Source organism: Artemia sp. Qi Xiang Cuo, chromosome 6 (genome assembly GCF_049724085.1).
Source record: "Artemia sp. Qi Xiang Cuo chromosome 6, ASM4972408v1, whole genome shotgun sequence".
NCBI classification, from domain to species: Eukaryota; Metazoa; Arthropoda; class Branchiopoda; order Anostraca; family Artemiidae; genus Artemia; species Artemia sp. Qi Xiang Cuo.
In genome coordinates, this window is record NC_142799.1 from 78,233,296 (window position 1) to 78,521,653 (window position 288,358).

Genomic DNA, 288,358 nt, shown 5'->3' on the forward strand with positions numbered 1-288,358 from the left:
TGGACTTTGACCACTGAAATAATAGAAAAACATATAAATTTAACATGTTTAAACATTTTATTTATGATTGTTTAAGCTAACTCAGTTGTTGCTATGTTGTTGCAGTTGTTGCTCAAAGAGTTTTTGTTGCTATTTTGATTTTAGGAAAATTTAAACTTCGTTTAAAGAACTGCTTTTACTTTATTTATTCGGTTCACATTTCTACTATTTAAATTACCTTGCTCTTTTTCATGTTCTTTTTTATTTTCAACAATCCCCGCCTATTTAAAGCTAAAAAAAAAGTGTTAATTTCTGTTCTATCCAGTTTATTCTATTTTACTTTTAAATTAGTATATTCTTTTTCATGCTATGTTTTGATCTTACAGTCCCTACCGGCAGTGCTGATCTCTGTTTAGCAGCCCTTTAGCTAGGAACTGCAATGGGGTGTTGGGGACCTGCCATCCTGTGCTTTCACACACCCTTCCTATTTATATTCCCCGGATTTGTTCAGACACCAATTCATGGCCGAGTCGGCTCGGGCTGTGCTTACAGAGTCATGCCACTGACCTCTACTTCCAATCAAAATAACCAGCAACCCCAAAACTGAAACACCTGTCTTCACAGACAAAGGATTTTAAGCCTACTGTGCTACCCACTTGGCAGGACAAGTGGTTTTATGCCTTTATATTAGCTTAAATTAGCAAACAAGCTAACCAAAACTAGTGAAGTATGCCATCCCTTTCAGCATAAGAATCTAGATAGTCTCATATTACAATGGATACAAACATTAGTAAAGAGTTTATATAAAATAGAAGACACTAGTCAATTGAGACACTAGTCAATATCGAACAGGAGCAGTCTAACCTATTGTAAATTCATGAATAAATAACTACAGCTTTAGCTGCTCAATCTATTATAATTTAATTTACTCAGTCAATTTTTAGTGAATTTGGGTTGGTCAGGCAAATACTTACCGGTGTATTTTGTGTAGTTGAATAACGTTAAAAGCCATTTCTTGGGCTTGGGCTAGTACGAACTTGAAATCGGCGACATAATGAATTCCATGATTGCTCCCTTTGGATTAAACTCCAGGGTCTAGATTTGATTCATATATCTCCGTGCTCCATTTCTGAAGCAAAAGACTCTTGATTAGTACATCAACATATGCAACTACTGTAAGTAGTTGTACTGTCTGTCCAAAGTACTTTCCAAAAGCTTTGACATTAGTAAAGTCTTCCTTGGTTAAAAACTTATAAAACTCGAAAGTCCATCTTTGACGTTGTTTGCCTGTAACTCAATGACCTCCAGCTTAAATTTATCGACGCAACTGGCCAAACTTGCTTCAAGGGGATTATGAAATAACCTCACTTTTTCTGCCTTTGAATCCAAGTCAGAAAACTGCTCCTGATACTGCACATGGAGAATTTTGATAATCTCGCATGCAGATGGTGTTGGGAGACAATCTTTGGAAAAGATGTTTTCAGCTTTTTTTCTTCAAAACATATATGCATTCGTTTGTATATAATAAGCATTTTCCTGGTAGCCTTGTTCTTGATATTACAAGGATTAGCTTGTCTCCAGCAACACCATTTATTTATTTTTTTATTTCATGCCCAAGTGCATGACTAATAAAACTCGGCAGCATTTTCGTCGAATTATTAAGTGGTTATTAGATATTAGTTTGAAGAAAGACATCAGAACAACTTTAAGTTCTAAATACATGGGAATCTACAAGTTAAATAAAAATCTGGGACTTGCAGATTGGGCAGTACCAAGAGAGTAGTGAAGAATTATGGTATGCAAAGTAATATTTGGCAGGGAAAGTCACTGGTGATAAATCGCTACGGATGGCACCGTGATTGCGTGATTTTCGGGGAACCAAATTTTTTTCGCGGTGACGCATAGATTTTCGGGGAATACTTGAGAATTCGGGGATAGTGCAAGCCCTGCTTGATTTCTAATCAGGAAAATCGAAACACTAAACCACACGAGAAGGAAAAGCTCTGACTTTGCAGCTGGCGCAATAAAGAATTGCCGCAAAATTAATTTAAAGTCGACCGAACGCCGCCGCCTCTACCGGCAATGGCAACCGCCTCTACCGCCTCTACCGGCAAGTAAACTCCAGCATTGAAAATACAGCCACTGAGTGAGCGCTTTTAATAAACAGCTGCATCATTCAATCTGGGAAATCCTAAATGAATCATCATATTTTGCAACAGCCTAGCCTTTTATCATAGAGGGAAGAATGAGCTGCCGAGTTCGAATTTTTTGCCAGAAATTCTTTGTAGATTTCTAACAAAAAAGAATTATTAATAGTATTTTCATAATAAACTTATAAGTTAGATAATCATCCGTTCTTCAAAAAAAAAAAAAAAACGTTCAAAGTTAACTAAGGACGAAAACTTAATATTGCTATTACCTATTTTAATTGAAAAAAAATTTGAGGGCAACTAGGCCCCACCCTTGCGCAGTATATAGTCAAATCCTATAAGCCATGGGGCATAGCTTACCACACTTGCCCCTGTGCTCTGGGGGGATGTGTCGACACCAGAGTTTTTGTTTTTTGATCTTTGAACTATTTTGAACAAAATCACCATATCATAATTTTATTGGATGCATTTGGGAAAAAGGGCCTGGGATGGGGGGGGGAATTGCCCTTCGATCACTTTTGACTCTTAAGAGTACGAGAACTACCTATTTAAAATCGAATGGCTCTTAAGTATATACGATCATCCCTTCTATAAAAATATAAATGCCCCCAGGGCATAACTTACAACACTTACCCCGGGGCCTGGTGGTTGCGTTGACCCCGTAGTTTTCGCTACTTGATCTGTAAACTTTTTTTTTTACAAACTGGCAATATCCAAATTTTGATCGGATACAGTTTGGGGAAAACTGATAGGATGGGGGGGGGGGCTTGTTGAGGCCAAAAACAATCGCTTCAGCAATTTTATTCGAATTTTCGTTGAATTTAAATTTGAGAAGTTAATAATTACGGAATAATTAATAAAACTGGTCGCATAGGTCGTATAGACAATTAGAATTTTAATGAAAATCACGCCGTCAGATTCATCGTATCAGAAAACGCTGATACGCTGAAAACATAGGTTGGGGCTAATTGTCTATACGATCTATGCGACCAGTTTATGCGACCACCCCTTACATAAAAACCTATATGCCCTGGGGAATAACCTACCACACTTGCCCCCGTACTCTGGGGGGATTTAAAAAAAAAATTATTTGAAAGAATTTTAATGAAAATCACGCCGTCAGATTCAGCGTATCAGAAAACGCTGATACGCTGAAAACATAGGTTGGGGCTAATTCTCTATACGATCTATGCGACCAGTTTATGCGACCACCCCTTTCATAAAAAAATATATGCCCCCAGGGCATAACTTACAACACTTACCCCGGAGCCTGGTGGTTGTGTCGACCCCGGAGTTTTTGCGTCTTGATCTGTAAACTATTTTTTTTTTACAAAATGGCTATATCCAAATTTTGATCGGATACATTTTGGGGAAAATTGATCGGATGGGGGGGGCTAGTTGATGCCAAAAGCAATCGCTTCAACCAATTTTACTCAAATTTTCGTTGACTTTAAGTTTGAGAAGTTAATAATTACGGACTATTTTCAAAAAAGATGCATCGGAACTTCAATCAAGCTTTGGCATTTAAATTTAATTAAGGCGAATGGTCATTGGCTATCATCTGCTTTAACGGAGGACTAACAAAAAGAAAATGATTTCTGCACACAAAGTATCACTTTAAACAAATCATTCACCGGGCTCTATTGGTACTAGTGGTTAGTACGTCGGTGCAGTTACCATTCGTTTAAAAGCGGAAAAGTCTCTTCGAGTCCCACCAAAACTTTTTTTTTTAGACAAATAATTTTTTTTTTAAATCCCCCCAGAGTACGGGGGCAAGTGTGGTAAGTTATGCCCCAGGGCATATAGGTTTTTACGTAAGGGGTGGTTGCATAGGTCGTATAGACAATTAGCCCCAACCTATGTTTCCAGCGTATCAGCGTTTTCTGATACGCTGAATCTGACGGCGTGATTTTCATTAAAATTCTTTCACTTGTAGGGGATGTTTCCCCCCTCTTTAAAAATTCACGTAAATTTTCTCAGGCTCGTAGCCTTTGATGAGTAATAGTAAACTAAATAAAATTTATATATTTAGAATCAGCATTATAAGCCCATTCTTTTGATACATTTATTGACATCAAAATTCCTTTTTTAAAAGTTTGGATTACTATTGAGCCGTATTGCTTGTTTTTTTTTATTAGTAGTAGTTTCGCGGCCACTTATAAACTGTCAGGTGTCTCCCAAGGATGACGGCTAAGAGTTCGGTATCACCTCTCCTTCATCACTTTTGGCTCGTCATTTACTGTTCAGTACTTCCGCTTTCCCAAAATTTTAAGAGATTACCCTAATAAATTTCACAAAAACGCTTGGTCCCAGGAACGCAAAAGCTGTAGATCTGACCCTGGATATCGAAAAACAAAATAACCAACACCACCTCGAGTCTGGCGTAAATACATTCTAAGGTCACACTGGTTAACATGACGCTTGATAAACAAAAACAAATAATTAAGAAAACAAAAACGAGGTGATTTTTAGCCAGTTAGAAAAAAAAGCAAAAAGACAAAGCAGATATTTCGGCAAGGAACTCCGCCAAGCCATTATCCCAGCTCAACACGCTCACAAAAACAAACCTTTTGAAGTTAATTTCTTTGTTTTTTTTGTTTTCGCTTTTTTTCAACTGGATGAAAATCACCCTCGTTTCTAAGTTTCTTAATTGTTACTGCTTTTTTTTTTTTTTTTTTTTTACCAAACTAGGGTTTTGCGTTTCCAGGCATTTTTTAGAATTTATAATTTGATTTTTTTTCCTGAAACTCATATTAGACACTTACCACTACATTAAGTCTGTCAATACACTAATTATGCATTATTATTACACTAAAAGAACGCTGCGAAACACCAAATGCAGGATGGCGTTGATGATTTCTTCTCCGATTTCGGTTAAACTTTCCACTCTTATAAACTACTCATACATTTTGCTGAAGATAAAGACTTGAGGATATAGAATCACATATTAAAAAAAAGATCGATTTTTCTTACTAAGTGCTGTTTAATCCTTGCAAAATTTTGTGACACATATCGTAGTAACAATGAAGAAAATCACAAAGAATAATTTCACATACTAGAATGACGACAAAACAAAACCTACACAAAAAAAGGTAACGAAAGTAAAAGTATTAAAAATACATTAAATCAACAAGGAAAATTCAGTAAAAAAGAATGAAAATGTAATAAAACTACTGTTCAACCCCAAAGTGGTTCCTCGGCTTGTTTTTATACTTCTTTTCTTCCATAAGGTTTTTTCGGGGTTCGCAAACAAAGTTTCTACTTTTCCCATTTAAAACATGCATATTTTGACTTTAAATTATTTGGTTAAACGGTAAATCTTTCCTTTATCTCTTAGGAGCTCAACAATATTTTATATTTAAAAACTTTTTATGCTTTTAATAGGTCGGTGATACATTTAAAGCCTGTTTCCACCGTTCTTACAAAAAGTTATTGATAACAATTTTACAAATAATCATGCTTCCGCAAGTAAACAGAAGAATTGCTTCTACCGACTCAGTAAAATTGTTTAAAAATTCAAAACATTGTTGAAGAAGATGGTTGATAGATTTTGAGCACAAAATTTGAAAAACTTGAAGAATAAAAACAAATATTGTTGACGATAATCACTTAATATCAAATGCCAACGGTTTCATAGAACAGAAGTAAAACGTCAGATGTTATTTAACAAATAAATTTGGAGGACTTTCATGGTTTACAGCTTTGCATTCCTTTTTGTGTTCTTCTTAAAGTCTGATAGACCGAATTTACCATATTTACCTTTACCAAAATTACCTTTTTTAATTTGAAAACTACCGATCTCTCTGATGGCCCGATTATATTAATGGTTGTGGCAGATCCTTTGACCCTTCCCATGTTTTTTTCCAGATTTCTCCATGCAACTGTTTAGAGCGGAGTCGACTCTGGCCGAGATTACAGAGTCACGCCGCTAACCCCTGCTGCAAACCAGATAATCAGTGATATCAGGACTCATACCCCTACCCTTACGGACACAGCATTGCACGTCGAGTGCGCCAACCATTCGACCAGTACGGCGAGTTTTCAGGATCTAACAAAAAATTGTTAGTAACGATCAGGATAGCGGAAACAGTTTTTTATTCATACCTTGGCTAAATGAATGTCCATAACATAAGTCTCAAGTCACTTAGCTTGATCTAGGAAGTTAAACTCAGCTGTTGCTGGACTTTGACCACTGAAATAATAGAAAAACATATAAATTTAACATGTTTAAACATTTTATTTATGATTGTTTAAGCTAACTCAGTTGTTGCTATGTTTTTGCAGTTGTTGCTCAAAGAGTTTTTGTTGCTATTTTGATTTTAGAAAAATTTAAACTTCGTTTAAAGAACTGCTTTTACTTTATTTATTCGGTTCACATTTCTACTATTTAAATTACCTTGCTCTTTTTCATGTTCTGTTTTATTTTCAACAATCCCCGCCTATTTAAAGCTTAAAAAAAGTTTTAATTTCTGTTCTATCCAGTTTATTCTATTTTACTTTTAAATTAATACATTCTTTTCCATGCCATGTTTTGCTTTCTACATTACCCCCTTAGGGGAAATGAAGACCAGAGGAATTTTTTGTGAGAAAATGGCTGTGACTTGTGCTCTATTTGTTCAATCATTTCATGTATTTTGGACAAAGCCTCAAAGGGGGTTGAAGAGAAGCGACAAGAAACGGTTTAAAGAAGGGAGAAACTTCCTGGGAGTGGTATAATGATCAAATTGGAGTTAAGGAGGTTTGTGTGGTGGCCCCAAATGGGTTCTTGCTGTCAGGAAACACTCTGATGGGTTGTCACTAGCAGTAATCTTTACGCTAGTCTTATTACCTTTTAATAAAACCCTTACCATTACACGTTACTCTTACTACTGCAAGTTAAAAAATCCCTATTAATCATTTTTCACTTAAGAACAACAAATAGTGCATTTTGGTTATTTGAAAATATGACTACAGACTATTGCATTAAGTAGGTAATAACAGATTGAACACTTTGGGAATTAAATTGAAACATGAAGAATTCCTAACATAAGAAAATAATGTAGATTTCAAATAATTAAAATGAAATCTAAAAATCTGAAACAGTAAAGATCTTTAAATTTTTATGCAATAAAAAAAAGTAAGGATTTTAGCACTTGGATCTTACAGTCCCTACCGGCAGTGCTGATCTCTGTTTAGCAGCCCTTGAGCTAGGAACTGTAATGGGGTGTTGGGGACCTGCCATCCTGTGCTTTCACACACCCTTCCTATTTATATTCCCCAGAATTGTTCAGACACCAATTCATGGCCGAGTCGGCTCTGGCTGTGCTTACAGAGTCATGCCACTGACCTCAGTTCCAATCAAAATAACCAGCGACCCCAGAACTGAAACCCCTGTCTTCACAGACAAAGGATTTTAAGCCTTCTGTGCTACCCACTTGGCTAGGACAAGTGGTTTTATGCCTTTATATTAGCTTAAATTAGCAAACAAGCTAACCAAGACTAGTGAAGTATGCCATCCCTTTCAGCATAAGAATCTAGATAGTCTCATAATACAATGGATAAAAACATTAGTAAAGAGTTTATATAAAACAGAAGACACTAGTCAATTGAGACACTAGTCAATATCGAACAGGAGCAGTCTAACCTATTGTAAATTCATGAATAAATAACTACAGCTTTAGCTGCTCAATATATTATAATTTAATTTACTCAGTCAATTTTTAGTGAATTTGGGTTGGTCAGGCAAATACTTACCGGAGTATTTTGTGTAGTTGAATATTGTTAAAAGCCATTTCTTGTGGTTTGGACTGGTACGAACTTGAAATCGTCGACATAATGAATTCCATGATTGCTCCCTTTGGATTAAACTCCAGGGTCTAGATTTGATTCATATATCTCCTTGCTCTATTTCTGAAGCAAAAGACTCTTGATTAGTACATCAACATATGCAACTACTGTAAGTAGTTGTACTGTCTGTCCAAAGTACTGTCCAAAAGCTTTGACATTAGTAAAGTCTTCCTTGGTTAAAAACTTATAAAACTCGAAAGTCCATCTTTGAGGTCGTTTGCTTGTAACTCAATGACCTCCAGCTTAATTTTATCGACGCAACTGGCCAAACTTGCTTCAAGTGGATTATGAAATAACCTCACTTTTTATGCCTTTGAATCCAAGTCAGAAAACTGCTCCTGAAACTGCACATGGAGAATTTTGATAATCTCGCATGCAAATGGTGTTGGGAGACAATCTTTGGAAAAGATGTTTTCAGCTTTTTTTTCTTCAAAACATATATGCATTCGTTTGTATATAATAAGCATTTTCCTGGTAGCCTTGTTCTTGATATTACAAGGATTAGCTTGTCTCCAGCAACACCATTTATTTATTTTTTTATTTCATGCCCAAGTGCATGACTAATAAAACTCGGCAGCATTTTCGTCGAATTATTAAGTGGTTATTAGATATTAGTTTGAAGAAAGTCATCAGAACAACTTCAAGTTCTAAATACATGGGAATCTACAAGTTAAATAAAAATCTGGGACTTGCAGATTGGGCAGAACCAAGAGAGCAGTGAAGAATTATGGTATGCAAAGTAATATTTGGCAGGGAAAGTCGCTGGTGATAAATCGCTACGAATGACACCGTGATTGCGGGATTTTCGGGGATTCGGGAACCAAATTTTTTTTGCGATGACGCATATATTTTCGGGAAATACTTGAGAATTCGGGGATAGTGCAAGCCCTGCTTGATTTCTAATCAGTAGAATCAAAATACTAAACCACACGAGAAGGAAAAGCTCCGACTTTGCGGTTGGCGCAATAAAGAATTGCCGCAAAATTAATTTAAAGTCGACCGAACGCCGCCGCCTCTACCGGCAATGGTAGTTTCCTCTACCGGAAAATTTTATACTTCTCATTTCCCAATGTGAAAATTTTATACTTTTTATGGGAACTTCATGGGCGGGTGTAAAAAGGGAGGCTTTGAATAGATTAGGATGGAGGAGGAGCGTGTGTAGCTGTGTTGGGCTCAGGCGCCTTGGTGCTGCGATGAGTTATTATTATTAGCAGTAGTAGTAGTAGTCTTATTTCCTTGTAAAGAAGAAAAGTAAACTCCAGCATTAAAAATACATCAACTGAGTGAGCGATTTTAATAAACGGCTGCATCATTCAAGCTGAGTAATTCTAAATAAATCATCAGATTTTGCAAGAGCCTAGCCTTTTACCATAGAAGCAAGAATGAGCTGCTGAGATTGAATTCTTTGCCATAAATTATTTGTATATATCTAAAATCAAGTATTTATTAATCTTAGTTTCATACTAAACTTTTAAATTAGATAATCATCCGTTAGTCAAAAAAAAAAAAAAACGTTCAAAATTAAACAAGGACGAAAACCTAATATTGCTATTACCTTTTTTAATTTAAAAAAAATTTTAGGGCAACTAGGCCCCACCCTTGCGCAGTATATAGTCAAATCCTATAATCCATGGGGCAAAGCTTACCACACTTGACCCTGTCCTCTGGGGGGATGTGTCGACACTAGAGTTTTTATTTTTTGATCTTTGAACTATTTTGAACAAAATAACCATATCATAATTTTATTTGATGCATTAGGGAAAAAGGGCCTGGGGGGGAATTGCCCTTCGATCACTTTTGACTCTTAAGAGTACGAGAACTACCTGTTTAAAATCGAGTGACTCTTAGGTATGCACGATCATACCTTCTATAAAAATATAAATGCCCCCAGGGCACAACTTACAACACTTACCCCGGGCCCTGGTGGTTGCGTTGACCCCGTAGTTTTCGCTACTTGATCTGTAAACTTTTTTTTTACAGAATGGCTATATCCAAATTTTGATCGGATACATTTTGAGGAAAACTGATCGGATGGGGGGGAGGGGCTAGTTGAGGCCAAAAACAATCGCTTCAGCAATTTTATTTAAATTTTCGTTGAATTTAAATTTGAGAAGTTAATAATTACGGAGTGTTTTCAAAAAAGATGCATCGGAACTTCAATCAAGCTTTGGCATTTAAATTTAATTAAGGCGAGTGGTCATTGGCTATCATCTGCTTGAACGGAGGACTAACAAAAAGAAAATGATTTCTGCACACAAATTATAATTTTAAACAAATCCGACACCGGGCTTTATTGGTACTAGTGGTTAGTACGTCGGTGCAATTATCATTCGTTTAACAGCGGAGAAGTCTCTTAGAGTCCCACCAAAACTTTTTTTTTTAGACAAATAATTTTTTTTTAAATCCCCCCAGAGTACGGGGGCAAGTGTGGTAAGTTATGCCCCAGGGCATATAGGTTTTTATGTAAGGGGTGGTCGCATAAACTGGTCGCATAGGTCGTATAGACAATTAGAATTTTAATGAAAATCACGCCGTCAGATTCAGCGTATCAGAAAACGCTGATACGCTGAAAACATAGGTTGGGGCTAATTGTCTATACGACCTATGCGACCAGTTTATGTGACCACCCCTTACATAAGAACCTATATGCCCTGGGGCATAACTTACCACACTTGCCCCCGTACTCTGGGGGGATTTAAAAAAAATATATTTGAAAGAATTTTAATAAAAATCACGCTGTCAGATTCAGCGTATCAGAAAACGCTGATACGCTGAAAACATAGGTTGGGGCTAATTGTCTATACGACCTATGCGACCAGTTTATGTGACCACCCCTTCCATAAAAACATATATGCCCCCAGGGCATAACTTACAACACTTACCCCCGGGCCTGGTGGTTGTGTCGACCCCGGAGTTTTTGCTACTTGATCTGTAAACTATTTTTTTTTTTTTAAATGGCTATATCCAAATTTTGATCGGATACATTTTGGGGAAAATTGATCGGATGGGGGGGGGGGGCTAGTTGAGGCCAAAAACTATCGCTTCAGCAATTTTACTCGAATTTTCGTTCAATTTAAATTTGAGAAGTTAATAATTACGGAGTATTTTCAAAAAAGATTCATCGGAACTTCAATCAAGCTTTGGCACTTTAATTCAATTATGGCGAGTGGTTATTGGCTATCATCTGCTTTAACGGAGGACTAACAAAAAGAAAATGATTTCTGCACACAAATTATAACTTTAAACAAATCCTACACCGGGCTTTATTGGTACTAGTGGTTAGTACGTCAGTGCAGTTATCATTCGTTTAACAGCGGAAAAGTCTCTTAGAGTCCCACCAAAACTTCTTTGTTTAGACAAATAATTTTTTTTAAATCACCCCAGAGTAAGGGGGCAAGTTTGGTAGGTTATTCCCCAGGGCATATAGGTTTTTATGTAAGGGGTGGTCGCATAAACTGGTCGCATAGGTCGTATAGACAATTAGCCCCAACCTATGTTTCCAGCGTATCAGCGTTTTCTGATACGCTGAATCTGACGGCGTGATTTTCATTAAAATTCTTTCACTTGTAGGGGATGTTTCCCCCCCTCTTTAAAAACTCATGTAAATTTTCTCAGGCTCGTAGCCTTTCATGAGTAATAGTAAACTAAATAAAATTTATATATTTAGAATCAACATTATAAGCCCATTCTTTTGATACATTTATTGACATCAAAATTCCTTTTTTAAAAGTTTGGATTACTATTGAGCCGTATTGCTTGTTTTTTTATTATTAGTATTCGCGGCCACTTATAAACTGTCAGGTGTATCCCAAGGATGACAGCTAAGAGTTCGGTATCACCTCTCCTTCATCACTTTTTGCTCGTCATTTACTGTTCACTACTTCCACTTTCCCAAAATTTTAAGAGATTACCCTAATAAATTTCACAAAAACGCTTGGTCCCAGGAACGCATAAGCTGTAAATCTGACCCTGGATATCGAAAAATAAAATAACCAACACCACCTCGAGTCTGGCGTAAATACATTCTAAGGCCACACTGGTTAACATGACGCTTGATAAACAAAAACAAATAATTAAGAAAACGAAAACGAGTGTGATTTTCATCCAGTTAGAAAAAAAAGCAAAAAGACAAAGCGGATGTTTCGGCAATGAACTCCGCCAAGCCATTATCCCAGCTCAACAAAATCACAAAAACAAACCTTTTGAATTTAATTTCTTTGTTTTTTCTTTTTTGCTTTTTTTCAACTGGATGAAAATCACCCTCTTTTCTAAGTTTCTGAATTGTTACTGTTTTTTTTTTTTACCAAACTAGGGTTTTGCGTTTCCAGGCATTTTTTAGACTTTATAATTTCATTTTTTTTCCCGAAACTCATATTAGACACTTACCACTACATTAAGTCTGTCAATACACTAATTATGCATTATTATTACACTAAAAGAACGCTGCGAAACACCAAATGCAGGATGGCGTTGATGATTTCTTCTCCGATTTCGGTTACACTTTCCACTCTTATAAACTACTCATACATTTTGCTGAAGATAAAGACTTGAGGATATAGAATCACATATTAAAAAAAAGATCGATTTTTCTTACTAAGTGCTGTTTAATCCTTGCAAAATTTTGTGACACATATCGTAGTAACAATGAAGAAAATCACAAAGAATAATTTCACATACTAGAATGACGACAAAACAAAACCTACACAAAAAAAGGTAACGAAAGTAAAAGTATTAAAAATACATTAAATCAACAAGGAAAATTCAGTAAAAAGGAATGAAGATGTAATAAAACTAATGTTCAACCCCAAAGTGGTTCCTCGGCTTGTTTTTATACTTCTTTTCTTCCATAAGGTTTTTTCGGGGTTCGCAAACAAAGTTTCTACTTTTCCCATTTAAAACATGCATATTTTGACTTTAAATTATTTGGTTAAACGGTAAATCTTTCCTTTATCTCTTAGAATCTCAACAACATTTTATATTTAAAAACTTTTTATGCTTTTAATAGGTTGGTGATACATTTAAAGCCTGTTTCCACCGTTCTTACAAAAAGTTATTGATAACAATTTTACAAATAATCATGCTTCCGCAAGCAAATAGAAGAATTGTTGCTACCGACTCAGTAAAATTGTTTAAGAATTCAAAACATTGTTGAAGAAGATTGTTGATAGATTTTGAGCACAAAATTTGAAAAACTTGAAGAAAAAAATAAATATTCTTAACGAGAATCACTTAATATCAAATGGCAACAGTTTCGTAGAACAGAAGTAGAACGTCAAATGTTATTTAACAAATGAATTTGGAGAACTTTCATGGTTTACAGCTTTGCATTCCTTTTTGTGTTTTTCTTTAAGTCTGATACACCAAATTTACCTTTACCAAAATTACCTTTTTTAATTTGAAAACTACCGATCTCTCTGATGGCCCGATTATATGCATGGTTGTGGCAGATCCTTCGACCCTTCCCATGTTTTCTCCGGATTTTTCCATGCAACTATTTAGAGCGGAGTCAACTCTGGCCGAGATTACAGAGTCACGCCGCTAACCCCTGTTGCAAACCAGATAATCAGTAATATCAGGACTCATACCCCTACCCTTGCGGACACAGGATTGCACGTCGAGCGCACCAACCATTTGACCAGTACGGCGAGTTCTCAGGATCTAACAAAAAATTGTTAGTAGCGATCAGGTTAGCGGAAACAGTTTTTTATTCATACCTTGGGTTCATGAATGTCCATAACATAAGTTTCAAGTCACTTAGCTTGATCTAGCAAGTTAAACTCAGCTGTTGCTGGACTTTGACCACTGAAATAATAGAAAAACATATAAATTTAACATGTTTAAACATTTTATTTAATATTGTTTAAGCTAACTCAGTTGTTGCTATGTTGTTGCAGTTGTTGCTCAAAGATTTTTTGTTACTATTTTGATTTTAGGAAAATTTAAACTTCGTTTAAAGAACTGCTTTTACTATATTTATTCAGTTCATATTTCTACTATTTAAATTACCTTGCTCTTTTTCATGTTCTTTTCTATTTTTAACAATCCCCGCCTATTTAAAGCTTAAAAAAAGTGTTGATTTCTGTTCTATCCAGTTTATTCTATTTTACTTTTAAATTAGTACATTCTTTTTCATGCTATGTTTTGCTTCCTACATTACCCCCTTAGGGGAAATGAAGACCAGAGGAATTTTTTGTGAGAAAATGGGTGTGACTTGTGCTCTATTTGTTCAATCATTTCATGTATTTTGGACCAAGCCTCAAAGGGGGTTGAAGAGAAGCGACAAGAAACTGTTTAAAGAAGGGAGAAACTTCCTGGGAGTGGTATAATGATCAAATTGGAGTTAAGGAGGTTTGTGTGATGGCCCCAAATGGGTTCTTGCTGTCAGGAAACACTCTGATGGGTTGTCACTAGCAGTAATCTTTACGTTAGTCTTATTACCTTTTAATAAAACCCTTACCATTACACGTTACTCTTACTACTGCAAGTTATAAAATCCCTATTAATCATTTTTCACTTAAGAACAACAAATAGTGCATTTTGGTTATTTGAAAATATGACTACAGACTATAGCATTAAGTAGGTAATAACAGATTGAACACTTTGGGAATTAAATTGAAACATGACAAATTCCTAACATAAGAAAATAATGTAGATTTCAAATAATTAAAATGAAGTCTAAAAATCTGAAACAGTAAAGATCTTTAAATTTTTATGCAATGAAAAAAAGTAAGGATTTTAGCACTTGGATCTTACAGTCCCTACCGGCAGTGCTCATCTCTGTTTAGCAGCCCTTGACCTAGGAACTGCAATGGGGTGTTGGGAATCTGCCATCCTGTGCTTTCACACACCCTTCCTATTTATATTCCCCAGAATTGTTCAGACACCCATTCATGGCCGAGTTGGCTCTGGCTGTGCTTACAGAGTCATGCCACTGACCCCAGTTCCAATCAAAATAACCAGCGACCCCAAAACTGAAACCCCTGTCTTCACAGACAAAGGATTTTAAGCCTTCTGTGCTACCCACTTGGCTAGGACAAGTGGTTTTATGCCTTTATATTAGCTTAAATTAGCAAACAAGCTAACCAAGACTAGTGAAGTATACCATCCCTTTCAGCATAAGAATCTAGATAGTCTCATAATACAATGGATAAAAACATTAGTAAAGAGTTTATATAAAACAGAAGACACTAGTCAATTGAGACACTAGTCAATATCGAACAGGAGCAGTCTAACCTATTGTAAATTCATGAATAAATAACTACAGCTTTAGCTGCTCAATATATTATAATTTAATTTACTCAGTCAATTTTTAGTGAATTTGGGTTGGTCAGGCAAATACTTACCGGTGTATTTTGTGTAGTTGAATAACGTTAAAAGCCATTTCTTGGGCTTGGGCTGGTACGAACTTGAAATCGTCGACATAATGAATTCCATGATTGCTCCCTTTGGATTAAACTCCAGGGTCTAGATTTGATACATATATCTCCGTGCTCTATTTCTGAAGCAAAAGACTCTTGATTAGTACATCAACATATGCAACTACTATAAGTAGTTGTACTGTCTGTCCAAAGTACTTTCCAAAAGCTTTGACATTTGTAAAGTCTTCCTTGGTTAAAAACTTATAGAACTCGAAAGTCCATCTTTGACGTCGTTTGCTTGTAACTCAATGACCTCCAGCTTAATTTTATCGACGCAACTGGCCACATTTGCTTCAAAGGGATTTTGAAATAGCGTCACTTCTCCTGCCTTTGAATCCAAGTCAGAAAACTGCTCCTGAAACTGCACATGGAGAATTTTGATAATCTCGCATGCAAATGGTGTTGGGAGACAATCTTTGGAAAAGATGTTTTCAGCTTTTTTTCTTCAAAACATATATGCATTCGTTTGTATATAATAAGCATTTTCCTTGTAGCCTTGTTCTTGATATTACAAGGATTAGCTTGTCTCCAGCAACACCATTTATTTATTTTTTTATTTCATGCCCAAGTGCATGACTAATAAAACTCGGCAGCATTTTCGTCGAATTATAAAGTGGCTATTAGATACTTTCTCTATGTTATAGAAAATTTCTCTAGGCTATTTCTCTATGTTATAGAAAATTTTGGGAGAGCGGCATTTGTCAAGGAGTAAAAGATCTGTTTGAGTGGGCCCTTTGGAATGAAAATATTTGATATTTAGATTCTTCTGTAGCCGCCTTATTGTCAGTTGTAAGCAACCAAGTTGTTTCACACTTCTTTTCCTATACTTTGTTTGAACTTCCCCTCTAGCCGGAAGATATTTAGGGGTATTTGCGAGTGCTAAGAAATATTTATAAGTGTGGGGTACATACCCTTTGAGATTTTAAGTTAGATCCCAATTTTTCGCATATATCATCTCCTTCTTCGTCGACCACCAATATAGCTGCTGAGTATATAATGTTTTCTTTTGCGTTCGCTATTGTAATAAATTCCGTATCGATCGCCTTTCGAACAGGCCTCGATTATATATATGTATATATATATATATATAAATATATATATATATATATATATATATATATATATATATATATATATATATATATATATATATATATATATATATATATATATATATATATATATATATATATATATATATATATATATATATATATATATATATATATATATATATATATATATATATATATATATATATATATATATATATATATATATATATATCATAACCAAATTAAAGCTAAAACTTATCCATGAATATTCAAAACCCTAAAGACTTAGCTCATAAACGTAATAATAATTTAGAAGTTTCGTTTGGCGAATGCCATAAACAAATTCTTATATTAAATTAATACTGATAAATTAATACAACAAAATAGCCCAAGTTAAAAGTTAACACCCAAACTGTTTAAAAAAAAAATAGTAATATAAATAAATCCTGTGGAAACAGACAAATGAATAAGAAAGTAATTCTAGAAACAAACAAAAAGATGAGGCTAAGGAATGTCATCATAATTCTCGTTGTTCACGCAGCAGCCCAAGATATTGTAAAGCATGGAGTAATATTTAAGCATGAGAATTTAATGCTAGTCAGCCATAACACATGGAAAATTTATATGAAATTGGACCCCAAACCCTTTGAAACCTTTTTCAAACAAGTAACAAGATTAGAGAAAAATACGAATGAACACAAAGAATCGATATTCCAATTCTTAAGATCGGATAAGGGATTACAAACCAGTAAAATAATGCAAAGTAAAGATAACAAGGAATTCGCCATTCCCACTATTCCCAAACTAAAGTCAAAATTCGTAATAAATGACTTTGACAAGAAAATGGCAGAAATTGACATGCCACTAGGAACCAGCACCAAAGAAAAAAGAAAGAAAAGGTCAGCGAACAATATTGAAAACTCGTCAAGGGACTTCACTGCAATGGAATCCATGGAAAACCCTCAATTATCGACTAGAAGGAAAGGAAAACTCTATCATGGAAATTACGCCATACTGAATGAATTACCAAGCCTATGGACTTTTCTCAAAGAACTATGGCAAGATCATGCCGTAAAAAACGTTACCGAGCAGACATCACCTAAAGTGATAAAGGAAAATAGCAACAGACCTCGAAGAATACAAGAAAACAACCTAGAAAAGTTAGACAAGTCAACAAACAAGTACTCAGCCCCCAATTAGACTATGAATATACAAATTCACCAGAAGAGAATAAAAAGATACCACGACAACCACACCTACATATGAGACCCTAGCCAAAGAAATACAGTCTTCGATATCTAAAACAACTGCAAATACATTACCAGGATTAATCGAACTTAGTGGAGATTCACCTAAAAACATAACTATATTGACTTATCTAAAACCTACGACATTTACAAAATGGGTATGGTCGACAGGACCCACATTTACACATACCAATTCTATTGGCAAAGTCTTTATAAAACATAGAGCGAGAATCCCAATAGCGCATACCGAAATAAAAACGATAAAAGTTCAAGGGCACAATCCTGAAGACAAGAAAACAGTTATGAAAAAGAGGAAGAAGATAAATACATACCCAAGAAATGTTGGACAATAGACGGCAAACGTATGTGAGCTAGACTAGCCATGGCCGACGAGCCAATAAAAGAAAATATCGAACCTTTACCTGATATAAATGAGAAAAACACTCAGAGAGCATCAACTCATTAAGCCTGCTTAATATTATACAGACAGAGATTACAAGCCTTATTTGAATTATTCAACACGGAGATACAAAAATTAAACAAAGTACTACAAGAATTTTTCAAGTATTCTTTCGAAGAAGTAAATACCGAAGAACTACAAGCCTAATTCCCATCATTAGAGAACTCTCCTCCCGCCTATGTGGGTTAACAACGGAGGAAGACATGAACATCCCAAGGGAAAACGTAAAAAAGCTGAACAATGCCATGAACATAACATTACATGTCCAACAAGTACAAGCTGGCATAGCAAACTATCAGAGGGATAAAGTCGAAATGACATCTAAGAAAATCTCAAAAACTGTAAATGTAATAAATTATCTAAAAACGAAGTGGATCTTGTGTTTAAGGATTCGAGTCTCATTATGGTATCACTCGATATAATTACCATGTCACTACTAAACCTAGCGACAGATGTTAGTAAGTTCGAGTTCACATTATTAGCCCTCATTGGAGGAACTTTATCATACGACCTAGTAGATCCTACTAATCTAAAAAGTATTCTAGATGAAATAAAAACGCACCTTACGTTTGGTTTGCATCTACCTACAGAGCCAGAAGTAGCAAATTTATTTCTTTATTACACAAAATTAAAGGTCCACATCACGGAAATAAATGAACAATTATTCGCGGTAATAACGATTCCATTGATAAATCAGCAATCCATATACGATTTGTACAAAATTTCTACCTTTACAACTAACATAAAAAAGACAAATTCACTTATGACTATCACACCCGAAGCAGAGTATTTGCTTGTTGATCAGGATAGAAGAAAATATGCTTTGGCTAATCCACAAGACCTAAAAGAATGCGTATCATTCAAAAACCTAGTATGTCAACTAACGTTACCGATTTATAATATTAAATCTGGATCATGAATTTTAAGTATATTTTTAAAAGAAACGCAACAAGAAGAAATTCATAGTTCCTGGGAAGCTTTAATCGGAAGTACTAAACGAGAAATATTCATACACCTTAGAAATAATCTCTGGCTATTTTCTTTTCCAAAAGAAACTGTTGGTACTTTATCTTGTTATAATAACACTGAAAGAATATACCCAAATCATAGGACCGAATTACTTTTACAATACGTAGGAACAATAACCATAAAACAGGGATGTCGACTAGTAACTAAAGAAACAACAGTACAAATACCTTTAGTAACTCCAAGCACAAATATATTAAGTCCTAAAATGACCAATTTTAAGGCAATAAACTTATGGTACACTATTCCCAATATAGATAATGAGGAACTGAAAACCTCAATATGGTCTCAAATAGAAAAGAGTAATGGAACAATACCGCTTACAAAATTAAGAGAAGGATTGGATTCCCAGATCCCCCTATTTACCAATGAGGACCAAAGATTAACGTACGTGAAGAGTAGATATGGATTATGCTCAACAAACTTCTGGTGGAATATACTACTGACCGTATATTTCGTGTTTACGATTTCCTTGACTATGAGAACCCTGCTAACCTTGAACTATGGAAGGATTTTGAGACCGCGAAGGTAAAACCCCAAAGGAAGACCACATAGAGACGACTGAAATGTCGAAGTTAAGCCTGGAACGCCTTGAAAACGTCTAAGCCAAGAAAAAGGGAGGTCATTAGGAAACGAGTGGGTATAGAGGTCCTCACTCGCTAATGATATGCCCAGTTCCCTACGCTAACTATCTTTTACGTAAAACCGTAGGGCTACGACGCTGCAATATGCGTTTCTTAAACAGCACGGAAGTGCGTGAACAATGAAGGCATGAAAATACATAGTCAAATAAGACCTCATATTTAATGATGTAGTCTAACTCTTGTTTAAACGTTTGTTTTAAATCTCATGTAGAATTAAATGAGCGTTGAAGAACATTAAAAATAAAATGTGTGCAATAAAGTATGCTAAAGTGTATAATATGAGACCTTACTTAAAGTTAAAGGTATATTAATCTGTTAATATCGTCATTTTCTTAATCACTGTTAATTTTCCCGTGGAAATTATACGCATTTGAAACAAGCGTAGTAATAACGTTCGAATTTCGAAATCAACATTATATTAACCCCTCAACATATGCGTAATAATATCAGTGTAATTGTTTGATGTTGTCTGTAGCATAATAACCACCGTTAAGTGTGACAATTCGTATTGTTTATTATCACCTTTATGCATTATAACTTACTCGTTATGAAGAAAATGTGATTCTGCCTAGTTATTTGTATTCCAAGAATTGGAATGACCTAATGGAAATCAATAATTACAAATGCATAATATAGTACAGATACAATCTAGTAGCATCTATCTTCATCATTGGTCAACCAACGAAGAGTACTCGCAATAAATCCCAGGCAACGGTGCTAGGACGATAATTACTATTACCACAACCTATCACATACCATATTATGAATCAGGTAGCACTACCTAATGAATATCAGTAACCAGCATATTACAGAATTGTATAAAATAAAAATCCTGAGAACCCCCATCAACCAACATAAGATGTAAATGCATCAATATCATGCTTGATAAACCCTTTGGATCGATATATCATATAACTGCATGGTTATGATATTTGGTGAACCCCATCAATCTATATGTCATAGAATTGTGAGTTGAATCCCAAAGAAACATTGATCGAAAAGCCCCTACCTCTACTATCCCGTAAATATTACAAGATAGTTTCTGAAGAATGAGCCTGAAAACCAACTTTTAAATCATGGAAACCAAAAGTAACCCCAGTGACTAACCCAAGAATGGCAATATACGTCAACCATAAGTTAAAGACAATATGTTGAAGGAAAAACAAAGATTTAGTTTCAACCCATAGATGTTGATTTCCCTATGATTAGTTAAGAAATCAACCCATTTTCCATAATGAGGCAAGCCACGCACGAACATTTTTATACGAGAAACACAATCTCTAAGTGCTTTAAAATCTCCCAAAAATGAAGTGCTGAAAGGAAACCCGACCCATCCATTAACAATGCAATCCCAGTTATTAACACCTAAACGATAACATACCTTATGAACTATCCAAAGATAGCATGGAGAAATGAACTCTGAGATCAAATTTTAATGAAACTATAAATGGAAGTATCAATTCCCTTTTCATAAATTAAAAACCTGCCCATCCTCCCGGATGAACACAGCCACGTTCGAACAATTTTGTGCAGAACTTATACTGTAAGTGTTTTAACATTTACCCATCAAACACAAAACGAGTGAAGGACAATAATCAAACGTCAGAATAAGTGGGCACGAAAAGAGACACGTAAAAATGGTGAAATAGATGTGAATTTGCATGTATCCATTAGTAATTTTGATAACTTATCAATAGTGTTCAATGAGGAACATAACCAGTGAAATTATTTTAGTACTATTACCAGTGAAAATGGTAAACACAGTATTGTATGTGTTAAATCGTTCATATATTTGTGTGTTGCTATTTTCTTAGGCGGAGCTATGTATAGAATCGTTGCATTATTCCATTAATTTAGCATAGGTAGAAGGCATAATTATCCCCAAAGTTAGCGTAAGATAGAAATGTAATTCAAATGCTTGTAAATAGTGAATTTTCGATAAAATATGGTTATTATCATATTATAAGAAGTCTTAAAGTAGTAGTAGTATAGTCCCAACCACATAAAACATTATTATGGGAAATGTAGGAGTTATCAGTGTTATAAGTAGAAATGAAAAAAAAATTAAAAATTAGTGTAGTAGCTAGACTGTAACCAAAGAAAAATCTTAGTCCGGTGGACGAAACCTAGAATAAAAAGTATTATAAGAAATGTGATACCAGGATAAAATCAAAAGAATAGTCAGTAGTGCTTAAAAAAATTATTATTACAGTGTCGATAAAGGTTGTACAAGACAAAGTGTAAATTAAATTCGAAATATTTTAAAACCCAAGGGCGATCAGATCTAATTATGGGGTCGTCATTAAATAACGGGAAGGGCAATACGTACCGTGAGAAGAAAACAAAATAACTTAAACCTTCCTCCTCTTAAATAAAAGAAACTTTCCTTTCATAAAGATAACTTCCCTTCAGTTTTAACAGAAAAGGAACAGCTATGCTGATAAAAATATCCCCCAAATATTTCATGGAATATTCTATCGTTTATCTTATGTCCCATTTTAAACTTCTTTCTAATTTCTAACGAAAAGAGAAACTTAAAATTTAGCCTTGTGATATACCCCTTTTAAAACACCAAATAAAAGAAATAATTAATATTTGCATACCAGCCTGATGAGTTTTAAGCAAAAAGAAAAGTCCTACTGTGTATAGCTTTACATTTCTTTGTCCCTTTGAACAAAAGAGATTTTAACATTTCCAAATTTTCTTGACAGATTTCAAGAGCGGAAAATACTACTTGATTTGGCAATACAAAATATGTGCGTTCCTTTAATATCTGAAATCAGAGGGATTTGAATATTCGCAAAAAGTACTTGACAAAATTGCAGAGCATTGTTTTAAACAAAGTATTGAGTCCTTTTAAGAATGTGAGATTTGAATGATTAAAAATTGCGATAAAACTATTGGACTGTCAGACAACACAATAATAGTATTTGACAACATAATAAGGGTATGGGGGATGCCCCAAAAGGAGTTGGTCCAATCTTGAATTAGTTTTTTAGTGATCAGAAGCTAAATCAGTGATATATCTTTCAGGATCCGTTTCTGTCTGTACGATTGAATCAGAGCATTTCAGAAGAGATTTGAAGTTATATATAATTCTTTTCTTGTATTCGTATACTGTTGTCTATACCAATGTAAGTCACAATATACCTATTACTTTCTTAATTGTGTTTTTCTTCTATGTATGTCAGTATCTCGATTTGTTGTAGGTAACTAGTTCCCTGTGTCTCGAGCATCGCTCCCATAAGGAATCTAATCTCCATGTAACGTTAAAGGAACTTGGTAAGGAGTTGACTATCGATATTAGGGCTACACTTCTATGTTAGGAGTTCTTCAACAGTTAGATCAAGAGTCAAGCATTTCCCCCCCATTAGTAGACATATAGCGTGTATATTAGTGTAAATTATATTTATGTTTATACATATATATATATATATATATATATATATATATATATATATATATATATATATATATATATATATATATATATATATATATATATATATATATATATATATATATATATATATATATATATATATATATGTTAAAAAAAGTATATTCAAGTTCTTCGAGTAGGCATATTTGTTCAACAGATTGAGGTTACGTTTCGTTAGTTGTATTTTGAGATCTGAGGAGTATGTTTCAATTTAAAACACCATTCAGATCATTTCTTTGTGGACCATTAATGTCTGGAAAAATAACACTATTAACAAAAATAATTGAAAATCGTGATAAAATATTCTTAGAGAATCTGTAAAATATCTAGTTTCACTATAGTATATGGCAAGGGTCTTATGAAAAAATAAAAAGTATTGCATCAGACATAAAATTCATACAAGGACTTGATTTGTTTAATTTTATTGCGCCAAACTCGGGGTTGATTATTGATGATTTAGCTGAATCTATTGAAGAATGGTCTCAGGAGATGTTACAATTATTCAGGGTCCGGAAACATCATGAAAAATTTTCCGTAACTGTTTTTCTCCATAATCTTTTTCATCAGATTAAAGGTATGAGAGCGCTTACTTTAAATTGTACTTACTATATCATCTATAGGGTTGTTGACGAATCAAGTTCTCTTATAAATCTAAACAAACAAATACATCGTGGCCAATCGAAATTTTTTCTCTAAGCGTACAATCAAGCTACTAATAAACCCTATGGTTATATTTACTGGATCTTAATAAAAAAAAAGCGCCCGAAGAGTTACGTGTAGTCATGGATATTTTTGATAATGAAATTACTGTACTATCTACCCAATAATAGTAAAAAAAGGTCACAAGTCACCATCATGACGCTGAAGAAGCTATATGAAAACAGAAATTTACTTTTTGTCCTATGTAATTCAAAACAACGGCTTAGGAAAGCTATATTCAAACATGGTGTTGACAATGAATTCATTAATCTTCTGCTTGAACTTTGTTTAAATTTAACCGAAGGTAATGTTCAACTGTCAGAAGGGGTAAGACATCGGACAAAGCAACATCGTTCCCTTGTACGTGCCCTAGCTTGCAGAAGGAAAGGAAAGGATTTTAAAAGAAAACGACTTGTTCCAAAAGGTGGGAGTTTCTTTTCATTGTTACTGCCGATAATCGCAGGAATTGTAAACACTATTCTCTAGAAATGGCTAAACCCTATAGATTGACACCAATTGAACTCGCTCTTTCCCAAAAAGAGTACTTTGAAGATAATCTTGATACATTTATTAACAATGAAACAATTGCTGATGATCAAAAATTAATGTTGCTTCAAAATGCCCTTCCACGTGTCGACAAACCTAACCCTTACCATGAAAGACCACTCAAAGTAAATGTCATTGATCAACCTCTAACCTCTGAAAGTTCTGAAACTTTGAAAACACCGAACAAGAAGAAGATTTATCTTAAGGTTTAACAAGTGTTGCATACTTATTATCTTAATCATATCGTCAGCAAATTAAAATACTCTTGACTTATTTCGCTGAAAATAAACAAATTGACGAGAAAAGAATGAATTTATAATCCAGGGCAAGCCCTATAATTTAATTGATTTGTTATCAGATTTGATTTCAAATTATAAAGGACTTGAATGCTTAAATAGTCATTTATAAAAAATTTTACAGTCGTCAAATTTTTCAAATAATTTTATCGGGCATAAATATGTTTGAAAATGGTTAAGAGAATTTGGAGAAATATCACAATAAATATCAAAAGATAGCACGCCAAGTGGGAACGATGATTTAAAGAGTATTATACTAAAATGTCTTTCCACCTCAATTAGTATGCAAAAGGGTAGCGGGTTGCTTCACACCACGCTTACGATCAAAATGGATCAAGTTTTGAAACGGTTTTATGCAAGTATTGGAGAAGTGGGAAGTTGTAGGTTATCCCACCACACTTTCTAAAGTTACTGGAGTTGAAAAGAAGCTAGCAAAAGAGTTTTTACAGAAGGAACCTATCTAAACTCTTCATTGAAATTATTCAGTTCGTGGTAATCTTTGTCAAATAACTAAAGCTTATTTCCCCTTGCATGTATTACGAGCAGATATTCTTACTCTAGACGAGATTCAAAGACGTCATAATAGACCGTACAAGTATATTTTCTTGCAATAAGTGTTTTTAGTCGCTATTTATATACAGTTCCATTACGTTCAAAGAGAGGCGATGAAGTTGCTAGAGCTCTTGAATCTATCTTTGAACAAGATTACTATAGAAAAACTGAAACAAATCAGGGGAGTGAATTTATTAATCCAGATATAAAAAAGTTTTTATTGAAATATACTACAGTGCTCTATCATAGTCATTGTACAATAAAGGCGGCACGTTTGATAGGAACCATTCGACCTTTAATTTCAAGCTATTGTAAATTACAAAATATTACTATTTTTATTCTTGATTTAGATAAAAATCATGTTGATTTATAAGCAACGTCCTCATCGATCCTTTTCCAACGTTAGTCCTCTTAAAGCTCAACAAATTAACAGCACACATTTTTCTTAAATAATATCCCAATTAAAAGGTTGGGATGAAAAAATTTAATGTTAATGATACTGCTCGAATCAATCGAATAAGAAATAGTTTTTGAAAAGGAAAATTACTTGTGGTCCACTGAACTTTTTAAAGTGTCAAAAGTCTTAGACACTAAACCTGTAACGTATCGTCTTCGTGATATAAAAGATGACGAAATTCTTGGCGGTTTTTATGATTATGAATTGCAAAGAGTTGGAAATAATGGAATGTATCAAGTTGAAAAGGTATTAAAGAGTCAAATTTGCAAGGGTGAGGGACAGTTGCTTATTTGCTGGCTAGGATGCAACTCTGATTTTGATTCTTTGATTGCCGCTGAAGACTTTCATTGTGTAAAATTATTTTTATGTGACATTCATGTCCAATGTCTCTGACCTCTTCTATGACGATTTGAATAAAGCGAGCAATTTTGGAAAAAACTCTCCCCATCCATTTAAATTGAGGGTAAGTATGAAGTTGGTCTTGGTGATTGTATTCTTAGAAATATATATTATATCCTAAGAAAGGATCTTAGATATGTTATTAAAGTAAGACCCTTTAAATTTTCTGACGAGGGTATTTTGGAAAATTTTGACTCTGGTGATAACTCCTTTGCAATTATACCCTATGGGGAATACAGCAATATGAGCGATTTGTGTCTAGTTATCAACAAAAGCATCGTATGTCGAAAAAAGTGCGGCTTCATGTTCAACTACTCAGCAGAACAGAGGGGAACTTACATTACCAATTCGTTTGAGAATAAACAAATTTCCCGAATGAGGAGTTACGTAACAAACAACAAAAGCATGAAGAACAATAGGGAAATCTTTTTGCAAGACAGTGGAGATAATTTGAATAAATATTTCGGCCCTATGTCCAAGGGCCGTCCTCAGCAAGACAAAAATATGTAAAAGAAAAAAGACTCACAACAATATGCAACCAATAAAACCAAAAAACTAAAAAATTTTCAAAGCAGTCCTAGCATACTTACTTCAGTGAAGTTCAACCAGGACTGATAAAAAGTAAGGTAAAATAAGGTGATTCAATGAGATGAACGAAAAATAATTTAAAAACACGTTCTTATTGCTAATCCAGCTTTTTTGGCTGCTAACCTCAAAGGTCTTTTTGTGACCGGTTCTGTGCTAATATCTATCGGTTTTTTAAAATAATTTGTAAGATAATTTTTAATTAAATTTGTGTATAGAGCATTTAGTGTATATTCTCCCAAGTTCCTATTTAAGGAAATATTATAATTAATCCTAAGTCTGATTTCAATTCAGTCTCGGACTACTTGTTTTATGCTTAGCTTATTGATAATAATAGTGGATTCATTAAAAATTATATTGTGCCTAGGATTTTCAAAAATATGGCTGCCTAATGCAGAATCAGATGAAACAACAGAAATACTAGAATTTAGAGCTTGGACTATATCATCTTTATGCTGTTGTATGCGCTTTTCTAAATTCTGGTGTGTTCTACCTACATAATATTTGCCACAATCACATGGTATTTGATAGACCCCTCTTTGGCGAGTAACTGAGGTTTTATCTTTACCAGAATTTAGAAAATTTATGATTCTAAAATTATTTGTGAATACTACATACAGATTATTTTTTGTGCAAACTTTTTTAAGATTTGTAGTGATTTTTGGGATGTAGGGGAGGTAAATTATGTTTAAGGGCATGTCAGAAATATCACATGGTAAACTATCATTAATTTTACGGGAATGTCTCTTCAGTCTACAATTAATTACACTATTAATAAATAAAATAGGATACCCATTTCCAAAAAGTATGTCCTTGATAAAGTTTAATTCTGCTGTTATGTGGGAATCAGAACAAATGTTTAGGGCCCGATCGACGAGGGATATTACGACTGCTCTCTTAACTTGTGGGGGGTGGTTTGATTTAAAATGCAAATATCTATTATTTTGTGTTGTTTTTCTATAAATAGTAAAATTGAGTTTATCGAAGCTACGAATAACTAACACATCTAGGAATGGGATTTTATTTGTTATTACGATTTCAAGTAAAACTGCGAATTTATTTTATATGTATTAAGGGGATCTAAAAAACCCTTAAGCTCATTTCCCCCATAGTTCCAGAGCGGAATTACATCATTCATATAACCTTCCCAAAAGATGTATTTTAAAAAATACGAATCGAAGGTCCAATTGTCAATATACTCCACATAAATATTTGTCTGTAACCTGGAGAGTGTTGTTCCTATCGCTAAGCCATTCATTTGCTAATCAAAATAACTTCGGACCTGTAAATAAAATGAGTACTTGCTACAGAGTTTAACCAAGGTCGTTAAGACATCACAATCTATTCCTGCTGCTGAAGCTTCTATTAAGTGATAATTTTCTTTGATTTTATTTTCTAATAACTGTTCAGACACTGTGACATTAATATTTGTATACATTGAAACATTGTCAAAGCTACTTATAATTGTATTTTCTGCGATATTTACGTTTTTAAGTTTTTCAACCAAATCTACCGAATCACATATATATGATTTTTGAGAGTAAAGCAAAGGTTTAAAGGCTGTACATAACCATTTCCCAATATTGGATGTGGGGGCTTTCGTACAAGCTACTATGGGCCTTAAAGGAATACCTTGCTTGTGTAATTTTGGTAGACCATAAAACTTTGGGCAACAGCTACCGCGGGGGAAAAATTTATTGTATAGTTGTGGAGTAATTTTACCATTTTGTTTTAAACTTTTTAGTTCATTTATAATTTTGTTTGCAAATTGATCAGTATGATCGTGGGTTGTAGTCCTATATGTTGTCTCGTCATTTAGATGAGAATAAATTTTTGTATCATAATCTTTCCTATCCATGACAACCAGAGAATTGCTTTTATCTGCTTTATTTATAATAATGGATGAATCTTTGCGGAGATTAGATAGTATTTTTAGGTCATACAAATTATCTGGTTTTTTATTGGCGGGAGAATTAATCTATTTTTGATTATTGTAAATGGTATCTATAAGACTAGCCCTAACTTCATCCGGGTTGGATATAGATGTATAAAATTTGTGCACAGAGTATTCTAGAGAGGAAATTAAATCTGCTACAGGGACATGTCTTGGAAGAAAAGAGAATTTTGGACCTTTTTCGAGAATTTGAATTTCCTTTGGTTCAAGCGTTCTAGAGGATAGATTAACAACAGCCAGTCCAGGAGTGAATGTTGGAGTATAAGTAGGGCTATTCATTGAAAATTCATATCGCAGGTTTTCCAATTTTTTAATAAGGCATTCCCTTAATAAGCGGAAATCATGATTAAGCAAATTTCTTTCCAATCTAGCTACTTGGCTAAAATCAACAGAGGACAAATTTCAAACAAAAAATTTTCTAAGAATTTTCTTTCAGAGGAAATAGCATATCTTTTTTGTTTTTTGTCTTTAATGATGTGTGTTGATGTTTTTAATTGTAGTGTGCGAGCAAATTGCTCTTCTTTCCGGGTATTTAAGTGTAAGCTGAATCTTAGAGACTTGGGAATAAGATTTTCAATTTTGCAAGATTCCAAGAATTTTTGGTGGTTAATGATATTAGCGTGTTTTTTTCCTAAATTAATAAAATAAAAGATATCATTGGTCAATTGCTCCCAATAAGCGAGACGAAAATAGCTACGAAGACCACACTGCCTTTCCATAACAAACAACAAAAGTACAAAGAACAATAGGGAATTCTTTTTGCAAGACAGTGGAGATAATTTGAATGAATATTTCGGCCCTATGTCCAAGGGCTGTCCTCAGCAAGACAAAAATATATGAAAGAAAAAACACTCACAGCAACATGCAACCAATAAAACCAAAAATAAAAAAATTTTCAAAGCAGTCCTAGCATCCTTACTTCAGCGAAGTTCAACCAGGACTGATTAAAAGTAAGGTAAAACAAGGCGATTCAATGAGATGAACGAAAAATAATTTAAAAACACGTTCTTATTGCTAATCCAGCTTTTTTGGCTGCTAACCTCAAAGGTCTTTTTGTGACCGGTTCTGTGTTAATATCTATCGGTTTTTTAAAATAATTTGTAAGATCATTTTTAATTAAATTTGTGTATAGAGCATTTGGTGTATATTCCCCCAAGTCCCTATTTAAGGAAATATTATTATTAATCTTAATTCTGATTTCAATTGATTCTCGGACTACCTGCTTTATGCCTAGGTCATTGCTAATAAGGGCAGATTCATCATAAAGTATATTGTGGCTAGGATTTTCAAAAATATGGCCGCCTAATGCAGAATCAGATGAAACAGCGGAAATACTAGAATTTAGAGCTCTGACTATATCATCTTTATGCTGTTTTATTCGCTTTTCTAAATTCTGGTGTGTTCTACCTACATAATATTTGCCACAATCGCATGGTATTTGATAGACCCCTCTTTGGCGAGGAACTGGGGTTTTATCTTTACCAGAATTTAGAAAATTTGTGATTCTAAAATTATTTGTGAATACTACTTACAGATTATTTTTTGTGCAAACTTTTTTAAGATTTGTAGTGATTTTTGGGATGTAGGGGAGGTAAATTATGTTTAAGGGCATGTCAGAAATATCACATGGTAAACTATCATTAATTTTACGGGAATGTCTCTTCAGTCTACAATTAATTACAGTATTAATAAATAAAATAGTATACCCATTTCCAAAAAGTATGTCCTTGATAAAGTTTAGTTCTGCTGTGATGTGGAAATCAGAACAAAAGTTTAGGGCACGATCGACGAGGGATATTACGACAGCTCTTTTAACTCGTGGGGGGTAGTTTGATTTAAAATGCAAATATCTATTATTTTGTGCTGGTTTTCTATGAATAGTAAAATTGATTTTATCGAAGCTACGAGTAATTAAAACATATAGCAATGGGATTTTTATTTGCGATCTCAATTTCTAAAGTAAACTATAGATTTCTTTCATATGTAATAAGGGGATATAAAAAATCCTTCAGTTTATTTCCTCCATAGTTCCAGAGCGGAATTGCATCTTCCGTGTAGCCTTTATACACGATGTATTTTAAAAAATACGAGTCTAATGCCCAATATTCAATGTATTCCACATAAATATTTGTCTGTAACCTGGAGAGAGTTGTTCCTAGCGCTAAGCTAGTAATTTGATAGTAAAAATAATTACAGACTGGGAAATACATTGAGTACTTGTTACAGAGTTTAACCAAGGTCATTAAGACATCACCATCTATTCCTGCTGCTGAAGCTTCTATTAAGTGATAATTTGCTTTGATTTTATTTTCTAATAACTGTTCAGATACTGTGACATTAATATTTGTATACATTGAAACAATGTCAAAGCTACTTATAATTGTATTTTCTGAGATTAAATACCCGGAAAGAAGAGCAATTTACTCGCACACTACAATTAAAAACATTAACACACATCATTAAAGACAAAAAACAAAAAAGATATACTATTTCCTCTGAAAGAAAATCCTTAGAAAATTTTTTATTTGAAAATTTGTCCTCTGTTGATTTTAGCCAGGTTGCTAGATTGGAAAGAAATTTGTTTAGTCGTGATTTCCGCTTATCAAGGGAACGTCTTATTAAGAAATTGGAATACCTGAGATATGAATTTTCGAGGAATAGCCCTAATTACACTCCATGATTCACCCCTGGACCAGCTGTTGTTAATCTATCCTCTAGAACGCTTGAACCAAAGGAAATTCAAAATCTCGAAAAAGGTCCAAAATTCTCTTTTCTTCCAAGACATGTCCCTGTAGCAGATTTAATTTCCTCTCTAGAATACTCTTTGCACAAATTTTATACATGTATATTCAACCCGGATGAAGTTGGGGCTAGTCTTATAGATACCCTTTACAACAATCAAAAAAAGATTAATTCTCCCGCCAATAAAAAACCAGATAATTTGTATGACCTAAAAATACTATCTAATCAAACAGTTCGTGGTAACGAACTGTAAGTAAGGAGCGACCCGGCTCAATGGTAACCGAAACTCTAAAAAACGGGATTTTGATACCAATAGATACATCAAAAGAATCAGATTTTAATTCTGATTTCAAATATATAAGTTTCATTAAGTTTAATCTTACCCATCAAAAGTTACGTGCCTGAGAAAATTTGGCTGATTTTCGAAAAAAGGGGAAAGACCCCCTAACAGTTATAGAACCTTAATGAAAATCACACCATCATATTCAGCGTATCAGAGAACCCTACTGTAGAGGTTTCAAGCTCCTATCTACAAAAATGTGGAATTTTCCATTTTTTGCCAGAAGAAAGATCACGGATGCGTGATTTTTTGTTTGTTTGTTTGTTTGTTTTTTTTTTTTTTTTTCCCAGGGGTGATCTTATCGAACCAGTGGTCCTAGAATATCGTGGGAGGACTCATTGGAACGGAAATTAAAAGTTCTAGTTCCCTTTTTCAGTGAACAAAAAAAATGGAGGGCAACTAGGCCCCCTCCCACGCTCATTTTTTTCCCAAAGTCACCCGATCAAAATTTTGAGATGGCCATTTTGTTCAGCATGGTCGAAAATATGATAAAAATGTCTTTTAGGATGACTTGATCCCCCAAAGTCCCCAGGGGGAGGGCTGAAACTTATGAACTTTACTCAATGTTAACATATAGTATTGGTTATTGGGAAGTATACAGACTTTTTCAGAGGAGAATTTTTCTGGTAGGTGGGGGACGGAGAGGGTCGGGGGAGAGATGGAATGATAGTTCCATGAAGGAAGGTTTCATGGGGGCAGGGACCTTTCTATGAAGGGGGCGCCGGATTTCCCAGCAGTATTAAAGAGAAAGATCAGGACTTAAATAAAAAAAAAACAAGTTTTTCAACTGATCAACTGAGTGTGATTAAGAGGTCATTTTTAAAGAACTGGAAAAAAAAATTCGAACTATAGTTTAAAGAGCAGGGTATTGACTAGGGGGCGAACCCCTAATATACGTGTTAAAAATTTATGAATATAGAAGTTCGTTACGTAAGTTAATTCTAAGTTACGTATATTTATTACTAATAAAAACGTTCGTAAATAAAATTAAACAAGTTTCGAGAAAGCCATTTAACCAAATATAATATGCAAATTTTGTTTTAATTATTCATGTACGGTGAGCCAAAATCAAAACCTGCATTAATTCGAAAACGTTCAAAAATTAAATAAAAAAAACAAGTTTTTTTAACTGAAAGTAAGGAACGACGTTAAAACTTAAAACGAACAGAAATTAGTCCGTATATGACGGGGGCTGTCCCCGCCTCAACGCCTCGCTCTTTACGATAAAGTTTGACTTACTAACAAATCTATTTTTTTAAAAAATAAAAAAAATTTAGCGAAAAGAGGGAGGAGTTGTGGAGGGGACAGCCTCCTTCATAACCGAAACTCTATAAAACGGGATTGGCTGGGGGAGGGGCAGGGCCTATTGTTTACATATAGTATAGGTTATTGCGAAGGATACAGACATTTTCCGGGTGGATTTTTTCTGGTAGGGGGGGGGGGCTGGGGGGGGGATTTACATGGGAGGATATTTAAATAGTGGACTTTTGCATGGGGAAGGGAATTTTTCAGGAAGGGGGTACCGGATTTCCCAGCATTGTTTAAAAAACGATCAGAAATTAAATTAAAAAAAAAAAAAACGTTTCTGCAACTAAAAGTAAGGAAGAAAATGAAAAAATTATGCTAACAGAAATTATTACATATATTAGGGGGCTCACCCTATCGTCAAAACCTCGCTCTTTACGCTAAAGTTTTTCTTAGTACTTTCAAAAGATCTTTTTATTCTAATTAGACGGCCTTTGTGATTTTAGCGTAAAGAGATCAGGGGGGAACCCCTTCATATACGTATATCAAGCCGAACGGAAATTATTCCGTATACGAAGGGTTGCCTCCTCTTCAATACCTTGCTATTTATGTTATATTTCTACTGTTTGTCCCATTTTTCAAGAACGGCTACTGAAACACAAGGGCCATATAATTAATTAAATAAAAAAAACAAGTTTTTTTAACTGAAAGTAAGGAACGACGTTAAAACTTAAAACGAACAGAAATTATTCCGTATATGAAGGGGGCTGTCCCCCTCCTCAACGCCTTGCTCTTTACGCTAAAGTTTTTTTATTGTTTAAAAAAATTGAGTTGTGAGAAAGTCAAACTTTAGCGTAAAGAGCGAGGCGTTGAGGAGGGGGACAGCCCCTTCATATACGGAATAATTTCTGTTCGTTTTAAGTTTTAACGTCGTTCCTTACTTTCAGTTAAAAAAACTTGTTTTTTTTATTTATCTCCGTAAAGATTCATTCATTATTATAACTAAAGCAGATAAAAGCAATTCTCTAGTTGTCATGGATAGGACAGATTACGATAAAAAAATTTATTCTCATCTAAATGACGAGACAACATATAGAACTACAACCCACGATCATACTGATCAATTTGCAAACAAAATTATAAATGAACTAAAAAGTTTAAAACAAAATGGTAAAATTACTCCACAGCTATACAATAAATTTTTCCCCCGCGGTAGCTTTTGCCCAAAGTTTTATGGTCTACCAAAATTACACAAGCAAGGCATTCCTTTAAGGCCCATAGTAGCTTGTACGAAAGCCCCCACATCCAATATTGGGAAATGGTTATGTACAGCCTTTAAACCTTTACTTTACTCTCAAAATCATATATATGTGATTCGGTAGATTTGGTTGAAAAACTCAAAAACGTAAATATCTCAGAAAATACAATTATAAGTAGCTTTGACATTGTTTCAATATATACAAATATTAATGTCACAGTATCTGAACAGTTATTAGAAAATAAAATTAAAGAAAATTATCACTTAATAGAAGCTTCAGCAGCAGGAATAGATTGTGATGTCTTAATGACCTTGGTTAAACTCTGTAACAAGTACTCAATGCATTTCCAATTCCGTAATTCTTTTTACCAGCCAATTAATGGCTTAGCGATGGGCGCGCCCCTCTCCGGGTTACAGGCGAATATTTATGTGGAACATATTGAAAATTGGGCATTAGATTCGTATTTTTTAAAACATGTCTTTTGGAAACGTTACATGGATGATGTAATTTCACTCTGGAACTATGGGTAAAATGAGCTGAAGGGTTTTTTAGATCCCCTTAATACATACGGTAGAAACTTACAGTTTACTTTAGAAATCGAAATCGCAAATAAAATCCGATTCCTAGATGTGTTAATTATTTGTAGCTTCGATATACTCAATTTTACTATTTATAGAAAACCAACACAAAATAATAGATATTTGCATTTTAAATCAAACCACTCCCCACAAGTTAAAAGAGCTGTCGTAATATCCCTCATCGATGAGGTCCTAAACATTTGTTCTAATTTCCACATAACAGCAGAATTAAACTTTATCAAGGACATACTTTCTGGAAATAGGTAACCTATTTTATTTATTAATAGTGTAATTAATTGTATACTGAAGAGACATTCCCGTAAAATTGATGATAGTTTACCATGTGAGATTTCTGACAAGCCCTTAAGCATAATTAACCTCTACTACATCCCAAAAATCCCTACAAATCTTAAAAAGTTTGCACAAAAAATAATCTGTATGTAGTATTCACAAATAATTTTGAAATGATAAATTTTGTAAATTCTGGTAAAGATAAAAACCCCAGTTACTCGCCAAAGAGGGGTCTATCAAATACTATGCGATTGTGGCAAATATTATGTAGGTAGAACACACCAGAATTTAGAAAAGCGCATACAACAGCATAAAGATTATATAGTCAAAGCTCTAAATTCTAGTATTTCCGTTGTTTCATCTGATTCTGCATTAGGCACCCATATTTTTGAAAATCCTAGCCACAATATACTTTTTGATGAATCTGCCCTTATTAGCAATGACCTAGGCATAAAGCAGGTAGTCCGAGAATCAATTGAAATCAGAATTAAGATTAATAATAATATTTCCTTAAATAGAGACTTGGGGGAATATACAATAAATGCTCTATACACAAATTTAATTAAAAATGATCTTACAAATTATTTAAAAAAACCGATAGATATTAACACAGAACCGGTCACAAAAAGACCTTTGAGGTTAGCTGCCAAAAAAGCTGGATTAGCACTAAGAATGTGTTTTTAAATTATTTTTCTTTCATCTCATTGAATCGCCTTGTTTTACATTACTTTTTATCAGTCCTGGTTGAACTTCGCTGAAGTAAGGATGCTAGGACTGCTTTGAAAAATTTTTAATTTTTGGTTTTATTGGTTGCATGTTATTGTGAGTCTTTTTTCTTTCATATATTTTTGTCTTGCTGAGGACAGCCCTTGGACATAGGGCCGAAATATTCATTCAAATTATCTCCACTGTCTTGCAAAAAGATTTCCCTATTGTTCTTCGTACATTTGTTGTTTGTTATGGAAAGGCAGTGTGGTCTTCGTCGCTTTTTTCGTCTCGCTTATGGGGAGTAATTGACCAATGATATCTTTTATTTTATTAATTTAGGAAAAAAACACGCTAATATCATTAACCAACAAAAATTCTTGGAATCTGGCAAATTTGAAAGTCTTATTCCGAAGCCTTTAAGATTCAGATTACACTTAAATTCCCGGAAAAGAGAAATTTGCTCGCACACTACAATTAAAAACATTAACACACATCATTAAAGACAAAAAACAATCAAGATATACTATTTCCTCTGAAAGAAATTCCTTAGAAAATTTTTTATTCGAAAATTTGTCCTCTGTTGATTTTAGCCAGGTTGCTAGATTGGAAAGAAATTTGTTTAGTCATGATTTCCACTTATCAAGGGAACGTCTTATTAAGAAATTGGAATACCTGAGATATGAATTTTTGAGGAATAGCCCTACTTACACTCCAAGATTCACCCTTGGACAGGCTGTTGTTAATCTATCCTCTAGAACGCTTGAACCAAAGGAAATTCAAATTCTCGAAAAAGGTCCAAAATTCTCTTTTCTTCCAAGACATGTCCCTGTAGCAGATTTAATTTCCTCTCTAGAATCCTCTGTGCACAAATTTTATACATCTATATCCAACCCGGATGAAGTTAGGGCTAGTCTTATAGATACCCTTTACAACAATCAAAAAAAGATTAATTCTCCCGCCAATAAAAAACCAGATAATTTGTATGACCTAAAAATACTATCTAATCTCCGTAAAGATTCATCCATTATTATAACTAAAGCAGATAAAAGCAATTCTCTAGTTGTCATGGATCGGACAGATTATGATACAAACATTTATTCTCATCTAAATGACGAGACAACATATAGAACTACAACCCACAATCATACTGATCAATTTGCAAACAAAATTATAAATGAACTAAAAAGTTTAAAACAAAATGGTAAAATTACTCCACAGCTATACAATAAATTTTTCCCCTGCGGTAGCTTTTGCCCAAAGTTTTATGGTCTACCAAAATTACACAAGCAAGGCATTCCTTTAAGGCCCATAGTAGCTTGTACGAGAGCCCCCGCATCCAATATTGGGAAATGGTTATGTACAGCCTTTAAACCTTTGCTTTACTCTCAAAAATCATATATATGTAAGTCTGTAGATTTGGTTGAAAAACTCAAAAATGTAAATATCTCAGAAAATACAATTATAAGTAGCTTTGAAATTGTTTCAATGTATACAAATATTAATGTCACAGTATCTGAACAGTTATTAGAAAATAAAATCAAAGAAAATTATCACTTAATAGAAGCTTCAGCAGCAGGACTAGATTGTGAAGTCTTAACGACCTTGGTTAAACTCTGTAACAAGTACTCAATGCATTTCCTATTCCGTAATTCTTTTTACCAGCAAATTAATGGCTTAGCGATGGGCGCGCCCCTCTCCGGGTTACTGGCGAATATTTATGTGGAACATATTGAAAAATGGGCATTAGATTCGTATTTTTTAAAACATTTCTTTTGGGGATGTTACATGAATGATGTAATTTCACTCTGGAACTATGGGGAAAATGAGCTTAAGGGTTTTTTAGATCACCTTAATACATACGATAGAAATTTACAGTTTACTTTAGAAATCGAAATAGCAAATAAAATCCCATTCCTAGATGTGTTAGTTATTCGTAGCTTCGATAAACTCAATTTTACTATTTATAGAAAACCAACACAAAATAATTGATATTTACATTTTAAATAAAACCACCCCCCACAAGTTAAAAGAGCAGTTGTAGTATCCCTCATCGATCAGGCCCTAAACATTTGTTCTAATTTCCACATAACAGCAGAATTAAACTTTATCAAGGACATACCTTCTGGAAATAGTTATCCTATTTTATTTATTAATAGTGTAATTAATTGTAGACTGAAGAGACATTCCCGTAAAATTAATGATAGTTTACCATGTGATATTTCTGACATGCCCTTAAACATGATTTACCTCCCCTGCCTCCCAAAAATCACTAAAAATCTTAAAAATATTTTTGCAAAAAACAATTTGTACGTAGCATACAAAAATAATTTTAAAATCACAGATTTTTAAAATTCTGGTAAAGATAAAACCCCATTGCTTCGCCAAAGAGAGTTCTATCAAATACCATGCGATTGTGACAAATATTATGTAGGTAGAACACACCAGAATTTAGAAAAGCGCATACAACAGCATAAAGATGATATTGTCAGAGCTCTAAATTCTAGTATTTCCGTTGTTTCATCTGATTCTGCATTAGGCAGCCATATTTTTGAAAATCTTAGCCACAATATACTTTTTGATGAATATGCCCTTATTAGCAATGACCTAGGCATAAAGCAGGTAGTCCGAGAATCAATTGAAATCAGAATTAAGATTAATAATAATATTTCCTTAAATAGGGACTTGGGGGAATATACACTAAATGCTCTATACACAAATTTAATTAAAAATGATCTTACAAATTATTTTAAAAAACCGATAGATATTAACACAGAACCGGTCACAAAAAGACCTTTGAGGTTAGCTGCCAAAAAATCTGGATTAGCAATAAGAACGTGTTTTTAAATTATTTTTCTTTCATCTCACTGAATCGCCTTGTTTTACCTTACTTTTAATCAGTCCTGGTTGAACTTCGCTGAAGTAAGGATGCTAGGACTGCTTTGAAAAATTTTTAATTTTTGGTTTTATTGGTTGCATGTTATTGTGAGTTTTTTTTCTTTCATATATTTTTGTCTTGCTGAGGACGGCCCTTGGACATAGGGCCAAAATATTCATTCAAATTATCTCCACTGTCTTGCAAAAAGATTTCCCTATTGTTCTTCGTACTTTTGTTGTTTGTTATGGAAAGGCAGTGTGGTCTTCGTTGCTAGTTACGTAAGGTTCTCGGTTTTAAAGATCGTATTATTAAAGTAAAAATTTCAGTGGTAAGGAGCTTGTTATCCATGCAGACTTTGCACCCACCTTCTCATCTGACAATTGTATATTTCTTTATGCATCCTTTGTCGAGGGATGGAGAGTCGATAATAGCAATGTCCCCCTGCTATGTATTCCTGAACGAAAAACCAGTCATGAACACATTCACTACTAGAATATAAAACACCTTCAATACATTCCAGTCAACAGTTCATATTTTGAGTTCTGTCAGTTAACATTAAGGAGTGAATTGGGTGATCCTCTAGCAATAACAAAAGATTTGGCTATGATTACATGTGATTTTCGACCTATTCAGTGAGATGGCTAATAGAAAAAATACTTTTGTTTGTGCTGATATTGATTGTTATTTTGCTACTCTTGAACCAACACAATTGGGTAATGGGATGGACTATTACAGGGGTCGTTCGTTAATGTCCGTTTACTGTCTCGGCAATTGGTTTGCTATGTTGTTTCCCTCTGCACTACCCCTGGCTAAAAATATATTGCACCGGTTGCCGGGGATTTTGCATGCTCTACACTACATGATTGGGGCTCTGGGAAGGATTTTAAAGAAAGTGTTCCAAAAAATCTCAGGTCCAGCGCACGATTCCTTGGGGAGTGATTGAAACCACGACAAAACGGAAATTGTTTAAAAAGGGCAAGAAAGACCTCTTCACTCATCAGTCTTAACTCAACCCGGAAGCGTAAAGCATCGAACCAGAAAAGGAAAGTAAAAATTGTTAGATCGAAAAAGATTTTCTTTTCCTAGAAATGACATATCTACCACATAAAGAATCTCATCTTTGAGTAACACGTGGTTACTATGAACAATTTTATGCGCAACAGCCGCTCTCTCAGAACGTCCATTTTCAAATTTATTTCAGTGAAGATTATTTCATAGATTTGACTTCAATTATTTTATAGATTTGCGTGTCATTGTAAAAAAAAACAAAAATGAAAAACCAAGTGCAGCCGAGGGGGTATCCTATGAAAATTTTGTACTGCACAATTTATTTAGTCAAATAAGTTTCTACATAAATGGATCATTGATGAGCACGAGCAACAATCTTTCAAATTATGCCAGTTATATACAATTGATGTTGATGACTCCAAAGTCCAATAAGAATTTGAGAGGTATGGGCTTTGGATATGGATATAAAACGGACACTGACACTAGCAATATAATTAGAGATACAACAACTAAAGGTTTACACTTGAAAGATTTTGGGAAAATAAATAATGAGATATTTAACATACCTCAATGGTTGCCACCCCCCCCAATATTAATATTGATATAAAGTTACAACTTGCACAGTCCAAATTTATTTTGTGAAAAGTAGTTGCCACAGCATCCAATGTAACAGTGTCTTTTAGCTCAATAATACTTCATGTACGAAAAAAAACAAGTTATGAGTTCTGTCGTCTTGGCAGTTAAAAAATTAAGAGCCTCTGGAAATAATATCAAATTGCTTGTTCCTCATAAAGTCTCGAATCAACGATATATTACAACGGGTACGTGTACCTACACTGATTCATAATTTATCAATAGTGAAATTCCATCAAAATTTGCTTTGGCTTTTGTAAAAAGTGCTAGCGCTGTTGGATCTTGGACAAATTCTGCCCATAAATTTAAAATGTTTGGACTTTTAGCTCTGGTATGTCAAGTAAATGAAATTCCACTCTAAAATTTATCCTTCGATAAATCCTACAGGACCATATGTGAATTGACAATTCAATCCCTAGATCGAGATTCACAATTATTTGAAAATAATGTAACCGAAGAAATGTTTGTGAAAACTCATGGTATCATTGTATTGGATTTGTCCGGTACTCAAGATATGACTAATGTCCGAAAGGGTACTGCATATTTAGAGTGTACCTTTGCCTGAAGCGTTGACGGAGAGTATTGCATTAATCTCACTAAATAAATTTGAAAACTATTGGGAAATTACCTCTGATGGCAGTGTTCTATTAGACTTGGCACCATGAACACGAATCAAATAATCAAATTATTCAATTTGAATCCGTGCATGTCCGAGTACAAATCCTATTGCACACTATCCGACTTTCTCGAGCATATTCAACGTGTCAACAGTACCCCTATCATTGTTAACAGTAGCCCATCAACTGTAAAGACGGGGTATTGGCTATGCATCTTTCAAACAAAGAAGAATATTGTATTTTTTGACCCTCTTGGCATACCGTATACGTTCTACACGCCTAACATTAAAAACTTTCTTGATCAAAGCGGAAAATCTGTTATTCAAAATCGGAAGTGGGTATAAGATTTATCAACCAAAAGTTGTGATTTTCATGCACTATCATATTTTGTTTTTCGATGTCGTGGGCATACTTACAGTGAATTCCTCAACATTTATGGTGACAATCCATGATTGAACGAAATTCTAGTTGAAAATACTCTTTTCTACCTCTACAATACAAATTTTGGTGCCCTGAGAGTGAAATTCTTAAAAAATGTATGTAAATTTGCTTATTAATAAAATTTGTATGCACACAAACACTGTATCTTTTTAGATTTATTTTCTACGTATAGGTAATCATCAGAAGCGATAAGTGGCAGCAGCTTTTCAGGATTTAACTTGTATTCATCTTGGTATGAAAAGTGGGGGTCACATTTTTAACAATATATTGTAACTTCATTTTTATTAAATCTCTTTGTAAAGTCAATAATACTATTCTGATTCATATTATAAAATTCACGTGTTTCAATTTGCTTATTTGAACCAATATCACATACAAAATTCTCATATGAAGAATTACTTTCTGTGATTCTTCATATGAGCTTTCTGTGAACCAAATAAAAGTCTGTGAGCCAAAAAAAAGTCGTGTGGGCTCACTTTCTGTGAGCCAAATAAAAGTCTGTGAGCCAAATAAAAGTCTGTGGGCTCACTTTCTGTGAGCCAAATAAAAGTCTGTGAGCCAAATAAAAGTCTGTGGGCTCACTTTCTGTGAGCCAAATAAAAGTCTGTAGGTTTATAATAATAGTAGCCTCTATCTTCACAGCGTAAAAGCCCGACTCCTTTATGATTCCAGTAATTGAAGCGTAGACCAGGTTTTTCTTCCCAAAACAATTAAAAACCACGACAATACCAGTCTCTTAAAAATAAAACTGAAATCACGTTTAGGGTTTTTCCAATCATACCAGGGTAAGTATTTTCCCATCGATCACATCTGTCATAGTGATAACTGGAACATAAAAATCCTTTAGGACGACAGTTATAAATTTTTTCGGGACAAGAATTACAGTCTTTAATTTGCACAGCATACCCCCGAAAATTTTGCTCGACTTGTAAAAAAGTAGCGCAAATAAATATCATTTATTTTTATGCATTTTCATACCTTTATTGAACTGAACAAAGAATTTTAGCGGCGTCGGAAAAATCCTGGCGCTTCGCGCCATAATTATTATTATTATTTTTTTTACCAAGTGACCAAAAACATTGGGAGGGGGCCCCCCTCCCAATTATGTCTTTTTGGATAACAAAACCCCCGGCCTTCAGGGTAAAGGTTGTAAGTTATGCCCTGGGGACATAATAAGGTTTTTATAGAAAGCATGATCATATAAACTTTGGATGGGGCTCATTGAATTGCTAATCAGACGCTCTAGTGTTCTTTTTAAGAGTCAAAGTGATCGGAGGGCTGCTTTTTTTTTTAGTATAACGTAATTCAAACAAGTATCTAGAACTGTTCTTAGACAGTTCCTCTGCGAAGTATCTGGGATATGTTCCTCAAATTATGGAAGCTTCCACGTTCATTGGTATAATAAGTGAGCTTACCTTGGTTTTTAGTGTTCTAGTCTAGGTTTCAAGGCTTATCTTCATATTTTTCCAAAATTATTTCAACTGTGCAAAAACACTGCTTCTGGGCTGTTCTGACGTAGGATTGAAATGAAAAGAGTACCAATATAGCCACACAATTTGTCATGGTCTAAAAATCTGAACAAAATTTTTTGATCCCCCCCCCCCCTTCATCTCGAAAAACATGACAAAATGGAATTTTGTGTCGAAAAACATGAATTTTTGGAGTAATACATGTTTAACGAATAAAAATGAGCAAAATTTTTGAAAATTCTGGGTTTTCATGTGGAAATAGGCTACAGAACGAAATTGAAACTTAAAACATAAAAAATTATTGCTTCGCAGATTGCATAGTATAGATCTATGAAACGAGCTAGAACAAACTGACTGGTGATATTTTCCCATATCTGTATAATTCTAAAAACTTGGGCTTTCTTTTCTGTTTTTTCTTTTCTTTTTTCATTTTTTTTTGCTATACAATCGTTAAGGAATATAGTACTCTTGGTTGACATACAACAAACACCCGTAACAAAAGCATCATGTAACCAAAAAAGTAATCTCCTTTGGGAAAAACGAGTATCTCGTAGAGGCAGACAAGAGGTCCCTTGATGAAACTAACGACGAAGACCACACTGCCTTTCCATCATACTTGTAAAGAAGACGATGCAATGAAGAAATTCTAAAGACAATGAATTGCAGAGGAAATAGCTGGACTTGCACAAAGTATTGAAGCAAGGAATATCTTGTTTTATTTTTGGCCCCCAAGTTGAATTTTATCTTTTATCTACTTTTTGTTTCGCCGAGGAAGGCTGTTAGACATATAGCTGAAATATTCAATTAGCTTTTTTTTGCATTTCAGTGTCTTTAAAATTTCTCGTTGCAAAAAAAGTTCAGTACATCGTCTGTTACCAAAGTTTTAGCTCGTTTTTTTGTAGCTTACAACTCCCTGTTGTGGCAAACGCTATTTGAATCAGTGTCACAAGTACAGGCTTTTTTTTTTCTTTTTTTTTCATCTGTCTTTGAGGAGAAGCAAGCCGGATCTATTCCTCTTAGATCACTCCTATATTTTAGAAGAGGATAATGGCTGATATTTTCAGAAGCCTCGAGAACTTATGGGTTCGTATTGCATATTTTCCTAGCGATATATAATTTTTGACTTTGGTTTTTATTGTTGTCCCAGCTTTATCTTAGTCAGGTGACTCTACAACGACAAACTACGTTTTTGCAAGATAACGGGGGTGTTTTGAATTGATGATGAGAGGGGTTGCGAATGGAAAAGACAAAAAACAAAAATTAATAATATGCTAGAACCAACTGCCTACGGATTGTTTTAGTTACCCGTCTGACTGACTGTATTTCAATTAGTAGGCTGTACGAAATACGTGGTTCAGTCCCGTTTTCAAGGACTAGAATGAGAGGAAGGTTGACATGGCTAGACCACGTTCAGCGAATGAAGAATAACAGATTGCCCCTTTCGGCCAACCTTCTTGGGCTACACGGAGAGTAGGTCATCCGTGGTTGGGGTGGGAGGATGTCGTACATAAGGATTTGAGGGAAATGGGAACTTCCTTGGAGGGTGCGAAGAGGGAAGCTTTGAATGGAGAGATGGAGGAGGAGCGTGCGCAGCTGTGTTGGCCTCAGGCAGCTTTGCGCTGCGTTGTTAGTAGTAGAAGTAGTATTAATAATTTGAGCATCTCGGCATGCAACACTTCTCACCCTCCTACGTATTACATACCTTCTCCAAGGTTGACAACATATTCCGTGGAAGGGCTTAATTCGTGAAATTGGTGAGATGGAAGAATGTTTTTAAGTTTTAATAGGCAGGCGGTCTTCTTAGGCATCTATCATCTCCAGATTCCTTTGCTATTGTCAGGCTATAAAGCCTCTTTTCACCGTCTTAAAAAAAATTGCTAGCACCGGTTTTACTAGCAATTGTTTTTCCGCAGGATGAAACAAAAATTATTGCTCACAGTTGTTGACAAATTTTCTAACAGTTCGAAGTGTTCTTAGAGACAATTCTTGATTTGGATTGCAAAATTAAACAAAATCCCACTACCAAATTTCCTGTCCAATTAATGAGTTTCCGTGAATTTTTAGTAACACATTTTTGCTTGTTAACAATTCTATTTCCGTGAGCTGACAGGGAATTGTTAGCAACAGTCAGAACAGCGGAAAGAGTCATATTAGTACTAAGGTATTTTTATTTTGAGAACTGAGGGTTTTCGTGACGTCCAAAAAAGGGCCAATTATCGATGCTTTGCTTCAGTTCAGAAATGTCTCAGTAATGAATAGAGAACATTCTAGAAAAAATGAAACATTTGATCCGATAATGGAATAAGAGATGAAATTCAAAACGTTAATACTTAATAATAGCGTTGATAGTCAATACTTAATTTCTATTACGTTTCAAACTGCCAATTAACATGCAGCCAAGATTGTTACTGCTTGTAACGATCCTTACAAGTAGGGCCGACTACTTGTAAGTGAATAAATAAATAAAAAAAAACTGTTTTTTTTTCAGCTGAAAGTAAGTAGCAACATCATCACTTAAAAACGAACAGAAATCCTTACGTATATGAAGGGATTGCCCCCCCTCAATACCTTATTCTTTACGCTAAAGTTTGAAATTTTGTTCCAATTATTTAAGAATGTCTCCTGAAACATAAACGGCCGTTTAATTAGAAAAATAAACGTTTTTAAAAGTTCTTAAAAACTTAAGCGTAAATAGCGAGGTATTGAGGAAGGGGCATCCCCATCATATACACATTAATTTCTGTTCGTTCTAAGGTTTTATGTTGTTGCTCCTTACTTACAATTGAAAAAAATTGTTCTTTTATTTAATTTCTGATCGTTTTTAAGTAATGCCGGGAAATCCGGCTCCTCCTCCATGGAAAATTCTTCCCACGTAACCCCCCTCCCTAATTTTTGTCTTTTTTAACATTTACTGAAATTTATTACAATTCTCATTTAATTCGTCTGATTATAGTGTTCCCAAGTTTTCCCTTCCCCTCCAAAATTTCAAGCCTCCGATACAGGTTCCTGCAGATGCGGTTCTGAAAAACTGTCCTAGGGCATAAAGTTTCTGGTTGACCTCTTAGCTGAGTCTAATTAACCTGATTAAAGATGCATCCATGATCTTTCTTATAGCAAAAACTTCAAAATTCCACATTTTTGCAGATAGGAGCTTGAAACCTCTACACTCTCTACAGTAGGGGTTCTCTTTTCTTTTTACCGTTTTCTGCTCTGCTTTTTGGAGAAAACACAAAAAACAGGTAGCTGTTTTTTCATTACCATTTTTGTTTCTGTTCTGTTTTTTTCTTACCGTTTTTTGCCGTTTCCGTTTTTTAGACACTTTTTTCTTCATTTTCCGTGTTTTGCTTGTCAATAGCATCATATCGCATTTTTGTGACTTTTATTGGATTGGGATACTTACCATTTACGGAGTAGTCTTGTCTTCAAGTGTTCTGAAACTGAGATGTGTCACTGTGAAAATTACAATTACATATTTACCATTGACGGAGTAGTCTTGTCTTCAAGTGTTCTGAAAATTAGATATGTCAGTGTGAAAACTAATTTAACAGCAAAGCCAGTGTTTCCAGTTCTATTTATTTAGCAACGAGAATACTTTTCGACTATTCTACTTTCAAATTTTTAGAGCAATTTGTCTACTTACTTTTTACATTTTATGCTGTATTTTTTTAAATTGCTTCCTCTTCCCTGAAGCAAACTTGCGGTAAATACCTAGGAAATTCTTTGCATGCTTGAATTCTTTCGTCTATAAAGAATTTTATTCATTTTTATCTTATTCACCACAGTAATAATGATTGATAAACAGGAACCTTTTCTGTAAGCAATCAATTCCGGCTTCAGAAAGTCAGGCAAAACAACTATGCAACAGGTATTACAGACTGAAAATGAAAAGTTAACAATGTAAATTCTAGATGAATTAATTTTAAAAAAACACGTTTTTTACACTGAAAGTAAGGAGCGACATTAAAACTTAAAACGAACAGAAATTATTCCGTATATGAAAGGGGCTGTCCCCTGCTCAACGCCTCGCTCTTTACGCTAAAGTTTTTTATTTTTTTTAAAATAAAGTTGTGAGACAGAGTCAAACTTTAGCGTAAAGAGAGAGGCGTTGAGGAGGGGGCAGCCCCTTTCATATACGGAATAATTTATTTTCTTTTAAGTTTTAATGTCGCTCCTTACTTTCAGTTTAAAAAACATGTTTTTTTATTTAATTTCTGATCGTTTTTTAGTTAATGTAGCTTTTATTTTGGCTCACCGTCATTGAATAAGTAAACAAAATTTGCATAAAAATTTTACTTGTCTTTTGCTAAATGGCTGTCTCTAAATTTGGTTCTGACGTAATTTACAAATTAACTCACGTAACGAGCTTCTATATTCGTATATTTTTCTTCTGGCAAAAAATACAAAGTTGCAGATTTTTGCCGATATGAGCTTAAAACTTATGTAACCGGGTTTTCTGATACGCTTAATCTGACGGTGTGATTTTCATTAAAATTCTTTCACTTGTAGGGGATTTTTCCCCCCTTTTTAAAAAAATCGGGTAAATTTTCTCAGGCTCGTAGCCTTTGATGAGTAATAATAAACTTAATAAAATTTATATATTTAGAACCAGCAATATAAACCCTTTCTTTTGACATATTTATTGACCTCAAATTTCTGTTTATTAAAGTTTTGATTATTATTGCGCCGTATCGCTTGTTTTTTTTTATTGTTTTTTTATTACGTATATGTTATTACGTATATAAGGGGGTTCTCCCCTTAGTCAATACCACGCTCTTTACGTTAAAAGTTAATTTTTTTTTTATTCACAAACCCCTGAATCACAAAGGCCCTTTAATTAGAATAGATAGCTCTTTTGAAAGCACTAAAAAAAAAAACTGTAGCGTAAAGAGCGAAGTCAGGACTTGGGGGCGACCTCCCTAATATACGTAATAATTTCTGTTCATTATAAGTTCTAATGTTGCTCCTTACTTTTAGTTGAAAAACTTGTTTTTTTTAAATTTAATTTCCGATCGTTTTTTAAATAATGCTGGGAAAGCTGGCAACCGCTTCATAGCAATGTCCATTCCCCCAAGGAAACATACTACATGGAGATTCTACCGCGTAACCCCCTCCTCCAGCCCCCTCCCCCCCACAGGAAAAAATTCTTCCTGAAAATGTCTGTGTACTTCCCAATAACCAATACAATATGTAAGCAATGGGCAAAAATCATAACTTGCAGCCCTTCCCCTGGGAACTCTGGGGGATTAAGTCATCCTAAAAGACATATTTATTAGATCTTCGACTATGCTGAACAAAATGGCTATCTCAAAATTTTAATTGGGTAATTTTGAGAAAAAAATGAGCGTGGGAGGGGGCCTAGTTGCCCTCCATTTCTTTGTCACTTAAAAAGGGCACTAGAACTTTTAATTTTCGTTCCAATGAGCCCTCCTACGATATTCTAGGACCATTGGGTCAATGCGATTACCCCTACGAAAAAGAAAAAAAAATGATAAACACGCATCCGTGATCTTTCTTCTGGCAAAAAATGGAAAATTCCACATTTTTGTAGATAGGTGCTTGAAACCTCTACAGTAGGGTTCTCTGATACGCTGAATATGATGGTGTGATTTTTATTAAGGTTCTATAACTTTTAGGGGGTCTTTCCCCTTTTTTCGAAAATCAGACAAATTTTCTCAGGCGCGTAACTTTTGATGGGTAAGATTAAACTTGATGAAACTTATATATTTGAAATCAAAATTAAAATATGATTCTTTCGATGTATCTATTGGTATCAAAATTCCGTTTTTTAGAGTTTCGGTTACCATTAAGCCGGGTCACTCCTTACTTACAGTTCGTTACCACGAACTGTTTGAAAACAATAAAAACTCAATAACAATGAAACAATAATGAAAACTCTGGATTCTCGATGGTCTCGAATCATAGGCAGCGCGCTAGCGCTGCCTAAGTGAAGAACGATGTGGGCACAATGTGTTTTTTCTCCACCCGGGCACTTCGTATCGAAGGAGTTGTCGTAGAAACTTCGAAAAGGGCTCATTCGATTGGAAATTGGAGTGGCTAGTGCCCTTTATAATAGTCGAAAGTGACTGGAGGGCAACTAGCCCCCCCCCCTCACCCATCATTCCCCCAAACACATCCAATCAAAAATTTGTGATAGCCATTTTGTTCAGCGTAGTTGATTTCCAGACAGAAAATATGTTTTTGAGGAGGACACTCCCCCACAACCCTCAGGGCAAGGGTTTTAAGTCATGGCCCTAGGGGCATATAAGGTTTTTATAGAAGGCATTGTCGTAGAAACTTCAAAACAGGCTCGTTCGATTGGAAATTCAAATGACTAGTACCCTTTTAATAGTCGAAAGTGATTGGAGGGCAACTAGCCCCCCCCACGCCCATCATCCCCCCAAACACCTCCAATCAAAACATTGAGATAGCCGTTTTGTTCAGCGTAGTGGTTTTCCAGATAGAAAATATGTTTTTGAGGAGGAAACTCCCTCACAACCCTCAGGGCAAGGGTTTTAAGTTATGGGCTGGGGGCATATAAGGTTTTTATAGACGGTGTTGTCGTAGAAACTTCAAAACAGGCTCATTCGACTGGAAAACAAAGGGCTAGTACCCGTTTTAATAGTTGAAAGTGATTGGATGGCAACTTCCCCCCCCCCAACGCCCATTATTCTCCCGAACACATTTAATCAAAATTTTGAGATAGCCACTTTGTTCAACGTAGTTTTAAGTTCTGGAAATTAGGTCTTTTAGGATGACAACCTCCCCACAGCCCTCAGGAGACGGTTGGTAAGGTATACCCTGGGGGCATATGAAGTTTTTATAGAACGCGTTGTCGTAGAAACTTCAAAAAGGGCTCATTTGATTAGAAATTGAAATGGCTAGTGCCCTTTTTTAATAGTCGAAAGTAATTGGACGGCAACTAACACCTCTTTCACGCCCACCATTTCCCCAAACACATCCATTCAAAATTTGAGATAGCCATTTTGTTCCACGCAGTCAGGAAATTATACCTTTGAGCAGGACACTCCCCCTACAGTCTTCAGGGAAAGGGTTATAAGTTATGCCCTGGGGGCATATAAGTTTTTATTGAAATTTTTGTCGTAGAAACTTGAAAAAGGGCTCATTCGATTGGACATTCAAAGGTCTAGTGTCCTTTTTTGTTAAAAGTGATTTGAGGGCAACTAGCCCCCCTCTCTCACCCACCTTTTCCCCAAACACATCCACTAAAAATTTTTGGATAGGCATTTTATTCAGTGTTTTGGATTTCCAAATAGAAATCTTTTTGAGGAGGACACTGCCCCACAGCCCTCAGGGCAAGGGTTTTAAGTTATATCCAGGGTATAAATGAGACTTGTGCTGAACGTGTTATTTCAGAAAACTTACGAAAGGGATCATTTGAAATGTTACCGAAATTGTTGGTGCCTTTTACAGCAGTCGAAAGTTATCGCAAAGCAATAAACACCCCTTCAACACACTCCATGCCACAACACATAGCGGATGAACACATTTTGATAGCCATTTAGTTCCACGAAGTTTAAAGTTCAGGAAATTATACATTTGAGCAGGACACTCTCCCCTTAGTCTTCAGGGCAAGGGTTATAAGTTATGCCCTGGGGCATATAAGGCTTTTATTGATATGGGTAACTAACCCCCCTCTCACACCCACCATTTCCCCAAATACACCCAATCAAAATTTTGAGGTATCCATTTTGTTCAACGTAGTCGAAAGTTCTGGAAATTAGGCCTTTTAGGATAAAAACTCCATCAGAGATTTCAGTACAAGGGTTGTAATTTATGCCCTGGGGGCATATAAGGTTTATATAGAAAGTTATTGTAGGAATTTCAAAAAGGGCTCATTTAATTGGAAATTGGAAGAGCTAGTGCCCTTTTTAATAGTCGAAAGTGAGTGGAAAGTAATTAACCTCCTTCTCACGCCTTCCATTTCCCCAAACACATTCAATCAAAGCTTAGAGATGGCGATTTTGTTCAACGTAGTTGAAAGTTCTGGAAATTAGGTAATTAAGGATGACAAACCCCCGAGAGTCCCCAAGGCCAAGGTTGTAAGTTATGCCCAGGGGGCATATAAGGTTTTTAATGATAGAGTTGTCGTAAAAACTTCAAAAGGGGCTCATTCAGTTGGATATTGAGAGGAATAGTGCCCATTTTAATAGTTGAAAGTGATTGGACGGTAACTAACCCCTCTCTCACGCCCACCATTCCCCCAAACACATTCAATCAAAATTTTCAGATAGTCATTTTGTTCCACGTAGTAGAAAGTTCTAGAAATTATGTATGCGAGGATGGCAACCCCCCCACCCAGACCTCGGGGCGATGGTTGTAAGTTATAACCTGGGGGCATTTAAGGTTTTTATTGATAGTGCTGTTATAGAAACTTCAAAAGTGCTTATTTGATTGGAAATTGAAAGGGCTAGTGCCTTTTTTAATAGTTGAAAGTGATTGGAGAAAGACTACCGCCCCTCTTACGCCCATCATTTACCCAGAAACATCCCATCAAAATTTTGAGCAAGCCATTTTGTGTAACGTAGTTGAAATTTCTGGAAATTAGATTTTAGAGGATAACAACCACCTTCACAGCCATTAGGGTAAAAGTTGTAATTTATGCCCTGGGGTTATATAAGGTGTTTATAGGAAGTGCTGTCGTAGAAACTCGAAAAAGGCTCATTCGATTGGAATTCGAAAGGCCTATTGCCCTTTTTAATATTCGAAAGTAATTGGAAAGCTTGACATTTTTATAGTAAAGACCGATGTGGATATAATGTATTATTTTGTTGTTGTTGTTTAGACCAGGGCACTTTGTATCGAAGGAGTTGTCGTAGGAACTTCGAAAAGGGCTCATTCGATTGAAAATAGAAAGGGCTGATGCCCTTTTTAATAGTCGAAAGTGATTGGAGGGAAACTAACCCACGCCCACCCTCCCATTTGACTTTATGTTTAAAAACTAAGCGTTGCCATAAGATTAAATCAAAATGAACTGTGTTAATGCTAATTCCCAATAAGGCATCTCAGCAGTATCCCAAGAACGACTGAGGGTATTATGTTCAAACTTTTGCGGCTGCTTCTGCTCTTAAAATTTAACCAAATCAAAATAGCGCAAGTGTATCCAATCTATCAAAGAAAGTAAACAGAATTTTTTGTGAATGAAACCAAGTTTTCCATTTCAGGTCAACGAGAGTAGTTATGAAGCATAATTAAACCATTCACTTGTTCTCTAGATTTTTCAATCAGCGTGTGCTGTTTAAAACTGCAGAAAACTTTTCCCCAGAGTGCTAATATCGGGTAGAAACTAAGATTCTTAAAAAAAACGAAAAGATTTTATGCGTTTTTTTCCTTTGCCTAAAAAATTCAACGTCACATTTGAGCAACCAGAGATTGGATAAAAAATACTTCTTCAGTTAAATTAGTTTTTCAAAAAAAAGTAAATAGCTCCATTAAACAAAAACTTATCAAAAATAAAATCAAATAATCTACCAAGCGTGAAACTACCATAAATCAGCATCGATAAATAAATTAAACCCAAAACGAGCAGAAATTACAATAAATAACCGAGTCAAACTCAAAACGAGCAGAAATTAACATAAGTTGGGCTCAAAACCCCTATGCCTTAAAGGAGGGTGTTTCCTCCTTTTTTCGAAAATAAGGCAAATTTTCTCATGCTCGTAACTTTTATGTGCAAGACTAAACTTGATGCAAATTATATATTCGAAATCGGCTAAAAAATACAATTCTTTTGATGTATCCATTGGTATCAAAATTCCGATTTTTTAAAGTTTCGGTTACTATTGAGCCGGGTCGCTCTTTACTTACAGTTCGTTACCTCAAACAGTTGGATGTATAAAAATGATGTCATTTTCACTTGTTGAGAAACAATCTATCATCCATCCATCCATCCTAGGGCAGCAAATATATCTAAACTACGTATTGGCATATTTATCGTTGCAGTCTTTGGTTTCAAATCAAAGGGTGGGTAAATCAGTCATTTCAGACTGTGACGTGAATTCAATTCCCTCTTCTTGTTTATCCATTGCAGACGCCACAATAACACATTCCTTATTCAATTATAATTTCTGAAATATCCAAATTACGCATTGGCATAATTATCATGTTATTCTTTAGTTTTAAGTCACGTTTTTATTTGCAATTTAACATGATTTTTGCTTTTACTTTTTCCATGCCACTTTCTTTAGCCGTTCAGAATCATTTGACATCTTGTGTAATTTTTACACGTGTAATAGATACTAAAAAAAAATTCCTTTATCCTATTCGTCCTTCACATACACGTCCACTCATGCATGTTAAATTAACATGTTTCATTAGTCCATCGTAATTTTGCTTTGTCTTCTAACCGCAAACTTCGTTGTGCTGCATTTGCGTTTGCAAATCAATGTGATTTTTGCTGTTTCTTGTTCCATGCCTTTTTCTTTAGCTGATCGGAGTCATTTGTCAGCTTTTGTAATTTTGCATGCGTTATAGATATTAAAAATGATTATCAATATTCACCCTCAGGGAAAAAATTATGTCATTTTTGTTCTTTAATTGTATATAAATGTTACATAGCTTGCATGATTTTTTTCTGCTATAAATTCGATTCCACTTTCCTGTATATCCTTCACAGACCCAAAAATAAATAAATTCATTTCAAAAAGTCAAAATAAATTCATTCCATTCCAGGATGGTTAAGAAATTCAGGCGTGAATTCATTTTCTCTTTTCTGTGTAATTTTGCAAACGCTAAAATAATACTTCTTAATTTTATGGTGAAAAATCAGCGATTCTGATTAAATTAAGTAATTCTGGCATGAACCAGGGGCGGATTCAGAGAAAAATCTTGGGGGAGGCCCAATGTGACAAGGGCGTCAATGAGCAAAATCTTGGGGGGGGGGGGCAATGTGACAAAGGTCCCAATAATTGACAACTTTATTCAAAAAAAGAGTGAAAAGTGAAAAAAACAGGGAAAAGGGGCGCAAGAAAAAATCTTGGTGCGGGATCCCCCGCCCCCTCCTGGATCCTCCAGTGGCATGAACTCAATTCCTTCTTCCAGTTCATTCTTCACAGACTGACGCACGCTAAACTAACACGTTCCTTCATTCGATTGTAATTTTGCTTTGTGTTCTAACAATAATTTTTGCTGTGCGACGTTTTCCTTTGCAATTCAATGTTATTTCAGCTGTTTCTTCTTCCTTACCATTTTCTTAAGCTTTTCAGGGTCATTTTTCAGATTGTGTAATTTTTCATGCCTCATAGATACTCATACAACTCCTGGGGAGGGGTATGTAATTTATGTTCTTGAAATATATATAAATATGGTTTCACTCGCATAATTTTTTTGCCAAAATTAATACTTTAAACGAACTTTCTCAAACTCGTGACGCATCTAGATCGTTTTTTCAGACCAGAAAATCCCAAGGCTTAAACCTTCAAACAGAATTATGGAGCCACTTTCAAGAAAAAACAATATGCATACATGAATACATACACTTTGCTCCTTTAAAGACAGTAAATAGATATACTGCTGAACAAGATGACTTTTCCGACCTGATTGTAGGAGACAATGACATTAAAGAAACAGGACACACAGACTGCATTTATGATGTTGATAGTAGCTCAGAATTACCCGTGCCCCAGCCATTTAAACATTTGCCTCTCAATTACATGGACTATCTGTCTTGGCTTTTCTCTGTCTACAATTAGCCATGTCTTGATGTAGCCTATGCAACCTACTGCAAAATACTTGATAACTTCAATTCAAAATCAACAGCCGAAGGCCTCGACTGAGTCCGTTAACATAAAAATTAAAAATCGTCCCTTAAAGTGGACTTGATCACTCTTCCTATGTTCACTTTCACTATGTTCACTTTCACTTCCTATGATTCACTCAAGTATTTAGGGCCTCCTTTTGGGTCATCGATAAGAGCGAAACGCACTCTGGTGCGTGGCATGGAAAAAAAGCATGGATGAAATATACCCTTTTACTAAATACGTTTTTATTTTATTATAAATATCTATTTATAATCGAATACGAAATACTTTCATTTGAAATACCAGCGACAATGCAAAATGAATCTGACTGTTGTACAACCGTTAATAATTCTGCATACATGTTCTACACAACAGCCCTTCATTTTTTCCAGATGTGGATATGTTTAAGGACAAAGGCGGCACTTTACGGCAGTATGGCGCCTCCCTTGAAAACCGGAATGTGGTTTTAGACAGCTCTAAGCCGATTGGCTACCTCAAAATTCGCTCGATAGCATTTTGGCTAACTCAGGCCAGAACGATTTCTACAAAATAAATTTTATCGAAAAATTACATGCAAGTGCTGACTTCGTACTATCAAAATACCCAAATGCAGGAATTTTCCTGATGGGTGATGCAAATGATATAAGACTTGATTCTACATGTAACGCTTTTAATTTAAAACAGTTCGTTAATGTCCCAACTACAAAAGGCAATACTACTCTTGATTTAATTTGCATTAATCTTTTGAAGTTTTACAAACCGGTCTCCACTCTGCCCCCTCTAGGGGGTAGTTACCGCTTTAGCATTTTAGTATCTCCGCTGGCTAAAGTTAAACAGTTATTTTCTATAACTGAAACCGTTTATAGACCTCTCACAGACTCAGGACTTTTCAATTTTGGCTCCTGGATTACTACTGAAAATCGTTCCACTGTGTATCAAACAAATGACGTAGACTACATGGCTTTGTCCCTCCAAAATCTATTGAGGAGTAATTATGAATTCCACTTCCCTGAGAAAAAATTAAAACGTGTTCTACAGATAAGCCTTATGTTACTGAGTCTTTTAAAAAACTTATAAGAAAAAAAATCAATTTTTCCAAAGCAGGTCGTACTACTGAGGCTAGTAGTCTAACGAAGTTCCTAAAGAAAAAAAATTAAGAAAAGTAGCTTCTAATTATTATAATAGTAAAGTCAAAGATTTATATTCTAACAAGACCAAGCAATGGTACAGAAAAATTAAAGAAATATGCGGAAAAAGTCCTTCCGAAGTTGATTTTCATCTCCCTAAACCCTCTTATAGGACTGCCAACGATTTGAACTTGTACCTTGCTTCCATCGTGCAAAGTCTCCCCCTTTCACTGGCTCAAGTCCAACAATTCCACCCAATACTTCCTTCCCCTTTATTTCTCCCTCTGATTTTATAAATAAAATTCTTAAGCTGAGAAAATCAAGTATTTGACCCTTAGAAATCTCAGTTGACTTCATTAAAACCTTTTTAAACAAAATTTTCGACCCTTTGTGAAATATTTTCAACCACATCACAAAATTTGGCAAACTTCCAATTTGCTGGACATATGGTCTTATAACACCTGTCCCACAAAAATGTACCAATTTGACTTTCGCCAACATTCGCCCCATTACACTCACTTCTGTTTTTTCCAAACTTTATGAAGGTTTCCTCTGTGACTGGCTTAGGGATAAAATTTGTCCACATATTGACACCTGGCAGTTTGGTAACTTAAAGAAAACTTCCACCACCCATTACATTGTGCACTTCATGCATACCATCGTAAGTAACCTTGATAAACCAAATGTCTGGCTGAACCTTGCCTTAGTTGATTTCCAAAAGGCTTTCGACCTGGTTGATCACACCACTCTAATTCCTTCACTACTGGTTAACTTTGAACTTGATCCTCTGCTAGTAAATATTGTTATATTGTTTCTTTCAAATAGATCTCAAGTTGTTAAATACAAAAATATTTTCTCTAACTCCCTCCCTATATATTGCGGAATTCCTCAAGGACCCTTATTTGGGGCCACTTTTATTTCTAGTCATGACTAACGATATTGGTAAGGACTTCCCCCAAAGGTGGAAATACGTGGATGACTAGTCGATCCTCGAAGTATGTAACAGGAATATTAAAAGTGACCCCCTTGAAATTCTAACCCACATTTCGGATGAAGCTAAGAGCCTAAATATGAAAGTAAATTCCACTAAATCAAATATAATGACGATAAATTTCTTGAAATCTACTCCCGCCTTCCTTGACCCTATCCCCCCAGATATTTCTGTGTCTTCCTTTAAATTACTTGGGGTTACAATTTCCGCTAATTTAAAGTGGGATATCCAGGTGAAAGATATTGTCCGTAGAGCTAATGCATCCATGTCTCTCCCTAAGCTCTTGAATAAATTTAACATCCCCCCATCCCATTCTTTAAGGATTTATACTTCCTTTGTCCGCCCACATCTTGAATATGCTTGTCCAGTTTGGCATCCTGGCATCTCCCGTGATGAATCAGATAAAATTGAATCTATTCAAAAAAGAGCCCTAAGAAAATTTTTTAAAGAAACTTTGGTACCATATTCACTCCTTCTAAAAAAGGCCAAGCTGGAAATTCTTGAGCACAGGAGAGGAACGCTGTGCCTCCGTTTTGAAAAAAATGCAATAATAAACCCTCGTGCGAAAAACATTTTCCCCAAAAGACACTCCCCATCCAGACACCACCTGCCACGTACTGTTTCTGAACCCGTCCCTCTCTTGTCCCCCATCCGTTGTTTAACCTCCAGATATGAAAAAACCTTTTTCCCCTTCATTAATGATCAAATAAACCACTAGTTTTTTTTTGTACTGGTGATACCCATGCTTGTGTCCGTTTGGTTCTTCCGTTCCCTTCCCTTTTTATATACTCTCTTTTAAACCTTTTTAACACTATTTTTATCTCATTTTTTTTTTTGTTTTGTTTTATTTTGTGCCTTTTTAACTTTCTTACATTTGACACTTTTTGTTTTTTAGACTAATGAACGGCTTTGCCTTTCTGATATTGTTGTTTTTGGCATTGTTTAGCCAGGTTTTTAGTTGTTGTGCTATTTCTATGTTTTTTTTTATTATATGACCCCGAAATGCGAATTCGGCCCTTCGGGGCTTATGATAGTCATTTTTTGAAATAAATATCTTATCCTTATCCTATGCTACACAAAATAGAATAAATCGGCATTCTTCTGCGGAAAGATCTGAAACTGGCAAGCTATGCATAAAACTTCCTAATTATTCTAAACCAATTTGTAAAAAATCGGCTAAACCCGCCGATTTGCGGCGGGAATTTGGCAAAAGTAGATGTGTCCAAACATATGAAAATTTATAGTTGAAAAATGCAAAACCTTGTGTTTTTCTACGTAGGAACTCTAAACCTCCACAATAGAGTTCTTATATAAGCTTGATGACGGAATTTTCACTGAAAATCTTATCTCGTTTAGGGTGTGTTTTCCCCCTTTTTGCAAGTTCATACAAATTTCTAAGGCTCTCAACTTTTCATGTACGATTTTAAATTGACTGAATTTCATATATTTGGAATCATCGTAGAAAGTAAATACTTTCTAAGACCACACTGGCTATACATGACGTATAAAGCTAAGAGAAGAAAGGAAATAATAAATGATAAAACCAAAAAAGGGTAAGAAAACGAGGATTTTGTCAGACAGAAGCTGTTTTTTTATACATTTATTGTTGTTAAAATTTTGTTTTTTAGACTCTCAGTTACTTTGCCACCAGTCAATCTTCATTTACAACTCGTTAACACGAAATATTTGATCATCCATCATCATTATTAATTTTATAAGCCACCCCAAAATCCCTAAGGCAAAAAGAATCACTTGATTTTGAGATAAATCGTCAGTGATGGCAACACTGGGTACAACTATGCTTAAATGCTTAAACACATCATAATAAATATTTGGTAATTTCATACTTTGGTGACCACACTCTTTGCTGCAAAGCCATTGAGAAGAACGCAGTAGGAGTACTGTCAAAGAAAAAAACCCAACCCTATATAAATAATAGAAAGAGCAACTTCAAGAACTAAAAAAGTATTTTATATAGCTAAATTTTCGACACTAAAATTAGAATAAAAAATGAGCAAATTTCTAAGAGCTACAAATAAATACATCTCCAAGGTGGGAGGGTCCTGGACTCGGCTTTACACAGTAGAACAGTCAAGCCAAGATGGAAACTATCACATATATTACAGGCCATGTGCAAGACGTTACGAAATCATCAAAGGTCGTGCCTCTTCGTGTTCACATAATCTGGAAAAAAAACGTATTTTTTAAAAACTAGCCGAAACCTAACCGGCGTTGCTCAATAATCTTTATAATAATTTTTCACATGATCTAAATTTTTAGTGCTTCTCGATATCGCTCTATCACCAGCTAAACCCTGTCTAAACACTCATCCTCAGCGCCATCCCTCCTGAAATTACCCGACCAATTCTGACAATTTCCTGTCGCAATCAGAAAATGTTGGCTCTGAAAGGTCAAGAATAACATAGGGCAGAAGCTATGAAATGGCAAACTTTGAGTTTAGTATTCTTGCGTACAAAAGTCCCCGAGATATATAAGGGTAATAATATTACGTGCCACGTCATAAGTTAACAATTGAAAACGTATGTCTCAGCACTCCTTCCACCTCCAGCAAACTCCCCTCCTTTACCACCCTTCTAGTGTTTTCTTTCCATAAAGGTTCACACGCCCCAGGAACACTTTAAACCAAACGATCTTGGCAGAGAGGTTAACGTTTGCCTAGTTTCCGCATAATTGGTCAACTCGCTTAGGAAATGCCTATTAAACAGAAAAACGAACGAATTAATATATTATAGAAGAATGACAGTCTCATTTTTAGCAAAAAAAAAAAAGAAACAGCGTAAAAGAAAAGCTGGCTTTTTTTTTACGAGCTGGTGCCACTTCATAAGTGGAAAAGCATTGAAGCACAAAACAGGTACTATTGTAATAGTTATGTTCCAGACCCCTTAACTGTACGTTTACCAGAACCCCTCCCCTACACTCCCCCACCCAACCCCCTTAGTAAGTTTCATTAATCATCTGCTCATCAGTAAACTACTGAAACATGAGCAGGCAACCACACCATCGTAGATAAATGTTTAATGGCTCAATTAAAAGCTATTGCTTATGTTTATTAAAAAAAAACAAGTTTTTTTAACTGAAAGTAAGGAGCGACAATAATTTTAAAACGAACAGAAATTATTCCGTGCACGAAAGGGGGCTATCCCCTCCTCAACGCCTTATTCTCTAAGCTAAAGTTTTTTATTCTTTTAAGAAATGGAATTGTGAAAAAGAGTCGAACTTTAGCATAAAAAGCAAGGCGTTGAAGAAGGAACATCCCCTTTCATATACGGAATAATTTCTGTTCGTTTTAAGTTTTAGTGTCGCTCCTTACTTTCTGTTAAAAAAAACTTTTTTTTTTTTAATTTAATTTCTGAACGTTTTTGAATTAATGCAAGTTTTGATTTTGGCTCACCGTACATGAGTAATTAAAAAAAAAATTTGCATATTAATTTTACCTTTTTTTGGCTAAATGGTTTTCTAGAAAGTTGTTTAATTTTATTAACGAACGTTTTTATTAGTATTAAATATACGTAACTTACGAATTAACTTACGTAACGAACTTCTATATTCGTACATTTTTATTACGCAAATTAGGGGGTTCGCCTCCCTAGTCAATACCTAGCTCTTTATGCTAAATCTCGAATTTTGTTCCGATTCTTTAAAAATGACCCCTTAATCACAAAGGCCGTTAATTAGAATATGTAGCTCTTATGAAAGTACTAAAAAATCTTTAGCGTAAAGAGCGGGGTATTGACTAGGGGGCGAACCCAATCATATACATAATAATTTCTGTTCATTTTAAGTTTTGATGTTGCTCCTTACTTTCAGTTGAAATTTTTTTTTTAATTTAATTTCTGATCGTTTTTTTTTTTAAATAATGCTGGGAAATCCGACACCCCCTTCATGGCAATATCCCTTCCCCATAAAAAGATCCTCCCATGTAAGCCCCGAACCACCCATCCCCCACTACCAGAAAAACTCCCCCTGAAAAACGTCTGTATACTTCCCAATAGCCAATACTATATGTAATTAAATAAAAAAAACAAGTTTTTTTAACTGAAAGTAAGGAACGACATTAAAACTTAAAACGAACAGAAATTATTCCGTATATGAAAGGGGCTGTCCCCTCCTCAACGCCTTTCTCTTTACGCTAAAGTTTTTCAAACTTTAAAAAAAATAGAGTAGTGAGAAAGTCAAACTTTAGAACAGAAATTATTACGTATATGAAAGGGGCTGTCCCCTCCTCAACACCTCGCTCTTTAACTCTATTACTCTAGTACTTTCTCACAACTCTATTTTTTTAACAATAAAAACTTTAGCGTAAAGAGCAAGGCGTTGAGGAGGGGACAGCCCCTTTCATATACTGAATAATTTCTGTTCGTTTTAAGTTTTAACGTCGTTCCTACTTTCAGTTAAAAAAAACCTGTTTTTTTTATTTAATTTTTGAACATTTTTGAATTAATGCAGGTTTTGATCTTGGCCCACCGTACATGAATAATTAAAACAAAATTTGCATATTAATTTAATTTTATTTGGTTAAATGGCTTTCTCGAAACTGGTTTAATTTGATTTACGAACGTTCTTATTAGTAATAAATATACGTAACTTACGAATTAACTTACGTAACGAACTTCTATATTCATATATTTTTAATACGTATATTAGGGGGTTCGCCCCCTAGTCAATACCTTGCTCTTTAAGCTAAAAATCAAATTTTGTTCCAATTCTTTAAAAATGACCGCTTAACCACAAAGGCCGTTAATTAGAATAAATAGCTCTTATGAAAGTACTAAAAAATATTTGGATTAATGAGCGAGGTATTGACTAGGGGGTGAACCCAATCATATATGTAATATTTTCTGTTCGTTTTAAGTTTTGATGTTGCTGCTGTTGCAGTTTAAAAACTTGTTTATTTTATATTTAATTTCTGATCTTTTTTTTAAATAATGCTGGGAAATCCGGCGTCCTCTTCATAGCAATGTCCCTTCCCCCATGAAAACTTCCTTCATGGAAAGATCCTCCCACATAACCCCCGGCCCAACCCCTCCCACTACCAGAAAAAATCCCCCCTGAAAACGTCTGTGTACTTCCCAATAACCAATACTATATGTTAACATTGGGTAAAGTTCGTAACTTTCAGCCCTCCCCCGGGAACTTCGGAAGATTAAGTCATCCTAAAAGACATACTTATAATATTTTCAAACATGGTGAACAAAATGGATATCTCAAAATTTTGATCGGGTGACTTTGGGAAAGAAATGAGCGTGGGAGGATGCCTAGTTGCCCTCCATTTTTTGGTCACTTCAAAAGGGCACTAGAACTTTTAATTTCCATTCCAATGAGCCCTCCCACGATATTCTAGGCCCACTGGGTCAATACGATCACCCCTGAAAAAAAAAAAAAACAAATAAACACTCACCCGCGATCTTTCTTTTGGCAACATATACAAAATCCCACATTTTTGCAGATATGAGCTTGAAACATCTACAGTAAGGTTCTTTGATATGTTGAAACTGATGCTGTGAATTTCATTACAGTTACATGACTTTTAGGGGGTTTTCCCCCTTTTTTCGAAAATCAGCCAAATCTTCTCAGGCACGTAACTTTTGATGGGTAGGACTAAACTGGATGAAATTCATATATTTGAAATTAGTATGAAATCTGATTCTTTTGATGTATCTATTGGTTTCAAAATTCCATTTTTTATAGTTTCGGTTACTATTGAGCCGGGTCGCTCCTTACTTACAGTTCGTTACCACGAACTGTTTGAACATTGGGGAAAGTTCATAACTTGTAGCCCTTTACCCGGGGACTGTGGGGGATTAAGTCATCCTCAAAGACATAGTTATTGTATTGTTTGACCATGCTGAACAAAATGGCTATTTCAAAATTTTTATCGGGTGACATTGCGAAAAAATGAGCGTGGGAGGGCAGATTTTCTCAGGCACTTAACTTTTGATTAGTAAAACTAAACTTGATGAAACTTATATATTTGAGATCAGCATGAAAATCTGATTCTTTTGATGTATCTTTTGGTATCAAAATTTCATTCTTTAGAGTTTCGGTTACTATTGAGCCGGATCGCTGCTTACTTACAGTTCCTTAGCATGAACTGTTTGACTAGGTTTTTGAAAATTCTACTATCTATCAGATTTCAGAGATTTCAATTTTAATTAGTTTCTTGGCTGAATCTGCAATGATCTCTTTGTCATGGTTGGAGCAAAAGATGCAGCCTAGTTAAGAGCGAGCCACTGCCTAATGTAACTCAAAGTTAAAAAATGTTAAAACGATCTTTTTTTCTTTTTATCCAGGCCTAGTGGGTTACTAGAACATCATAGAGAGATGCTTAAAAGTTCATTCAAAAGCCATTTCTCATATGTACGTGGTTTATATAAGCTTGGTGGCGTGTGATGAAAATAGAATACTTTATTAGCAGAATTGTGATGGTCATTTGTGAATTACTAAATTGGGAGCTTTGGCACCGGCTGACCGTCTCGAAGACAAAGAAAAGTTCATTATTAACGCGATTCTTGAGCTAGTTCATTCTAGTTCATTATTAACGCGATTCTTGTGGACACCGGTTAGTTTTCTTTGACTAGTGATAGAATATAGCGTCTCACCATGGATGTTCAAGAATTAGTTCCGATTGTTGAAAGGGCTACAACACAACTGAACTGAAACAAGCAAGTCTTACTCAATTGAAAGTGAACCACAAAAGTATTTTTGTCGACCCAGAAACCGGCACCTCTACTCAAAAAGTAAAGAGAATGTGGGGTTTCGCAAAGTGGAGGAACAAACGGCACCGAGGTACATCCCACCATCATTTATGTTCATACTTAGTAGAGTACATTTGGCGGGTGGCATTAAAGGCAGAAGGCCGAGTTCACTTTAACGCGATTCTTGAGGACATTCCAGCGTTATGGGAGCATATTTCCAAGTTTGATTTTCCCAATTTTGTAAATAAAGTATTCTTTTTTCATCACATTTATTTCATTAGGTTAAAAGAGGTTTGTTTAGGTTACGCATTTAATATATGCTATGCTTTATCCCCCCTCCCAGTGTGCAACTATATAGCCCAAATTTGTTTTTAAACTATTATATTTTCATCAAAATTTTGTTTTATTTCATTAGCATTCACCAAACTTTACTTCTCGAGTGTGCTTTATATAATAGACGAGTACCACTTTTGCTCATATCTACGTTCTTTTTATCAATTTTGCTCATATCACCATTCGCTCATATCACCATTTTTGCTCCATCACACTTTTGCTCATATCAACCATTCGTTAATGAGATATAGCACTGAAAACAACCCTTTTGGTGCCACTTCTTAAGTGGAAAATCTAGAAAGCATAAAACGGTATCATTGCAATAATTATGGTCCATAAACCCTTAACTGGAGGTTTGCAAGAACACCTCCTGCAAATTCCTCCTATTGCGTAGCTATATAGCTACGCAATTAAAGTCCTACAAACACTAATATATTAAATTACATTATTAGAGGCGCGGCTCTGTTAGTACAGCGCTGGACTTCAAACTAGATTATCATGTGTTCGATTCCTGCTTGTTTGTTTTTTTCAATCATGGTTCTATCCCTTCTTATGATTACTTTTCAGATAATTCACTATTTTTGCAAAGGTGATGCACTCATTTTTTAACAGCATATCCCGGGAAGGCTCATTGTAAACCTATTACTCATATCTACGTGCTTTTTATCAATTTTACTATCCACAAGTGCCATATAGAACTAAAAACGGCACTTTTGGCGCCACTGGAAGCATAAAACGTTTAGAAGCATAAAACGGTACCATTGTAATTATTATGGTCCATAGTCCTTAACTGGAGGTTTATAAGAACCTGTCACATATACTCCTCCTCCAGACCCTCTTAGTAAGTTTCATAAATCATTTACTCATCTTAAAAGTAAAAGATTAACGGTGCCATTGCAATAATTATGGTCTAAACCCCTCAAACATACTCCCCCTCCAGACCCTCTTAGTAAGTTTCATAAATCGGCAGGTTCCTTGGACATCCACGGAAATATTAGTCGCTTCTTTAAATTATAATCTAAAAAATTCGATTAAATTATAATCGACTTGACAAAAATAATAACGCTCATCGAATGGTACTTGTTACGCAAATAATGTCAGCGTTTCCTCGATTCGCTGATCGGGGCGAAGGAGGTCACTTTGCTCAGCCAGACACGAATGAGCTGTTTCTTGAATTGAGAACAGTTCTTAAGCAAAAACTGCCACCAATCAAGGCTGAAGGTCAAACCAGCTACAAGAACATAATAGTACAATAGTAGTACAACCAGCTCTGTCTCCTATTTGGCAACTATTTTCTGCTTCAAAAAAAAAAAAAAACTTGTTCGCCGGAGTTATTTTAAATTTGCTAAATTCCTTTTGCATATACCTCTCATCTTTCCTTTTCCAATTATTGATAAAAGAATGAAAGATTTTAAATCTTCCGCCAGTAAACTTAATCATGATTGGTCTTCTTTATTTTTATAATTTTAAGATTGGGTTATGATTTTTATGTCTTATGTGTTTTCTGTTGTGATTGTGTTACATTATGGGTCTTATGATTATGTTATTATGATTGTGAAAACTACATATTTTTGTTCAGTGTATTAATTTTCTTCTCTTTTCTCTTTTTTCCCCTTATGGTGTAGGCTACTCTGTCATTTAGGGCATCTGCGCCCTTTTTTGTTTTGACAGGTTATAAAGAAATTGAATTGAATTAATAAATGTAGTGCATCTTAAACACAATAACAAAAGGCCCCACAAATCAAATAAGCTATTCCAAAGCGCTCACCATCACCTAGGATTCATCAGAGCAATATCACTAACCCTTAAAGGTTCCGGTGCTTTAAATATCTTAGCCAGGCATAGTGGCGCGCCTAACATAATTAGGGTATCCCTATTATAGGTGAAAATTGAAAGTAGTTTCAAAAAGCAGAGATACAAAAAGCAGACCAGAGGTATCTTCCACAGTTTGAGGGCCTGTGCCCCCCCCCCCCGATCAGATATACTTCAAATTTTTCTAGTCAGGATATTTTACCTTTTCAGACAGTTTTAACTTGGAGTTGGCCTATAGAACTTACAACTAAAAATCTTACCCGTGAAGATGGTTGACTAGAGATATCAAATGTTGCGGCAGTGAGAACAATGTAAAAGGGCTAACAAGGGCTAAAACCGGCTCCGATGGTGTGCCATCTGAAAACCTAAAAAATAAATTAATATAATTATTTACGTTATATTTTCACATTGTCATTTATATTTTAGTTTTTATTTGGTTACAAAAACATGCCCCAACTCCTGCGTTCAACCCCAGTTACCTTTTTATTTTTATCTGACGACTAAAGAAACATATTAATTTGGATTGTAATTAGATTAATAATTGGAAAAGTATCTGAAAGTCCCATTTAGACCTCAGTTTCATAGATTTGATCGAGTTAATTAAAAAACAAGAAAGGCAGTTTTTCCACTCTTCTTTTCAAACAACTTGTAAAGCCTAGGTCTTTTTCGTAAAAAATTGATATAGTGTTCAGAGTTCGGTATAATTTAGTGGTCAAATATATACCCAGAATTATAAAACCCCAATGAATTTTCTATACGTGACTCTTTTCGGCAAATAAGTAATACAACAGCATAATCAGCTTATGAAAATTTCATGTTTTTGCAGGTGACTAAACCAGTGAGATTCATTCTTGTTTGAACAACCCTTACAAGTCATTACCAAAATTCATTTTTTTTTCTTCCATTTATTCGCCTATCTTTTATACACATACATTTTGAGGGAAATATATAAATAAAAGTAACCGTAGGGCACAACGTTTTCGTTCTCAGGCGGGGATTGTTACTCGACTATAGTTAGTCTGTAAAATTTCGGTTATTTTTGGTAAAAAAATTTGGTAGGTGGCTCTCAATATTCGGTAGGTATTTTCCAAAACGACAGTGCCTTTCCTGATGACGGTTGCTGCGTATGTGATCAAAATATCCAGAATTTTTATCATTGTTTTTCACTGTTTAATAAAAGAGTTTTTCCCTATTTGAACCGTTATTTGTGTGTGATATTCGGTAGAATTGTCAGTAGGGCTGTTTTTAATTGTATTTTTTAAGTTATTTGAGCATATGCGAATAACGTATCATATTGTAAAGGCTCAAATAGCAGATCTACATAGACCAGATGTAATTCCAGAAAGAAAGGTGGGATTTCATCGACCAATTCTTGTCGAAGTTGACTCAAACTGTCAAAAATGACCTCAAAATACCATTTTTCGGGCATTCAGAGATTCTCGGTAAATTCGATATTTTCTTTTTTTGTGGGGTGACGGATTTAGAACTCAATAGATCTTCCGAAAAGTCGAAACGTTGTATACTAGTTTTGATTTTAACTTCTGTTGCATACCGAATATGTACATGAAAGTGATTAGTGTTATGTAGGCGAACAATTTTGCTTCGATTAAGATAGGAAATGAGGTCAGCTAGTTTGGTATTGAATCAGGAGCTAGCATGCAAACGCCCAATCCCATTTATATGGATAATTTTGATAGACCTAATTCTGAAGAACACGGCAAAAGCTATTGGAGAACATAGTATCCAACGGGAAGGTAAAACTCTCCTAGACTTAGATATGTAGATGATCTGAGTGTCCTAGACAAAAATTTTAACAAAATGAGCGAATATTTGGAGATTATCAGAGTTCGTAATGTAAGATCAGGCTTTAAAATTAATGTTAGCGGACAGTACGGCTTGGATTAGGAATAAATCAGGAAGGAGAGGGGAAGTTAGGTAACGAAGTAGATGGCTTCACTTACCTAGGTAGCATTATTAGTCAGCTGGTGGATGCAGTGAAAATAAAAAAGGTAGAACTACCTAGGCACAAGGTGTTTTTTCGCGGTTTAAAAAGCATAGGTAGAAAAGGAAAATAAATCTCCGAACTAAGATAAGAACTTTGGAAGCCACGTTAATTAAAGCAAGCATGGCGCTGAAAAGCGGGCACTTCGAGATCCCAAGGAAGGGGTGTTAACTTTTTCCCAAAGAGATTGTTTAAGGATAGCTTTAGATGCTCGTTTGAGTGACCATAAATCAAACAATAGAATGTTTGAAAAATGCGGCTCAATCTCACTTTTATGGCAATAATGTTACGTACTATGTTTCGTACTGTACCAAGGACAGTGAAAATAAAATATTCGGTTAAATAGAAACTAACACAACCATTAATATCCTTATGAATTAGAAAAATTCAGGAATTCAGTTTTTGATGATTTTTATTTTCCAGTTTTTGAGGAATTCAGATTGCCAACTACTACTGCTGCTACTAATAATTAATTGCATCACCAACTCACCTGAATTATACAGAATTAAAAGGGTCAAGTGTTTCAGAAAGAAAGGAAGATAAAGGATTTAGCTTTCTAACTTGCTAAGACTAATGCTTTGTTTGGACTGCTATCAAATTTCAATATCAAAAGTAGATATTTAAGTTCATTTTTTATGTTTTTCATTTTTTTAGAGTTTTATTTTTCTATGCAGTTTTGGTTTAGCAGGAGCCAAATTAAAACAAAAGAACTGTGGGTCAAAATCTGCCCCGCTCCGCAAAACAATAATAATATAAAAACATATGGAAACAAACAGTTTAAAAAGGCCAATGATCAGTTGAAGACGTAGTTTTAATTGTGAATCAGCAGATTGTTAATAATTGAATGATTACGGTAGAAAAGCGTTGTCAGAATTTAATTTTAATTTAATTCGATAAGAATTTAACTAATTAGTTTTGTTGATTTACTTTCATAGCCAACTGTCAGTTGAAGGCGTAGTTTTAAATGTGAATCAACATATTGTTAATAATTGAATGTATACGGCCGAAAAGCATTTTCAGAATTTAATTTCAATTTAATAAGAATTGATTAAATTCAATACTGAAATATGGTTGGTTACCATATATATGCTATGAAAGAATACATTGGAATTATGTAATTTGGGCTATATATTTGCGCATTAGGGGGGGGGGTGACTACCATATAGATGCTATGACAGAATACATTGGAATTATATAATTTGGACTATATATTTGCACATTAGAGGGGCGGGTGGTTACCATATATATGCTATGTTTAATTTTCTGCTGTTATTTCTAAAAGCAAAGTATTTGAAATCGAAGGCTATGTTACTTTGCCTAAAAGAAAGCACTAATTGTATGTTCCCGGTTTATTCTGTGTAGAGCCGTGCCAGGTACCGTATCAGGTACTGGAAATACAGCGCAGGTCTTGACAGTAATATAACGAGTTTTATGGGATCCGGATCAATTCCTCCGTGCACTCCGTTTTGACTTTAACCTCCAAAATGTCTGTCTAACTCGTAAAATGTAACAAAATGGATATAAACAAATTCTTAATGCGTTTTTTAAAGCTTTTATTGTTAAGTCTTGCATTTAAGTCGAAAAGGCGAAATATTTACATGCTTTTTTTTATTTTTAATATAAACTATGGACTGACGATCAGACTTGGTCGCTGTTTATTGGAGTTTATTATTTTGCGATTTTAGTATTCAAGAGGCTGATCGATTTATTGTAGGATTGTAAGCATAGAAATATAGTAAGACAATATTTACCATATTTAAATTTAGCATCTTCTTGCTGTATGATAACCTAAATATCACACCAAACTTTAATTTAAATTTAATTTAATAAGAATTTAAGTAATTAATTTTGCTGATTTATTTTCACGCGACAACATTGAAGGAAATAGGGTATTGTCTGAAAGAATTTATAATTTTGAAACAACCGAAAGAGAATTTTAGAAAATCACGTGTCTCCGGTATGAATAGATTTGAGATGGATCCAGGGCGAAAAACTGTTTGCATTTTTATGTCATAGTTTCTTTAAATGACAAAACGAAAAATGTTACAAAAAATAAAGGTCGTCGAAAAATGGACAAAATAATAGAATGAAAATGAGGGACAGGGATCTTCATCAGAAATTTTTGAATTTCAAAATTCGGGACTGGAAACACTGCTCTCTATTGAACTGAGGGAGAGGGATCTTCATGAGGATTTTTGAATTTTAAAATTTGGGACTGGAAACACCGCTTTCTATTGAAATGAGGGACAGGGATAAGAAATCTTTGAATTTTTAAATTTGGGACTGGAAACACTGCTCTATATCTTCTTCTAGTGAATAAGGAAAAAAATTATGCATAGCAAAAATTATATTTCGGCTCATTGGAAAAATTCCAATGAGCCGAATTTGATTTCGGAAGCAATTTGATTTCGGAAGCACAAATAGAGGTTTTATGGTGGACAGTAGGGATTTCTAAAATTCAAAAGCGAAAACACTGCCCAGAATATTGTCCGACAACACTGACGGAAAAGAAAATCGCAAGTTTCCGGTATGAATAGCTTAAAGATTGGTCCACGGGACAAAAAAAATGTTTGCATTTTGATGTCCTTGGTACTTGGTACTAGGCCAAGTATGACAGAATGCAAATATTGTGTTTTTTGGCAATTCATTTAGCGCCAAACGAAAAGCAAGTCGTTCCTGATTGGGATAAATTAAAAAAAAAACTTTTTCCACAAAATAAGTTTTTCAAAGAAAAGTAAAGAACTCTATTAAACAAAAAATGAGCAAAAATAAAATCAAATAATCTAGCAAGCGTGAAACTACCACAAATCAGCATCGATAAATAAGTGAAACCGAAAACGAACAGAAAATACAATAAATAACCGAGTCAAACTCAAAACGAGCAGAAATTAACATAATTTGGGCTCAAAACCCCTATGCCTGCCCAAGGCCAGAACAAAATTTGCACTTTACTGAAAAAAACACAAATGAATGTGCATTGTCAATTTAAATTACATATACTGATAATTAGTAATCAAAATGTTAATATTATTTGGTTTATTAAAGGTATAAAAGCAAAAACATTCACATTCATCTGAACTTTTTTCAGAAAAGTTTTTTTTAATTAATTTCTGTTCGTTTTATATTGACATAGTCTTTTCAGAGAAGAAGAAATTAATAATTTAAATCTTTTCGTTTTTTTAAGAATTTATAGTTTGGCCTGCTATTTGTATGCTGGAAAAAAATTTTCAGCAATTTTCAACAACATACACCCTTTTAAAAATCTGGACACAAATAGTAGTGTTTAATTTAGTTTCATACGTCCTCTAGTCGACCAGAAATGGAAAACTTGATACCATTCGCAAAAAAAGTCTGTTTACTTTTTTTGATAGCTTGGATACACTTACGCTATTTTGATTTGGTTAAATTTTAAGAGCAGAAGTAGCCCTGAAAGTTTGAACATAATACCCCCAGTCGTTTTTAGGATACTGCTGCGACGCCTTATTGGGAATTAGCATTAACACAGTGCTTTTTTATTTAATCGTATGGAAAAATTTAGTTTTTAAACATAAAGTCAAATGGTAGGGGGGGTGTGGTAGGGGAATTAATTGCCCTCCAATCACTTTCGACTATTAAAAAGGGCATCAGCCCTTTCTATTTTCAATTGAATAAGCCCTTTTCGAAGTTCCTACGACAACTCCTTCGATACGAAGTGCCTTGGTCTAAACAACAACAACAACAAAAAAATAAATACATTGTACCCACATCGATCTTTACTATAAAAATGTCAAGCCTTCCAATCACTTTCGACTATTAAAAAGGGTACTAGGCCTTTAGATTTCCAATCGAATGAGCCCTTTTTGAGTTTCTACGACAGCACTTCCTATACATACCTTATATGCCCCAAAGGCATAAATTACAACTCTTCTAGGAAGTTGTCATGCGCCACACAAACGGGCAGTATCATTATTTTTAGTTGATATTATTGGAAATAAGCTTAGCGTGAGAGGGATGTTAGACTCTCTTCAGTCATATATTGCAATTAAAAAAGGGCAAAGTCCTTTCAACTCCATAACAAATGAATCCTTGCGAATTTTCTAACACAACGCTTTCAATAAAAATCTTATATACCCCCAGGGGATAACTTATAACCCTCGCCCTGAGGGCTTGTGGGGGGGGGGGTGTTCATCCTCAAAGACCTAATTTCCGGAACTTTCTACTACGTTGAACAAAATGGCTATCTGAAAATTTTCATTGGATGTGTTTGGGGGGGGGGGGTGTGAGAGGGAGGTTAGTTACCCTCCAATCACTTTCAACTATTAAGAAGGGCACTAGCCCTCTCAATTTCCAATTGAATGAGCCCCTTTTGAAGTTTTTACGACAGCTATATCATTAAAAACCTTATATGCCCCCTGGGCATAACTTACAACCTTTGCCCTGGGGACTCTGGGGGGTTTGTCATCCTTAAATACATAATTTCCAGAACTTTCAACTACGTTGAACAAAATGGCTATATCTAAACTTTGATTGAATGTGTTTGGGAAAATGGTGGGCGTGAAAGGGGGGTTAATTACTCTTCAGTCATTTTCGACTATTAAAAAGGGCAATTTCAATTTACAATCAAATGAGCCCCTTTTGAAATTTCTACAACAACTTTCTATATAAGCCTTATATGCCCCCAGGGATAACTTACAACCCTTGCACTGAGGGTTTTGATGGGGTTCTCATACTAAAAGACCTAATTTCCAGAACTTTCGACTACGTTGAACAAAATGGATATCGCAAAATTTTGATTGGAAGTGTTTGGGGAAATGGTGGGCGTGAGAGGGGGGTTAGATGTCCTTCAATCACTTTCGACTATTAAAAGGGCACTAGCCCTTTCAATTTTTAATTGAATGAGCCCTTTTTTTTGTGTTTACAACATCGCTTTCTAGAAAAACCTTACATGCTCCCAGGGCAAAACTTACAACCCTTGCCCTGAGGGGTGGGGGGGGGGATGGGTTGTCATCCTTAAAGACCTAATGTTCAGAACCATCAACCATGTTGAATAAAATGACTGTATAAAAATTTTGATTGGATGTAATTGATGAATTGGTTACGTCAAGAGGGGGGTTAAATGCCCACCAATCACTGTCGATTGATAAAAAGAGTACTAATCCTTTGAATTTCAAATCGAAGGAGCCCTTTTTGAAGTTTCTACGACAAAGATTTCAATAAAAACCTTATATTCCCCCAGGGCATAACTTATAAAACTTGCCCTGAAGACTGTGGGGGGAATGTCCTGCTCAAAGATAAAACTTCCTGAACTTAAAACTGTGTGGAACAAAATGGCAATTTAAAAATTTTGATTGGGTATGTTTTGGGAAATGGTGGGCGTGGAAGGGGTGTTAGTTGCCTCCCAATCACTTTCGACTATTAAAAAGGGCACTAGCGATGTCAATTTCCCATCGAATGAGCCCTTTTTGAAGTTTCTACGACGACCTGTTCTATAAAAACCTTATATGCCCCCAGGGTGTAACTTACAACCCTTGCCCTGAGGGCTCTTGGGGAGTGTCCTCCTCAAAAACATAATTTCTATCTGGAAATCCACAACACTGAACAAAATGGCTATCTAAAAATTTTGATTGGATGTGTTTGGGGAAAACGTGGGCGAGAGAGGGGGTTAGTTGCCCTCAAATCACTTTCGACTATTGAAGGGGCACTAGACCTTTGAATTTACAATCGAATGAGCCCTTTTTCAAGTTTCTACGACAAAGATTTTAATAAAAACTTAGATGCCTCCAGGGCATAACTTATAACCCTTGCCCTGAAGACTGTGGGGAGAGTGTCCTACTCAAAGGTATAACTTCCTGAACTATAAATTGCGTGGAACAAAATGGCTATTTAAAAATTTTGATTGGACATGTTTAGGGAAATGGTGGGCGTGGAAGGGAAGTCAGTGGCCCTCCAGTCCCTTCTGTCTATTAAAAAGAGCAATATCCAATTTCAATTTCCAATCAAATTAGCCGTTTTTGAAATTTCTACGACAACCCTTTCCATATAAACCTTAAATGCCCCCAAGGCATAACGTACAACTCGTGCCCTGAAGGTTTTTGGGGATTGTCCTCCTCAAAAAAATATAATCTATCAGAAAATCAACTACGCTGAACAAATTGGTAGTCTCAGAATTTGATTTGATGTGTTCGGGGTAATGATGGGCGTGTGGGGGAGGGGGGACTAGTTGCCCTCCAATCAATTTCGACTATTAAAAAGGGCACTACCCTTTGGTTTTCCGTTCGAATGAGCCTTTTTTGAAGTGTATACGAGAACATCTTCTATAGAACACTTATATAGCACCGGGAAATAACTTATAACCCGTGCCCTGAGGGTTTTGGGGGAGTTTCTTCCTCAAAAACATATTTTCTCTTTTGAAATCTATTACGCTGAACAAAATGGCTATCTCACAATTATGATTGGATGTGTTTGGGGGAATGATGGGCTTGGGGGGGGGGGGCTAATTGCCCTCCAATCAATTTCGATTATTAAAAAGGGCACAAGCCACTCCAACTGCCTATGATAGGAAGATGACATAAGAACGGATTTGAAGGAAATTCTAATTTTTGGGAAGGGGTAAAGGGTGAAGTTTTGAATTTACGGGGGATGAAAGATGAGCATACACTGCTATGTTGGCCTCAGGTGTGTTGGTGCTGCAATGAATTGTTATCATTAGGAGTAATGGTTTGGAAAAGTAACGCGAGATTGATTGAAGAAAAAGAATAAAACTTACTCTACTAGAGCCAGGTGAAAATTTTGGCAATAAGTAAGAAGATATTCTGTTCAAAAATAAATTGTCTAGAAATTTTGTTTTCTATATAACCAGAAGTGATTTTTTGAAATTTACAGTACATGCATTTTTCATCAGCTCAATTAAAATCTTTCTACACAACCGTTAAGGCAGGTTTTTAGAACACAAACAGATCAACCCAAAAATCATCGGTTTTAGTCAACAGTGCAGCTATGTCAAACCAATAAAAAAACACAACCATACCCGCATGGAGGAATTCACTTCAAAAGAGGGGGAGAAAGATTTTAAAAAGGCCCCGAAAAATAGTCAAAGTATTCCTGAATATAAGAAATTATACAAAACTTCAAAACTTGGATCGAATCCCGGGCCTCATGCTGCCAAGCAACTTAACAATTTACAGTGTCATCAAAGGATTTAATAGCATCTTTTAGGATTTAACAGCATCTTTTCTCATTTTTCTATTTAGTTGAAAAATTCACTTATTTTTCTGTTCAGTTGAACAATTCGCTTATTTTTCTGTTCAGTTAAAAAATTAGTTTTTTTCTGTTCAGTTGAACAATTCGCTTACTTTTCTGTTCAGTAAAAATTCACTTCTATTTCTGTTGAGTAAAAAACTTGTTTCTTTTTCTGTTCAGTTAAAAAAAATTCTCTTTATCAGTTTTATCCCACCAATTTTCATATTTCGAACAGTTAAATTTTCTTTCAAAGAAGATCCTAAATCCCCTTAAGAAAGAGAAAAGAATTTTTTTTTTTGGCAACTCTATTTCATTTCTTAAATTTTTAGTTAATTTAATTTCTTACTTTTACATAATTTAATTTTCTTTCCCATTTTCCCTTCTTTCCTCTTCTCTTATCAGTTTTCCGATTTCCATGGAGATAGGAGGCACGGACCAAGGGGGGACCCAGTTTCTGGGGGTCTTGAAATATAACTGGAACACCCTCACCTGGGGGACCTAAATACAGGTGGAGGAGAAGGATAAAGGCCCTTCTGATGTGCACTGGGCAGGGTCGACCGGCGTGTGAACACGTCGCACCAGTCACAATCCACTCCCCCCAGCAATGGGTCAAGTGTTTGTGGTGCAGAATGTCATAAGGACGCATTATCCGTAGAGACATAGTCGGGCCCTGCTAGGGACAGAGAGGAGTGGCTTGCCGCTGTCCTGACGCCAGCAAAGAAACCCCTTTTTTCACTTTTATGATGATAATGAGCAAACAAATTAATGTGAGAACCAGTGCTACCGCTTCCGGGGAAACCGACGAAGGCCATGCGTTTAGATCTACCGCGTCCGGGGCAGCCGACGATACGACGACCGCTAATTGCGCGAATATCTCAACTTTGACAACTCCATCCCTGGAGGCCATTATATCACCTAAATCGACTTTAATAATCAATTGGTACCCTTAATATCAGAACGCTTGCAAAACAAGGAAAAAAGAAACTCCTCCTGAGAGAGATAAACCGTTACAATTGGGACGTAGTCGGCCTATCCGAAACCCACCTCCCAGTCACCGGCGAAGAAAAACTTGATGAAGCTACTCTTGTACCATCAGGACGTGCTGATGGGAAACGCCAACAGGGAGTGGACTTCTTACTCTCCAGTAAGGCTAGGAGGGAGATCACTAATCGCAGCAACACCCATCTCAGAACGTCTGATCATGATCCGCCTGAAAGGCTCACCAGCGAATCTTACAATCATCCAAGCATATGCACCCGACTCTAGCAGAGATTATGAAGAATCCGAAAACTTTTATCTCCAACTTCAGTGTCTAGTGGAATCCGTACCAAAAAAAAGATATAGTCGTTGTCATCGGGGACTTCAACGCCATTGTCGGTGACGACCCATCTGGCGACGAGGACGTGATGGGCAAATTTGGCCATGGCCAGCTGAACAAGAGAGGTGAGCGCCTAATGAAATTTTGCCGAGATAGTGATCTTGTTATCACTATCACATTCTTCAAACACAGAGCCCAACGTAAAACAACCTGGACATCCCCAGATGGAAGGACTCAGAATCTAATAGATTATATCCTCGTATCTAGACGCTGGAAATCTTCCATCACAAACACAGTCACTTTGGCTGGCGGTGACTTCTATAGCGACCACTCGCTTGTTATGACTTCCTTTAAAATGCGTCTAAAAGCGGCCGCGAAACTCTCCAGAAAGCCTCCCAGATTCAGAGTAGACCTCTTAAAAGACCAAATTACTCGACAAAATTACACAGCTACTCTTTCCGAAAGAATTTCTGAACTCCTCTCTACATCCCCGCTAACTCTATCAAAAGATGACATCGATAATCTTGTGAAGAGTAGCTCGCAGGTTATATGCAATGTCGCCCAGTCGACCCTGGGAGTCCAAAAGGCGGACCATAAACCTTGGATCACGGATGAGATAATCTCATTATGTGAGGAAAAACGCAACCACACTAACAAAGTAGATAGAGAAAGTCGGGATATGTACAAACGATTGAAACGTGTGGTAGAGAAAGCCACTCGCCGTGCTCACCGCTTCTATATAAGGGAACAATGTGAGCAATGTGAAATGGCATTCAAGAAAGGTGATTCTCACTTCATGTACAGGCGAGTGAGTGAACTAGCCAAAAAAAAGGGACTGAAAGCCTGTACCCTCCTTGATGAAGATCGTAACCAGATCCAAACTACAGATGGGATCCGAATCAGATGGAAAGAACACTTTGAGAGCAAATTAAACTCAACGATCCTCCCAGACCCATCGGTGCTTAACAGCTTCCCCGCAATCGCCGCAGACCCAAGCCCACTCCCACTTTGATCTGAGATAGAATCGGCTATCAAGGGTTTAAGGACAAACAAAGCTGCAGGCCCAGATGGAATCCAATCGGAATTACTAAAAGTAAATTGCGACCCCCTTGTTGACCTATACCTAAAAATTGCTACTGCTGCTTGGGAAGAAGGTCACTTCCCCTCCTCATGGTGTGAAGCCACGATAGTTCCAATCCATAAGAAAGGCTCGAAAGCAATCTGTGATAACTACAGACCTATAAGCCTTACGAGCCACGCCGCTAAAATACTCACTAGAGTAATGCTGGAGCGTATAAGAGCTATATCTTCAACTGTGATTCCAGAATATCAGGCCGGTTTTAACCCAAATAGGTCAACGATTGATCAGACATTTACGGTACGTCAGATTATGGAAAACTATCTTGAACTCGGACGTAGTATTTTCCGCCTTTTCATTGACTTAAAGCTGGCTATCGACCTCATATGGAGAGAAGGTCTATGGCAAATTCTTCTCCATTTTGCTATACCACAGAACTAAGTATCATTGATCAGAGATATGTACTCAAAATCCAGAAGCCGCGTCATGACGGGAGAAGGCCTTTCCGATAGCTTTGAAACATCGACTGGTGTGCTGCAGGGTTGCTTGCTTTCACCGGACCTGTTTAACCTGGTCCTTACCGCTGTCTTCTCACTTCTTGACAACTCGTCAGGTGTCCACATTGGGGGAATATCGATTGATAAATTAGCTTATGCAGACGACATAGACCAAGTAGATGAGAACCTTGGGGATCCTCAGTCCCAGGCCAACAACATCCAGTCAACCACCAGCTCCTATAGAATGACCATCAATTTCTCAAAGACGCAAACCTTGCTCTGCTCACGAACGTTAGAAAACCATGAAACCTCAAGCCCCCATCTCTTTGGTGACAACAAAGAATGGGTCGAAGATTTCACCTACCTTGGTAGCCTTATAATGTCCGGTAAAAACCACTTAAAAGATATTAAGAGGTGCCTGGTGCTTAACTACTCTAGCTTTAAAGCCTTGATGCCGGTCTGGAGGAACAAGAATTTGTCGACACTGCTGAAAACAAGTGTCTTTAACACACTGATTATACCCATTGCCATGTACGCCTCTGAATCATGGACCCTCAAAACAGATGACCAACGTCGCCTAGCCGCATTTGAAACAAAGTCACTCCGCCGTATTGCTGGCATTACGTACCTGGACAGGATCTCTAATATTAGGTTGTTTGAAAGCCTCAAGATCAAACACACCATACTTGATAAAATAAAACTGCAACAACTTAGGTGGCTAGGCCACATCCAGCGTATGGAAAATTCTCGTCTGCCGAAAGCAGTCTTCGATGGTCGCGTGCATGGTTCTCGTCCCAGAGGTCGGCCCCCTAAGAGATGGAAAGACAACTTCTCTACACTCAACCTGCCGCAACTTCTACGCCTGACTGAAGATAGATGCTCATACAGACGCCACATCAATAACATAGTGAATGAAGAGGCCCCAAAACGACCTTCGAGGACGGATGGGACTTAAGTAAGTAGTAAGTAGTAAGATTTCTTTATTTCAAACAGTTTAATTTTCTTTCAAAGAAGAGTTTAAATCCTCTTAAGAAAGAGAAAAGAATTTTTTTTTTTTGCAACTCTATTTCATTTCTTAAATTTCTTACTTTTACATAATTTAATTTTCTTTCCCATTTTCCCTTCTTTCCTCTTCTCTTATCAGTTTTATCCCACCGATTTCTTTATTTCAAACAGTTTAATTTTCTTTCAAATAAGAGTTTAAATCCTCTTACGAAAGAGAAAAGAAATTCTTTTGCAACTCTATTTCATTTCTTAAATTTTTAGTTAATCTAATTTCTTACTTTTACATAATTTAATTTTCTTTCCCATTTTCCCTTCTTTCTTCTTATCTTATCAGTTTTATCCCGCCGATTTCTTTATTTCAACCAGTTTAATTTTCTTTCAAAGAAGAGTTTAAATCCTCTTAAAAAAGAGAAAAGAATTTTTTTTGCAACTCTATTTCATTTCTTAAATTTTTAGTTAATCTAATTTCTTACTTTTACATAATTTAATTTTCTTTCCCATTTTCCCTTCTTTCCTCTTATCTTATCAGTTTTATCCCGCCGATTTCTTTATTTCAAACAGTTTAATTTTCTTTCAAATAAGAGTTTAAATCCTCTTAAGAAAGAGAAAAGAATTTTTTTTGCAACTCTATTTCATTTCTTAAATTTTTAGTTGATATAATTTCTTACTTTTACATAATTTAATTTTCTTTCCCATTTTTCCTTCTTTACTCTTCTCTTATCAGTTTTATCCCACCGATTTCTTTATTTCAAACAGTTTAATTTTCTTTCAAATAAGAGTTTAAATCATCTTAAGAAAGAGAAAAGAATTTTTTTTTTTTAACTCTATTTAATTTCTTAAAGTTTTAGTTAATATAATTTCTTACTTTTACATAATTTAATTTTCTTTCCCATTTTCCCTTCTTTCTTCTTCTCTTATCAGTTTTATCCCGCCGATTTCTTTATTTCAACCAGTTTAATTTTCTTTCAAATAAGATTTTAAATACTCTTAAGAAATAGAAAATAATTTTTTTTTCAAATCTATTTCATTTATTAAATTTTTAGTTGATATAATTTCTTAATTTTACATAATTTAATTTTCTTTCCCATTTTTCCTTCTTTATTCTTCTCTTATCAGTTTTATCCCACCGATTTCTTTATTTCAAACAGTTTAATTTTCTTTCAAATAAGAGTTTAAATCCTCTTAAGAAAGAGAAAAGAATTTTTTTTTGTAACTCTATTTCATTTCTTAAAGTTTTAGTTAATATAATTTCTTACTTTTACATAATTTAATTTTCTTTCCCATTTTCCCTTCTTTTCTCTTCCCTTATCAGTTTTATCCCACGGACTTCTTTATTTCAAACAGTTTAATTTTCTTTCAAAGAAGAGTTTAAATGCTCTTAAGAAAGAGAAAAGAAATTCTTTTGCAACTCTATTTCATTTCTTAAATTTTTAATTAATCTAATTTTTAATTAATCTTCTTTAATCTAATTTCTTTGATTTCCTCCTTAATTTCTTTTAAATACCAGCTTTTCTTATAAAGGAGCAGTTTCAAACACAGGAATACAACTTAGACAACAACCTGGCAAGAAAAATCCTTTCGTAGTCACCGCCATCTGCGCCAACCAACGCCATTATTTCCTTCAGTGCCAGAGCAAACATGAACTCAAACGGATGTGGCTCACCGTGCCTTATCTGTGGTCTTCCTTGAACAAGATTCTTTTGAACAGTCACAGCAGATGGGGACGAAATGATAATAATACGTATTGAAGGATTGAAAATTTTTGAGTTAACCCAATCGCCACCGACAACGGCCACTTCTTCATAGGCATCTTCGTCAAAGAAATCAAAGACCTGAAAAAAAAATTAAAGAAAAAAGGTTGAACTGAGTACTATTACCTAGAATTTTTGGGCTGCTGGAGGATTTGAAAATGTCTTTAAATAATTCAGATTTTCTTTTTTTCCCAGAGTAGTTTTTTTTATACGTAGTTCGTAAGCTAATTAATTTTTCAACGAACAAATTTTAAACTGCCTTAAATTTTCTCCACGATTTTCAACGAATTATGAAAAATTCATGACAAATTGCACCCTTCCAGCTATGTATTAGCAGTATTATATACCCTTCCATTGTATCATATACCCTTTATTGTATTACCCTTCCAGCTTATTATATAATGCATTGGAGAATAAGAAACATGAAAAATGTCTATAAATAAGAAAATGAGAATTTTTTCATTTAAATTCCGATAAAAACAAGGCTTTCGGTCCACGTAATACTTGACCACCACCTTGTTCTGGGAAATTTACTGGGAGTGATTTTGATGCCCCTCCATCCTTTTACCTTTTTTGCCGGTAAGCATATGAATATGTTCTTTTAACTTTTCATAGAATATTTCTTTGTCAAATTTTGAAGGCATTCTCCTGCTATCCTAGGATACCTCAAGATTGACGGTGTTTCGGGTATTAGTTGAGGCGATTTTTAGATGAATTATTTTAAAATGAAGAATATATTTCACGTCTTTTGTATAAAAAATATTCAACTATTCAACAAATTTTTACTAGACAGGCTGCTTTGAATAGAAGGCAGCAGATCAAACAATTCGCGGCAACGAACTGTAAGTAAGGAGCAATACGGCTCAATAGTACCCGAAGCTCTAAGAAACACAGCAGATACATCAAAAGAATCAAATTTGATACTTATTCAAAATATATAAAATTCATCAAGTTTAATGTAACCCATAAAAAATTATAAGCCTGAGGAAATGTGCCAAATTACTGAAAAAGGGGGAAACCCCCCCAAAACATCAAGCGATCTTAATGAAAATCACAACATCAAGTTCAGCATATCAGAGAATCCTACTGGAGATTTCAAGATACAAAACTGTGGGATTTTGCATTTTTGCTGGTAGAAATGTGACGGATGCATTTTCTTTGTATGTTTTCCCCAGGGGTAATCGTATCGAACCAGTGAACCTAGAAGATTCGGGAAGGGCTCATTTGATCGGAAATATTAAGTTCTATTGCCCTTTTTTAGCTAACAAAAATACTGGAGGATAGCTAGCCGCAATCACATACCCTTTTTCCCCAAATTCGCACTATCAAAATTTTTCGATAACAATTTTGTTTAGCATATCCGAAAGATATAATAACTATGTCTTTGAGGATGCCTTTACCCCCCCCCCCCCCCACAGTCCCATGGGGACTGGCTGCAAGCTATGAACTTTGTCCATTGTGTACATATAGCATTGGTTATGGGGGAAAATGCAGACATTTTTCGATGGTGGTGGGAGGGGGGGGGTCTGGCAGGGGGTGGTACATGGGAGGATCTTTCCATGGAGGATATTTTCGTGGAGAAGGAAAATTTACATTGAATTTTCAAGTAATTTTTTCGGGATTTCCCGGCATTATTTAAAAACGATCAGAAATTAAATTAAAAAAAAAACAAGTCTTTTGAACTGAAAGTAAGGAGCAACACCCAAACTTAAAACGAACAGAAATTATTACGTATATGAGGGTTGTTGCCCCCTCGTAAATATCTCGTTCTTTACGCTAAAGTTTTCTTTATAACTTTTAAAGAAGCTTATTATTCTAATTAAGCGGCCCTTGTGTTTCAGGAGTCATTCTTAAATAATTGAAGCAACAAGCCGGACGTTGTTGTAAAGAATGAGACATTGAGGAGGGGCAACCGCCCTCACATACGTAATAATTTCTGTTTGTTTTAAGGTTGCTCCTTACCTTCAGTTGTAAACCTCTTTTTTTGTTTTAATTTAGAATACAAAACTAAACGTTTCATTGAGATTTACTCGCTGGAATATAACGATCGGGTAACAGGTAACAATCACGCAACACTCATACCATCGGGTAACAGGTGTTTGTTTATCGGCGCTTCTTATCATCAAACAGGTTTGCAGGTTGCAGAGCAAACCCGCATAAGCCTTTCCATTAATGAATGATTATATGCACAAAGAACTTTGCAATTATAAGATTGTAACATTACATCAACCAATTGGAAAATTCAAATGTTCATTCAAATTGACCCAATTACTAATCCAAATCATTAATTCATAACTTACAGTAGATATAATATTGTGCATAACTTGCAAAACGCTTCACAGAAGGCAGAGCAATTTTAAAGTTATTTTTCAAGCATTTTTCGAAGTAAAATTTTACTTTTTCATGAAAATACGGTTCTCTTACAAACATTACAAGGCTAGGTGCTATTATATATGTTATATATTATATATATATATATATATATATATATATATATATATATATATATATATATATATATATATATATATATATATATATATATATATATATATATATATATATTAGGTGCTATATATGCTCTCCAACCCTCTCCCAAAGTTTGTTGGCTATAATAATAATAATAATTTATTTATTACCCACTATAAAAAAGAAGCGGAGTACATCAAGAACAAAAAAAAAAAAAAAAAAAAAAAGCAAACTCGCACACTTAACAATTATTTACATAAAAAAGCGTAAATTATGGTGCGCAGTAAGACCTGCAGATAACGACAGCTTTTCCGCAAGCACAGTCTCGAGCACAGTCATAGCTTTCCCGCAAGCACAGTCATAGCTTTCCCGCAAGCACAGTCATAGTACATCGATTTATTCGCAGAATTAGGAATTAAAATCTGCTGTTTGTGATTTTTTTTTTTTATTATAAGTTAATGTTTTTTTTTTTTTTTGGGGGGGGGTGACAGGCCTGCTACTTGCCCCTGTAAAAGAGATCGAGAACCTAAAACGTCGATTCACCACCCCAACAGTGGGGCGCACCCGCAACGGTGCGCCAGCATTGGCTGGGGAGGATCTGTTGTTTTTTTTTTCTAGAGGGCCATAATGTAATATAACATATAATATAACAACATATAATATAACATAAACATATAAGATATACAATTTAACAGAGGGTTAACGATCATCATCTAAGATTAAAAATCCTTGCAAAGGAGAAAACCGACGGCGGTAGCCGTTTAGGAAGGTTCAAATGTGTAGTTTTAGCTTAAGATGGATTTAGAGTGATAGATAATTTTGATTTGCAAAATGAAGCAATGTACTGAAATGAAACAAATACATAGATCTAATCTTGTTTTAGGCCATGAGATCCTAAAAATATATAAAATAGCATTAGGTGCACTTTGATGGATTTGGCACTTGTATCATGTTATGACATAGACACTTATGACATGTTATGGTCAGTGAGATGACAGTCAACTTAGTTTAGAAACTACCTGAAAGCTCTGTCAGACAGGCAATATTCTACAAACTACGGAAAAGCTTGAAAACTACGGAAAACTCGTTTGACGTGTGAAGGCACCCTAAGGTACCTTTAATTGATTTTATCTTACCTTAAATTGAATTTGTTATTAAGATTCCCTATTTATCTGTATAAAAAATAAAGCATAAAATCTAACATGAAAGTACGGAACGTAAATGAAAAACAAAAACATTGAAAACAAAAACGAACATTTACATTATTGACAAAACAATGACAATAACGTGCAAGTGTAGCCTTATACCAGAGAAGAAAAAATTGAAAACTCCAAACACGAAAACTTCCGAAAATTTACAAAAAAAAACTCAAGAAAAAAAAAATTGGAAACTCTAAAAACACAAGAACTCTAAAACACGGTTGAACAATCGTTTTCTTTTTATATGTTTTGTTCTTTGAATTCGAAAACAGTGGGGCGGATAGTTGATTCCTCAGTTTTAGTTTATGAGAGTCCACTAACTCACTTTAACTTTTACTGGACTTTTTATATTATGCTAGCTAAAATAACGAACTATAAGAAAAAACAAACTCTTAAAGTGATTTTCAGAAGACAACAAATACTAAAAGTCGAGAGAGGGAGAGAGAGAGAGAGAGAGAGACAGAGAGAGAGAGAGAGAGAGAGAGGGAGAGAAAGGGGGAGGAGACAAAGAGACTTGAAAAAATAAGGATTTCTGTACCTGGCACTTTCCTTCTTTACTGAGGAATCGTTTCAGAGATTCAACGTGATCCAAAAATCTTCCATTTTCTCTAGAGTATAAAAGCAAAACAGGAACTAGCTTACAATGTTCCCATGCGGACGCACAATCTCGAGCTGTCTTCTTTTCAGCCTGAGCAACCGTCATTGATCCAGCATTTGAGGCTAAAAAAGTTTTTTTTTTTCAAAGTTCTCTGTAAATTAATACTACTACTAACAACTCGCCGCAGCACCAAGCCACCTGAGGCCAACACGGCTACGCACGCTCCTCCTCCATCCCAATCTATTCAAAGCCTCCCTTTTTACACCCGCCCATCAAGTTCCCAATTCCTGTAAATCTTTCTTTATGACATCCTCCCACCCCAGACAAGGACTACCTGCTTTCCGTTTAACCCTAGACGGTTGGCCAAAAAGAACAATCTTCGACAATATGTCATCCTTCATTCACATAACTTGCCCAAGCCACCTCAACCTTTCTGTCATTATAGCCCTAGAGAGCTGTATCGAACAACATTTTTCGTACAGACTATTATTTGAAATAGGGTCAGTCAGTTGCGTACCCAGAACAATCCTTAAGCAATTTCTCTGGAAAACATCTAGCAAATTTTCATCTGCTTTTCGAAGTGCCCATGCTTCAGAGCCATATTTGACCCCTGTCATCACTGTAGCTTCCAATATTCTAATCTTGGTTTGCAGACTTATCTTCCTATTCTTCTAAACTTTTTTTAACTGTGAAAAAACACCCTGAGCCTTGGCTATTCTTCTTTTAACATCTTCACTGCTCCTACCATCTTTACTAATAATACTACCAAGGTAAGTGAAGCTGCCCATCTGATCAATCTTTTCATTACCCAACGTCACCTTTTCATCTTCACTTATTCCTAGCCTTAGTGACTTAGTCTTCTTAACATTAATTTTCAAATCTATTCTAGCACCCTGAACTCGCAAAGCCTCTAAAAATTCATTTATTTTGCTCACACTTTCAGAGACCACGAGACCACGGAATCAAATGGGCAAGAAAAAGTATGTAAATTAATTCATATTAATAAATTTAAACAGTAAGATGTACGAGAAATGTGGTTCTATCCCCTTTCCATCATTTTTAGAGAGGTTGAGGTGGCTAAGACACGTTTTGCGGATGAGAGATGACAGATTGCCGAAGATTGTTTTTGTCGGCCTTGTCAGATTGTCCTGCGTGAGGACTTAATGGAAACTGGAACTTCTTGGGCGTTTGTAAAGAGGGAGGCTTTGAATAGATTGGAACGGAGGAGCATGAAGGAGCGACAAAACTAATTATTAGCACGACAAACCTGATCTATAGAGTTGACTCTTCCCATATTTAGGGACAGACTCTTCCCGAGACCAAAGAGGATGGGAAACTTCTAAGAGTCAAAGGTTCGGCTATTTATAATGGCAATGTAAGGATTCAAATCTGCTAACGCCATTTACGGTGTATCGTCTGGCGACTTAAATCAAAAAAGTAAAAATTTTCAAAGAAAATTATTTAATACAATAACATCTATTAAGCAATAGGATTAAATCTGCAATTTTTTTTATAAGTGATAATTGAACAGCGTTTTTCCGTTTTTAATTATCTTTTTAATATTTTAAGTCAAAATCCAGCCTGCACAGAATAGAATTAGACTAGCTTGGAAAAATCCTAGAATACTAAGCATGTTAGTGGACTTTCAGATGGTAGGCCTAATGGGGACAGTATTCTGCTTTATTTACCCTTCTCTGCATTTAAAGTACTCGAAAAAACGAAAATGCAGTAGTTTTGGGTAAAACAAAGCCGACAAATACTAGATGGCGTTAGTAATTTTTGCCAGTTTCCACTCTTATCGAGTTTCTGATATTCATTGGCCTAGACGTAAAACATTTAAGCGTAGACGATATTTGTGAGCATCTGTGTGAGCCTAGAGTAGCTAATTTTTATCACTGATGTTCATTACAAAATCAAAATGGAACTTGGCAATATGCTACCGTGCCTAACAACAATAGGCATAAATGCATGTACTTAGTTTTATCCTAGAATGATAGAAGGAATGTGAAGCCTGTTTAGAAGAAGTTTTTTTTAGATTTAAATAAGAAACGTGTTTGAAATTAGGTTTGGCCTGAAAGGAAAAAGAGGAATATGAAGCTTGTTTAAAAGAAAAAAGCAGTTTCAAGCTTATTCATAGAATCGGCCTTACTTAATATTTATATAAGAGATGTGTTCAAAATTAAGTTCTGTTATAAACAAAAAATTAAATGTGATGATTTTTTAAAAAATTAAAGAAATATGAAGCTTATTAGGAGGAGCAGTCTTTTTAAGATTTAAATGAGCGATGTGTTTGAAATTAAGCTGTGTTTGAAAAAAAAAACTGATTGTGATTCTTTATTAAAAGAAAAAAGAAATGTGAAGCTTATTTGGAGGAGCAGTCTAATTTTAAGATTTAAATAAGCGATGTGTTTGAAATTAAGTTGTTTTTAAAAAAAAAACAAAAATGGAATGTCAGGCTTTTTGAAAAGCCAAAAGAAATGTGAAGCTTATTCATAGAAACGGCTTTTTTTTTTAAGATATACATAAGCGATGTGTTTTAAATAAAAAAAAATTAAATGTGACGCTTTTTTAAAAGACAATACAATTGTGAAGCTTATTCGGAGGAGCAGTCTTTTTTAAGATTCAAATGAGCGATGTGTTTGAAATTAAGTTGGGTTTTAAATAAAAACAAAAATGGGATGTGAGGCTTTTTGAAAAGCAAAAAGAAATGTGAAGCTTATTTATAGAAACGGCTTTTTTTAAGATATACATAAGCGATGTGTTTTAAATAAAAAAAAAATTAAATGTGATGCTTTTTTAAAAGACAATAAAATTGTGAAGCTTATTCGGAGGAGCAGTCTTTTTTAAGATTCAAATGAGCGATGTGTTTGAAATTAAGTTGTGTTTTAAATAAAAACAAAAATGGGATGTGAGGCTTTTTGAAAAGCAAAAAGAAATGTGAAGCTTATTTATAGAAACGGCTTTTTTCTAAGATATACATAAGCGATGTGTTTTAAATAAAAAAAAAAATTAAATGTGATGCTTTTTTAAAATACAATACAATTGTGAATCTTATTCGGAGGAGCAGTCTTTTTTAAGATTCAAATGAGCGATGTGTTTGAAATTAAGTTGTGTTTTAAATAAAAACAAAAATGGGATGTGAGGCTTTTTGAAAAGCAAAAAGAAATGTGAAGCTTATTCTAGAAACGGCTTTTTTTTTTAAGATACACATAAGCGATGTGTTTTAAATAAAAAAAAAAATTAAATGTGATGCTTTTTTAAAAGACAATACAATTGTGAACCTTATTCGGAGGAGCAATCTTTTTTAAGATTCAAATGAGCGATGTGTTTGAAATTAAGTTTGTTTTAAATAAAAACAAAAATGGGATGTGAGGCTTTTTGAAAAGCAAAAAGAAATGTGAAGCTTATTCATAGAAACGGCTTTTTCTAAGATATACATAAGCGATGTGTTTTAAATAAAAAAAATTAAATGTGATGCTTTTTTATAAGACAATAAAATTGTGAAGCTTATTCGGAGGAGCAGTCTTTTTTAAGATTCAAATGAGCGATGTGTTTGAAATTAAGTTGTGTTTTAAATAAAAACAAAAATGGGATGTGAGGCTTTTTGAAAAGCAAAAAGAAATGTGAAGCTTATTCATAGAAACGGCTTTTTTCTAAGATATACATAAGCGATGTGTTTTAAATAAAAAAAAATTAAATGTGATGCTTTTTTATAAGACAATACAATTGTGAAGCTTATTCAGAGGAGCAGTCTTTTTAAGATTTAAATGAGCGATGTGTTTGAAATTAAGCTGTGTTTGAAACAAAAAAAAAATTGATTGTGATGCTTTATTAAAAGAAAAAAAATGTGAATCTTATTTGGAGGAGCAGTCTATTTGTAAGATTTAAAATAAGCGATGTGTTTGAAATCAAGTTGTGTTTGAAACAAAAAAAAGGAATGCGGGACTTTTTTAAAAGAAAAAGAGATGTGAAGCTTATTCAGAGGAGCAGTCTTTTTAATATTTAAATGAGCGATGTGTTTGAAATTAAGCTGTGTTTGAAAAAAAAATTGATTGTGATTCTTTATTAAAAGAAAAAAGAAATGTGAAGCTTATTTGGAGGAGCAGTCTAATTTTAAGATTTAAATAAGCGATGTGTTTGAAATTAAGTTGCGTTTGAAACAAAAAAAAGGAATGCGGGACTTTTTAAAAGAAAAAGAGATGTGAAGCTTATTCAGAGGAGCAGTCTTTTTAAGATTTAAATGAGCGATGTGTTTGAAATTAAGCTGTGTTTGAAAAAAAATTGATTGTGATTCTTTATTAAAAGAAAAAAAGAAATGTGAAGCTTATTTGGAGGAGCAGTCTAATTTTAAGATTTAAATAAGCGATGTGTTTGAAATTAAGTTGCGTTTGAAACAAAAAAAAAGGAATGCGGGACTTTTTTAAAAGAAAAAGAGATGTGAAGCTTATTCAGAGGAGCAGTCTTTTTAAGATTTAAATGAGCGATGTGTTTGAAATTAAGCTGTGTTTGAAACAAAAAAAAAATTGATTGTGATGCTTTATTAAAAGAAAAAAAAATGTGAATCTTATTTGGAGGAGCAGTCTATTTGTAAGATTTAAAATAAGCGATGTGTTTGAAATCAAGTTGTGTTTGAAACAAAAAAAAGGAATGCGGGACTTTTTTAAAAGAAAAGAGATGTGAAGCTTATTCAGAGGAGCAGTCTTTTTAAGATTTAAATGAGCGATGTGTTTGAAATTAAGCTGTGTTTGAAAAAAAAATTGATTGTGATTCTTTATTAAAAGAAAAAAGAAATGTGAAGCTTATTTGGAGGAGCAGTCTAATTTTAAGATTTAAATAAGCGATGTGTTTGAAATTAAGTTGCGTTTGAAACAAAAAAAAAGGAATGCGGGACTTTTTTAAAAGAAAAAGAAATGTAAAGTTTATTCGGAGGAGCAGTCTTTTTCAAGATTTATGAAATTAAGTTGTGTTTAAAATAACAAAAAAAATAATCAATTGGGACATTTATTTAAAGAAAAAAGAAATATAAAGCTTATTTGAAGGAGCAGTCTTTTTTAAGATTTAAATAAGCGACATGTTTGAAATTAAGTTGTTTTTAAAAAAAAACTAAAATGGAATGTGAGGCTTTTGAAAAGCAAAAGAAATGTGAAGCTTATTCATAGAAACGGCTTTTTTTTAAGATATACCTAAGCGATGTGTTTTAAATAAAAAAAAAAATTAAATGTGATGCTTTTTTAAAAGACAATACAATTGTGAAGCTTATTCGGAGGAGCAGTCTTTTTTAAGATTCAAATGAGCGATGTGTTTGAAATTAAGTTTTGTTTTAAATAAAAACAAAAATGGGATGTGAGGCTTTTTGAAAAGCAAAAAGAAATGTGAAGCTTATTCATAGAAACGGCTTTTTTCTAAGATATACATAAGCGATGTGTTTTAAATAAAAAAAATTAAATGTGATGCTTTTTTATAAGACAATACAATTGTGAAGCTTATTCGGAGGAGCAGTCTTTTTTAAGATTCAAATGAGCGATGTGTTTGAAATTAAGTTGTGTTTTAAATAAAAACAAAAATGGCATGTGAGGCTTTTTGAAAAGCAAAAAGAAATGTGAAGCTTATTCATAGAAACGGCTTTTTTATAAGATATACATAAGCGATGTGTTTTAAATAAAAAAAAAAATTAAATGTGATGCTTTTTTAAAAGACAATACAATTGTGAAGCTTATTCGGAGGAGCAGTCTTTTTAAGATTCAAATGAGCGATGTGTTTGAAATTAAGTTGTGTTTTAAATAAAAACAAAAATGGAATGTGAGGCTTTTTGAAAAGCAAAAAGAAATGTGAAGCTTATTCATAGAAACGGCTTTTTTCTAAGATATACATAAGCGATGTGTTTTAAATAAAAAAAAAATTAAATGTGATGCTTTTTTAAAAGACAATACAATTGTGAAGCTTATTCGGAGGAGCAGTCTTTTTTAAGATTCAAATGAGCGATGTGTTTGAAATTAAGTTGTGTTTTAAATAAAAACAAAAATGGGATGTGAGGCTTTTTGAAAAGCAAAAAGAAATGTGAAGCTTATTCTAGAAACGGCTTTTTTTTTAAGATACACATAAGCGATGTGTTTTAAATAAAAAAAAAATTAAATGTGATGCTTTTTTAAAAGACAATACAATTGTGAAGCTTATTCGGAGGAGCAGTCTTTTTTAAGATTCAAATGAGCGATGTGTTTGAAATTAAGTTTGTTTTAAATAAAAACAAAAATGGGATGTGAGGCTTTTTGAAAAGCAAAAAGAAATGTGAAGCTTATTCATAGAAACGGCTTTTTCTAAGATATACATAAGCGATGTGTTTTAAATAAAAAAAATTAAATGTGATGCTTTTTTATAAGACAATAAAATTGTGAAGCTTATTCGGAGGAGCAGTCTTTTTTAAGATTCAAATGAGCGATGTGTTTGAAATTAATTTGTGTTTTAAATAAAAACAAAAATGGGATGTGAGGCTTTTTGAAAAGCAAAAAGAAATGTGAATCTTATTTATAGAAACGGCTTTTTTCTAAGATATACATAAGCGATGTGTTTTAAATAAAAAAAAATTAAATGTGATGCTTTTTTATAAGACAATACAATTGTGAAGCTTATTCGGAGGAGCAGTCTTTTTAAGATTTAAATGAGCGATGTGTTTGAAATTAAGCTGTGAAACAAAAAAAAATTGAAACAAAATTTTTGAAACAAAAAAAAATTGATTGTGATGCTTTATTAAAAGAAAAAAAAATGTGAATCTTATTTGGAGGAGCAGTCTATTTGCAAGATTTAAAATAAAGCGATGTGTTTGAAATCAAGTTGTGTTTGAAACAAAAAAAAGGAATGCGGGACTTTTTTAAAAGAAAAAGTGATGTGAAGCTTATTCAGAGGAGCAGTCTTTTTAAGATTTAAATGAGCGATGTGTTTGAAATTAAGCTGTGTTTGAAAAAAAAATTGATTGTGATTCTTTATTAAAAGAAAAAAGAAATGTGAAGCTTATTTGGAGGAGCAGTCTTTTTTAAGATTCAAATGAGCGATGTGTTTGAAATTAAGTTGTGTTTTAAATAAAAACAAAAATGGGATGTGAGGCTTTTTGAAAAGCAAAAAGAAATGTGAAGCTTATTCATAGAAACGGCTTTTTTGTAAGATATACATAAGCGATGTGTTTTAAATAAAAAAAATTAAATGTGATGCTTTTTCATAAGACAATACAATTGTGAAGCTTATTCGGAGGAGCAGTCTTTTTTAAGATTCAAATGAGCGATGTGTTTGAAATTAAGTTGGGTTTTAAATAAAAACAAAAATGGGAAGTGAGGCTTTTTGAAAAGCAAAAAGAAATGTGAAGCTTATTAATAGAAACGGCTTTTTTTAAGATATACATAAGCGATGTGTTTTAAATAAAAAAAAAATTAAATGTGATGCTTTTTTAAAAGACAATACAATTGTGAAGCTTATTCGGAGGAGCAGTCTTTTTTAAGATTCAAATGAGCGATGTGTTTGAAATTAAGTTGTGTTTTAAATAAAAACAAAAATGGGAGGTGAGGCTTTTTGAAAAACAAAAAGAAATGTGAAGCTTATTTATAGAAACGGCTTTTTTATAAGATATACATAAGCGATTTGTTTTAAATAAAAAAAAAATTAAATGTGATGCTTTTTTAAAATACAATACAATTGTGAAGCTTATTCGGAGGAGCAGTCTATTTTAAGATTCAAATGAGCGATGTGTTTGAAATTAAGTTGTGTTTTAAATAAAAACAAAAATGGGATGTGAGGCTTTTTGAAAAGCAAAAAGAAATGTGAAGCTTATTCTAGAAACGGCTTTTTTTTTAAGATACACATAAGCGATGTGTTTTAAATAAAAAAAAAATTAAATGTGATGCTTTTTTAAAAGACAATCCAATTGTGAACCTTATTCGGAGGAGCAATCTTTTTTAAGATTCAAATGAGCGATGTGTTTGAAATTAAGTTTGTTTTAAATAAAAACAAAAATGGGATGTGAGGCTTTTTGAAAAGCAAAAAGAAATGTGAAGCTTATTCATAGAAACGGCTTTTTCTAAGATATACATAAGCGATGTGTTTTAAATAAAAAAAAATTAAATGTGATGCTTTTTTATAAGACAATAAAATTGTGAAGCTTATTCGGAGGAGCAGTCTTTTTTAAGATTCAAATGAGCGATGTGTTTGAAATTAAGTTGTGTTTTAAATAAAAACAAAAATGGGATGTGAGGCTTTTTGAAAAGCAAAAAGAAATGTGAAGCTTATTCATAGAAACGGCTTTTTTCTAAGATATACATAAGCGATGTGTTTTAAATAAAAAAAATTAAATGTGATGCTTTTTTATAAGACAATACAATTGTGAAGCTTATTCAGAGGAGCAGTCTTTTTAAGATTTAAATGAGCGATGTGTTTGAAATTAAGCTGTGTTTGAAACAAAAAAAAAATTGATTGTGATGCTTTATTAAAAGAAAAAAAAATGTGAATCTTATTTGGAGGAGCAGTCTATTTGTAAGATTTAAAATAAGCGATGTGTTTGAAATCAAGTTGTGTTTGAAACAAAAAAAAGGAATGCGGGACTTTTTTAAAAGAAAAAGAGATGTGAAGCTTATTCAGAGGAGCAGTCTTTTTAAGATTTAAATGAGCGATGTGTTTGAAATTAAGCTGTGTTTGAAAAAAAAATTGATTGTGATTCTTTATTAAAAGAAAAAAGAAATGTGAAGCTTATTTGGAGGAGCAGTCTAATTTTAAGATTTAAATAAGCGATGTGTTTGAAATTAAGTTGCGTTTGAAACAAAAGAATTTAAATAAGCGATGTGTTTGAAATTAAGTTGCGTTTAAAAGATAAAAGAATTGTGAAGCTTATTCGAGGGAGCAGTCTTTTTTAAAATTTAAATGAGCGATTTGTTAAAAAAAACTGATTGTGATGCTTTAGTAAAAGAAAAAAGAAATGTGAAGCTTATTCGGAGGAGAAGTCTTTTTCAAGATTTATGAAACTAAGTTGTGTTTGAAATAAAAAAAAAAAAACCGATTGGGACATTTACTTAAAGAAAAAAAATATGAAGCTTATATGGAGGAGCAGTCTTTTTTAAGATTTAAATAAGCGACATGTTTGAAATTAAGTTGTTTTTTAAATAAAAACGAAAATGGAATGTGAGGCTTTTTGAAAAGCAAGAAGAAATGTGAAGCTTATTCATAGAGACGGCCTTTTTTAAGATTGACATAAGCGATGTGTTTTAAATTTAGTTGTGTTTTATATGAAAAATTGAATTGATGCTTTTTTAAAAGATAAAAGATATGGGAAGCTTATTCGGAGGAGAAGTCAAACAGTTCGTGGTAATGAACTGTAAGGAGCGATCCGACTCAATAGTAACTGAAACTCTAAAATACGGAATTTTGATACCAGTAGATACATTAAAATAACTGGATTTTTATGCTGATTTCAAATATATAAGTTTCATCAAATTTTTTCTAACTCATCAAAAGTTACGAGCCTGTAAAAATTTGCCTTACTTTCGAAAAAAGGGGAAACACCCCTAAAAGTGATAGAATCTTAATGAAATCGATCCAGTAGTCCTAGAAAATCGTGAGAGGGCTCATTCGAACGGAAATTAGGTGAGAGGATCTTTCCATAGAGGATGTTTCCTTGGGGGAAGGGACATTTCTATGAAGGGGGCACCGGATTCCCCAGCATTATTTAAAAACGATCAAAACTTAGATAAAAAACAAGTTTTCTTAACTTAGAGTAAAGAGCAAAATTAAAACTTAGAACGAACAGAAACCATTACGTATATGAGGGGGTTCATCCCTATTCAATACCTCGCTCTTTACGCTAAAGTTTTTTTTAGTACCTTCAAAAGAACTATCTATTCTAAATAAACGGCCTTTGTGATTCAGGAATTTGTGATTCGAACAAAATTTGAACTTAGCATAAAGACCGAGGTATTGACTTGGGGGCGAACCCCCTCATATACGTAACGATTTCTGTTCGTTTTAAGTTTTAATGTTGCTCCTTACTTTCAGTTGAAAAAACTTGTTTTTTTTTTTATTTAATCTTTTCAAAGATTTAAGTGAGCGATGTGTTTGAAATTAAGTTGTGTTTGAAACAAAAACAAATTGATTGTGATTCTTTATGAAAAGAAAAAAGAAATGTGAAGCTTATTTAGAGGAACTTTATTTAGAAGGTCTTTTTTCAAGATTTAAATGAGCGATGTTTCTGAAATTAAGTTATGTTTGAAATAAAAAAAAGGAATGTGAGGCTTTTTTAAAAGAAAAAATGTCAAGCATTTTCGGAGAAGCAGTCTTTTTCAGATTCAAATGAGCGAGGTGTTTGAAATTACGCTGTGTTTGAAAAAAAAAAAATGTGGGGCTTTTTTAAAAGAAACAAAATGCGAAGCTTATTCGGAGGAGCAGTTTTTTTTAAGATTTAAATAAGCGATGTGTTTGAAATTAAGTTGTGTTTTAAATAAAAACAAAAATGGAATGTGAGGCTTTTTGAAAAGTTAAAAGAAATGTGAAGCTTATTCATAGAGACGGCCTTTTTAAAGATTTACATAAGATGTGTTTTAAATTTAGTTGTGTTTTAAATAAAAAAAAATGAATGTGATGCTTTTTTAAAAGATAAAAGAAATCTGAAGCTTATTCAGAGGAGCAGACTTTTTTAAAGATTTAGATTAGCGATGTGTTTGAAATTAAGTTGTGTTGGAAACAAAAAAAAATTGATTGTGATGCTTTATGCTTTTGTTATTATTATTTTTCTTTTATATTTTATTTATCGATTATTATTTTGAATTCAGTTATTTATTTATTTTATCTATTTTTTTTTCATATATATAGGTTATAGTTTATCTATTTTGGTTTATTTATAATAGTTTTAATTAAATAGTTGAGGTTTATATAAATAGTTGAGTTAATAGTAAGTAGTTACGTGGACTTTCGCGTAATTGCAAACCTTCATAAGTTTTCTCCAGCGCGAAAGTGTTGTGTAATTTTTTTATTTGTTTGTGTATGTGGATTAATGAACTAATGAACTTATGAACTAATAATGAACTAATTATGAAAAGAAAAAAGAAATGTGAAGCTTATTTGGAGGAGCAGTCTTTTTATTAGATTTAAATAAGCGGTGTATTTGAAATTAAGTTATGTTTGAAACAAAGGAATGTGAGGCATTTTAAAGAAAAAAAAATGTCAAGCTTTTTCCGAGGAGCAGCCTTTTTTAACATTCAAATGAGCGATGTGTTTGAAATTAAGTTGTGTTTGAAAGAAAAAAAAGGAATGTGGGACTTTTTTAAAGAAAAAAATGTGAAGCTTATTCGGAGAAGCAGTCTTTTTTTAAGATTTAAACGAGCGCTGTGTTCGAAATTAAGTAGTGTTTGAAAAAAAAAAGAAAGAATGTTAACCTTATTTGGAATGAAAAAAAGGAATGTGGCGTTTATTTACAGGAACGTTTTCCGAAGAACTAAGTGAGATGTAAATTTAGGATGAAGTAATGAAAACATAGATATATATCCCAAGTGTAATACTGTCAAGCAAGACAATGAACGAATTAAAATAGTAAAGCACAAATATTTCAGTTTCAAATCCAGGAACCTTTATCCCAAAAAACCAATGGACATTGTCATGAGTCAAACCAAAAATCTCGCTCACCCCCACTGCAATTCCAGTGGACTTTCCCAGTAAACAACTTTCCCAACTTATGTTGATAATTCAACATGTTGAGAATGCAAGAAAACACCACAAAAAAAAACATCTGAAAAACTTTTACAAAGGTTTACCAAAAGCGATGAGCACTCATCTAAATGCAATACGTATTTAGATGTGTGTTTTCGCGTTTTTTTCATATAAGGTTAAGTACCTCTTGGCAGGGGGCGGCCATTTTGATTTTCAGATCGCAAGCCTACTCAGGACCAAATTTTGGCTTCTTTACCCCTCCCTGCACTTTAAAGTTCTTGAAAAGACGACTATGTAGTAGTTTTATGACAAACAAAGCCACAAAACGCTAGATGGCGTTACTGATCTTCTTTAGGCATCTTTGTCGGTTTCCACTCTTATCAGTTTCTCATCCTCATTGGCCTACTGGGCCAACAATAAAATATATAGGGCATATGTGGGCGCCAAGTACCACTCTTATTTAGTAAAAGATCTCACTGATAAAACAAAGGGTTATTTGAAAGGGTAACTTATTATTAGGCTACCCAAGGTTAAGTTCCGGTAGTTTTGAGAGCGCCGGTAAGTAGTCCAACAGTGGCATCTACTTTTAAGCAATAGAGAATAGGTGGTAACAGTATTAGTATACAAATAGCTCTTTACAATTATACAAACCTGTTGAACCTTAGCATTCTGTAAGAAAACTACTTTCATTTAAAATCAAGTTAGGACCCACTAGTAGCTGGTACATTACCTTATTATGTTTTTCATTTTTTTTGTGCCATTTTCTTGTGTGACTTCATCGTCTTTTATTTTGTATTTTTTTTTTTTCATTGACAAAGATTTTTAGATATAAAATTGAAATATTCGGGTTTTATTTTATTTCTTAGTTGACTGTACTAGTTAAAAGTTTCACCCGTTGTAATATACAAAATTTAATCTAATAAAAAGGTAAATTTTCAAATATCGCAGACTACACAAATTCTATCGTCAATTTTTTGTTTACAGATATTGATAAACTAGTTCCCAAAATGCTTGAATATGATCAGACTTAGTACAAGTATGATACACAGATAGTACAAGTATAGCAGTCGAGTTAGTTTCATAATTTTGTAAACTAGGCTATAAAAAGGCTAAACATATAGGCTAAATTTTGACCAAAAGCACCGTTTGATGAACACCACTCATAAACTGTTGAGTGGCGTCAACGACTGCGACCATACAGGCATGCAGTTCTCAAGGGTTTAAGAGAAAATCATACCCCAAGTTAGGCTGAAACAAAATTAGCTTAAACGACCTACAAGAGAAACGACATTTAGGACACTTTTTGTCGGCTTTGGAATATTTACTTGGACTTTCTACAGTGAATTATTGGTAATCCTAGGTCCTGAAGGCAAGCTGGTATTTATGGGGCTTATTTAGAAGGGGGGGTGGCTAGAGACAATCCTTTAAACAGGTTGAGAAAACGGAAAAGCGTCCATAATTCCGAGACAGCTCAGCTCTTTGACAAGTTTCTAGTATTAGCGTTGCCGACTTAGCGTAAGGGTCAGGAGATTCTCTCTGAGGTATGTCATACATACTATTGGTATATATTACTCTATATTTTATTTTTTACTTATTTATTATACTTTTATAATTATACTATATTTATTATTAGTATATATTATATATATATATCTTGAGTAGGCAACTATTAGTTGTAACTGTACTAAAGGAGTAGGCAATTATTAAGTAAGGATATTATACGAGTCACAGATTATTGACTCTAAGAAACTTACCAACTTTGTCAAATTTAATGCCCAAAATAATGTGTTTCTAAACAAAACAGTAAAATGTAACTGAAGCATTACGCAATTCTGAATAGATTTAATAAATATAAAAGAAGCTCTTAATGATATTTAAATAACATATTAGACAGAAAATTTAAATATCAAGGAAAGTAATACTGGTAACATTGGAAGACTTGAAATCCTTGGGACAGGGCTAAAAAACAATAGTTCCATAATAAACTGTAATCTTGTCTATGTTTCTTTTATTATTTGCCTCATTTATTGCAAGTTTATCTAAACGTAAATTCTAAGGCCAGGGAGGTATCCAGAGGGGGAGGAGGGGGGGGGTGGTTAGACCTTCTTCTTCCCCGCTCAAGAAAAAGTTTCGCTGTAAAAATATCGAAGAAGAATATTTGTTCTCCTATAACACAAAAAATATATCCGATTGGTAAATTGTTCCTAAAAATGCAGGTAAAAAAACCTACCCCCCCCCCCCCAAAAAAAAAAAAAACAATTCCTGGATAGGGCTTTGTATAAGATAGAAAAAAAAGTAATAGAACTTACATCGATTAAAGACAAACAAATTCGTTCTCGATACCATATAGTAGAGTATCCCAGACAGAAGAAGAAGAAGAGAAACTAACAAAGCTGCAATGATGGAAGTGTCTCGTCCTTTTGTGTTACAATCTACCTGCGCCACGTAGTCCTCAACGCCAGGTGGTAGCAGTTCATATGTGATACTGTGACGTAAACATGATTTAGCATCGCCCCAAATCTGTAAAAAAGAAGCAGTAATAAAAAAAAAACTCGTATCTATTTAACTTCGTTAAGAGAGCGCTATAGCAGCACTAATTCGAAAAGTATAGTTACAAGACATTCTAAGGAGAGCGGAAGCCGGAAAAACTCTTTGGGGTTTAAAATTTCTTCTTTTTTTTCTTAAGGCATCAAAAATATGGCAAAAAACGCTATACCAATAGCTCTATTTAAATAAAAATAAAATGTATCTCAATTTGGAAAAAAGGTACCAAAAACTTCAAAGTAACTTGACAGTCAAAAAAGAGATACAGGAGTCACACTGAACCAATTGATAAAGCCTTAGGATTTTAAGCCTATAGACCACTAATGTTAGCTAATCAGACAGTCTGATGGTGAGTTAAGATTGATCCCTGCTTGGGAATATGGGAACCGAAGTTCGATCTCAGCTACAGCAACCCTTCAGAGGGCCTGGAACTTGATTCCGATGATGATATTATTCGAAAGCGTCTTTACAGTAATCCAAAGAAGAAGAAAAAGGAAATTTCAATTCAGTTTATTTATAACCTGTCAAAACAAAAAAGGGCGCAGATCCCCTAAATGACAGAGTACATAAGGGAAAAAAAGAAAAAAGAGAAGAAAACTTATACACTGAACAAGAATAAGTAATGTTTACATATGAGAAAGTAAAGAAAGCTGCATTATCAAAAGGTAGAAAGGTGCATTACCCGTTACTGATTAATGGATCCATGTGGTATATTTTTAACTACCACAAAAGAAAATAATAACCCAGTTTTACGATATCTGGTGCAAAAGTTCTATAAATCCCCTTCCCCTTTTCCCCCAAAATCAGAACTATATACACGTATCACCTATACTTAAGCATATTTATATTGTTTAGAATTTTTTGAATCAATACCAGATATCATAAGAATTCATTGCACAGAGAACTGCGAAGGTTGTACAACCAATCCCCCCCCAAAAAAAATCAGAACTATGAACACCCATCACCTATACTTAAGCATATTGATATTGTATTATTGATTGCATAGAATAATTTTTTTTTAATCAATACAAGATATATTGGGAAGTCATTGCATGATGCAAAGTGGTAGATCACTTGGCAAGTTTATGTTTCGTAGGCATACAGGGCAAAAAAGAAAAGAAAAAAAGCCCTGTACAGATTCTTGTGATGTTCTTTATCCAGGTACGTATTACACCTATTTTTCAGGACACGGTAAAAACAGAGCCGATGAAAATAGCTAGATCTCAATTGAACTTCTAGCAAATAATATAATATATAAAAACTGCTGCCAGACAGAGTCGTTAAGTAAAACAAGGACAATTTCATGTAACAGTTAAAGTACCAAGGACACCAAAATCAAAACATATTTAGCCCTCTTAATCTATTTTAGGTCTATTCATACCTGAAAATCCGGGTTTCCTACGAGCTTTTTGTTTAGATGCTATAAGCATTTTTAGTCAGTATAAATTCGCAAAACAGTGTTGTCAATAACAAAACAATGATAAACTGCGGAGATGAATAATATTAGCGGAAACTATTTCCAATGAATCCGACAATGTTTTTCATTTGTGAAAATTCAAATTTACATAATCTGTTGATTGTTAAATATATTAGTACATTTTGTGAAAAAATATGACCTCAAGTTCAGAAGGTGACTATTCTGATGTGTATGAAAATATTTTTGATGATGACCAATCGCTAGATGATATGCAAGATGCCGTTTCAGGATACTTGTTCCAGCTAGACCCTGTCGCCACCCTGGCAAATTAACCAAACACTATAAACAAGAGGCTTGATTAACTGCCACTGAAGTCTCGCAACACCACCGGCACACCGCAGGCACACCACCACTGGCAAAGGTGGTGGCGTTCGGTCGACTTTAAATTAATTTTGTGACAATTCTTCATAGCGTTAACCGCAAAGTCGCAGCTTTTCCTTCTCGTGCAGTTTTGTATTTCGTTCTTCCTAATTAAAAATCAAACAGGATTTGAACTATCCCCGAATCTTTGGGCATTTTCCCGAAAATCTATGCGTAACCCTGAAAAAAATTTGGTTCCCCAAATTCCCGAAAACCATGCAATCACGGTGCCACCCCTAGCGATTTATCACCAGTGAATTTCCCTGCCAAATATTACTGGGCATGCCATAATTCTTCTCTACTCTCTTGTTCATTAATTTTCGTCTCTTTTGTTACTTTGCATAAAAAACAGACAGATGCAATATGCAATTGCAAATATTGCATTATACACAGTTCTTCATATGTTGACAAAAAACAGGATCGTCTTTATGAAATGAGTTTAAATCATTTCGAATGCAGTTTCCCAATCACCATTTCTTACATCGTTTGTAGTAAAGAATTTTATTTTCAAGTTGAATCCCAAAAAAAACCTTCTATTGTGACAAAATTTAGCTATAGACTAAGCTATGAACAAGGTTTGGGAATTAAAGATTGAACTGGAAGTTACCTCAAAAATATGATTCATAAATAAATTGTAAATTATTGCCTATAGGAGGGGGGAATAGGGGGCTATCATTTTTAAATTATAATACCTCATTTTTTTTATTGAAAGCAAGGATGCCAAAAAGATAATTATTTTTTTCATTTAAAACTAAGAGGGAAGAAATGGATATCAAGTTCCCTAGGAAACCACTAAACTATGTTGATAGACCCTGAGTCTTCCATTAGGACTTGTTAATTGTCTTGGGCGTATTGCGATTTCTCATATGCTAGTAACCTGACTTAGCTTGTGTGTGTGCTTCTTTTTAATTGGAATCTTTTGACCCTTTTGGATGCCCTAGTGAATATTTTACTCGGTTTTCCATTGGTTGTAGGTATATCTAAAAAATCTTAAATTATCTGTTGTTGTCTTTGTACCCCTTTAATCATAGCATTAATTTTTTTCAAGTAAAACTTAGCTGTTGAAATCTATTTTGAGTATTTGTTTGAACCATATTTTGATCTAGTTAATTATTAACTAACTTATTTTTCTAATGAAACCCGAGATAGTATCCTTTTAGGGTTGTATCTAGAGGGGGGGAGGGAAGTATTACATTTAAATGAAAATATCTCAAAATTTTTTTCTTTAAAACAGGGATCCCAAAAAGTTATTATTTTTAATTTATAGCAGAGACAGTATTTTATAAAGGTAGTATACGGGAAGGGGGTGGGTAGTGAGCTATAATATTTAAATCGTAATACGTCGATTTTTTTTGAAAGCAGGGGTGCCAATAAGTTGAATATTTTTTTATTTAAAGTACAGACGATATCCTTTAAAGATAGTATCCAGAGGGAGGGGCATAGGGAGCTATTATATTTAAGTGATAGTACCTTTATTTATTTTTTTATTGAAAGCAGGGATGCCAAAAAGTTGAAAAGTTGACAAAAATTAACAAGATTTTCGTGAGTTATACTTGATGCAGCCCTTGCATGGTTTTATCGCCCAAAGGGAAAGGGACATACGCGTCCAACCCGTTTTTTTCTTATTGATGAAACGGGTTTAATTTGAAAATATTCATTCATAAGTAACAGGCAGATTCACACTAAAATGAATTGGTGTGACGAAAGCGATATCGACATACGCACATAAGATTGCGCTCGAGTGGCAATGGCGCCCTTGTTCCAGTACCGAAGTTACATTAAAAGGCCGGGTCTTAATAAAAGCTTTCAATTTGGGAGATTCAAGGAGGAGTCTTTGACAGTCTTATGACCTCAGGATACTAGATTTCACAACGTTCTTACGTATCTTCAGAGGTTTAAAAAATTCGATCACCCCACAAATGATTACCAAAGATATGCACAAATATGACAAATGCAACATATTGAATATTATGACACTTTCTTCAAAGGTTTGACGTAAAGCAAAAACGCTACATACCCCTAACTACGCTTGAAAGTCATTTTAAAAAGAAACTCTTTGGAGATTTCCGTGGAAATGACCATAGCAGAAGCCTTGAGCCGGGGTGGGAATCAAAGAGGAGTCTTTAAGTATTGTGACCACAGGTGACTTAATGTTGCGACTTTCTTAAATTTGGTAATTTTTATGAGCATTTGTAAATCAAAGCTTAACTCAATAACTAACACTAAGTGTCCTATCATTTTGCTTGGATTAAAAGTGACGAACTAGGATGAAAATCTCAACATATTCCTGGAGCTACTTCAATCTGCATATTATTTCATTGATTTACATTTAAAACTGGTGAGCTTTTCAATTTTTTTTTTACCACAAAATAGCTGCCACTGTATTTTTCTGCATACCGAATAAACAAGAGAAGGTTTTTTGTTTCATTGTAATTGAAGTGTTCTCATGTGCAGTATTCATTATGTGTTTTTCAATTTGATGAACTTACTCCTTTTAAATACAGTTTATAATTTGACTGATATTAGATATTTATCAATTTATAATTTGAAATGAATCCCCAAAAGAAAAAACGAATCATATCCAAACGAGCAGCCAAAAGCAATAAAAAAGCAGCAGTTCAGCCTTAGCTACATGATATACATTCTATAAAGAAGCCAAAACAAGATCTAAATTCATTTTTTTTTAAATTGTTGTGAAAAACCAGTTTTTAATACAGGATGTATTTTTAAGAGTCCAAAAGAACAAAAAAAAAAACAAAACAATCAATATCGAAGTCGCCCATTTCAACTGTTTTAAAGGTGATAGGCAAAGGGCACTACGACAGAATTAAGCTTCTAAGTTCAAACTATATTCAAAGTTTTTACCGAGATAACTGACGAATTTTGTCATACGGTATTTGGACTTTCGTATGCAGTAACGATCGATGAAAAGAAACTACTTATTTTGATAATTATTTATGTTAAGAGGACATAGCTAATGGATACTTCAACTACTAGTATTATGCAAGGGTTTTGAAACGCTACAGGTATTTCGTTTCTACCACATTTCTATTTTTCTTGGTGAATTACGATCAGTTTCCACCCAGAAACTTGTGAATTTTTGAACTCATGAATAGGCTCGAATCTGTTGTAAATTTAAGCTGTAATTTGAGAAAGACTGATGAAAACATTGATGTTTGCAGTCAACATTGATCGTGTCGGCGGCGCGCCACTATGGCGCACCTCTTACCGGCGGTGTGTCGCCGACATCTTATCGGCGGCGCGGCGTGCAGTTTTTGACCCCGCCACCACCGGTCTTCCTTCATTGGCACGGCGCCGGGGTCTAGTTCCAGCCTCTTGTGACACCCAATGCAGCTTCTCTTGCTGTCCAATCTCATAGCAAAATTTCAGAGGAACTGAGAAGTTCATTTGAAAATTCATCATCATGGTAAGCAATAGAATAAAAATGTTTTATTTTAAGTAGATTAGCCTATGGCTAGCCGTAAGATAGGTAGGTAACCCAGATCTATTTCACAATTGGTCTCATTAGCTTACAACGGAAAGGATACAGTTTTACAGCACCTTTGCAATAGTTTTGTTCGATCACCCTTTTTAAAGAAACACTCCAAAATTCTTTACACTTGGCCACTTCAAAAAAGATAAATTTTCTAATTAGCGTAACTTAATATTAAGATGGTCTAGCGTAACAAATAGACATCTATATTGTCAGAATTCCATTGTGACTCCATGTATAGCTAAATTGATCAAGACCCCCCCTCCCTCCATAGTAGTGAAAAATATACCCTTAATTGTAAATCAACACCACAATTTTGATACAGAACCTAGACTGCAGTTTTCAACAAAATTTAGCGTTTCAACACAACTCAAAATAATGAGAATTTTTCACGCTTCTGCATAGTTAAATAATCACTTGACAGGAAGTATTAATTTTGAGCCCTGAAGGTGCTAGAAGGATCAAAACAGCCCATAAAACCCGAGCAAACCTATACTCAAAAAAATGCGTCTTTAAAAACTGTGCTTTATATAAAAAATGTTAATAGTTAGCGGACTAATCATTCAAGCTGAATGCAGTCTTTTACTACTGGAAGAGGGGGGGGGGAGTAAAGTATAGGCTCAGGGTATCAAATTTAAAGTAAAATAAACATAATAATTTATATATTAATAATTAACTAAGTATGAGTCTTTAATTCAGGCTCCTCACTAAACAAAATATGACCCAGTTGTGCTGATGATTTGTATCTAGTAATTATGTCAGTGATTCCAATTCTCAAAATGTAAATGGGGCAAAAATAACCAGTTAGCCATGTAAAATAAAAGTAGCAAAATAGAAATAAGAAGGTATTTTTCAAAGTCTAACTGAGGCAACTGCTCCCCCCTCACATAATGGGCACCCCAAAATTATGTGGTCTAATGCTGAATTAGAATAAACAGTGTACATTGGCAAGTACAAACAATACAATAATATATATTACATAATAACAGTAACAGATAGTGATCTAATAGTATTGCTTTATTTTATCAACATTTGTCATTCAGAGAAGCCATGACTCTCTAATTTTGTTCTTAATATAATTCCAGTTTTTGTTCCATTAAACTTTTTTGGTACTGTTCTAATATCTGGGCAACTTGCAAGAATGCAATTCGAGAAAAGCAAAGATCAGATAACATTGCCTATTAATTTCATATTTTACGCTCTATAAACAAGGGGTTTATCACCCCGGGAACTATATTTAAGCTTTAGTTTTTTGGGGTTTAGGAGGAAAAAGGGCAACCAGGTCAGTTTAGGTTATGTATTTATCATATGCTATGCTTTCCCCCACCCCCCTAATGTGCAAATAAACAGACAAAATTTATTTCAAAATTATTATACTTTTATAATATTTTTTTTTACTTAAATATCATTAAACAAACTTCAATTGTCGTGTCTTCCCCAGGTATTAGAACAGTACCTTTTTTTCTTGCATTGCTTTAGTATAACAGTGGGACATCTTTTTCACTAGTAAATACCCATAATTTTAAAAAGGCCTATAGGATATATATTCTTAAAATCCAATCTATTATTAATATTGTCGCTGTTTTGCCTGTGAGTCCAGGCAATTTGGTGCTCATATGTTCATTTTAAAACTCAGCTGCCCTTGTCTGATACTATAAGTAGGAAGACCTTATGTCACTTGGTCACCTGCAGATCCAGGCAACTTGTTGAGTCAACCAATTTGAATAAGTTTTGTATTAGAATAACTGTTTGAACTTATAAACTGGGTTGCCCGTCTAATAGTTTAGGCGAGTAGACCCTATGTCACTAGTTTGCACATTAGTTGAGACCACTTTTCAGTCAATCAATTTTCAATAAATTCTGTTTTAGTGTAAATGTCTTAGCTTCTAAATTGGGTTGTCTGACTGAGAACTGCAGCTCCAGGTGCCTTAATGGTCATGTTAATCCTCATACTTGGTCAAACTGACTATAGACTCTAGGCCGGCAGACCTACTTCGAAAGTCTTCTTGAGTTACAACAGAGATGACTAAGAGTTTTGGGTTGACTCATAACAAACAATCTCTACTGAACTTTCTGATGAAGAAGAATCCTAAGCCTAATTTTCCTGACCACAAAAATTCTCAGGTAGGTTAACTAAGTTTTAAGATTGACATGTGACCACCAAGCTGCCAGGACTACAATTGGAACTATTAAAAGTCATCTGTATGACTTTGTTGTTTTCTCCATGTATCAGTGAGGTAATGTAATTTATTTTTTATTTAAGTGGATCATATATTGAATAATACAACCAAAAAGTATTCTGTATAACTTTATTCATGTTTCTCTATAATAATTTGATGTTTAAAAAGTCATACAGAAGACTTTATATCATTCTCCATGTTTAAAGGAAAAACAATATTGTCTATTGGGTAAAATTCTACTTTAGTTACTTTTGGCTATCTTGGAAAGGGGTTGGTTTAGGAAAATGAAACTTTCAGGGATGGATGTACATGCTAAGGTTTGTCCCGGGAAGGTACTTTGAAGTACCTACCTCCACTTCTCCCCTCCCCTCTCTATATAATGGTAAATTACTGCACATTACTAGTTGTTTTAGCTCACATTTCATCCTATATTACTATCATAATTATAAATCACTGCTTACCTTACACAGCTTCACCTTTTAAACCTTGTTCATTAAAATATATTCCAAAATCCTATTTTCATTTAACAATACATTTAACTTATTTACTGTATAGCTGACATTGCTTATCGAAAATATTTGTGATGTCACAACTTTGCTTATCATAACCCCTTTAACAGTAGCATGCAGGTGCCATGCCGTAGAAGGCAACTCTGTGCTGATATGCGATTTAAGCTTTATTAATTAGTGAAAGGATTAGACAAGAGATAGACCAGTAAAAAAAATCCAAATTGTTTATAGAGGACAAATTATGCTATGAGAAGATTATTTTTATAGGTCCATGCGCTCATGAAGGGAAGAGGTTTTTAAAATCCCCCTTCCCCCCAAACTCAAAATTTTCTAAAATTCTACTTTAGAAGCTTTTTAAATATTTCTAAAGCACTAATTGATAGAGGGCTACAAACATCAGAATTGACTTTAGAAAACAATTTATGTCATGGGAAGATGTTTTTGAAATCCCCCCTCCCCAAAACTCAAAAATGTCTAAATTCTACTTAAGAAGCTTTTTAAATATTTCTAAAGCACCAATAGATAGAGCGCTACAAATATCAGGAATCGACTTCAGAGGACAAATTATGTTGTGGGAAGATATTTTTGAAATCCCCCCTCCCCCCAAACTCAAAATTTTCCAAAATTTTACTTTAGAAGCTTTTTTAAAATATTTCTAATATTTAAGCGAAAATATTATTTTTTCGCTTGCGATGGAAGTCAAGGTCTACGTTTTATTGTTATGATTCTTCGGCAACGTTGCACTTTTCTCATAATGCTGGCCAACCATCCAGGATCAAACAAAAGCAGGTTGTCCCCAAAAGGAGGTGGGAGGTCATAAGCAAGGACTTAAGGGAAACTGGAACTTCTTGGGAGTGGGTAAAGAGAGAGGCCTTGAATAGATTGGGATGGAGGAGCATGCGTTGCTGTGTTGGTCTCAGGCGGCTTGGAGCTGCAGTGAGTTGTTAGTAGTAGTAGTAACTACATGTTGTGCTTTTTTCATATTGTTTCAATGTGTTTGGAAGATAACCACTTTTGTTTACTCCAAAAACATAGTGTCTGACTCTTCTATTTTGCGTTTTATTTATTAAACATTGCGTATAAGAAAGGGAGATCGCAGGTATCTTTCAAAAATCTAAAAAGGATCGTATGAAGGAGACATTGGATAGCACACTAATTCAAAAGCGGGCATAAAATATGTGTGTTTCAATAAAATACAGCCGTTTTTTAAGCTAGAAAACACCCCATCTGTCCATCCATTTAAAACGCCCCAATAAGCGAAGAGCTGAACTGGTGGAAAAGGATTCAATCCATAGGCGTGCAGAATGCTCTGTGCCCAGAAGGAGTAGGTCCTTCAAGTTACCCTATGAGAAAAAGAGTACAGGAAACTTATAAGAGTGGAAACTGGGGTCAGTGTCAAAAAGATAAATCACCGACGCCATCTAGCATTTCACGGTTCTATTCCTTTTTTAGTCTACCATAAACTGCTGAATTTTTACCATTTTGTCTACTTTAACATGTAGGGGAGGGTAAAAAAAAAGGCAGAAACTCTCCTTGGCAGGCCTACCAGCTGAATGTCTACTTGCCTAATAAAGTTTTCCCAAGCTAAACTAGGCCTACTCTATGCAGACTGGACTTGACTAAAAGAATTCTTGAAAAAAAGCTTACTAATTATCAATCTAGATTTACCCAATTTGAATTACTTAAAATAATCAAACAAGCACATCTGAATCCAAGACTTCCAGACCTATTTTCTGTAATATTGAAATCCAGCGAGACACGGATGGGGTGGGATGATGAGGGGAGGAACCATGACATCTTTGGATGTGGCAACTGCACTAAGGCCACTCTAATATAACCTCCAGGAATACCAAAAGTCAGTACTAACTTCTAGATTTCATACTAAATAACAAATAACACATAAAAAACTTTAAAACTCAATACGGGAAAAAAAATCCTCTCAGCTAATTATTGAGAAATTTAACCCTCTCGAGTTAATATGGAACACTCAACAACTGGAAACTCAGCATACACATATGAAAACGCTATATACTCAATGCATTTTAATCCACTAAATCTACCTCAATCTATGAGCCTCTCACAGCTCAAAACTAAAAGAGAACAAGGAAGGCCACGGAATTAGTGTCATTAATGGTCTTGAGTGAACCCCAAAATGCCTTCCAGGTTTTCTATTTAAGGGTTTTCTATTTTTCTATTTTAGGGTTTTCTATTTTATGCCTCCCAGGTTTTCTATTTTTCTATCCCAGGAACAGTGTCTGCGAAGAGTAAGAAAACAACTTTTACACCTAAGGAAACAATCAAGGAGATTGGGCCTATTCCTAGCCATATATTTTATTAAACAAACAAAAATTAAATAACTACCCAGTCTGGATGGCATCTTTCGTCCAGTGGCTGAACAAAAACACAGTAGTTTCCAGGAGCCAGGTTAGTAAACAAAACGTCCATCTTATCTGCTGTAGTATCTTTGACAATTTTAACAGTTCCAGATTCAATCTCTTCACAGGAACGAGTGACGTGTCTAAGATAAACACGATAGTATTCGAAGTCAATTTCTGGCGGACCATTCGTAAAACGTGCACGGATTGTTTGCTCCTTACTATTAGCCTCTGTGAAAAGTGTTGTATTCCATTTGGCAATATCTGGAGACATTAAATTGGTTTTGTATTCTTCAATCTGAAAAGAACAAAAAAACTGTCAGCCGTAATTAAAAAAAAAAAGTATATGATTGCCCCTGTGGATATCCCGACATATTCCTCAAGAATAATCATGGCCTATATATATCCCTTTCCTTTGTTGAAACTCTCTCCCTAGGGTTTCAACACGGCGTATAATAGGGGCGTTGTCTTTTTCAATCTCTAGAACGAAATCGATCTAAAAAAAAAAAAATAGAGTATCAAACTACACAATCGATCAAAAATGCAGTATCAAAATACACAATCGATAAAAAAAGAGTATAAAAAATTAGAGTATCAAACTACACAATCAATAAAAAAAGGAGCATCAAACTACACAATCGATCAAAAATGCAGTATCAAAATACACAATCGATAAAAAAAGAGTATAAAAAATTAGAGTATCAAACTACACAATCAATAAAAAAAGGAGCATCAAACTACACAATCGATCAAAAATGCAGTATCAAAATACACAATCGATAAAAAAAGAGTATAAAAAATTAGAGTATCAAACTACACAATCAATAAAAAAAGGAGCATCAAACTACACAACCGATCAAAAAAAAGAATATCAAACTACACAATCGATCAAAAAAATAAAGTAACAAAAAACAGAGTATCAAACTAGAGAAAAATTTCTTTCTGAGGCTTTAGGCGTCTATGTAATACACAAATGCTAATAAAACCTCAAATGAAACAACCCACTGTGAAGCTTAAATTAATTGTCTATAGCAACTGTTCATTTTGCATTGACTGCATACATACTTGCAACATTAAGCGGCATTACTACTTTAAAACAGAGAGGTTACAGAAGAAGTTGTTTCGATGGTTCTTAATCCATTGGCTACTCAGATTTTTTTCATATATAAGATTAAGGGAAAATAGATTTTCCTGCTATGGAAAAATCGTTCTTTCAGGCGCAAAGTGGCAGAAATCCGATGTTTACCGTAGCATGACGTCTCTTGTTCCTTAAAAGATATTAAAACTCAATTTTCATTCCAATAAGCACTCTCCCAATATTCTAAGGCCATAAATTCAAAACAATGATCCATCACTGTTTTGAAAACATAATCTTCTTTGAATGTCCTGTGGCGTAATTACACTGGTAATTGTTTCTTCTTTTAAAGCTTTACATTTGTACTTGTCTGTTATAGCGCCTATGTATATAAAAGCTGAGTAGAACCGGTTTCCGTAGAGATTGCGATTAGTATTGAATGAAATTTAAAATATAATGAAAATATAATACTTCAGAAACAAATTTGGTCTCCATGCAAAACGCGTAAGGTACAATGATCCTGCAGGTTATTAAGTAAGATTTTTTTTCTAACTTCACACTACCCAAATACTTTATCCCCCCCCCCCAATCCCCTAATGTGCAAATATATAGCCCAAATTACATATTACCCGTCTATCATGTCACTTGTCTTCGTCTTGTCTCACGCTAAGGTGAAAGAAATCAACGAAGAAACCGGTTTTACTTTGCTTCTATATACATAGGCACTATAACATTGGCGCTATAACAGACAAGTACCTTTACATCTTATTAATTAAAAAAACTTTTTCCACAAAATAAGTTTTTCAAAGAAAATTAAAGAACTCCATTAAACAAAAAATGAGCAAAAATAAAATAAAATAATCTAGAAAGCGTGAAACTACCACAAATCAGCATCTATAAATAAATGAAACCCAAAACGAACAGAAATTACAATAAATAACCGAGTCAAACTCAAAACGAGCAGAAATTAACATAAGTTGCGCGCAAAACCCCTATGCCTTCCCAAGGCCAGAACAAAATTTGCACTTTACTGAAAAAATACAAATGAATGTAAATTGTCAGTTTAATATACATATACTGATATTTAGTAATCAAATGTTAATATTATTTGATTTATTAAAGTTATAAAAGTAAAAACATTTATATTTTTTTCAGTAAAGTGGAAATTTTGTTCTGGCCTTGGGAAGGCATAGGGGTTTTGCGCCCAACTTAGGTTAATTTCTGCTCGTTTTGAGTTGATTATTTATTGTAATTTCTGTTCGTTTTGGGTTTCATTTATGAAACCTCGGTTGTGAGCCCTACTCACATTAATTTTTGCTCGTTTTGAGTTTGACTCGGTTATTTATTGTAATTTCTGTTCGTTTTGTGTTTCATTTATTTATCGATGCTGATTTATGGTAGTTTCACGCTTGGTAGTTGATTCGATTTATTTTTGCTCATTTTTTGTTTAATGGAGTTCTTTACTTTTCTTTGAAAAACTTATTTTGGGGAAACAGTTTTTTTTAATTAATCATCCTTAAAGACCCCCCATATATGCCCCTAGGGCATAACTTAAAACCCTTGCCCTGAGGGCTGTGGGGGAGTGTCCTCCTCAAAAACATATTTTCTTTTTGGAAATCAACTACGCTGAACAAAATGGTTATCTCAAAATTTTGATTGGATGTGTTTGGGGGAACGGAGGGCGTGGCGGGGGGGCTAGTTGCCCTCTAATCACTTTCTACTATTAAAAAGGGTACTAGCCCTGTGAATTTCCAATCGAATTAGCCTGTTTTGAAGTTTCTACGGCAACGCCTTCTAAAAAAAAAAAAACTTATATGCCCCAGGGCATAACTTAAAACCCTTGCCCTGAGGGTTGTGGGGGAGTGTCCTCCTCAAAAACATATTTTCTATCTGGAAATCAACTACGCTGAACAAAATGGCTATCTCAAAATTTGATTGGGTGTATTTGGGGGAATGATGGGAGTGGGGGGGGGGGCTAGTTGCCCTCCAATCACTATTGACTATTAAAAAGGGCACTAGCCACTCCAATTTCCAATCGAATGAGGTCTTTTCAAAGTTTCTACGACAACTTTCGATACGAAGTGCCCGGGTATGGAGAAAAAAAACACATTGTGCCCACAACGTTTACTTTTAATTTTTTGTTATAAAACTTATGTTTTTAAATTTAATAAGAAGCCAAGTGGCGCAGATATACACACAATAGTCTAAAATTCGATAATCCAAATAAAAACAATAACAATACAAAAAACATACAAATATATAACATACAAAACATATCAATTTATAATTTTTGACCAATAGAGTGCTTCTTCCCTTCTCTAAAAACACTTCTGAAGGATTACCATCCAGGAGAAATGATGGGGAATAAATACAATCGTCACTTTTACAATCCTTTAGCCTATGAAATCTTCTGAGACTCCTCCCTCTCAAATATCAGGGCATGTAAACCTACCTCCTTAGAGTAGCACCCAGCAAAGTAAATACATATCTACCAAGTCTAAATTTTAAGTTAGCCTACCTGATCTAAAATCCAAATGATACCCTTGTTAGAACAACTTAATGATTTTTAGACGTTACCAACTCTTATTTTCGACTTTTATACAATAGTAGCTTCCATGAACAATAATTCAGATAAATACAGTCTCAAAAATCAATCCGTCTAGGATGTTTTTTGATATCCTATTAGATACGGTAAGACCCACCTTTATTGATAGATAGATAGATAGATAGATATTTATTGCAATAAAAGCCACTTTGGGCCATGGCAAAAAAGGAAAATCACACAAAATAATAACATGATTATAATCACACAAAATAATAACATGATTATAACACTCATAGCAAAGTATGGTAGCCTACATAACAATAACAACGCAAAATTACAAAACATTACAAAAACATAATAAAGCACACGATATCATTAAACTAACATAAATAGATAGATGTATGTTACATCAATCAAGGGCCATGACTACAAAAATAACAAACAAGAAAACAACTTACACACATACAACAATACTTTCCAGACTCACCCCACCCCTTTTTACAAAAATTTATCTCTATGTGACATACCCAATTTTATATACTTTGCTATCATTCTTATTGTCCCATAATTTTTTGATCCCATTACTGAAACCAACCACTCACTTCTCCCCACATTAAAAAAAAATAAATCTTTCCTTAGATCCTGTAATTCGGGACAAAGGGCCATGAAGTGAAGCAGATCCTCCCCATTTTCTCCGCACATAGGGCATGAGTAAGGACCCTCCTTTACCCTTACCCTCCCTAAATATTTCCTCCTTTCTCCAAGTGCTAGAAAATTACCCATCCCTGATATATACCACTTAATTTCTTCACTATTTAAACCCGCTTTAAAATAATTATCATATACCCAGACCTCCTTCCATTGCCGGTAAATGCCGAGGGACACTGAGGCTGCGACATCACACTGCCATTTCTGAATCTCCTGATCTTCAAGCACTCCCTTAATTAGTTTTGCTACATTTCCTACTTCCAGCACTATCCCCTTCCCTTCATTCCAAACACCTGATAACCCGGAACTATTTAAGATTGATTTCACCTGGGAAGCCCATGAACTTTTCCTTCTATCCTGCAACACCTCCAGATAAGCTGCATTTACTAACCTATTATTCTGTAAGCCAATCACCTTTTCCCAGTATCCTATCATTCTAACCAATCTTTTTATTCTCAATGAAAACAATCCTAGATCACCCTTTAACACCAGATTATTAAATTTCCCGCTTAGTCCTAAAAGTCTCTTGAAATGTCCTAAATAAATTCTCTCTATTTTTTCCCCCTTTTCAAAACCCCAAACTTCCCCACCGTAACTCAATGATGGGCCTACCTTCGTCTAAAAAATTCTCTTCTGTAGCTTAATATCTGCCGGTCCTAGATGCCTAAGGGGACTCTTCAATAATGCCCATGAAGCCTTCTGACCCTTCCAACTCGCTATTTGCACCTGATCACTCCATTTCCTTGAACTTGTGAACTTACATCCCAAATAAATATAATCCTTAACTTCATTCATCTCTTTCCCTTTAAAATAAAACTTATTATTTTCCCTTTCATCATTTCCAAAAACTAATATAACTGATTTTTCAATATTTAAAACTAATTTTTTACTCTCCAGATAACTATCAAAAATCTCTAACATCTTTTGCAAATCCGGAGCCGATTTCGCAAGCAATACTATGTCATCTGCAAATAATAAACAAAACAGCTCCAGCGACATTAATTTTAACAATAGGGACATTTCTATTTCTAAAATACTGCTCAATATCATTAGTAAAAAGAGAAAACAAACGCGGTGATAGAGTGCATCCCTGTTTGAGGCCTACATTACTTAAAACTGGCCTAGAATAAGAAATACCTACCTTCACTACTACTTTAACCACCTCATACATTTTCATTATATCTTCTACTAACCTAATTGGCAATCCTAATTTCACCAACACCACTTTCAACAAACTCCTTGAAACTTCGTCAAATGCTCCCCTAATGTCCAAAAACGCCGTATATAGCCTATTTTTCCTATGCCTCGTATATTTACTAGCTAAAGCCTGTAAACAAAATATTTGATCAATTGTAATATAGTTTTCCCTAAACCCTGCCTGACATTCAATTAATATACCTTTATAATGCAACCATTTATCCATCCTACTAGAAAGGACTCTACAAAATAGCTTACTGATAGAACTTCCTAAACTTATCCCCCTATAGTTCTTGTGTAAGTTTCTTTCTCCTTTCTTAAATAATGGGATCATAATCGATATCTGCCAATTTTTTGGCCATAGAGGTGTACTTAGAATTGCCGAGAATATCAATGCAAGCACTGGCAGTATCCATGCTCTTGACCATTTCAGCAGCTTAGTTGGTACTCCGTCGATGCCCGGAGCTGAATTCCCTCTCATGCTTTTCAAGGCGTGCCATATTTCCTTCTGTCCAACCGGTTCCAGTAGTTTAGCATCCTCTGAATCCAACTCAAAATCGGCTGTTTCTTCTAAACTATTCATCTCCTCATCAGCTCTCTCTTCGTCCTCTTCGGTGTATATCTCTTTATATTTTTGTTCTAAGTATTCTGGCCAGGTATCGGCGTGAGGGACTGAATCAGTCAACTTTCTATTTTCTGTTGATTTCCTAATTAACTTCCAGAACTCCGTTGTATCATTCACGCTAAATTTCTCCCGTATGTTTTGGGCTCTCTTCCTCTTCAGAACGTCTCTTCTTCAACTTAAGTAGCCTTTTATATCCCCTTCGCTTGTCCCTAAAAACCTGCAAATTATTTTCCAGATCAACTATACTGCTAGCCTTTAGCAATCTAAAAGCTACTAAAACCTCCTTCTTCTTTTCCTCACATTCCTTATAAAAAAACTCATCAAACCAGTACTTCTACCATTTTTTCTCCTACATGCCACCTTAGTTCCAATCTTATACAAAACCCCAGACGAAAAATCAACAGACCCTGCTATATCCCCTTCCCTTGCCCTCTCCTCACTCTTCTGAATAAATGAATCCAGCCCTTTATCCTCAACTAGTAATTTTTTCAACTTATCCTCACTATCATTATCAAACCTTAAACCTTCCCTCCAATCAAGCTCATTACCCATCTTTCCCTTAGCCCCAAACTTCTTTTTCCGGCTCTCAGCCCATCCTCCCCTCCTAATTCAACCATAATAGGCACGTGATCCGACCCAGCAAGGGCCATCACCTCAAAATCCACACAACAAGAAAGAAGCCCCAGACTAACAACCCCATAATCTATAACACTTGGAGATCTACCCGAGAAACATGTAAAATCCCCCACTCCTTTATCCTTCCCTGTCCTCCCATTCAAAATAACCAAATTCTGCTTACCACAAAAATCCAATAATTTTTTCCCCCAATTATTCTTTCTCTGATGACCGTCCTTACTCGTCCTCCTCCTAACCGACGGCTCAATCATATCAACTCCCTTAGTGTTTCCTAGTTCGAGATCCACCTCCTCCTCACGGGCTCCTTCATCCTCCCCTGTATATCCGTTAAAATCCCCTAGAAAAACAAAATAGTCGGACGGAAACTGTTCTGAAAAAAGATCCATATCATTTTCTAATATCTCCCAGGTATCCTCATCACTAAAAGTGCTAGTATCCGGCGGTAAATACACTGAACAAAAGATAAACGAGTTACTACCTAAAGGTACTCGCACCCATACTAGATTACATGAAACACTTTTCAATCGAGATAAATTTCGCCATCTATTCGTTATCAATAATGCCACTCCTCCATAAGTTCTACCATTCTGCGATCGCTTTCTTTGTGATCCAAAATAAGAAAAACCTTCTATTCTCTTCTCTTTTTCCTGCCACGTTTCTACTAATGATACAACTGAAAAATCACAACATTTAAGAAGACATTCTAATTTAAGATACGAAAAGCCCTGAACATTCCAATGCGCTAAATGACACTCGTAATTTGCGCCATGGCCCTGCTTATCCTATCCACTATCTGAGCCAATGGGTTGTGACGGGTTAAATAGCCGCCTAGGCTCCATTTTATTAGGGTCGTCAGCTCTAACCGACTTGCTCTTCTGTCTGAGGTGGTCATCTGGGCTAATAATTTGTTGGCTGTTACGTTTGGGAGCCCCCACAGGCCCGACAAAAGTTGATGTGGAGCCTTTTTTAATAACAGGAGTTTCACTGTTTACCCCATTTATTTCGTTATCACTACTAAGCTCCTCCACTACACTAAAGAAAGATTGAATTGAGGATGAAGATCCAGAACGCGATCTTGAATTGCAAGGTTCTTCCAGGTTAAACCGATTATTTTCAGAAACAAAACTCTTTACTAAACTTTTTTGTGGCACTGATAAAGACCCAGGTTCACGGAGAAACTTTTGCCGAAAATTTTCCTTAAAATGGGTCATGGTACTCGCTGATGGCTCTATATTAGGGGAATTCGTAACCTCAACTACATACTGCTTATCAAGACTATAGGTAAAACACTGTTGACCAATATATAACCTTGTCCCTCTTAGTCTTGCTTCTCTATTTTCTCCTCTAGCCCGTTCAAGAAAAGGCTTTAGGTGGTTACGAATAGACAATTCACGCTTTGTATAATCGGGACTAACACCAAGACCCGCCCTTTTCAGGTGCGTACTTGCACGCAATATAGTATCACGAATGTAACCACTTGTAAACTTAACCAGCACCGGTCGCGTGCCTTGTTTAGTGTTTAGCCGAAAAATGTATCTAATGTCCATCATTTTCAGCCCTAAATTTGGCACATGTAAGTTGAGTGCTGTCATTACATCTTCTCTTAACGAAGAACCTTTGTTTGTAGGATCGAAATTATACAGGACCAAATTACACTTTTTAGACTCATTTTCTAGTCTTTGCAATTTTACGTTAGTAGCCGACAATTCAGCTTGCAAACTTAGGTAATCTTTCTTCAATTGTGACGTATCCTCTGAGAACTTGACTACTGTCGAATCAATTCGCGACGAAATAGCAGATAGGTCGTTTCTCAGTTCTTGAACCTGCGATGAAACTATTTCTATTCCGTTCAATTTTTGATTAATTTCTTGTTGAGTTTCAGAAAAATTAACAGAAGTCATAATTAATCCGGAAATATAGTTATAATAATTAGAAAGATTACTTATCTTTCTTTGAGGGCCGAGCCTCACAAATGCATCCGAGTGACTATTCTCCAGTGCCTGTAATTATTCACACAAAATTTCTGCTTAATATAGCAAGTCTTATAAAGTAAGATTTCCACTTAGCATGACAATTCTTGTCAATGGGAACTGGTTTTTCAAGTTATTTCACAGCCTGTGTACTTAGATGTAAGCGGAATGAATGATATTCTTATGATTGGGAAACATAGACAAATAAGCACGGGATTTTCCCTAAAGACTGATAACTATCAGTGAAAAAAACATTGACAAATAAGTACAAATTTAGGGTATGATGGAAAACAACTCAAAATTAAGCTTCATTCAGATCAGTTCTCCGCAGAGTTGCCACCCCTAGTGACTTATCACTATTTCCAGTAATTGTTTATAGTGCCTAAAGAAAAAAATCATTAAATTATCCCATAAATCACTAGATTATTGAAGAAAATCACTAAATAAATAAAAAAATCACTAAAATGTAGTGATTTTCTCATGAATATTTTTTTTACTTTAAACGAATCACTGTGACACTAAGGCCTTGATTCCCGACGTTGGGCGCACGCCCCACCGGTGGGGTATGGTAATGTTTTGGTGAATCATGGGCAAAACGCGCACCCTTTGGCTGACTATACTTTAGAACTTTAATTTAGAAAAAAACAAAAATTCATGTGAATGAAGTCATATTCAACAAAAAGGAAGGTGTCATATTCATTTTCATTTTATTCATTTTCATTGTCATATTCATTTTCATTTAGTATAAAATATGCCTCGAAGACGAACCAAAGAAGATACCAAGTTAATGAACTTTTAAGCTCTTTTCCGGTGAATACACGTAAAATTTTGAATAACAAAATTTAAGTATCACGAGGGGGGCATCAGGATTTTAGAAATGCCTAGGTGGGGCATGGCCCAAAATCAGCTGGGAATCTAAGGGGTATCAAGGGGTATGCAAAAAGGTAAGGGGTATGCGCTAAGGGGTATCAAGACCTAACAGGGCTGAAACCACTTTTCTCCCTTTGCGTGTCCTTAAATATTTTTTTCGGTGTTTTTTTCGTTTTTTTTAAATAAGAAAAAAAAAGTGGGTTACATATAAAATTCCTTCAAAAAAAAGAAACTTAAATTCCAAAGTAAAACCATTTAGGCCTAAGCATTTCAAATTCGTTCGATGGTTTGACAAAATAAAGTCAAACGAAAATGTGACCTTTAATAGGTTTAGATTTTACAGTGACCTAGTATTGTCTAAAAAGCTAATAATGTAACTTATTACATAAGATTATTTCATCTCTATCTAATTGTTATTGTGAAATCTTTTTTTCTGTTTTCTTTGTGAAGTATTGCAGCAACATCATTTTCCTTATTCAAATACGGATAATGTAATTTAATTGATTTCCACTGAAATTCGCAAGGAAAAAAAAATTTTTCAAAGAAAAGAATTTTATTGGGAAAAACTTCTTTCCGAGAAGCAACATAAGTGAAATACACTAAAAACAGAATAAACACGCTTATCATTTAAAGCTTGAAGTGGAAGAAGCAAAAGCAGATTAATGCTAAAAAATTACCCCTATCAGGCAAATCTGTTTGGGAGGGGGGTATGACCGAAGTATTTTCCTTTTTCCTCTGAAAGACTAAATATCCAAAAACATGAAAAGATTAGTAACGTTATGAAGAATCATGGCACTATTCCGAAAAAAAATACCCCGTACCTCCCTCCTCCTCGAAAGACTAAATATCCAGAAACATGGAAAGATTCATAATGTTATGAAGAATCATGGCAATATTCCGGAAAAAAATACCCTTATCCCCCCTCTTCCTCGAAAGACTAAATATCCAAAAACATGGAAAGATTTATAACGCTATGAAGAATCATGGAAATTTTCTGAAAAAAAACTACCCTGTACCCCCCTCTTCCTCGAAAAACTAAATATCAAAAAACATGGAAAGATTTATAACGTTATGAAGAATTATGGCACTTTTCCGAAAAAAACTACCCTATATCCCTCTCCTCATCGAAAAACTAAATATCGAAAAGCATGGAACGATTTATAACGTTATGAAGAATCATGGCACTTTTCCGGAAAAAACTACCCTGTACCTCCCTCCTCATCGAAAGACTAAATATCCAAAAACATGAAAAGATTTATAACGTTATGAAGAATCATGGCAATATTCCGGAAAAACACTACCCTGTACCTCCCTCCTCATCGAAAGACTAAATATCCAAAAACATGGAAAGATTTATAACGTTATGAAGAATTATGGCACTATTCCGAAAAAAAATACCCTATACCTCCCTCCTCCTCGAAGAAAATTCTACAAAAACTCATGCATGACTGCAAAGACATCTAAATAAAGAATCAGAACCATAGTTTAAATGAAAACAATCAACCCAATAACGTCGACTTAGAGAAGATCTATGTGTCTTCCATGTATTACTTCTTTTCCGTCTTCTTAGAACGGATGATCTGAGAGTGTAGGAAGATTGCTAGTGAATTGATGAATACATTCGGAGGGCACGCAACCGCACCTTGTGCACTCAGGTGCACCTACAGCCCCGCATCGCATTTGATCAAAATTTCAAAATAGAAAAATTGACTAAAACGGGCAAAAATACTCATCCGGAGGTAAAGTTATATGCGCAGCCACGGGACAAGGGCCCCTGAAATACGAAACTAGCCCATTTTAAGCCAAACACTTCACAGATAAATCTTAGCAGAAAATGATAACTTTTATATTGAGATTACACATACACATTATTATACTTATTAACACTTTTTTTACATTGACAATTAAATTTTTACAACACACATAGGAACCCCCAAAAATACAAACACGTACAGACAAATACACATGCATATACAGCCAAAGACACTATGCCATATACCCACGGAGACACACGTTTTGGAACGTTTAGAAAAACGTAAAAATGATAAATTTATGTTGAAAATACATGAAATCATAGGACATATCATAAAAAAAACACACGTGGATATACAAATATACACACGCATACACAGCCACCCACGATGCCATATACCCACGGAGACACACATTTTGGAACATTTAGAAAAACGTAAAAATGGCAAATTTATGTTTAAAATATATGAAACCATAGGGCACATCGTAAAATTGTTGATTTTTCAAGTGGGCAGGTCTGGAGCCCCCTTACATAAATCCATGGGGCAAGTGCTTCACTTTAGGCAAGCACACACACAATTGGAGTATTTTGATATAGAACTTATCTGGCAACTTTGGAACCACACTTTGATGTAATTTGTTCAACAAATAGGCCTAGACCTCACTTTAAGCTTATTTTTTAAATAGAAGCACTGCAGAGTCTTTCGTATGACCTCCAAAGAAACGACCCCTAAATCGTCAGCCGCTCCTTGTTGGAAGCTAAACTTATGAGGGAGCTAAATTTATAAGGCTTTCAAACTTATGAAACTTGCAATGTATCCCGTCCTAAAATTTGAAAAAAATAAGCTGAACGAGCCATGGTCACCCTCCAAGTCGGCTCCTTTAGTGGGAAATAGCCCTTTCATTTTTTTACGGTTTGCTCCGAAGATTTAAATTATCGTTTTATAAGCTATAGCTTTGCTAGTTATAGGAGTAACCCTGTGTCCGCCAGCTTCAGTAACGATAGTTAATTTTCTGTGGCATCTTGAAAGGCGCACCACGGCTTGGTGAGGCACTCGCTGTCCACTGGTGACTTAAACGCATCTACGCTGGAAGACATCACTGTTTTTCATAATGTGAGTTCCACAAGTTTACAAGTCTATTTGAGAAGAACTTATTCCTAAGTCTGGTGTTTACGAGTTTCCGGAAAAGCGTAAGTTACGGTGTCACGCGTTTTGTGTGAAGATGACCACAAGTTATCTTTCAATTGTCTGATTGGAAAAGGTCAGGAACGGCATCCTCTACATTTAGAAGCTTATATTATGCTGGTATCAAATCGCCTCGTTTGCGACGATATGTTAGAGTTGGTAATCTAGGCTGATGGAGACGAATGGATAGGGGACATGATAGAGGTTTCTTTGCCCTCCTCTGGACTGATTGTAGGGCTGCTTGGTCAGTCTTATTGATTGGCCTTGCGATGCACATTTCAAACATTAGCCTAGGTCGAATTAGACTCTTGCACAGCTTGTGCTTGGTCACAACAGTTGGAGATCTACTAGTGAATGATCTTTTGATTAAGCCAAGTGTCTGATTAGCCTTCTCAATCGTCGCTTGTGCATGAATATGAAACTCCGCGGGGCTCCTGGGAATAGGTTTGCGGGGCATATCCCCAGGGACGTACACAAGGGACGTACTCCAAAATCTCATGATTTTTTCCCATAATCTTTTGATATTTCTGACAGAATAAAGGATTTGAAGGATTTGGTCCCCCCCCACAAAAAAAAAAACAGATTCCTACGTACGTGCCTGCCCATCCCTACAGTCCATATTGTACTGAGTGTGAAATTTTTTTCCCAAGGTAGAGACTCTTGTATTTTCATGTGTTGACTTCATGCTTCCAAATATTAGTCCAGTCAGTGAATGCATTGAGGTACAGTGAATGCATTGAGGTCCATTGTGTCCTGAGGCATACCACTTCCAACAGCGGTCACTTCGGAGAAAAATGCCCTTCCATCAACGCCGAATATTTTAACAATCGGTTTCCTGTCTGTTAAGAACTGCATTGTTAGGATCCCACTCAACCACATCTTTATTCACCCCAATAGCTTGGAGCTGGATAAGTCATTTTACGGTAGACTTTGTCAAACGCCATTGCCAAATCCAGTAGTATAATGTCAAATCGGAGCCCTTGGTCCAGAAGATCATTGACATAATTATAAGAATCAATCAGGTTTGTTATAGCCGATCGACCAGACCTAAAGCCATGCTGACGTGATGAGAATAGTTTACTGGTTGTCAAGTGTTTCAGGATTGCTGTGTTAACAATTGCTTTTAGTAGCTTCCCCACTGCAGAGGTGATACTAATTGGCCGGTCATTGCTAGCCTCCTCTTTGCTACCACTCTTGTGTATGGAAGTTATGTGGGCCGTGCGCCAATCTTGCGAAACAAATTTCATCAAGATACTTCTGAAAAAGACGAGTGATCGGGCCTAATAGTTCAACATGCGATTCATTTAGAAGCCTTGCTTGTACTCCATCTGGAGCCACTGGCTTACTTGCGTTCAACTTTTTCAGGCGTGTCTCTACATCTACCCTATTGATTGTAATCGTGGGCGTAGGGGTTATGACGGTATAGGCAGAGGGGAATCTGGAAGAGCGGAATCTAGTAAATACACATGCAAGCTAAGTGTTTACAGCATTAGCAATTTCTTTTGGGTCATCTACTACACGGTCATTCTCTTTAAGTCGCATAACAGAGGGCCTGCCAGGTATTCGGGCTGAGGTATAATTCCAAAAGCGTTCTGGATTTGACTTACTTGCTACTGCTATAGCCTCCTCATGCTCTTCAAATAGCTTTCTAGATAGATTTCTAAGACAAAAATCCAACAATTTATCTATCTGGAGCAAAAGTGCAGCATAAATGTGAGCTAATTCAATAATTATCACAACCATATGTTGTAAAAACATATGCCGTAAAGATCATTACAAAACAGAGAAAAAAAAATAGAGTTCAATGTTTTAAAAAAAAATTTATTGAAGAAAAGGCCGTTTCCAAATAAGTTTTCACGTTGAAATCCAGTATCTCAGCAATGGTGTAATTTTTTCAAGATCCTGGGGGGGGGGGGGGGGGCAAAATTGGAGCCAACATTCCCAAATCCAGTGAAAATGGCAGAGAAAAATTACCCATATAGTATCATAAAGGCAACGATATACTAGAGAGAACTGACCCGTTCCTCTGGATACATGAATTAAGCAGGCTTATCCTATTTTTGACAAGATTTTGAAGAAACTAAATTTCAGCTTAGGGGGCAAACTGGAGTCTGGGGGCAGTTGCCTCCCAACTCTGCCAAATAGCAATAAAGTCCCTATATCTCAGGAAATGTTAATTACGATTATTAAACTTCTTGAATGTCTAAGTACCAAGGACAGTGAAATGAAATATTTTTGTTTGTATTGATTAAGTGTAAATCTATACAGCCATGTATCTCTAAGAAAATGAGACAAATCGGGAGCACATTCTTTTTTTTTACGAAAAAGACTTTATATGTAGTTACACAGTTTTTGAAACTAACGGGCGAAAAATTTTAAATCTAAAAATATAAGGCACCAAGCAGCTTAAGAAGGTGTGGCTTTCCTTTGAAAGCCGCATCTTTCGGAATCAACAAGTTGTTACTGTATGAAGTTTTTCGGAGGAAACGCGTTTCCAAATTAAGTATTAAGTTTTTTATTTCTTTTTTAGGGTTCAATGCGGCGATACTAACGCTTAAGTTATTTAGTATTTTTTAAAGCGTCTTATTGTTCTAATTAAACGGCCCTTGCGTCTCAGGAGTCATTATTAAAGAATTAGGACAAAATCCAAACTTTAGCGTAGAGAGCGAGGTGTTGAGGAGGGGGCAAACCCCATTGTATTCGTAATAAATTCTGTTCGTTTAAGTCTTAATGTTGCTTCTTACTTTCACTTGAAAAAACTTGTTTTTTTATTCAGTTTCTCATCGTTTTTTTACTAGTGCCAGGAAGTCTAGTCCGACTTCCACAGCACCACCCCCTCCTCACGGAAGTATCTTCTAGATAATTCAATACCAGTGAAAATTTACCCCGGTCAATTACTCTTAACCACTCTGCGCGTAAAATTAAGACGGAAAAACAGAAAGCAATACATATAAAAAGAATTTTGTATAAGAATTCTGGCAAATTCCCCCAGGATATAATTCACCCTGACAAGTTCACTCCCTTGAACTTCCCTCCCCATTAAAAATTCCCCCATGGAAAGAATCCCACCAGAAAATTTGTTCCCCCCTCCTGACTCAAAAAGTATGTCTACTTCCCAATAACAAATACTATGCACAAATAACGGAAAAATCTTAGAACTGAAAGAACTTACCGCTGGGGCTGGGGGGGGGAGTCATGTTATACTTAAAAACATAGTTATTGCTTCTTTCAACTATGATGAACAAAATGGCTATCTCAAAAGTTTGATCAGACGATTTTGGAAAAAGAGAAGGGGGGGGGGGTAGGGGGCCTAGTTGCCCTCCAATCTTTTTGGTCACTTAAAAAGGGCACTCGAAATTTTAATTTCCGTTCGAATGAGCTCTCTCCCGATATTCTAGGACCACTGGGTCGATACGATCACCCCTGGGTAAAACAAACAAACAAAAAAAAAAAAAAAAAAACACGCAACCGTGATCTAGGAGCTTGAAACCTATAGGCCTACAGTAGGGTTGTCTGATACGCTGAATCTGATGGTATAATTTTCATTGAGATCACTTGCCTTTTAGGGGCTGTTTCCCTCTTTTTTCGAAAATCAAGAAAATGTCCTCAGGCTCGTAACCTTTGATAGATAAAATTAAAGTTAATGAAACTTATATATTTGAAATCAGCATAAAAATCCGATTGTTTTTAAACATCTATTGGTATAAAATTCCGTTTTTAGAATTTCGGTTACCATTGAGCCGGGTCGCTCCTTACTTACAGTTCGTTACCACGAACTGTTTGATTTGTCCCAATGTAATCATCTTCAGTGCATATAAGGCAGCATATTGCGCAATCTCTAATCAAGCGAAATTTGAACTCTTCGAAAAACTAAACACTTCAAAGTTATATATAGGCTACATATATATAAAGTCTGTGAAACTTCATTTTGCAAATTCAAACAAATAAACTGATGTCATAGCAACGAATCCTATTAGCTCAGACCGTGTGGTTAACAAAATTATTGCGAAACATTTGAAACATAAAATAATCCTAATTGATTAAAAACTGAAAGCCATATGCTTCTTTCTAGAAAAAAATAAATGATATTAATCATACAATTTAAAATAAATAATTAGTTACACAATAATATGAAAAACAATCAACAAAATTAAAAATAATTTTGAAAAAAAAATTACAACAATGAAACAACTGCAAGTTGCATCTATAAAATGGGTCCAAATGGCGTAATGCAACCCTCCCCTTCCTTAAATCTCCGAACTTTTCAATGCGGGGAAACTTTTCTTACTCTGAAGTTATTTTACTCTATTTTTAAAAGGTAAGGTTTTCACGGCAACCACTAAACAGTTTACTGTCAAGGGTCCAAGTTATGACTAAATCGTTTTAGCTGAAAAAAAAAAGAATTGTTTCGAAGCTACAAAGCAAAAAAACTTAATAGACTGGGGCCTTCGTTTACGTCTGTTCAGCCCAAAAGACTCTCCCCCTGCCTTGAACACTTCCAAGTGCCAATTTTATCGGTTGTATTTCGAGGTTTTGGGACCAAAAGGTGGAGTATTCGAAAGCAGAAAAAAAGGATAGGAATTTTCTGCATCACGCAATCACTGCAAAGTCAATTCCAATTATGGGTGATGCACCTGCAGCTCCGATAAATTGTTCAAAGATAGATTGAAGAACTGAAGCCCAGGCACAAGTGAAAGCAATTTAGGTGCTGCTGCCGTTTTAACGGCTTGTCGTGTACATCCGCTTATGGTGAGCAGGATTGCCACCTCGGTCAGTTCCTAAAGCGCTAGAATCGCCCAAATTTGCGTGCTACACAGCGATTTTCGGTGCTACAGTCAAAAAGTTTTTGGCACAAATGTTCTGACAAATATTTTGGTGTGAGACACATCATGTAATTGCATTCTATATGTCTATATTTTTAATATGGCCACATAAGAGCTACATTCAATGTAGCTCATGATACAGTGTTACATATGATGAAATAGGGCTAAAATGTACTTTCGTGCTCCAGGTGGCGGTGATGGTGATTATCACGGCGTAACCAACTCTAATGTCACATATCTTGTAACAACTGGGACCAGTTGTCAAAAAAAAATCAATTGTAATTACAATACATATTCAGAAATAAAAAATACAGAGGTAAAGTCAAAATTTATTTTTAAAAAAAAGCTAGCAAGACAAAGACAAGTTACAAGGATTATCATAGGCAGCGATGTGTTTTCGAAAATGGTGGGCGTGAGAGGGGCGTTAGTCGCTATCCAATCATTTTCAACTATTAAAAAAGGCACTAACCCTTTCAATTTCCAATTGAAAAAGCCCTTTTGAAGTTTCTACGACAACGCTTTCAATAAAAACTTTATATACCCCAGGGCATAACTTACAACCCTTGCCCTAAGGGCTGTGGGGGGAGCGTTTGTCATCATTAAAGACCTAATTTCCAAAACTTTCAACTACGTTGAGTAAAACGACTATCTAAAAAAATTGGATTCGATGTGTTTGGTGGCATGTGAAAAGTGGGCGTGAGAAGGGGGTTAGTTGCCCTGAAATCGCTTTCAACTATTAAAAAGGCCACTAGCCCTTTGAATTTAAAATCGAATGAGCCCTTTTACAAGTTTCTAAGACAGAGCTTCCAATAAAAACTTTATATGCATCCAGGGCATAACTTACAACCCTTGCCCTGAGGGTTGTGGGGGAGTTTCCTCCTCAAAAATATATTTTCTATCTGGAAATCAACTACTCTGAACAAAATGGTTATCTCAAATTTTTCTTTGGATGTGTTTGGGGAAAAGGTGGGCGTGAGAGGGGGGTTAGTTGCCCTCCAATCACTTTCGACTATTAAAAAGGGTACTATCCCTTTGAATTTCAAATCAAATGGGCCCTTTTTCAAGTTTCTACGACAAAGATTTCAATAAAACCTTATATGCCCCCAGGGCATAACTTACAACCCTTGCCCTGAGGGTTGTGGGCGAGTATCCTCCTCAAAACATATTTTCTATCTGGAAATCAACTACGCTGAACAAAATGGTTATCTCTAAAAATTTTGATTGGATATGTTTGGGGGAATGACGGGTGTGGGGGGGCTAGTTGCTCTCCAATCACATTCGAATATTAAAAAGGACATTACCCCTTTGAATTTCCAATCGAATGAGCATTGTTTGAAGTTTCTACGACAACGCCTTCTTTCAAAACCTTATATGACCCCAGGGCATAACTTAAAACCCTTACCCTGAGGGATGTGGGGGGTGTCCTCCTCGAAAATATATTTTCTATCTGGAAATCAACTAGGCTGAACAAAATGGCTATGTCAAAATTTTGATTGGATGTGTTTGGGGGAATGATGGGTGTGGGTGGGGGGGGCTTGTTGCCCCCCAATCACTTTCGACTATCAAAAAGGGTACTATCCCTTCTAATTTCCAATCGAATGAGCCTGTTTTGAAGTTTATACGACAACGCCTTCTATAAAAACCTTCTATGCCCCCCTGGGCATAACTTAAAACCCTTGCCCTGAGGATTGTGGGGGAGTGTCCTCCTCAAAAAAAATTTCTATCTGGAAATCAACTACGCTAAACAAAATGGCTACCTCAAAATTTTGATTGGATGTGTTCTGGAGAATGATGGATGTGGGGGGGGGGGTGCTAGTTGCCCTCCAATCACTTTCGAATATTAAAAAGGACATTACCCCTTTGAATTTCCAATCGAATGAGCATTGTTTGAAGTTTCTACGACAACGCCTTCTTTCAAAACCTTATATGACCCCAGGGCATAACTTAAAACCCTTACCCTGAGGGATGTGGGGGGTGTCCTCCTCGAAAACATATTTTCTATCTGGAAATCAACTACGCTGAACAAAATGGCTATCTCAAAATATTGATTGGATGTGTTTGGGGGAATGACGGTCGTGGGGTGGGGGGCTGGTTGCCCTCCAATCACTTTCGACCATTAAAAAGGGTACTAGCCCTTCAAATTTCCAATCGAATAAGCCTGTTTTGGAGTTTCTACGACAACGCCTTCTATAAAAACCTTATATACCCCCCTGGGCATAACTTAAAACCCTTGCCCTGAGGATTGTGGGGGAGTGTCCTCCTCAAAAAAAATTTCTATCTGGAAATCAACTACGCTGAACAAAATGGCTATCTCAAAATTTTGATTGGATGTGTTCTGGGGAATGATGGGTTTGGGGGGGGGGGGGCTAGTTTTCCTCCACTCACTTTCGACTATTAAAAACGGCACTACAGCTCTCAATTTCCAATCGAATGAGCCCATTTTGAAGTTTCTAAGACGACCACTTCCATATGAAGTGCCCAGCTCTAAAGGGAAAAAAAAAAAATAATAAATAGTACATTGTGTCAACATCGTTCTTATATGCCCTTAGGGTATAACTTAAAACCCTTGCCCAGAGGGTTGCAGGGGAGTGTCGTCCACTGGATGTGTTTGGGGAAATGATGGGCGTGGGGAGGGGCTAGTTGCCCTCCAATCACTTTCAACTATTAAAAAGGGCACTAGCCCTTTGAATTTCCAATCGAATAAGTTTTTTTTGAAGTTTCTACGACAACGCCTTCTATAAAAACCTTATATGCCCCCAGGGCATAACTTGAAACCCTTGCCCTGAGGGTTGCGGGGGAGCGTACTCCTCAAAAACAAATTTTTTATATGGAAATCAACTACGCTGAACAAAATAGCTATCTCAAAATTTTGATTGGCTGGGTTTGGGGAAATGATGGGCGTGGGGGGGGATAGTTGGCATCCAATCAGGTTAGACTATTAAAAATAGTACTAACAATCCCAATTGCCATTCGGATAAGCTCTTTTCGAAGCGTATACAACTCCATTGATACGAAGGGTCCGTCGGAGAAAAAAAAAACACATTTTGGACACATCGTTATTCATTTAGGCAGCGCTAGCGCTCCGTAGATAATCCTTGTAACTTGTCTTTTTTAGACAAGTTTTAAATATAAATGTTTTTACTTTTATAACTTTAATAAATCAAATGATATAAACATTTTGATTACTAAATATCAGTTTATGTATATTAACTGACAATGCACATTCATTTTTATTTTTTCATTAAAGTGCAAATTTTTTTCTGGCCTTGGGAAGGCATAGGGGTTTTCCGCCCAACTTATGTTAATTTCTGTTCGTTTTGAGTTTGACTCGGTTAATTATTTCAATTTCTGTTCGTTTTGGATTTCATTTATTTATCGATGCTGATTTGTGGTAGTTTCACACTTGGTAAATTATTTGATTTTATTTTTGCTCATATTTGGTTTAATGAAGTTCTTTACTTTTCTTTGAAAAACTTATTTTGTGGAAAAAGTTTTTTAAATTAATATGAAAAAAACAACAACCAAATACTCAGTCAGACTTATCCTAGAGAAGCGAAATTCGTTCATCACCGCAATTTAATTGCTGAATTTGATTCCTTTGTTAAACAATTTTTTGAGATGGAAAAGTTTGACTTTTATTAGGCAACTGAGCGATTTTTTCAGAAATTATTTAAAAACGACAGAAACAACAAAGGAATACACAATTAGTGTTGAAAATGATTTTACTGAGAAGTTGATTACGGCTGTCCAGTTCAACTTTTTTATGAAAAAAGGGACACAAAGATGCTGTTTTCGTTCTGAAATTAAACATCGTCCTGATCTGTTTCAATCACGCTCTTTCAAATTTGAATATTTTGCAAGTAATGTCGGGCGACATGAAAATTCTATGTGAAAAAACGGCAACTAAAATTGCTCATTAGTACATTTGACGAGTATTGTCAATTGCAGACCAAGGGTAACCCTTGGTTGCAAACCAAGGGTTAGAGACTAAAGAATGAAAACGATGATTTAAAAAAAAAGGAATGCACATAAAATCAGCAAATGTGTGAACTGTAAAAGTATATTAATGAAAAATCAGATTGTGTGACCTGAAAGAAACGAAGCAACAAGACAAGGCAAGGATATGAGGAACATGAAAATAAAAAAAAAATAAAGAAGAACAAAACTAAGACTTAGAAACCAATAAATAGAAACTCTGACTTACAAAAAGGATTTCTTAAAAATACTTAATATATAGAGATGGTGCTTGGATTGGGTTAGGTTTGGTATTTAATATAATACGTTCTGTGCCCCCCCCCCACCATAATTCTGTGTTTTATTTTTCTTAATTTTCTTACTAAATTGTATTTCCATCATACTTCGGTATATGTCATTATGATTAAACAAACTTCATTTCTCGAGTGTGTAACGAATAATGCAAAAGTACCGCACCCTTTTGCCTCGTTTGCTTTAGGTTAGAATAAGGACCGTAGATCCACAAATGAGCAAAAATATACCCCCCCCCCACTACCCTTCAAAAATTTGAAGCTTCCTTTGACTTTAATAAAATAAAAACAGAAAAAAAGAGTTAAGAACCACCAGTAACAGTTGATATATTTTATGACATGAAAAATGAAACCAATGCTGTTGCTAGGACAAGCATTCCTCAAAATCCCGTTTTATCTAATAAAACTTAGAACGATATAGAAGGACTTTTTCCCCGTGCATAGTTAGTATATTAAATAACTGAATTCGTCCAATGCTGTTGCTAGGACAAGCCTTTCTCGATATCATGCCTTGGACGTCTTTGCAGCAATAGAATAATTAATACTTTCATTGGCCTGGCTTTATTCTTGTCTTTTATGAAGCTTCTTAACAAAAAATCATCCATTAAAAAAAAGACAACCTTAGTAACAGTGGATAAAACATAGAAACAATCCAACAATTCTTGGTAACGAACTGTAAATAAAAAGTGACACGTGCCAGTAGTCGCTGAAACTCACTGAAATTCGAAACACATACGCTTTACTGAAAACACAAAACTGGCCACAAAAAAAAACAAGATATGGAGCAGAAAATTCCATATGTAGCAGGCAGAAAGGGGAGGACTGTCTTCATAAGGCTCTTAATAGTCATTCACAGGCCATGATATCCTTAATTTTTAGGACAAAATTATAATCCCCAAAAGCCCCATCCATGCTCAGTTTGCAATAAAGCACTAGTTTTTTAGAATTTCACACATATTGCAAAAAATCCTGAGTCACTTTATTTGACCTGGTTTGGTAAATATACTTTGCGTAATCTGCGAAGCAATACTTTTTTTTCGTTTTAAGATTCAACTTCACCCTTTACTTCCGTAGGAACCACTTCATTTAAAAAAAATTACTTCTTTTTTGACATCTCTTACGGATCTTTATTACGATCTGTCAGTCTATTTCACTGCATAATTCAGTATGATCAATTCCTATCTGAACCATTATACAAAGCCGGACCGAGATGCAAGTACTCGGGAGAACATTTAAACAAGTGTAAACATAAGCGACATTCGGTTTTTTTCACGGGTAGACAAGTCCGATTTCTCTTGAACGCGAAACTTGGCTTCACCTTTGTAGAACTACATTTCAAAGTATCTAAATCTGTAATTAGTAGTGCAATGTTATTATTAGATGTTTTTGGGATTTACAAGTAGGTTTTGAAGTCTCGAGTCGGTTTCAAAGGCATTTTGAGAAAGTTTCTGCGAATATACGCGTTCCAGGGTAATATACACTGGACCGCTGATGGCAGATTAAATGGGAGGCAGATTATATGATTAGATGGCAGATTATAACTTGCCAAGTATGTAGTAGTTAAAGATCACTCAACCATGAAATTACTGTCATATTATCAAACAGTTCGAAGTAACGAACTGTAAGTAAGGAGCGACCCGGCTCAATAGTAACCGAAACTCTAAAAAAAGGAATTTTGATACCAACAGATGTATCAACAGAATCAGATTTTTTGCTGTTTTCAAATATATACATTTCATCAAGTTTATTCTTACCCGTCAAACGTTATGCGCCTGAGAAAATTTGCCTTATTTTCAAAAAAAGTGGGAAAAACCCCTAAAAGCCATAGAACTTTAATGAATATCACACGATCAGATTCAGTGTATCAGATAACACTGACAGAAGTTTCAACAGAAGTTTCAAGCTCCTATCTGCAAAAATGTAGAATTTTGTATTTTTTGACCAAAGAAAGATCAGGGTTGCGTAGTTTTTTTTTTTCAAGGATGATCGTATCGATCCAGTAGTCCTACAATATCGTGAGAGGGCTCATTCGAACAGAAATTAAGAGTTCTAGTGCCCTTTTTAAGTGACCAAAAATTTGGAGGGAAACTTGGCCCCTTCCCACGCTCATTTCTTCCCGAAATCACCCAATCAAAATTTTGAGATATTCATTTTGTTCAGCATAGTCGAAAATCTAATAAACATGTCTTTGAGGATGACCTAATCCCCCATAGTTCCCAGGGGAAGGGCTGCAAGTTAAAAACTTTGCCCACTGATTACATAAAGTATTGGTTATTGGGAAGTGTACAAAAGTTTTCAGGAGGGATTTTTTTCTGGGGGGGAGGGGGGTAGATTCGGGGCTTACGGGGGAGTATCTATCCATGGAGGATGTTTCCTTGGGGGAAGCGACATTTCTATGAAGGGGGCGCCGGATTTCCCAGCATTATTTAAAAAACGGTCAGAAATTAAATAACAAAATTTTTCAACTGAAAGTAAGGAGCATCATTAGAACTTAAACGAACAGAAATTATTACGTATATGAGAGGGTTCGCCCCCTAGTCAATACCTCGCTCTTTACGCTAAAGTTTTTTTAGTACTTTCAAAAGAGCTATCTATTCTAATTAACTGGCCTTTGTGATTCGAGCAAAATATGAACTTTAGCGTAAAGAGTGAGGTATTGACAAGGGGGTGAACTCCTTAATATACTTAATAAAAAACATACGAATATAGAAGTTCGTTACGTAAGTTAATTTGTAAGTTATGTCAGATCAAAATTTCGAGAAAGCCATTTAGCCAAAAAAAAAGAAAATTAATATGGAAATTTCGTTTTAATTATTCATGTACGGTGAGCCAAATTCAAAGCTTAATTAATCCAAAAATGTTCAGAAATTAAATAAAAAAAGAAGTTTTTTTAACTGAAAGTAAGGAGCGACAATAAAACTTAAAACAAACAGAAATTATTCCGTATATGGAAGGTCCTATCCCCTCCTCAACGCCTCGCTCTTTACGCTAAAGTTTGACTCCTTCTCAAAACTTTATTTTTTAAAACAATAAAAAACTTTAGCGTAAGAGCGAGGCGTTGAGGAGGAGACAGACCCTTTCATATACGGAATAATTTCTGTGGTCTATACAGTAATGCATCTAAATCAAGCAAAACTGCCATTTAGTCATCAAACAGTTCGTGGTAACGAAACAGTTCGTGGTAAGTAAGGAGCGACCCGGCTCTATGGTAACCGAAACTCTAAAAAACGGAATTTTTATACCAATAGATACATCAAAAGAATAATATTTTAATTCTGATTTCAAATATATAAGTTTCATCAAGTTTAATCTTACCCATCAAAAGTTACGCGCCTGAAAAAATTTGGCTGACTTTCGAAAAAAGGGGAAAAGACCCCCTAAAAACTATAGAACCTTAATGAAAATCACACCATCATATTCAGCGTATCAGAGAACCCTACTGTAGAGTTTTCAAGCTCCTATCTACAAAAATGTGGAATTTTCCATTTTTTGCCAGAAGAAAGATCACGGATGCGTGTTTATTTGTTTTTTGTTTTCCCAGGGATAATCGTATTGATCCAGTGGTCTTAGAATATCGTAGAAGAGCTCATTGGAACGGAAATTAAAAGTTCTAGTGCCCTTTTTAAGTGATCCAAAAAATGGAGGGCAACTAGGCCCCCTCCCACGCTCATTTTTTCTCAAAGTCACCCAATTAAAATTTTGAGATAGCCATTTTGTTCAGCAGTCAAAAATCTAATAAATATGTCTTTTAGGATGACTTAATCCGCCACAGTTCCCAGGGGAAGGGCTGCAAGTTATGAACTTTGCCCATTGCTTACATATTGTATTGGTTATTGGGAAGTATACAGACATTTTCAGGAAGAATTTTTTCTGGGGGGGGGGGCTGGAAGAGGGTGTTACTCGGGAAAATCTTTCCGTGGAGGATGCTTCTTTGGGTTAAGGGACATTTCTATGAAGGGAGCGCCGGATTTCCCAGCATTATTTGAAAAACGATCAGAAATTAAATTTAAAAAAAAAAAAGTTTTTTCAACTGAAATTAAGGACCAACATTAAAACTTAAAACGAACAAAAATTATTACGCATATGAGGGGGTTCTCCCCCAAGTCAATACCTCGCTCTTTATGCTACAGTTTTTTTTTAGTGCTTTCAAAAGAGCTATCTATTCTAATTAAACGGCCTTTGTGATTCAGGCCTTTGTGGTTAAAATTTTTTAACTTTTAATGTAAAGAGCGTGGTACTGACTAAGGGGAGAACCCTATCATATACGTAATAACATATACCTAATAAAAGAAAATAATAAAAAAAAAATAAGCGATTCGGCTCAATTGTAATCGAAACTTTTAAAAACGGAATTTTGATGTCAATAAATGTATCAGAAGAATGGGCTTATAATGCTGATTCTAAATATATAAATTTTATTAAGTTTAGTATTACTCATCAAAGACTACGAGCCTGAGAAAATTTACCTGATTGTTTAAAGAGAGTAGTAAGAGAGGTGCTGATCCTGGTAGTGATTGCGTAATATGCCTTACCACGGGTCAGTCACCTATTACTACGAACAATACATATCTAAGCAAACTTGTTTTCTGATGTAACACGCATTTTTTGGAGGACAAACAGAGAGAGAGCTGGTGGTCAGACTAACTACTTGAGTACTAGTTGGAATCGGATATTAAGAGTAATTTCAATTGTAGCTCATATTAGTAGAAGAATTGAATTCAGAGAGAGAATAGTTTATTTGAGAGGCTATTAGTGGAGAAAAAAATGAATGGTGCATTTACATTATTGGAGATTAATGATGGAAATGACAGCAGCAGCAGCAACAATAAACGAGTACCCGATGTTGATGTGGAAATAACCGCTTGATGTACACTCTGTCTTGAATGAGAAACAATGTATGCCAGACACGTGATATCATTAAGCAAGTTTAAGCAGGAGGAGCAACTATGCTTCTCTGGAAAAGTGAATATTCTCCATATAAATAAACTTCGGTCAGCATTAGATGTCCTATCAAAATATATTGATGAGAACAAAATGCATCAGTGAATATTATTATTGTAATTAGGAATTCACATGTTATTTGCTTGCGTGTATAGGAATTCCCATGTTATTTGCTTTGCGTGTATAGGAATTCCCATGTTATTTGCTTGCGTTTATAGGAATTCCCATGTTAGTTGCTTGCGTGTATAGGAATTTCCATGTTATTTGCTTGCGTGTATAGGAATTCCCATGTTATTTGCTTGCTTGTATAGGAATTCCCACGTTATTTGCTTGCGTGTATAGGAATTCCCATGTTATTTGCTTGAATGTATAGGAATTCCCAAGTTATTTGCTTGTGCGTATAGGACTTCCCATGGTATTTGCTTGCGTGTATAGGAATTCCCATGTTATTTGCTTGCATTTATAGGAATTCCCATGTTATTTGCTTGCGTGTATAGGAATTCCCATGTTATTTGCTTGGTTTTTCTTTACTTGGTGCTCATTAAAAACGAAATTTTTGTGTTAAATAAGTAGTTCTTGTATCTTTTAAAAGAGCTTTACGGGGTTTGAAAGACTCTGTTGCCTGATTCCGTGTGGTTTTTCTTTACTTGGTGCTCATTAAAAACGAAATTTTGTGTTAAATAAGTAGTTCTTGTATCTTTTAAAAGAGCTTTACGGGGTTTAAGAGACTCGGTTGCATTATATTTTCCATAATTTTCTTACAAGAAACTAGATTTTACGGCCAAAAACCCTTATTAGCTCAGATTTTATAGAAATAGTTTTATTTTTCGATTTGAAAGTAGACTAAAGTTTCAGATTTGAACCAGAGAATTGTATTTTCCATAATTTTCTTACATCTTTGGAAATCATTAACGATAACAAACATGTTTTCGACCAGATGGGTTTTGAAAGCACATTCAGCATGGCGTGCGCTTTTTTTTATCATGAACCCTTTAGAGACCAATTTGATCAACTTGGAGAAAGCTCAAATAGAATCGTTACTGATATTGATATTAGTGCGTAAACTACAAACTGACAAAAATATCCAGAACTTTTTTTCTTATAGCCTTGACTTTGAAGACATTTCTTCATCTTAATTGGCTTTAGAAATATCATGCAAAATAAAACTAACCAAACAGTCGTTACTTTATCGAATTTTGAGCAAACAAAAGGATTGTAACACCTGATTGGCTCGTTTGTATGCAATTTCAAGCCAGTGAAAAGAACGAAGTTTTTCAGTAAGGACACTCGATATCCTAAAAGTGTTTGATTCAAACTTTTACCTTGAGAATCGATGTTGTTAGCAGAATTTCAAAAGGATCGTTTATGAGTGCTGACGTATATGATGAAATAATTTAAGTCGTATGATATTTTTTTTTTAATACAGTAGTTTTTCAGTAAGAACATTCGATATCCTAAAAGTGTTTGATTCAAACTTTTACCTGGAGAATCGATGTTGTTAGCAGAATTTCAAAAGAATAATTTATTAAGGCTGACGTATCTTATTGAATAATTTAGGTCGTATTATAATTTTTTTTTTCTTTTAATGCAATAGTTTTTCAGTAAATTTTATTATGCGTGTTTTTTTTTCTTCTTTACTTAGTGATCATTCAAAAAACGAGGATTTCAGTTAAATAAATAATTATTGTACCTTTTAAAATAGCTTTAAGAGGTTCGAGAGACTGTTGTTTTATTATGTGCGATTTTTTCTTTAAATGTTGATCATTCAAAAAGCGAGGATTTCTGTTAAATAAATAATTCTTCTACCTTTTAAAATAGTTTTACAGGGTTTGAGAGACTCTTTTGATTTATTCAGTGTGATTTTTTCTTTACCTGGTGGTCATTCAAAAAGCGAGAATTTATGATAAATAAATAATCGTTATACTTTTTTAAAATAGCTTTACGGGGTTTGAGAGACTTTGTTATGGTATTCCGTGTGATCTTTTCTTTACTTGGAGGCCAGTCAAAAATAAAGTATTTCCATTAAATAAATAATTCCTGTACCTTTTAAAATAGCTTTAGGGGGTTTGAGAGACTCTGTTGTTTTATTCTGTGTGTTTTTTTCTTTACTAGGTGATCTTTCAAAAAGCGAGGGTTTCTGTTAAATAAATAATTCTTGTACCTTTTAAAATAGCTTTACGGGGTTTGAGAGACTGTTGTTTTATTCTGTGTGTTTTTTTCTTTACTTGTTGTTCATTCAAAAAGCGAGGATTTCTGTTAAATAAATAATTCTTGTACGTTTTAAAATAGCTTTACGGGGTTTGAGAGACTCTGTTGTCCCCAGCGATCATAAATTAAATTATAAAAAAGTTTCTTCACCTCTTGAATACACAATATCGAAATTTCATTCAACTTTCATGTAAGAAAATTATGGAAAGTACAATTCTCTACTTCAAATGTGCAACTTAAGTCCGGTTTTGGATACTCATAATGATGAGGACTGATGGCTCTAATTCAATATTTTTTTTTCGTAAAAACATACTATTTTTTTCTTTTTTAATTTCGAAATTATTCAACTATTTTTTAATTTTTTTATTTTTTATTGTACGTATCTTAAAATAACAAAATATGCTTACGGCTCTAACAATCGTACTCTATGATTTCTCAGAGACACGATGCGGCTTTCCCATTGGTACTCTTTGGCCAGTTATCGCCACTACCTAGTTTATTGCATGTATTAAATCAGTATTTTTTACGCAGTGGAACGATAAACACATAAGTCATATCTTAAAAAAAGTGAAGATGGAGCATTTTAATAGTGTGTTCACATGAGAATGTTATTGTAGCATTGAATGCCAACAAGGAGAAGTATTTAAACTATGAAACAAGTACAAGTGGTAGCAGTATTGGAAATGTATGCATGTATTGTCATGACAGTAAGGAATTAAATTTCTTTGGAATACCGAAAAGATACCGTTGTACAAATGGTGGATATGCGAGATTGAGATCTCCGGAGATGATTGCACTCAAAGCGAATGCCAACATAAAGATAATCGTTGATGATAGAGGACAACTTCTTGCTACTGTTGCAGGTAACACATTACCTACTGATACATCCAATCGTCATCTTTTAGGTATTAGCATTCAACGGAAGCTCAATAAAAGAAAGACCTACTCTTCTACTAATATCGTAAACCATATCTTGTCTACATGCCGAAACTGTTGCCTGTGTAAAAATAATGTGATAATAGACAGTGAAATTGCCAGAAAAATAAAAAGGGCATTGGCAGAAAATATCACTATGGATTATAAAGATGAATCGATGAAAAACAGAGCACCAGCAAACGTTACTGCCATTGATCAAACGGTCAATGAACCAAATAATACCAAAGATGAAAAGCATATTAAGCCTGTTGATGACACACCAGTAAAAATTGTCTATGACTCAAAATGGAATAATGATTATTCTACTGATTACAAACTAAGAGAAGACCATAGGTACAGCATCAAGAAAAAACGATGTGAACCATTTTATAGAACAGATTCAAAATGTCCAAAGTTGTTCATTGATATTAATAATTTATCATAATGTATTTTTTTATTAATATTCTACATAACATTATTTAATTAAAAATATATTATGCATTACATTGTTGTGTGTCCATTATTTTTAGAGTAAGCTAGCATATCAAACGTTTAGAATGTCTATTAAAACATCGGAGATGTAAGAAAAGGAATTTGCATGCATCTATTGTCAGACACATGGGGAACAAGTTGAACTATTTTATGGAACAGATTAAAAATTTCCATAGTTGATCATTGATATTAATAATGTATCATAATATATTTTTGTATTAATATTCTACATAGCATTATTTCATTAAAAATATATTATGCATTACATTGCTATTTGTTCATTATTTTTAGAGTTATCTAGCATATCAAACGTTTAGAATGTCTATTAAAACATCGGAGATGTAAGAAAAGGAGTTTGCCTGCATCTATTGTCAGACACATTGGATAACATTGACAAAATCTAGTTATCAGAATGAATAAATTCTTTATCAACATCCATTGTTGGATATATCACTATGTCATTATGAAAAAATTGTAAGTAAGTAAGTAAGTAACAAACTCTTTCTTGAATTCACCTCTTGGATACACAATACAGAAATTTAATTCAGGAAATTATGAAAAAAAGAGAACAAATTCTTTATTAACATTCATTATCGATTGAAGTCGTTTCCTAGACAGACAATACAGCAATTTCACTAAATCTAAGTATAAGAGTGATTAAATTCTATATCAACATCCATTTCTCGGATACATAGGAAAAAGGTTAACAAAATCTAAGTGTTAGAGTGAATAAATTTTATTTAGCAACATCTTTTGTCAGATACATCGGATAAAATTGACAGAATCTAAGTGTCAGAGTGAATAAATTTTTTTTTATCAACATCCTTTGTTGGATACATCAAATAAAATTGACCAAATCTAAATTTCAGAATGAATAAATGCTTTAACAACATCCTTTATCAGATATGTCGGATAAAATTGACAAAATCTAAGTATCAGAGTGACTAAATTCTATATCAGTATCCTTTTCTCGGATACATAGGATAAAATATCGGATAAAATGGACAAAATCTAAGTATCAGATTGATTAACTTCTATATCAACATCCTTTTCTCAGATACATGGGAATAAAATTGACAATAAAGAGTTTTTTCCTTTAACTTACAATTTTTTTTTCATATGATAAAAAAAAATTATTCACTCTGACACTTAGATATTGTCAACTTTATCTTTTGTATCCGAGAAAAGGATGTTGATATAGAATTTAATCACTCTGATACTTAGATTTTGTCAATTTTATCCGACATAGTCCCTAAATGAACCTAACGTAAATGCAGATATTTGAAAAAAAGGTGGTATTGTAAGTTGGCTGCAGGTGCCCGGATGAATGAAAAATTAGTTTTGCTGCCATCTATACCTTAATTGAAATAGATGGTAGCTATTGCTTTAGTAAAAAATAAATGAACCTAGCTTTTTGCATGTCTCTCTCACTAGACCCCTGGGGCAAATTCAAGAAAGAGTTTTTTACTTTTTACTTACAATTTTTTTTGTTCATATGATAAAAAAAAAATTATTCACTCTGACACTTAGATATTGTCAACTTTATCTTTTGTATCCGAGAAAAGGATGTTGATATAGAATTTAATCACTCCGATACTTAGATTTTGTCAACTTTATCCGACATAGTCCGACAAAGGGTGTTGATAATGCATTTATTCACTCTGGTACTTAGATTATTCATTTAAAGGATGTTGATAAAGCATTTATTCACTATGATACTTAGATTTTGTCAAGTTTATCCTATGTATCCGAGAAAGATATGTTGATACAGAATTTAATCTCTCTGATACTTAGATTTTATCAATTTTATCCGACATATCCACCAAAGGATGTTTTTAATGAATTTATTCACTCTGATGCTTAGATTTTGTCAATTTTATCCGATGTATCCGAGAAAGGGATGCTGATATAGAATTTAATCAATCTAATACTTAGATATTGTCAATTTTATTCCCATGTATCTGAGAAAAGGATGTTGATATAGAAGTTAATCAATCTGATATTTAGATTCTTTCAATTTTATCAGATATTTTATCCTATGTATCCGAGAAAAGGATGCTGATATATAATTTAGACACTCTGATACTTAGATTTTGTCAATTTTATCCGACATATCCGATAAAGGATGTTGTTAAATCATTTATTCATTCTGAAATTTAGATTTTGTCAATTTTATTTGATGTATCAAACAAAGGATGTTGATAAAAAAAAAATTATTCACTCTGACACTTAGATTCTGTCAATTTTATCCGATGTATCTGACAAAAGATGTTGCTAAATAAAATTTATTCACTCTAACACTTTGATTATGTTAACTTTTTCCTATGTATCCGAGAAATGGATGTTGATATAGAATTTAATCACTCTTATACTTAGATTTAGTGAAATTGCTGTATTGTCTGTCTAGGAAACGACTTCAATCGATAATGAATGTTAATAAAGAATTTGTTCTCTTTTTTTCATAATTTCCTGAATTAAATTTCTGTATTGTGTATCCAAGAGGTGAATTCAAGAAAGAGTTTGTTACTTACTTACTTACTTACAATTTTTTCATAATGACATAGTGATATATCCAACAATGGATGTTGATAAAGAATTTATTCATTCTGATACCTAGATTTTGTCAATGTTATCCCATGTGTCTGACAATAGATGCATGCAAATTCCGTTGAAATGCTAATATTGAGCTTCCGTTGAATGCTAATACCTAAAAGATGAAGATTGGATGTATCAGTTGGTAATGTGTTACCTGCAACAGTAGCAAGGAGTTGTCCTCTATCATCAACGATTATCTTTATGTTGGCATTCTCTTTGAGTGCAATCATCTCCGGAGATCTCAATCTCGCATATCCACCATTTGTACAACAGAATCTTTTCGGTATTCCAAAGAAATTTAATTCCTTACTGTCATGACCAGACATGCATACATTTCCAATAGTGCTACCACTTGTACTTGTTTCATAGTTTAAATACTTCTCCTTGTTGGCATTCAATGCTACAATAACATTCTCATGTGAACACACTTTATTAAAATGCTCCATCCTAACTTTTTTTAAGATAAGACTTATGTGTTTATCGTTCCACTGCGTAAAAAATACTGATTTAATACATGCAATAAACTAGGTAGTGTCGATAGCCGGCAAAGGAGTACCAATGGGAAAGCTGCATCGTGTCTCTGAGAAATCATAGAGTACGATTGTTAGAGCCTTAAGAATATTTTTTTATTTTAAGATACGTACAATAAAAAATCAAAAAATAAAAAAAATAAAGTTGAATAATTTCGAAATTTAAAAAGAAAAAAATAGTAGGTTTTTACGAAAAAAAATATTGAATTAGAGCCATCAGTCCTAATCATTATGAGTATCCAAAACCGGACTTCAGTTTCACATTTGAAGTAGAGAATTGTACTTTCCATAATTTTCTTACATGAAAGTTGAATGAAATCTCGGTATTGTGTATTAAAGAGGTGAAGAGACTTTTTTATAATTGAATTTCAGATCGCTGGGGACAACAGAGTCTCTCAAACCCCGCAAACCTATTTTAAAAGGTAAAAGAATTATTTATTTACCAGAAATCCTCGCTTTTTGAATGATCACCAAGTAAAGAAAAAATCACACAGAATAAAAAAACAGAGTCTCTCAAACCCCGTAAAGCTATTTTAAAAGGTATAAGAATTATTTATTTAACAGAAACCCTCGCTTTTTGAAAGATCACCAAGTAAATAAAAAATCACAAAGAATAAACCAACAGAGTCTCTCAAACCCCGTAAAGCTATTTTAATATGTATAAGTGTTATTTATTTAACAAAAATCCTCGCTTTTTGAATGTCCATCAAGTAAAGAAAAATTCACATTGTATAGGAAAATATAGTCTCTCAAGCCCCTTAAAGCTATTTTAAAAAGTACAAGAATTATTTATTTAACAGAAATCCTCGCTTTTTAAATGGCCACCGAGTAAAGAAAAAATCACACAGAATAAAACAACAGAGTCTCTCAAACCCTGTAAAACTATTTTAAAAGGTAGAAGAATTATTTATTTAACAGAAATCCTCGCTTTTTGAATGATCACCAAGTAAAGAAAAAATCACACAGAATAAAACAACAGAGTCTCTCGAACCTCGTAAAGCTATTTTAAAAAGGTACAAGAATTATTTATTTAACTGAAATCCTCAGTTTTTGAATGATCACTAAGTAAAGAAGAAAAAAAAACACGCAGGATAAAAGTTACTGAAAAACTATTGCATTAAAAAAAAAAAATATTATCATACGACCTAAATTATTTCATCAGATAGACTCATAAACGATCCTTTTGAAATTCTGCTAACAACATTGATTCTCAAGGTAAAAGTTTGAATCAAACACTTTTAGGATATCGAGTGTCCTTACTGAAAAACTTCGTTTTTCTCACTGGCTTGAAATTGCATACAAACGAGCCAATAGGTGTTACAATCATTTTGTTTGCTCAAAATTCGATAAAGCAACGACTGTTTGGTTAGTTTTATTTTGCATGATATTTCTAAAGCCAATTAAGATGAAAAAATGTCTTCAATGTTTACGCACTAATATCAAAATGTTTACGCACTAATATCAATATCAGTAACGATTCTATTTGAGCTTTCTCCAAGTTGATCAAATTGGTCTCTAAAGGGTTCATGATAAAAAAATAGCGCACGCCATGCTGAATGTGCTTTCAAAAACCTATCTGGTCGAAAACATGTTTGTTATCGTTAATGATTTCCAAAGATGTAAGAAAATTGTGGAAAATACAATTCTCTGGTTCAAATCTGAAACTTTAGTCTATTTTCAGATCGAAAAATAAAACCATTTCTATAAAATATGAGCTAATAAGGGTTTTTGGTCGTAAACTCTAGTTTCTTGTAAGAAAATTATGGAAAATACAATGCAACCGAGTCTCTTAAACCCCGTAAAGCTCTTTTAAAAGATACAAGAACTACTTATTTAACACAAAAATTTCGTTTTTAATGTACACCAAGTAAAGAAAATACATACGGAATCAGGCAACAGAGTCTCTCAAACCCCGTAAAGGTCTTTTAAAAGAAATAAGAACTACTAATTTAACACAAAAATTTCATTTTTAACGGGCACCAAGTAAAGAAAAACCAAGCAAATAACATGGGAATTCCTATACACGCAAGCAAATAACATAGGAATTCCTATACATGCAAGCAAATAACATGGGAATTCCTATACATGCAAGAACATAACAAGGGAATTAATCGACATGCAATCAAATACCATCGTAATTCTTATACAAGCAAGCAAATAGCATGGGAATTCCTATACGCGCAAGCAAATAACGTGGGAATTCCTATACATGCAAGCAAATAACATGGGAATTCCTATACACGCAAGCAAATGACGTGGGAATTCCTATACATGGAAGCAAATAACATGGGAATTCCTATACACGCAAGCAAATAACATGGGAATTCCTATACAAGCAAGCAAATAACAAGGGAATTCCTATACACGCAAGCAAATAACACGGGTATTCCTATACACGCAAGCAAATAACATGGGAATTCCTAGACACGCAAGCAAATAACATGGGAATTCCTAATTACAATAATAATATTCACTGATGCATTTTGTTCTCATCAATATATTTCGATAGGACATCTAATGCTGACCGAAGTTTATTTATATGGAGAATATTCACTTTTCCAGCGAAACATAGTTGCTCCTCCTGCTTAAACTTGCTTAATGATATCATGTATCTGGCATACATTGTGTCCCATTCAAGACAGAGTGTACATCAAGCGGTTATTTTCACAGCTACATTGGGTACTCGTATATCGTTGCTGCTGCTGCTGTCGGTTCCATCATTAATCTCCAATAATGTAAATGCACCACTCATTTTTTTTCTCCACTAATTTCCTCTCAAATAAACTATTCTCTCTCTGAATTCAATTCTATTACTAATATGAACGACAATGAAAATTACTCCTTGTGTCTAAATCAAACTATTACTCAAGTAGTTAGTCTGACCACCAGCTCTCATTCTATTTGTCCTCCAAAAAATGGTTGTTGCCTCAAAAAACCAGTTTGCTAGGGCATGTATCGTTCATTGTAATAGGTGACTGACCCGTGGTAAGGGATATTACGCACTCACTACCAGGATCAGCACCTCTCTTACTACTAAAGAGGGGGGAAACATCCCCTACAAGTGAAAGAATTTTAATGAAAATCACACCGTCAGATTCACCGTATCAGAAAACCATATTACATAGGTTTCAAGCTGATATCTGCAAAAATCTGCAACTTTGTATTTTTTGCCAGAAGAAAAATATACGAATATAGAAGTTCGTTACGTAAGTTAATTTGTAAATTACGTCAGAACCAAATTTAGAGACAACCATTTAGCAAAAGAAAAGTAAAATTTTTATGCAAATTTTGTTTACTTATTCAATGACGGTGAGCCAAAATAAAAGCTGCATTAACTAAAAAACGATCAGAAATTAAATAAAAAAAAACAAGTTTTTTAAAGTGAAAGTAAGGAGCGACTTAAAACTTAAAACGAACAGAAATTATTCCGTATATGAAAGGGGCTGTCCCCTCCTCAACGCCTCGCTCTTTACTACTACTACTACTACTACTAACAACTCACCGCAGCACCAAGCCGCCTGAGTATAACACAGCTACGCACGCTCCTCCTCCATCCCGCTCTATTCAAATCCTTACTTTTTAGACCCGCCCCCGATGTTCCCATTTCCTTTAATTTTTTTTTATGATGTCCTCCCACCCCAGACGGGGACGACCTGCTTTTCATTAAGCCCTAGATGGTTGGCCGAAAAGAACAATCTTCGGCAATCTGTCATCCTTCATCCGCACAACGTGCCCTAGCCGCCTCAACCTTTCTTTCATTATAGACATGGAAAGCGGCATTGAACCACTTTTTCTGTATAGCCTATTGTTTGACATGCAGTCAGTTAGCTGGGTCCCAAGAACAATCTTTAAGAGCCTTTTCTGGCAAGTTCTTCGAGAAGCTTAATCTAGTTTGCTGAGTGCCCATGCTTCAGAGCCATATTTGACAACTGTCATCACTGTAGCTTCTAATAATCTAAACTTGGTTTGCAGACTTATCTTCGTATTCTTTCAAACTTTTTTTAACTGTGGAAAAACACCCTGAGCCTTGGCTATTCTATTTTTAACATCTTCGCTGCTCCCGCCTTCTTTACTAATAATACTATCAAGGTAAATGAAGCTACCCCCATGATCAATCTTTTCATTACCTAACGTCACCTTTTCTTCTTCATTTGTTCCTATCCTTAGTGACTTAGTCTTCTTAAAATTAATTTTCCAAACTATTCTAGCACCCTGAACTCGAAAAACGTCTAAAACTTCATTCATTTTGCTCACACTTTCATCTAGGATGGTTAAATTATCAGCATAGTCAAAGTCCAGGAACTTTTTCTTCTCCGTTTGATTTCGCTGTGTTCCATTGCCTTTCCTGTGCTTCTTAAAACAAAGTCCATCAAAATAATCCATATAAAGCGGGATAAAACACAACCCTGCTTAACTCCTGATTTAATACAAAACCAGCTGCTAACCTCATTTCCTACCTTAACCGCAGCAGTGTTATTCTCGTACATAGAACTAATCACTTTAATGTATTTGTCTGGTATACCATACAAGAATAAAACCTTTATTAAAGCTCCTCTATCAACATCGAACGCTTGCTCATAATCTATAAAACTGAGGACCAAAGGTGTTTGAAAACTCAGGCACTTCTCAATTGTTAGGCTAAGAGTTAAAATTTTGTCGACACATCCTCTAACTTTTCTAAAACTGCACTGTTCTTCTCTTAAAACTTTATCTACAGCATCTCTCAGTCTAAAAAGTATCATATTACTAAGTAATTTATTATCTACAGTGACCAGATTATTCCCTCGATAATTACCACACACTTTTATCACCTTTCTTATAAAGTGGCTTAATTAAGGTTTTCCAAAAATCGTTAGGTACTTCCCCTCTTTCAAAAATCATATTCATAATCGTCAGTAACTTATTTCTAACCTCAAATCCACCATATTTAAAAAAGTCATTTACCACACTATCATCATCTGGATACTGATTATTTTTTAATCCTTTTAGTACTGTCGCTAAGTCTTCCCCATGACACAAATCTTCCGTCACATCCAAAGGATCATAAACTTTTTCACTTTCCTCTCTATTTTTTCCTGCAGCTCTATCTTGGTTAAGCAAATTCTCAAAATGTTCGGCCCATCTCGCTATAGCTTTTTCCTTGTCGCTAATTGCCACCCCATTCCTATCTTTAACTGGGACAAGTCCGGATTGACTAATACTCCTCAATTTGTTAACGTGCCAGTACAATATTTTTATGCCGTACTATACTACTAGTACAATACTATTATGCCGTCTAGCTGCATCTTCCAGATCCTCGGCAATTTTATCCATGGCCTCCACTTCACACCTCCTTAGTTCATATTTCAATGCTTTTTCCACTTTCTTTACATTTCTTTTGTTTTCATACGATCTATCACTCAGATAATTCTTGTACAAGTCCTTTCTCCTTTCTATTAAACATAAAGCTTTTTCACTAATATTCTTAGCTGCAGTTCTAGCTTTCTTCCCTAAGACACCTTCAGCAACTTCACAAATTATTTTTCTAAAATTATTCCAACCATCTTCCACATTATCAAATTTTAAACTCTCAAATTTAGTATTCCACTGTTCCTGGAAAGTTTCTCTCAAATTTTTATCCTGGAGTCTAATAACATCATAACTTGGATATCTTAAAATTTCCGTTCTCCGGCAATTCGATCTTCTTTGAGCAAAAACTGGTGTTTTGGCACAAACTGGCAAAAAACGCAACTCCACTGTGGCACAATCTCTTTTGCTACTAAAAAGGGCACTAAATATAGCAATTTCCTTTCTAGTAAGCCCTCTCCCAGTATTCTACAACCACTGGTTTGATTTGATCTCCAAAGTGAAAAAAAAAACAGAGGAGTCATAAGTGCTTCCATGCAAAATAGTAATTCGCCTTGTTGTTCAAGGTCGTGGATTTTAATTCTATTTTACGGGATTTTCGACCATGGTCACTCTAATCGTACACTTTTCATTTCAATTCGATGCCATTTCTGAGGGATTTCAGACTCTTTTCCTAAATTCTGATTTATTTTCTAAAAAGGCTTTTACTAGTAAGATTAAGCGAAATAAATGTTATCATCCTTGAATCAGTTCAGAATGATTTTGAACTGATTTTGAAATGTTTCTTACGAGACAGTTTATTTTTTCAAAACGCCTTTTTAAACTTTCAGTTACTATGGGCCGCAGTTCGCTTTTTACAAAGTTGGAGTTACCCCTGCACAAACAATAGACCATTTGTTCCGTAAAACTAACGCCTATAGACGACTTTTTTCAAACCTGTTCTTGCACCCTGAACTCTCAAAATCTTCAAAAAATTCATTCATTTTGAAAACGTTTTCATGCAGGAAGTTCAAAACACAAGCAAAATCTAAGTCTAGGAAAGTTTTACTTTCCCATTTAATTCCATGCTCTCTCATAGCCTTTGCTGCGCTCCTTAGGACAAAGTCCATCAAAATAATCATAGGTAACTGCCTAAGTAAAGAACGATGTTGGCACAATGTATTGTTGTTTTGTTTTTTTCTAGACCACGGCACTTCGTATCAAAGGAGTTGTCGTAGAAACTTCGAAAAGGGCTCATTCAATTAGAAAATGGAATGGCTTGTACCCTTTTCAATAGTCGAAAGTTATTGGAAGACAACTTACACCCCTTTCACGCCCACCATTTCCCCAAACACATCCAATCAAAATTTTGAGATAGCCATTTTTTTCAGCGTAGTTTATTTCTAGATAGAAATTATATTTTTGAGGACACTCCCCCACAGCCTTCAGGTGAAGGGTTGTAAGTTATGTCCTGGGGGCATTTAAGGTTTTTATAGAAGAGGTTGTCGTAAGGCGGGCTCATTCGATTAGAAATTGAAATGGCTAATGCCCTTTTCAATAGTCGAAAGTGATTGGAAGGCAACTAACCCCTTCCATGCCCACCATTTCCCCAAATACATCCAATCAAAATTTTAAGATAGCCATTTTGTTCAACGTAGTTGATTTCTACATAGAAATGTTTTTGAGGAGGACACACCCCACAGCCCTCAGGGCAATGTCTGTAAGTTATGCCCTGGGGGCACATAAGGTTTTTTATAGACAGCGTTGTCGTAGAAACTTCAAAAAGGGTTCATTCGATTGGTAATTAAAATGGCTAGTGCCCTTTTTAATAGTCGAAAGTGATTGGAAGGAACTAACACCTCTTCCACGCCCACCATTTCCCCAAACACATCCAATCAAAATTTTGAGATAGCCATTTTGTTCAACGCAGATGAAACTTCTGGGCAAGACATACCCCCCACAGTCTTCAGGGCAAAGGTTATAAGTTATGCCATGGGGGCATATAAGGTTTTTATTGAAAGCTTTGTCATATAAACTTGAAAAAGGGCTAATTCAATTGAAAATTCAAAGGGCTAGTGCCCTTTTTAATAGTCAAAAGTGATTGGAGGGCAACTAGCCCCCCCCCCCCTTACGCCCACCTTTTTCCCAAACACATCAAGATTTTTAGATACCCACTTTGTTCACCGTAGTTGAAAGTTTTGGAAATTAGGTCTTTAAGGACGACACCTCCCCCCCAAACACAACCCTCAGAGAAAGGGTTGTAAGTTATGCCCTGGGGGCAAATAAGGTTTTTACAGAAAGTTTTACCAGTATCGTAGAAACTTCAAAAAGGACTCATTCGATTGGAAGTTGAAAGGGCTAGTGCCCTTTTTAATAGTCGAGTGATTGGAGGGCAACTAACCTCCCTCTATCGCTCACCATTTTCCCAAAGACATCCAATCAAAATTTTGATATAGCCATTTCGTTCAACGTAGTTGAAAGTCCTGGAAATCATGTCTTTGAGGATGACATACCCCCGAAACACCTCAGGGCAAGGGTTGTAAGTTATGCCCTAGGGCCATATAAATTTCTATAGATTTTGTTGTCATAGAAACTCCAAAAAGGGCTCACTCAATCGGAAATTGAGAGGGCTAGTGCCCTTTTTATAAGTCAAAAGTGATGGGAGGGAAACTAACCCCCTCTCACACCCACCATTTCCCCAAACACCTCCAATCAAAATTTTGAGATACCCATTTTTTTCAATGTAGTTGACAGTTCTGGAAATTATTTCTTTGAGGTTGAAAACCCCCAACAGTCCTCAGGGCAAGGGTTGTAAGTTATGCCCTGGGGGCTTATAAGGTTTTTATAGAAAGGGTTGCCGTAGAAACTTCAAAAAGGAATCATTCGATTGGAAATTGAAAGGGCTAGTGCCTTTGTAATAGTAGAAAGTGATTGGAGGGCAACTAACCCCCCTCTTACGCCCACCTTTTCCGCAAACACGTTCAATCAAAATTTTTAGATATCCATTTTTTCAACATAGTTGAAAGTTCTGAAAATTAGGTCTTTGAGGATGACAACCCCCCACAGACCTCAGGGTATGGGTTGTAAATTATGCCCTGGGGGCATATAAGGTTTTTTATAGGAAGCGTTGTTGAAGAAACTTCAAAAAGGGCTTATTCGATTGGAAATTGAAAGGGCTGGTGCCCTTTATAACAGTCAAAAGTGATTGAAGGGCAACTAGCCCCCTCTCACGCCCACCATTTCCCCAAATACATCCAATCAAAATTTTGAGATAGCAATTTTTTTCAACGTAGTTTAAAGTTCTGGAAATTAGGTCTTTGAAGATTACAACCCCCCCCCCCCCACAGCCCCCCAAGGCAAAGGTTCTAAGCTATGCACTGGGGGGCATATGAGGTTTTTATAGAAAGTGTTGTCGTAGAAACTTCAAAAAGGGCTCATTCAATTGTGAATTGAGAGGGCTAGTGGCCTTGTTAATAGTCAAAAGCGATCGGAGGGCGAATGCCCCCCCCCCCACGCAAATCATTTCCCCAAACACTTCCAATCAACATTTTGATATAGCCATTTTGTTGAACATAGTTGAAGGTCCTGGAAATTATGTCTTTGAGTATGACACACACACACCCCCCCCCCCGCGCAGCCTTCAGGGCTAAGGTTGTAATTTATGCCCCGGGAGCATATAAGGTTTTTGTGGAAAGCGTTGTCGTAAAAACTTCAAAAAACCCTTTTTAATAGTCGAAAGCAATCGGAGGGAAAATCACCCCCACCGATGCCCATCATTTCCCCAAACATTTCCGATCAACATTTTGATACGGTCATTTCGTTCAACGTAGTTGAAAGGTCTAGAAATTATGTCTTTACGGATGATACCCTTCCCCCCATAGCCCTCAGGACAAGGGTCGTAAGTTATGCCCTTGGGCTATATAAGGTTTTTATAGAAAGTTTTGTCGTAGAAGCTTCAAAATGGGCTCATTCAATTGGAAATTGAGAGGACTAGTGCCCTTCTTATTAGTCGAAAGTGATCAGAGGGCAAATGCCCCCCAAGCCTATCATTTCCCCAAACACTTCCAATCAAAATTTGGGATAGCCATTTTGTTCAACATATTTGAAAGGTCTGGAAAGTATGTCTTTGAGTATAATAAATTCCCCCCCCCCAACCTCAGGGCAAGGGTTGTAAGTTATGCCCTGGGGGCATATAAGGTTTTTATAGAAAGCATAGTCATATAAACTTCGGAAGTGGCTCATATAATTTCTACTTTACTGAAAACATTCTATTAAATGTTTTCATTTTTATAACTTTGAGAAATCAAAAATTAATTTCGATTTAAGGAATTAATATCAGCATATGTATATTACACTGACAATTTACGTTTTTTTCAGTAAATTCATTTGAATTTTTTTTAATGAATTACAAACTATATTCTGGCTTTTAGCATAGGGGTGTAGAGCCCTGCTCGTATTATTTTCTGTTTGTTTTGAGTTTGACCCTCTTATTCATTTTAATTTCTGTTTGTTTTGGGTGTAGTTTGTTTATTGACACCAATTACTGGTAGTTGAATACTTGGTAGATTATTTGATTCTATTTTTGTTCATATTTGATTTAATGGAGTTTTTTACTTTTTTAAAAAGCTTATTTTGTGCAAAAAGTTTTTTTTAATTAATCAATATAAAGGGAGATAGGACGCAACGCTACTCAACTCCTGATACAATACGAAACCAGCTACAAATCCCATTACCTACCTTGCCCGCAGCAATGTTATTTTCATACATAGCCCTAATCGCTTTAATGTATTAATTAAAAAAAAAACTTTCCGAAAAAGAAGTTTTTCAAAGAAAAGTAAAGGCCATTTTAAACTTAAGATCAGCATATACAAATACCTGTTAAACTTCAATCTCAAAACGACCAGAAATTACTATTAAAGAATAAATGAAACCGAAAACAAACAGAAATTAAATTGACAGTCATAGCAAAAAAAACATACAAGTAATAATATAAATAAATAAATAAATGTTTATTTTTACAGATATTTATCTGTAACCTTTTATACCCAGCGTATCCTCGTCAGGGCATTCGTTACTGCTCTTCCGCAAGAGGATTTAAAAAGGTCTTTTTTTTATTACAATACCTCGAGAATGAAAGGGCTGATTTATTCACATTTGCTTTAAATAACCAATTTTAAGCTTCATTGCTTTGTAAAGGAGGCGGTAAATAGAATACTTGCAATACCCATAGGGCCAAATCAGCTGTATCCTCAACTGCTTTCCGTAAAGCACTTTTCATTGTTTGAAGCTTTCGTTTATGTTGCTTTTTACTTTCATTGGATTAAAACTTATTTTTATTTTATATTTTCACAACTCAAACCTACTTTGCTGTTAGGACGAAAATTTCACAACATCCTCAGAGCGCTTTTTCATTTATATTTATTTTTTTTTACTTTAGGAAACTTAAAAGAAACACAGAAAACGTTTTTCAGCTGAGAGTTTTGTTTTCCCTCCATGCAAACTGCTCAGAAATTTCATCGGTTCAGACAAAGCCCTACAGATTATGCAGACAGGATGAAATCATCTATAGTGACTAAAAAGACGTGATGACTGATGACACTTGTTTTTTTCAAACATAATTTGTAGAATGCATTCTTAAACTAATCCACATCTACCGACTGGCTAAACGATCTGCCTATGTCTTATTCGTTTACAAGACATTCAGAAGCATCGGAGTTTTTTCCGAAACAATTTATATTCCTTTTTCTTACTCGAAGAAACAGTAAGAAGATCGATCAATTTGCATTAAAAATGTTTTTGCCATTTATATAGCACCATTGCCATTTGCCATAGCGCCTCACGTCGTGCAGGGAAAACTTTTTTGTAAGCACAATTATTTGTTAACAACAGACAAGAAACCAAAGATAGTTTGGTAAATATCTAGATTAATGGAGTATTCAGATAGCTAAGAAAAAAACTTAACTCTGGAATTAGAATTTTATCCCGAATCAAGGTATGACATTCATTTTCGTCGCAAATTCAATTTTAAGCCCTTTATCTTTACGGACCCTCAAATATGATACTTTTTTCTCTTATTTTACGGCTTTTGTGACTGTGTTAGCGTCAACCTTGTTAAAACCGGTATACCCGTAAATTGAATTAACGGTGACAATATCAAGAATCAATAAATGCATGGGAAATGCATAGAATGGACTATATATTTGGATAAGGTTAGAAAGGATAGATTTGGTTAAGTTAAGCTAAAATTGAATATGGGACGGAAATGAATGTCATAAAAGGATTCAGGATGAAATTTTTATTCTAAGGTTAAGTTTGTTTCTTAGCTCTCTGAATACTCCGTTGATCTAGACATTTATCGATAGTTTTTAAAATTTTCTTAGTCTCCCTTGTCAGTGTTGCCATGCATTGTCATTTATCGCCTTTCGAAGCATCCAACTCAAAACAGAAAAATTCAAAATTTGTCAAACCTAAACTATTGTCTTGACTGATATATAGAAATACTGATTTTTAGCCACTGTTCTATTTACTGGGTGTTCAAATTTTTTTCGTACTGAACATAAAATGAATATTAATTTTGTTTACACCCAATACCACCCTGCTTCACAGATGCGTACACAAAGCGAGGAACTTTAGGGTCATGTCCCCAAATTTCAAGTTTCCATAACCTTTACTATAGTTTTTATATTTTCCAAATCATTCAAGTATTTTTAAGTTCTAGTTTAGCCCCCCCCCCCTGAAACAAATTCCTGTAAGCGTGCCTGCGGTTCAGCATCAAAGCTGTGCTTCCACTTGCACAATCCGTTGCATTTCAACATTCCTTGCCAAAAATCTGATGAATGGAAAACGGCTAAGATTCCTTTAAAACAGCACAATAACTTAGAAAACAAAATTAAATAATCTTGATAAGAGTTTATTTGATAGAGCGCACTACAACATATAAGTGGGACTCCATTGTTGCTAGGGCAAAAGTTTCGCAATAATTTTTCGCAATCTCAACATATTTACGAAACATTCCACAAAGGATATAACAATAAAGCCCCATGGAAATTTCGAAGCAACGCCATACAAGCTTCATAAATACACATACTCAACGCTTGGCTGAGTGTGGGAGGGGGTTTGAGGCTTTAGGCTAGAAAACATTATTTTTAATCTTATTCGTTTTAACCCTAAACTCGTTGAGCAGAAAAATAGTAACAACTTATCGAGAGGTGTATAAAAAACACACAATATAGACTCGACCCTTCTCTATTTCATCTTTTCTTATCCTTTAGATTTTACATATTGCAAATATCACACAATACAAATATCAATAGCAAATTTTTGTAAACCTAGGATAGTAAATTTATGCTCTCAAGGAACACAGAGAAGTTGCTTGAATCAGACGACTTTTTTCTTTTTTAGGTGTGGGGAATACCCCTTTTAGATTTCAAATATCCTGAAATGGGTGCCAAAAAGAGTAAAACTCCAAAAGCTGGACATAGTTAACCTTTTATTCCTGCAAATCAAGAAATTGATTTGCATATCAAGTATAAAAACAGTCAATCGACATGTCAAAATAACAATTAAGAAAAATTCCTAGCTACTTTCAGTTAACTTTATTTCCTAAGCCATCACTTCCCAGAATATTTATCAAGAACAATCCTTTCCATCTTCTACATTTTCAAAGTATAAACCACCCAATTTCATATCCAAATGTACTTGGAGCCTTCTTTTCTAAAAACCCTATATATCTATATGAAGACCCTCCCCCAGAAAGCATGGAAAAAGTGAAAAATTTAAATGAGAAATATCCCCATTTAAATCTTGGTAAAACCAAAGCTGCATGCCCCCCTCCTCCCTGTGGAAAATTTCTGGGTGGCACTCATGATCCTCCCTTACGTCTCTTTTGTTCCGATAAGCATATGAATATAATCTTTCATGTTTCAGAGAAAAAAAAACTTCTGTAATACGAGGAGACCTACTCACCCCACTGCAACCATATTACAGGCTTAGTGCAAAAATATCCCCATGAATGAAGAAAAGGGAGGATCCCCCTAACTCTTCTCTTAATATCCTCCTTTATACATCTAAAGGCTCGCGGAGAATTGAAAAATTTGGTCTTAAAAAAGAAACTTTTTGAAGCTTCAGGCGCACTCTTCCCCCCCCCCTAGACAAAGATCCGCCAGCCCTCCTTCCTAATAGCTGATAACCGATTATTTTATCTATCCTCAAATGAAAGAATATGGTTAAAGGAAGCTATAAAACAGAAGTCTATAATAACCGTTCATATTATAATGACTAAGCTTAACAATGCGCCACCGCTCATTCAGCATCGCTACTGCTCAATCAGAATATGGCAAGCTTACCATTTAATTTTTCGATAATTTTAAATCAACAGGCTATCTCAAAATTTTCTTTCAATAGTTTTTCTCCCTCTTTGGGGCAAGGTTGTTGGTTTGTGCTACAAAATGGAAGAAAACACCACTTAACGGGGGCATTTTTTTATTACTTAAAAAGGGCATTAGAACTTTTAATTTACGCCGAATGAGCCCTCTTCCGATGTTCTAGGACCATTAGTTCGATACAATCACCCTTGAAAAAACAAAAACAAACAAATAAACGCCTAACCGTGGTCATTCGTCTTGCATAAATAAAAATTGTTGACGTTTCTGTAGATAGGAACTTGAATCCTCTGCAATAGTTCTCTGATACGCTAAATTTGAGAGTGTAATTTTCACAAAGACCACTCATGATTTTGAAGGCATTTTGTCCCTTTTTTGAAAATGGGGCAAATTTATCAGGCTATACTTTCGGTAGGTAGCTTTAAACTTAATGAATTACACAGATTTAGAACCACCATTACAAATCGGTTTTTATGCATATTTCTTTACACAAACTGTTTGAACATCTACCTCAAGTCTACCAACAATCAACGTCACCAGCTGGGGCGTATCCAGGATTTGTGTTTGTGGGGGTTTAACAAAAAACTTAAAAGACATATCAAAGATGTGTTTATATGCATTTTTTTTTTTTTCCCCGAGTCGGACAAAAATGTCGGGGGCGGTCAAACCCTGAACATCCCCCTCCCTCCCTGAGTAGGGCCTTAGTCACCACTAATGGGTAAGCAGTTACCCTTCCTATATTTCAAATGTAAAATTAACTCTAGAAACTAGGCTACTAGAGAAACCTAACTTTTGCAGTACAAAATGAAAGCGTCTGAATGAGCTATATTCAGACGATTTGTCTGAACATCTACGAATCAATTGATCAAGGACATCCCTTGATCACCTCTTGACACCCCTTGATCAATCAATGATACAGACTCCTAGGAAATATACCTGGAGTATTCTAATGTCAATGTCCTAGGATATGCGACCAATCTATTCCTAACAAAAGATCAAGCTCCATCCTCCAGGGTAAAAGTTGAGGACTAAAGCCCCTAAATCACCTCGGCAGAAAGTAACAACAATAAACATACCTTATAAAAGGGTTTCCGTGAATTAGTCGACTGCTTGGGTATAATTCCAATACAGTAAATACCGCTATAGACGTATCGAAACGTAGTCCAAATCATTGGTACCTATAATCAAATGTAAATTTATATATATTCGGAACTGCATCCAGGATTAGTTTTTTTTTTCTCGGGGAAGGGGGTCCAGGAATTTTAAGACTTCTTTTCAAAATGTAACAAATGTTTGCCAAAATAGTCCCTAATTACTGTTGAACTTGACCTTTTAACGAAAACGCTATACACAAATTTTATCAAAAGGATACAGAGAGGTAACTCGTTAATGTCTCCCCAAACAATAAAGAAAATGGAAAAAAAATACATATCAATAGCTTTCACGGAGCACAGAGCAAAAAAAAAAAAAAAAATTACTATATTACTACTAAATGCTAGTGATGTCAGCTTTTTAGCCGTGAAAAAGTCATATTCGTAGTACTGAGCCAACAGTAACAGTAGTAGCAAGAGCCAACAGTTTGAAAAAGATTTATATCCAATTTGTGATTTCAGCGATAGCTACTCCTTGGCAAAATGCACGTGTGGTAAGGCCAGGGTCTTTTCACAAATTGAGTTTAAGCTGTTATTTGACAAAATGTTAAAATAATTATTTTAAATCTAGTTGCTCTCTCGAAAAGCTCAATAAGCTTATTCAACAAGGAAACATGAAAAAAAAAAGGAAAAAAGCAGATTGAATCCGCTTCCACAGTACTTTCTAATAATATACAATTTCCAAGAATAGGGATATATTAGACAAAAATACCCTAAGAAAAAAAAAGGGGATCCTCAACACCAAAATACTGATTATGATATAAAATCAGTTAAGAAGCTTTGACTTTTTTTTTCTGAAAATACTAAAAGAATTAATAGATCGTTAATCAATGCAGCAAAGTTCCAAACTGAAAGCGAGGATACAATCGGGCTAAAATTCAATTGGAGGGTTGAAGTTGAAGATTTTTTTATATTTCGCTCCTTTCTGAAATTGATTTGTTTGGAAGGGGCTGGGTTGCCACCACATCCAAATAAAAATCACCAGTTTTTCACCAAGATAATCATCAGATTTTCACCAAAAAATCACCAGAAATCACCAGTATTTCACAAAAATCACCAAAAAAATCACCAGAAATCGGTGGGCAATAATGATATGCTTTACACCAAAAAGACCCGTTGGGCATCCTGAGTTAAGACATTATGTTTTCAAAGGCTGTCAACTGCTCAAGAAGGAAGAGAATTTAAACCTAAAACCGGAATTCCAGGCAAAGACTGAAATTGTTACCTAAAATCCTGTTACTGGACATGGAGAGCCTTTTTATTTTTTGTAACAACTATTATACTTTTCTATCTCTTTACTTTGCAAAATCTTTTCTTTTTCTTTTTTCTAAGTTTCCGTTGAAAAGAATAACGCCAATAATCCTCTTTTGTCCTCAAATCGAGTTTCATTTGCTTATGACTGTTTTTAATCATCCCCCTGCCATAGTTGGTATCCTTAGGGGTAAACTTTAGCTCTGAAAAAGACGACTCAAATGGTGTCAATTTCTTATATATTCATTTTACTTCTGGAAAATTGTCGTGGGTCAAGTCTAAACTGAAATACCAGAAAAGCGGTGATAAACCTTATTTCCCTGGTTCCTTAGATGAGAGCCCCTTGAGACTGAACCCCCTGGTTTCTTGAGAGTGTTAAGTCCCTTGAAAAAGACCTAGCCTAGGCTGCTGAATCTCTGTTTATGTGGGACTATGCTTTCTTTATTTGAGATTTTTTTTTTCGTTTTTGAGCCTCAATCTGTTTTTATCACACATGGGACACACATCAATGTATTTATAAATTAAAATTTGTAACTATGGGGAAGCCGATTGCCAAGCTAAAAGGATACACAGAAGCTCAAATTAATGTAACTATTTTGAAATAACGAATAAAAACGACATAAAAAATGAAAGTCACTGATTATTCCACCTCAGTAAGACAGCGAAATCAATCATGCATGGAATGTCAACCAATTTTGTAAAAAATCGCCAAACCACCAGAAAAATCACCAGGAGGATGAAAAATCACCAGAAAAATCACCAGGAGGATGAAAAATCACCAGATCTGGTGATAAATCACCAGCGGTGGCAACCCTGGGAAAGGGTCGTAAGAACAAATTTAAAGGAAATTGAAAGGTTAGTATGGAGGAGGAGCGTGCGCAGCTGCGTTGGCCTCTGGCGCCTTGGTGTTCAGTGAGGTGTTAGTAGTTAGTAGTAGACGAATTGCAACATCAAGCTGTTAGGATAGATGAACTGGCCAATACATATATGGACTTCAGATGACCACTTCAAATGGACTTCAAGTGGTCAGAAGACATATGATTTCTTATGCGTCGCAGATGAAAGCAAACCATAAAAAAAAACTTGCTAATCCATAAATGGACTTAAAATGAACACCTCAAATACACGAAGACATCTAAAGATTCCTTAGACGTTGTCAATAAAAGCCTAACACGAAAAAAAGGTGAACTGACTAATACATAAATTGACTTCAAACGACCACTTCATACGGATAAAAAGACATCAAACAATTTCTTAGAAGCTGCCGATGAAAGCAAAAGTAAGGTATTCATCTAATAAGAGATCCCGAAAGCAAATAGATCTAAAATGTAGTATACAAAATTTCGTATTTTTTCTGTTAATCTTAGCAATCTTTGCGTGAAATTTAAAATCAGCAGAAGGACAAGAAAAATACAAAATATGAGTAAAGACGTAAACAGCAAGATGACTGTTGTGAAACAAAACCTTTATTCCTTTCAACTATAGATCCTATGCTAAAATGAATCTTAGAAAGAGATTCGTTCCTAAACCAGGTTGAGGCATATGCCGCAACCATGGTGAAGAAGGGAAGGGGATGTCACCGCCCACCACCCGTGTCATAAGGCGGTGGGACTGGATTAGGCAGAGGCCCCGGACAGATACTGCTACAGACAGGCCTCCAGACCTTCAAATGCAAAGAAAAGAATATAAAAGTACCTAGGAGACTGGAAAAGAAATCTGGTTGTTTGAAATTGGTAAGTAAAACAAAATCCTACTTGCCTTAAAGATTACAAAATCGTGAATTGGATTTCAGTGGAAAGATCTCTATGTACAGTTACGATGGTTTTGGTAGTTACGGACGCCAAATTGCAAAAAAAAGAAACATGGGCGAAAAATCAACCAAAAAGCTAAAAATACACGGTACCGAACAGCTTAAGACTGTGTAACGTCCTTTGAAGATGTGACTGTCTTTGACATTCAAAATATAGTCAACGTTTGAGTTCTTACATATGAAAGCACTGTCAATCTAAGAAATTAGTTTTAGTTATTTATTTTCATTCAACGTGGCAACACTGGCGGAAAAGAAGAGCTTAGAAAATCACAGTTAAATTTTAACAGTCAACAGAAACGGGAAGGCAACCAGCCCCCACCGCCCCCCCCCCCCCCAGTGCGATCAAAACTTTGAGATAGCCATTTTATTCGAAATGGCCCAAAGGTCAAATAACTACACCCTCCCTCCCCCATGTACTAATATAGATGAATAAACAAATCTTAAAAATTGCAAAACCAAATTGAATATTCAGATCAAACTTATAACAAACAAAAATTACTATAAACATGGGTTTGGCTGCTACCCCTTTGCTCCCTTTTCCGAAGCTTTAAACTGTACTGAAAACGAAATATACGTATTTAAAAAAAATCTTTTATATTTACAACCTTGAAAAATAAAAATTTCAACGAAATAAAATCTTGAATTACTGAGTTTACAGGAATTAATAACATGACATCTTAAATATTCATTTTATGTTTATTAGTTCTTTCCAGTCATCTTGATTATTATAGTGATTTTCTATTTGTTTGTCGTCATTAGACACCCCCTGAAGGTTGAAACCTTTGTTCATGGCTGGGTTGAGTTTGCAAATGTACGAGTATGGGTGTTTCCATTAGATTTAGAGGAACCAAGCTATCAAAGAGACTAGCAAACAGACCGTGGTCTTTAACCTCAAGTAAAAAAAAAAACTTCTTGCTACATTTCTTGCCACTATATAGTTTGATAGGTTTAAATCGTTTTTCTAAAAGGACTAGCACAGAGAGGCGTTCAACGGTTTAATTAAGATACTGCCTCTCAAAAATTCGATTTTACAACTCCTTCATAAAGTGCCATATGGCCCTTTATGGTGCCATTTCTAGAATGGACGCGTTCTCGATCGCAAAGAATCAACTGGTATCATAGTCGACAGGGGTGTCAAGTATGGGGGGACCCCATCCCCAAATGTTTTCAGCTTTCCAAATAAAAACTTTAGTTGGCAATAAATTTGCTGGCTCAGTTTTTTTTTTTTTTTATCAGGGCAAATGGCCTGATGGAAATACGTACACGAGGTAAAATTAATGAAAGAAGATCAGTCTCAGTAAAAAAAATTAAAAAACTGAACTAATTAAAAAATTAAAAAAATTAAAAACTGAACTAATTCCAACAGTAGTGTCACTAGAAGTGATCACCCTGTAAAAAAACACATTTTGGCTAGTGACACCTCTTGTCTACCCCTCTCCCTCCAAAAACATTTTAGAATATAATTAGAATATTCCTAATTTCCTTCTTTATTTTTGTTTGCCATAATTTCTCTTTGGCTGCTCGATTTTGCATGTGGAATAATTTTCCGCGGGGGCGGGGAAGGGGGGGGGATATGCATAGCACCATCACAGAGGATCTACTCCAGGCAATACAGAATCAAACCAAGCAATTACTTGTCTGGACAAGTGACTTTTCTGGAATAAATGTGCAAACGTGCGGCATTACTCTCTCCGCAACTTGAAATCCCAATATATAGTTTTTGATACTTTTAAATTGATTGGCTACTCAGAACTTTTAATCGATCGCAACTTAGTCCTCCATGGGGCGAAATCGTAGTTTGATACCACAAAATGGCAGATACTTTCCCGTGGCAAATCTTTTGTTTCTCTTCAAAAGGGCTCTAAAACTTCTAATTTCTGTTAGAATAAACGGAAACCGTTCTTCTAGGGCCATCGGTTCGATACGATCACCCATGCGAAAATAAAATAGATAAAAAAATCCAGATTTTGGCAGAGGAGCTTGATTCCTCCATAGTGGGGTTCCCTTATATGCTGAATCTAATAAATCTAATCAATCTAATTTCGGGATGTTTTCCACATTTTTCGAAAATCGGGGAAATTCTCTCACGCACATAGCGTTTAATGTGTAATATTAAACTTAAACAAACGTTACCATTTGAATAAGCATAAAAAACAAATTCTTTTGATGTCAGTACACGAACTTGTTTTGATCCTATCCAACATACTCTACATGTTCTTGGAATACAGATACAGGTAGAAGCCCAGAAGCCCTTCTTTTTTTCATTATTTTATTTTTCTTAATTTCCAAAATTGAATTCTCGGGGGAGAGGGGGGGGTCAACTAGGGAATATGCCGGAGCCCCCTTGATAACCTAGTGTGACTAGGTTTTTAAGTCACGTAGGAGAGTGTACATTCTTTTCCTTTTTTATGCCCGAAGCCTGAAGGCAAACGATTTCTTCTCAATATTGAAATTGTTAACAATCTCTAGCTCTCATTAAAAGGTGACGAATTTATAGGCAGGTTTCCAAGTATTCCCTGTTGTCTCTCGGCTAGAGGATCGAGTTGAAACTTTCAGGAATTTTTTTGAAGGGGGAGGTAAAAGCATTGAAATTTTGTATTTGGGAGAAGTTGGCAAAATCTATTTTCTGGTTCCCGTGCAACTTACCCTCAATTAACTGAATCCTCATACATCTCAACTACCATGTAATTCAGCCTTCATTCAACTCAACCCCCGTTTAATCAACCCCATAGCTACCTATAGTAACACTATAAAAACACTTTCTCATGCCTTTATTTTGAAAATAGATCCATTCCTGAAAATTTCGTTCAATTTGAAAGAGTTCTGGGGTGAACCAAACGAGTTAATTTGTTGATTTTGCTATTAATTCGTAAGTTAAAAAATACCCATTAAATTTGTCATTGCTTGCTGTTTTTGGATATAATAATTGCTGCCGTTACACCTGCGTCACAGCCCTCATGCCCTACGTTATAGCCCCATGCCCTGTGTATAGCCCTACGTTATATGAAAAACTTCGATGTTCGCAATTACAAAAAAAAAAAAAAAAAAAAAAAGTATCGTTTTGTATATAGCCTAGGAATACTTATACATCCAATCATCACGGGAGCAGGGACACAATTATGTGGTAGAGATTATTATATTTGGAAAGAGCGCTGGGTGATGAATCAATCGTATGTTTAGCAAATTAATTAAAACTTCGACAATTTTACCGCCAAGTGTCCCTAAACTGAAAAATAGAATACTGAAAAATGAACTTTCAGGTAATCCAAAGTGAGGGAAAATATACCGTCTCATATAAAGAAAGAAAAACGAGCAAAAATGGGGTTTTTATAGGCCAAATGAAAATACTGAAAAAACACAACAAAGCAAATATTTCGAGAGGACAAACGCCTTTCTTCTTCAAAGTGTAAATATTCGCTTTGTTGTGTTTTTTCAGCATTTTCATTTGGCCTATAAAAACCCCATTTTTGCTCGTTTTTCTTTCTTTATGTAATGTCAGGCCAATGTGGTTTAAGAAATTATATACCATCTCCTCTCTATGGTTACCCCAAAATAGAAAAATCGTGCAACGAAGTATATAGGCATAAGAGCATGTCACAAGAAAAGGGACAGACTTGCCTTCAACAAGATTGTACGTAAAAAAAAATCACAGAAAAAAAAGAAACTTAAAACTCACTTAAAAAGAACAGTTCAAATATTTTAGGATATAAAAGAGAGTTATTCTATAAAACTAAGAACAACACTAAAATTGGTTAGCGTTTTTTAATCGTTAAAAATATCTAGTTAAGGCAGATATGACTTTCCGGGATACTCAAGCAAGCTTTGATTTTGTACACTGGAATATCATTAGTAGCACCAAAAACTAAAAATTTAGTAATAATGCCAACATATACTTACATCAGAATTCTGAATCTGTCGATCAGAGTGTTGAGCCAAATTGTGATCATAACAATTAGCTGGCTTTTCGGTGAGTTCTGATAGATTACTCTGAATAGCAATGTGATATGATGTCAAATTACAGAACTTTGGCAAAGGCTTGAAACCAATCTAAAATATAGGCAAACAATTATAATAAGGCAATATACCATTTCATTATTAGGAATAATATTAATTAATAGCATTATTATATATTACTAAATATTTAATTTATATTATAAATATTATTCTACTATATATAATATATATTATATAATAATATAATATATTAATCTATTATTAGAAAATATGTAAAATATTAGAAATTTTTTTTGATCATCATTAGGAACATTATTAATTTTTAATAAAATGTTATTAATAAAACTACATCATTAGGAATAATATTAATTAATAGCATTATTATATATTACTAAATATTTAATTTATATTATAAATATTATTCTACCATATACAATATATATTATATAATAATATAATATATTAATATATTATTAGAAAATATGTAAAATATTAGAAAATTTTTTTGATCATCATTAGGAACATTATTAATTTTTAATAAATATACCACTAACCAAGCCCCAAAAAACACAGTTTTGAATTTAGATAGAGATAGTTTAACTTACAGTCTGCTATAATTCAAGATATTTACATATACCTTATATATTTATAATAGATAGTATAGATTTACATATTCATATACCATATATAATATATATTATATAATAATATAATATATTAATCTATTATTAGAAAATATGTAAAATATATTAGAAAATTTTAGTGATCATCATTAGGAATATTATTAATTTTTAATAAAATGTTATTAATAAAACTACATCATTAGGAATAATATTAATTAATAGCATTATTATATATTACTAAATATTTAATTTATATTATAATATATTATTCTTTTTTAATTATAATATTTTTAATCTTCTTGATTTTAATATTTTAATTAATATAAATTTAATAACTAATATATATATATATATATATATATATAAATATATATTTATTATTAGAATAATATATGTTATTTATTATTATAAATATAAATATATATTTATAATATATACAATATATATTTGTAAGTACCGAATATTTTCCTCTAACAATATTGAGGTTGCGGATCCAATATAACGTTTTGTACGTGAAAAACTCTTGTGGAGACTGTAGTGTGTAGTACAAATGTATTTATTCTAAGAAACAGTAAAAACAGAAAAAAACAGAAAACCCCGGCTTTCAGCATGCTTCTATATATAGATTCTCTTCGTCACTTGTCTTCTAACCGCAGACAATTAGAGCCTCTTCTTGATGTCATAACGTCACCATAAATTCGTCACAAGCACCCTGGGAAAAATACGGATTCTGTCTCAAAATCCTGACCAATATAGATTGTTTTTGTGGCCAGCCATTGTTCTTCTTCGTTTTCTAACTATAGATCTCATTGTCCATTTTCGTTCATCTATGCCTCAGAAAGTTTTCCCCGCGCCTTTTGCTTAAGTAGTTTAGACTCGTGTACCACCTCATTTAATTTCTATAAGACGGTATAGATAACAAATACGTCTTTTCCAGTTTCCAAACACAGATCATTGTTGAAAATTTCGTTTACAATTCTTTGTGATTCTCGCTGTTGTTTTGTTCCATACCTTTTTCTTTACCTGTTTCGATTCTCACTTTCAATAGTTTTCTAATCACATTTATCTGTGCTTAATTTTCATCCAATCGACCCTTTAAAAGTTTTAAATGACCTTAAATTAGGATTAGCACCTTTGTAAAATTACGTTTTTTTGTTATTGGACCTTTAACTTTTGCCTTATCTTCTCTTTTGTCATTATGAAAAACATAACGCCGAACCTTTGCATTTTTTTAAGAGGCTGGTGCAGTATCAGGGTCTCGGTTAACGTCCTTATAAACTCAATGCCTTCATTTATAGCTATTTCATCACTTGGAGCTTTTATAAAATGCTGAACGTCGACTTTTGCCCCGGCTTGTCTTTTGTCGTCAAATACATATTGCAGAACCTTTTTTTTCACAAAGGTATGGTAAGCATTGATGACCTTATCCGCGTCAAAATCCCAAACCCGATCATCATAACTATCATTTTCAATTTTGACATGCTTATTTTCTAACCCCATTTTTCTTTCTTCTTCATTTTGGATTTTCATTACTTCAGACAACTTGTCAATGCCATTTGCTTTAGCTACCCTTATTGGTCTATTTTTATATGATGGTTCAGGCAGTAGATTTATTAATTGCTGTAGATTTGTAGATTTGTGAATTTAATTTGTTTGCGCTGTTCTCTTGGTCTTATCACCTTTGATAGTTCAGGTGGTTCCAAAAATTCATTATTTGTGTTCTCATTGCTATAATTTTCAATTTTGACATGTTTTGATTCTTGTTGTCGCTTATATGCTAACCTCATTTTTTATTCTTCTTGATTTTGGATTTTAATTACTTCAGACAATTTGCCAAAGCCCTTTGCTTTAGCTGCCTGTATTGGTCTAGTCTTACATGATGGTCCAGGTTGTAGAATTTGCTGATTATTCAGATGGTGGGACAAAAACTTCTTTTTCTTCCAATGAATTATCATTTATGACACTTGTAAATTTTTGTTTTTTGGGTCTTGTCTCATTTGATGGTCCAATTTCTTGATTTTCACCATTATGAATTTAATACCAATGCCCTTTGCTTTACCTGCCCTTATTGGTCTAGTCTTACATGATGGTCCAGGTTGCAGATTTGTTAGTATTTAGGTGGTGGGGCAAAAGCTTATCTTTCTTCCAACGAATTATCATTTGTAACACTTGTAAATTTTCTTTTTTTGGGTCTTATCTCATCTGATAGACCAGGCTGTTGATTTTCACCCATTGTGAATTTAATTTGTTCGGGTTCTTCCCTTGTCTTACCACGTTTGATAATTCAGGTGGTTTCAGAGAATCATCATTTGTATTCACACCACTATCATTTTCAATTTTGACACATTTTGATTCTTGCTGTCGCTTATCTTTTAACCCCATTTTTCTTGCTTCTTCATTTTGGATTTTAATTACTTCAGACAATTTATCAATGCCCCCCTTTGCTTTAGCTGATCTTATTGATCTAGTCTTACATGATGGTCCAGGTTGTATATTTGTTAATAGTTCAGGTGGTTGGAAAAAAAACTATTTTTCTTCCAACGAATTATCACTTATAACACTTGTAATTTTTCATTTTTTTTTTTTTTGTCTAACTCTAGATAAGTTTTTCATGCTGATATGTTCAGACTGAAGTCTTTTCCAAGATATTTGATTATTGAAGCAAGTCCGATTTCTAGCACCAATTGTCTATTAAGTTTCAAACTTTTGGTTTTCATTTTTAAGGTTTTTGAATTGTTAAAATCCCTTGTTAAACATATAAAAAATGCTTTTTAATTACCAGCTTTTTGCTCTTTAAGCAATTTAATGTAAGCTGTAAATCTTCAATTTTTCCACGTAAGTGTGACAAGTGTGACAATGTCATTGCAATGTAAGCTGAAAATCTTCAATTTTTCCACGCAAGTGTGACAAGTGTGACAATGTCATTGCAATACTGATGTATATAAAAATCACGTCACTCACGCAGATCTATTTTTTTTCAAAAGTTAAGGCTCTTCACGAATTTTCTTAAACTTCTGACCTATCTAGATCTGTTTTTAGGCCAGGAAATCCCAGGATGCAAATTTTTCCGAAAAAACATGTTTTCGAGAAAAAATAAATAAATACTCAATTATTGCTCACTTATAAAGATAGTAAATATAATATATAATAATATATAGGTATACCCTATATACGTATTTGATATTTATATAAATTAATTAAAAAAACTTTTTCCATAAAATAAGTTTTTCAAAGAAAAGTAAAGAACTCCATTAAACAAAAAATGAGCAAAAATAAAATCAAATAATCTACCAAGCGTGGAACTACCAAAAAACAGCATCGATAAATAAATGAAACACAAAACGAGCAGAAATTACAATAAATAACCAAGTCAAACTCAAAACCAGCAAAAATTAACATAAGTTGGGCACAAAACCTCTATGCATTCCCAATGCCAGAACATAATTTGCACTTTACTGAAAAAAAATATAAATGTTTTTACTTTTATAACTTTAATAAATCAAATAATATTAAGATTTTGATTACTAAACATCAGTAAATGTATATTAAACTGACAATACATGTTCATTTGTATTTTTTTCAGTAAAGTGCAAATTATGTTCTGGCCTTGGGAAAAGGTGGGCAAGAGAGAGGGGCTAGTTGCCCTTAAATCAGTTTCGACTATTAAAAAGGACACTATATCTTTGAGTTTCCTACCAATTAAGCCCTTTTAAAACTTTCTATACAAAAGATTTAACTAAAAACTAAAACGCCCCCAGGGTGAAGCCAGGGGTCTTCATTTTACCTCCTGTAGGGGGCGCGTACAGCTCACAGGTATGATTTTCAAAACTTCAACTGCACGGAAATCAATGGTTATCTCCAAACGTTGATTGGATGTTCTTGGGGAAATGATGGGCGTAGAAGGGGTGTTAGTTGCCTTTCAATTACTTTCGACTATTAAAAAGGGCACAAGCCATTTCAATTTCTAATCAAATGAGCCCTTTTTCAAGTTTCTACGACAACGCGTTCTATAAAGAATGTATATACCCCCAGGGCATAACTTACAAACCTTGTCCTGAGGGCTGTAAGGAGGTTGTCATCCTCAAAGAACTAATTTCCAGAACTTAGAACAACGTTGAACAAAATGGCTATCTCAAAATTTTGATTGGATGTGTTTGGGGGAATGATGGGCGTGGGGGGTGTAGTTACCCTCCAATCACTTTCGACTATTAAAAAAGGTACTAGCCCTTTGAATTTTTAATCGAATGAGCCTGTTTTGAAGTTTCTACGCCAACACCTTCTATAAAAACCTTATATGCCCCCAGGGCATAACTTAAAACCCTTGCCCTGATGGTTGTGAGGGAGTGTCCTCCTCAAAAACATATTTTCCATCTGAAAACCAGCGACGCTTAACAAAATGGCTATCTCAAACTTTTGATTGGTAGTGTTGGGGGGAATGATGGGCGGGGGGGGGGGCTAGGGGCCCTCCTATCAATTTTGACTATTAAAAAGGGCACTAACCCTTTGAATTTCTAATCGAATGAGCCTTTTTTGAAGTTTCTACGCCAACGCCTTCTATAAAAACCTTATATGCCCCCAGGCCATAACTTAAAACCCTTGCCCTGATGGTTGTGAGGTAGTGTCATCCTCAAAAAAATATTTTCTATCTGAAAAACAACTACGCTGAACAAATTGGCTATCTCAAAATTTTGATTGGATGTGTTTGGGGGAATGACGGGCGTGGGGGGGGGGGGAGGGGGCTAGTTGCCCTCCAATCACTCTCGACTATTAAAAAGGGTACTAGCCCTTTGAATTTCCAATCAAATGAGCCTGTTTTGAAGTTTCTACGACAAAGCCTTCTATAAAAACCTTATATGCCCCCAGGGCATAACTCAAAACCTTTGCCCTGAGGGTGGTGGGGGAGTGTCCTCCTCAAAAACATAATTTCTATTTGGAAATCAACTATGCTGAACAAAATGGCTATATCAAAATTTTGATTGGATGTGTTTGGGGGAATGATGGGCGTGGGGGAAGGGGGGGGGGCTAGTTGCCCTCCAATCACTTTTGACTATTAAAAAGGGCACTAGCCACTCCCATTTCCAATCGAATGAGCCCTTTTCAAACTTTCTACGACAACTCCTTCGATACGAAGTGCCCGGGTATGGAAAAAAAAAAAACACTTTGTGCCCACATTGTTCTTTACTTAGGCAGCATGATATAATATGTAAATATTTGCTGCATACACTAAATGTTTTTTTATGCTGCCTATGATATAATATGTAAATATTTGCTGCATACACTAAATGTTTTTTTATGCATATGTATTATACTGCCTACACTCAAGTTTACACTATGTAAAACTTGAGAGCAAACCGGTTTTATCTGTCTGTATTAAAAAAAAATAGTAATAGAAGTAAAGCTATTTCAGCACAAAAAGAAAAATTATGAAATCTAAGTTTACTTTTTATTATTATTTTTACATAGCTAGTATCATGGCAATTTGGACTGAAAACAGAATCTGATGATAGAAGTTACCCAAAACATACTCTTTTTGTAATGAGACCCCAACTTTTCTGACACCCCAACAATTTAATGGTAACCTTCTTGTGATTACCCTGGATAGGGGTTCATTGCACATGGCAACTGATTTTTTGAAAAAATATTTAACAAACATTCCCATATATAAATTTTCTTATGGAGAAATTAATTAGAGTAAGGTTAGGATAACTTGTTTTCTGAGTCAATCTTGGGAAACATATCTTCCCAGACAGGGGGTAGGGCATATAGGTACTCCCAAGTTCAGACCTTGGGAGGTGGAATTTTTCCCAGAGGAGGGGGGACATGAAAAAAGTTCCATTGTAGGTCATTACTTGTAAATTCTTCCAGTGGGGTCCTTAAAAAAACGATAAAAGGGCCCCCTCCTCCTTTGCTTGTTTAGGTATCCTAATAAATATACTTGTAAGATATGATAGGTGTCATGTCAAGTTTTTTTGCACAATTTATTCTAATATCTTTAGCCTACTTATTCTACTAACTTTAGAGGGGAAATGATCAGAAAACACTCTAGAGCAGAAAGATTTACAGCACAGCACTTACTTGTCAAGCAATATATCTTGTTATTACAGTTAAATTAATACTACAGTTAAATAGTCTGAATTGTTTTTTTCTAATCCCAAAAGAGGTGGATTTGAACAAGGAGTAAAGTGGATTTCAACAAAGACTAAAGTGGATTTCAACAAAGAGTAAAAGTGGATTTCAACAAGTGATATTACAGTTAAATAGTTTGAATTGTTTTACTCATCCCAAAAGAGGTGGATTTCAACAAAGAGTAAATAATTTTGCCCACTCACCTGTAGTACTGCAGATTCATTGTTATAAATGAAGACAGGCTGAGAAGTTTGTGAACCAAAATGACAAGGATTCTCTGAAGGGACAGAGTCTAGGTCAATATCTAAAACAGCATGTGAAGAAGCCTACAAAAAAACAAGTTGGTCAACAATCTGCATCCCAAATGGCTAAGCAATCCTCTGTTGCTTAAGCAAGTTGCTGAAGTGCCAATAAGAGGTAACTATGCAGGATCCCCCTTTTGAGCAACATTATACCCCATTTAATACCCCAGGCATATTTTCGAATATTTTAATTTGCTATTTACATTACATCCACCTGTGCAATGTTTGGGTACCTAATCACTTATATTCTGAACATGCTTACAAAACTGTGATGTAGAGGGCCTACTTTCAAGAGTTAGTAAATCTCTACAAGGAATGGCTCTCAGCTTTTGACTTGCAAAATGTCCTGTATCTGGCAGTGACATAAAAGTGAGTGTGTTTTGTAAGGAACTGTTGAAACAATATAGAAAAGTTTTCACACAGAAAAAACATCTGTGAAATCTAATGGCAATCCATGGATTATGAAATATATTTACAATCTGTATCAAATTGAGAAATGAATTGCACTTAAGTGGGCCTGAGGAAGAGTCCAAAAGATTAGGAAATACAAATGCCCATAATATAAGATATTCATGCAGTAACTTAAAGGAGAAACTTGATTGTCAGAGATGAATATGCATCTCAAGCTTGGCATCCAGGCCTGATTAAGGGTCAATCAGACAGACTTGAGATTGCACAAGAATAGCAGTAAAATTTATGCTTGGACACCACTACTAAACATATGATAAAGCACTAAAACAACTCAACTTCCTTGAAGTTGATTGAAGTCATGTACATGAGTTGAGACATCAATTTGGACTAAAATTGTTGAACCTTCTAACTCACTGTGGTTCATAAACTGGCCTTAAGAACCTTGCTATCTAAGGACCAAACCCTAGCCACCAAAAATCAAAAACGAATCATCAACAATCAATGATTAACCATCTAGAGTAAGCGTGTAAGCAATATTTAATTGTTTTACTTAACTAGCAGCATAAACGTAGTATACAATTAATCTTTAAGTAGGAAGGTAGTGCCAAGCAAAGTGTCCAAGACATCCTAAAAACTGCATTGAATGAGTACCAAGAGGAAATGCAAGACATATTTGGCTCACTCAGGCCCCTTACCCTTAGTTCCTCCAGAGACGCACAGGGCATTGGTGAGTAGCCTCCAATCTTCGTCATTTCTGCAGGCTCAGGCAGGAGGTGAGTATATCCTTGGAATCTGTGAAAGCTAAATTCAAGATCTTGAGGAAAGTGTCAGAACAAAAGTGTCTATATCTGAAGCCATGGACAAAGCAGGTCACATTGTTGCTGGGAAATTGGAAGCTGATGTTTGTAAAATTGTCAGGTAAGAACAGGATAGATACAAAAGACGCCTGAACCTCATTGCATATGGCATACCACCTCAAGCTGATGATGCACATTTCATACAAGAATTCCTAAGGAATGAGTTCAAGGTTGATTTTATTAATATTACAAACATTCAATGTTTGCCAAAGCACAAAACTCCATAGAGTTTTGTTAGTTCAAGCAAGTTAGCAGAAATTCTTAAACTCTCCCGCACCAAAAAAAGGCAACATAGCCTTATATGCAGACAACTCCAAAGAGGACTGCCAGAAAAGAAAGGAATTAGTGGAAAAGAAAAAAAGACGTGTAGCTGCAGGTGATCAGAATTTAGGAATCAGAAATGGGATTGTTGTTGGTTATAAAAATTTAACAACAGTATTATAAAAAATGGGGCACCCTTGGAACTCACAGTCCCAGTGCAATCACAGCAGATGGAGCACTAAACATGGAACAGTGTTATGTAAATAGTGTAAATCGGAAGCTGGAGAGCAATGGAAGTTCCAAAGGCTCAACAAATTATGACAGTGAGAAACTGACCAATGATATTTTTTCTAAGTACCAATTTGGGCAGTGAAAGCCAAATCATTTCAGAAAAAGAAACACCTGTAACTCAACTTGCAACTTTTGGGAAATTGCTGTAAAGATAAACAAATCTGAAAAAGCAATTTGGGTGCTTTACACAAATTCTGATACTCTTGCCCCAAAGCTTGCTGAAGTAAAAGCTTCTTGTTTTGATTTTAATGTAGGCATTATTTGTGTTTGTGAAATTTGCCCCAAAAATTCAGTGCATAAGTTGGAGGAATTACACATTCAAATCCCTGGATTTAATTTATGTAGCAATTTGGATAACCCCAAATGGCATAGAGGAGTAGCTATATACAGCAGAACTGGACCCTCTTATTCATTCTCCTAGTAGTTGGGTTGAAAATATTTGTTTGAAACTTCATATTGGATGAGATCATTTATTTTAGGTGTAGCCTACTGAAGTTCATCAGTCCCTGATCAATTTATTTCACACCTATCCATATCAGACCTATTATCCAAGATTAATTCATATGAACATTTAACTGTTTTTCTGTTTGATGATTTAACATGCACTGATGTTGATTGGGTTGAAGGAATAGGTTACCCCCCCCCCCTGAAAGTAGCCCATCTTTTGATGCCATAAATTCCCTTGCCAACAACCTACTGATACAGACTGTAGACCGACCAACATGATTCAGGCACCAACAGCAACCCTCTTTACTTGACTTAGCTGTGACAAACAAACCTGAACGAGTTCTCTCTATATCTTATCATCCTGATCTTGGAAGCAGTGAACATATCCATATCTTGACTGAGATACAAGTAAACAACAAGATAGATAAGATAAAGAAATCTTTCACTGATTATGAACAGATAAGGTGGGACCTATCTAAGCTTAAATGGGAGGATGTAGTTGATAGTGGGGGCATAGAGAAAACCTGGCAAATGCTTAAAGCAACCATCTTAGATGCTGAAAAGAATAATACCTGCAAATATTGGTCTTTACCATCTAAAACACTTCCATACCTGCCAAAAGAAGTAAAAAAAGCAATGAGGAAGAAGAAAAGAGCTTGGACCAAGTATGTAAAATATGAAAACCACCATGACAAGTTTAAGAAATGTACAAACAGACTGAAAAATTTGACTCAGAAGGTTATGAGGAACCATGAAGATTGTAGCCGACTCTAAACAATCTTGATGAGACATCCCTGATCTAATGAAAGAAAGTGATAAGAAAAAGCTTCAGATACAAAGAAAAGCAGACCTCCTAAATTCCAGTTTTTGTACCTATTTCTCCACCCTACCAACAGCTAACACACCATCTCCTTTGCCAGAGCAATCAATCTCTGAACCAATGGATATGTCAATTATGTGTCACGAGGACATTACGAAAAGGCTAGAAAAAACTTGATGCTTAGAGAGCTGCTGGACCTGATAGCCTACACCCAAGACTGTTAAAAGAAACAGCTGAATACTTCGCTGAACCAATTGCTATGATGTTTCAGATGTCCCTCACTTCCAAAATGCTTCTAAATTACCAGAATCAGGATAACATTAAGCCTATACACAGGAAAGGGAGAAGGGATCATGTCAGTAATTATATGCTTATAAGTCTCACATCAGCTGCATGTAAAGCGCTTGAGGACATCACAAACAAGGCACTGGTCTCCCACCTAAAAAGAAAACAACCGTTTTGTAAAAGCCAACATGGCTTTCAAAAAAGCTGCTTGATTTATACTAACCTAATCGAGTCATACAATTTTGTGACTCAACTCTTAGCTATTGGGCAACTGGTGGATGTAATATTGCTTGACAAATCCAATGGCTTTGACTGAGTTCAACACAAATTACTAACTTTGAAACTAAAGACATATGGAGTGCACAAAAAGATAATAGCTTGGATAGAAGCCTTTCTAGTTGGCAGGATTCAGAGGGTATTGATGGGCAACTGCAAAGGAAATGCTGTCTATTCTAAACTGCTACCTATCATAAGTGAAGTGCCACAGGTTACCATCTTGAAGCCCACATTATTCAGCATGTACACTAACAACTGTACAACCAACCTAAAGAATCCTTTGATGATATATACTGATGACTGCTACCTATCATAAGTGAAGTGCCACAAGTTACCATCTTGAAGCCACATTATTCAGCATGTACACTAACAACTGTACAACCAACCTAAAGAATCCTTTGATGATATATACTGATGACTACAGGGTCCTAGGAGTGGACCCTGCAATTGCAGGAATTGCAGCTGGCCCAAAATGACCTAAATCAGCTCACTATGCAAGAAAATCTGAATGAACTATCCAGAAAGTTGGTGGCTGGTGTTTACCTCCCCCCCCCCAAAAAAAAAAAAAAATACCCACTGGACCCAACCCCCGTGGAAACACCCCCCCCACCCCATGGAAAACGAGGCTTTCCAATTTTGAGTTTATTTTTTAGTTTCTGTTGGGGGAAGGAATTTTGGTTCTTGTGTATTATGCACCACTAAATCAAGTTTCAACTGTGTAAAATTCAAGAACACACCAGATTTTTGTTAGTTTCTTCATTACTTTAGAAATAAATTTGGGCTATAGATTTGCACATTAGGGGAGGGAAGGGTAAAGTATAGCAGGTCTGCATGCAAAATGTGTTTGGTACAATTTTTCTGCATATTAGATAGTTAGATATGTAAGTGTATTTTAAAGCCAAATATACAGCCATGAACACAGTAAAATAACATAAATGAAAGGCACAAATAACATAAACCTTGATCATCATAAGCAATCATCATAAAACACTTAAATGAAACACTACATTCACCTAATAATAGTACTTAATACTTGGAAAAATGGTCAATGGTCAAAAAAATTAATGCTTGGAAAAAACACTTAAATGAAACATTACATTTACTTTATACTCGGATTGTTTTTCTTTTTTTTTTTTTTTTGTTAACAAAATTTCCAGATACCTTGCTATTCTTCAGTAATTTTTTAGTGGCCATATACCTAGAAAGAATTGTTTTCTGAATTCAAACTACCCAAACACTTTACCCCCGGCCCCCCCCCCTATGTGCAAATATATAACCCAAATTCTATATTTTCCATATATTCTGTCACTTGTCTCTGTCTTGTGCTAAGCTGAAAAAAAAAATTAAGGAAGAAACCAGTTTTGTTGTCAAGTTTTACACAGCATATACTTGAGTGAGTGGTGCATAATACAAAAGTACCAAAATTCCTTCCCCCTATGGCAATTAAAAAAATATAACTCAAATAAAATTCTCAAATTTGGAAAGCCTTATTTTCCACAAGGGGGAGGGGGGTATTTTCCAGGGGGAGGGGATTTTCTGTGAGGGGTATTTTCTGGGGGGGGGGGGTAAATGCCTACAGCACAGAAAGTCATTGGACTGGTCTCTACAGTTCAATGCATCAAAATGTAAAGTTCTACATTTTGGATGCAACAATCCATATGACATAGAAGATGCTTGGCTTGAGGCAGTCACTGAGGAGAAGGGCCTGGGGATCACTGTTGACAATACGTGAAAGTTCCACTGCCACATACAAGCTCAAATTTCAAAAGCAAACTGAGCCCTTGGGCTCACAAAACAAACATTTACCACCAGAAAGCCATGATTGATTATCAAACTACATAAAGTCATGGTCCATCGTCGCCTAGAATTTTGCATGACTCTAGCTTCTCCTCACTATAAGGTGGATGTGAAGGTACTTGAGAATGTTCAAAGAAGGGTGATAAAGCTTATCCCTGCATTGCAAGACAAATCCTACAAGGAGTGCCTCAATTCATTCAAACTCCTTACTTTAGTAAATTGCAGGAACAGAGGAGATGTAATAACAACTTGTAAGTTGCTAAAACCTCTTAAGTCATGTTTTTCCTCATCCCTCTCAACCACAAGAAGACACATCAAGAAGCTGTAGGTCACCCATTGCATTAAGCAAGACTGCAAACAGTTCTTTTCAGTTTGTTCTGTCCCACTCTGGAACAACCTATCTTAAGCCACTGTCCAGTCTCAAACCCTAGAAGCCTTCAAGAATGGAGTCAATCAAGACTGGGCCAATGCTGAATGGAGACTGAACTGGGATGTCAAATCATAACCTAGAAACACCACCAGCAAGACTTTTTGCATGAGGTTCAATCTGTTCAAAACACCCCAAGTGGCATATTGTTCAAATCTGAATAAACAGACAAGCTTGATAAAGCCTTTTAGAACTTCAAGGGCATATACTTCATAAAGACCCTAACAAATTCAAGGAAAAAAACCACACAAGCTTCAATATTCAGAAATCTGAAGGATCAAGGGTCTTTTTTTTCAGGCTTTTTAATCTCTAGCTATTCTATAAATGGTAGCATTTGCTTCCCTTCATGTCTGTGTTTTCATGATATGTCATTGTACTCAATGAAACCCAGCAGCCATAGTATCATAGCCTTCAATCCTGTGTGATTTACAACAGTGAAGCAGCTTTTGTTCTTTGTGTGCTTCAGAAGCTCAGGGCTCAGTTTGTCAGGGGCAAGAGAGAAAAAAAAAAAAAATATCTTGCAAATATCTTATATTTTCTAATTACATCCAGTTTAGAGGCCATAACTAGGACAGAACTAGAACAATGGAAGCTGCAATGCATGTAAAATCAAATTGATGCTGTTTTCTATCTCCATTCTAGCAGGCAGGGGCAATGCAAATGGAGCAGGAGGCAGCACCCCAAAATTTTGAAATCAGGTAAAATTTGTACCAAAAGCCCAAAATTATCCTGAATCCAAGAAAAAAAGGATAGTTACAGCAAGAATCCAAAATTTCAATCCAATTTTTATGCAAATTCAAAGGTCAAAAATTCAGTAGTATAATTCCATTAAGGAACTCTTGTAGTGATATGTCTAGTTACTAAATACAGTTAAAGCTGAATCAAAATTGAAAATCATTCAATAATTTTGAAAAAAGTTGAGGATTTGGTTGAATTTTACACAAGATTTGTATCTTACTTCTCTCTTCTTTCTGGAATCCAATTGAATTTTTCTGATGCAAAATTTGTTAACTCTGCATTTTTATAGTTTTGCCAAATCAGTTCAATTTAAACTAAGAAAGTAAAATCTCCTTCTAAACTAAAATAAGTTATTGGCTTACTGAATTTACTGTTTTTGCATTGGTTTTGACCTATTTTATTTTTCATCTTTTTTTCACAAAAGTTGAACAGTGAGCAATAAAATAAAATAAGCAAAATGTGGCCTTGGTGGCAAAAGATCAAGAATATTTTTCAACTCATGGCTTCCTAGAAATATTCCTAACTCAGAATTATTGATCTGGTAAAAGTTTCATCTGTATTTTAAAACAAAATAATGAATTGAAGGTATTATTCCCAATGTTTTTCAGTATGCAAAACTTGAAACAAATCAAAACTGTTGTGGCTTTTTCAATACTTATTTACAGAATAGTTAGAGGTTAAAAAGCCTGAAAAAAAAGACTCCCAATCCTTCAGATGTTTGAATGTTGATGCTTGTGTTTTGTTTTCCTTGAATGTGTCATTATGAAGCCTTTTCCCTAAAAATCAGTTATTTGCTGCTGAAAAGAACAGCAGTGCAGTGTTAGGGTTTACAAACTAGGGGGATAGAGTTCATTAGCTGTTCCAGGCAAAATATCCAACTATACACACAAATTTTGGTTTCAGCAATTACTTTATAATATAGACTACAAAGAGGTAGAAAATGAATTCAGTGAAATTAAGAGTAGCTATGATATAATCCTTAGCAAAGTATAACCTTATCAGACTATCCTGATGCTATAAAGTCTGAGCAGAAATACAATGTTAGCAGCCTAGGTGGCAAATTCTTTCTCTAAGGGACCTTCTATTATCATTCAACCATTAATATTTTCTTCAGCAAAAAATAACAATATTCACAAAAGGGGAGTGGGTTAGATTGTGAAAAAAGCAACCATAGCATTTAGAAAGAGCAAATATAAGGAATCTAACAGTAGGCTATTGTACTTATTTTATTAACATGTTAGGCTAACTTTAGAAGTGTCCATGAACTACCCCAGCAGTTTATAAAAATTATTGATATCATGTCATATATTATAAGCTTTAGGGGGAGGGGGAGAATTTTCCCCCAAGAATTTGACAAATACACCCTATTTCAAGAAGGACAAAGAAATTCTAGAAAGAGTTCAACAAAGAGCAACCAAAATGGTTGAAGGCCTCAAACAAATGCCATACAAAGAGTATTACATCACTTGAAACTTCCTACTCTTGCATACAGGAGGAAACATGGTGACCTCTGAAAATACAATGGTTGCTGATTCAACAGTTGCAATCAAGAAAAATCTGGACAAAGAAAGGCTACAACAAGAGTTCCTGTACCACTGGGAAGCTACTGAGTCCTCAACCAAAATTTAGCAAACAACCCATTGAAGTCATAACAGAGCATTACAAGGATGAAAATCCTTAATTTTGCTCCAAGCTGTGATTTAAGGTAATTTAAGGTATAGTGCCTTTTGTAGTTAACAAACTAATTTTAAAAATAATTTAATTGTTGTTGCAGTAGTAGCTGCAACCTATTAAATTATGATTGCTGTAGTAGCTGCTAGTTAAAGAGAATTAAGATCTATTATGTTTAAGAGGTAATTACTTGGCGAAAAAAAAAAAAAAAAAAACTGTCGTCCTAATCCAGCAATTGAGACAAATGTGCACTTGAACGAGGCTTTCACCTTACCCAACTATCCAACTAACTAGGACCAAACAGTATACCCGAATAGTTACTCCCTGTTTTATGGATATTTGCTCAATGATGTTTTTTATCATCATTATTTTTATAATGTGATTATTTTGTGACTCAAATGTTCAGTCAGCACACAATCTTCACTGACTGGCCAATACAGGGTCATCCTATTGCTGTCAGGTGTAATTTAATGTAATTAAAAAAAACAGAAAAAAAACTTGCCCCCCCCTCCACATTTTTGTGAATAGATTAGGAACTACCTGAGTAGGCTACTGAGGGTTAACTCCAGGCAAGTTTAAAGGTTTAGACTAGAAGCTACTGAAGAGGAAACATATTAAGAAAACAGTTATGAGATTCAAAAATGCAATTAGATTCAGATCTATGGTTACTCCCTGTTTTATGGATATTTGCTCAATGATGTTTTTTATCATTATTTTTATAATGTGATTATTTTGTGACTCAAATGTTCAGTCAGCAAACAATCTTCACTGACTGGCCAATACAGGGTCATCCTATTGTTGTCAGGTGTAATTTAAGGTAATTAAAAAAAAAATAAAAAAAACTTGCCCCCCCCCCTCCACATTTTGGGGAATTGATGAGGAACTACCTGAGTAGGCTACTGAGGGTTATCTCCAGGCAAGTTTAAAGGTTTAGACTAGAAGCTACTGAAGAGGAAACATATTAAGAAAACAGTTATGAGATTCAAAAATGCAATTAGATTAAGATCTATGGTTGCTCCCTGTTTTATGGATATTTGCTCAATGATGTTTTTTATCATCATTATTTTTATAATGTGATTATTTTGTGACTCAAATGTTCAGTCAGCACACAATCTTCACTGACTGGCCAATACAGGGTCATCCTATTGCTGTCAGGTGTAATTTAATGTAATTAAAAAAAAACAGAAAAAAAACTTGCCCCCCCTCCACATTTTTGTGAATAGATTAGGAACTACCTGAGTAGGCTACTGAGGGTTAACTCCAGGCAAGTTTAAAGGTTTAGACTAGAAGCTACTGAAGAGGAAACATATTAAGAAAACAGTTATGAGATTCAAAAATGCAATTAGATTAAGATCTATGGTTACTCCCTGTTTTATGGATATTTGCTCAATGATGTTTTTTATCATCATTATTTTTATAATGTGATTATTTTGTGACTCAAATGTTCAGTCAGCACACAATCTTCACTGACTGGCCAATACAGGGTCATCCTATTGCTGTCAGGTGTAATTTAATTTAATAAAAAAAAACAGAAAAAAAACTTGCCCCCCCCCCTCCACATTTTTGGGAATAGATTAGGAACTACCTGAGTAGGCTACTGAGGGTTAACTCCAGGCAAGTTTAAAGGTGTAGACTAGAAGCTACTGAAGAGGAAACATATTAAGAAAACAGTTATGAGATTCAAAAATGCAATTAGATTAAGATCTATGGTTACTCCCTGTTTTATGGATATTTGCTCAATGATGTTTTTATCATCATTATTTTTATAATGTGATTATTTTATGACTCAAATGTTCAGTCAGCACACAATCTTCACTGACTGGCCAATACAGGGTCATCCTATTGCTGTCAGGTGTAATTTAATGTAATTAAAAAAAAACAGAAAAAAAACTTGCCCCCCCTCCACATTTTTGTGAATAGATTAGGAACTACCTGAGTAGGCTACTGAGGGTTAACTCCAGGCAAGTTTAAAGGTTTAGACTAGAAGCTACTGAAGAGGAAACATATTAAGAAAACAGTTATGAGATTCAAAAATGCAATTAGATTAAGATCTATGGTTGCTCCCTGTTTTATGGATATTTGCTCAATGATGTTTTTTATCATCATTATTTTTATAATGTGATTATTTTGTGACTCAAATGTTCAGTCAGCAAACAATCTTCACTGACTGGCCAATACAGGGTCATCCTATTGTTGTCAGGTGTAATTTAATGTAATAAAAAAAAACAGAAAAAAAACTTGCCCCCCCCCACATTTTTGTGAATAGATTAGGAACTACCTGAGTAGGCTACTGAGGGTTAACTCCAGGCAAGTTTAAAGGTTTAGACTAGAAGCTACTGAAGAGGAAACATATTAAGAAAACAGTTATGAGATTCAAAAATGCAATTAGATTAAGATCTATGGTTACTCCCTGTTTTATGGATATTTGCTCAATGATGTTTTTTATCATCATTATTTTGATAATGTGATTATTTTGTGACTCAAATGTTCAGTCAGCACACAATCTTCACTGACTGGCCAATACAGGGTCATCCTATTGCTGTCAGGTTTAATTTAATTTAATAAAAAAAAAAAGAAAAAACCCTGGCCCCCCCCCCTCCACAGTTTGGGGAATAGATTAGGAACTACCTGAGTCGGCTACTGAGGGTTAACTCCAGGCAAGTTTAAAGGTTTAGACTAGAAGCTACTGAAGAGGAAACATATTAAGAAAACAGTTATGAGATTCAAAAATGCAATTAGATTAAGATCTATGGTTACTCCCTGTTTTATGGATATTTGCTCAATGATGTTTTTTATCATCATTATTTTTATAATGTGATTATTTTGTGACTCAAATGTTCAGTCAGCACACAATCTTCACTGACTGGCCAATACAGGGTCATCCTATTGCTGTCCGGTGTAATTTAATGTAATTAAAAAAAAATAGGAAAAAACCTTGCCCCCCCCCCTCCACATTTTTGTGAATAGATTAGGAACTACCTGAGTAGGCTACTGAGGGTTAACTCCAGGAAAGTTTAAAGGTTTAGACTAGAAGCTACTGAAGAGGAAACATATTAAGAAAACAGTTATGAGATTCGAAAATGCAATTAGAGATTCCAGAAAACTGGAATCTCTAAACTTGGACACACAAAGCGTTAAGGTGCAGTACAACAGAGCCAGAAACAAACTCCGCAATGCAACAAGATATACTGAAAGAGAACATGAGAAAAAGATTGCAAGTGAAGCAAAAACAGCTCCTAAAAAATTCTGGAAACATGTCAACTCCAGACTCACATCAAGGAGACAAATACCTACCCTGGTCAACAAAGACAGATCGACGGCCACAACACAGTCAGAAAAGGCAAATGCCTTCAACTCCTTCTTCAGCTCAGTTTTTAAACCAAAACAAGACAACCCAGATGTCACAAAAGAGAAACTAACCCCTGAAATTACACTCATAAAAGAAGAAGTAATGAACCAACTTCAGACAGACAAGTAAAAAGGCCCAGATGGAATTGAGGCAGTATGGCTAAAGGAATGTGCTGGGTACATTGTTGAGCCACTGCTGGAGATTTTCCAGACATCTATAGACAAAGGGGAGCTGCCAAAAATCTGGTGTGAAGCTATTGTTGTGCCCACAGTTTATAGAATTATCCAGTATGATCATTCTCTATCTCACCCATTATAAAAACCCGGACTGGGATGCAAGTGCTCCGGAGAACGTTTTTGCAGATATAAACATAAGCAAAGTCAGATCTTTTCATGGGTAGACAAGTCAGACTGTGATCTAATGGATACAAGTGGAAACCCGCTATTACAAATAATGCACTTTGTTGGAAACAATTGGAAACATCAATCCCACTAATGCAGAAATAAGTGGGAGGAGCTTTTTGTTCGCACTGAGAACAAAGACCAGAAATGATCTGCGATAAGCTTACTGTCTATAAACTGTGGTTGTGCCCATCCATAAGAAAGGGGAAAGGGCAAATGCAGAAAATTACAGACCAGTATGTCTCATGTCACTGGTCAGTAATCTAATGGAAGGGTGTATCAGAGACCGCATACTACATCATGTCCTGGAGAACAAGCTGATAAACCCAGATCAGTATGGGTTCCTTCCAAACAAAAGTTGTACCACACAACTATTAGACACACTGAACGAATGGACCCTCTGGAAGAAGGCCCCAGTATCCTGGCAGTATTGTTTGATGTTGAAAAAGCATTTGAGAGCATCTCTCATCCACATCTCGTCAAACACCTACAAGATTTTGATCTCCAGCCACAACTACAAAACTGAGTTGAGTCTTTCCTGAAAAACCAAATGCAAAGAGTCAGGGTTGGTGAGACCTTTTCTGAACCAGCCAGAATAACGAGTGGAGCCATTCAAAGTAGTGTTCTTGGGCCCCTCCTGTTCATACTATTTGTCGACAAAATTAACAGTGGTATTTCAAGCTCAGCCAAGACTTTTGCAGATGACACTAAACTCTACAGAAAAAGGGCATCATACACAGACGAAATCATCATTCAAGAAGATGTCGACAAACTGAAAGAAAACCAGAGAAACCTTGGGCTAAATTTAAACACAAGCAAAAAAAAATCATAGAGATCGGAAAGAGAAAAGAAACAGCCCCACAGTTAACTATAAAAAGTAGAACAGAGCAAGCGTACCATCAGAGACAGTGGAATCAGAAAAAGACCTTGGAATCATTATTGATTCTCAGCTCAAGTTTCATAACCATACAAAAAAAATAGTTTCAAAGGCCTCTCCACTCACTGGTCTCATTAGGTGGAGCTTTAAGCATCTCGACCAGCGGACCTTTGCAAAGCTGTACAAAGGGTTAGTAAAACCTACTATTGAGTATGGTAATGTTGTATGGGGCCCTCACTATAAAACAGACTCAGCCAAGATAGAAAAAATTCAAAGACAAGCCACAAAGCTTCTTCCAGGCTTCAAAGAGATGAGCTACAAAGAGAGGTTACAGAAGCTGCAACTTCCAACACTCAAGTACAGAAGAAAAAGAGGAGACCAAATCCAGATGTACAAAATGAAAAACAAATTGGAAAAACTTAGCTTTGAAAGTTACTTTCAGCTCCCCAAAACCAAGACTACATGAGGTCACTTGGAAAAAGTGTTCAAACCCCATGCCCTAAATAAATCAAGAGCCAATTTCTGGAGTGTAAGAGCTGTAGACAACTGGAACAGTCTCCCAGAAAGTGTTGTGATAGCAGACACCCTAAACACATTCAAAAATGGACTCAACCAATTCTGGAAAGAACACATGTACACACATGACTCTTAAACATCTGACTTTATTGACTTAAAACTGTTAATACACAGGAAGCCAAAAAATACACCACACTTCACTCACAAACACTTATCATGGAAACCTGCAGAATTTCAGATAGCCAAGTATCAGCGAAACAAGACTTGACGAACCAACTAACAGCCATCTAGAGAGTGCAGTAACAGGGATGTTTCCCTAAAGGCACTAAGGATCCTGTAAGTTATGACCATAATAAGCAGAATAATTGTAGGCTAGTTGCACATTTTGACTCTAGCTCAACCATACCATACCCCTGAACCTCCCTAATATACAATTATATAGCCCAAATTATATATTTCCAGGACCAATAGGCCTATACCTCTTTTGTTTCAACCCATGTAACTTTAAATAGGGTAAATTTTTGGTAAATATCTACCAAATCATATTATTGACTTACACATAAAGTGAATATACCACTCAACGCCTTTTTTTATGCTGATTATGAATACAATAATCATTTCTATCAGAAATGAATTTCAGCCCCCCCCCTATATATGCCAATTCAGGATATATATTTCTACACAAGGGGGAGTGGGGGTAAAGTTTAAACTTACCTCCCATTTACATCAGAAACAAAATTTGAGCCCCCCCCCTAATGTAGAAATATACACCCTTAATTGGCATATATAGGCTAGGGGGGCTGAAATTCATTTCCAATAGAAATGATTATTATATTCATAATCAGCATAAAAAAGGCATCAACAGTATATTCACATTATGCAAAAGTCAATATGATTTGGTAGATATTTACCAAATTTTTACCAAATCATATTATTGAGCTAGGCTAGGAATAAAGTGAATACACCATTTGATGCCTTTTTTCTGCTGATTACAAATATAGGTCTAATAATCATTTCGATTGGAAATGAATTTCAGCCCCCCCCCCTAACCTAACCCCAACCCCCATATGTGCAAATATATATCCTGAATTGACTTATGTAGGGAGGGGGGGCTAAAATTCATTTCCGATAGAAATGATTGTTATATTCATAATCAGCATAAAAAGGCATCAAATGGTATATTCACTTTATTTTAAACTCAATAAGATGATTTGGTAAAAATTTACCTTAAATTGAACCAACTGTCATGAAACAAGAACTAGCAAAACAAGAGTGATAGGGTGGTGGAATGTCTATAAATATAGGCCCATAGGCTAAGTTTGGCTAGGCTACAGTAGAGCTGCAGTCAAAATGTGTTAACTATAATTATCTAGGATAGCCTACCTTGTTGGAGTCCTAACTCAATAATATGATTTTGTAGAACTTTACCATTGGATATTCATGTTGTGGCCTTTATTACTCAAAATGCAACTAGGCTATGCTATGCAGTATAGGCCTAGGTAAAATTCTACTTTAGCTACTTTTGGCTATCTTGGAAAGGAGTTTGGTTAGGAAAATGAAACTTTCAGGGATAGATCTGCAGGCTAAACTATGTCATGGGAAGGTATTTTGAAGTACCTACCTCCACTCCTTCTCCCTCTAGAGGGTCCTGACCTTTGATGACCTTTAAAAATCTGTGTGTTATAAAAGTGAAACCTTGTAATATAGATCTTCTGCTCAAAATGAAGCTCAACAAAATTGTTTTTAGCTTCACAACTTTGCTCAATCCTGATATATACAGTTTTAAAGATATGCAAATACATTTCCTAAATTTTTAAAATTAACATTGATATGGCTTAAAATACTACTCAAATAACAGGAATTTCATTTTGAGAACTAAAGCCAGAGAAAAAGAAACTTATAACTGAAAATTAAGGTAAAATGTTGTTTTGTCAAAATTTCAATAGGTATAGACCTGTTATGTAGGCAAATTTCAGGACCCTCTTGAGGGAGAAGGAGAGGAGATAAGTACTTCAAAATACCTTCCCAGGACATATTTTAGCCTGTAGACCCATCCCTGAAAGTTTCATTTTCCTAACCTCAGCCCTTTCCAAGATAGGTAGTGATAGGTCACTTTCAAGGTTTCAAAATGAAACTTTCAGGGATGGGTCTACAGGCTAAAGTATGTCCCGGGAAGGTTTTTTTAAGTACCTAGGCTATCTCCACTCTTTCTCACTCTAGAGGGCCCTGACCTTTGGTGACCTTTAAAAATATGTGTGTTATAAAAGTGAAGCCTGGTAAAATAGATCTTCTGCTTAAAATGAATTCAAACAAAATTATTTTCAGCTTCACAACTTTGCTCAATCCTGATTTATAGAGTTTTATAGATATGCAAATACATTTCCTAAATTTTGAAAATTAACATTGATATGGCTTAAAATACTACTCAAATAACAGGAATTGCATTTTCATAACTAAAGCCAGAGAAAAAGAATCTTATAACTGAAAATTAAGTTAAAATGTTGTTTTGTCAAAATTTCAATAGGTATAGACCTGTCATGTAGGCAAATTTCAGGATCCTCTAGAGGGAGAAGGAGAGGAGGTATGTACTTCAAAATACCTTCCCAGGACATACTTTATCCTGTAGACCCATCCCTGAAAGTTTTATTTTCCTAGCCTCACCCCTTTCCAAGATAGGTAAAAGTAACTAAAGTAGAATTTTACCCAATAAAATTCCTACTTCACCTGAAAAAAAATATAAGCTAGCACAAGTGCTAAGAGCATCTTGTTTTCCGAAAATCACATTTCCAACAAGTGAACAGATTCAAAATCGTTTTTTAAACTTGTCTTAATGTTTCTTCTAGAAACGACTTTTTAAAGCCGGTTGTTTTACGAAAATTAGATGTCATTTACTTACTTACTTAGGTCCCGGCCATGCTCGTGGAATGTTTTCGGGCCACTCCTCTTGCTAGCTCATGCATAAGGGCTCGGTACATTGCTCTGTCTGGTGCGATACGTGATAACTGGGCTATCTTGTCGTTTTCATTAACCACAAAGTAAATCCAAGCATCAAAGGTGTGGTGACAAGGACTTTTGCTCTAAAAGTGGTATCATTTGTGTTAAATCTAATAACCAGCAACAGGATGTTGTTGCTTACATTAGATTACGTTATAAACTTCAGAAATCATATTATAAATAGTCAAGAGTACAGTCATGAGACTCCTAAGGAAAAATCGTGAATTATTGAGCAGCTTGATGTCGATATGCATTCCTAAGACTTTCCTTTTGATGCCATTATAAGTTTTTCATTTTACTCCATTTTATATTTTTAAGACGCCATTTGATTAAATTTATATTGGTTTCTCAAGGTTAGGTGACCGAACCAAGGTGGAGGCTGCAAACAGACAACCTCCAAATTGTTTTTTTATTTTATTTTTTTGTAATTGAGATTGCTGGTAGATATTCATATCGTTCTTTTTGAAGGTTGTACGGAACAAAATATCTGTATCCTATTTAAAAATAATCGTCATTTCTAGTATAAGAAAAAATATAATTTCTTATGTAAAGAGAACATTGGAATTTCAAGAAAGCTAAAAACGTAAAACAACCAACGGGCAACCCAAATAATCAAATTTGGGGCTTTGACTGCTTTTTGGAAATTTCATGATTTTGTGTCTGACATTAGATCCGTTTTTGGTTTATCAATCTAAGAAAAGCTTAAATCTTTCAACCAACTCTTTTCTTTACACAAAATATATGAGGGTAATTTTTTTTTTTATCTCAGGCTATTTTTGTTAAATACATCAAAGTTCATTCTGCTTTGGACAGTGGTCTTGGGACATAAGCAGTCTTTGATGAAAAAGAAGTCATGTTCTATTGGGAAGATTTTTTTATTTATTTAAGCACTATTCGATAAGATTAATAAGCTCTCAGGTCAACTCTTTATGCAAATGACCTGAAGCTTCTTGGACCAGCTTTGTCCTGTGAAGATCATGCCCTGCTACAAAATAATCTTCATCTGCTGGGTCAATGGGCTGAGGACTGGCTTTTTGAATTCAATGTTGCCAAGTGCCATATCCTTCACTTTGGCAAACAGAATAAATACCGCTCTTATTTTTTCTTATGCCAGCCACTCTCCTCTGTTAATAATGAGCAAGATCTTGATGTCACTATTGACAATGAATTAAAATTCAGCACACATCCTAAGGGGTCTTCTGCTGGGGCTAGTTCAACCTTGGGTTTGATTAAACGTACCAGTTCCACTTGTTCTTCTAAAGGCATCAGTCTTCTTTATAAGGGACTTGTGCTTCATAAGCTTGAAGTTGGAATGACACTTGCCTCTCCATATTTTAAAAAAGTGCCACTAAAGTGATATCTGGCATGCAGGAGCTTTCCTATCCTGTAAGACAATCAAAATTGAATCTCCCTACACTTGTATACAGGAGAAATAGAGCGGATACCATTTTAGCCTTTAAGTTATTGAGGGCTAACATTCTACCAGCATTATTCTCTACTGTTAGTACCAAGTCAAGAACTAGACGTCATCAACTGAAACTTGTAAAGCAGTCTACAACATCTAGAGTCTATACTCAATTCTTCTCAACACATATTGTCAACAATTGCAACAAACTAACAAATGAAACTTTTAATGTTGAATCTATTGATGTTTCCAAACAAAAGCTAAATACTTAATGGTCCTCTAAAGAGTGGAATTCCAATTTGAATGCTATTAAATATGGAGCAGCACCTGGTCACCAGTGATTCTTGCATACAATTGGTCATCATTCCGGAGCACCACAAGGAGAAATCCTTAGATTGCCCCTTGCTGCAATTTAAGGTAATTTAAGGTCATGGCACATTGATAAACCCAAAGAATGATACAAAATCAGAAAAGCTAAATTATAGAGACATAAAAGGAATAAATACGAGATTCTCGCTAGCTGGTCTCTATTCTCTAATAGAAGGGTCCGATAAGGTGATAATAAGTCTGACAAGGTCCGAACGTCAAAAGTTTGCTTTTTTAGTTGGAAAAATGTTTGAAAATTTTACTAATTTCTAATATCCATTCAAAAGAGTTGTCAAAAGAACTTAAGTTTAGGCTTTTTTAAAGACCCTTAGGAATTTTTTTTGCAAAAAAATTCAGATACATTAGCAGAATTTCCAAAATCCTTAAGTAACCTTTTGCTGACTCTGCTCAGTGATATGAGTAACGAAAAGTCAACTAAAGTTTGAGGATGAAATTTTTAGAGCAGCAGCGAGTAAAGGGTGTTTTTTCACAGTTAAAAAAAGTCTGGAAGAATAGGAAGATAAGTCTGCAAAGCAAGATTAGAATCTTAGAAGCTACAGTGATGACAGTGGTCAAATATGGCTCTGAAGCATGGAAGCTCCGAAAAGCGGATGAAGATTTGCTAGATGTTTTCCAGAAAAATTGCTTAAGGATTGTTCTGGGTACCCGGCTGACTGACCGTATTTCAAACAATAGGCTATACGAAAAATGTGGTTCAATACCGCTTTCTAGGTCTATAATGAAAGAAATGTTGAGGTGGTTAGGGCATGTTGTGCGGATGAAGGATGACAGATTGCCGAAGATTGTTCTTTTCGGCCAACCATCTAGGGCTAAACGGAAAGCAGGTCGTCCCCATCTGGGGTGGGAGGACGTCATAAAGAAAGATTTAAAGGAAATGGGAACTTCGTGGGCGGGTGTAAAAAGGGAGGCTTTGAATCGATTGGGGTGGAGGAGGAGCGTGCGTAGCTGTGTTGGCCTCAGGCGGCTTGGTGTTGCGATGAGTTGTTAGTAGTAGTAGTAGTAGCAGCGAGTAAAGAGAATAAAACGCTTGAAATTGACTACAAATCAACTACAGTCAGTTAAGTCTAAGATCAGAATGCACTCTATGTAAAAGAGAATCCAGAACGAACTGAATTATAAATGATTGTGACAAAATATCTTAAGAGGATGCGATGCCTTAGAATCTTTTTGCGAGCCTCAGCTCCAGCTTAGTGTAAAAAAAGATAAGGGTCCATTAAAAAATTCTCCCAGGGGCCTAGCTATCATTGAGAGCTTTTCAGGATCTGTGGTTTGAATATGAGATTTTACTGGAAAGACAGTGAAAGTTCAAATCCCGTTTGTTGACGAGCTTGTCTGTCATAGCGACAGAAACAACAAGGAATTCCCAAGGCGGCCAAATTGCTCAATTGGTAATTCCCTTGAGCTATTTTTTAATGTGTTCAAACATAAATGCTAGAACACGTTTATGAGCTGTCCTTTCCTGAACTTTAAAAAAATGTAGAACTTTAGTATCTTATACCATTTAATTGAAGAAAACAAAATTCGTACTTTCTGATGATCTAAGCTTCATTAAAACTGTATATCTGTATCTATGGCTTAAAACTCGAGAAGGTAAATAGTTTTTCTAAGATTTCTGTGAATCAGCTTTTGGCTTTCTTTAATTTACTTGAATAGTTTATCCATGTTTTACAAACTTATGGCAAGACCGCATAAGCAATTCTAAGTAGTATGGCCATAAAGAATAAAATTTTTACATTGGGAGTTCTGAACATTTTGTATATTAACTCTTCACAGTTAAAACACATTGTTATGTAATGTGTTACGAGGAATTAAGAATTATCAAACTCGGAATTCTGTCGGCTCAGAGCTTTGTTTTCTCAGCACCATCAGGTCGGATTTAAGAGATACGAATCCTTATAGGCAAATAGGGGTTAGAAATATTTTTCTAAGCTGTAGAGATAACGACTTTTGGTGTTTGTAGGGAGGACAAAATGTGGCCTCTTTTTTCTCGAGCTATCTGGAGATCAGAGTCCTTTGGGAGCATTTACCTTGGAGACTTACGAACTAATTATCTATTATTAGGCTAGATGCAGACATAAAAGATGAAATAAACACAGATAAAAAAGACAATAGATTTATTGAACTTACATTCTTAGTTGCACAGCAATGGGTCACTTCAATGACAATAATGGTGACAAGAATCTAATAATTTCGTCTGAATCTCTCTAGGTCTGATTTACTAATCGTTTCAAATCTGACTTAATATTAATCTTAAAAAGCACATCTACCCCACTACCAAACGCAGTTCTTTCGTCCTGCGCTGTAAGGACTGGCTTGCCATTGGCTGACGTGGCCCAAGGACGCGAATCCTCGTCCAATAATCTCTTTAAGATATTTCAGATGATTCGGGCGTTCAAACGGTTTTTTACCATTTAAAATTCCTTAGAAATTTTGTGCATAGATTTTTTCTGATAATATTTATCTTAGAGAAATTCGAACGACTAGGGTCGTTGTTTGACTGAAGCTAGAAATGCAATTTCTCTTTTTGCTGATTAAGAATTTAGACTCTTGGAAGCGGTATTTGAACTCAATTAGGGGACGTTTAATTTCTGCCCGAATCATCTTTAGAAGGAAAGACTCCTGTATTTTAAATATATCATGGTACACATCACCCTTCCCATCAATTAATGACGTCCCGTCATTAGTAACTGCTCATTAGGAGTGCTAAAAATTTTCTCTATTATTTTTCTTATTTTATTCTACATCCCTATCTAAAATTTACCGGACTAAGATTATTTATGGTTCTATGGTTAGCTACTATACTAAGGATTTTTTTTTCTACATCTAACACTGTTTACATTTATATTTAAAATAAAGTTGGGGCTATTCTACCTTTACATAAGTTTTTTTTGAATTCACTTTTTTTTGTCTATGTGGCATACTACATTCTATCTACACTACATTAAATGAATAGCTTGACAACGCTACACATAACTATCTGGATATCTAATACTACATACAAAAACGATTTAAAACACACAATATTGTGTTTACCATGATCACTGGTAATTTTAAAATACTTTCACTATTGGGATTTTTGAATTGTCAAAGTTATTAGGAAGTAACATACCAAGCTTTACATCTCTCCATCACCTTCGAGTCTTTAGTGTGCTTCACCCTTCAGTGGTAATTTATTGTTCTTCACTCTTTTAGTCTTGGCAAAATTTTGAAGCCTTTATGTTATGGTTTTTTCATGGAACAGTTCGAGCCTAGTTGTCTTTACATGACAAGTTTTCCCCAATAGTCAACTGGGAAATGACCGTTAAATATCGTTCTAATAGTCAACTGGGAAATGATGCTTCCCATTACAGGTGTTGGTGTTTTTCCTCTCAGCATCTCATTTTTAGGATTTATTTTTTAGGCACATAGAGAATGTATTCTCGCGTAAAATTGTTCATTTTTGCCTTTTGAAACGGGTTGTCGTCATACTATAGTGACTTTTTTAATATATTGTCTTTAAGTTCAACTTCAAATATCTTCAAATATCATTTAACTTCAAATATAGTTAAATATCGTTTATCTAGTACTGCTCGATGGTGTTCTCAGAATTAAACTTCAAATTGTCTTTAACTTCAGCTTCAAATATCTTCAAATGTCTTTAAATATCATTTAACTTCAAATATCGTTAAATATCGTTTATCGCGTGCTGATCGATTGGGTTCTCAGAATTAAACTTCAAATTGTCTCTAACTTCAGCTTCAAATATCTTCAAATGTCTTTAAATATCATTTAACTTCAAATATTGTTAAATATCGTTTATCGCGTGCTAATCGATGGGGTTCTCAGAATTAAACTTCAAATTGTCTCTAACTTCAGCTTCAAATATCTTCAAATTTAAATATCATTTATAACTTCAAATATCGTTAAATATCGTTTAGCTTCAAATATCATCACTATACTGTCAAATTATTCTGGGGTCCATAGTGAGTATCAAAGGTGATATCTACGTATTTATATCTTGTACTGACCGATGGGTTTCTCAGCATTTATGTGATTATATAGTTCGTTAAAGTACTTGATACTGAGGTTCAAATATAGTGTTACCTGATACGTAATATGGTTCATGGTCGAAGAAACGACGATCGAAGGTAACTGTTGTTTTCGTAGACGAAGCTGGGATGAAAGTTGCCTGGAGTTATGGTGAGTACTCTTCGTTGGTTGAGATATGATGAAAATATATGCTACTGGGTCGTATCTGTACTGGGCAGCTCATTGTAAGACTCAATGACCAAAGTGTCCATTTACTTTCCTATAATAAAAACAACGCGGCAGAATCACATGTTCTTTGAAGTAAATACACATACAATAATTCACGTATTAATTGGGTTATAATTGTTCCCATTGGGAAGTTCAATACATAGATGTTTCTTATAAAATATTAATTCTTCAACTTTAAGTATGGTCTCTTATTATACTTTTCTAATATATATTACTACATACACTTTATTTGAACTTCTTTCAACACTTACTTAATTAGATTTAAAATAATCATTTAAACAGAGTTTATGCTACATGGTTAATTTTTTAGGTCTAATTTTACAATATATTTCGTGCCTGCATTGATCACGCAAGTCCGTGATTTTGAAGAAACGCATGTGTAGCGTTATAACCATGCGGTTTTACGCAAGCGATACTACAATGGGAGAACAAGACAAAACAAGGACGAGTGGAGACCTCTCAGCCCGCTTGTTTTCTAATATCTTCCCTATTTCTTGGCTTAGACGTTCTCATGGGGCTCCGGGTTTAACCTCAGTTGAAATGCAGAGGTGCTCTTCTTTGTTTCCCCGTGTTCTTTTCTTGGATTTACCGTAATTGCGAGTCAACATTGGTGCCTCATATTCGCCTTTCGAATAAGGTAATTAGATGCAGGATTTCCAAGCTTGCCTCCGTAGATTCCAGTTAATGCTTGGCAAAGAATATAAGCGTAATGAAGATCTGACATCAATATCTTTTTAGAAGGCTATTGTTTGAGCAAATCCTTCAGAACTAAATCAGAACTAAATATGATATATTTATATCATATAAAATAAAATAATTATAATCTGCACTGAGACAAAATATTTCATATAATTAGACGCTTCTGTACTGATAATTTTTTGTTTTGGATAATATCCATCTTGGTTAGGGCATGGGTCGAGTTTTTTTTTTTTTTTTTTTTTTAATTCGAGCGGACCTGAGTCAGTATAGGTAAGATATAACGTGACTGACTTGCGAAAATATGTCACAAAAATTAGAGCACAAGATATGTCATAGATAAACCAATGAAATTAAAGAACATTTTTGTCACAGAACTATAGAACAGTGATCTCTCTGTTATTGTATACGTCATAGATATAAACTAATGAAATTAATTTTTTTTTCGCAAAGGAGCTAAAGACATTAATGTCTCTGTTTCTCTTTGGAAGTAATGTTTAACACAGAGCTGTAGGACAGCATACGTCATTGATATAATATAATGAAATTAAAAAGCTTTTCTCTCTTTTTTTTTTTTGCCTCGGAGCTATAAGAAATAAAAATCTCTGTTTCCCTTTAAAAGCATTCTGATTCAAAAAACGAAAACTGAACTGGCTCACAGAAGTTTATATTAAACCTTTAAGTATTTTTTTTACTGGCCCAGATTGGCATAAAAATACTAATTTCTTACACTTGAAGGACTGAGAAATATCCCTTCCTACGGTCGTTTAAAAAAAACTACATAAAACAAACAAGGGCCGTAAGTTACTCCCAAGGCGTCCCACAAGACGTGGTCCAACACCAGTTGTCGTCCTCAGTAGACCACGAGCTTCCTACCTTTGGTTATTTTCTATTCCCACCTTTCTCTCTGGTCACCAATGTTTTGACATCACTCGTATTATTATCCTTTTTTTTTAATTAATATTTACTGGGTTAATTCTACTTGCACGCTGTTACATTTGTTATGTTGTTACATGTATTATCTTTGTAGTTTGTCTTTACGTTAGTTAGGGATATTTCCATCTGTCATGTTTTTTAAACGTTCTACCCGACGGCGTCGTTATGTTCTCCTCTGTTTCTTGCGTTTTTTTATTTTTAGATTTGTCAAGCAGATTAAGTTCAAACTTCTTGTATTGTTTTTTCAAAAATTCTTTTCTTTTTAATTTTGTTTGTTTGTCTTGTGCGCTTGCTGAGTTTAGCCATGATTTCTCTATTTCCTTAGCTAATATATGGTTTGCGTGGCCGTTACACTCTTTGTAACTGATTTCTATTGAATCTAGAGGGGAACTTTTATAGGTGACAATTTTTGTGGGATCACCTGCCATTCCTTAGTAAATTTCTCCTCCTCTGGAAGTAGAAGGTTTACTCCCTAAGTCCTCGCCTTGAGTTCTCAACTCGGGGGATTTGAAAGATTCTTGAGAGCTTTGGGAGGAATCAATAGTTTTTGTGGGGTTCCTCCATTGTTTGAAGGCCATGTCTTCAGGGGGGTGGGGCATTCTTTGCACAAAGGTTTCCCTCCATGAAGTCCACTTTTTAGGTTTGACCTTGGACACAGTTATATCATGATGTTGACCTTGCTGGTCATCCTTGGGAGTTTTATTCTCGGGCAATGTACTTTGACTCTTTTTTATGGGGAAATTAATTAAATCCATAGCTTCTCGCAGGTTTGTTTTAATTAAATCTTTGAGAGGAGTTTTCTTTACAGCAATGCCGGGGGTTTCTACAGCTCTGTTTAATTCTTCCTGCAATGACAGGGACCTTTCTATTGGTGTTGCAGGGGAAACCATATCGTCTGGAAATCTTTTGGGGGGACATGGGGTCAAAATTAAATGGTTGAAAAACTGGGTTTTTGGAGATAATTTATAATCTAAATCTCCTGCACTCACCGGTCAAAAATTTTTTGGACTTTTTTGGCGTTTTTATTTCAGGAAAAAATCCTGGTATTAGGGATTTTTTCTTAGGAACAACTAGATTTTCAATTGCTAAATATTCTTCAAAGTTTTCCTGATCGCTGTCATTCTTAAAATAGTCTTGCTTGAAATTAAAGAGTTTTAGATCTGCCAATCTTGACCTAGGGGGCACATTTTCTTAATCTGACGAATCAGTAGAAGAGGGATGTGATACCCATCTCTCTGGAAATTTGGCTCTTTATATTCTGCTAACATGCGCCTTGTAAGTTCTTCCACTATCGGGGTTTTCCATTTTAAAAGTATATTCGTTATCTTACTTTTTGACTATTCTCTACGGTCCGGAATATTTGTTGGAAAGTTTTTTTCCTTCCGTTTTCACCTCGTTCTTTAGGTAAACGAAGTCTCCTACTTTGAAATCTATATTCCCCTTAACTTTGGTTTGGTTTCTTAGCTCTTGGTTGATTTTACATTTTTCCAGCTCTTGCCTAACTATTTTATAATTTTTCCTCATTCTACTTATGAATTCTTGTTTATAATCTTCTGAGCTATTATAATACTGCCGAGATTCAATAATCTCATTACACGGGATTCTAAAATCTCGACCAAAAAGTAAATAAAATGGATTGTCTTTGGTTGTTTCGGAATAAGCAGTGTTGATTACGTTAGTTAAATAATGTAAGAATTTATCCCAGTCACTCTTATCTTCTTTTGTATAGATACTTGATACATTCGAGAATATTTTATGCCTGCTTTATATTTTGCAATTAGCTTGTGGATGATACGGCGCTGTCACCATTTTCTCTATATTAAGGAAACTCATTAAGTCTTTTGTTACTTTCGAAACGAAATTGCTCCCGTTGTCGCTCAAAATTTTATTAGGAATGCCAAATTGTAAAAATAACTTTGCTAATGCCTTACTTGTGGTATAAGCACCTTGATTTTTTAATGCTTTTGCAAAAGTAGATCCTGAAAAATGATCTATAACCGAAAGAATACAAGTATGGCCTCTGCTAGAAACAGGTAAGCCTCCGCTTGTACCGTATAGATCAAATGAGATAATATTGAAGGGGTACTTTGCTACCGGGACCCTTCCGATTGGAGGATTTGGATAAGCTGGGGGGATTTTTCTCAAGTTGCATGCTTCGCATGTACTTACAAATTCTTTAAGTTTTGTCAGGGCAGATTGTGCGTAAATGTATTGTTTTAACTTATGGAAAGTTTTCATAACTCCTAAATGTCCACCCGTGTCCGAATGAAAATATTCAAATGCAGGCACTATTAAGTTTTTTGGTAACACAGGAATTATCGCGGTTTGGTTTCTGTTTGTCTCAGAAGTCACGATTCTACACAGTATTTCTTCATCCAGATCATAATAAAAATTATCTATCTCTTTTCTAAGAGTTTTGAATTTATCTGGTAAAGCATTATCATTCACAAAATAATCAATTAGTGCTACACACATTTCGTGTTTTTTTTGCTTTCTTTTTATATTTTCCAAAGACAAGGGACAATAGTTAATCTTATTTTCTTTTACTGCGTCTTTGACTTTGTTTTTCTTACATCCATGATTGCTCTTAGCAATTATGGCGTCAACCTCATTTTCTTCAGGTTCCGATGGAATATTTTCTGGATATCTACTTAAAAAGTCACTAGCTGCATTTTGTTTTCCCTTTAAATGTTCAAATTCGTAATCTAGGTCTTGGATTTTCATAATCCATCTAGCTAGAGTGCCCGTGGGGTTTTTAAATGTGCGCAGGTACTGCAAGCTTTTATGGTCTAATCGTAATATAAATGTTCTACCAATTAAATAACGTCTAAACTTGTCCAAGTGGTAGATAATAGATAATAATTCTACGTTTGTGGCTGAACAACTACCTGCGCTTTTTGATAATGTTTTAATTGAATGGCATATAAATGTTTCTATTTTTTTGACTGTTCCCTGTGGGGGGTTAGGGTTTCCTTCCGGAATTATTTTGGAAAGGATGGCGCAAATGTCTTTTGAGCTAGCATCCGTGGTAACGATGAATTTTCAGTTTTCGAAATCAGGGAGTGATAAAATTGGTTCAGAAGTGAGCGCCTTTTTGAGTTGGTCTAGGGAAGTTTGAGCTTCCTGGGACCAAGTAACATTATGGGAGTTTCCTTTGGTTAATTCCGTGAGGGGTTTCGCAATTTGGGCATAATTGCGTACGAATTTTCTAAAGTAGCCAGTAAGGCCTAAAATTCCCCTTAATTCTTTCATAGTTTTGGGGGGCTTGAGGTTTTCAAAACATTTTATTTTATCAGGGCCTGGGGATATCTCTCCCTGGGTTACTACTACTCTTAAGAATTTAATCTTAGATTGAAATAGATTTACTTTCTCAGGCCGGCATTTTAAATTGCCTTGCCTGGACTTCTTGAACGCCTTAGCTAATGTTGCTAAGTGTTGTTCAGTGTTTTCCCCCACGCTTATAATATCATCAACAAAATGAATTATATTGTTTAATCTTCTTAAAAGGTGCAATAGGGGTCTACATAGCGCGCTAGAACTTGTTTTAAGCCCAAATGTTACACTTAAGTATTCATAAGAACCATATTTAGATGCTGAAAATTCAGTTTTATGGACATTATTTTTGGCTATTTTCACTTGGTGGTAGCCTTGGGTCAGGTCCAAAGAAGTAAATATTTTGTTTTTGCTTGAACTTGAGTCAAGAATTTCATCTATTCTTGGTAGAGGAAATTTATCGCTAACTACTTGTTTATTGAGAGCTCTATAATCTACTAATAGTCTAAGATCTCCATTCTTGTTTGGTACTAAGATCATTGGTGCACTATACGGACTTAAGCTTGGGCAAATAATTTCGTTTTTTTCTTATTAATGGATTTTATTTTTTAACCACTCTTTGTGCTTATATGGCACACGATACGGCTGTTTTGCAACGGGATTACCGGTCGTTAAAATTGAATGTTAGTAAAATTGTATTATCCCAATGTCATCTTCAGATGCAGAGAATACATCCTTAAAATTCCATAATAATTCGCATAATTTTTTCTTAAGTTCCATATCCGTAATATGATCCATATTAAATTTGTTTAAAAATTGCGATTTAGTTAAAGGATATTTGTTATTTGAAGTTTTGATACCGTTAACTAGGTTTCTTTTAGAATTTTCCCATCTATTTAAATCATTTTCCGTTAAAACCTGGATTTGAACTAAACACGTCCCTTTTTTAATTGTAATTGTATCATTTTCATGGTCATTGGTTACCCAAATAAAACCTTCCCCTTTGTCATAAGATATAATCTGTTCCTCGCATAACAGATTGTCGGGTATTTCAGACGGTGTTGCAAGCCATATTTCTGATTTGCTAACCACTGGATCGATCATCTGTGATATTTGAATTTTTTTCATCGTTTTGGGAGGGACTTTTGTTTTCCTTATCGCAAATCCGTAATATTTCTCTACATTTTCATTTTTTATTAGATTCATACTGGCGCTATGCTGCGCCATTGCGGCATCTTGTGGCGTCACGTTGGGTTTTACTATGTTTTTCCACAATTCCACTATTTTCTTAATTTTGTTTGACCTGTACTGTCGCATATCTCCTATTTTTATATTCGCAGATTCAATACTTTTATTATTTAAATATACTTCAATTCTGCAGTGTCTCTCAGGGTAAATGAACAAATTTACAATTATGCCATGTGTTTGCGAGACAAAAGGATCATAATACTTCGACATGATACCACTAGAAATTGTGTTTACTGGTTTGATGTCTTCTTAACCTCTGTTACGATTTCTTTAGGTAGAAATGTCTTCCCTACTTTAGCTGGGTAGACAAGCCTCTCATTGGCTACGTCTAATAGTATCCTAGTAGACCTTAAAATATTTGCTCCTATAATAGCTTCATATGGGAAATTATCACATATAATAAAATTTGTCATGAATGTTCTATTGTCTCTTTTTAAGTTTAGCCAAATTGACCCTTTTGCATTTAATTTATGACCTGTCACGCTTGTTAAATTGGGATTATTAGGGTTCCTCTGTCGTTTAATGTGCGGAGGCAAGATATTAAATGCGCCCGAGTTGATTATGTTTACAGTAGCTCCGCTGTCAACTAAGGCCGTAAAGTATACGTTTTCTATACAAAAATCATTAAATATAGGTAACTTGTTAATAATATGACTACAAGAAGGCATCAAAACTGTCTTGGACCTATGAAATATTCCTGGCACCCTCTGGGTCCAATTTATGTTTCTGAGGGGCCCGAAACGTTTCCCTGAGGATTTATTTCATGTGTTGGTGCCCGTAATAGATATTCAGACGTATTGGGTTCCGTATTCATATTTAAATTATTTACGTCTGTCTGTCTTCTCCATGTATTATTATGGTAACGTGGATGTCTCGTGCCAGTGCCGTTTGCTGGCGCTGACTGCCAGTGCCGTTGGCTTGCAAAATTTTCATTTCTCATTGGCAAATTTTCATGATTTCTATATTGCATTCTCGCATTATATTGGCTTTGGCGGGTATTTGGGTTTTCAAATCGGTAATTACTTGGTATTTGGGGGAGATGGTTATACAAATTTTGGTGATATGCATTAAAAGGTGCTGATTGGTCCAATTCCCCTTAGCTATATCCCAGTACATGGCCGGTTCGAAAATTCGCTCTTTCGAGTACATGGCTACCGTAATTTTGCATGTTATTGACAGCAATTCTTGGTATATGATTGGTTATATACTGGCACTCTCTGGTGATATGGCCAACACAATTATAATTATAACACCTTATTATTGTTGGGTTAATTCCATAATTAGGTTGTTTAATAGGCTGAAACGTACTGTTTTCTGCCTAGCGGGTTCTTGTGTTTTTTTTCTTTTTGATACTGGGTAGTTGTCCCTTGAAAAGAAATTTGGGGAAGCCTGATCGCCCTTGAAAATTAGGTTCGCGTTTGAGTTGCCAAGGCTATTTATTTTTGCATTACTATGATTAGAAACCATTTTATCAACTTCGATTAGTCGCTCGACCTCTTGGACTGCGAGATACAGCGTCTGTATATTTTTGGATATTACCACCCTGTATACTTTTGGGGGTAGCCCTTGCAAAAATATATTTAGTATGACTTTTTCATACAGTTGCCCAGAACCACTTCCGTATTTTGCTTCTACAGAAATGCGTATGTTATCAAGATATTCCCTTATATTTTTTGAAAAATCAAAACTTACTACTCCGTGTTTTAATTTATTTATAAAACTGGTTTCTATAAATCTCTCTTTGAATGCTTTTAACAAGTCATCAACCGTATTTATTGTCAAGTTGGCGTTATTGCCTATGGTATGTTCGACCTGTTTTAGAAAAGTTAAGGCATGGCCTCTTAATCGTAGTAGGAGCATGTCTTTTAACGCTCCAACGTCTGTTTTTGTTAGTTGTTCAAACTGGGCCAATTGGATATTAAATTCGTCAATATCTGACTGACCATTGTACTCTGGTATAGATTTTGCTATTTCGATGTTTTTCGTGACTAACTTCTGCACTATTAATAAATCGTTAAATTCGTCCATTTTTTTTAATCAATTGAAAATAAATTTATTTTTACTTAATCTATTTTGGGGGATGCTACTATCTCCTATGAGATATAATGGTTTTCCTATCGTAGCTTAGCGACAATAGGCCTAATCACTTTTCTTATATGTCTGTATCGTTCCCAATAATTAAATTCAAATTACAAAGTTTCGTAGCCTAATTAGTTCGCAATTTTTCTCCAATTTCCGACTCGCGCCATTTGTTATGTAATGAGTTAAGAGGAATTAAGAATTATTGAACTATAAATTTTGACGTCTCAGAGCTTTGTTTCCACAGCACGATCAGATCTGATTTAAGAGATACGAATTCTTATAGGCTAACAGGGGTTAGAAACATTTTTCTAAGCTGTGGCGATAACGACTTTTGGTGTTTGTAGGGATGAAAAAATGTGGCCTCTTTTTTCTCGAGCTATCTGGAGATCAAATTCCTTTGGGAGCATTTACCTTGGAGACTTACGAACTAATTATCTATTATTAGGCTAGATCCAGACATATAAAATGAAATAAACACAGATAAAAAAGACAATAGATTTATTGAACTTACATGCTTAGTTGCACAGCAACGGGTCACTTCAATGACAATAATGGTGACAAGAATCTAATAATTTCGTCTGAATCTCTCTAGGTCTGATTTACTAATCGTTTCAAATCTGACTTAATAATAATCTTAAAAAGCACATCTACCCCACTACCAAACGCAGTTCTTTCGTCCTGTACTGTAAGGACTGGCTTGCCATTGGCTCATGTGGCCCAAGGACGCGAATCCTCGTCCAATAATCTCTTTAAGATATTTCAGATGATTCAGGCGTTCACACAGTTTTTTGCCATTTAAACTTCCTTAGAAATATTGTGCATAGCATTTTTTTTTGCTACTAATTATCTTAGCGAAATTCGAACGACTAGCGTCGTTGTTTGACTGAAGCTAGAAATGTAATTTCTCTTTTTGCTGATTAAGAATTTAGACTCTTGGAAGCGGTATTTGAACTCAATTAGGGGACGTTTAATTTCTGCTCGAATCATCTTTAGAAGGAAAGACTCCTGTATTTTAAATATATCATGGTACAACATCAGAGTAGCATGGTTGAACATGAGTTCTAAACGACCCAACTACGAGAAGTCAAAACATCTAGATGAGTACTTGATGTACGGTAGCCTGAAAAAGGGTCTGAAAAAGGGTACATTAAGAGAAACGATTATTCGTATTGTCATTATCCAATATGCTTTTCTTCTTCTTCTAATTCTCAGCAGGCGGGCTATTCAGTTAGTACTATTTAGCCCTTTTCTTTTTGCTTCACTCTGTGGGCTACAGAGCTACTGGCTTGGTCCTCTCTTATTTATTATATATTCTCAGATATCTTTCAGTAGATCTTTTGACTCAAGGAGTTCAAATATAAGATGATAGATATCGATTTCTGTGCTCTGTGTGCAGGTATAGTTGGTTAGGCTCTTGGCTGATAGTGATATTTTGTGGTTTTTGAAGGATTTTAACAGTTTACAAAGCAAGGTATGTTGTGCAGACGTCAGCATATTACATTCGAATAGGCAATGGTCAATTGTTTCATTATTCATATTACAATGCCTGCAAAGAGGGGCAGGGGAATTGAACCACTTGAATTGGAAAACTTATATGAGAATGCAAGGAATTTTATTCCATTTGTTCCCGAACGAATTCTATGATAAATTTTAGAAAGATACTTATTAGGAAGGGAGGAAAGGATAGGATAAATCTTATTAAAATTAATATCTGATAGCCTCCATCGGTAAATATCTCTAATTGGGATTGGTCTCCCACTTGGCTCGTCAATATTTGTAGCATTTTTTGCTATTTCATCAACCTGATGATTACCACTTATGCCAGAGTGGCTAGGAATGTACTGAAAATAAGTTTTTATGCCACTTGAAGCAAGATTATCTATAATACTGAGACAATGATAAGTGTCAATGTCCAACTTATATTGAGGAGCTGTGGTCAGCAACTCAAGGCTTGATAGAGAGTCGGAATATATGATAATATTATTTGAATTTGCAATCAAAGGTTGGTTTTCTTTAAGGTGTTCTAATGCCATGATTATGGCATCTTAACTCAGCAGACATTATAGATAAATTATTAAATAATCTCTTGCCCATTGCAATTTTCAGGTGAGGAAGGAAAACACCACTTGCAACCTTCTCATTCATTTTTGACCCATCAACAAATATTTGGAAGTGATTTTCATAGGTAATTGTATTAAGTTCTGCAAATTTTTTCTGAACAAAAGTAATGGGGGTTAAATCTTTATTCCACCTTGAGAAGTCATTATTTATAATGGGACTTGACCAATTCCATGGGGGGGATCGGGGGAAAGTGGGTGCAATAGACTTTGCTGGTATGGGGAACTTCTTCTGAATATTGGCATACTCATCTGCAATGCCTCTATACATGGCTGGATTTCTTAACCAATTATGTAGTGTGTGTGAGCTATTTGATTCAATTTTTGTAAGATGTTTTGTCAAGAGAAATCTACGTCTCTCCCTTATTGTTGTTAATCCACTCTCCATAAGCAGAAACTTGGTGCTTGTGGGTTTCCTAAGACCAAATATGAGACGTATTATATCATTTTGTGTTTTTTCAATTTTTTGCATCTGGGTCTTTGCACATGCACCATAGACGATGAGCCCATAGTCAATATGGGGTCTTATATATGATTTATAAAACTGGAGTAAGGTTTTCTCCTTACATCCCCAGGGTGTGGAAAGAAGTATTTTTAGTATATTTGTTTTTCTATAGCATTTTTTTATTGTGTTTGAAATGTGGAGGTGGAAATAAAGTTTTTGGTCAAGCATGAGACCAAGGTAATTAATATGATTATCTTCTGGAATAGTTGTTTTATTTAGAGTTAGTTTTGCATTAGCATGGTTTCGCTTCCGGTGAAATTGGATTATTTTTGACTTGGTGGGTGCAATGGGTAAATCTGAATGTTGAGAGAATTTTTCAAACTGGAAAAGTGACTTTTGCAGATTTGACTGGGCTATCTGAAAGGTGGTGCCAGATAACCATAGCACCAGATCATCAGCATATTGTAGATTCGTGTGGGGTAGGTTCATGTCCCAGAGATATAGGGCAAATAGGAGGCAACTGAGGACTGACCCCTGAGGTAGGCCTTTGGTTATTGTCTTTTGGGGTGAAGAGGCTGAACCAACACAAACGATAAAACTTCGCACTTCTATGAAGGATTTAATAAAAGATACTAGCTTAGGGGGTAATCCAAGGTTTGCAAATTTGTTTAAAAGGATTTGGTGGTTCACATTGTCATATGCCCCTTCAAAATCTAGGAAAGCTGCAACTAGGACATTATTTTTTGAAAAAGATCCATTTATTGCATTTGTTAGCAAAATGAAAGCATCTGTTGAAGAGTGGTGTTTCCTGAATCCAGTTTGAGTGTGAGGGATCATATTATTTTTTCCAACAAACCAGAGGAGTCTGTGATATATCATTTTCTCCATTATTTTCCCCAGCATAGGAGTAATCATTATGGGCCTATAGGACTCAGGGTTATTTTTGAGTTTATTTTTCTTTAGGATTGGTAGGAGGGACAAACATTTCCAGATATTGGGGAACATAGAAGATGCCCAAGCGTGATTACAACAATTTAGCAGTTCTTGTTTTTATGAAGGTGTGAGAATCTTTATCCATGTAGGGTGTATATTGTCATAGCTGCCGCTAGTTTTGGTCCTAATATGATGTATTGCATTATTCAATTCCTGGATTGGAAATGGATTAGTTATGTACTCGGATCCTGGGCGTGGTTGGTAACTTGGGTTCATAGGAATTGGGGACAGTTTGCTTTGATTATTTGATGTAAGCTTATTAACAAAAAGAGTTGCAAATAGGTTAGCTTTTCCATTATCATTGTCATAATGGGTATTATTATGTATAAGCTCATACAGGCTTTTTCTAAAAAGGTTGACTATCATTTTCTGAATATCTAATTTGGTTCGTTGTGTAAAAGCCGCCGAATTGTTTTTCATTTAGACAATAGCTGCGTTCGTTTTCACCGTTCTTCGTTCTTACCCGTTAGTACTAAAAAGATTTTCTCGGTTTTACTCTTAAATTGCGTTTTATTTCGCCGTTCTAAGAACTTCGTTTTAACTGAAAAAACGGCTTATAAGAGCTTTCCTTAGCCAGATAAAATTTCAACGTCACAGATCAAATTTCAGTCAACCGGAACAACAAAAATGGAAAATATACTTGTGAATATAGCAAAACAAGCAATAGAGTTACTAGAGGAAAGTGACTGTTGAGTGACTGTTGCACCGTTCTATAGAGTGCAAATGGGCACTCTTGCTTTTGAATGCTTATGAATGGGCAAAGACATTAGATTAGTTGAAATGAAGGTGCAATCCTAGATAGTGGACTCTACATAGGGACACATGTTAAGAAAATATTTTTTACTCCATAATATGGACAATACTCATAGTTGTGGCACTTAGCTTAACACTTAATCAGCCGAATTTCCTTTCTAAATTTTAAGCTTAAGACGTTTGAATAATTGAACTTATTCCTAAGGGTATTGAAACCTGGGGTTAGCTGGAGTTTCTTAGTATTAGTTGTGATCTAAGATATCTAGAAATTCCTCTCATGATGTTTCCAAGTGACCCCTAAGGAATTTTTGTAAGTTTGGAAAGCAATTTATCCCAAAAATGCTTCCAGAACTTTCTGAAGATTTCAAAACTGTGGCACATATACGAAAAAGAAATCGCTACCATTTTTTAGATGAAAGACCCCATCAACATAATCTACAAAATTAAATATCAATAGACTTGTTTTCTGTCATTTTTTTTTTATTTTAAAACTTGGCGCCCAAAAGTAAAACTAAAGTTGTTGAACGGAGCATAAGGCTCAGTTCGTCGTTCTAAGAACGTCGGTACTAAGAACGAAGAACGGCATTTCAAAGAACGGCTTATAAGCGAAACATTTCATAGAACGGCGAAAACGAACGCAGCTAATAACACAGAGATTATTTGAAATTCAATCAATGTGGAAATTGGAATTTTAAGAATAAATAAGAAAATTCATGCTCTATCTTGAAGCTGTAAAATAAGGAAGACCCCACAATCAGCCATTTTCATCAAAATTCATCCAATGACATATTTTTGTAAGGCTACCATTAGCCTAACTTTCTGTCTTTAGACTCCAGAGAGTGTTCTTGATTTGGTAAATTTTCCAATTAACTCACTGATGGGATAGCCAAAATACACATACCTTTAGGATCAGAATTTCATCCTGAATCCAAATATAACATTCGTTTTCACTGGAAATAAATTTTAACCCACCTCCTCCCCTAACATGTAAGCATATACCTTGAGTTGTAGCCTAGGCCTATATGTGCACTGAATTCTCCATATTTCATTTTGGGACTCTACCATTTGACTATTGGAAAAAATTAGTTTATAAGCTTATATAGAATGGTACTAGGCTATCCAATCTTTTTATAATTAAAAACATTTTAGTCATCTATTTAGGCCTATTTAATATTTTATTCAATAAAGGAGGAAGCCATAGGCTTGTTGCATAACAACACAAAAAATAACAGCTCAAACAGCAACACTGCAAAACACAAAACAAGAAATAATTACAGAAACTGTTTTTCATTGAACTCCGTTTCAACAAGAGCACTCTTAAATGATTGTGTAGAAACTATGGTATTGGGTAAACTATTCCAAAGTTTAGTTGCACAGTTAACAAAGCTACATTGCCCAATTTTCTTGAGCACTTGTGGCTGATACAGTTTATATGAGTTTTGTCAAGTGGCTGAGTAATGGCTAAGTTTGAAAAAATCAGCCCAGTCCACATTATTGAGACCCTTCATAATCCAGAATGTATTGATCAGGTCAATCCTATCCTGATGAAACTCCAGAGAAGGAAGTCCCAAACACTCCAGTCAATGCTGATATGGTAAATGGCATAAATTTTGACACCTGATGTTGAACCCTTTCAATTTGCTGTAAGTCAAATTTCCATGTAGGATACCACACAGAGGAACAATATTCTACCACCAGGCATACTATTGTCTTGTATAGTGTCATAAAAGTGTGAAGGTTAAATTTCATGAAACTTCTCTTAATCCAAAGCAGACTGTAATTAGCCTTTGTGTGAAATTATTGACACATGCTTATGAAACTTCAACTGGTTATCAAAGTGGATACCTAAATCCCCAACTGAATCTGCAGATGAAACAGATGTATCACCAAGAAAATAATGATAAGTCAAGCCTTTTGAGAAGTAATGGAGTACAAAACATTTTTGATGGTTTACAAACATGGAGTTCAATTTACACCAATCATTTAGGGCATTCAGGTCCTCTTGAGTAAGGGTGACATCTACCAGGGAGGTAACACTTTTATACAGTTTTACATTGTCTGCAAACAGTTTGACAGCGGAGTGACAAATTACTTCAGGCAAATTGTTGACAAACAAACAAAATAACACTGGGCCCAAACAACTGCCCTGTGGCACACCACTCAAAATCGGGCTCTCACTTGAAAATGCACTACCAACTATAACTTTCTGGGAACAGTCTGATAAATAATCTGTAATCCATATTAAAGTTTTACTGCCAAGCTTATACTTTTCACATTTTTTGAGCAACAAACTAATTGACACTTTGTCAAATACTTTACTGAAGTCAATGTACAAGCATTCAAACTGAGATCAGCCATATTTTGGAAATCTTTTACAACTTCTAGCAACTGTGTATTACATGACCTGTTTTTTTCTAAAACCATGCTGTGACAGATACCATAGTTTATTTTGGTTGAAGTAATCCTGTATCTGATATACAATAATCTTTTCAAGAACTCTAAAAAAAATTGAGGTGTTTGAAATTGGACAATAATTTCCAAATTGGGATTTAGATCCTCCTTTGTGGAGTGGCTTTACAACCGCTTTTTTCCATGCTGCAGGGCATTTACCACTCAGTAGACAATGGTTAAACAAAAACACAAGAGGTTCAGCTAAACACGTGACTGTCTTCTGAAGAAAAGTGTTAGAAGTACCATCTATATCTGGAGCTTTATTAACGGAAAGGTTACAGAGAATTTTTAAAACCTGCTACGAAGAAATATCATAGTCATTGAAGGGCACTTTGTCTGCTGAAACAAATTCGGTAAAATGGGGTGGACTGCATGCATGGACATCATTCGGATTTATAAAATCCGACAAAAACACTTGATTAAACACATCAGCCTTTTTCTGATCATCAATTATTAATTCAGTTGTAGTTGGGTCATCAAAAATGCACAAATCAGTTGAGGAGTCAGTCTTATTTCTATTGACATACTTCCAAAACTTCTTTGGACACCCTTGAATGTTAGTAATAATAGACGATTTGAGTGATTCCCGGTTAACGCGTAGAGAACGAGTGGCGTGATTCCAGGCCATTTTATACACATACCACAAGTCTTCATTTTTCCCAACCTAAACTTTCTCCATTGTTTATTTTTAACACTAATAGCATCAAGTACAAATTTTGGCAGTCGTCTTCTTTTTCTTGAACCTTCTTTTATGTAATAACGTGGAATGAACCTATCACATGCATCTTTTATAACCTCTCGGATGAACTCAACAGCAACATCCACATCTGCATTACTAAACTGAAGCTCCTCAACAATAGAAACAGAATGTATAAAGTCTTGAATTTCATCATAATGACCCTTGCTGTAATCATAACTGCTGTAATGTAATCTGTATAGGAAAAATCTAAATTTGCCAACTAGTTGACAATAAATGTTGCCCCAGCAAAACTTTCATTTTCCAACTAGTTGACTAATAACTTCTCCCCAGCAAAACTTAATTTTTCCAACTAGTTGACTAATGAATTCTCCACAGCAACACTTAAATTTGCCAACTAGTTGACAATAAATGTTGCCCCTGCAAAACTTTCCTTTTCAACTAGTTGACTAATAGCTTCTCCCCAGCAAAACTTAATTTTTCCAACTAGTTGACTAATAACTTCTCCCCAGCAAAACTTAGTTTTTTCAACTACTTGACTAATAACTTCTCCCCAGCAAAACTTAATTTGGTAAATATATACCAAATAATATTATTGAGTTTCAAATAAAATGAATGTACCATTTGATGCCTTTTTTTATGCTGATTACAAATATAACAACCGTTTCTATATGAAATGAATTTTAGCTGCCCATCCCCCTATATATGTAAATTCAGGATATATATTTGCACATTTGGGGTGGGGGTTAGGTTAGGTTGGGGAGGGGGGAAGGCTGAAAATCATTTCTGATAGAAATAATTATTATATTTGTAATCAGCATAAAAAAAAGGCATCAAATGGTTTATTCACTTCATTTGAAACTCAATAATATGATTTGGTATATATTTACCCTTAATTTTGCCAACTAGCTGGAAAGAAACATTGCCCCAGAAAACAATTCATTTTCCAACTAGTTGACTAATAAGTTAGAATTTATTCTGAATAGCTTATTGCAAAATATAAGCTTATTCCTTATTGCAAAGTGTAAAGCTGCTGCTATTGGCCTTTCTGTCACATGATTGACAGAGAACTTTTTAAGAGGTACAACCAAGTTGTCAGAATTTTCAGTTCTGGCACTGTCCCTCATTATTCCTCCTCTACAACAGTTTTAAGTGGTGACTCTCAGGGTATTATTCAAGCCTGCATCCTAGAGGATTAATGAAACTGTATCTTGCTTGATGGTGACTTGAGACTGGAATGCTTTTGACATTTCCTTTTTTCAAAAAATCATAAAAATGACCTGGAAACAGTGCAATGTAGAGTAACTAAGATGGTCAGTGTATCTATGCAAATGTCTTGTGGAGAATATTTGCAACGTCTTTAATTACCACACTTACATGCAGAAGAAATCAAGGAGATATGTTTCTAGCCCACAAAATTATATTCAGAAACTTCCAAAGCAACATTGTACCACCAGAGAAAGAAGTTATTTTTTCTGCCAGACAGTTGCCAACCCTGTGGAACCAGCTTTCAGAAGACAAAGTATCCACTGAATCAGCTTATACACATAAGTGCAAAATTGACAAAGAGTGGCTACATCAAAAGTTCCTTTTCAGCTGGGAAGTGCTCAATACTCAACCAGGAAGTAACAAGCAACTAGACAAGAAAATTAGTCCTGTAGAAGTAATCACTGAGCATTGAAATCCTCAACTTGCTCTAAACTGTAATTTAAGGTAATGCAGTTTTGCTTGTTTCTGCTGGCAGTGTTTTTTTCCTGCTGGCAGTGCTTCTGCCATTCTTTAATTTGTGAGCTGCTTGCGTCAGTTCCTCAGCCACCTGTATGCTCTTCTGTATTGACTTGAAGGCTTAGGATAGAGGTTATGGAAATTCCTACTGTATTCAGAGGGCCTGGTCTTTTGAAAACAGTTTTGAAGTTTAAGACCCAAACTTCAGATATTTCATCAGAATATGTGACAGTCTTTGCATTTGCACAAATGTATTTAATCTGAGAAATTGCTTATTCCTTTTCTATAAGCTTGACAATTGGGATATAACTATGTGCACATATTCCTATTTACATTTTCCACATCTTGAGAAAGGAGGTCAAAATCCTTTAACCCTCTGGTAAGCCAATGATGCTCATCTCTGGTCAAAAGAAAATCTATTCTTCCAAAAGATTTCCTGCTAAAGATTCTTAGGGATGGGGTTTCCAGACCCCTCCATCTTTTCCTCATGATGTCTTTCCTTGTATTGATGGCTAGGGTACTTCTGTGTTGAAGTTTTATTTTTAGTTAAAATAGTGAAAATATCTTAATATTTTAGGGAAACATGGAGAGAGCTTTAAGCATTGTTGAACAGCTAAAATTACTCAATTCTCTTGTTTTCAAGCCACTAAAAGAAGAGCAATCTAATTATCCAATAATACCTATAGGAGAATTAGTCAGACATGTGCTTTTTGTAGTAAGTATTTTTGTTTTATTACCTCCTCTGTTCTCTCTCTCTCTCTTGCTCCCTGTTTTATCTCTATCACTCCCTCTCTCTCTTTCTCGCATTGATCTGTCTCAGATGAATCACATCATTCATATGAGGTTTATAAATAATTATCTAGAATAATAAGTGTTTTCTATAGAATACAGGCATTGCCTCAGTACAATCACCCTTAATATACAAGAAAACTAGTAAACCACCTTCTGTGACTATCCTGAAAAAGAGAAATACAAAATTTTGCATCTAGTATCCCCCAAAATCCACTCAGCAGAATGCTCAATGTAGCAAAACTCAACTGATGTAAAACCACTGCAAAAACACAACCCAAGCAAAGTTCTACCAAAGTAAAGTTCAACCCATGTAAAATTCTACCTGGCTATATTCAGCATTGTATAATCAACCCATACAAAACCATTCCGGTAAAATTTAATCCCACAGACCTCAACCCCCAGGTCCAGATTTACCATTAAGCCCAGGCCTAGGGGTGAAATAAATTATCACTGAGTGATTTTTTTCTTAACAAAAACTGGACTGATGTGATTTAGTGTCAAAGTGCCAGGTCCACTCTGCTGCATATTCACAGAAAAGCGATTTTAAAGCAATACAGGAATTCTGTGGCCACTTATAAACTGTCACATGTGTCCCAAGAATAGCAGCTGAAAGTTTGGTATCACCTCTCTCTTTCATTACTTTTAGCTCATCAGTTATATTTTTGTTCAGTGCTTCCATTATCCCCAAAAATCTTGCAAGAACAATGCAGCAAAAACGCTTGGGCCTAGAAGCATCGAATCTTTAAATCTAACCCTGTCAACCCCCCCCCCCCCAAAAAAAAAACAACTAATAAGATTCAATATATTGCAATTTTAGAGCAGGAGACATCAATCTATACAGCAAAGGAAAATCAACCACTCATTTATCAAGGATGATCCTACAAAGCTCCATCAAGAATTTAATATCTCAAAACTTAAAAGAAAGTGACCAAATCCAACCAATTTCCAATCATGTATACACACAGAGGGATAAAGAGGAGCTACCTCATCCTCCAGAATCTATCAGACACCCCAAAGGGATCTCAAACACCCCAAAAGGATCTCAAACACCCCAAAGGGTCTTATAATTGTTAGCTTATAAATACAGTTTTTATACTTGAATCTGCTCTCTTGGAACATTTTTTGAAGACTCAGACCTTTGTGATTTAGAGGTTCAAATACCTGAGCATGTTTCCAATGAGGAATGATTTGAAAATAGAAAGGATGTATTATTGAAGTTGCTGCCAATTAATATTGGTGTCATAACAAAATTGATTTACATCACTATCAACACCATCAAAAATAAATGGCAGTCAAACATACTTAAAAAGTTGATTAGGATTTCACATTACAGTGATCAGTCTGTATGAACTGCAGAACAGTGAACACTTCCCATGCTCACTAACCATCCCAAACAATAAGGAATTAGTGGACAAATGATTAACGTGGGCCCATTTGAAACAACAATTACGAATGAGACAAAAATTTAGAACAAACAATGTACAAGTAGAAAAAACAAGTGCCATCAAAATCAAATGACTTTGACTGACAAGTAACTGGTGTCATACAGTTTTGAAATATTCTTAATGGCAATATAGAGACAATTAGAGCAGAAAAAGCACTGGGCCTGTATTTGATAGACTATATAGAACTTTCAAGTAGTATTTATCCTAGGTAGTTGGAAATTTGGCTCCAGAAAACCAAACCTTTCTTAGATACTTTTTAAATTCCAGTTTAATTTTCTGCTTTAGACAAAATGGATTTCCACAACTTGATTGACCATATGCTAATCAAATTTGTAACCATAGCTTTGCATGATTCTTGATCAACTTCAGGTTTGGATAAATTTTCCCAAAGAAGGTTTTGAACTTTTCTTAAAAAAAGAACACTGCCATATGAAGTACATTAAGCTACTAAATTATGTGGTAATATTAAAGGTTTAAATGAACATGAGTATTTGGTTTTGAAACATTGCAATATAGAAAGCCATGTGGTAGTGTAGCCACTGATAATAGGTTTGCTAGATTCAAAGCATGAAGGGGCTAGTTCCTGTTATTCCAGTCACGCTTAATGAACTACACACTGCAAGTATGTGACTACATACAAGTGGTAAGGGGGATTAGTGGCAAGGGGTCAGTGGTAAGGGGGATACTGATAACTAGTGACAAGAGGTTTGTAGTCTCTTTCATCATTGTCCATATGAACTAAGGGCGTTTGCAGTGTAGGGCACAAACACTAGTTATGATTGAAGACAGACCCACTACATTGTACAAACGAGAAATTGATGTAGATCTCAACTACATGGTAAAAAGAGGCAAGACATTCTAATAGAAATTCACGTATTGAAGTATCTTTGCTGATGTCACAGTTCATGTAACCAATGAGTAACCAGGAATTTAGAATGAATATCTTGTATTGGGCCCTTTGATATTGAACTAGCACTGTTGAATAACATTGCATAACCTTGAACAATTCATTAGAATGAATAATGCTGAATAACTGTGGATTAGGATGATTCTTATCAAGTAATTTGTTTAATACAGGTTGCCTCAAGCTATAAGGGGCATAGGGATAATTTCAGTTGGTATATTTAGGATCACAAGATCATAGCAACTGTTTTCTGAATTGTTGCAAGGACCAGGACATCTGGAACAGCACATCGATTGATTACAATCAGCTTTCATGTGATCAGGAGAATAGCATTATTAGCAACAACTTAAAGTTGGCGATGCTCCACAACTCGAGGGATTTCCTACTCAATTTTCCTGCACATCTCAGAGCTGCAGTTATGGTATCTTTATTGGTAAGCATCAACTTTACAGTCATAGTAGATCTGAACCGTCTTGCATTATAAACCCCAGAGATACCATCAGAAAAGCATCATAAATACAATAATAATTCTTAACTATAACATGATTTTTTTTTTTCTTTTATTGTTCCTTTTGGCGTGTGAAGGATAGAAGGAACTGAGTTGCAAAAGCCTTTAGCAGTGGTTTGGTTAATGAAGACGAGTAACCTATCTCTGGATGCTTTATACATTTTCATGGTATACTATCTTGTCTAGCATATCTTTTCGTTTTGTGGGATTATCAAGGTGACTCCAGACATCATAAATCCCTATAGTTGCTTTAAAAAAAAGTATGATCTAGGGAAAGTTAGAGGGGAATGGGTGGAAAAACAGCAGCATAAGGTGTCAAATTCCAGTTGATCTCATTTCATGAGTTCTATTGTATGAGCTTAATTGTCTTAGGTTTATAGTACAGTCAATCTAAATTAATTTACAGGGTTACCTCAAACAAATTGCAACAGATTTGATTTTGGTATCATTTGAACCGGAAAAAATATTCTCTACACCATATAAAAAATCGGTCGAGGTGAAATTGGCATTTTTTCATCTTTTCTTCTAAAATGAGGACTTAAAAAAAGTAAATTAACTTGCACTTTAAAAAAGTTGGTGATGGGAAAATCTGGTACATAGATCACGAATATGGGCTCAGTTCTCTGTTTTGACCATCCTTATGTAGTCCTTAGGCAGTCCTTTTGATGGCTAAGCAAAAAAGAAAGAGAAATCCACCATTTAAACCCTTCATTGTTATTTCAGCGTCTTCTAGCTGTATCCAAAAGACTGAATATGGCCAAAGAATCTTCATTTGAATATGAATTTTGCTCATATACTGCATCACTTTTTTAAAGTCAAATAAACAAGAGCTAGCAAAAGTTATCAAGTGACTTTCAGAAATTGACACTATAGGGGGAAGCCCTAGTCTGAATTGCACTTGCGTCTTAGACGTGGACGCTTTGCTTCACAGGATTCCCTGGGCGTATAAATAAATATATTCGGAGACTTTAGACCAATATTGGAGCTACGTTTTGGCCAAATATCCAGACGCCATTATTGTCTTTAATGGCTACAACATCACTGCTTTGACAAAATATATGCCTCATCTTAAGGGAAACTGTGTCACTGGACAGGAACTACTGTTTAGCCCAGAAATGAGACTGACCACCAAAAAAGAAGATTTTTTTTCGTGCAAAGAGAATAGAGCCCGTTTAGTCAATGTACTTTCTGATTGTTTACGAGGCAAAGGTATGAGAACCATCCAAGATGAAGCTGATGCTGACTTGCTTATTGTGCTTACAGCGGATGAGTGTTCAAAGACTTGGGACACTGTAGTTGTAGGTGAAGATACCGACCTGTTGGTGTTGTTATTTTACCATTGTAATCCTGTGCACTACAAGGTCTACTTGCACAGTGAGCCTTAGGCAACCACTTCAGGTGCAACTTGGGACATTGAAGCCATTGTTAAGAAAATTGGGACTGAAACCTGCAAACTGTCTCCTTTTTCTAATGGAATTCTTGGCTGTGGCTCAACAGTTCGTCTACATGGACTTGGCAAAGGGATTGCACTTAGATGGCTGAGAGACAACGAACAGTTTAGGGGAAATGCTTCAACATTTTCTCGAATTGATTCTTCAAACCAAGAGATTAAAGCAGCGGGAGAGGCTGCAGTTTATATATTGTAAGATGGAAAATCAATTGACAATCATGACAGTTACCGGCACCGAGTCTTTCAGCAGAAAGTAGCAACTTCTACAAACTTTGGCCCATCCCCAAAATATGCCTACTACTTCAGCAGCAGCAACATTTCACTGTTTCTGAACCTATCTTCAAGTACAAGATTGGATTGGGCTTCAGAGCCCTGCCCTTTATCCTCAGAATTGGGGATGGAGACACCAGAATGGCATGCTGTACCCTATCCTCACGGATCTTCCAGTGGTACCAAAAAATTCTCACCGTCGTGAAGTGTGGTTGTCAGAGATCCTGTGATAGTGACAGGTGCAGTTGTCATCGAAATGGCATTGAATGCGACATTGTTTGCAAATATTGCAAAGGAACTAGTTGCTCTGATGCTCAGGTCCAAATCGAAGACGAAGAAGACGTGTGATTGATTAAATAAATGTGATGAATCTCCAATCCTTTTGCAATTTCAAATTATCTGTGATTTTTTGTTCTTAAAATCAATTATTTAGCTAGTTATGAGAAGGTGCTTATTGAATTTTAAGAATTCAGCGTGGTCATGTGTAGGATGGAGGGTATATTGGGGGGGATGGTAAATTGACATGAACACTACTTCTTTTCCATATTAGCAGTCCAATTTCTTTCTATATGAATTCAACTTCGCGTAATGTTGCTCTCAGGCCTATATTGACGCTTGATTTATGGGCAGGAGGACGGGGGGGGGGGGACTGAACACAAGCGTTCAAAACGATGTGTTTTGGGATGTTTTGCTAAGGCTCAACATCAAACCACAGTAAAGTGTTTGGCTTTGCCACTGCTGCAATGTCGCGCTTAAATAACTACACACTGTAAGTATGTGACTAAATACAAGGAGTCAGTGGTAAGTGGATACTTATACGAAAAAAATCGCAGGGGTCTTTGTTATTTTTTTTTCAAACTCTCGTTTTATATAATTTATATTTTTATTGACAAGGCTTGCTCTTTACTGACCGTTCGAAACATTGAACATCTTCGTGGAAGAGCTATACTTCGCCCTGTCCCTAGTTAGGTCAAAACTTTGTGATTTAATTCGCTCCAACGATATATCTAGCTTGGGTGGTAGAACTAACTGCAATAATATGAATAATTTAATAAACAAATCAAAATCATTCCCATGGGTGCCAATTCACGAAAATGTAAGGGGTTGGGGCCAAAATGTATTTTTCGAAGTCTGAGGGGCATTTTTTTTTTTTTTTTTTTTTAATTTTGTTTAATGATAACACCAAAAAGGAGGACAAACAGCAGAGGGGGGCAATGCCTGCCTCATCGAATTAATTAATAGTTCCTGCTTATCACTTCATAGGATTGACATTTCAAGAAATCACAGCTATGGCCATTGATCGTTTCTGTGATTCAACCTGGCGCTCCTGTTTAGCATGGGTTGTGTCTTAAATACGCTAATATAATATGTACGATGTGTGAGTAAATATAGTGAATATACAAAATTACAAAAAAAAATGACAACAAAAGTCTTAAATGTATTTTTGTTGTTCTCTCATAAAGTTATAGTAATATCTATTGCTGTTTCTTTTTCTTGTTTTCTCTGATGTTTCTGTTATTTTTTACTGTTAGGTTGACCTTGCCTATTGGTTTAGTAATCTCAAAATTCTTTCTCCTTTTTTTTTATTTTTAGCCTTGTGTTGAGGCAATGGTTGAAAATGACCTTGAGCGAATGATACGAACCTTTACATCTCTTTTTCCTGAACCTAAGCAAGAAGTATCATCTGAAGTTGGATTTGAAGTAAGTTTGCCCTTTCAATTTCTGTTTTACATAATTTAATCTCTTTTTTTCTTTTAGCTTGATCTTGGACGTGTCACACATTTATTAAACATACCGACATCTCCGGACCATAGTAGTGTCATCTATATTTCACCACCCTTACAGAATCTTGACATCATTACTTACATTCCTGAATGTATCGTTAAAGGTCTTTAGAATACGAGGCTTTACTTCTTTATTTTGGAACAGTTAATTTAAATTGAGCAACCCTGGCTAGCCTTTGTGAAAGATCAATGTAATTTCATGAAGTTCAGTCTAATCTTTGGAAAGGCAAGAGTCTTGCATGGGGCAATAAGTTCGGGTCGACCCGAATAAGCAGAAAGAAAAACTCAAAAATCTTTGAAGTTTTCATTGTTATTGTAAAAAAAATTACTATTGTAATTGTTAAAAAATTGTTATTTGAAAACTTATTTTCAAGAAGAACCAATCCAGGCAGAAGGTATAAAATGGGATTTCTGATTTGGTATGGAGGCTGAATCTGGACCACCACCAGTGTTGTCCAAACAACAAAGACCATGATTCAGTGAGGAACTTTAAAGACAGTGGAATGTAGAAGAAATAGAAGATTGAATGTCACGACTTTATGCCTAAAAGCCGTCTTCACTAACATGAATTAAACAAAGTTAAAATTAAAATTACGAAAAAAAACGAAAAAACTAGAATTAATACTAGCAATAAATCAGTCCCAACATCTTGACTTTTAGCAAGTTCAGCTAGGATTCAATTAATTTCTTCTACATTCATCGACTTAAAAATTCCCCATTGGATTATGGTCTTAATTGTATGAAAGACGTGGTGCGGTCTTTGTCGTTGTTTATACCAGGGTTGTCATTGGCCTTTTTTAAAAATTGCTAGGCCTGTTTAGTAAACTACTCCTCAAGCAGGAGTTGTTTGATGGAATACACTTCCTACTCCTTAAACATGTGCATGCAAATGCCTATTTTCGATGTTTTCAACCCCCTTTAAAAAATGCTCTGACGCCCCCTCCCCCATGGGGATTAGCTCTTTGCCTACAAACGTATATATTAATTAATATATTATGTAAAAGTCTGTTGCCACAAAAGTCAAAATCTAAGCAACAATACTTTTGCCAAAAACAAATTTCTTCAATATTAATCTTTCAGAAGAAAATATTTAAGGACAAAACTTCTAGGAGGTATGAAATCCCTTTTCAGGCAACACTAGTGGCCAAATATAAAAATCTCAAATGGCAACCCACTAAAGGTTACATAGTTTACGTGTTTGAGTTTGCAAGAAAATAAAATTAATCTTGTTTAAACTTTTTTTTCTTTTTTTTTTAGAAAATGCTCTTTTTAAAAGTTAACTTTATTGAAACCTTATATAAATTATCCTAAAATTAAGTTAAAATCTGACAAATGCAACCATTGCAGACCGAAACGGGAAAACTGTGAGTTTATTAAAAAAAAAAGCTCACATAGTGATGAGTGATGAGTCCAAAATTAGCTGCAGAACTTGTCATATAACAGTCAGAGTCTGTTTGAATACAACCCTACTATGGTAGTGGTGGTCGTCGTAATTTACACGTTGGTGTGGAGTGGAGAAAGATATTTTGACTTCTTCCCCCAACACAAAGTGTGAAGTCCCCTTCCCCTCCCTCCAAAACAATGTTTTACCTCGGTCCCCCAACCATGAGGCAGACTCACAAAAACCATGCATGAAATTCATCACCATTTTGATGAAACTTACTGTCTTTATAATGAAAAATACTTCGCTTCAGACCTCAGTTGCCCGTTGTACAACAATGTATAATTGTTTTCTGAGCTGAGGATAAGTAATTGGAAGGAAGTTAGTGACATAGGCAACAATATATGTCATTTCTTGGAGTCACAGTTTTGCGCGGTCAAAACTATTCTCGAGTTCATCTATATTTACAAGGTAAACATCCCTTCAGGTTGCGACAGGAGATTAGTTTCGAAATTGCGAATGGGATTAATTATAAATTATTGTATATTTGGAATCTACAAGTAAATAAAAAGCAGTAAATTTTGCATTAAATTTTTTTAGGAAGATACTTGACTTATGCCTTGAGGCTTAAATACTTTCACTGTGAGTACTTATAATTTTTATAGGATTGTTTTTCCAATACAAAACCTGTCCCCCTTCCTTTCAGACAAAATCTTTCTTTGTCTGCAGTGTATCTCCATTTAGAATGGGTACCAAAGGGATGTTTATTCCTTAGAAAGAAAGTTTGGCTGAGACAAATCTAGCGGCAAACCTAGGTAAATGGTAAAACATAGGTTTAGTGCTTTGTTTTTACTTAGTCTTTTTATTCTTTTTTGCTAAAAGATATTAGTTCTTTTTTTCTTAATTCTGTCTATAATTTTTATTCTTTGTTTGATTTTGTGCGCTCAGCAGAGGTCTCGATCGAAATATCTGCGTATTTATCCTTTTTTTTTCACTGGCTGGAAATATCCTCTTTTTTCTTTCAGATTTTGCTTTTAGTCAAAATCTATCTTTTGCTTTCAGACAAAATTTGTTTTTATTTAGTCTTTTAATTCTTTTGTTTGCTAAAGATTTTAGTTCTTTTTTTCTCAATTTTTTCTATAATTTTTATTCTTTGTTTGCTTTTGTGCACTCAGCAGAGGTATCAATAGAAATATCTGCGTATTTACCTTTCCTTTTTTCACTGGCTGGAAATTTTATTTTATTTGCCATTTTATTTTATATAGTGCTTACATTTATTTTGTAGTTTATTTTATTTCATATCCCCCCTTAAGGCTATGTTCAATAAATTCGATTAATCGATTAGTTTTTTCTATAATGGTTATTCTTTGTTTGCTTTTGTCCACCAAGTACAGTCGGATCGATGTTTATCCTCCTTTTTTTTCACTGGTTGAAAATATCCTCTTTTTTCTTCTTCGCAATCTGCTTTATTTTTGCCATTTTATTTTATATTGTGTTTACATTTGTTTTGTAGATTATTTTATTTAATACCCCCCCCCTCCCTTAAGGCTATGTTCGATTAATTTGATTAATCGATTAGTTTTTGTGTAATTTCTATTCTTTGTTTGCTTTTGTCCACCGAGGACGGTCGAACGGATGTCTCAACCGAATATCTGCATATTTTTCTTTCTTTTTTCACTGGCTGGAAATATCTCTTTTTTTTTCTTCTTCACAATCTCCTTTATTTTGCCATTTTATTTTATATTGTGTTTATATTTCTTTTGTAGATGATTTTATTTTATATCCCTCCCCCTTAAGGCGATATTCTATTAATTTGATTAATTGATTAGTTTTTTCTATAATTTTTATTCTTTGTTTTCTCTTGCCCAACAAGGCCAGTCGAGCCGATGTCTAAACCGAAATGTCCGCGTATTTATCCTCTCTCTTCTTCTTCTTCTTCTAATTCACAGCAGGCGGGCTATTCAGTTGGTACTATTTAGCCCTTTTCTTTTTGTTTCACTCTGTGGGCTACAGAGCTACTGGCTTGGTTGTCTCTTATTTATTAGATATCCTCAGATATCTTTCTGTAGATCTTTTGACTCAAGGAGTTCAAATATAAGATGATAGATGTCGATTTCTATGCTCTGTGTGCAGGTATAGTTGGCTAGGCTCTTGGCTGATAATGAGATTTTGTGGTGTTTGAAGCACTTTAACAGTTTACAATGCAAGGTATGCTGTGCAGACGTCAGCATATTACATTCAAATAGGCAATGTTCAACTGTTTCATTATTCATATTACAAATCCTGCAAAGAGGGGACAGGGGAATTGAACCACTTGAATTAGAAAGCTTATATGAGAATGCGATGAAATTTAGTCCATTTGCTCCAGAACAAATTCTATGATAAATTTTAGAAAGATACTTATTGGGAAAGGGGGAAAGGATAGGATTAATCTTATTGAAATTAATATCTGATAGCCTCCATTGGTAAATATCTCTAATTGGGATTGTTCTCCTACTTGGCTGGTCAATATTTATAGAATTTTTTGCAATTTCATCAACCTGATGATTACCACTTATGCCAGAGAGGCTAGGAATGTACTAAAAATAAGTTTTTATGCCACTTGAAGCAACATTATCTATAATACTGAGACAATGATAAGTGTCAATGTCCAACTTATATTGAGGAGCTTATGCCAGCAACTCAAGGCTTGATAGAGAAGCGGAATATATGATAATATTATTTGAATTTTGCAATCAACGGTTGGTTTTCCTTAAGGTGTTCTAATGCCATGAGTATGGCATTTAACTCAGCAGACATTATAGATAAATTATTATATAATCTCTCGCCCATTGCAATTTTCAGGTGAGGAAGGAAAACACCACTTGCAACCTTCTCATTCATTTTTGACCCATCAACAAATATTTGGAAGTGGTTTTTATAGGTTTATGTGTTAGGTTCTGCAAATTTTTTCTGGACAAAAGCAATGGGGGTTAAATCTTTATTCCACTTTGAGAACTCATTATTTATTATGGGACTTGAACAATTCCATGGGGGGGATCGGGGGAAAGTGGGTGCAATAGACTTTGCTGGTATGGGGAACTTCTTCTGAATATTGGCATACTCATCTGCAATGCCTCTATACATGGCTGGATTTCTTAACCAATTATGTAGTGTGTGTGAGCTATTTGATCCAATTTTTGTAAGATGTTTTGTCAAGAGAAAGCTACGTCTCTCCCTTATTGTTGTTAATCCACTCTCCATAAGCAGAAACTTGGTGCTTGTGGGTTTCCTAAGACCAAATATGAGACGTATTATATCATTATGTGTTGTTTCAATTTTTTGCATCTGGGTCTTTGCACATGCACCATAGAAGATGAGTCCATAGTCAATATGGGGTCTTATATGTGTTTTATAAAACTGGAGTAAGGTTTTCTCCTTACAGCCCCAGGGTGTGAAAAGAAGTCTTTTTAGTATATTTGTTTTTCTATAGCATTTTTTTATTGTGTTTGAAATGTGGAGGTAGAAATTAAGTTTTTGGTCAAGCATGAGACCTAGGTAATTAATATGATTATCTTCTGGAATAGTTGTTTTATATAGAGTTAGTTTTGCATTAACATGGTTTCGCTTCCGGTGAAATTGGATTATTTTTGCCTTGGTGGGTACAATGGGTAAATCTGAATGTTGAGAGAATTTTTCAAACTGGAAAAGTGACTTTTGCAGATTTGACTGTGCTATCTGAAAGGTGTTGCCAGATGACCATAGCACCAGATCATCAGCATATTGTAGATTTGTGTGGGATAGGTTCGTGTCCCACACATATGGGGCAAATAGAATACAAATGAGGACTGCTCCCTGAGGTGGGCCCTTGGCTATTGTTTTTCGGGATGAATAGGCTGAACCAACACAAACGATGAAATTTTGCACTTCTATGAAAGATTTAATAAAGGATACTAGCTTAGGGGGTACTCCAAGGTTTGAAAGTTTGTTTAAAAGGATTTTGTGGTTCACATTGTCATAAGTCCCTTCAAAATCTAGGAAAGCTGCAACTAGGACATTATTTTTTGAGAAAGATTCATTTATTGCATTTGTTAGCAAAATGAAAGCATCTGTTGAGGAGTGGTGTTTCCTGAATCCAGTTTGAGCGTGAGGGATCATATTATTTTTTTCAACAAACCAGAGGAGTCTGACAAATCATTTTCTCCATTATTTTCCTCATCACAGGAGTAATCATTATGGGCCTATAAGACTCAGGGTTATCTTTGGGTTTATTTTTCTTTAGGATTGGTAGGAGGGACGAATATTTCCATATATTGGGGAACATAGAAGATGCCCAAGCGTGATTATAACAATTTAGCAGTTCTTGTTTGTATGGAGGTGTGAGATTCTTTATCCATGTAGGGTGTATATTGACATAGCTGCCGCTAGTTTTGATCCTAATATGATGTATTGCATTATTAAATTCCTGGATTGAAAATGGATTACTTATGTCCTCGGATCCTGGGCGTGGTTGGTAATTTGGGTTCATATGAATTGGGGAAAGTTTGCTTTGATTATTTGGTGCTAGCTTATTAACAAAAAGAGTTACAAATAGGTTAGCTTTTTCATTATCATTGTCATAATGGGTATTATTATGTATAAGCTCATACAGGAGTGGGTTGGGGGAAGTCTTTTTCCCACAGATGTGGCTTATGACTTTATGTATAATTGGCTAATGTGTTTCTCTGGAGAGATTATTTGCAAAATTATTCCAGTAATTATATTTAGCATTATATTATAGTCCTTTTTAGATTAGATTCTGCTTGTAATTTTTTCAAATGTGCAGTAATTGATGTTTTTCTTTTATGGATTTGCTCCCAGCTACCTTTAGTACTCTCTACTTATTTTAGTTGCTAACTCGTCCACTATGTTTCGGATATGTGCCCTGTGACTACTTTCCTTGGTGTTGTACTGTGACTGTCATGATTAGCTGTATTTATTTGTAAAAATTTGAAGGCTTCATCCCGTGTGTCAACTGTTGTGTTTGAAATGCATGAATTTTGGGTGAAACTTGTAATTTCATCATTTAGCTTATTTTGGAACATAGACCAATTTGCTTTAGTGTTGATATATTTGGAGGTATGAGATAGAGTTTCAGCATGGTCATTTAGGGAGCAAACTATAGCAAAGTGGTCAGTACATAGACTATCAATTTTATTTATGTAAATTTTATTCAACAAATTTAATGACACAATTTGTAGGTCATTGTGGAGAATCTGCCACTTTTGGGGTTGAAATATGTATTCAGATTTGGAGGGGTAGCAACAGCTAATTCATTATTATTTGAAGTCATATGCTCAATCAATTTACCAGCTTTATTTGCTGGTTTATTCCCCCACAAAAGACCGTGGGCATTAAAATCTCCACAAATAATGATATTTTTCAACATATTAGAATTATTTATATAATTAAAGAAATCCATGGCATCTGTAGTTTGGCCATTAGGGTTATAAAAGCTTATTATGTAGGTTTTTAAATTATTCAGCCAAACACTGATACCAATTGCATCAACTACATTTGCAAAATCTGGAAAATTGATGCCACAAAATTTTATATTATTTTTAACTAATAAAGCTACCCCACCTCCTTTTCTCTCTGAAGATCTATCCTTTCTTAAGATAGTATATCCCAGAGACTTAATTTGTTGATTTTGGGTTAAATGAGTTTCCTGGAGGCAAGCAATATTAATGGAATTATTATTCAATAAAGATATTAGTTCATTTAGCTTATTTTCTGTGAGTGATCTTACATTCCATTGGAGTATTGATATATGTTGTGTTGTTGATTTATTCTTCATATGACTGTGTATCAATGTTCAGCTTTGTTAAAAGTAAAGCAAGATCTTTTTTTGCTTGAATGAGTATATCATCTGGGATGTAGATTTTTGCCAATTCTGCAATGATTTTTGTTTTCTGTAGTTGATGTATGTTCATGGCCTGAACTGCATTACAGTTTAGAATGAATAAGCATATATTTGGGGATTGTATTTTTGGTTGTGCATCCTGTTTGTTGGTTAAGGGATTAATTCCTGGTAGTGTTTCTGGTTTGTTTCTTCTTGGGAGGGGGGAGGCAGGCTGACCTCATCTCACCGGACAAGGAGGCTTGTTGACTTCATGATTCCTTCTGATAGGGATGTGAGCTAGGGGGCTTAGAGGATGGTGTTTTATAGGGGGTGCTAGATGCATTGGGGGCGTGTGACTTGGGGGTTTTGGTTGGTTTCATTACAGGCTTTATTTGGTATTGTTGGGCAGCATTTGCTTCCATTGCTGCAATGGGATATGGGATGGCCTTCTCTGTTGCTATTTGGAGTGTTAGTGCTCTTTTCTTGTATGCAGGGCATAGTGATTTATTTGTAGATTCATGTGGTCCTTTGCAATTGATGCATGTAGGCTGAGTGTTGTTGCAAGTTGTCAACTCTTTAGGATGGAAAGCTTTACAATTACTACACTCTTGGAGAATTTCATTGCATTTCTTTGTCGTGTGTCCCAGTTTGAGACACTTTTGACACTGGATAGGCTTAGGTTTGTATTCCTTGTGTGGTTTGATTTGCCCAAATAGAAATAATTTTCTGGGATATCAATTTTTCCCATCAGTGTGAAGAAGAAGGATCTACTAGTTTTTAGGCCATTAGAGTTAGGTTTGCCAAGTTGGGTAACATCCTCAACTGGGATTGTGTTTCCAGCCCTATCTGAGAGCTCTTCTTTTAACTCCTGAGTGGATATCTCTGGGGGAACATTATAAACTACTATTTTTGTAGGTGATTGTTTTGGGTTCCAATTAGATGCAATAATTGGGGTATTCAGAAGGGATTTTAGGTTAATTATTGTGTCTGCTGATTTCTGATCTTCTACAGCTATTAGCAGAGATCCATCACGGTTAATATTAAGAGAGAACATTGATTTTAGCAATTTAAAAATTGCAACTCTTATTGCAGTGATCATATTGTGGTAAAGCTTTCTAATTTAGTTAATTAATTAATTGAGTAAAAATCTATTAAGACGCAAAAACAAAGTTTCAAAATACCACTTTTTATGATAAGGATACAAATCGTGGAATGTGTGGGCTGGAGGGAACTTGCTCAATAACCAATTTCCTGGCTAAATGTGTCAATTTACCGGAAGGACGTGGTTTGGTTTTTCATACATATACCCTGATTTTTGGGACTGAAGACAGACTTTTTGACTTGCCGGGTGAACCTCTGCCCGTTTGTTTTCTCATTAGAAATACCGTGGACTTTGTCTTATAATCGTAAGTGTCTAAGTATCTTATTTATATTTTATTGTTGTTTTATTGAGACTTGTGGGCTACTTGGGACAGCCAGTCCCAGTAGCCAGAATATATCTGATTTTATTATATGGTAAATGAATAAAAGTATTGTATTTTAGACGAACTCTCTACGATCTATTTTTAGCCTTTCGAACATACTCAGTCGGTACGCCTCATTAGTTCGGTCATAGCCTAAGGCACGCTACCAAAGTTCAATTACCTTAGGGCCAGAGTTTATCTCCCCTATAAAGGGAGAATAAAGGCATCTACGACTACAACCCCCAAATACCACAAATAAAACTTCACAACAACTGGTGGTCACTAAAAAACTGGGTCGAGAAGACTATATAAAATAGTAGACTGAAATAGAATGGTTTTACCAGAGAAAAAAATGACTTCCCCATCAACAGTACTAGAAATTGCAAAAATTATACCAGAATACACGGGAAATTCAGATGTAGATGAATTTATTTAACCATTAAAAGTATTCAACGAACAAACTGAATCGTTTTAGGATAACATCAAAGAGCAATGTGTTACAGCCAGATTAAAGGGACGTGCCCTAAAATATTTTGAGGCAATTGAGTAAAAAGAGCTCAAGGAAATCAGTACTCTAATTGAATCTTTTAAAACAAGATTCATTGAGACAAGCATCTCCGAGAGGCTAAGAACAGAGGTAGTCACATTTGATACCTTAACTAGTATCAGGGGGTATGCAGACAAAGTTTGTAGATCCATTTGCTCACAATTAGGGAAAGCTGGAAATAACGAGACAATACAGAGTATACAAATACTTAATTTTACTCAAGGGTTGCAAAAACATTTATTTAGACTATTGTTATTGCAAAAACATGAAAATTAAGAGCAGGGTATATTACTAGTCGAAACAGAGGTAAAAATTGACGAGGCTATGAAACAGTTTGACCAAATGTCAATAAATAACACAGGAGCCCAACAAAGTAAAAAATATGAAAGGGGACAGAAAAGGGTGAACTTTGAAGAGCCGAATCGTGAACCAAAAAGGCGCGACGGAGGCCGAGGGTCGCCGTCTAGGGAGATAGCTGACAAATTCCACAACCTTGAGAGATTAGCAGCTAATAACTATAGAAAATATGGGCACCCTCCCCCACCAAAGACAGATAGTTGGGGAACCAACAAGGACAGATCCAAAATATTTAGAAATAACCAGGAAACAAACAAACAATTTAAGAGAAAATTTTAGATGTATAAGAAAATGGCTTATAGCCTAAACATTCATTAAGTTAATGTAAAATATGAAGAAAATGTAAAGTGTTGTGTTTAAAGAAATCTGTGGTTACAAAACAAATTGTTATATGTAATTTACCCAAGGCATTTCTAAAACGAAATAAAAACGGAAATATCAACCACACGGTTATATCAACCACGAAATATCAACCACATCACACAGATAAACTAAATTATTAATGGGAATTAAACTAAAACAAAAAAAAATTCATAAAACTTTTCTAAAATAAATCTTATTTAAGCAAAACCACTAATATTAGGTTTAAGCCACTTGGGGTCAAGTAAAACAGAAGATGCATATGAATAGGGTAAAAGAGTAATTGTCAGTCCTAGAGACAGAGAAAAGGAGAAACAAGGATGAATTTCAAATTGAAATCCTTCGAAAAAAAAAAAACATGACCCTTAGGAAAACCCTGGAGGGTAGAGGCACATAAGGACCAAAAGAGATAAGTATAATAGCCGTAAACGATATTAAGTTGTTTTAAATGTAAAATATGGAAAATTGAGAAAATTACTCTTTGGTTGGTAAACATTATGGTAAAGATTCCTAATATTAGTTAATTCATTAATTGAGTAAAAATATATTAAGACGCAAAAACAAAGTTTCAAAATACCACTTTTTAAGATAGGGATACAAATCGTGGAATGTGTGGGCTGGAGGGAACTTGCTCAATAACCAATTTCCTGGCTAAATGCGTCAATTTACCGGAAGGACGTGGTTTGGTTTTTCATACATATACCCCGATTTTTGGGACTGAAGGCAGACTTTTTGACTTGCCGGGTGAACCTCTGCCCGTTTGTTTCCTCATTAGAAATTACCTTGGACTTTGTCTTATAATCGTAAGTGTCTAAGTATCTATTTATATATTATTGTTGTTTTATTGAGACTTGTGGACTACTTGGGACAGCCAGTCCCAGTAGCCAGAATATATCTGATTTTATTATATGGTAAATGAATAAAAGTATTGTATTTTAGACGAACTCTCTACGATCTATTTTTAGCCTTTCGAACATACTCAGTCGGTACGCCTCATTAGTTCGGTCATAGCCTAAGGCACGCTACCAAAGTTCAATTACCTTAGGGCCAGAGTTTATCTCCCCTATAAAGGGAGAATAAAGGCATCTACGACTACAACCCCCAAATACCACAAATAACGCTTCACAGCTATTTTTATTTCAAAGGGGGTAGTAGGAGTAATTTTAAGGTAAATTCCTAAGTTTTTGGAGGGAGGATCTTGGGCAAGGAGAGGGGAAATGCTTTTGATTGGGGAGATTTTTTTCCTTTTTTTAGAGCTTCTAGAGAGGACCTCTTGAAACCCATTAGCATCATTTATGGTTAAATTAGCCCCTACACTTATCATTGTCCTATTCTCAGAATTGGAGCTATCATTTGAACTTTGAGATAGTGTGCTTGACCAGCCAAGATGGGTATCTTTCACTATGGCACTTTCACTGGCATTTGAGGTGGGATCGGGGGGAACTTTTTTTTTTGAGGAATTCTAAACATTACCTATCGGAAAAAGCTTTAAACAAAAAAAAAAAACTAAAACAAGAAGGGATAATAGAATGATATCAAACCGTCTGCACTATACTATGGGGAGGAGAAACACCACAGTATAGCCCTGAGGATGAGTTGAGCAGGAATGGTTCGGTACAACTGCTGATTAGAAGCGATAATAATTCACAAGAAAATTTATTTTAAATTTCTTATAAAGTTGCTGCTGAGTTGGCTGGAAATTTCACTGGCTGGAAATATCCTCTTTTTCTTCTTCACAATCTGCTTTATATTGCCATTTTATTTTATATTCTGTTTATATTTCTTTTGTAGATTATTTTATTTCATATCCCCCCCCCTCTTAAGGCTATGTTCGATTAATTCAATTAATCGATTTGTTTTTTCTGTAATTTCTATTATTTGTTTGCTTTTCTCCACTGAGGACAGTCGAACGGATGTCTCAACCGAAATATCTGCATATTTTCCCTTCCTTTTTCACAGGCTGGAAATATCCTCTTTTTTTTCTTCTTCACAATCTCCTTCATTTTGCCGTCTTATTTTATATTGTGTTCATATTTCTTTTGTAGATTATTTTGTTTTATATCCCCCCTTAAGGCTATGTTCGATTAATTGATTAGTTTTTCTATGATTTTTATTCTTTGTTTGCTTTTGTCCACCGAAAACAGTTGAACGGATCCCTCAAATATCTGTATATTTTCCCTTCCTTTTTTTACTGGCTGGAAGTATCCTCTTTTTCTTCTTTACAATCTCCTCCATTTCGCCGTTTTATTTTATATAGTTGCTGTATTTCTTTTTTAGATTATTTTAATGAAATAATCTACAGCAAAAAAAGCAAGCAAAATAATCTTTGTTTGCTCTTGCCCACCGAGGACAGTCGAGCAGATGTCTCAACCGAAATATCTGCGTATTTATCCTCCCTTTTTTCACTGGTTGGAAATATCTTCTTTTTTATTATTCACAATCTCCTTCATTTTGCCATTTTATTTTATATTGTGTTTATATTTATTTATAGATTACTTTATTTCATATCCCTCCCTCTTAAGGCTATGTTTGATTAAATTCCTATTAAATATCATTGAATTATATTTTATTTTTATATTTCTTTTATAGATAATATTTTTGTCGAATTTTATTTTAGACGGATGACGACTTAACGACTTACAAACAAGCTTTTGATCATTTTCAGAAGAAATGCTTTTCTTGGGTACTCTTAACGAAGAAATATGACAAAAAGTCCCTTGAGAAGAGACATAAAAACGTTTTTAGACAAATTAGCAAAATAGTGGATTTGTGCGAGACACTTGTTAATCAGGTAAATATTTAACATGTACTAAATTCAATAAGCAATGTGTTTACGTAGACTAGGAAAACATTTAAGCCGAAAGAAAACACTTTATTTGATGTGTTGTTCGAATTTGGCTTTTTTTTCGTGTTTAACTTTGCCTTTTAAAATTGACAAGTTAACCAATTAGTTCTCGTGGAATTCCTATTAAATGAAAGTCACTGAATTGATTCGATATTCCCTGAAAACGGGGAAAGGAGCCCTTTAGTCCAGTTAATTCCTATAAAAAAAAAGTCCTGAATTGATTCGATATTCCCTGAAAACGGGGAAAGGAGCCCTTTAGTCCAGTTAATTCCTATAAAAAAAAAGTCCTGAATTGATTCGATATTCCCTGAAAACGGGGAAAGGAGCCCTTTAGTCCAGTTAATTCCTATAAAAAAAAAGTCCTGAATTGATTCGATATTCAATGAAAACGGGGAAAGGAGCCCTTTAGTCCAGTTAATTCCTATAAAAAAAAAGTCCTGAATTGATTCGATATTCAATGAAAACGGGGAAAGGAGCCCTTTAGTCCAGTTAATTCCTATAAAAAAAAGTCCTGAATTGATTCGATATTCAATGAAAACGGGGAAAGGAGCCCTTTAGTCCAGTTAATTCCTATAAAAAAAAGTCCTGAATTGATTCGATATTCAATGAAAACGGGGAAAGGAGCCCTTTAGTCCAGTTAATTCCTATAAAAAAAGTCCTGAATTTATTCGATATTCAATGAAAACGGGGAAAGGAGCCCCTTAGTCCAGTTAATTCCTATTAAAAAAAAGTCCTGAATTGATTCGATATTCAATGAAAACGGGGAAAGGAGCCCTTTAGTCCAGTTAATTCCTATAAAAAAAAAGTCCTGAATTGATTCGATATTCAATGAAAACGGGGAAAGGAGCCCTTTAGTCCAGTTAATTCCTATAAAAAAAAGTCCTGAATTGATTCGATATTCAATGAAAACGGGGAAAGGAGCCATTTAGTCCAGTTAATTGCTATTAAAAAAAAGTCCTGAATTGATTCGATATTCAATGAAAACGGGGAAAGGAGCCCTTTAGTCCAGTTAATTCCTATAAAAAAAAGTCCTTAATTGATTCGATATTCAATGAAAACGGGGAAAGGAGCCCTTTAGTCCAGTTAATTCCTATAAAAAAAAGTCCTGAATTGATTCGATATTCAATGAAAACAGGGAAAGGAGCCCTTTAGTCCAGTTAATTCCTATAAAAAAAAGTCCTGAATTGATTCGATATTCAATGAAAACGGGGAAAGGAGCCCTTTAGTCCAGTTAATTGCTATTAAAAAAAAGTCCTGAATTGATTCGATATTCAATGAAAACGGGGAAAGGAGCCCTTTAGTCCAGTTAATTCCTATAAAAAAGTCCTGAATTGATTCGATATTCAATGAAAACGGGGAAAGGAGCCCTTTAGTCCAGTTAATTCCTATAAAAAAAAGTCCTGAATTGATTCGATATTCAATGAAAACGGGGAAAGGAGCCCTTTAGTCCAGTTAATTCCTATTAAAAAAAAGTCCTGAATTGATTCGATATTCAATGAAAACGGGGAAAGGAGCCCTTTAGTCCAGTTAATTCCTATAAAAAAAGTCCTGAATTGATTCGATATTCAATGAAAACGGGGAAAGGAGCCCTTTAGTCCAGTTAATTCCTATTAAAAAAGTCCTGAATTGATTCGATATTCAATGAAAACGGGGAAAGGAGCCCTTTAGTCCAGTTAATTCCTATAAAAAAAGTCCTGAATTGATTCGATATTCAATGAAAACGGGGAAAGGAGCCCTTTAGTCCAGTTAATTCCTATAAAAAAAAGTCCTGAATTGATTCGATATTCAATGAAAACGGGGAAAGGAGCCCTTTAGTCCAGTTAATTCCTATAAAAAAAAGTCCTGAATTGATTCGATATTCAATGAAAACGGGGAAAGGAGCCCTTTAGTCCAGTTAATTCCTATTAAAAAAAAGTCCTGAATTGATTCGATATTCAATGAAAACGGGGAAAGGAGCCCTTTAGTCCAGTTAATTCCTATAAAAAAAAGTCCAGAATTGATTAGATATTAAATGAAAACGGGGAAAGGAGCCCATTAGTCCAGTTAATTCCTATAAAAAAAAGTCCTGAATTGATTCGATATTCAATGAAAACGGGGAAAGGAGCCCTTTAGTCCAGTTAATTCCTATTAAAAAAAGTCCTGAATTGATTCGATATTCAATGAAAACGGGGAAAGGAGCCCTTTAGTCCAGTTAATTCCTATAAAAAAAAGTCCTGAATTGATTCGATATTCAATGAAAACGGGGAAAGGAGCCCTTTAGTCCAGTTAATTACAATTAAAAAAAAGTCCTGAATTGATTCGATATTCAATGAAAACGGGGAAAGGAGCCCTTTAGTCCAGTTAATTCCTATAAAAAAAAGTCCTGAATTGATTCGATAATCAAAGAAAACGGGGAAAGGAGCCCTTTAGTCCAGTTAATTCCTATAAAAAAAAGTCCTGAATTGATTCGATATTCAATGAAAACGGGGAAAGGAGCCCTTTAGTCCAGTTAATTCCTATAAAAAAAAAGTCCTGAATTGATTCGATATTCAATGAAAACGGGGAAAGGAGCCCTTTAGTCCAGTTAATTCCTATAAAAAAAAAGTCCTGAATTGATTCGATATTCAATGAAAACGGGTAACGGAGCCCTTTAGTCCAGTTAATTCCTATAAAAAAAAGTCCTGAATTGATTCGATATTCAATGAAAACGGGGAAAGGAGCCCTTTAGTCCAGTTAATTCCTATTAAAAAAAAGTCCTGAATTGATTCGATATTCAATGAAAACGGGGAAAGGAGCCCTTTAGTCCAGTTAATTCCTATTAAAAAAAGTCCTGAATTGATTCGATATTCAATGAAAACGGGGAAAGGAGCCCTTTAGTCCAGTTAATTCCTATAAAAAAAAGTCCTGAATTGATTCGATATTCAATGAAAACGGGGAAAGGAGCCCTTTAGTCCAGTTAATTCCTATTAAAAAAAGTCCTGAATTGATTCGATATTCAATGAAAACGGGGAAAGGAGCCCTTTAGTCCAGTTAATTCCTATAAAAAAAAGTCCTGAATTGATTCGATATTCAATGAAAACGGGGAAAGGAGCCCTTTAGTCCAGTTAATTCCTATAAAAAAAAGTCCTGAATTGATTCGATATTCAATGAAAACGGGGAAAGGAGCCCTTTAGTCCAGTTAATTCCTATTAAAAAAAAGTCCTGAATTGATTCGATATTCAATGAAAACGGGGAAAGGAGCCCTTTAGTCCAGTTAATTCCTATTAAAAAAAAGTCCTGAATTGATTCGATATTCAATGAAAACGGGGAAAGGAGCCCTTTAGTCCAGTTAATTCCTATTAAAAAAAGTCCTGAATTGATTCGATATTCAATGAAAACGGGGAAAGGAGCCCTTTAGTCCAGTTAATTCCTATAAAAAAAAGTCCTGAATTGATTCGAAATTCAATGAAAACGGGGAAAGGAGCCCTTTAGTCCAGTTAATTCCTATAAAAAAAAGTCCTGAATTGATTCGATATTCAATGAAAACGGGGAAAGGAGCCCTTTAGTCCAGTTAATTCCTATAAAAAAAAGTCCTGAATTGATTCGATATTCAATGAAAACGGGGAAAGGAGCCATTTAGTCCATTTAATTCCTATAAAAAAAAGTCCTGAATTGATTCGATATTCAATGAAAACGGGGAAAGGAGCCCTTTAGTCCAGTTAATTCCTATAAAAAAAAGTCCTGAATTGATTCGATATTCAATGAAAACGGGGAAAGGAGCCCTTTAGTCCAGTTAATTCCTATAAAAAAAGTCCTGAATTGATTCGATATTCAATGAAAACGGGGAAAGGAGCCCTTTAGTCCAGTTAATTCCTATAAAAAAAAGTCCTGAATTGATTCGATATTCAATGAAAACGGGGAAAGGAGCCCTTTAGTCCAGTTAATTCCTATAAAAAAAAGTCCTGAATTGATTCGATATTCAATGAAAACGGGGAAAGGAGCCCTTTAGTCCAGTTAATTCCTATTAAAAAAAGTCCTGAATTGATTCGATATTCAATGAAAACGGGGAAAGGAGCCCTTTAGTCCAGTTAATTCCTATAAAAAAAAGTCCTGAATTGATTCGATATTCAATGAAAACGGGGAAAGGAGCCCTTTAGTCCAGTTAATTCCTATAAAAAAAAGTCCTGAATTGATTCGATATTCAATGAAAACGGGGAAAGGAGCCCTTTAGTCCAGTTAATTCCTATAAAAAAAAGTCCTGAATTGATTCGATATTCAATGAAAACGGGGAAAGGAGCCCTTTAGTCCAGTTAATTCCTATAAAAAAAAGTCCTGAATTGATTCGATATTCAATGAAAACGGGGAAAGGAGCCCTTTAGTCCAGTTAATTCCTATAAAAAAAAGTCCTGAATTGATTCGATATTCAATGAAAACGGGGAAAGGAGCCCTTTAGTCCAGTTAATTCCTATAAAAAAAGTCCTGAATTGATTCGATATTCAATGAAAACGGGGAAAGGAGCCCTTTAGTCCAGTTAATTCCTATAAAAAAAGTCCTGAATTGATTCGATATTCAATGAAAACAGGGAAAGGAGCCCTTTAGTCCAGTTAATTCCTATAAAAAAAAGTCCTGAATTGATTCGATATTCAATGAAAACGGGGAAAGGAGCCCTTTAGTCCAGTTAATTCCTATAAAAAAAAGTCCTGAATTGATTCGATATTCAATGAAAACGGGGAAAGGAGCCCTTTAGTCCAGTTAATTCCTATAAAAAAAAGTCCTGAATTGATTCGATATTCAATGAAAACGGGGAAAGGAGCCCTTTAGTCCAGTTAATTCCTATAAAAAAAAGTCCTGAATTGATTCGATATTCAATGAAAACGGGGAAAGGAGCCCTTTAGTACATTTTATTCCTATTAAAAAAAAGTCCTGAATTGATTCGATATTCAATGAAAACGGGGAAAGGAGCCCTTTAGTCCAGTTAATTCCTATAAAAAAAAGTCCTGAATTGATTCGATATTCAATGAAAACGGGGAAAGGAGCCCTTTAGTCCAGTTAATTCCTATAAAAAAAAGTCCTGAATTGATTCGATATTCAATGAAAACGGGGAAAGGAGCCCTTTAGTCCAGTTAATTCCTATAAAAAAAAGTCCTGAATTGATTCGATATTCAATGAAAACGGGGAAAGGAGCCCTTTAGTCCAGTTAATTCCTATTAAAAAAAAGTCCTGAATTGATTCGATATTCAATGAAAACGGGGAAAGGAGCCCTTTAGTCCAGTTAATTCCTATAAAAAAAAGTCCTGAATTGATTCGATATTCAATGAAAACGGGGAAAGGAGCCCTTTAGTCCAGTTAATTCCTATAAAAAAAAGTCCTGAATTGATTCGATATTCAATGAAAACGGGGAAAGGAGCCCTTTAGTCCAGTTAATTCCTATTAAAAAAAAGTCCTGAATTGATTCGATATTCAATGAAAACGGGGAAAGGAGCCCTGTAGTCCAGTTAATTCCTATTAAAAAAAAGTCCTGAATTGATTCGATATTCAATGAAAACGGGGAAAGGAGCCCTTTAGTCCAGTTAATTCCTATTAAAAAAAAGTCCTGAATTGATTCGATATTCAATGAAAACGGGGAAAGGAGCCCTTTAGTCCAATTAATTCCTATAAAAAAAAGTCCTGAATTGATTCGATATTCAATGAAAACGGGGAAAGGAGCCCTTTAGTCCAGTTAATTCCTATAAAAAAAAGTCCTGAATTGATTCGATATTCAATGAAAACGGGGAAAGGAGCCCTTTAGTCCAGTTAATTCCTATTAAAAAAAAGTCCTGAATTGATTCGATATTCAATGAAAACGGGGAAAGGAGCCCTTTAGTCCAGTTAATTCCTATTAAAAAAAAGTCCTGAATTGATTCGATATTCAATGAAAACGGGGAAAGGAGCCCTTTAGTCCAGTTAATTCCTATAAAAAAAAGTCCTGAATTGATTCGATATTCAATGAAAACGGGGAAAGGAGCCCTTTAGTCCAGTTAATTCCTATAAAAAAAAGTCCTGAATTGATTCGATATTCAATGAAAACGGGGAAAGGAGCCCTTTAGTCCAGTTAATTCCTATTAAAAAAAAGTCCTGAATTGATTCGATATTCAATGAAAACGGGGAAAGGAGCCCTTTAGTCCAGTTAATTCCTATAAAAAAAAGTCCTGAATTGATTCGATATTCAATGAAAAAGGGGAAAGGAGCCCTTTAGTCCAGTTAATTCCTATAAAAAAAAGTCCTGAATTGATTCGATATTCAATGAAAACGGGGAAAGGAGCCCTTTAGTCCAGTTAATTCCTATTAAAAAAAGTCCTGAATTGATTCGATATTCAATGAAAACGGGGAAAGGAGCCCTTTAGTCCAGTTAATTCCTATTAAAAAAAAGTCCTGAATTGATTCGATATTCAATGAAAACGGGGAAAGGAGCCCTTTAGTCCAGTTAATTCCTATTAAAAAAAAGTCCTGAATTGATTCGATATTCAATGAAAACGGGGAAAGGAGCCCTTTAGTCCAGTTAATTCCTATAAAAAAAGTCCTGAATTGATTCGATATTCAATGAAAACGGGGAAAGGAGCCCTTTAGTCCAGTTAATTCCTATTAAAAAAAAGTCCTGAATTGATTCTATATTCAATGAAAACGGGGAAAGGAGCCCTTTAGTCCAGTTAATTCCTATAAAAAAAAGTCCTGAATTGATTCGATATTCAATGAAAACGGGGAAAGGAGCCCTTTAGTCCAGTTAATTCCTATAAAAAAAAGTCCTGAATTGATTCGATATTCAATGAAAACGGGGAAAGGAGCCCTTTAGTCCAGTTAATTCCTATAAAAAAAAGTCCTGAATTGATTAGATATTCAATGAAAACGGGGAAAGGAGCCCTTTAGTCCATTTAATTCCTATTAAAAAAAAGTCCTGAATTGATTCGATATTCAATGAAAACGGGGAAAGGAGCCCTTTAGTCCAGTTAATTCCTATAAAAAAAAGTCCTGAATTGATTCGATATTCAATGAAAACGGGGAAAGGAGCCCTTTAGTCCAGTTAATTCCTATAAAAAAAAAGTCCTGAATTGATTCGATATTCAATGAAAACGGGGAAAGGAGCCCTTTAGTCCAGTTAATTCCTATAAAAAAAAAGTCCTGAATTGATTCGATATTCAATGAAAACGGGGAAAGGAGCCATTTAGTCCAGTTAATTCCTATAAAAAAAAAGTCCAAGGGTGTTCGCGGTGTCAGGTTCAAGTGATCGTGAATTTGATGGTAACGATGGATTTCACGTCAAGTCCCATCACAATTTTAAGTGCTACAAGGATCGAATTGAAAAGTAGGCTATAGATATAAGCTTAGTGACATCATCTTATTTTTGAAATGATAGAAAATTGTGCTTTTTCCTTTTGGCAACTCTGCTGCAAGGGCTTCAGGCTTCTTCTCAGAGTCAAATCCTTAATTCTTTTCTACTGTGCCATATTTTGGCTGTGTGCACAAATTTCGGCTTATAAACAGCCCTTTAAGTCTTATATATAACGTTCTGATATGTAATGTTCTTATATATTATTTCGTTCTTCTACGGCCTTCGGCCCCTTCGGCTCTTTCGTTCTCTTTTATCTCAGTTAAAAACTATTTTTTTTATCACTATTGCTTTTTGATCCATTTATTGATTAATTAAGTTTGTTAATAAGAAATTTAATAAGTATTTCAAAACCCTGAACTAACCAAAGCAAAATTCAATAGTCGTTTAGTGGTTCTTAAGTGGCTCAACATTAGTGGCCTCAATAGCCAAAGAAGGCGAGGTATTCCACAATTAGTAATTCTGTTAACAAATTAATGTTGCCCTGTTGTTTTTCTCGGGTTTTCTGCATGAAGTTTGAAAAGAGTACTGGTGAGTTGAATACTTAAGATAAGGTTTATTTATAAAAAAATGACTGTCAGCAGCCCAGATGGGCCGAATTCGTATTTCAGAGTCAGACATAAAAACAACCACACCATGAAATTTTTTTTTATATAATGTTGGTAAAAATGATAGATACATAAGTCAAGATGTCGATAAGTTTAAAAACAATTGAAACTACTAGAGTTTAGAAAAAAAATTAAGCATTTTGATAATTTAGAGGACAAAAGTTTTTAAGGAATTTAGTAAAAAATAAACTATGCAAACAGAACATTTGCAAAATTTTGCCAAAATTTTACTGCTGCTAGTTTACTATTGCTACCGACTCACTGAGCAGTTTGACGCAAACACAGTAGCCGAAAGATGTGCTTGTTTCTTGGCTTTCTTAGCTTAAGTGTTGCCACTCTCCGAGCATCTTGTGACAGCAAAGTTGTCTATATTCTTGATCTGAAAATCATCAATATTCTTAATAATCCTAAAAGCTTCTGCTAAATTGTAGAGAAGGAATTTGAGGTCTGGTGGTTCTCTGAGAGTAGGAAATATTCTTCAGGTATGGAATCATCCTTGTAGCCCTTATCTGAAATCTAATCTCTCTTTAGACTCTTTAGCTCCAAGCACCTGAGACTCTCAGTCAAATTCCCTGAAAACCAAACTGTGGTGCAACATTTCAGAAGAAGAAGAATAAAACTTGTATGAAGTCCCATGATATTCCACTGCCATAGACCACTGCCTATTCGAATGTAATATGCTGACGTCTGCACAGCATACCTTGCTTTGTAAACTGTCAAAGTGCTTCAAACACCACAAAATCTCACTATCAGCCAAGAGCCTAGCCAACTATACCTGCACACAGAGCAGAGAAATCAACATCTATCATCTTATATTTGAACTCCTTGAGTCGAAAGATCTACTGAAAGATATCTGAGAATATCTAATAAATAAGAGACAACCAAGCCAGTAGCTCTGTAGCCCACAGAGTGAAGCAAAAGGAAAAGGGTTAAATAGTATCTACTGAAAAGCCCGCCTGCTGTGAAATAGAAGAAGAAGAAGATATTCCGAGTGGTGAACCTATTCGCAATTCCTGCTTTATGCTAAAAGGCAGTTATTAACAACTCCTACTACCTCATGCAATTGTTTTTTTGTTTTAAGTGAGCATCAAAGCCGCCACCAAAGTCACGCACAAACTCACTGCATTGAAACACCATATTAGAGTACAATCAAGCCGGGGATGATCAGGCTTTTAGTTTCGATCGTAATGAAGAACAATGTAATTTGTAAATAGAGTAGATGGTCTCTTTGATAGACACATGGTCTGTAATAGAACAGTGTGATTGTTTTCAGTTCTTCTGTAGTTGTTCTCCAACAATGAAGAACAATGTAATTTGTAACTAGAGTAGATGGTCTCTGTGATAGGCAAATCTGGCATTACTTTTTCAGAATTGTATAAAAATGATTCAGTTCACTTGTTGATATATAGTCTATCCTAGGGCAGAACTATGGTAGATAGGCATAGAGTAAGAAGAAATCAAATAGTCCATCAGTTCTGTGAGTCATTTAAAGGCAATTGGATATCACAAAAAAATGATTTAAGTTAGTGAATTTAAATCACATCCATTGACATACTGACTGTAAAGGTCAAGGCATGTACGAACTTTTTGATAGTAGCATGGTGACTAAAATGGCGTAAATCAACATTGAAACTGAAGAATATTACTGGGCCCAAGTTACTTCATTGGGGCATCCCACTCAAAACATCAGCTGAAGAAGAAGAAGATAGTTCAATTTTTCAAAAGGAGATCTTCCAGATAAGAAGAAAAAAGAATAAAAAGCAAAAACTATAAAGGTTAAATAGCAAAAATTGAATAAAGGTTAAAAAGCAAAAACCAATAAAGCGTGAAATCTTGAACACCTCCTGCGAACCCTTTCAACCCTAAATTCCGCTGTTGAATTTATTGAAAACCTAGATGAGGGGTAATATTCCACCGGAAGAAGAACTCAGTTTGTACAAGACCCAGGGAATACCAGTGGCTGAACCTTATTAATCATATGAAATTATAATCAGGCTGCGAATAATCAGGCTCATAGCATCAATCGTCATTGAGATTGTCATAATTTGATGAGTTATTTGAATTGGAATTAAACTCACATCATTGAAATAGGGAAACAATGTCATATTGGAGGAGACAACTAGCACAAAGCCAGTGTTGTTGCCAGTGTTACTCACAAAGCCAGTGTTGTCAGTACTGGCGTAAATAGCATGTCATGTGCGAGTATCTTAATAGTGGTAGATTAATACTATAAGTTGAACCATTGATGTACATGTACAATAATTTTGGGCCCAATATGCTTCTTTGGGGCACCACACTTAAACATTGATTGAAGAGGATAATTGGCTTTCAAAAAAGAAAAAAAAAATGCCCGAAGAAAAAGGAAAAACAGAGAGTAATAATCCTGCCCCCTTCTCATATCTGAATGTTAAACCTAGAACAACAACAGTTTATTTTTGAAATTTTTTATTCGCTGGTTTAATTATATACATAATCAACAATGGATAATAGTTTAAATTGTTAATCCCACTGAGTAGGCTAATCTATGGTTACCTCAAACATAATTGCTATTTATTTTTTATTTTTTTAATTACTATTTATGTCAAAAAGCTCAATTATTGGTCTATTTGAATTATAAATGGAAACCAAGGCTGTATCTAGGGGGGAGGGGTACCAGGCTGTCCCCCTCCCCCCCAGACATTTTTGTCAGACTCGTAAAATTGTTTAAAAAAAATGCATGTAAACAAATTTTTTATGAGTTTTTTAAAGTTTATCTTTGTAGCCCCTTCCCAAAACAAAAATCCTGGATACGCCCTCGATGGAAACACCCCCTAAAATTGTTTTAGTTCAACTATAAAACTTTATAGTGGATTCTTGTTAAGACTACGTAAGTTTCACGATTCGAAAATAAATTAATGAAAAAAAAGAAGAAAAAAACAGATTAATCATGTTATCGGTATTGTTAACACAATTTACCTTTGTTTCTTCTTCAATCTTCTTTATTTCTTCTTATTTTTACAGGGCAGTGTCAAGGCAGAGTGTCTTAACAAGGTTGAACACGCCCAAGCTATTCTTCGTAGTCATCTATATCATATGAAATCATTATTTACAGAGGAGCCTGATGTAGTTGAGCCTTATGTAGATGAGCCTGATGTAGAGGAGCCTTCTCCCGAAATACCTCTTCCTTCATGTAATATATACCCTAACACAAGATCATCTTCCCCTAAGAAAGAAGTTACCCTTTCTGATCTGGAACCTCGTCCAAAAAGTTCAATACCTGAAGAGTGTACTCCACCAGGGACTAGAATTACTGAAGCTCATAGGCATAAAAGAAGACGAATTCTCCAGAGTAGTGTATCAAAACCTGGTACTCGAGTAATCGAACCAGTTCCTTGCGATAATGTCGCAACAATTCACTCAGTAATGAATAAAGAAACTGTTGAAGAAAGTAGAGAGAAGTCTTTTGAAGAATATCTTTGTCGAACCCCAGAACGTTCTTTTGTGCCCCCATATTTATCCCGAACTGCCAAAGGAAGAAAAGGAAGTCTTGGAAGTGCTATTACTAGTAATCCAGTTATGAACGATCCATCAGGAGTGGATTCATTCCAAACGTGCTGCAGTCAGTCTCTTGGTAATATTAACAAGAATAATAGGAATAAGTGAAATTGTTATAAGGTGTATTCCAGTCTTAACTCTCAGCGAGTTCTAAGTAATTCTTCTCGACTGCCATGAGAGTACCAACTAACGCCGCCTCAACTACGCGTTGTCTAGAACGGTCTATTTTTTTTTTTCTTTTTTTTTTTACAGTGGTGAAAGCAAAAATAAATAATAGTGCTGAAAAAGGAAAAAAAAATTCAATGGCGAGATTATAAATACTTACGTAAATTACCTACACTTCAACAAACAACGATATTTGTGTATCTAATTCCTTTCTAAGTAGCTCAAATTAGTAGCTCTAAGTAGTGCAAACCAAGCAGCTCAAAAAAGCCTGTTTTGTCAAAAAAAAATAAATTTTGTCGCTATTATTAGGTACGCCTTTCAATACTTTTGGGTTCCTTGTATTTCAATAAACCATTTTCTCTGACTTACTCCTTAAAATGGGAGAGTTGGCCCGAGTTAATTCTAGTATATAATATTTCCTCGTATAAGGGCTCTAAGCTCTAAACATCTGAGTTAATTTTAAGTGTCTGGATTGATCTAGATTTACCTGGAGCAGGTTGAAGTTAAGTTTGGAACACATTTTTTTTCCATGACTATGTGATGTAAATTCCCTGTTGTTGTTAGTGTCTTTTTGGATAAGTGTTATTGTGAAAATTAAAAATTGTTCATTGAGAAAAAATTAGAAAAAAATTCTAGATCGCAGGATGGCCTCTGCTTAGAGATTGATGTGAGCGTCATTTTGTTTGTTTTTTCTTAAATTGTGCTTTACGAATAATGTAAGGCTAATCAGTACGAATAGTCTAATCTATAAAAAAATTGCTACACTTATGCAACTATGGAAATTAATTATAATATTAAGTTTAAAGTTAAGTACAAATATATTTAAGTACAAATAGATTTTAAACTCGCTGGACGAGTTTAAAATCAACGTTTTATACAAAAAATTATTCATCCTATCCATCGGAATAATTGTTGGTAGTCAGAATGACAGTAGTTTCTTATTTTATCCTGATTTCGAAAGCTATATTGAAAGAAGGGTTAAGATGGCTAGGACACGTTCTGCGGATGAAGGATGCCTGATGGCCAAAGATCGTCCTCTGTGGCCATCTAGGGCCAAATGAAAAGCAGCTCGTCCCCAAATGAGGTAGGAGGATGTCGCAAGGAAGGATTTAAGGTAAATTGGAACTTCTTGGGAAGGTATATAGAGGGAGGTTTGGAATAGATTGGGATGCAGGAGGAAAGTGTGTGGCTCTGTTGCCCTCAGGTGGCTTAATGTTGCAGTGAGTTACTAGTCATAGTAGTAGTTCTTATTTTAGGAGTTTCGTAACATCTTCTCTGAGTAGCGTTTCTTCTGCCCTTTCTTGGTATATTCGGCGATCATTGGGAGCTAATAAAGTTGTTTATTAGACTAAAAATAAATAAGTATTACATCTTTTCAAACAAATATCAATCAAACTAACAAAAAAAAATTAAACAAATGAAAAATAAATAAATTAAAACCAAAAATAAAGTTGTATGGTAATACTATTGAGCTTTTTTTTTATTTTGATCGTGTCTAGCATAACGAAAGGCATTGTCCTTTCTGCAACATCGCTGTATGTTGAACAGTACGTTTGCAAATTTATATAAAATACCAAGAAATGTATGCTTAACCTTTTCGCCTTAATGTTTTAAGTTGCCTATTCTTAACCCTGTGGTAGCACAGTGAATCAAGGCTCTACTTTGCAATGCGGGGCCTGGGGTTTGATTCCAATTGCTACAAGGTTAGGTGACAGATTTGCTACCTGTTCCTGTAAAAACAGATCATGCAACTGAAATGTTGCTTCGGTGCCCTATGGGCCACAATGGTATTTTCAACATCTGAGGGGAGGACAAAAAATCTATGGGGCAAATGCCCCCTCCCAATTGACGCAATCGAAGCCATGTTGACTCCTTGGAGTTCGGGTTGATCCCAACTTTGCTTACTCTCCATAAACATAATTAGCAGATTTTCTTTTATTTTATTGAAGAAAAACTCGGGAAAAAACGAAACAGTCGTATTTGATTTACAAAATTCACTACACTAAAAAAGAATAAATAGGAATCATGGAAGACAATGAGGACAAAGTGGCTCAGTGATCAGAGGGTAGTAAGGTAGTACACTTGTGTTTTACATGAGAGATTCTTCTATTAGCCAGTCATCATCTCCATAAATTCTGTAAGAAGAAAAATATGAATTAGGACTTTTTTAATCTATTCCACTTCTACTAAAATCCTGCTTCTACTAAATACTAAGCTACTACTAAAATACTATACAACATTTACGATAAGAAGTTCCACTTTTTTTATGACAGTGCCTCAAGAACGATAGAGCTCATATAGTTGATTAGCTTTAAAGCGTGGCATTTTCATTTTAATATCAATTTGTTGGAATTTTCATATTTTGAAAGGTGATTGGTAAAGAAAAGCTTTTTGGTTACAGTGGAGGGTTATGGCTCTTCTGAAGGAAACATCTTAATAAAATATAACCATTACCGTTAGATTCTTTATTTTATGCTCCTTTTCAACACAATAGTTGTTATCCTCACAATGCATACCCCCCCCCTTGATGGTCCCATATATAGCCCTTATAATGTATTTCTTTGTCGTCATTGGCATGTTTTTTATCTGTTGTATAACGTAAAGAAAGAAAAACGAGCAAAAATGGGGTTTTTAAATGCCAAATGAAAATACTGAAAAAAACACTAGCAAAGCGAATATTTCGAAGGGACAACGACTCTCTTCTTCAGCGCGAAACGAAAAAATATAATCAATGCAAGTGCCGAAGAACAAACCAACAAATGAAACGCGGAAAGTCAATGTGACTGTGAAAAAAAACCCCAATAAATTAAAAGATGAATAAAAATCAATAAGAGCCAAAAAATTAAAAAAATTAAAACCAAATACCCAACAACAATAAATGTTATGTTTATGTTATGTCAGGCCAATGTGGTTTAAGAAATTATCTTTGTTGTATAACGGGTATCTGCTGCGTAGACTCGTTGATATCCAGTTTAACCTGAGTAATTATGTTGAATATTGAACGGAAACTAGTATTTTAAAGGAGTTCGAAATGTGAACAATAATGGAAGGAAACAATGTAAGGATTAATATAAATATTGACTTACGGGTCTTGCTAGGATGGCGTAGAGAACGATGAGACCAGGTGCCTTCAGGTTGACCTATCGCTTGCCAGGCTCACAACTTCTTCCACTGAGATGTGGGCTTAGGTGAGCAGTTCGTTGACTTTGTCTTTCCACCTTGTGGGGGATGTCCTCTGGGACTTTTTCATCCGTGTAGGGAGGGGTCGAAGTCAAATAAAACCCGTGCTGGGGCATCATTTGGCAGAGGAAGGAGGTGGCTGGTCGTATATGGCAATATATGACGCCGGGCAATATAAATATGCTATATTTATAAAGTAAGAATTTCATTGTTTTCTTTTAGTTTGATGTATATCCTGAGGCCATATATGCGACCATCAGGAAGGTGGGGGGTTGAGGGTGGTATGCATTGTCAGAAAAGTGACCATGATGTTTGGAAAACTAATGCATTTCCTTGAAAAGAGCCGAAACTCTCAAATATTACCTAAATTTCTAACTGGCTATATTTTACACTCTGGAATACTCTCAAGAAAGTACTTGGCAAATTTTAGCTTAATGTGCAATGGACAACAGATCCACTCATTCGTATAATAGTTTTGCTCGTTTTAATTTCTAATGTCGCTCTTTACTTCCATATGGAAAATCACCTTTTCTTATTTAATGAGGTAGATGACTGAAAATTTTATGACGGAATTATGAGGAATGCTGGGTTTGGTCTGTTACTTTTCGTCAAGATAATACCTCTCTTGGATTCACCCTTTGGATTGCACCCCGAGGCCTCGACCGAGTCCGTTGATTTTGAATTGAATTTATCAAGTATTTTGCAGTAGGTTGCATAGGTTGCATCAAGACATGGCTAATTGTAGACAGATAGTCCAAGTAATTGAGAGGCAAATGTTTAAATGGCTGGGGCACGGGTAAATGGGAGGAGAATGCATGACTTATTCGACTTATTCTCTTATTCGACACATACTTGTTTGTTAGTTTTTGGAAAGGAATGCCTGCCTAGAGTCTCAGGCATGTTGACCAAGAATTTAAAATTTACATAAGACCGTTAGATTGCCTGTAATAAGAGGCACGCCTTGGAATTCTAGGACATTCTGACCACTCGTCCTAGCCGAGTGGTTAGCACGCTATACTTGAAATCCTGTGTCCATGAGGACAGAGGTTCGAGTCCTGGTGTTGCTGATGATTTGGTTTGGATCGTTTCAGTGGTGTGACTCTCAACCAAAGTCGACCCAGCTCTAAATGGGTACCTGGAGAAACCTGGGGAAGGTAAACAGGAAGTGTCTGCGAAAGCACAGGATGTCTAGCCCCCAGCCCCTAATTGTACTTCCAGGCTGAAGGGCCAGGAAACGGAAATCAGCACGGCTGATAAGGACTGTAAAGTCCAATCCGGATTTTTTACCTTTTTCTAAAAGGGAGTTAACGCTAGCAGCTTTTGATAGGTGTATTTGAACTAAATAAATGTTACATACATGTAATGTTTATAAACTAGATTGTTTTAATATAAATTTTATTTTCGAATTTTCTATTTTTTTAAGCTTCAGTTACTTTAGCTGGAGTCGTCGTTTCTTTACCTTCTATTTCCGTGAACTACTTGATTAGACTTAACTAAACTTCAAATTATGAAAAATTGTAATAGGTTCTTGTTTAATTTTAAGGATAGTCAGTACAGTTTCATGAAGTTCTAATTCTGATTCCATTCCTAGTTCTAATTCTGAGAAGCTTAGAAGGATTACCCGAGAATAAATGGAAACATACTGTTAGTAAAATTTAATTAGAATTTAAAACAATTAGCCTCTCCTTCCCCCTTTCTCACTGGAAGAAACATTTAAACTTTTTTATATTTAGTGATGATTTTATGAAACATCAACTTACCATCAAAATCAATTGTTCCAGATCCATCTTCGTCAATTTCTTCAATGATTTCATCAAGCTCGTCTTCTGTAAGTTTGTCGTCCAGCTCTCTGAGAATGTCACGAAGCGTCTGTGTGGTAATGTAACCGTTACCTAATAATAAGAAATTTATTGAACCAATTATAAAAAAGATATTGAAATTCTCCTACCCTGGCCACGCAAAAGCTGAGGCTTCGTCTTTCTCCTTTTAAGCTGAAGGTTAATTTAGTCATTTGGAAGCAGTTTGTAATTTTGACGCCATTGTTGATTTTTTCAAAGGTCCTAAGCTCAAAAAGGGATTTTTTAGTCCATCCCATTTTGTTCTACTGATTAACAAATATAAACTATATGTCTAGGAGACCGCTTGAACGACGAGATAGACTTGGCGGCCAAGTCGCCCGAAATCTTGTCATTTTTGCAATTTTTCTTGAGTTTGTTCCCAAGTGTTTCTGCATTATTTGCATGCTTTGGCGAATGATCTTCTGAAAAAACCCTTCTCCTCCACCGAATTGGTGTCCCCACTAAAAGAAAAATGTTTGTGCTCATAACATATCTTGAAATCCTTCTACCCCAGCCGCACAAATCTTGAGACTTCATATTCCTCCTTTTAAGCTGAAGATTAATTTAGCCCGAAAGCAGTTTGTAATTTAACTCATTTGGTTAGGAATGGTTATAACTATTTATTTGTGTTATAACTGTTGATTTAACCAAAGGTGCTAAGCCCGAAAAAGGATTTTTTTTTTTTTCAGTCCGTCCAAGTTGGTCACATTGATTGACAAAGTTAAACTCTTTATTTGGGAGACCGTTTGAGCGACGAGATAGAGAGAGAGAGAGAGAGAGAGAGAGAGAGAGAGAGAGAGAGAGAGAGAGAGAGAGAGAGAGAGAGAGAGAGAGAGAGAGAGTTATTAAACTTGTCATTGTAGCACAACGGAAAAAAAAGCTTAGGTTCCAAAACACCTTGAGTCGTATAATTTTTACAATTATTCTTTAATTTTTACTCAAGAGTTTGTGCATTTTTGTATGCATTGATAAACGTTCTCTTGAACCCCCCCCCCCCCCCGCAGAAGCGGTATTACCCTGTAAAAGAAAAAATCTTGTGCTCACATCGAAGCAATGATTTTAAAAATAAGTCTGGAATGATATAAAAAATTCGAATGAGGAGAAATTAACTCAGATAAGAGATCCAATCTAATATGTTTTAGTCTTCACCTTTTACTTATTCTTGATTTTTTATTTAAAGAATCAAGTTGTCACACTTTAAGATTTATACTTTTCGTGTGATTTTGATCTTCTGTGGGGGCTAAGGACAAGGTGTGACATTGACCCTGTGAGCACTGGGTTTCCTATACACCTTTTAGTTTTTTTTATAACTGATACGTTTAATTACGATTTGAATATTTCAATGGCTTCAGACACGTAGGTAGATTCTACTTTGATCTGAAGGGACGTTTTGGGAGAGGGGTTGGGATAGTTTGAAAAAAAACTACTAATTAGATTAAAATATAAGAAATAATTGAAAAAATTGCAAAAAGTCTTGAGATTGCAATGGATGGAACTGGCGTTATATCCTATTGCGCCTCTATGGTTTGGATGTTTGTTGCTTCTCACTATCCATCTGATATTTACCTTCTTTATCATAAAGCCTGAAAGCTTCTTTGAGTTCTTTTTGGGTTTCTACTTCATCTTCTTCGATTAAGAATTTGGCAGAAAGTTGGACAAACTCGTCGAATTCCAGCTCACCGGAACCTGAAAAGCAATTAAAAAGAATTAATTGCTTATAAATTAATCTTAACTATTGTTTAATTAACAGAATTAGTCATCAAAAAGAGATTTTAATATCATTATAAAAGCTTTGAGTTAAAAAAATCGCAACTCTGAATGATACAACCAACTCTATCGATTCTGTTTACTTTAGGAACCAATGTCACCTGTGGTGAATTCTTGACTGTTTTAGCTATGTGCTCATCAAAGTATAATCACCTACGGAACAAGTACTGAAAGAACCTATCCTCTCCACACAAAAAAAAGTGACCCTTTGTATACCTATGCGAACCTGGCAACCAAAGTATAATCACCTACGGAACAAGTACGTCAGTCGTCGCCTGAATCACGCTGTAGCATAATTATTGGCATGGGCAAAGTACTTTGGCTTGGAGCAATTAACAAGTACAGCCTTTTGCATCTAGCGGCGTTGAGGTTCGCGGGGTCACTTTTGGAGAGTTTTGTCAGTACTTGTTCCGTAGGTGATTATACTTTGGTGCTCATATAGCTGGTAATCAGTGTTGCCAACGCTTTGAAATAAACTGTACCAGTTTCCCGATTAAAATTGTACCGCAAGAAAGTAATTTGTATCATCGGAACAGCAGGTTAAAGATTTGCCATAACTATAAGAAACTTTTCAATAAAGAAAAACTTGGGACAGATATTTGAGTCAAAAAGAGCAAATAAAACCTAAATCTAGCGCGAAATCTGATTGTACCAAAAAATTTCCAAATGTACTGCACTGTACCAGGACCTCTAAATTGTACCAAAAACGGTACAATTGTACCGTGTTGGCAACGCAGCTGGTAATACCGTCAAGCTGGTGCTACATCCTCAACTGGTCCATGGTGCTGTAAAACTTTCAATAAAATTTTTAACACAGGAACCGTTTTTTCTAGTCCCCTCTAAATGTGGGGGTAACTGTATTCTGTTACAAGTCAATATCTAAGATCGGATAAGCACAAAAAAAAATTGCAAAAAATTTCGCAAAAAAATTGCAAAACAATTAGCACAAAAAGATAAGATAAGCACAAAAAAAATATTGGACACTCTTCTTGATTCATAAGGAAAATATGGGAAACATCATTAAACGCTCTAGCAAAAATGACTTGAAGCCTCACAACATGTATTCTTAGGTCCAATTTTTCAAATTCCCCATGAAAGCTGCTTCCGATGAATAGAAAGAAGAAATCCATCACCTAGTTTTCAAGCTTTACAGACCAAAAAATTAACAAGAATTAATAAAATCTAAAATTGGCCCAGGTATGCCTTAAACCTTCAAAACTCTTCTTGAATTTGGAAAATTTGGGTAGTGCATGTTGCTCGGACATGTCGCTAACAAGTCCTTTGACTGTGTTCTGATTAGGTGACAAGACAGGACAGCCACTGTTTTGAACATGACTGTGTTTTAGATCCAGTCTGAAAATTCAATATTATCACGATTTTGACAATTCAGGCACGGGATTTGCGGGGTTTCCAAAATCTAACTGGGAATTTTCTATGCTAAGAAAATCTAACTGGGAATTTTCTATGTCAAGAAAAATAACCTACTAAACATGGTCTAGATTTTCTTTTATCTGAAAAAAAAAGTTAAAGAAAAAAGATAGACAAAAATTTTATCTTTTTTTCTGGTAGCTGAAAGAAACCAAGTACCAAGCTGAAAGAAAATGCATTTTTTCCCTAGGCCCTTTCCACAATTTAATATGTCTGCTCTATTAGTAAGTGCAATTTTATTATGCTATTCTTGCTTTTGTTGTATTACTCGACTTGTGTTGTTGTATAGTGCGTCTAAAATGAATTATCATTTTGTTATTATTGGAATAGTCTTGCTGTATAGTTTTTCTATATTTAGCACTAACAACATTTTGTTTCAGGGGAAATATAATTTCAAAATAGGGAATTAATATGAATAGTGTAAGTTATTATAAGCAAAATTGTAATCATTTTGAGATTTTGCACAGGGAGGGGAGCACAAACCAAAATACCCTCTGTTCCCCATGCCTGTGTACATACTTGTTGTGAACCACAATTTTTTTTTATGATTGTGTACATTTCTAGATTATGGTTTAAGTGTTAAATCAGTAGGTAAAGAGAAAACAATTTAAATACAAATTGACTAAAGTTTGACTGTCTGAGTGAAAAGATAAATTATTTTATGATTCTTGATAATTTATTTAAAAAGATCTAAAAAAAACACACACTTGTGCTTTAAGGAGGTTGAGATTTTAGATATTTGTATTTTATAATTTATATAGACGTTTCCATGAGCAATAGGGGAATTTTTTTCATTTAACGTGTTTTCAGAAGAAAATAAATCTAATGTTAAGCATTTTGGTTTACTCTAGTATACCTTAGGGGATAATATACCTTATACCTTAAGTGATAATACCTTACCTATAATATACCTTAAGTGATGAGTCTGTATTTCGCTCTCCTACGGTTTATATATCAGCGAAAGACGTTAATTTTGGTATCAATTCATAGCTGAGGTTCAGTTTTATCCACACACCGAACTACATTTTTGAAACTTGGTGAACATGGTTCTTAGATTAAAAATATTTTGAATATTACTTAAAAACTGTTGAAAAAGGACAATTTTCTTATTTTTAAGCAAATCTAGTTGTTTTTTCCAAGAAAAAGTCTAAGTGATATCATAATTCTGGCTCGAAGAATGGATAAATCTGAGATTAATGAATTTATTGATAGGGAGCATGTACCTTAAGGCTACTCCTTGCCTTACAAAATAATTCTCTTCAGAGAAAAAAAAGAAGACAGTTGTTCTGGGCACCTCTTTACTCTTAGTCCGTCTAATATTTTTTGAAAAACGATATATTGGTCACACTTCTATAAAAGGGTGTTTTGAAATTAGGCTCATTTTGCACATTAGAACAGTGTTTGAATGATTTACAACACCGCCACTTTTTTTTCTTTTTTTTAGTTGGCCACATTTTAGAAAAAGCTTTGGATAAAAGAACAGGTAAACACCCATAATTCCTGATTGTCTAAAATGTACTATACACGTTTTTTTTTATCCCATTGGATTTTACAGATATGCATTTTTGTATTGGTAGGGGCAGTATGCTGATAAGATCTTTTTTATTTTAGTTTGAGACATATTATTGCTTGCTGCCAGGGATATTTTCAGTTATTTAGAAGGGGAGGGCTAAAGCCCAAAGTTTTGCATTGTGGGAGGTAGCACCCACTTAGCTTGTATTATTACTACTTTTATTTTTTTAATTACAAACATCATAAGCAACCAAAAACTCATAATAGTTGCAACAATTTGACAAATATTCGTTTTAATGAAGGAAATTTGCCATTTAGTACCATTAATTAAAAAAACTTTCCACAAAATAAGTTTTTCAAAGAAAAGTAAAGAACTTCATTAAGCAAAAAATGAGCAAAAATGCTAATTATTTACTGAATAGGAGAATTTTTGTTAAACTTATCATTATAGGCTGAACTAAAAACATCAGAATAAAATCACTCACCGTCTTCATCGACCTCTTGAATGATATCTCTCAACATATTGTCTGTGACATGCACTCCAAGCAACTGTAGAATCGTCCCGACCATGCCTGTGTTGATGGAACCTTTTTTTTCCCTATCGAAAGCATCAAAAGCTTTTCTGAGCACTGTAATTAAATTATAATTATAATTTATTAAATTATAATAAAATAAAATAAAATTATATTTTTAAATTATAAAAATAGCCTAATTAAAATAATATCTAGATTAGTTTTATAGTCAAGTTAACATTTTCACGTAGTTAAATCAGTTAGGAAGTAAATAACAGAAGAAAAAAAAACATTAAACTTGGGTTAGTTCGACATGAAAAGGGTTAAAAAACAATTATCGATTAAACTTGCTTCAAATGAAAAAAATTCCCGAATGTATACGAGCACCAATGCATACGAACTTCTACGAATTGCAAAATATTGTAAAATATCTGCAGGAACTAAGGGTAGTATGCTACCTTTAAACATGATACTCTTTAAGCGCCAGTAAGACCATTGAGTTAAGCAGTGCTCAACTAATTCCTTGAATGATAAATTATGGCTCCCCATTCTTGGAATTTTAGAATGTTATTATAATTCTTAATGCTAAAAGCCTCCGTGGCTACCACCTACGCAGATTTTTCTTTTGCTCGAGGGGAAGTGGGAAAAATAAAAAAATCAAGGTGGCAAATATTAAAAAATACTAAGTATTTAATAATTTGAATAATTAGTGCCAGAAAAAATAAAGAAAATATAAGATTTTGGGAGGGAGCCGAAGCATCTCCCCCTTCGTAAGTCTATGATTTGTGGGCCATGACTAACCTGAAAGTTCACTTCAGTATTAATTAAAAAACAAATACACCCTTAAATCTAAACTAAATAAATAAACTAGAGAAAATGGTCTGTAACTATCTAGTTCTGATTCTTTATCATTCTTCACGGCCTAGCCACTGCAAAACTTAGCCTGTCAAAAGGTAAATTAAGCGAGTCCATTTCCCCTCTTTTAAGGATAGTGCTCCACATGACACTTTATGAGTATCACTATGACCTGACTACAGGGGCACAGTTATAATTTTGAGTTTGGGGGTGGGATATAAGGATTGTGCCCCCCCCCCCCTTAGCTGCGCCCCTGCCTTACTATTGCAAAAGCTAGAAAATTTTATAACAAAGATCAATTATTTTACCAACTGACACAACTGAAATTATTTGAAACTAACTGAAATTAAAAACTTACTAGCAAGCTGCTCCTTATTTAGATCACCTTCGTCCGCCTATAAGAATAAATACAACACGTCAAATTAACACAGAAAGATCACATCTCAAATAAAAAATAAAAAATAAGTGGAACTGTAACCAAAAAAAGCCAAAAACATAACATACTAAAAAGGACCACTAGGCCTTTTTTGGCCTTTTCAGGCCTTTTTTGGTAGCTCATATTAGGTTCATCCATATTTAAAGCTTGTAGAACGGATCAAATCATGCTAAAACAGTTAGACCCAAACCAAAAATAAATGAATAGAAAACCAAAAAAGAAAAAAACAGATAACAAAAACAGACGACCAGGCTTTTTTAGTGGCTCAAATTGCCTGAAGCTGCTTATGAAAGTCAATAGAACGCATCAAATATTCATATAAAAACACCACAAAACCAAAAAAGAGTAGAAAAAAACATATAAAGAAAACCGAAAAAAACGCCAAGCGTTTTTGATAACAGCGGAGCAGGCAACGATTAGCACTCACTAGCAGTTTGTTCCTTTGTTAATTCTTGGTCTTCCAGCTAAAAAAGAAGCAGTGTGAATCTAGGAGAAGGACTGTTTCTTAAATTCGTAATAGCTTTTGTTCAAAACAGAAGATAATAGGGGTACTACAGAGAAATTATGGAAAAGCTAAGCATAAGATAAAAATGTCATTTAAAATGTTTGAGGTTATTTATAAGACAGAAATCAGATAGGAAAAAAAGGAAATGTATCATTCAAATCCTCATTCGATGTTCTCGGCATATAATAATCCCTGTCATTGAAATTGTATCTCAGTCCCACTCCCTGCCCCCTATTGGGCCAGATATAGCCATAGACAGGAATACTGGAAAACGAAGTAGCAGGAAAATATTTAAATTCGTGGAAAAGGCTGAATTACCTATTTCAAATACTTTTTCAGTGTATATTAGCTAAATCAGTATATAAAAAGTGAAAGTTTGATCTGAATAAATGAAAAATTGATTTAAGTTTACAAGTATTAATCAAATAAGTCTAGATCTGATTTTGAGCATGGCATCATTTTCTTATGCTTAAAGTGCCAAAGAATCCAAAATAAAGGCATTTTTATCCTCCTTGGACCTGTCTTAGGTCTATTCAAACCTGAAAACCATTATTTAAAAAAAATCTTTTGGTTGTTTCCAAATTGGGAAATTTTTGAGTAAATTTTTGTGAGGTTAGCTGTATTGAACCATGGAAATAAATACACGAAACTAACTAGTTTAGTTTGACAACGTTTCTCGTCCGTAAAAATTCCACTTGGAAATGAATTTTCAAACAGTTCGTGGTAACGAACTGTAAGTAAGGAGCGACACGGCTCAATGGTAACCGAAACTCTAAAAAACGGAATTTTGATACCAATACATACATAAAAAGAATCAGATTTTGTTTCTGATTTCAAATATATAAGTTTCATCAATTTCAATTTTACCTATCAAAAGTTACGCGCCTGAGAAAATTTTGCTGATTTTCAAAAAAAGGAGGAAAGACCCCCTAAAAAATATAGAACCTTAATGAAATTCACACCATCATATTCAGCGTATCAGAGAACCCTACTGTAGGGGTTTCAAGCTCCGATCTACAGAAATGTGGAATTTTCTATTTTTTGCCAGAAGATAGATCACAGATGCGTGTTTATTTGTTTTTTTTGTTTTTTTGTTTTTTTTTTCTTTTTCCCAGGGGTGATCGTATCGACCCAGTGGTCCTAGAATATCGTGGGAGGGCTCATTGGAATGGAAATTAAATGTTATATTGCCCTTTTTAAGTGACCAAAAAAATGGAGGGCAACTAGGCCCCTCCCACGCTCATTTGTTTCCCAAAGTCACCCGATCAAAATTTTGAGATAGCCATTTTGTTCAGCATGGTCGAAAATATTATAACTATGTCTTTTAGGATGACTTAATCCCTCGAAGCCCCCAGGAGGAGGGCTGAAAGTTATGAACTTTACCCAATGTTAACATATATAGTATTGGTTATTGGGACCCGGCTCAATGGTAACCGAAACTCTAGAAAACGGTATTTTGATACAAATAGATACATCAAAAGCATCGGATTTTAATGCTGATTTCAAATATATAAGTTTCATCAACGTATCAGAGAGCCCTACTATAGAGGTTTCAAGCTCCTATCTACAAAAATGTGGAATTTTGCATTTTTTGCCAGAAGAAAGATCATGGATGCGTGTTTATTTTTTTTTTTTTTCCCAGGGGTAATTGTATTGACCCAGTGGTCCTAGAGTATCGTGGGAGGAATCATTGGAATGGAAGTTAAAAGTTCTAGTGCCCTTTTTAAGTGACCAAAAAAAATGGAGGGTATAGTATTGGTTATTGGGAAGTATACAGTACAGACGTTTTCAGGGGAGATTTTTCCTGGTAGTGAGGGGAGGGGAGTCGGGCAGGGACGTACGCAGGGAGGGGGGCCTCCGGGCCTGGGCCCCCCGAAATCTCACGATTTTTTCCATTTTCCCATAATTTTCTGATTTTTCTCACAGAATAATGGGTTTGAAGGCTTTGGCCCCCCCGAAACAAATTGCCCCCCCCCCGAAACAAAGTCCTGCGTACGTGCCTGGGGTCGGGGGTTATGTGGGAGGATCTTTCCATGAAGGAAGTTTTCATGGGGGAAGGGACATTGCTATGAAGGGGATGCCGGACTTCCCAGCATTATTTAAAAAAAGATCAGAAATTAAATATAAAAAAACAAGTTTTTCAACTGCAACAGCAGCAACATCAAAACTTTAAACGAACATAAAATATTGCATATATGATTGGGTTTACCCCCTAGTCAATACTTCACTCTTTAAGCCAAAGATTTTTTAAAACTTCCACGAGATATATCTATTCGAATGGACAGCGTCTGTAAGTAAGTGATCAGTTTTAAATAATTGTAGCAAAATTCTAACGTTCGCTTAAAGAGTAAAGTATTAAATGGGAGGCAAAACCCCTCATATACATATTAAAAATATATTAATATAGAAGTTCGTTACGTAAGTTAATTCGTAAGTTACGTATATTTATTACTAATAAAAACGTTCGTAAATAAAATGAAACAAGTTTCGAGAAAGCCATTTAAGCAGATAAAAGTAAATTAATATGAAAATTTTGTTTTAATTATTCATGTACTGTGAGCCAAGATCAAAACCTGCATTAATTCAAAAATGTTCAAAAATTAAATAAAAAAACAAGTTTTTTAACTGAAAGTAAGGAGCGATATTAAAACTTAAAACGAACATAAATTATTCCGTATATGAAAGGGGCTGTCCCCTCCTCAACGCCTTGCTCTTTACGCTAAAGTTTGAAATTCTCACAACTCTATTTTTTTAAACAATAAAAAACTTTAGCGTAAAGAGCGAGGCGTTGAGGAGGGGACAGCTCCTTTCATATACCGAATAACTTCTGTTCGTTTTAAGTTTTAATGTCACTCCTTACTTTCAGTTAAAAAAACTTGTTTTTTTTTATTTAATTCATTTCCAAAGACAACTAAACCATCAAAAGAAAGATACGGCTGTCAAAATTAAGCAAATGGAAAAAAAAACGGGTGTAATATTTTACACCCGTAATAAATACTGATGTAATTTTCATTTGTTTAAATTTGAAAATGAAAAGGCAGTGTGGTCTAAGAAATTGTTTCAAGTAATAGCTTCTTAAAATAATTTGCTGCAGTATGTTTTTAGCTTATTTTTTGCTTGTTTTTTCACCCACCTTTCTTTTTTTTGAAAAGGATGCTATATTTTTTACCCACGTTTCTTTTTTTTTTAATTTGGCCCTTACTACTACCAAAGAGTATATAAATGAGCATGGAGATGTCTTCATTAAAAATTTATTTCTGAATTTTTTCAAAATTTTAAAGATATACAAGTTGTTTGAATTTCCAAATAACCAGTTTAAAAAATCAGATTCCATTTCACTGTCCTTTGTACTTTAAGTTAAAAACGATTTAAATTCTTATATCAGAAGTAAAATAAAGGAAGAAAAATAAATTTCTAAAGTGTAAATGTCAAAACAGCAAATCAAAGAATATCATGTGAAATTTGAAAACACCAATAGTAATGTTTCAAGTTTAAATAAAATAAGATTCTGAAACGCCTTTTTCGTAATGCAACGCACGTGAAACGTTTTTGATTCTCTGTCTAACGTTATTGCATTCTTCTTCGAAATTAACCTAGCGAAGAAACGTTTAAAATTATTGTGGAATAAATTATATAGAAGGTATTTGTATGATATAGCTCCGACCTAATATTGTTCACCTAAGTAGAACCAGTTTTTCTGACGGTCAATCCTAATGAAGTACACCTAAGTATAATAAAAATATAATACTTTAGAAACAAATTTGGGCTATATATTTTCACATTCGGGGTGGGGGTGGGGGTAAAGTATTGCAGGTCTGCATGCCTAATGTGTTAGGTACAATTTTTCTGCATATTATGAAGTAAGAATAGTTTTCCAATTTCACACTTTCCAAATACTTTACCCCCACCCCCTAATTTGCAAATATATAGCCCAAATTATACATCTCCCATCTATTTTGCCACTTCTCTTTGTCATGCCTCACGCTAAGCTGAACGAGACTAACGAAAAAAATCGGTTCGCCAATTCGTCAATGGATGAACAACTTGAGTGGTCGGGGCTATATCATACAAGTACCATATAGGATATTATTCAGAAATTATTTAGTATTTTTATATATTCACATGGGGAATAACAAAATGGAATAATCTTCTTTTCATAACTAGGATAAAGATCTTTTAAAGCCACTGATGGCACATGGGGCGTCGGCAATTCTCAACATTTGAGTCGCTGTGTCTTTTTTACAGGACAGGTAACAAGCCTGTTGCCCAGCCTTGCAGCAGCTAGGATTGAACCCTAGCCCCCTCCCCTATTGCCAAGCAGATATCAATCTGCTGGGCTACCATAGAATTTACCACAAAGCAGCGATTTGGAACTGTTCATTTATTTTCTACGTCAATTGAACGTCTATTAAAGTCTAATGAATATTTTTTACCTCTATTGAAACTAAAAAAGGGCAATTATTTTGTTGGCCGATGGTTTTTAACTCGCTTTGCCAAACCAAACCGATTAATTTTCAATTCAGATATTTCAACTAAGAAGGGGTATCGTAAAAAAATGATTGATAAAAACATTGAAGGAAAAAAAAACGAATAAAAAATGTGGAAGAAAAAATAGAGCAAAAACCGATAGACCCTCAACATCCCTATTGCACGCTTAAACAAAATATTTTTTTACATATGAATTGATGTTAGTTGTTAAATCCCACATCCATATTGATCTGAAGAACGTGTCAAGAAAATCTGTCAAATTCAGGACTATAAATTCACTTTTTAGGCATCTCTTCCCCCATCAGTCCTTCCATACCTATCGATTTATGGTAAAACCTCACGATTTCTTGGAAATGCCACGATCGAAAATAAAATCTCAAGATCTACTGATATATATTGATGCACTGATCATTGTTGATTCCAAGAAAAGTTTAATTAATGAAGCCACACGTCATCCCTCGGTATCCCTATGACACGCTTAGTCATTAATTGCAAATTAATTGGGGTTATATTACAAATACCTCCTCCATATTGATCTGAAGGACCTTTCAAGAAAATGCAAAAAAAATCGGGGCTAAAAATTCACTTTTGAGACACCTTCCCCCTCCCTGCTCAGTCCTTCCATACGTATTGATTTATCACGAGACATAACGATATTTTATAATGTCGCAATCGGAAAACAGATCTCAAAATCTACCGATAAATATTGATGCATCGATATTGTCGATTCCAAGAAATGTTTGGCTAGTGAATTCCAGTAAACTTGTTTTTCTTTTTTTGCGAACAAAAAAATTATTAGGCTCATATAACTCAAATGACAAGTTTTAGACAATAATAAACAAAACAAAATTAGTTTTTTAAATTAAATAAAGAGCATCAAAGTAAATTAAGATGAGCAGTAATTGTTCTGTGTATATGTGGGGCAGTCATCTCTTGACCCGCTCCTGTATATTCTTTACACCAAAGTTTAACCAGGGCTAAACTGAAAGCTTTTCTAAGTGCAATAGATATTTGGTAGTTGCATGCAACGTTTTTTTTACTTTGTGTTTGTTTTTCTACTTCAGTGCATTTCATTTCTCGTTTTCCTCTAATTTGGTTTGGTTTTCTACTTCAATACATTCAATGAATAGTTGATTGAATACCACTCTGCTGTGTGTCAAGAAATAAACCTTATTTTAAGTTTTTTTCCATAGAAGTACGCGTCGTGCTCAGTTTATGCTGAACAGGGAGCACGTGGGGAATTATTTAGTTTTATTTTCTATCATGCAATGATGGGGCATGTAGGCTGCATCAGCTAGTCAGAGATGCACGAGGGACTACTGGCAATGCAAATAATAACGTTCCAATCAAATAAATTTTGTTTCTAAATGTGCAGGCTAGAAAAAAAATGGAAAATATATAACCACCGTGGTTATGTTGGGAGTTGAGGCTTAATAGATTTTCTTGCATTCGTTGACAGATCTTACGCACCTTTTTCAGTAGGACTGCGAATGTGAAAAATTCAATTATTTACGAAATTTCAACTCAAAGCAAAATTTAATGCGCCAAATTCAATTTATTTCAATTTATTTTAAAAATAGACTACAATTATTCCACTTATATCACATATATACCCATTATTAAAGGCGATGAAAAACACGCCCTATTTGAATGTCCAAGACATCCAAAACTACATATGTTGATTTTTCTGCCAATATTTTCTTCTAGCCGACCAGAAATCTGCCGATTTTAAGCAATCTTTGCCCAATTAAAAAAAAAGAAATATAAGTACTGCCTTTCTCCTCCATAAAAGATCAAATAACCTCCGCTTCCCTTCATTGGTAGAGTGGAGCTACGCAATAAAATACAAACCTTAGCAATGCTGCATATACGTTCAGAATAATAACAGTTTATTTTGTCTGGACTGTATATCAAACAGTTCGTGGTAACGAACTGTAAGTAAGCAGCGATGCGGCTCAATAGTAACCGTAACTAACAAGCGGAATTTTGATATCAATAGATACATCAAAAGAATTGGCTTCCTATGCTTATTCCGAATATTTAAGATTCATCAAGTTTAGTGCTTCCCATCAAAAGTTACGAGCCTGCGAAAATTTGCCTGATTTTTGAAAAGGGGGAAAACATCCTCTAAAAGCCAAGGAATCTTATTGAAAATCACATCGTTAGACTCAGCGTATCAGAGAACCCCACTGTAGAAGTGTCAAGCTCATATATACAAAAAAAGTGTAGAATTTTGCAGTTTTTGCTAGACTAAAGATCATGGATACGTGTTTATTTGTGTTTTTTTTGTATGCTTGTTTTTCCCAGGGGTTATCATATCGAGCCAGGGCTCTAGAAGATCGGGAGAGGGCTCATTTGATCGGAAATCAAAAGTTCTAGTGCCCTTTTCAAGTGACCAAAAATATTGGAAGGCAGCTAGCCCTCCTAGCCCTCCTCCCTCGCCTATTTTTTCCCGAATGTTGTCCGATGAAAATTTCGAGACAGGCATTTTTTTTCAGCATAGTCGAAAGATCTAATAACCATGTCTTTGAGGATGTCTTAAAACCCAAAGCCCTTGGGGAAAGGCTACAAGCTATGACCTATGCCCATTGTTTACATATAATATTGGCTGTTGGGAAGTATACAGACACTTTTCGGGAAGGATTTTTCTGGTGGGGGGGGGGGTATGTGGGAAGTCCTTTCCATGTAGATAATTTTTGGAGGAGAGGGGAATTTTCATGGAGAGGGAGCCGGATTTTCTAGAATTATTTAAAAACGATAAAATTTAAATAAAAACAAAATCAACTGAAATTAAGGAGTAACGTTAAAACTTAAAGCGAACAGAAATTATTACGTATATGAGGGGGTTTCCCCCTCCTTAATACCTCGCTCTTTCCGATAAAGTTTTTTTTTGAACTTTTAAAAATGCTTATTGTTCTAATTAAACAGCTCTTATGTCAAACTTTAGTGTAAAGAGCGAGCTATTGAGGAGGGGGCAAATCCCCTCACATACGAAATAATTTCTGTTTTTTTTTTTTTTTTAATCGCGATAAAAAGCAAACCTTTATGCGTATATTTTTACGAATGTTCTTTTTTTGAATATATATATATATATATATATATATATATATATATATATATATATATATATATATATATATATATATATATATATATATATATATATATATATATATATATATATATATATATATATATATATATATATATATATATATATATATATATATATATTTAGTAAATTTTTTTTTTTATTTTTTGCTGATCATCTTGGGGCCTCATGGGGGAGCTTTGGGTTGGAAGATTAGGAGAATAACCCTATAGTATGTTTGTATTTAAAGGGGTTTCATACGGACATATTTGTCAGTTATTTATTAGGAGAATAGTGAGCACATTTAGAAAAGCAAGGAAACTGCACTTGGCATTTCTTGTGCAATTTCAATGCTTCCACAATCACGTTCTGAATGCTGAATTTAAGGGAGAAAAACGAGTGTAATTTAAATAAAAAAGTGGAAAAAAACTAAAACAAATTTTAAATAATAAAACTCCGAATATTTCGACTCCACGTCCGGGAGCCTTTATCAACGCGGAAAATAAAGTTGAAGTTGAATTAAATTAAATGTAACATATGAAGAAAAAAAAACATACAAAAAAATCAAATAAATAAAACTCACATCTCAATCACTGTGATTGCAGTATTTTCGAGGTTATTAATGTATGAGTTTTTTTTGTGTGCGTTTTTTTTATTTTATCTCTTTCTTTATATGTTGCGTTTAGTTTGATTCAAGTTTAACTTTTTTCCCATTTATAAAGGCTCGCTTGGGGTCGAAATATTCGGATTTTTATTATTTAAAGTTTGTTGTCATTTTTTTTGTTCCACTATTTTATTTAAATTATACGTGTCTTTTCTCTCTTAAATTCTGTAAATGGAAAAGCAGTGTGGTCTTAGAAATTATTTAGTTATAAATGCTCCTACCTTCTTTTTGAGTGTCAAAGTTCAAACCTAATGGTTTTCTGAATTTAGTTGATTCTATTCGTGCAAAAGGCTATGGCTTTCAGGTTCGTTCACCCCTCCTCCCAAATCTCGATATTTTCACACTTTCCCTTAAGATTTCATTTCAAGTTTGAATCAAATAAGAATTGACGAGCTATATGGGCGTGTGGTAGGAGAGAAGGAGGCCCAAATTAAAGGATTTTCCCCTCCCCCTCAAGTCCAAAATATATTAACATCTTTAGTACTTCACACAAAATGTTCATGTTTTTCTACTGGGATTTTGATTATAACACAAGGAAATAGTCGGTTTGGCAAAGAAATGGAGTATGTAAAATTTACTCTATCCGAAAAATAGAGAGCAATTTTGAAAAGTGAGGAATTTGTCCTGGTACTCACCATTCTTGAGGCGTTTTGGATGCTTCCACAGCCAAATCCTAAATACTACTACTTTCTTTTCGAGAATCAACATGTAATCCTAATGGGCTTCAGAATATAGCTGATTTCTATGTAGTACTTTCCCCTTCTATCCTATTTTTGTCCTGGAAATTCTTTTGTGAGGAGAGCATTATTTGCTTCTGTTCCGTATTCCAGTGTTTAGGATTTTGTTTTCCAGCCGTTTCTAACAGGTAAACAGGCATTCCATTCCCAAGATTAGGGACTGCTAGCTCTTTTGGCAATGACGATATAAAAATTTGAAAAGTACTTTTTGATGAATAATCAATTTAACCACACACATTAATTAAATGTTTCATTTTTTTATATTTCCTTCACTTTTTTATATTTTTATATTATACCTTCACTTTTATATAGTTTATATTTTACATGTTTTACATATTTTACATATATTCTACATTATATATTTTAAATATTATACTTCATATTTATATATTTTTTTATATATTTTATATTATACCTTCACTTTTTTATATTTTTATATTATACCTTCACTTTTATATAGTTTACATTACACATATTTTACATATTTTACATATTATACTTCACATTTATATATTTTTTATATATTTTATAGTATACCTTCACTTTTATATATATTACATTTTACATATTTTACATATATTTTATATTATATATTTTACATATTATACTTCACATTTATATATTTTTTATATGTTTTATATTATACCTTCACTTTTTTATATTTTTATATTTCAGCTACTTTGGACCACGGTTCACTCTTTGCTGGGGTACAGCTACTGCTACAAAAATGAAAAGATATACTTACATAGGGGTACAACTGAGAAGGGACAGGGGCAAGGGGACGGAAGAACCCTAATCCCAGGAGTCTTCTATTGAAGTTATGTATCCTAAACATTACAGAAAATTTTGTATTTTGATCAATTCAACCATCTATTTTGGATTTTTGGCAAAGATATATGTTGAAAAAATCATAAATTTACTGTCTTAAAACCCATAAAATTATCCCAAAATTATCCCAAATTCCCATAAGCCCATTCAAAAAATTATTTTATCTTACCCGCTTTTGTCTGATAGCACAAATCTAGTTACTGCATCTATGGGAAATTTGTTTACTGTTATATTTTATTTTTATGATATTTTAGTATATTTACATATTTTTTTTGCCTTAGGACGAAAAAAAAAGCAATTTTGTGTTTTGATCAATTCAACCATCTATTTAGTTTTTTTGGCAAGATAAGGCCTTTTTTTCATTTTGCTTTGGAAATTCTCATGTAAAATCCGTAAGCCCCATTAAACAAATTATAAGTTCAAGATCGCTTTTTTTTACTTTATGTGTGGGACAAATTATTTTGAGTTAGTCAAGGGCAGGGTTGAGGGCAAAGACCTATCCAAGAAATCAGCTGCCGCCTCCTTCCTAGGAAAATCCTCAGAATTTTCCCGTCAGGGTAAAGAATAAAATCACACAGTTTGTCACTTTCACAGCCAATCAATTTTGTATCCATGTTATTGATTATTCCGTCAACTAAATATTTTTCAACTTGGATGGTCTTTTAAGTGATTAAATAAAAAAAAACAAGTTTTTTTTAACTGAAAGTAAGGAGCGACATTAAAACTTAAAAAGAACAGAAATTATTCCGCATATTAAAAGGACTGTCCCCTCCTCAACGCCTCGCTCTTTAGGCTGAAGTTGTTCACTGTTTAAAAAGAAATAGAGCTGTGAGAAAGTCAAACTTTAGCGTAAAGAGCGAAGCGTTGAGGAGGGGATAACCCCTTTCTTATACGAAATAATTTCTGTTCGTTTTAAGTTTTAACGTCGTTCCTTACTTTCAGTTGAAAAAAAACTTTTTTTTATTTAATTTTAGAACGTTTTTGAATAAATGCAGGTTTTGATCTTGGTTCACCGTACATGAATAATTAAAACAAAATTTTCATATTAATTTACTTTTATTTGGTTAAATGGCTTTCTCAAAATTTGTTTTATTATATTTGCGAACGTTTTTATTAGTAATAAATATACGTAACTTACGAATTAACTTACCTAACGAACTTCTATATTCATACATTTTTAATAGGTATATTAGGGGGTCGCACCCTAGTCAATACCTTGCTCTTTAAGCGAAAGTTCGAATTTTGTTCCAATTGTTTAAAAATGACCCCTTAATCACAAAGGCCGTTAATTAGATTCAATAGCTCTTATGAAAGTACTAAAAAAATATTTGGCTTAAAGAGCTAGGTATTGACTAAGGGGCGAACCCAATCATATATGTAATATTTTCTGTTCATTTAAAGTTTTGATGTTGCTGCTGTTGCAGTTGAAAAACTTGTTTTTTTTATATTTAATTTCTGATCTTTTTTAAAATAATTCTGGGAAGTCCAGCGTCCCCTTCATAGCAATGTCCCTTCCCCCATGAAAACTTCCCTCATGGAAAGATCCTCCCAAATAACCCCAGACCCCCCCCCCACTACCAGAAAAAATTCTCCCTGAAAACGTCTGTATATTTCCCAATAACCAATACTACATGTTAACATTGGGTAATGTTCAGAACTTCCAGCCCTCCCCCCGGGAACTTCGGAGGATTAATTCATCCTAAAAGACATACTCATAATATTTTCGAACATGCTGAACAAAAGGGCTATCCTAAAATGTTGATCCGGTGGCTTTGGGGAAAACATGAGCGTGGGAGAGGGCCTAGTTTCGCTCCAATTTTTACGGTCACTTAAAAAGAGCACTAGAACTTTTAATTTTCCATTTCAATGAGCCCTCCCACGATATTCTACGACCACTGGGTCGATACGATCACCCCTGGGGAAAAAAAAAAAAAAAATAAAAAAAAAAATAAACACACACCCGTGATCTTTCTTCTGACAAAAAATGCAAAATTCCACATTTTTGTAGATAAGAGCTTGAAACCTCTACAGTAGGGTTCTCTGATACGCTGAATATGATGTTGTGATTTTCATTAAAGTTCTATAGCTTTTAGGGGGTTTTCCCCCCTTTTTTCGAAAATCAGCCAAATTTTTTCAGGCGCGTAACTTTTGATGGGTAGAATTAAACTTGATGAAACTTATATATTTGAAATCAGCATTAACATCTGATTCTTTTGATGTATCTATTTGTATCAAAATACCGTTTTCTAGAGTTTCGGTTACCATTGAGCAGGGTCGCTCCTTACTTACAGTTCGTTACCACGAACTGTTTGATACAGCCTAACAGTGATTCTATGAAATATTTTGTATTAAAAAAATCTTTTGTATTAATACAAAAAATTCAAGGCTGTCTATTGTTAAATTATCTATGCTTCATAGAGTGCTTTGAAAGTAAACTATTATAAAACGAAAGTTGCACTTGATTACGCCTAGTTGCCCTTGTGTAGCTTTTTTCTTCTTAAATATTCTCTTATCAATATTATCTTTTGAAAGGAACCATTGTGCCTAATTGCTGTTGTGAGGCTTAGCTTTGTAGCAGACATTTTATTTTTTTAAATGGATACTGTCTTATTAGTATTGTTTTTCAGAGAGCTGATCGTAATTCTGCCTAATTGCAGTTATTGTTCAGTTTTTTTCTTTTGTATCTTCTTTGTTTAAGTGCATATTGTCTTATCAGTACTGTCGTCCCAAGAGCTGCACCTAATTCTGCCTAGTTCCAGTTGGGCAGCTTCATTTTTTTTCTTTTGTATCCGACATTAGTACATACTTTTTTTTCTTTCAAATTAATCATGAAATTCCCAAGACATCGTTTATTGGCGGGGAACCATGCTTATATTAACTGTCAAGGCCTGTTTTATTAGTAATTAATTAAAAAAAAACTTTTTCCACAAAAGAAGTTTCTCAAGGAAAAGTGAAGTGCTACACTAGGCCTAAGACGAGCAAAAATGAAGCCAAATACTAATTCAAGTGTAAAACGAAAATAGATCTCTATCAATAGATAAACGAAACCCAAAACGAACAGAAATTACAATAAAAAATCAAGCCAAATTTATAAATAACTGAAACAAGAGTAGGGCTAATGAAACAAGAACCACATAACAACAGAAACAAGAAACAAGAACCACAAACAAGAGTAGGGCTAATGCCCCCATACCTTCTAAAGACCAGAACTTCATTGGAATTTGCTGAAAACAACTTTTAATGCAAGCATTGTTTTTATGTGTCATAAAATAAGCTAAAAAAATAAAGAAGAATCACCGTAATAACCAAAATCAGAGACAAAGCTATAGCAGGGAAGGCGGTATAGAACTGTCTCAAAGTTCTCGCTAAAAACGTCTTATTAAAATTCAACGGCTCTTGTGTTTGAGCAGTCTTTCTTAAAGAATTATGACAAAACGTCAAATTTTAACGTAAAGAGAGAGGGCCGGCGAAGGGGCAGCACCTCTCTCCTGCATATATGAATTAATGTCTGTTAATTTTAAGTTTTATTTTTGTTCCTTGCTTTCAGCTGAAAAAAATTTTTTTTTAAGTGTATGTTTCATTTAAGTGTTTGTTGATGATGACTGATGCAAGTTCAATATATTTGTGGTTTTTATGATGATCGCCGATGTAAGTTTATTATATTTGTGCTCTTTTTGTGATCATGGCCGTACTTTTGGCTTTAATACGCTTATCTATCTATCTATTTATCTATGCTTTTTAAGAGACAAAAGTTATTAAAGAGCGGCCAGCCCCTCTCCCGCGTCCTTTTTTCCCAAATCCATCCTATTAAAATTTTGAGATAGCCATTTTGTTAAAATAGTCCAAAGATGAATTAATTATACCTCCAGGGTTAATAATATCCCCCATAGCCTCCGAGACAAGGACTGTAAGTTATGAAAGTTGCCCAATGTTAACATCTAAGATTGTTTATTGGGAAAAAAGGCCATGTTTGATCCTGGATCTCCAGAAAGGCTTAGGGTATTAAGGTGAAACTTTAAGGATATGTTTAGAGGGATTCCGAACACAATCAAATTACCCTATATGTTTGCTGGTTGTCAAAAGGGAATATCAGCAACATATAAGGAACGGCCGAGCAGGGGCGGATCCAGGATTTGTTTTAGGGGGGGGGGAGAATAGGTTGATCCGATAAACTTGCGTTAATTAAGTAAACTACAATACTTTAGACTCCGTTAGGGGGGCGCGGGCCCCCCTCTCTCCTCCCCTGGATCCGCCACTGCGGCCGACGTTATTTTGCTGAAACTTCAAAGGTATGTCGAGAGGATAATGACGAGGGATTGGAGGACAACCAGCCCTCCTCCTTGCCTTTTTTAGGTGCCTCCTCTGCTCAATACCGATCAAAATTTTAGAATTGTCATTTTGTTCAAGATTTCCAAATTTTCCAATAGCTATACCTACAGGGATGCTATTTCTCCCACAGCCCCGGGACAAGGATTGTAAATTATTTAATTTGCCTATTGTTTACATGCAGGATGTATCATTAGGAATGTCTGAGTTTGTGTCTATCCGAAAAGGCTAAAGGTATTACGGTGAAACTTTTGAGAATGTTGATTGGTATGTTAAAGTGAATCAAAAGATACTATGTGCAGCCAGCTTATCAAAAAGAGCTGCACTGCCTCCAAAAACATTCGATCAAAATTTTGAAATAGCTTTCTTGGTCAAAATAGACTAAAAGTCAAATAACTATGCCTGTGGGGATGACATAACCCCAACAGCTCTTGAGAGGGGTCCCGAACACAATCAAACACACATTGTGTGCCTGCTGGTTGTTAAAAGGGCGTATCAGCAGTATCTAAGAACATCTAAGGGTATTAAGTTAAACTTTCTGGGTATCTTTAGGAGAGTGTTAAAGAGTGAGCGGAGGGCAATCACCCCTTTGTCCTTTTGATGCCCCCTCCCCTACACAGTAATCAAAATTTTGAAGGAGCGATTTTGTTCCAAAATAGTCAAAAGGTCTAGTTACTATGCCTCAGGAGATGCAATGCCCTCAATAGTCCCAAGGCAAGGACAGGGATTATAGGATTTGCTTTGGGGGGGGGGGGGGTGTGGCGCATAATAGGTTTCTTCTATAAACTTGCGAACAAAGAAATACCCGCAATTAAACGGTAAGCTTGACAATTATTCGTCGTAGGTAGGTAGTGGAAAAAGTCGTAAATTATTCTAAAATCTGGTGAGGGTTAAATTTCTGATAAATCTGTTGAAATTAAAATGGTACAAAAATATTGATACAAGAAATAGTGAATTATAAAAACCACCCTGGCATAAAAAATAAAATGCTGTTAACCATCTATTAAAAAATATTACATTTAATATTTTCTGCATAATTTTTTGCATTTGCACTTCTGGCTACTATAGCGAGGGAGTTCTGCTTTTCAAACACTTCGTGGTAACGAACTGTAAGTAAGGAGCGACCCGGCTCAATGGTAACCGAAACTCTAAAAAACGGAATTTTGATACCAATAGATACATCAAAAGAATCAGATTTTAATACTGATTACAAATATATAATTTTAGTCTTACCCATCAAAAGTTACGCGCCTGAGAAAATTTGGCTGATTTTAGAAAAAAGGGAGAAAGACCCCCTAAAACTTATAGAACCTTAATGAAAATCACATCATCATATTCAGCGTATCAGAGAACCCTACTGTAGAAGTTGCAAGCACCTACCTAATAAAATGGGGAAGTTTGCATTTTTTGCCAGAAGAAACATCACGGATGCGTGTTTATTTGTTTTTTTGTTTTTTTGTTTTTTTTCCCAGGGGTGATCGTATCGACCCAGTGGTTCTAAAATATCGTGAGAGGACTCATTGGAACGGAGATTAGAAGTTCTAGTGCCCTCTTTAAGTGACCAAAAAATGGAGGACAACTAGGCCCCCTCCCACGCTCATTTTCTCCCAAAGTCACCCGATAAAAATTTTGAGATAGCCATTTTGTTCAGTATGGTCGAAAATATGGTAACTATGTCTTTTAAGATGATTTAATCCCCCGATGTCCCCGGGGGGAGGGCTGAAAGTTATGAACTTTACCCAATGTTAACATATAGTATTGGTTATTGGGACGTATACAGATGTTTTCAGGGGGGATTTTTTCGGGTAGGTGGGTGGGTCGGGGGTTGTATGGGAGGATCTTTTTATTAAGTAAGTTTTCAGGGGGAAAGGGACATTGCTATGTAGGGGGCACCGGGTTTCCCATCATTATTGAAGAAAAAGATCAGAAATTAAATGAAAAAAACAAGCTTTTTCAACTGAAAGTAAGGAGCAACATCAAAACTTAAAAAAAAAGAAATTATTACTTATATGATTTGGTTCACCCCCTAGTCAATACCTCGCTCTTTAAACCAAAGATGTTTTTAGTACTTTCATAAGAGCTATTTATTCTAATTAACGGCCTTTATGATTAAGGGGTCATTTTTAAAGAATTGGAACAAAATTCGAACTTTAGCTTAAATAGCAAGGTATTGACTAGGGGGAAAACCCCCTAATATATGTATTACTAATCTATGAATATAGAAGTTCGTAACGTGAGTTAATTCGTAAGTTACGTATATTCATTACTAATAAAAACGTTCGTAAATTAAATTAAACAAGTTCGAGAAAGCCATTTAACCAAATAAAAGTAAAAGTAATATGCAAATTTTGTTTTAATTATTCATGTACGGTGAGCCAAAATCAATTTTGTGAATTGTGACCGTCATCAGTAGTAAAACTTATCTAAAAGGTATCTGATTAAAATTTTGGAACACCCATATTGTTCAAAATAGTCTAAAAGTCAAAAAGCTATGCCTCTGCGGATAACGTAACCCCCACAATTCCTGGGACAAGTGTTTTAAGCTATGTAAGTTGCCCCTTGGTTATATATAAGGTTGGGTATTCGGAAAGAAGGCATGTTTGATCCCGGGTTTTCAAAATGACTAATGGTATTAAGGTAAAACTTTTAGAAAACGTTGAGGGAGATGTTAAGCAAAATCAAAACACATTATGTGCAGGAGGGTTGTCAAAGGGAAGGGTCACAACAGCAATATCTTAGGAATAGCTAAGAGTATTACGTTGAAACTTTAAAGGCATGTAAAGAGGAATGCTGAAAAATGAACGGAAGGCGACCAACTTGTCCCTCTTGCCCTTTTAGATGCCCCCTTTAACACTAACAAAAATCTTAAAAAGCCATTTATTCAAAATAGTCACATTGTCCAATTGCTAGGCCTCCGAGGATGTTATGCACCACAGCCTCTGGAGTATGGAATGCAAATTTTGTTATTTGTCAATTTTTTACATGCTGGAATTATCATTGGGAACCTTCAATATTTGATCTAGTGTGTGTCCGAAAACACTAAGGGAACTGAGGTGGAATTTTGGGAAATGTTGATAGTCCAGTAAAATTACGAAACAAAGGGGCCAAACGTTGACATTTGAGCAACAGAAATGGTTTCGTACGAAAATGTTCAAAACCATTCACTTAATAAAATATTAAAAATCGGCCAAAATCTGCCGTGCAGAAATACCCCCTTTTTTCAGGGAAAAGAAAGGGAAAAATGGGAGAATCTCGAATTTAAATTTCTCCCAGATTTTATGAATTGGAAGGTCATTTCCTATTAATTCAAGTCCGGGAAGACCAAAAATGACATCAGAATTGATAAATTCCATCACTTTTGAGCCCTTTCAAAAGTTTATACAGCCACCCTTTTCATAAGAATCTTGTATGTTAACAATGGGCAACTAGTATAGCTAATAGCCCTTGCCCCGAAATCTGGGAGGGATACTAAACCCCGAACGATAGTTATTTGTTATTTAAACTTTTTCTTGAAAAAAAAATGGTTGTCTCAAAATTTTCATTGGGACCGCTTTGGGAATAAGGGCGTGGAAGGGGGAGGGCTGGTCGCCCTACAATTATTCTTGAATCTTAAAAAGGGGACTAGAAATTTCAATTTTAAATTGAATAAGACTTCTCCCAAGTCTAAACGACCATCTCTTCCATAAAAAAATTACATGTTAAAAATGGACAACTTGCATAACTTACATTTTTGCCTCCAGGCCCTGGGGGATGTTTTCAACCCCCGAGACATTGTTATAGGATCATTGGACTATTTTTGAAAACCCATCCATAAAAACCTTATATATCCATGGAGCGTAACTTACAAGCCTTGCCCCCCCCCCCCGGCTCCGGGGGTTTTGTCAACCCTGGAGGCATTGTTATATAATCTTTGGATTATTTTGTACAAGAAGCATATCTCAAAATTTCGAATGGATGCATTTAGGGAAAAGAGGGTGCGGCGGGGGAGAGGCTTAGGTGCCCTCCAATCACTTTTGAATCTTAAGAAGGGAACTAAAACTTTCAATTTCCAATAAATGAGCCTCCTCCAAAGTTTATACGACCACCCCTTCCATAAAATCCTATATGCCACAGGGACATAACTTGCAATACCTATCCCCGGGGTCGTGTCTACCCCAGAGGCATTGTTATAGGATCTTTGGACCATTTTGAACAAAATAGTTATCTCAACATTTCGATCAGATGTATTTGGAGAAAAGAGGGTGTAGAGGGGGGGGGGGGCTGATTGCCCTTCGGTCACCCTTGACTCTTAAAAAAGGAACTATAACTTACAATTTCATACAAAATAAGCCTGCTCAAAAGTTGTTACGACCTATGGACTTTTTTGAACAGAAGGGCTATCTCAAAATTTTGATCGGATACGTTTAGGGAAACTAGGGCGTGGGGGGATGCTAGATGCCGTCCGATCACTTTTAACTCTTAAAAAGGGCACTAGAGCATCCGGTTTCCGATCGAATGAGCCCCCTCCGAAGTTTTTACGACCATCTTGTTCATATGAAGTAGCTTGGGAAAAAAAAAACAAAAACATTGAAGCCTTAGGGCACTTATTGTAGGCAACGCTATATAGTACAGTAAATCCAATAAGTAAATGTCAATAAGTACTGTTTCTCTACTAGAATGGTTGAGATGTACGGGGGATAGCCGCAAATTTCTAATTATACATACGGTAAGACAAGAATATTTTTGAAGCTGTAAAAAACATATGAAAATATTGGTGTTATACTCTAAAGCAAATAACTTCAAGTGCACGTGAAACCCGATTTTCCATAGGGGAGGTCGGGGTTGAGCCGGACACTCTCAATTACTGAGACACCATTTGGTGAAAAATTCTACAAGGATCCGAAAGGGTACAACCTTCGTGTCTCAAGGAAGAATTCCTAGTTTTGTTGATTTATCCTTTCAAAAGTCAAACTGCAAAAACTGCTTTAGGCGGGTTATTTTTCTTCTGGCACCTTTGACTTTTACCGTAACCTTTGAGCAGCCGTTATGGCTTGAAGTCCATGAAGATTATTGCTGCAGAAGGACCTGGAAGTAGAGTTGCAAAAGTAATGGTTAGACTAGAAAGATTCTATATCCTCATGAGTTTTGCTGGTGCCATTGGATCTTTGATGGATGGATCTGGACTGAAAGAGATTTTTGAATTGATGTGCGCTTTCGATACAGTTCCTCATCTTGTAAATGGTAAGGCTATTTCTCGAGCACTGCAAGCCCATACCATTGTAGACGCAGCAACTCACTCGATTTTAATAAAGGAACTAGACGAGGATTCAGATACATAACTTGAATTGAATGCAGAACTTGCATTGACTATGGTTCAGCTTTGTGATATCAAAGACATATATAAGAAAGTAATGGATGGACAAGCTTCTCTTGAACATATATCCCAGTCTTCAAGTCTAAATGGAAGTCAAAGCTGTTCTGCCGACGCTTAAATCAGAGCGGATTCACGATACTCGAACAGGAAGACAGTGGATGTAGTACATGGATATGGTTGCTATTCTTCGAAATTTCCTCAAAGCTGAACGTAGAGGTCAATGCAAACTTCATTTGCAAACAGTTTCCAACATGCTTCCAAGCATCGCAGCAGCTGGTCACAACAACTACGCGAAGTTGGTGAGGCTGTACCTACAGCAGATGAACAGACCTGAACATACAATCCCAACATTTTTAAAGCCTTTCGAAAAAGGTTTGCACGTTGTGAGAAGATCGGACAGATTTTGGGCCAGGTTATCTACAAATTTGGTCATAGAACAAGAACTGTTGAGAATTCTGAAACGGAAACCAGATTGACCGGAATGACGGAAGGACAGAAACTTCAGTGGGTAATGGGACACCCAGCCTGTGCTCAACTTAATCCTTGATACAAGAACTGATGTTTCGAATTACACAAGTTACCAACACAAAGAGTCTGGTATTTCAAGGCAGAAAAGGGACTGCAAAGACACACAAATAGCTATTGACTTAGACGAGCAGTTCTCTTCTTTTGAGGGTGATCCGTGAAGCCATGCTACTGCCATGACTGCTGCAGAAAAGTTGAACGCTGACGAAGCAGTAGAAGTCGGGAAGAAGATTCTTGACGGATTGGTAAGAACATCTACCATTCGTTCAAACGGAAGGTTCAGGCAATCCTTATGACGGCAAAGCAAAAAATTGGGGAAGAATCTACCATTTAGACCATTCAATGTTGTTTCAGCATGTTCTAACTGTACGTCCTAGACGGTGCCCTTTACTTCACAGGATACCCTGGACGAAGAAAGAAAAATATTCGGAGATCTTAAACCGATACTGTAACTACGTTTCGTCCAAATATACAGACACCATTATTATATTTGATGGCTACGACATCGCTGCTTCGACAAAAAATACGATTCATCTTAAGCGAAACCCTGTCACTGGACAGGAAGCACTGTTAAGCCCAGAAATGAGACTGACCACAAAAAAAAATGGAATTTCTTTCGTGCGAAAGGAATAACGCCCGTTTCATCAATGTATTTTCTGATAATTTACGAGGCGAAGGTCTGAGAACCATCCAAGCTAAAGCTGATACTGACTTGCTTATTGTGCTTAGAGCGGTTTAGTGTTCGGAGATTTTGGACACTGTAGTTTTCTGTGACGATGCCGACTTGTTGGTGTTGTTATTTTATCATTGTATTCCTGAGTATCATCTTCACAGTGACACCAAGCCAACTACTTCAGGTGCTTCTGTGGACATCGAAGCCATTGTTGAGAAGATTGGGACCGAAACCTGCTAACTGCTTCGTTTTTCTGACGCAATTCTTGGCTGCGACAGAACTTCCCGTCTACATGGACTTGGCAAAATGATTGCGCTTAAACAGCTGAGAGACAACGAACAGTTTAGGGAAAACGCTTCAACATTTCCTCGAATTGATGCTCCGAAAGAAGAGAATAAAGCAGCGGTTGAGGCAGCACTTTTTATATTGTACGGTGAAAAATCTACCGACAATCTTGACCGTTACCAACACCGAGCTTTGCAGCAGAAAGTAGCAACGTCTACAACTTTCGTTCATCCCCAAGATCTACCTCCTACTTCAGTAGCAGTAAAATTTCACTCTTTCCGAGTCTAATTTCAGGTACAAGATTGGATTGGGCTTCAGAGCCCTGCCCTTGATGCTGTGAATTGAGGATGGATACTCTAGAACGGCATGCTGTACCCTATCCTCACAGATCTTCCAGCGGCACCAAAGAGAATTCTCACCGTCGTGAAGTGTGGTTGTACGGGATCCTGTGATAGTGATCGGTGCAGCTGTCATTAAAACGGCATCGAATGCGATATTGCTTGCAAATCTTGCAAAGGAGCTAGTTGCTCTAATGCTCAGGTCAAAATCGAAGATTTGGATAAATGTGATGAACCTTCAATACTTTTGCAATTTCAAATTATCTGTTATTTGTTTTCAAATTAAAATCAATTATTTAGCTAGTTGTGAGAAGTTGCTTATTGGATTCTAAAAATTTGGGGTGCTCACGTTTAGGGTGGAGGGTGCGAAGGAGGGGGGGGGGGTAAACTGACATAAATCCTGCATTAACAATCCAATTTCTGACTGAATGTATTCAACTTCACGTAATGTTGCTCTCAGACCTATATCCACGCTTGATTTACGGCTGGGAGGGGGGGGGGGCTGAACATGAGTGTTCAAAACAAAAACAAAGTATATATTCGTTAGCTTCTTACTAGATTTACCTATTACCGACTTCCTATACGTGCAAATTAAGTTTTTCCAGTGGTGCATTTCGGTCTTTCTTCAGAGCATATTCATAAGATTGAAAATGTCCAAAAACAAGCACTTAGAATCATAAATGGTGAAGATTAGGTTCCATTTCATTATATACTAGGTAAGTTCTAGCTCACCTTGTTTTCCGAGAGAAGGAGCCTCATGTGCCTTCATTTTGTTACCAAGACCCTGTCTATTCCGCGATTACGTTCCATCATCCCCGAACCCCGCCTTCCCGCCCACAATAGACCGTCCTCTATAAAATCTCAACATGTCCCCGAACTGACTCCAATCCCCGCTAAACATGATAGATATAAGAAGAATTTCGTTCCTAGTTTTGTTGAGTTGTATAATGGCCAGGAAAACTAGTCATTAGTTTTATTGTTATATATTTATTTTTTCTTTTTAAGTAAGTTTTGACTCACCTTTTTTTTATGTATTTTGTACAATGGATTATGTTTGACGCGAAGGTGAAATATATATATATATATATATATATATATATATATATATATATATATATATATATATATATATATATATATATATATATATATATATACTAGTGCTATTTTTCACGTAAATTAAAATTCGGCAACCCTGCTGTGAAAGAAATTTTAAACTAAATTCTATTCTATTCTGTTGTTTTTAAAAAGTCGCCCTTTAGAAGACAAGACGAAAAACGGTCAATTTTGCCTAGTCCGATTTTGGCCGATTTTTTATATGTTGTAGTCAATTTTTTTTTCAATTCGAATGGTACCAAAATCAAAACTGTTGCAAATTGTTTGAGGTTAAACTTTAGATTGACTGTGATAAAAGTGTTGCCTCTGATAAGGTTGGTTATTGGGGAAAGGGGGTGTGTTTGGTCCTGGGTCTCCAGAAAGGCTAAGGATATTAAGGTAAAATTTTAGAAAATGTTGAAGGAGATGTCAAACAACACCAGAACACCGTATATGTAGGAAGGCTGCCAAAATGGTACAGTAGCAATATTTAGGGAATTGCTAAGGGTATTAAATTGGAACTTTAAAATTATGTTGAGAGGGAAGTTTGAAAAAGAAACGAAGGGCAACCGCCCCCCTTCCTCTTGCCCTTTTAGATGCATCTCTGTACACTGATAGAAGTCTGGGAAAGCCATTTTATTCTAAATAGTCACAAGGTCTATAAGCTATGCCTCCGGGGATGCCATACCCCCACAAACTCCGAGAAAAGATTCTAAACTATCCAGTTTGGGCATTTTTGACATGCAGGATTTATCATTGGGAAAGCGTGGATTGTTTGATCCTGGGTGTGTTCAAAAAGATTAAGAATATTGAGGTGAAATATCGGGGATTAACGAGTGTGTTGAGCTAACTCAAAAGACACTTTATACATCCAAGTTATCAAAACGGCGTGTCTGTAATATCTTAGGAACGGGTAAGAGCATTAACTTGAAACTTCCAGAGTCCCTACTACTACTACTTCTTCTACGGCTGCAAATGCAACTGGTTGTGACAGTGACTACTTCCGACTGCGACAACTTGCGACGGTGGCTGCGACTGCTTGTAACTGGTACTACATTTGTTTGTGACTACTTTCAGGGAATGCTAGGGGATGTTGAACGAAATCAAAGCACACTATGTGCATGCTAATTGCCAAAAAGGGTGTATCAGCAATATCCCAGGTAGGCTAAGGACATAAAGTTGAAACATTTAAGGCATGATCAACAGTGCTTGAACCTTCAGGAAATGCTGACGGCGATGTTAAGCTAAATAAAAAAAAACCATGCGTCTCCAGGTTATCAAACGGGTGTATCTGCAATATCTTAGAAGCAGCTAAGGGTAAGGATATTCAATCAAAAGATGCTATATGCATCTGGGCTGCCGGAAGGTCGTATCTAAAATATCCCAGGAGCGTCTAGTGGCATTTAGTTAAAAATTTCAGGGAACCTCTTGGGGAGAGGGGTGTGTTGAAATAAATCAAAGGGCGTTAATTAGAACTATTAAAATAGCATAGGATATTTTAATTATCACGCCAGAGACATGAAAAAATAGAGTTATTCACTATACTAATCAATAACAAGAATTTGATAATCCAAAAAGAAAAGCATATGATTAAAAAAAAAATCCGAACAAGAAGTTTTTCGAAGAAAAATGAAGAGCCATATTAAACTTGTTCCTATAAAAAATTAGTTCCTATAATAATTAGAACTAAAAATGACCAGGAATTATTATTAAATGAATAAATGAAAGCCAAAACGTACAGAAATTAAAATAAACCAACGTAGAAAACATAGAGATAACAGACACTAAGATAGATGAAAAAATAAATCTTAAAACATGTAAAAACTGAAATGAACGTCAAACCTAAAACCACAGAAAATGATGCAGACAGTAGTTTGGCTACTACCTTTCCCCCTCCCTAACCGTAAAAGTCTGAAGCTTGTTAGCTAGTTTAAAGATGCAAACTCGGAATTTTTCCTAGGTATGGGAATCGTGAAAGGGGCTGAAAATATTCAATGAAGCATGCATAATGTCCAGTAGTTTACAAAATATAGCATTTTTCCTTCGTGTTGTACATGGTGTCAAAACAAGACCATCCTAGCTAGGAAAGTGAACTTTTTTCTAACAATTTTGTTCCAAACAATTTTTTCCAAACAATCCTAAACTTTTTCCAAACAATTTAATGTCGCACTCCTGCAGAGCATTAAATTATCTCTGTGAGAGCCAGAAAACAAAATTCCGTATTTCTTCTAAATTTCTTGGAAATAATTCAGGAAATTGCTCTCGAATGCCAAATTCTGTTTTTTTCGGGTTGTTTTCTGAAATTTGGCCTTTATCATACAAAATAGCTTCATTCAATTAGAGCTAATTTCCAAAGTGGTCATTACACATTATTATTTTTTTACAACCTAGAGGTAACTTCTTTCTAGACAGAGCAGATATTTTTTCCAACGTGAATAAACTGATCTCTTAAGAACTGGAAGTGGCATTGGTTGTCCAGAAATAAGATTTCTTCTATGACTTTTTCAATTTTGAAGTTTTGATCTTGCAAATTCCTTACATTTTGTGTAATTAAAATGTCCTAGCTTCGAAGTTGAACTTTTTTAGAAGCTTTAAATGCTGTTAGAACTTACTATTACAGCTTCGCGAACCTAAGCAAAATTTCTGTATCTTCCATAATTGATTGGGAGATAATACCGTAAATCATTATTCTGAAACTTAATTTTTCTGATTTTTCTAAGATTTTTTATTTTGACATTTATAATATTTTAAACCTTTAATGCCATGAAACGTAAGCAATAAGACATTCGATCTTCCATATCCAAAAATGAGCGTACACTAAGAAAAAATTTCTAAAGTTGTCACCGTGCTTCAATTCCTTTGACTTCCTAGAGGTAAATTTTGTTCTAAACCAGGTAGAATATTTTCTACTACGGATAGACAGATCTCGATCTTCTAAGAACTGGAGCTTAAAGTAGTTTTACAGGCATAAAATTACTTCTGTGACCTTTCCTATTTTGAAGTTTTGATTCTGGAAAATCTTTACATTTTGCCTAAGTAAAATACCCTAGCTTTGATGCCCAACTTTTTGGAAATCAAATAAGTTTGAATACTGTAGAACTTCATATTATATCTTTGACAACCTAAGCAAAATTTCCCTATTTCTCATTCGTTTTTAAGAAACAATGCCGGAAATCCTGATTTCAGAAGTCCGTTTTTTTTGCTAAAACTTTCGATTGTCATGTTTCTTATGTTTTGGACGTTTAATACCATGAAAATTAAGCAAGAACACATTCACTCTTCTGTATCCAAAAATTAACGTACACTAAGAAGTAAAAGCTTACCCAATTAAACGTTTCACGGACGCTCATTAACCTCAGTACATAGTACACAGTCTTAATAAAGGTAAAAAAAAAAAAATAAATAAAAATGCAGATACAGGGTTTGACCGCTTACTTCAAACACATTCAATCTTCTATACAAGAACACATTCAATCTCTATTTCCAAAAATTAACGTACACTAAGAAGTAAAAGCTTACACAATTAAACGTTTTACGGACACACATAAACCTCAGTACATAGTACACAGTCTTAATAAAGGTAAAATAAAATAAAAATGAAAATAAAAATGCAAATACAGGGTTTGACGCTTACTTCGTACACACAAAACTTGTTTTTCAGAAGTTCTCTAATTACAAGTTTACCATACAAATAATAAGGCAAAATAATTAAAACGTATCTGCAAACGTGGTGCGGGACGCAAACGTGGTAAACGTGGTACGAGTAGAAAGGCCTCAATTGATCCCAGGACTCACCCCTGCTGCCACCTACAACTTTTTTTAACACCAAATTTGGTCACAGAGTCCCTAGGGAGAACACGTGGTTAATGGGGTCAATGACCTCTTTTTTCCAAGGTCGATGTTGTTGTTGTTGTTTTGTGCACGCTCTCAGTGAATGTCAAGGTCGATTTATTTGTTGTTTTGGGCAAGTGCACGCTCTCAGCGAATGTCAAGGTGTCCAGAAATAGGAAAGAGTATTTGTTTTTGGCCAAGTGCCCGCTAGGGGAGAATGTTATGATCCAGGAAACAGTATTTGTTGTTGTTGTTGTTGTTGTTGTATGCTCGAGGCAAATGTCAAGGTGTCCAGAAATCGAAAACAGCATTTGTTGTTGTTTTGGACATGTACATGCTCGAGGCGAATGTTATGAGTTTCCAGAAATAGGAAACATTTAGATCACGTGTTTCCTTCTCAGCCAATCAGAGGGCTCGCAAACATATTAGCGGCGCACCGAATATGAGGAAAGGATTTTTGCTATAGTTGTTTTATTAGTCTGTGAATAGAATTCAAAGGAGTGAGAACAGTTTTGACTTTACTCATTTGGATATGTATTTGTGTTGATGATGACGAGTGGAATGTTTACCCTCTTAGAAGTTGATAGTGGAGTTGATGGTAATAATACAAGAGCACCTAACATTGCGGCGGAAATCACGAAAGGATCACGTCTTTGTCTGGAATGGGATGCAGTATATGCAAGATATATGATATCCTCGGGCAAATTTAAAATGGAGGATCAATTATGTTTCGCTGCAAAAGTTGATATAGCACATGTGAATAGACTTCAATGTGCTTTAAGTGCATTAGTGAAGCATATCGAAGACAATAAACTCTATCGCTAATTGTACATGCTCTGTATTATTAATGTTGTTGTAATTTTTCAATAAAATTGTTTCGAAATCGAAAATGTTCTCTTTCTTTTCTGGTTAGGTTAGGTTAAGGCTAACGAATCAGGGTCAGTCTAGAGTCAGCAGTCGGAGTGAAAGGATTGAAAAATGAATAAATTTGAGAAAGAGAGAATTAGATCAAATCTAGTGTTTATGGAAAAACATTTGATTTTGGATGACAATTTTCTCGAGTTATCTCCTAAACGCAGGATATTCTCTTGTCAGGGAACACTTGACAATATAATGAGGAGTGATTCTCCCCCATTGGACTATTGTATGAAATTTTTAAAATATGGCTCAAGTGCTTATAGTCAATTTATTGATATATTGATCACGACACGGCAAAATGATATTGTGGATATACTTTTGAAAACATTGCCAATGGATTCAATGTAGATGGCTCCTCCTTCGAAAGAGGTAACGTTACAGAGCTACTCCTCTCCCCCATTCCTCCACCTTGAATTTATCCGTCAGCAGGGACGATCAGTTTCATTTTAGCTGTGAGAGAGTTGACAACGGAAACCAAAAATGTTCTATATATGTCCATTGTGCTTGTACACTCTTGGCAGTTGGACTCAATGTGAGAATTGTACAATCAGTGATGACTATAGTGAAAAGTGTAAATTATGTAATCCTTGTAAATTACATAGAGGCTATGCAGTACAAATTAAAGGATGTAATTCATGTCTTGAGGAGGTGTGTGACTCTCACCCTAGAGGGCATCTCTGCTCCAATTGTCACTATGATAAATGTCATCAGTGGGAGAATACTTACCCCGCTATGATTGGAAAGAATCCTAAACGTGATTTTAGTTTATTTCTACGAGATTGGTATCGTCGCGGATTTAAATTATTCTGGGAAGAGGAGTCAGGTCTACGATTCAACTGTTTGGGTAACAAGACAATTTGGTTTCTACGTCATTGTTGTGATGACAATGCCTACTATGACTATAAACCAAGTGATTTTATTTGGCAGTTACCGAATGTGATTCAACATTTGAAAACACTGTATGTGATATTGCTTCAAATAGACAGATTGAAACTCGTAAATTTCATAATATGAATGCAAATAGTATCATTGACTATACAAAGAGATATGACAAGAGTGAAGTTACATTGTACTGTAGAAAATGTGACCCTGACATTGCAGTACATCAGGATCAGTACACTGTGAATTCAGATAATCTACCTGCATTAGTGGTTCACGACAGTTGCCTATACACCGATGAAGAAATCTAAAGTGACGATTTAAAGACATTGTTGTATATATATATATGCATTTTATTAATAAACAAATTCACAAACATTTTTTAAGCACTTTACTCTTAGGGCACTGAAATCAATACTATATAGGTCTGAGAGGATATTTTCCACTAGAAAGTAATTCAGACGAGGATTGTCACCATAAATGTGGAGAAACTGCTTGTAAGTATAGCCGCGACATCGGAACACAAAATATAGTAGTGCATGGAAGCCGCAGCTTTTAGTCGTTAGATCCTGCACACTCTTTCGATTTTGAATAATAGTTTTCCCACTGCTCTCAATATAGTTGCTGATGTGAGGCGTGTAGAATGTATAGGGTAGACCAAGAGGATCAAAAAATTCAATCGTCTTCATTGTTTGAAAGATGCACAGCCAATGACCCGTCAGCACAGTCGACGGACTGCTATTAACAATAATTAAGGTATTGTTGACACTTAGAATTTTTCCAAGAAAGTCCGAGGGCAGACAAAAGGATTTGTACTGGGACATGTAGGGGTCCATATTAAATACATTGATTATTTGACCGGTGTTCATGGCGCCAAGTCTAGTAGAACACTGCCTTCGGGAGTGATTTCCCAATAGGTTTCATATTGATTTAGTGAGATTAGTGCAATACTCTCAGCCAATGGGTCGGCGAATGTACACTCTAAACGCACACTCCCCGTACGTACTATACTCATATCCTGTGTACCAGACAAATCCAGTACAATGATACCATGTGTTTTAGCAAACATATCTTCGGTTATACCATTTTCAAATAGTTGCGAATCATGATCTAGGGTTTGCATGGTCAACTCATACAATGTTCTATAGGATTTATCAAAAGATAGATTGTAGAGTGGGATACCGTTTACTTTGCAGACAAGAGACGAAAGTCCAAACATCTCTAATGTATATGAATATCTAGTCCACGTTCCTATTGCACTGCCACATTTTACAAATACCAAATCGAATTTTGAAGAGATTTCACCCTTAATAAAGGATGAATCTGCGAAGGTGCATGAGGCTATGGCACTATGACGTTAATTGGTGATTGTATGAGGGACAAGTAGTTTAATATTGTTACCATTGGCTCTCAGTTTTTCCACTGCCAAAGCAACAGAACTCATTACCTGTTGTTTGCGTACATGAAGTATTGTCGAGGTGAGGGAGAGACAAACATCAGGATTGAAAGAAAGCTACTTCCTCATTATGAAATTTAAAGTTGCAAACGTCAGTTTTTTATCAAATTTGACATTGGGTGGCAGCCATTAGGGTATATTAAATATTTCATGATATATTTTTTCCAACTAGATGTAATTCACTAGTTGTAGCATTTTTAAGTGCATCTGTACTATCAGTATTAGTAATATATTCATATCCATTCGAGGTGCCTCTCAATTCCTTATATGACTTGGCTGTCCTCAACATGAATTGCATATAGCTTGTATAATTTGAGAGATTTTTGCTTGTGCTCACCAGCGTGCCATTGATGTAGACACTGATTTGATGAAATAGATTATGCAATATACAATTTTCATAGAATAATCCGTCGGCTCGAATTGGCAATGTATTGTCGGATTTCTGGACTTTCATTTGTAAATCTATAAATTTCGAAGAAATGTCCATAAAGTAATTTTCATTGGAATGAATTTGAAATTGTATATTATCGGAGAGGGGTTGCTGAGGATAAAATTATTCATAGTATCCATGTTTTACACTCACATCAAAATTTTCTGCAGTGAATAGATTCAATGAGGCGGTGATTGAAGGTTGAAAATCCTTATGTGGTAGGTAGGACATTTTAGGAGAAGAAATCCAGTTTCGATCTAACAATTTTCTTCCTGGGGCTTCTTCTGTTTACAGCACGTGTCGGCTTTTTCCTTCTTTTCTTTGACAAGAGGGATGATGTTTTTTGTTTCCGACCTGAGTGGAGACTGATGAGCGATAAATTGTTTCTTGACCTTTTTAAGCCCTTACAATTTTGATTTAATTTTTCGCCAAGAGCTCACACACTAAACCTAAGATTTTTCGTAACACTTTTTTTGAAAATCCTTACCAGAGCTCCAATCGTATACTGTAGAGGCTGCAAAACCTTTCGCAGCCAGTACAAGATATTTTCTAGCCAGTGGTAGCGGAGAGCGAAAGAGCTTAGCAAACCAGATGCCAAGACCGTAGCCAGACATTGACGAGTGACCTTTGTATTAATCCTTTCCATTGCCCTGTTGTTTCGGACCAAGAGTATTAACATAGCAGTCAATATCAGGACAAGTGAATACCACTTTTCTATTAGACAACTTGTTGAACGATGGGTCAAAAATGGCATGTAATCACAGCCAAACCTTTTGAAATTGCTATGGGATCGCCCAATTCGGTTTTTAGTGTTAACTGATAGAGTTTCAAATAGGAAGTGTTTACGGGAATATACTGTAGACGCTTTATATTGTAGTGGTGAAAGTGATCTTGATTTGTTTTTCGTTCAAGAACTCGAAGGAGGGGAACATTTGAATTACCAACCCGAGATGTTTTCACAAATGAAGCGTATAGAAATATACAAGTGTCTGTGGAGAAGGCAGGCGGGTAGTCAGCGAAAATGATATTAGTGTTTCCGGAACTTTTACCATTGATTATATTGAGCTTAAAGCCAAGAACATCCTTTATATTATCATTGAGAATAACATTTTCACTGGAAATAGGTGAACTAATCTAGATCTTACCCTCCTCCTTTGAATAGTTGAAATGAAAAACTCCCTTTTTACGAGCGGAAATTCTTTTATTAATAGAACGACATAAATTATTCATACAGGTGAGTTCCTCGTAGGGTAATTCAATATATGGATAATTCATCCTATTGATTTTTTTAATTTGTTCTTGATCACTTGAGGATGGCGGTGGCGGACAATCATAGGGTCTAATTTTTATTTCATATTTACGATCCTTTCTCAGGATGTCATAAGTATTTTTGAGAATACAGTCGACAAGAGCCACTTCATACTTTCCATTGTCTTCGAATTTGATGGTGGGGGAGAGTCGTCCAAAAATCACTTGTTCTATTCAAGTCATTGTAGAGAGGATCAGAAACATTGGACATGAAAGTCACATAGAAATCATTGGGCATTGTTAATGTCTTCAGCACTGACCCAAGAATCAAAATCTGAGTTGTATCCTAGCCAGCAAACAAGCAACTGTCTCTTGTACCCTACGAGTACGACTCTTTAATATCTTTTCAATTTGATAAATTTCACTAGTGTTTCTAACTTTTTGCAGTTCATATTCATAAAAAACCGCCGAGAATCTCATCATCTTTGGTGTCTCGCAGTCGATATGTCGTGGGCTCGGTGTCCAGGATTTTGGACACTTTAAAAAGTTCTGTGCTCCATAAATAATTCCATTTTTCAAAAATATTGGGGGTTCTATTAATTCGAACAGTATCACCAACATTGAGTTTCACATTTTTTTTTCTCTTTTTCACCATTGAAATAATGCTTTAGAAAAGTATCAAATGTATTTTCATTGTAGTGAACATCCCGAGGGTTCGAGTTGGCAAGAGATCAATGAGGTCGATGGTTGTATATCCGCATGATTTTATCTAAATCATGAATAAAAGCCGGTGTATTTTTCAGTCTACAATATCTTGATATTAATAGACGAATCATTTTTATTAATCGTTCAGCCAGCAAAGACTTTATCGAAATGTGACACTGATAAAGTTCTGAATTATATTTCAATAGACCCATTTGCAAATGGGGATAACCAAACTCACTACCATGATCCGATTGAATTTCGCTATACGAATCCTGTTCAAGAATAGTTTCAATGGCCCGAGCAACTTCAACACCACTCTTTGATCGCAGAGGAATGGCATAGGCATAGCGACTAAAGACACTGATTGCCACCAGAATATATTTGTAGGGTGCATTGTGACACCGTTGAAGTGCGTCTAAAGTTAAAAGATCCGTTTGCATTATATGCAGAGGGAAAAAGTCTTTAGTTTGACGATATTGTTTACTGCGAAGCCTGTGATTCCGATGCAGTGTGTAACTCGATTCATTCTCTAGATACTCTTTTGCTTTTTTCAATGTGGTGCCGGAGACAGCTTTAGAAAGCGTTTTGGGAGAACTTAAACTTCCCGCTTCACCAATATTTCCAAAAGCACCTTTCAGAACTTCATCCATTTTGAACGTAAACATGTAGTGTAATGACCACTCCCCTTTTGCACACTCGAGGGTGAATCAATTCGTCTTCACTTTTGACTGGCAGCCACAGGTGTTGTAAAATCAGTGGTGCTGCTGCTGTTAGTATTTTCAAAAATTAATCTCCTTCTTCTTTTTTAAATGGTGTTGGTGCTGGTGTTGGAGGAGGACTATATTCTCTTAGTTTCTTTAGAATTTGCTTATTGCCAATAAGACTTTTGGGGAAGTTTGATACACTTAGAAAGAAGTATAGATTATTGTCAATGGATAAAAGTCCTTTACGATTCGTCACCATATCACAAATTAAATCAACTAGATTATAACTTTTTCCCTGAATTATAATTCGTTTCCCTGTGCTGTCGACTTGAACTTGATGTTCATCAGTTTCCAACATGAGATATGATAATACTCTTTTACTTTGTTCACGATAGGTGAGTGGCAATAGGTTTTCAAGTTTCGATACAATTGAATTCAATTCCTTCTCCTTTGATGCTGCTGCAGAATCTTGAGGAGATGTTTCCTGTTTAGAGGGATCGGTGGCGGCGGTGGGTCTCTCACGATAAGGTTTATGTTTGTCCACACGTCGCAATTAATCTTGAAGTAAAAGCAGTTTTTTGTCATCGGCAATATT

The 288,358-nt window shown here is 35.0% G+C and overlaps 4 protein-coding genes and 1 long non-coding RNA gene across 14 annotated transcripts in view; 2 read left to right on the forward strand and 3 right to left on the reverse strand.

Annotated features, from left to right (window-relative positions):
* LOC148951623 (uncharacterized) overlaps positions 1–6,323 on the reverse strand; it is a 26,063-nt gene extending 19,740 nt beyond the window's left edge. Inside the window, exons 1-2 of the long non-coding RNA XR_016141882.1 lie at positions 6,234–6,323; positions 1–13 (exon numbers count right to left, since the gene is read on the reverse strand). The exon at positions 1–13 is cut by the window's left edge and continues 77 nt beyond it. This is a non-coding gene — a long non-coding RNA (uncharacterized LOC148951623). The remainder of the gene's footprint in view (positions 14–6,233) is intronic.
* A 13,249-nt stretch (positions 6,324–19,572) lies between these two features.
* On the forward strand, positions 19,573–55,250 carry LOC148951624 (uncharacterized). The gene is made up of 5 exons (XM_089091169.1): positions 19,573–19,689; positions 23,015–23,087; positions 25,913–26,043; positions 36,559–37,582; positions 55,090–55,250. Exons 1-5 carry the CDS (start codon positions 19,573–19,575, stop codon positions 55,248–55,250), a joined length of 1,506 nt encoding a protein of 501 aa, XP_088947295.1.
* Positions 55,251–58,764: 3,514 nt separating this feature from the next.
* LOC148951625 (uncharacterized) lies at positions 58,765–187,959 on the reverse strand. The gene is made up of 10 exons (XM_089090374.1): positions 187,828–187,959; positions 171,581–171,703; positions 164,572–164,721; positions 157,539–157,640; positions 109,409–109,720; positions 98,794–99,004; positions 84,752–84,933; positions 80,355–80,626; positions 65,937–66,041; positions 58,765–58,999 (listed from the first exon to the last, which is right to left on the reverse strand). Exons 1-10 carry the CDS (start codon positions 187,864–187,866, stop codon positions 58,957–58,959), a joined length of 1,539 nt encoding a protein of 512 aa, XP_088946500.1. The 5' UTR covers positions 187,867–187,959; the 3' UTR covers positions 58,765–58,956.
* Positions 187,960–207,358: 19,399 nt separating this feature from the next.
* On the forward strand, positions 207,359–243,767 carry LOC148951626 (uncharacterized). Of its 9 annotated transcripts, none has more exons than XM_089090376.1 (5): positions 207,359–207,483; positions 212,140–212,277; positions 218,525–218,632; positions 231,301–231,474; positions 242,458–243,767. In XM_089090376.1, exons 2-5 carry the CDS (start codon positions 212,146–212,148, stop codon positions 243,097–243,099), a joined length of 1,056 nt encoding a protein of 351 aa, XP_088946502.1. In that variant the 5' UTR covers positions 207,359–207,483; positions 212,140–212,145; the 3' UTR covers positions 243,100–243,767. The 9 variants fall into 9 exon arrangements, with proteins under 9 accessions (XP_088946502.1, XP_088946501.1, XP_088946504.1 ...); XM_089090375.1 differs by having other exon boundaries at positions 207,373–207,542; XM_089090378.1 differs by lacking the exon at positions 212,140–212,277 and adding an exon at positions 214,928–215,136 and having other exon boundaries at positions 207,373–207,542.
* A 1,313-nt stretch (positions 243,768–245,080) lies between these two features.
* LOC148951627 (troponin C, isoallergen Bla g 6.0101-like) lies at positions 245,081–264,182 on the reverse strand. Of its 2 annotated transcripts, none has more exons than XM_089091234.1 (6): positions 264,068–264,182; positions 255,112–255,148; positions 253,367–253,510; positions 249,741–249,860; positions 248,097–248,228; positions 245,081–245,291 (listed from the first exon to the last, which is right to left on the reverse strand). In XM_089091234.1, the coding sequence occupies exons 1-6, from the start codon at positions 264,068–264,070 to the stop codon at positions 245,266–245,268; spliced, it is 462 nt and encodes a 153-aa protein (XP_088947360.1). In that variant the 5' UTR covers positions 264,071–264,182; the 3' UTR covers positions 245,081–245,265. The 2 variants fall into 2 exon arrangements, with proteins under 2 accessions (XP_088947360.1, XP_088947361.1); XM_089091235.1 differs by lacking the exon at positions 255,112–255,148 and adding an exon at positions 254,607–254,643 and having other exon boundaries at positions 264,068–264,174.
* Between the last annotated feature and the right edge of the window lie 24,176 nt (positions 264,183–288,358).

Bases quoted from the DNA above. Each gene is read 5' to 3' on its own strand.
- LOC148951624 (XM_089091169.1), top strand. From the start codon at position 19,573: ATGCTCAACAAACTTCTGGTGGAATATACTACTGACCGTATATTTCGT. The intron at 19,690-23,014 runs GTAAAACCCCAA...GATTTGTTGTAG, and splicing joins AGGATTTTGAGACCGCGAAG to GTAACTAGTTCCCTGTGTCT. The intron at 37,583-55,089 runs GCGCGCCCCTCT...CATTTTTTCCAG, and splicing joins AATTAATGGCTTAGCGATGG to ATGTGGATATGTTTAAGGAC.
- LOC148951625 (XM_089090374.1), bottom strand. From the start codon at position 187,866: ATGCTCTTAGCACTTGTGCTAGCTTATATTTTTTTTCAG. The intron at 84,934-98,793 runs GTAAGTTCTATT...AAACTTTTTTAG, and splicing joins TTTGTTTGTCTTTAATCGAT to CCTCAAATGCTGGATCAATG. The intron at 80,627-84,751 runs GTACAGAAATCC...TTTTTTTTTCAG, and splicing joins GTAAAGAAGGAAAGTGCCAG to GTCTTTGATTTCTTTGACGA.
- LOC148951626 (XM_089090376.1), top strand. From the start codon at position 212,146: ATGGAGAGAGCTTTAAGCATTGTTGAACAGCTAAAATTACTCAATTCT. The intron at 218,633-231,300 runs GTAAGTTTGCCC...ATTTTATTTTAG, and splicing joins CATCTGAAGTTGGATTTGAA to ACGGATGACGACTTAACGAC. The intron at 231,475-242,457 runs GTAAATATTTAA...TTATTTTTACAG, and splicing joins GCGAGACACTTGTTAATCAG to GGCAGTGTCAAGGCAGAGTG.
- LOC148951627 (XM_089091234.1), bottom strand. The intron at 253,511-255,111 runs GTGAGTGCTAAT...ATTTAATTACAG, and splicing joins AACAAAGGAACAAACTGCTA to TGCTCAGAAAAGCTTTTGAT. The intron at 245,292-248,096 runs GTAAGTTGATGT...TTCTTCTTACAG, and splicing joins TGGAACAATTGATTTTGATG to AATTTATGGAGATGATGACT.